The sequence below is a fragment of the Abramis brama genome, assembly GCF_963993115.1.
Source record: "Abramis brama genome assembly, chromosome: 17".
Lineage (NCBI taxonomy): Eukaryota > Metazoa > Chordata > Actinopteri > Cypriniformes > Leuciscidae > Abramis > Abramis brama.
Genome location: NC_139979.1, coordinates 15392940 through 15651218, shown reverse-complemented (window position 1 = coordinate 15651218; position 258279 = coordinate 15392940). Strand labels below are relative to the sequence as shown.

The 258279-nt window shown below is 38.3% G+C and overlaps 13 protein-coding genes and 1 long non-coding RNA gene across 23 annotated transcripts; 9 read left to right on the top strand and 5 right to left on the bottom strand.

Moving 5' to 3' along the window:
- Positions 1 to 30818: 30818 nt before the first annotated feature.
- Positions 30819 to 55329, bottom strand: LOC311067685. 5 transcript variants are annotated; one of them, XR_014603259.1, is made up of 4 exons: positions 53133 to 55329; positions 52504 to 52798; positions 52186 to 52360; positions 30819 to 30979 (listed from the first exon to the last, which is right to left on the bottom strand). It is a non-coding gene; the product is annotated as an uncharacterized lncRNA (long non-coding RNA). The 5 variants fall into 5 exon arrangements; XR_014603260.1 differs by lacking the exon at positions 30819 to 30979 and adding an exon at positions 44427 to 45236; XR_014603262.1 differs by lacking the exon at positions 30819 to 30979 and having other exon boundaries at positions 51732 to 52360; positions 52504 to 52549; positions 52690 to 52798.
- A 539-nt stretch (positions 55330 to 55868) lies between these two features.
- nr4a3 (nuclear receptor subfamily 4, group A, member 3) lies at positions 55869 to 79286 on the top strand. Of its 3 annotated transcripts, none has more exons than XM_084088288.1 (9): positions 55869 to 56198; positions 58994 to 59146; positions 60038 to 60119; positions 62930 to 63777; positions 69061 to 69190; positions 69980 to 70143; positions 70628 to 70824; positions 74877 to 75055; positions 77444 to 79286. In XM_084088288.1, exons 3-9 carry the CDS (start codon positions 60056 to 60058, stop codon positions 77713 to 77715), a joined length of 1854 nt encoding a protein of 617 aa, XP_083944414.1. In that variant the 5' UTR covers positions 55869 to 56198; positions 58994 to 59146; positions 60038 to 60055; the 3' UTR covers positions 77716 to 79286. The 3 variants fall into 3 exon arrangements, with proteins under 3 accessions (XP_083944414.1, XP_083944416.1, XP_083944415.1); XM_084088289.1 differs by lacking the exon at positions 55869 to 56198 and adding an exon at positions 57961 to 58098; XM_084088290.1 differs by lacking the exon at positions 60038 to 60119 and having other exon boundaries at positions 55883 to 56198.
- Positions 79287 to 83255: 3969 nt separating this feature from the next.
- stx17 (syntaxin 17) lies at positions 83256 to 101359 on the top strand. Of its 2 annotated transcripts, none has more exons than XM_084089702.1 (8): positions 83256 to 83399; positions 84325 to 84516; positions 84824 to 84889; positions 87620 to 87845; positions 87941 to 88050; positions 88129 to 88179; positions 97667 to 97753; positions 99424 to 101359. In XM_084089702.1, the coding sequence occupies exons 2-8, from the start codon at positions 84391 to 84393 to the stop codon at positions 99658 to 99660; spliced, it is 903 nt and encodes a 300-aa protein (XP_083945828.1). In that variant the 5' UTR covers positions 83256 to 83399; positions 84325 to 84390; the 3' UTR covers positions 99661 to 101359. The 2 variants fall into 2 exon arrangements, with proteins under 2 accessions (XP_083945828.1, XP_083945827.1); XM_084089701.1 differs by having other exon boundaries at positions 83284 to 83399; positions 84330 to 84516.
- A 3446-nt stretch (positions 101360 to 104805) lies between these two features.
- erp44 (endoplasmic reticulum protein 44) lies at positions 104806 to 121245 on the bottom strand. 2 transcript variants are annotated; one of them, XM_084089699.1, is made up of 11 exons: positions 121089 to 121245; positions 112203 to 112275; positions 112009 to 112048; positions 111092 to 111207; positions 109846 to 110030; positions 109598 to 109713; positions 108797 to 108971; positions 108153 to 108264; positions 106973 to 107114; positions 106257 to 106359; positions 104806 to 105185 (listed from the first exon to the last, which is right to left on the bottom strand). In XM_084089699.1, exons 1-11 carry the CDS (start codon positions 121143 to 121145, stop codon positions 105078 to 105080), a joined length of 1227 nt encoding a protein of 408 aa, XP_083945825.1. In that variant the 5' UTR covers positions 121146 to 121245; the 3' UTR covers positions 104806 to 105077. The 2 variants fall into 2 exon arrangements, with proteins under 2 accessions (XP_083945825.1, XP_083945826.1); XM_084089700.1 differs by having other exon boundaries at positions 104806 to 105182.
- A 171-nt stretch (positions 121246 to 121416) lies between these two features.
- On the top strand, positions 121417 to 153867 carry invs (inversin). Its single transcript, XM_084088069.1, has 18 exons — positions 121417 to 121593; positions 122680 to 122791; positions 127455 to 127539; positions 129190 to 129356; positions 131059 to 131232; positions 135341 to 135508; positions 135603 to 135783; positions 135902 to 136011; positions 137482 to 137653; positions 137892 to 138047; positions 141209 to 141438; positions 141580 to 141686; positions 143312 to 143521; positions 144803 to 145032; positions 145904 to 146606; positions 149953 to 150158; positions 151658 to 151762; positions 152461 to 153867. The coding sequence occupies exons 2-18, from the start codon at positions 122789 to 122791 to the stop codon at positions 152577 to 152579; spliced, it is 3126 nt and encodes a 1041-aa protein (XP_083944195.1). The 5' UTR covers positions 121417 to 121593; positions 122680 to 122788; the 3' UTR covers positions 152580 to 153867.
- Positions 153858 to 177322, bottom strand: tex10 (testis expressed 10). Its single transcript, XM_084088070.1, has 16 exons — positions 177069 to 177322; positions 176345 to 176549; positions 174454 to 174962; positions 174139 to 174348; positions 172396 to 172642; positions 172194 to 172306; positions 171332 to 171591; positions 171107 to 171245; positions 169764 to 169933; positions 168670 to 168847; positions 164729 to 164817; positions 164482 to 164615; positions 155489 to 155569; positions 155224 to 155393; positions 154227 to 154437; positions 153858 to 154060 (listed from the first exon to the last, which is right to left on the bottom strand). The coding sequence occupies exons 2-16, from the start codon at positions 176522 to 176524 to the stop codon at positions 153950 to 153952; spliced, it is 2802 nt and encodes a 933-aa protein (XP_083944196.1). The 5' UTR covers positions 176525 to 176549; positions 177069 to 177322; the 3' UTR covers positions 153858 to 153949.
- Positions 177323 to 177546: 224 nt separating this feature from the next.
- LOC311066738 (uncharacterized protein) lies at positions 177547 to 187013 on the top strand. The gene is made up of 12 exons (XM_084088068.1): positions 177547 to 177629; positions 177911 to 177959; positions 180429 to 180459; positions 181318 to 181398; positions 182665 to 182804; positions 182906 to 183031; positions 183118 to 183163; positions 184503 to 184574; positions 184675 to 185081; positions 185182 to 185286; positions 186275 to 186365; positions 186646 to 187013. Exons 2-12 carry the CDS (start codon positions 177912 to 177914, stop codon positions 186666 to 186668), a joined length of 1170 nt encoding a protein of 389 aa, XP_083944194.1. The 5' UTR covers positions 177547 to 177629; position 177911; the 3' UTR covers positions 186669 to 187013.
- Positions 187014 to 187170: 157 nt separating this feature from the next.
- On the bottom strand, positions 187171 to 190923 carry rbm12ba (RNA binding motif protein 12Ba). The gene is made up of 2 exons (XM_084088067.1): positions 190794 to 190923; positions 187171 to 190576 (listed from the first exon to the last, which is right to left on the bottom strand). Exon 2 carries the CDS (start codon positions 190544 to 190546, stop codon positions 188984 to 188986), a length of 1563 nt encoding a protein of 520 aa, XP_083944193.1. The 5' UTR covers positions 190547 to 190576; positions 190794 to 190923; the 3' UTR covers positions 187171 to 188983.
- Positions 190924 to 190981: 58 nt separating this feature from the next.
- On the top strand, positions 190982 to 214058 carry tmem67 (transmembrane protein 67). The gene is made up of 28 exons (XM_084088066.1): positions 190982 to 191210; positions 191527 to 191615; positions 191707 to 191797; positions 191877 to 191976; positions 192071 to 192140; positions 192241 to 192312; positions 192413 to 192475; positions 197516 to 197670; positions 198324 to 198432; positions 198514 to 198600; positions 203299 to 203364; positions 203760 to 203916; positions 204006 to 204129; positions 204855 to 204960; positions 205609 to 205665; positions 205774 to 205872; positions 205950 to 206048; positions 209627 to 209713; positions 209832 to 209931; positions 210068 to 210207; positions 210336 to 210476; positions 210573 to 210653; positions 210801 to 210917; positions 210993 to 211109; positions 212594 to 212698; positions 212798 to 212900; positions 213516 to 213658; positions 213753 to 214058. The coding sequence occupies exons 1-28, from the start codon at positions 191018 to 191020 to the stop codon at positions 213831 to 213833; spliced, it is 2952 nt and encodes a 983-aa protein (XP_083944192.1). The 5' UTR covers positions 190982 to 191017; the 3' UTR covers positions 213834 to 214058.
- An 11435-nt stretch (positions 214059 to 225493) lies between these two features.
- On the top strand, positions 225494 to 227639 carry LOC311067768 (uncharacterized protein). The gene is made up of 2 exons (XM_084089842.1): positions 225494 to 225596; positions 226489 to 227639. Exons 1-2 carry the CDS (start codon positions 225561 to 225563, stop codon positions 227443 to 227445), a joined length of 993 nt encoding a protein of 330 aa, XP_083945968.1. The 5' UTR covers positions 225494 to 225560; the 3' UTR covers positions 227446 to 227639.
- A 2800-nt stretch (positions 227640 to 230439) lies between these two features.
- On the top strand, positions 230440 to 232356 carry LOC311066735 (uncharacterized protein). The gene is made up of 2 exons (XM_084088065.1): positions 230440 to 230578; positions 231225 to 232356. Exon 2 carries the CDS (start codon positions 231232 to 231234, stop codon positions 232171 to 232173), a length of 942 nt encoding a protein of 313 aa, XP_083944191.1. The 5' UTR covers positions 230440 to 230578; positions 231225 to 231231; the 3' UTR covers positions 232174 to 232356.
- A 944-nt stretch (positions 232357 to 233300) lies between these two features.
- On the top strand, positions 233301 to 236254 carry LOC311066734 (uncharacterized protein). Its single transcript, XM_084088064.1, has 2 exons — positions 233301 to 233415; positions 234225 to 236254. Exon 2 carries the CDS (start codon positions 234232 to 234234, stop codon positions 235177 to 235179), a length of 948 nt encoding a protein of 315 aa, XP_083944190.1. The 5' UTR covers positions 233301 to 233415; positions 234225 to 234231; the 3' UTR covers positions 235180 to 236254.
- Positions 236255 to 237027: 773 nt separating this feature from the next.
- glipr2l (GLI pathogenesis-related 2, like) lies at positions 237028 to 243406 on the top strand. The gene is made up of 5 exons (XM_084087967.1): positions 237028 to 237475; positions 238962 to 239070; positions 239216 to 239319; positions 239662 to 239739; positions 242781 to 243406. Exons 1-5 carry the CDS (start codon positions 237463 to 237465, stop codon positions 242939 to 242941), a joined length of 465 nt encoding a protein of 154 aa, XP_083944093.1. The 5' UTR covers positions 237028 to 237462; the 3' UTR covers positions 242942 to 243406.
- A 340-nt stretch (positions 243407 to 243746) lies between these two features.
- On the bottom strand, positions 243747 to 257337 carry nacad (NAC alpha domain containing). Of its 2 annotated transcripts, none has more exons than XM_084087965.1 (9): positions 257022 to 257337; positions 246251 to 251038; positions 245910 to 246161; positions 245711 to 245799; positions 244990 to 245061; positions 244735 to 244881; positions 244454 to 244585; positions 244154 to 244276; positions 243747 to 243860 (listed from the first exon to the last, which is right to left on the bottom strand). In XM_084087965.1, exons 1-9 carry the CDS (start codon positions 257104 to 257106, stop codon positions 243846 to 243848), a joined length of 5703 nt encoding a protein of 1900 aa, XP_083944091.1. In that variant the 5' UTR covers positions 257107 to 257337; the 3' UTR covers positions 243747 to 243845. The 2 variants fall into 2 exon arrangements, with proteins under 2 accessions (XP_083944091.1, XP_083944092.1); XM_084087966.1 differs by having other exon boundaries at positions 245711 to 245796.
- Between the last annotated feature and the right edge of the window lie 942 nt (positions 257338 to 258279).

The following is a 258279-nucleotide window of genomic DNA, read 5'->3' as shown; positions in this document are numbered from 1 at the left end:
ACAAACGCAGCTGCTGCCATTTTACAACGATTGTTTTATACACTGTAATGGATTATAACAAACAGGTAAGATTTTAAAACAGATTAATCTCAGATCAATATATCTCTTATCCCCATAATTATTTATGTGGTGAAATGCCTTGTAACAAGTGCCTTGTACCGTATCCCTTAAATGTCTGTCTAGTTTTAACTTGGCTAGCAACTGCTTTCTCCACGGAAGCTTTGCATTTGAAGACCTTATTAAATATTTCAAATCAAGTCAATATTATTTTTGTGTCTAATTATTTATGTAGCAAGTAGCCGTGTAATAAGCGGGATAATGTACATTCAGCCAGTTGTTATCGTAGAATAAACCCCTTCAGGCCTACATTATTCCTTAAAGGCATAGTATGGCATTTTTCGCCACTAGGGGTCGCTAACCTATTTACAATAACAAAGGCGTAGTTTGATGAGCAACATTTGCTAAGAATTATGGATCTTGTCGTCAACGTCAAGCCGACCGATCTAATAATGTTTATGGATGACTGAATACATCGATGCTTTTATCATGACTGTGATATGAAGCAGTTCGGGATTGCTAAGAGACAGCTATCAGCTCCAAACGCGACGTGAGTCCCGCGGATATAAAAGGAATATGGACATTTCATTCTACCGAATTACACGCAGAATTACTACTCACAGGTCAGTTTATTAGACAAATTAAACTTGAGGTAACGCAGCGCTGTTTCACTTGGTCTAACATTACACTATCACACTTAACTGCATTTGAATGTGTTGAAATGTATGTGTTAGTCTGTCTGTATGAGACTAGCAGTAAACTAGATCAACATTAGAATAACATACAGATCATATTCTGACATTTTATCATTGTTGAACTATAAAACATTGATTAGTTTTATGTAAATGTGCTCACCTGTTTAATAAAGTACATGTAGGAGCAGTCGAAGTCTCGGACGTGGAGCTCTCGGCATCTCGAAAACAACGCGCTGATATTGATTCTCGTTTTAGTTCTCCTTTTTTATCCAAAGTCTGCTTGCCATGGTCCATAATGTTTGAACGAAACAACAACAGCGTGCAAATAGACATTGCGAACTACAAAGTTGTCCGCGTCAGTCGCTTTGGTTACTATCAGACGGCTCTGGTTCATAGCTCTGGTTGCCATGGCAGCACGAGCGGAAACCAGGGACAACGCGGATATGACGGCATTGGCGGCGACACAACGGAAATAAAGAAACGGGACGTTTCTCGAATTAAATTACAAATTTCTCCTGGTTTGAAAGTTGTTGGAAACAGTCAGGATAATGTAAGTACACAACTAAAAAAAATATATAACATAGATATAGTGATTTTTGCCAATTTTAAAGCAAAAAAGTTACATATTGTGCCTTTAATGTTAGTTAATAAAAATCCAGCTGTTCATTGATTGTTCATGTTAGTTCACAGTGCATTAACTAATGTTAACAAATGCAACTTTTGATTTTAATAATGTATTAATAAATTGTAAAATTAACATTAAGATTAATAAATGCTTTAGAAATATTGTTAATTCTTAGTTCATGTTAACTAAAGTAGCTAACTAATGCTAACTAATGAAACCGTATTGTAAAGTGTTACCAAGATCTGTAATTCAAATAAAAACTGCTTTTTTAAATAAATAAAAAATCTAAATTGTGCATAATTACATGCAACTAATGTTAAACCAAACCCTAATCCTAACCTTATAGTAAGTACATGTAGTTAATTAATATTACTCAATACTTAAATGTATAATTTACAAGAACACCTTAAAATAAAGTGTAACCGAAATGTTCTTGAGCACCAAATCAGCATATTAGAATGATTTCTGAAGGATCATGTGACACTGAAGACTGGAGTAATGATGCTGAAAATTCAGCTTTGCCATCACAGGTATAAATTACATTTGAAAATATATTCAAATAGTTATTTTAATAGTTATTTGAAATATTTTACAATATTACTGCTTTTACTGTATTATTGAATGTTACTGTAAGTTTGGAATACTGTCCAGTTTTTTTTTTATAAGTCTATCAAAACTTTCACTTTTTAAAAAAAAATCATAAATAACTGAATTCAGTCATTGTGACTCAAACATGAATTTAGAAGCTGTTGTGTTTTTCACAAACATTAGCATTTTGCTAACTAAGCAAAATCTGGCAGTTATCTGGTCCATCACGTATGTAAACTCATCCTTGTGGTAGTTGTAGTCTTTATTTAGAAACTTGCTAGCATGTTAACATACATTTTAAAAGCACAACTGCTTCAAAATGGACGCTATGACTGTATTTAAATTGTGCTGCAGAACAAACGTGAAAGTGTCTTGAACATAAACTGAAAACAACTATTCCAAAAACCCTTGGTCAGTAAAGGTAACTGCTACTCTAAAAATGTCAGTAGACCTGACTGACCAATTTGCATACAAGACTATAATGTCTATATAGAGTCTATAATGATTTTGTTATAGAGGAATAAATAATTCCTTTGCCTAAGGAACAAAGATCCACCCTTCTCACACAGATTCTGAATTATTCAGTCTACGGAGTTTAATATTTTGTAGAAACAGTTTTGCAGACTTTGAACCAGCTTTGATTCTGGCCCCTTAATCTGGGCATGTTCTTCAGACTATACTTAAATTATGATTGTCAGCCACAATGTTGGATTGAGATCAGAGCACTGACTTGCACTGCAGCGCTTTGGGATCACTATCCTGAAAGACTTTCTCCAAAGCTTCAGTTTTTTAGACTCTTACAGTATTATCCTGCAATGCACACCATCCATTATTTCTTCTGTTTTAAAAAGATGTCCAGTCTCTTTTGGTGAAAAGCCGCTCCACAATATGATCCTACCACCATCATACACTGTAGCAATGTCAAAGTGTCTGCATTGTTAGATTTTCACCAAATATACATTATTGCTGTGAATTTAGTCTCGTTTAACAACAAAATATTTTCCCACATCCCAACTGGGTCAATAATGCCTTCTGGCAAACTCCAGACAAGCTTTCCGTTTGATTCTTTTGGAGTTACTGGTTCTTTAGTTCAACCCTTCCATACAAGCCAGTGTTCTCTAGAGCTCTTGACATGGTTCACTAGTATTTATTCTCAGATGCTGTACTCTATGGCATCTTCAACATGATTGTTGATTTCTTTATACCTTTTCTTAAAAATCTCAGAGAGTCGAGGAAAGTACGGGTGGATTGAAGCAGCTTTCCCTTCCAGGCAAATGAACTAACTGTACCCTCTGGGACATCCTAACATCAAACTTCACTATTTTATTTGAAATGCCCTGTAGACATAATACACTTTTACCTGCAGTGAATTACATTGGAACAACCGGTAAACTCTATGTTGTCAATCATCGGAAATGACCTGTAAACGCTGAGCCATTTTCTTTATCCGCCTGAATGAGGAGAAGTGCTTTAGTTTCATTTTAGATTCAAAAACACTTCTGAGTGACAGGGATGATCTTAAAAACATGAGACACATAACAGTTACTATAGTATTGCAGTTACCATATGGCTATACAATAACTGCAGAGCCGCAGTGCTGATGAATGGAAAAGAAGACAGGATCTCCAGTGCGAGATGCGGTGCGACGGTCAACTTGCGTTTCAGACTTCAGACTCACTGCAAAAATAGCATTTGTTGAAACCAAGTGGCCAAAATGACTTGATTTCTACTTCAATTTGTGACTTCACAACGTGACAGACATTTGCACTTCAACACTTCAACTATATATGTGAGTGAGTGTGTGTCTGTGGCAGCTAATAATCAACTAGTAATAGTATAAGTTTGCATTACTAAAGACATTCACACATTAATATTATAATCTACACATTTTGTTTTAGATCAGAAGCAGTCTTGTTTTATGGAAAAGCCTTTGATATTCACATTTCAAATAATATACTTTCAGTTTTAACCTCTAAAGCAGAGACAGAGCCTTGCTAATCAAAGGACAAGTAATTTGCTGCAATTAACCTTGATCTCTGAATTAGGCCCATTACAATTCAAGTACAGAATGTTGTTTTCAGGGCTAAAATAAAACGGTGCTGAGAGGCGTGGTCGGTCAGGTGAGGTGGATTACTTTGATGTCTTGACTGTAGGCATCGGTGGAGGCTCTGGGGCGAGGAAAGGGTGGGGTACACCGAGCGACCATCCAGCCACGGCTGCACGCAGCGCTCCTGAATGATTCATGCACCAAAGAAAAATGCAAACTCGCCGATTTAGCGCACATATATTTGTTCTTTTAAAAGATTGATGGCCTTGAGCGGAGAAAGAATGGGGTGAATAACTAATGTATGTGTTTGTTTCTTCTGAATGTGCACATTAGAGAAGCAGCTGATAATATTTGTTTTTGAATATGCTAGTGAGCGTGCTTAACTGGCTAAGGAGTTGTGTGTGGATGTGTGTGTGTTGGCCCTTGATGCATAATTGAGCTTTTCAGAGAACAGGTTGTGGTGGAGATTAATATTAATATATGTTTAGGTTAGAGACGTTTCGTGATTTGTTTCTCTGTGGAAAAAAAAGGGGGGTCTCAACTAAAGCAGAATAATGTCTCTCTTCCTACAAAACAGTTTGATTTAGTCTCACGCTGACATTATGCCTCAATCAGCAGATATTACAGTAGACCTGTGCAGCCAGTTTCTCAGTTGTTTTACATGAATCCTGTGTGTCCGGATGTTTTAAATCACCATACGCGTTTCACTTTCACAGTGTTGCTTAAGATAAATGTTCATTTTTATAATCTTTATATTACAATCCTGCAAAGATGACAGAAAATGTACCTGCAATTGATGTCTTGTGATAAATCATGCACTGTAGAAAAAAGTTGCTGCCTTATATTTTTTTAGTACAATCAACTTGGTTGTTTAAGTCATATAAACTTAAATTACATTAAAGTCTTTAAAAAAGTCTTTAAAAAAAAAAACTAGTTGAATCTTGCATAACTTATAAAAAGGTGAAAATTGCCTAACCTATTTTGATGAGTTAAAGCAATGTAAAAATGTTGTTGTCATAACTTCTTATACATTATATCTTATACATTTCAGTGTAAGGGCAATTGCGTTTAGACCTTCATGGAATGGCGTTTGAGACATGGACACACCAGTAAGTGGTGAGATATTTTGCTAATAAAATGAATATGGCAGAAGAATAGCGTAATAACTTTAATATGTCTGGTCTCTCGGTATGGTGCATGCAGTAAGTTTTATTGTGAACATCATTGTCAGTAAAAACAATTCTTCAAAATATCTTATTTTGTGTTCCATACAGTCAAACAGGTTTGGAATGACATGAGGTTGAGTAAATGATGACAGAATGTTAAGGTGAACAAATTTTTGAGTGAACAATCTCTTTAACATGTCAAAACAGCATATCAGATTGTCTGTAGGTATGCTCACCTGAAGCTGCACTCTCCAATCCTTTGTTCCTCTACAGAAGGCATTTTTTAATTGCTTGGGAAGACTTAATTGAATAAATTCTAATCTAATTTAATTATGTTCTGGCCTGCAGAGGGACTATATCATCAAAAGCACACAGCCCTGAATATCACCGAGACCCCCTCACACACAAGCGCGTTCCTGCGTGTGAAGGAACTTGGCTGGGAACATTAAGAGACACGAATGACATGCTAGACCTGTATGACTGCAGCTACACATTCTCTCACTCTTCTGCCCTGCGTGCAACTCACAAACAATGCACACACACACTACTAGGGATGAGCAGGGCCAACATATTTTCATAACCTAGTCCAGTGTGCACACAGTCATAGGAAAACAAAAACTCAAAAACAACAGGATACTGTGTAGAGTGTGTGATTCTAGGTTGATGCTCGTGTGGAAAGCTGGCGGTTGTCCTGGGTTTATCAGTGCATGCGTCCGGAACGTGTCACCTCACGCTGGGGTCTCCCCGCCTATAAAATATGCATCACATACAGGATAACATGGAAAGAGCGCAGCAGCACAACACACACACACACACACACTCAGACCTGGGACAACAATTGGGCTTTGCACCAATGAGCATGAGCCCGGCGAACACACGCGCACACACACATACCCACATGCACAAAAGTGAGATTATCTAAAGGCCTGGTGAGAAGGTATATCCTCGCTATCTTGATTTGCAGTATCGGTTACATTTTAGTAAACAAATATGGGGGGATCATACAGTGGCGGTAACATAAGACACAACAGCACTTTAATTTGTTGATGAATGTGTAATGTGTGTGTGTGTGTATTTGATATGAAGGATTAAGCAAACTTTTGTTCTCATCAGGTTTCCACAGGGTTCCATAAATACGTGCATGATTACAAAATGCAATTAGCAGTTCGGTGCGGTCACATTTACCGTTATTTGACAAATTTTCACAGGTGAAATGCAGTCATTTCAATAGAAATCCACTCAATGGGGAATTCCATTTGAGGGCAAAAGTTTTCCCCACACTCGTATTTTGCATTGGCTTCAAGTTGGAAACGCAAATTCGCCACGATGGACAACAGAGAGTGACTTCTGTGTAAGATGCGTTTCATACATCGTTACTCTATTGAAAATTGACCTTTTTTCCCTGAACATTTCACCGAAACCTTAAGTAAACATACATCCTTATTGTAATTAAATCAGTGTGGAGTACTGTCTGATCACCTAAAGCTAACAGTACTTTCTTAAAAGTTAAAAACCTGTAAAACAACCCTTTAAATATTACCAGGGTAACCAAAGATTTTCCTTGAATTCACAGGCCCACATAATTCCAACATACCATTTAAAAAAAACCAAAAAACAAAACACTAGTATTAAAAATCTGAGTTTTAAATGAATAAATAAATAACAATAAGGTTCAATTGATTTCTATTCAATTGATTAGTTCATGTTCGTTCATAATAAATGAACATTAATTTATACAACTTGAAATGTTAAAAAATATGTAAAAATTAACATTAACTGAAAAAGTGCAGTAAAAACATTATTAGTTTGTTCATGATAGCTATTAGCTAATACATTAATATTAAAAAGTTACAATACTGCAATCACTTTGAACTGAATTACTCAAGTAGAAGACTCAACACTCAAGTAGAAGTATTGTGAAATGGATGCAAACAGTGATGTTGTTGGTAACACTTTAGTTTAGGGTCCAATTCTCACTATTACTAGTTGCTTATTAGCATACATATTACTAGGATATTAGCTGTTTATCAGTACTTAAAAAAATGTGTTATAATGTTCATCCTTTTTAACACTTTTCACTGTTCATCATTATATAAAACAACATGGTCACACTTTAGATTAGAGTCCAATTCTCACTATTAACTACGACTTTTGCCTCAATAAACTCCTAATTACTGCTTATTATTAGTAAAGTAGTTGTTAAGTTTAGGTATTGGGTAGGATAAAGAGATGTAGAATATGATCATGCAGAATTAGGCATTAATATGTGCTTTATACTGGAAGCATATTCATAATAAATCATCACCTAATAAGAACATGCACGTTTAATCACATGCAGAAAGTTCCAACTTTTTCCAAACATCATACAGTTCTCGGAATAACTGGCTTCCCAGCTGTGGGAGAGCAATATGTTATGTTACATAATTCTCCTTCTTACATATAATCCCATAACGCACCACTCCTGAGAGTTACGTTGCAATGCAGTTCAGGCTGCACACGTCATTATGTCATCCGTGCAGCACGGTCCAGCCTGAATGACATCGGAGCAGCGTTCAAGGCTGACCACGCCTTCACAGACACATGACCCTTGACCCAGACCGATCTTGACCACTGCACATCAGGGACAGATGGAATGCAGTCACTCGCTGCCAGAAACTCCATAGTGTGTGTGTGTGTGTGTGTGTGTGTCTGTTTGCGTCTTTGTCAGAGAGACGACGCTGGCCTGTGAGGTCACAGCTGTGCTGGTCAACAAGCTCCGCCTACAGCAGCTGTCTCAGGTCCCCGTGAGACAAATGGGAAAAAATCATGGGTCTCTCGCAAATAAACACAGTCAAAAAGACATGTACGCAGACTACGCACAAACATACACACATGCTTACCGCAGCACGTAGACTGCGCTGAGAAGGCAGCTGAATAATAACGTTTTCTGACGTGCATCAGCTTTCAATTCTTACTTCTGACTTGATTTTACCCCGTCAACACCCTCCTTCAGACCAGAAGGGAGCACGTCATCGCAGCATCACAGCAACTTACTCACATACAGCACACGTTCACTAGGCCTCTGCAGTGACGCCCTGTAGACCACAGTCTGGGCAGATGTCCATCTGACAACAGGAAGTCTCCTTGGCCTGAGAGTTTTCTCATTGTTATTATTATTTTATTTTTTTGGCTTTCAGTCTTTCTTTTGACAGCCATTACAAATGACCTCAGCCTGCGTGAAAGCCACAAAACACCTCAGATTTACATGTGGTTTGCTAGCATTTCACCAGAAGTACACAGTTTTTAAGAAACATGATTGTGAGCATTTACTGTATGTAATTCTGCCAGAATGTGAAATGACTTTAGTCAGACTGGAAACCCGAAGGTTGCGGGTTCGATTCCCAATACTAGCAAGAAATGACTGAGGTGTCAAGACACCTAACCCCCCATCGCACCCTGGGTGCTGCAGTGGTCACTTTTAACTTTACAGAGCCATAGTTTTTACCCTTTTGGAGGAAATCAACCACGAAATGGCTTTAAAATGGGTGCTTATAGTAATCTGTGCATATGCAGCTGGTATACAATTAATAAAATAATTTTAAAAAATACATTTGTCTCTGAATATTTAGCTAGGGTGGAAAATAAACAAATACACTTTACTTAAATAGATTTGAATGTCTAAAAGTGAAAACTTAGAGCCACAGTTTTTACACTTTTTGTGGAAATCAACCTAAAAATGCTTAAAGGATAACTGTAGCTAAAATGCAACCTAGGGTCTTTTTGTTAATCTACCCGAGGCAAACAGTCGTTTAAAAGCATAATGGAAACTTCACTTTTAAGTTTGACCGTATTTTCGTTTTCGGTCAAATTGCCTTTTGAATGGGAGTGCTTGGGGCACTTCTATGATAGCATCCAAAATCGCTATTTTTAAAACACTAAGAAGGCTCGACACAACATGAAACTTTGCTCGAAGTATCACCAGGGGCTCTACACATGAACTCGAGCATTGAGAACATTGTTTGTGTACACAGAGTTTACTAAAAAGAAAGATTTTGAACAACTCACTGTAGCTGTGTCCGCTGGCATTTTGACAGTCAAAAATAGTCAATCTATGAATGTGAATGAACTGACTCTGAATTTTAGTATTGCTTATTATATGAGCATCCTTTTTCAAATACAAGGTCAATATTGATTTTCACTAACGACAAAACAACAAATTATCCGTGAATTTATGTGGAACTAAGCTTTAGGAGCTTTCCATCTTTACTCTCCTCCCTGTTACCTTGCATTCAGAGATTGACTATTTTTGACTGTCAAAATGCATAAATCCATAGCAGATCTAGGCAGGTGGAGATGGGGGAGGGGAGGGGGAGAAAAGAGTGTTAAGTCTGATAATTTCACTAAAGAGTCCAACATAGCCACAAACGTGCATCAATGCAGGTGCAGAGTGTGCTGAAAAAGAAAAAAATGCATGCAAAAATAATGTCTGTAATATGTCATATATGACATATTCCAGATTTACTATACATTTACTTTCAATGGGCCGTGAATCTTTGCTGGACAAGAATCCTAAATGGAGGACACAGTTCAGCAAGTGTCAGTGTGTCCTTGTACATCTTTCAGTTCAATTTACATGCAGCAACATGTATCTGTGACAGTTTGTTTGTGTGGAAGTGTTTTCTAAGAGAAGGTAAAAGCCCACATCTCTGTGACGTCGCTGCTTGTTGATACAACTGAGGCTGTGTTTCTTACGACAGTCAGGAGAATAGCATGTTCAACAAGTGGGCAGCTATAAACATGTCAAAAGCTTCACTAACTTGCTCAGCAAGATTCTTTTCAAACTGTTGTTACATAATGACAGATATTAATCTGAAGGAGAGAAATTATTTTTGTCCAGGTCATTGGGTTTGAGTCCTATAGGGAATGCCTGAACTTACAAAATACATACCTTGAAAGCAAAGTGAGATGCATCTGGCAAAGCTTAAAATGTAAAACACATATTTGCAGTGAAATCTAACTTGCATAGGTAAAATGTTAGCGTTGATTTACTTGAGTACAATATGTCTTGGGCCTTAGATTCAGATATCAAATGGCCCATCGCAAAGTTTATATTTACGATAGCAGCCTGTGTGTGATTGAAGCAGGAAGCACTAGTTCCATTCCCAGTCGTTTACACATTGTGCCACAGCTGTGTTTCCCTGTGGGCAGTTCCTATAATTGTGTGTGAGAGATAGAGAAAGTGAGACAGAGGAAAAAGAGGTGAGAAACGGTGATAGTCATGGAGAGTCATGTGGTGTTGGATATTGTTTTGCTCATTGCTCTGGTAATGTACTCATCTATAATGGATCAGAATCTGAGATTCTTTGTCTAAGCAAATCCTCTCAAATGTACTTTTCATGTTTGGCTGTCTCCTGTAACACGTGACCCTTGTAATACAGACATATTCTGTTACATGATACACACAGACACAGACATACACAGACTCAAGACATTTAAGGCCCTGTTTACACCTGGTATTAAGAAACCTTTTTGTCAATTCGATCACAAGTGGACGACGCTTAATATTATGGAAAGCGCGCTAGCCAGACGGGATTTAATCTTTGTCGGCTGAAGACCCGAGTTTGGTTTGAAGACAAAAAACATACAGTGTTTCTCTCACCATTCCTGATTTCTACCATGGCGTGGTCTTGAATGGTCTTAAAGCTAAAACGAAAGCTGCTGATCTCCATATGTTTTTCCGTCGTCTCTGGTCGCGTTCATATGTATTGCTTGAGCTTATTTCATCCATTAGATTGAAAGAAACTAAACCTATACATTCATCCACACATAGACCTCTCCACTCAAATAAGTCAGGAAAGAAGTGCTCAAAAGTGCACAAAAGAAAAGGATTTAAACACCAGGTGTAAACGGGTATGTGTCTGCCTCGTCAACTTGTGATCCAATCGACCAAAACGCATCTAAGGCCCTGTCCCAAATGGCACACTTCATATGCACTTTCAGTCTTGTGGACTTACAATGTCTCCCGCGTGTGCATGTCCGTCAAGTCCATGAGACCGGTGCGAGCTCCGCAGCAGACTTCTTCCCGACAGTTAAAGCTGCGTTACGTCACGAAAGTGCGGACTCAGAGGAAAACCTTGAGTGTTTAGGGTGCCATTTGGGACAGGGTCTTAATACCAGGTGTAAACAGGGCCTAAGAGTATTTTACAAGTTCTTGTTCTTCAGTATCACAAAGGCTGACAGGGTTTTGTTCTGGGTTATACAAATTAATTATTATAATCACACACACACACAAACACAGATGATGTATTCATGTTTTACGGTGACTTTCCATAGACATAATGAATTTTATACTGTACAAACTGTATATTCTATCCCCTTACACTAACCCCACATCTAAACCTATACTCATCACAGAAAACTTTCTACATTTTTACATTTTCAAAAAAACAAAACTTAGTATGATTTATTTGCTGTTTTCCTCATGAGGATCAAAAAATGTCCATCTTGCCATCTTTGTGGGGACATTCTGTCTCTATAATGTAGGGTTTAACAGGCCACACACACACACATTCATATTTAATATAATATATAACAGACTATTAATAGGTGGTAGAACAGACACAGATTAGATTGTTAGTAAAAAAAAGAAGATCTCAGAAGATCCATATACACTTCATTTTTTTTATGTAAGAGCAGACAAAGCCATTTTTTTTCCCTTGAATGTGCAAGACTTTCTGTATCATCCACTTCCAGTTATTTTGTCTGTACAAGAACAGTCCATTATGCTGCTTATCACATTATTAGAGAGGGAAAGGATGGGGCCAACACAGGTTATACTCCTCTTGCCCTCTGGCTCAGGTGCTGATGTCCTTGTTGGCTTGCACATGCATGTTCATTTATAAGCCCAAGCATGAGTTTCAGAGTTTGCAAGTGTTCTCTCAAGTGTTCTCTCCCTGTGTAAAAATACTGCCCATATGATGGCAAGCGCGTGGCATGGTGCTGCTGATGACACAAATAGCACCTCCAAACAGCTCCGCCAGGACTAAAAATAGCCTTCCTCTGAATGCAGCCAGCCACAAATACAGAGCAGCACTATCATTTTACTCACCCTGAAAGAGAGAGAGAGCCTGTCCCCTTGTTTAACAGTTTCATTATGTGAGAGTGCGTCACTAAGAGGTGGAAAAAAAGTGAAAAAGAGGGAAAAAATTAAAGAAAGGAAAGAAGGAGTGAGGGCGTAGTTGGCAGGGGGAAAACGGTAACCAGAGGGGATTATGGGGTTCGGCAAACGAACCCTGTATGAGTGCGTGTTTTGGATCTGCGCGTTGGATTTGGTGAGTTGCGTAATGAGATTCTCCCAAAGAAGAATAAGACGTTCGTTCCTAAAGGTCCCCTACTTTTACGTATCGAGCCGGGACCTTTGAAATGGTGTCAATATTTTGCCATTAGTGTTTGGCGAAAACTTCCCCCCTCTTATATCACACAACTCAAACCACTTCCTCCTTCTATGACATCATCACGATGGCCCACTGCCCCTGATGCTCTCACCACATCGATGACTCCACGCCAGGCCTCTTTCTCTCTCTCTTTCCACTCCTCCGCTCTGGCCCGTTTGTACGTCTGCTCTTGCGCGAGACACAGAGAGAGAGAAAGAGAGACACACACACACGGGAGCGTGTGACGCAGCCAGACTTGGTTGGGCTCCTGTGGCCTGGTTCTCAGAGGCAGTACTGACTGGACTCTTTGTCTCAGCGGCGGAGTTAAAAATAAAACCCGGGAAAGAGTTTGGCTAGCGTTATACCAGTGTTAGTGATACGTTTCACCGACGTCTGGGGAATAGAGACCCCTCTTACACACTCAGACGCATACGGATACACTCACACCTCTCTTGGGAGCTGAACTCACGATGAACTTGGATGTGAAAAACATCCCAAAGCAATGGCCCACAGTGTTTTCTGGACCGGGCAGGAGCGTCCACAAAACCGCCACCTCATGACGGAACACTTGTGTCATATTGCGTAACTCAGACACACATACAAATTAAATATTCGTCCATGTAAACATGCAGCTCTGATACAGCTGTAAGGGTTATTTATTATACTACATTTCCTTTAGCTTAGTAAGATGAAAAAGGAGGGTATTTTATAATGGAGATTTTAGGGAAGATTATGAAATGTAAAACTCACAGATAACTTTTAACCCAACACTACCTTGTTCTCTCAAGTGTGCAGCGATTCTGAATGTACCACTTCAGAGCCCTTTCTTGTCACAAATACCTATTATATTACATAGAAATAAAATGTAATTTTTTTTTTAAGACTTCTCAGATGAGAATGTAACATTGCATAGCTAAAAAGTACTGTACTATCTGTACTATAAATGAGAGTGAAGGGAAAGAGGAAAAACGACCAAATGCATTGTCCATTGAATGGGATCCACTAAAAAATAAAATATATTAAAAAGTAATAAATAAATATGAATAAACATTTACATATAATAAATATAAACACATACATTTAATTATACACATATATTACAAACATTCATATAAATGACAATAAAAAATAAAAATGTAAATTAAATTACTTTTCAAAATAACAAATAGACTTTTTCAAATAGATATATGGTACAAATTTGTATTATATAAATATGAATTTTAAATTATTTTTATTTTGCACTTACAACTTGCTTTTCTTCATCCATACAAATACATAAAGAAAAGGCCAATGTTACTAAATTAAATAGTTATTTAATAATGTATTATTTTATTACATTTAACGGACATTTTAAACATAAAAACTAAATATGTTGGATCATTTGAAAAGTGATTTATCAAATAATTAATTAATAATGTATTCCTTCACTTTATTAACATCAAAAGAGTGTGTAAGCAGTATAACATCAGTAAGACGAGGATGAGAGTGTGCTTGGTAATTTAAAGCTGCTGCCTTTATTTGTGTGTGTGTCAGTGAGAGATGTTATGGGGTCACCTCATCCCCTCGAGGCAGGGCAAACCCTCGGCACATTCTGTGAGTACTGGACTCAAGAAACAGTCACAAGGGATCCCACTTGCCAAAGTACACACACACCCAAGGATGCCATAGAAGAATTTGTCAGCTTGCTGGATGAGCTGGGTGGGGTAGGGGATCTTAAACTACACCCCGCCCCTCCTTCCAACCCAAAGAGGAATCAGGTGGTGCGACGACACACAGTGTGATGGAAAGAGAGCCAGATATATCAGCAGGCCAGCTATTAATGTCTCACAGACACACACACGTAACACAGGGGTATGGTTACAGTGCATTATATGGAGATGATGCTCTTAGACTCTCTGGCATCGACCTGTACGTTTGTAAGTTGTGTAACAACGGAGATGCTGTCAATGGAAAGTGTTTCTTTTCATTTCATTGTCTGTAAAAGCAAACACTATGTAGACATAAGTCAAAATAACCTGAATATAATCTTTCTGTACCTCTGTACCTCTGTACACAATGCAGAACAAACCCTAAATAAAATAAAATAATGTAAAATAGAATATAAATATTAGATGAAACACTTGATGTTATTTTATTTTATTTTTTTTGCTTTGGAATCTGTGTATCATTTATTCATTTGTTTTTTTATTTATTTAATATTGAATGTAGAAACATTGACCAGTCCCCTGACCTGAACCCTATAGAAAATATGTGGGGTGAACTGAAGAGGAGAGTTCACCCCACATTGATTTTCATAGCCTTCTTTGCTTCTTTGTATTTACCAAGGGTGCTATAATTCTGACCATTACGGTACATGCTCTTCTGAGGTTTATACTGTAGGCCTTGTGTTTTATTAATATTGATTAAAATTAATATTTCAAAATGATGCGCCTGCGTGCGGCACGTACTGCACACTCGCATGAATGTACACAGGGCTGCAACGCCAAAATTTCCACTTAACAATATTGCCAAATCCTACAGTATACCTTCAGAAAACTTGGAATATACGGCACAAATTGCATAGGATTATTTTATGACACGTTTGCATGAACGTCACCATTTTTTGTTTAATTTAATTTAATTTAACCCGGAAAAAGAAGGTAATAAGGCTTTAAAACAACATCAAGGTGAGTAGTTGTCCTAATTCATACAGTTCAAATAAGTTGCAATGTTGAATAGACTGCAGATAATAAGTTGAATAAACTGCAGATAAATGCACCTAGTGAAGCGCAGCCCAACAGAACCGTTGTGCATTCACACAGATTTTGAGAGTTGGTCAGCTAAATAAAACGCATGTGCTGGGCAAACTGAACCAGGGAGCAGATATGCTGTCCCGGGGAAAGGTGTCCCCAGAGGAATCCCCAAACTGTTCAAACGATCTGGGATGTTTTTGGGAGGGCAGAGGTCGACCTCTTCGCCTCTGAAGACAACTCTCACTGCCCAATATTTTTCTCAAAGGACAGGGATGCGCTGGCCCTCGAATGGCCAAGCCTTTCCCTGTATGCTTTTCCTCCAGTCACGCTCCTCCCTCAGGTCATAAAAAGGATCAAGGAGGGCAGACACACAGTCCTACTTGTAGCCCCACTCTGGCAGAACCAGCCTTGGTTCCCCGAGTTGATTCAGCTGCCCCGTGGCCAATACTCCTGAGGGAAGACCTTCTTTCCCAGGCGAACAGGAAAATTTGGCACCCCCATCCTAAACTATGGGCCCTCCATGTGTGGCTTCTCAACAGGAGCTTGCGGACCTCCCAGCGAGAGTCCTGAGCACAATCAGCGAGGTTAGAGCTCCGTCTATGAGACGCCTCTATGCTCTTAAGTGGTCTGTGTTCTCTGGCTGGTGCTCAACCAGGAACCAGAACCCTACTTTATGTGAAGTATCTCTGATACTTTCATTTCTCCAAGAGCTGCTGGATGCGGGCCGTACCCCATCCACGCTCAAAGTCTACATGACAGCCATCACAGCCTTCCATGCCCCGGTGGCCGGCCAGTCGATAGGGAGAAGCGACATGATTGTCCGCTTCCTAAGGGGAGCAAGGAGGCTTAACCCTCCACGCCCCCCTATAGTGCCCTCCTGGGACCTATCAACGGTCCTCAGGGCCCTCAAAGGGGCCTCCATTTGAGCCACTACAATTGGCCGAATTAAAAACGCTCTTGCTCAAAACTGCATTACAGCTAGCCTTAGCATCAGTCAATCGAGTGGGGGACCTACAATCGCTCTCTGTTAGCGTTTCCTGTCTGGAGTTTGGTCCGGGCGACCACAAAGTCATCCTCAAACCAAGACACAGCTACGTGCCCAAAGTGCTTTCAACCCCAGTCAAAGCACAGGTAGTTACACTTTCTGCTCTTCCCACAACGGAAGACAAGCAACAATTACACCTACTCTGCCCGGTTCGGGCTCTGAGAACTTGTATGCAATGCTCCGCCCAGTACAGACAGTCGGAGCAGCTCTTTGTAAGCTTCGGTGGTCACACCAAAGGGCTTCCGGTCAACAAAGCAAAGATTATCCCGATGGCTGGTGGACGCTATCGCTCTAGCATATGCTTCTATGGGCCAGGAATGCCCCATAGGCGTCAGAGCTCACTCCACTAGAGGCATGGCCTCCTCCTGGGCATGGTCTAGTGGAGTATCCATTGGCAATATATGCACGGCGGCCGGCTGGTCCTCGACGTCTACCTTCGCCAGATTTTATAACTTAGAAGCCCCTGCATACATCCTGTCCGTATGATTAATCCGGCCTCTGCACAAGCCAGGCCATCATCATTAGGGCCTTGCCCTATCAAGGCGTCATGTCAGACTTAGGCCCTTGCTTTGGACCCTTGTTAAAGCGTCCCAACTTGGGTCCTAGAACATGTCGTTACGCTTAACATAGCACGGCGTGATTGGATTGGTTCCCCATAGCGTATAGCTAAGCAATATGACTGACCGTTCGAAAGGGAACGACTCGGTTACTAATGTAACCTCGGTTCCCTGAGATACAGGAACAAGTATTGCGTAGACAGCCATGCTATGACGCACATGACTCTGCGTTCGTCGCTTCAGTCGATAAACCTGAATCTATGGCAAAATCGAGCGTCTTTTATAGGCGGATGCCCCGCCCATTCTGGCGGGCTTTGCACCGATTGGTTTGCGCAGTTACGCCGCTCTGCCATAGGTTCGTGCAGTTACCACTGACCAGCCAATAGCGTGCGAGTAGTCTCTGCACTGTTATGGCTGTGCAGTAGCACTGCGTATTTATACAAAAGGCTTCAGTATGCAGAGAAAAAGGAGTTTTCCCCATAGCATATAGCAATACTCGTTCCCTTATCTCAGGGAAACTAACCGAGTCGTTTTCTACCCTTGAAAGTAAAAACAAAAAATCAAACTGAATTCTTGTTTTTCTTCTTCTTCTTCTTCTTCTTAAATATACTTATAATATGAAATAAAAAAATCTGAATGAACAGATGATACATGGATTCCTTGGCAACCAACTGAAATAAAGTAGCCTGAAATAAAGAACTAAAATCATTAAAACTGATAAAAAATAATTAAAGCTGAATAGGAATATAAAAAACCCCTGAAAATATAAAAGCTCATAAATAAGAATCAAAATATTATTTAATACTATAATAGTATATAAAAATACTCAAATAAAACCGACACTAAAGCTATGCTAAAGCGAAAAAAAAAAAAATTGGTCTAAAATACCTTTTTTCACTAATGGATAAATGTGCTTGTTTTCACTAATGGATAAATGTGCTTATCTGCTTGGTAGATTGATATACACTTCATATAGTAATTTACTGGTACACATGAAAGCTTACCTGCCCTAAATTAAGTGTTTTTGTGTGTGGTTTGGCCTTGAGTTTATGCCCTAAACATGCCCTCATTATGGGTTGGGTCTGTGAGGCGTTATCTCAGCACAAACATACTCTATTTTTCTCTTTTTCACTACATACAGACTAATGCCGCGTGCTTATGTAAGCGGGTCACACAAAAGAAACTGAAGTAAACAGCCCATGTATACACAACAAATTAATTGCTTTACATCCTTCACCCATCCATCTCTGTTCAATTTTTTATTTTTCTCATATATACACACAAACACACAACTTGTGCAAAGTTTGTCTGTTGCTGTAGAAGATCAAAGCAGAGAGGTATGTGTGTGTGAATGCTTGCGTATGTATGTGCACAAGTTTTTGAAATAGATATAAATATGTTATCGCTCAGCCAGCACAGTTCACTCAGAGTAGCAGCAGTGCACCGATGGGATTCTGTGGATTTGGTATTGAGGGGCCAAAAAACACCCGCCAGTGTAAATCTTCCTGTGGAATCCAGACTACTCCGTTAGCTGTTCCTTATCAGAAAGAACCTCCTACGTCCCTAATACATCATCACAATCACCTGGAATTCTACATATTCCGAATTCCTCACATATTCTTAAAAGCTTCCCATTTCGGAATGCATCGGTGGGCATGATTACCGCATCAGCATCACGTGAAGCACTGAAGAATCAGGAAGAGCATTCGAAAAGGACTACAGCAGGAATTCCCTCTGCGCTCAGAATTATGGGACAACTCCCACACAGACAGACACTGCTCCTCAACACGCTCTCCAAGCCAACCAGACCTAGTATGGTATGGGGAGTGAACACACACTCCAAATGAAATCCAAAATGATAAAGATCCCAGCTTTGATGTGTATGAGGTTGAAGCTGTTCCTTCCAAAGTTTGCTGTAAGTGAGGCGTCTGAACATGCCTGAGGAATGAGAGCCACACCAGATTAAAACTATTACACAACACACAATAAAATGACCACAGCATTCTCATATCATCAAGAAGATTAGGAACTCTCTCACTGATATTACTCAGGCCTATGGAAGCTCCTGCCGCTCTCCCTCTTATGGTCATTAGTGGTTTGTTTCCGACGGCCAAAACAATTTGTTCATGTATTATATCAAGAGACATAGAAATTCTACTAGGGGCTCATGAGATCAAAGAGTGCCTTTAAAAGAGACCAAATTTTAAGCACAAGCATCATAGCAACCACCAAAACACCCTATAGCAACTGCGATATCTATCTATCTATCTATCTATCTATCTATCTATCTATCTATCTATCTATCTATCTATCTATCTATCTATCTATCTATCTATCGTGACAGTTTGTCTTACTATATTATTTACTGTAATCCATCCATCCAGCCATCTTTATGTAGGCTATGTAAATGTATCTGAGTCTATATATATATGACAATCTATCTGATGAGTTTCCTAATTATGTAATGTTTTTCTTACTCTATTGCTTACTGTAATGCATGTTATAACCATCAAACCTCAAAGGTAAAACTAGTCTAAACCTTTATACAAAGCTTTGCCAAACCAACAAAGTGTGTCATGACAAACTGTTCCGATCTAGTATGAACATTATTGAATTCAATTGAATTGAATTTCTTTGTCACTGTATGCGTAGATGGATGCCCCCACCTCGCCAGACTATTTAAATTTTCTGAACAAGTTAATGATAGTTTTCACTTCAAGTGTTTGCTGTGTTTACCAATGTAAGCACTGTGGCAGTAGTAATGCAATATTTAGAAAATGTACTCTTGTACTCTTGATACTCAAGTACTTTTAAAAACAAGTACTTTAGTACTTTTACTTAAGTAGACATCTGACTGTAGTACTTTTACTTGTACTTGAGTAAAATTTAGCAAGGGGTATCTGTACTTTTACTCAAGTAATGAAGCTGTGTACTCTGTCCGCCTCTGGTGCCTAGAAACTTGAAACTAGATACTCTGATAAATACTGGAGCATATTCCAGTTGCTGTGCTCTCCCCATGTTGATGATTGGCTCCTTAGTTTTCTCTGTATTAAGGGTCAGGTTATTCTTAGAGCACCAGCTTACCAAGTTCTGTACCTCCCCTCTAGGCTGATTCATCATTGTTGGAAATCAGACCAATCACAGTTGGGTCATCAGCAAATTTTACAATGATGTTATCAGAAAGTGCTAAGTGTTAAGAGGGAATAAAGAATGGGACTCAGTACACATTATTATAATAAGGTTGTCGGCCCACTGGGTACAGTCAACCTCCCCGCTGAATTCTGCCTCGGATTTTTCATATATCTCATATATTAATCAGGATGCACTACACCAACGAAAGGAAACCACACGCCAACACAAGAGATATAAGACAGCATATTTTGTGTTTCAGTACAGAATGACTGTGTGCATAGGCATAGTGAGAAAAAAAAAAATCATCTCATGAACCAAAACACATCAGACACATTACTTGAAACTGTATCCCATATAAAGTATAGTTAAGATCTATGAAGAATATTAAAAACTTGAATATAAATTCCAATATGACTACATCAGTGATATTGAGCTTGAGGGCTGAAGTCTCTGGAGTGTTTTGGTTCATTAAGAGCTATATTGGCTCAGTGAGCCAGCGGAGAACAAAATAACTTCTATCCATGCTGTCAGTTAAAGCAGTAACTACTAACTACCGATGGCACACTGAACACAGGTGTACGTGTGCTTAGGCATGAGTGAGGGCAAGAGAACAGCCATAGGCTTTACAGAGATGGATAAAGACATCAGAGAGCAATCCGTAACACAGCATTGCTGCAGGGACACACACGCACACATGTAACACCAGGTATGCAGACAGTTGGTGCAGCTGTCAGAAGCCAGAGCATTCCAGTCATCAGGTTGTGCATTGTCTCTCTCCCTCTCTCATTGGTTCTCTCTATAATCTATGCTTGGCTAAATTTAAAGGTACAATCCTTGAGTGCTCAAACAACGAGAGAACCGAGAAACTGGTTTTGTAATTGATATGGGTGTTGCTTCTAAAGCACAATGTGGAAGATTACTGTTTAAAGGTGTGTGATGTTTCTTTGCTGCTAATAGGCACTTGCAGAAGTTATATTGGTAATACACTTTAATAAGGTTCAATTTGTTTATATCAGTTAAAAAGATTTAAAATGCTGTAAAAATTATTGACTATTGTTATTTCATTATACTTAAAGGATTAATTCACCCAAAAATAAAAATTCTGTCATCATTTACTAACCCTCGTGTCGTTCCAAACCCATAAGAATTTCATTCATCTTCGAAACACAAACGAAGATATTTTAATGAAATCTGAGATATTTCTGTCCCTCCATTGACAGTCCACGCAACTACCACTTTGTCGCTTCAAAAAGTTCATTAAGAGATTGTTACTAATCCATATGAATTGAGCAGTTTAGTCCAGATATTCTGCAGAGACATGATCGTTTTATATGATGAACATATTGAATTTAGGCTTTTTTCACAAACATTCATCAATGCACACATCAGTTGTGGTAAGCTCAAGCATGTTCGCTTGACGTGCGAGAACCAATGAGGTTCATTCTCGTGTGTTACGCAACCAAGTGTGCTGCACAAGTCCTGAAAAGTGAAGCCAAAATGTTTCGAACACCCCAAAGTGGCTGGATGCAGTATAGCTCATAAACCTTCAACTTTAATTTCTACATTTCCATAACAGTTTATTTCACACCAACATAATGAGTTGTTCTGCAGTAAACTGTGCTAACCCATTCTGCGAGAGTGTAAGCGGGACTTGATAATGCGGATCCAGTTCATGCTCACTACTGCGCAGACTCGGACTGCGCAGAGCCATATTTGGACATTGGCGGCTTCACTTCGCTACAATAGAGTGGTGCATGTATGACATAACGTTATAGGCCAAAACGCAGAAACAAGTTAGCATTTTAGCACTTCTGGTTCCATCTTCCCGAAGTCAATGAGTTTTTTGAATGGGATTTTGGTTAAATGGCTGAAATAAGGTCTGTGGTGAACACAAGCTCAAGACACTTTCACGTTTTATTCTACGACATAAAAACATCAGTATACCCCACTTGTGATTTTTTGAAGCTGTTACGTGTCTTGAAAAAGGCGGTTGCAAACAAGTGGCTAAATGGAACTACAGCGGCTGTCTGATTAAACATCATCACGCTGAACAGGTAGGCTCAGTCTGCTTTTACAGCATTGTCATGCTTATAATTGTGCTCTTATAAACTCTTCTAACTCAAACTTTCTGTGAAAATGTTTTTAGATAAAAATTGAAAAAGTTGTCGGAAGCTTAGTGATGGTGACATTGAAATCACGGGACCGTGGTGTAGTTCGTTTTTACATGGCTTTTTACTTCTGACGACTGCATTTAAGCTTCAAAATTCATAAAAGTTGTGTTTATCTGTTACAATTATCTTGATGGACAAAACGTGTAAGTATCAGAAACTTTTGTTGATCACAGAGCTTTTTTTGTGATAATCCAAAAGCCTATGGGAAAATCCTGTTTTTGTTTAGATTTTTGTCTAGGGAACCAGTGTGATGCTAACTGCCGGTTGTCCTAAGTGATGTCATACCTGCCCCACTATTAGTCCCTACAGATAGGCCTACTATTCAGTTCGCTTCTCTAAAATGCTGTGTGAACATTACAAATCAGCCGTCAAACCGGTTAATAAATATGTTGTCAGTCCGAAACACTTTGTGAACAAAACCAATGACTACCACTTTTAATGATATAAATGTATTATTAATAATGTCATTAATATAAATTATTAATTAATTAATATATTACATTATAAGTTGCTGACTGCGAACGGATATTGACAAAATGAATGGTGCTCCTCTTTACGTTTGTCTATGAGTGTTTGTGTGTAATTGGCCCTTAAACACTCCCAGAAGTTGTCTGTCCAATCATCATGTTTGACCCGGTGACACTGTGCTCTTCCTGCCAATTAAACATTATCTCATTATAGCCATATCACTGCACACACACACAGACAGTAGTGCAAACTCTTACACTCTCTGTACTTCCAACATATACTGACACAGATGTAGAAACACAAAAAAACCTTTTTTACACAAACACATTTCACACACATAGAATGATAAGAATGCAATGTATATACATTTCAGCACAAACACACACACACACAAAAAGTGAACATTCGCTGGCTCCCAGCAGTGTTATAATGAGAGTGTTGGCAAGGGCATATGGCTATGTTGGATTTATCCAGATGAAGTGATGATTATTTAAACAAGTTTTACTCATCTTTTAATGTCTGACTAATTCTGCTGACCCAGGGCTGTTGACCTTGAGCAAGGCATGTATGCATGTGTCCTTTTGCATGTGAGCATGCCACAGATAAACGTACAATGTAAAAAATAAGGATTCCTGAGTAGTTCTTTATAAAGTACCTTTAATATGTTCTTTCTGTGTATTGGTTTTAAGTATTATCATTAACAGAGGAAATGTAAAACTGTTTTGATTCTTTAAAAAACTAAATTCTCTTATAGCACCCGGATCTAAAACTGAGTTCACTGAAAAAAAGTAAAATAAATCAATAATGTAAGATGAACATCCTGTTTACAAATCATATTTATGACCACATAACTTTTGTACTTCTAGTTTCAAAGTTTTTATAGGCATGGTGTTTTACATGGAAATACAGAGAATATTTAAAATCATGAGATAAAGTGAAAAATAAGATACAGTGAACCAAAATCGGTCTTCATATAGTGATTGTTAAGTTAAAGACACTTTTGACTTTTGATGAAACTTCAAATGATGTTTCATACATTAAAACATTTTCTTTCTTTAGTAGGATAAACCTGGAACTTGCTTACATAACAAGCTATAGCTAGCAGTCAATTAACTATTGACTAGGCCTATGTGTCACGTTTTTTTGCGTGGTAACCCAAACTGCACAAATCATGTATACAGTCTGAATAGTCTGTATGTAATCGCAAACCAAAATACTCAGGAGAGCTACAGGAACAAACAGCCACACTAAAAAAAGATGATAACCGACAAAGATAACTGAAAACACAGGACTATATATACCAAGACAAACACAGGCAACTAAACGAGACACAGGTGTAAATAGTAACAAACATGGACCTAATAAGCAACCAAGGAAACAGAAATAAACTGAAATCCAGAAACAAAAATAAAGTTTAAAAGCTATTATATTATTTACAACTAAAATGTAAATATATATATTTTGCAGTACACAAAAGTTCTTTTAAATGAATCGCATATTAGAGGTAGGTCAGCTGACCCATCTTATTCAGTTCTTCTCTCTGGGGTCCTTTTTCCATATCCTGAATTTTGACACAATAGAATGGAATATGAATGCAAAAGCAGCCTGGAACAAATGGAAAAATAAATGAACGGAACAGTAAAACCAAATGCCCGTTTCCAAATCCGGTGTTTGTTTACACACAAACACAAATGTGTACACGTAAACAGAAATACACACTTTGTAGGTTGGTAACGTTAAGCAAAACTGACCTGTTTGCAGTGAGATATTTTCAGTGTCTGTCACTAATAAATAAACCTCACACACTGCATATTCCAAACAGTTGCACAAGCCACAAAACGAAACCCTCTAATGTGCTTTCTTGAAATACGCCTGATGTCAAAAGGACTCAGTATATTGTACAATTAAGCTGGGTAGGCTGACTGTGTGTTGAAGACAGTCATTATTAGAAAGAGCGATAGAGATGACTGTGTGTGTGTATGCCAAGTGAGGGGGGCATTTCCCTAAGGGAAAAATCACCATTGGACCCCCACCCCCCACTCTACTCTCCTCCCCTAGTTCAGACTGTGAGCCTGTCAGAACCGATCACCTCACACAGTCTCCTCAGGGACAGAGAGAGAGACAGACAGACCGAGAGAGAAACTTAGAGGGGGATTTTTATTAGTATGAAATACATACGAATAGCTTCAATATTTACATCTTTAAGCTTTCCATAACTTGTTGCTCACTAGATGATAAACATGCCTCCCCTCTTTTTTAATCATCACTAAACGCTAAAAATAATTAAATTCATTTTATTTCAAAAGTTCTGCTACCTCACAGGGGACGGAAATAACTATAATCCACACAGAAAGTCATTTTGAAATGCATTTCTGATAATAAAAAAAAGTAGACTAAAGATTGTGGAGGAGGGAGAGGGGTAAGAAGTGTGTCTTATTAATTTATGTGCTGCTGGGCTGGTCTAATGAGATTACAAGCAGAGATGGTAAGGAGACCGAGCCACTCTATTAGAGCTCTGAGTCAGACTAGGAGAAGAACCCTGAGCCTCGGGCCCCTTCCCGGCTACATTGCTCAGCTACAGGGGCCCCTAACCTTAAACCCAGTGCCACTGCGGCTTATCACATACACACAGACCTGCATGAGTCAATGGCTATGTTGAGCTCTTATACACGTATACACACACACATATTTTAAATTAAAAATTAAAATAGATTTGATTTTTTGATAGAAAAGCTAATTATATTTAATAATTATATTATAGGTTTATTCAAGCATCTTGGAGACGTTGCCACAGTTCTTCTGGATTTAGTCTGTCTCAGTTTCTTGTAATCACAGACAGACTCGATGATGGTGAGATCAGATCTCTGTGTGGAGCAGACCGGCTGTTGTCAGACTCCTTGTGCATACAAAAATCTCACTGGATTATTACAATTAATAGCAAAATGAATGTTTGGAAATGTAAATTGATATTTCCTACTGACACTACAGCAAAAGACATAAATAACTGGCGTAAAACCCTTTTTTGGGGTAAAAATGCTAACGTGCCTAAGACTTTTGCAAAGTAGTGTATATATATATATATATATATATATATATACAGTGAGGAAAATAAGTATTTGAACACCCTGCTATTTTGCAAGTTCTCCCACTTAGAAATCATGGAGGGGTCTGAAATTGTCATCGTAGGTGCATGTCCACTGTGAGAGACATAATCTAAAAAAAAAAAATCCAGAAATCACAATGTATGATTTTTTAACTATTTATTTGTATGATACAGCTGCAAATAAGTATTTGAACACCTGAGAAAATCAATGTTAATATTTGGTACAGTAGCCTTTGTTTGCAATTACAGAGGTCAAACGTTTCCTGTAGTTTTTCACCAGGTTTGCACACACTGCAGGAGGGATTTTGGCCCACTCCTCCACACAGATCTTCTCTAGATCAGTCAGGTTTCTGGGCTGTCGCTGAGAAACACGGAGTTTGAGCTCCCTCCAAAGATTCTCTATTGGGTTTAGGTCTGGAGACTGGCTAGGCCACGCCAGAACCTTGATATGCTTCTTACAGAGCCACTCCTTGGTTATCCTGGCTGTGTGCTTCGGGTCATTGTCATGTTGGAAGACCCAGCCTCGACCCATCTTCAATGCTCTAACTGAGGGAAGGAGGTTGTTCCCCAAAATCTCGCAATACATGGCTCCGGTCATCCTCTCCTTAATACAGTGCAGTCACCCTGTCCCATGTGCAGAAAAACACCCCCAAAGCATGATGCTATCACCCCCATGCTTCACAGTAGGGATGGTGTTCTTGGGATGGTACTCATCATTCTTCTTCCTCCAAACACGTTTAGTGGAATTATGACCAAAAAGTTCTATTTTGGTCTCATCTGACCACATGACTTTCTCCCATGACTCCTCTGGATCATCCAAATGGTCATTGGCAAACTCAAGACGGGCCTTGACATGTGCTGGTTTAAGCAGGGGAACCTTCCGTGCCATGCATGATTTCAAACCATGACGTCTTAGTGTATTACCAACAGTAACCTTGGAAACGGTGGTCCTAGCTCTTTTCAGGTCATTGACCAGCTCCTCCCGTGTAGTTCTGGGCTGATTTCTCACCTTTCTTAGGATCATTGAGACCCCACGAGGTGAGATCTTGCATGGAGCCCCAGTCCGAGGGAGATTGACAGTCATGTTTAGCTTCTTCCATTTTCTAATGATTGCTCCAACAGTGGACCTTTTTTCACCAAGCTGCTTGGCAATTTCCCCGTAGCCCTTTCCAGCCTTGTGGAGGTGTACAATTTTGTCTCTAGTGTCTTTGGACAGCTCTTTGGTCTTGGCCATGTTAGTAGTTGGATTCTTACTGATTGTATGGGGTGGACAGGTGTCTTTATGCAGCTAACGACCTCAAACAGGTGCATCTAATTTAGGATAATAAATGGAGTGGAGGTGGACATTTTAAAGGCAGACTAACAGGTCTTTGAGGGTCAGAATTCTAGCTGATATACAGGTGTTCAAATACTTATTTGCAGCTGTGTCATACAAATAAATAGTTAAAAAATCATTTATTGTGATTTCTGGATTTTTTTTATAGATTATGTCTCTCACAGTGGACATGCACCTACGATGACAATTTCAGACCCCTCCATGATTTCCAAGTGGGAGAACTTGCAAAATAGCAGGGTGTTCAAATACTTATTTTCCTCACTGTATATATACATACATACATACATATACACATATACATACAAAGTTCTGTCATTAAACTCTAGATGGCGCAGGCTAATAGGTCCTTAACTCCACCTGCTTGCAATCACATTGTTATCTATAGGGCACAGCTGATTGGTTCCTGCTGTATCAGTAGCCAATGAGCTTGCATACTCAACCTTTAAATGCTGATTAGCATTTGCCTTAAGAGTCCAGCGCACTTTCAAAAACCCTCAACTTCCCCAGCTCCACCTGTATAGATCTGCTACGGGTAATTCATGTACACTATATTGTACAGCAGCAGCATGTCTTACTTGCTCACAGCAATGCATCATGTATGTATTGGCAGTAGGAAGTCCCATACTTGTTCTGCAGCAGCAGCAATAGCAGCGTAGCAGATCTATTCCACCAAGACCAAACACGTTGTCATAAGGGGCTGTTGCACCAGAGGAACGTTTTCATAGTTCCTAGAACTATTGGCGGAAGTACCCGGATTTTGGCGCGTTCGCACCGATGGAACTAAGAACTATTTTAGTTCTAGGAACTCTTTTGGAGGAACTAATTTAGCTCCTACTTCAGAGTAGGGTCTAAACCAGCACTATAGGAACTACCCGTGACGTTAGTGTACGCTGATTGGCCGAACGCACGCAAAACACCAGTACCCGCCATTTTTAAAAAGGCTGTGTAAACACACAGATTATAGACTATATATTTACTCAACAAACTAACTCTACGAACATGGAAAACAGTGATAGATGGGCCTCTTAACCTTTACGCTGAGGAGAAAATCCAATGCAACTTTGAGGGGACCAAGCGAAACATGATTATGTATTTCTGCTCAACTAGCATCACTGGACATCAACCACACGACATATGCTACTAACTTTTCATTACTGTCTACTTTCTATGTATAATAGTTCTATCTAATAACATATTACACAGGACTGTTAGACAGATCGTAAACTAATGAACACGGAGAATGCGAGCATTGTTTGTTTGCTCAGGCTCTGGCGTTTTTCAGCGTCCTCAAAATAAAGGTCCGCAGCACCGTCAAAATAAAAGTCACAACAACAAGTGCGGCTTAAGTCACTTCAGAGTTCATACTGGCGGGGCGAATGCAACCAGAAAACGTTCCTAGGGGAACCATTAGTTCTCGGGGACCCATCCTGGTGGTTAGTTCCTAGAACTATCCGGTGTGAAAGCCCCTATACCCATTACCGTGCCAAACACTCAGAGAGTTGTCATGACAGAAATATATATATACATATTTATTTGAAGTATGTTCCCAAAGTGAGGTTTTATTAGACTTAGTTAGTTAGATTCTGGGAATAATTAGGTTAACATGCACCCCTAAAACTAACCTTTTTGCATTTTTATATTTTCATTAAGAAACAATTTAGTATGTTTATTAAGTCGTTTTTCTTGTAAAGACAGTTGGATTTTCCTCACAATGTGATTTAAGGTTTTATTATTCTTGTGGGAACATTTAATTCCCACAATGTAGACACAACATGACCCACACACACAAGATGACAAAAAGTGTCAGAGCCATAGTGCTGTGGGAAGTGCATTTCATCAAGGCGCGTGAAGAGCAGTTGTGTTCACGAGGGTACAGGTTTGAGACCTGCCTGCATCTTTCCATTACACAGGTAGCACACGTGCTTCGACATTTTCTGCTATGGTGGTTAGGCGACCTGAGTCAAAATCCAGAAAAAAAAAAAAAAAAGTGAAATATTTTTATAGTAAAATATGTGGTGGGATCAGATTGCCCCTTACAGTAATTGAGTAATAACGTAAAAGGGACATTAATGAGACATTAAATGTCTGAAGACCACAAGTGAAACCGCTCCTTTTTTGCATTTTTATAATTTTATATACACTATCGTTCAAAGGTTTAGGTTGGTACGATTTTTTTTTTTTTTTGAAAGAAGTCTTACTAGCCCAATTATTTTATTTTTTTACAGTATTGTATAATTACTAAATGTATTATTAGTATTAAAAAAATTGTGGAAAATTTTAATTACATTTTTGACATGAATTCCAGAAGTGCTCAGTGTAAAAAAAAGTGCCTATTTGATTATTGACTTAGATATAGACATAATATTACAAAATATTTACATTTTACTTTGTTATACATTTTTCAAAATTCTAATTTATTTACAGGTATAAATTAGATTTTGAACAGCAGATTTTCTTTTGGACATCACTATCCATTCAAGAGCTCTGAGTTATTCACATTAGCTTATGTGCTAACAACTATATTAGCTTAGTAACAGAACCGGAAGCTCTAAAAAGGTTTACGGGCATCTATCCAACTCCTTCCTCATTTGCCCTCTCTCAGTATGCTCTCCTTTTTCCATGCTGTCTTTCTGATCTCAAATCCCCTCCAACAAGGTGTCCAAGTTTAGATTTGAACATGCAGATGGGGAAAGACTCTTAAGACGGCCTTTACGAGTTAGCATGTCTTGGTGTGACGTGTGAGAGGATCAAGGCTCTTAGGGCAGTCCTGGCTAAACTAGTTAAATGTTTCCGGCTGCGGCTTCCCCGCTCCTGTTGCCTCATGGCTCCTCCCTGACTTAGTGTATTGGGCTGCGCCACAATAGCTATGAGGAGGGACGAATGCACTTCTATGGATGGCTAATAGGCTTGGGATAGCCTGACCTAATGAGATCACCATCAGTGTGTTTGTGAGTGTGCTTGTGCATATCTAGAACACACTTAGACATATACATTGACACACTTTGTATTCATGACTGTTAGGTTAAAAGTAAATGATACGCATAGGTGGTATATGCGGTTTTGTGAGGGAAATAAGGTTATAAAACAGACCAAGCTGTTACCACACTACATATTGAACCATGGTGTTTTTTCTTGTCTTAAGCATAAATCACACTAAATATTAGATTTAGACTTAAAACAAGAAGAAAAAAAACAACGGTGTAAGGAAGATAAATTTAGTTCAAGATAGGTTTCACTTTATTCTGATGGTCCCTTTAAGACTTTCAATTGACTATAAGTAACATTGCACCTACATACATGTCAATTAACTCTCATTAGAGCATTAGGGGTCGTGTTCGGGTAAGTAGAATGAATTGACATCTAGTTGAAAAGTTACTTATAGTCAGTAGAATATCTGTTGTGGATCATAAAAATTTAATGTTAGCAGATATTAAGCAAACAGTTTACTAATACTCTAATGAGAGTGAGTTGACGTAGTTGCAATATTACTTATATGTATATATACAAGTATGAAATCTGCATATGAACGTTTTCACACACAAATTTGTTCTTGAAAACGGCGTATGCAGATTTACACACAAATTGAATGTTACATATGCACAGTTCGTGAATGAGACCCAAATATTATTTTTTGTAATGTAGTGTAGTGTGTATATAGCCTACGTGTCATAATCCTGGATGGAATTCCCTTATCAGTGAGATGGTGTGTGAAGTCAGCTCTCTTTAATCCTAATCCAGATTCCACGTCAGAACCCGCAATGTGTCCCCCATGTCGTAACTCCGTGTTGACAGGATTACATCCTCTTTATTCCTCCTGCTGATCGAGAATTCCATCAGCAGCTCACCTGTCACGTGCATACACACACACACACACACACACACACACTATGAGATTTTATATTCAGGGGTGCATATAACTGGTGTGCCAGTGTGCGTGGTAAAAATAAACATGAAGGGAAGGGCTTTTGAGTAAATTTTTGGCATGATGACACACTGTTCATTAATTATTAGGCGTGCAACGTATCGCAGTTGATCCGTGATCCGTACGGACCACACCCCACAGTTCGGCAAGCATGCGATTCATGAATTAACTGCTAAGTTTAACCATCATAGAGTGAAATCGTATCATTTGGACTTGTTTTGTCTTGCCAATTTACACATTCAAACAATTTTAAACGTGGTAGAAGAGGCGAAAATTGGGACTCATGCGCTGTTATCTGTGCGCACAGCCTCACACACCCAAAGCGTGCGCACGCAGAGAGAGAGAGAGAGAGAGGCGTGTTTCATACAGCACTTGAACACCGAATGATTCATCTTTCACGTTTACTTGCGCTTGAAGAGACATATACACACAAAATGATGTCAAAATATCTGTCTTGGCGAGTATTCTCTCAGTAATGTCATAAGGGAACAGTCGAGAAAGAAACCTGATGTGTGTCAGTATATTCGATCGGTGCATTCGGTCTTAAAGTGACAGCAGCCTAATATTCCTGCTGTTGTCTGTCATTTATGTTAATAAAATAAAAAAACATCATCCTCATCATCTACCATGTTCGAGAGAAAAGAAGATAGTGAGGAGAGCATTTAGGAGTAAAATGATGACGACGGCTTGTAGGATAAGTGTGCCGCGTAAAGTGTGAGCACCAAGCAGCATCGCAGGTGCTGCCTTGAGAACCAGACCAAAAAAGTGATGTACCCCATATTATATTGTTAGTAGGCGCAATTCATTATTAGTGAATCTTGTTAAGTATTTTTCCTCATTTGTAAATACTGTCGAACATTCTGCTAAAAGATGCCAAAAGTGGTATTTGTGTAACCTCAACATGTAACCTCCCCTGACCTGATTTATTTTATATAAACCGGGTTACGGAACTTTTTTTTTTCTTCCCACAGCATGGCTGAAGTTACCAAAGTCTGCTATGTGAACTCTGACTATATCTCAAGTAATAGATCAGTCACAGTGGGCCTGAATGAGTCTCTTTGTCTCCCTGTGCAGCTACGACCGGAAACACACGCATGTACGTACAGCATTCTGAGAAGTTTTGCGTAAGTATACGCAGGCCAACCAACATTGGTATGGTCACGCTGTTGTTTTAGGACTGAATCGTCAGCAAACGCCCAACTGTCTTTGGGAAGGAAATCAGAACGCAGCACTCTAGAAATAAAATCTAGTAGTCTCAGTACCGCCTGCTCTCTCTCTCTCTCTTTCTCTCTCCTCAAGATATACCCATAGGAGGTATGAAGACAATGCTGACTCTCACACTCCCTTCAGTCCAGAACACTAGAGGCAATAAACTTTTCATTTGACATCTGTGTTTCTGTCTCTACTTTTTTTTGAGTAGCACTTGCTGTTGTCACAGCATGACTTTGTAAATTGTGCAGTGGCCGAGATCAGCATGCCATCATTGTGAGTATGTACTGTATGTGCGTATTTGTGCAGTCTGCTAGTTTAGACTGCTATCATCAAGGGAACTGTGAATAAAATCCATAACTTTCATTGACATTTCTGTGGTGGAACCAGGAAGATCTGGATTTCCACAGTGAAAAGAAGCATTGAATGATAAACACTATCGGACTGACCCAAGATCATGGCATTTACATAGATACTTTTTGTACTCAAAACATTTACATACAAAGACTCTCAGAAACCTGGATGTCCTAATGCCTTGGAAGCATTGATCGTCACACTTTAGAATAGGGTCCAATTCTCACAATTAACAATTAACTACGACTTTTGTTTCAATAAGCTCCTACTTACTGCTTATTACTAGTTAATAAGGTAGCTGTTAAGTTTAGGTATTGGGTAGGATTAAGGGATGTAGAATATGATCATGCAGAATAATACATTAATAAGTACCAATAAACAGCCAATATTCTAGTAATATGCATGCTAATAAGCAACTAGTGAATAGTGACAATTGGACCCTAATCTAAAGTGTTACCGCATTTTTAAAAAATTATTTATTTTTTTACTTTTCTTACTTAGAAGGAAGTACACTTCTCTCCTATACTTAACTTAAAGTCGCAATGTAACGAAAGTAGTGTGATTACTTGGGTAGAAAATTTACTTGGGTACTTGGTTCAATACATTGGGTGTTGATTAAATAAAGCAATTTTATGTTCTAAGAATGTTTTCTGACATTCCAAATAAGTTATGAAAACATTGGCATTTCTCAATATGCGTTCTTAAACAATCTTCTGCCCTTGTGTTCTCGTACTATGTCATTATCAACCGCCAGACTTGAGAGAATCGAACCATTACAAAACACAGAAGTCATCGTGGGCGGACGACCAACGGAAGCCTGTAAACTTTAAACTTCTCTTGTTCTCACTCAAGGCTCATGAAAGTAAACGTTTGTTGTTTTGTTCGGCATCATTTTTATAAAGTTGTAAATACCTGGAGAAAGCCTGTACTACTTTTTAATTGGCATATACAGGGGCGTCGGACTGGGAGTAAAACCAGTACTGATACCAGGGCCCCAAGGGGAGAGAGGGCCCTTGAAAAGTCTGGAATATATTTTATTTTACCTGGATATTTTCATTTCCTAATTAAATTTCATAATGAATGTCAGATGAAATGTAAAGTTTATAGTGTATTGGCTGAATAACTTGGTTGATTGACTGACAATCATTGATTTTGTATACAAAAAAGTAAAGACTATCTAAGGTCTCACGGTCCCACCCCTTGCTAATGCGCCAAATGGTTTAGTCCATCTGCACGCATTTTGTTTATGTTAGTTAGTTGAGCATCTGGTGGAGCGCAGACTTCTGCTGTACAAATGTCTTTCTCAAAGAAAGCCAAATCAGGCCACCAAAAAAGAAAGAAAAGACAGGAGAAGGAAAGAAAACAAAATGAGGAGAAACAATTGGTAACTGATAGGGGCCCATCAGGACTGCCTATGCATAGGGCCCGGGATCTTGTGCTACGCCCTGGGCATATATAAAAGAATATTAACATTGACAAAGTGTAACATTAAATATAAATACTCATTTACACAAAAACTCATCTAAAATAAAAATATAACAATAATGCAAGTAAATATTTTAATAGGTAATGACACCTGTGATGTGATGTTATGTTTTATTTATGGTGCATTGGATGGTGCAGTCCCACTGCCCAACATGTGCTGAATGGTCAGTTGAGCAATAAGATCGCAGCACATCTCAATTCTCACAAAGATGCATTTTGTGTCCTCGTATCCTTCCGAGTTTGTTCTTTCAAGGTAGCCTGGCAGACTGGTCTCAGCGAGAACGCAAGTCCATTCTTTGAGAAACAGCCATTGTTTAATTGTTCTGAGAAAGTTAGAAAAACATTCCATTTTCTCTCATGATTGATGAACTGTTTGTGTACAGAGCTTTGGCGTGAAATGAAAATTCACTCCATTTTGTAAATAGATCTTATTGTGAAAGAATCATCCATGTATATATATTTTTTGACCTCATGTTTAATCAAAATGTCATGACTTGGTCTTCCAGTGAAAACATCACACTACTCCAATCATTTAGTCTGCTTAAACCCCCCCTCCACAATTGACTGCAAGCTCGCATTCATTTGAGTGCAAAGACTACATCTCAAAATCCAATCAACAACTGATGGATAGAGCCAAATTTTCTCTTTTTTGATAATCTATCACAGTCGGATGTAAATGACAATATGGAAGAAAAGATCCATCACTGTTTCAGTTTCATTGTGACTTTTAGCAGACAAATGTATTTAGCTACAATGTGCATGTGGTAATATATTTATTTTTTTGTGTCTGTCACTAACCCCTTTCAAAATCTGCTGAGAACAGGTGTAGCCTTCTGTCCTTTCAGCCCCAGAATGTGCTGCAACTCCACAAAGTAATACCCAGACTAAAAATGAATTTAATTTGCACCTGCGTCACTTCCGCTATAACATTTTCAGAGTGTTTCTTATCTGTTCTTTCTGGCATTTAGGAAAAGGTCAGAAAAGAATGCGGTCTGTAGACTGCAAGACTGTTCTGTACAAGCCCAAATCGCAGCTTTACTCCCCGGCTTTGTATCGCCGCATCCTGAAACATTTAACTAACATTGGACCATTTCAATGCACAATGGAACATGGCTGTTTAAGAGTAGATTTGTGGAGAATGTGAGTGTGTGCTGCTAGTTTTCATGTTCCATATACATGAAAGACATAAACTAGCCTCCATGACAACAAATTTACAATCTGGAGAATTTCCACAGCATCTGCTGCACTTTTATTCATTAGTGTAAACGTGTATGGTTTTTTGTGTGTGTGTATGTGTGCGTTTGGGGTCTCACTGACTTCATTCTGTGGGGCTTTGTGAACTTGTGAGTCATAATTCTGACGATGAGTGTCTTTCCACCGGAACAAACGACACAAGGAACAAAAAGAACAGAGCAGTCCTCCTTTATTCTATTGCTAGTTCTTACACAAAAGCACAAACACAAGCAGAACGATTCTGCATACAACAGTTTTTGGACAATTTTGTTCCATTTAAACAGCTGTCTCCCTTACAGTTCAGATATAAAATCATCTTTGTGGGATGAAATATAATGTTTAATGTGTGGTGGTCTCTTTTAACTTAAACTGGAAGTCTAATCCTGACACCAACACAACTTTGAGACATTCAAGACATATGGGTCTGTGATTTTGTATCTCTTTGGCACTGCATATAGCATGCTTGTATTTGAAGAGTGATAGTCTTGTTCTAGAATATTCTTCTTGACAAACAGATTAAACATTTATCACTTTCATTTCCAAAGCACATATATGCCAGGCCAAATATTACGACTTGCCATTTAAACATGCTAACAGCACATCTAGGTCAGGTTAATGCAAAAGCATGAGAATATTTTTACTGTAACCACTGATCTACGTTGGAGGTTGTCCTAAATAACGGATGGTAATAGTAGATGTTCCACGGACTAAGTCTCTTGATAATCATAACAGAGTCTGTGAATCTTATTTGACTAGTAAGTAAAATAAGTCTTAGTTGTGAATGTAGGTTAGCAGTCTGTATTGAATGTGATGGTATGAAAAGACCATGTACTGTTAAATATGGTCAAGAAACTTCATTAAGGGTGCTTTCACAATGGCAGTTTAGTCCGAAACCGAGCATGGTTTGCATGAAAAATTGATAATGTGAAAGCTGTCATACGGATCCGGGAGTGCACTGGGGAAATGATGCCGAGACTACATGTATGAGATGGTCTGAGTTCGGTTGCACTGGAACTGTGGTGCGATTTGCATGAATGTGAGTTTGCAAGTGGCAGAAAGCTGCCTTTATGCGGAGCACATAAAGTAGATGGAAGTGTTGTTCACTCTGCTGCACAAATAATAGCAAATTAATAATAATAAAAATAACTCAATACATTGACCCACGTTCTGTTTACTATCATGCGCCATGCACATTTGTTATGATGAATTAAGATGCATTAAGATGAATGCAAATGCACCAGGGTTCAATAGAATCAAGTGAGTGTGAAACCAGACCAACAGTTTTCAGTGTCACATGAACGGTTGAGCAGCTTAATATTTTGTAAAAACTGTGATGCATTTTTTTCCAGGACTTGTTGATGAGTAAACGGTAAAAAAGAACTGCATTTATTTTATAGATTTTTTGTAATATTAAAAATGCCTTTACTGTCACTTTTGATTAATTAAATGCATCCTTGCTGAATAAAATTAATTAAAAAAAATCTTCAAACTTTTGAACGGTAGTGTATAAAATAAACAATATGAATAGTTGTTTTTGTATAATAGAATTTGTATAATTGTATAATAGTATAATAACAATTTTCAGATAGCAGATTATAACTAGGGCTGCAACAAATTATTATTTTGATAATCAATTATTCTAATGGTTATTAGATTGAATAACTGACTAATTGTTGAGTAATCCAAAGGTTTTGATCTATTATTCAGCTTTTGCGGTTTGCAAAAATATTGAGTCCTATTCTAACTAAGTAAAACAAGGAAATCACTTCAGTGTTGGCAGGTTTTGAGTTGGCAGCCCTGCGTGTGACAGCATTTTCTTTTTTTCGTTATGTGAAAGGCACACTATGTAATTTTTCGCCACTAGAGGTCGTTTATTCAAAACAAAGGCGTAGTTTGATGACGCCTTGATTTCACGGAATCATGGGAGTTGTGGCCTTCACCTTTACAGCCGGTGGCGAATACGACAGGTCTCGGGCAGAAATCATATTCATGGATTACAGGTAATGTAAAGATTTACTGACGTTACGAAAGCTGTTGGAGTGATTGCTAAGGAGAGACAAGTGCGACACACGGCTCGAGAGCAGAGGAGCTTTTATTATGCCGCTTCCGCTTCTTCCGGTCATGTGTATGTGAGGTAACACAGTGCTGTTTTATAATATTAGATACATTTGAGTGTGTTGAAAGTTGTTATAATGCTATTCGTTCGCTCTGCGGATACTATATGAGACACTTGTTGCCCACTGCAGCGAGCTAGATCGATGAACAAACTGCATTCCCTTGCAAGCTTTTGTTGCGTGCGTCAAACAACTGGCAGCTTAGTCTATGGGCAGAAATAAGTGAATCTTGTTTACAGCACCCTCACAACTAGTGAGACAGACCCTGTTAGATCACTGTACAGCCTCGTACACATTTATGACAATATGTGGATTCTGTATTGAGCACATTTTTGGATTAAGTGGCCTACACCGAGTTATCCTGTGAATCTGCGCAGTCAAGTGTGTGAGGGGAGAAAGTGAAATATTTCAGGTTAGATGCAGATCTGTCTGGTTTTCTCATAGAGCTACAAAGACAAGAAGTGGAATAAATATCCTCTTACTGACACATACACACAAACGCACGTCACTAGGAACACGGTGCCTTGTTACACAAGCCCCCACTGGAAACAGGATGCTGCCTTATCACACACATAGACTCAATGAGTAAACACACTCACCAACAAATTTAGAAGTCTGTATCTAAACCCTGTCACCGCGTTTGAGAGTGTGTGTGTGTGTGTCAACGAATGTGTTAAAAGTTAACACAGAGAGCTGTTATTCATAGAATGAATCAGCAGAGAGGAAAAAGGAGAAGGAAACGTTGTGGTTGAGCACACACATACACGTTAAAGCACTCGCTCACATATACATGTGCACACACACGCGCACTAGTGCACAAAAATAGCTCAGTCAGCGTAAACAACACATTTCATTCATAAAAAGCAGCTCAGTCTCCGCCCATACATGGTCTGTCATCATCGAGTCATGTGACCTTAAACCGCACAAAGCTGAAACAGAGAGACATATACCCTGAAAGGGAAAGGAGTGAGAAGAAAAGGAGGAAAGGGAAACAAAAAGACAGAGAGAGAGAGAGAAAACTAGAGTATAGAGAGATGAGGATGTTAACGGTTCTCTCGTCATCACTAGTTCCAGTTCCTTGGTTGGTGAAAGTAGGAAACACCACAAACGTCACGTGGACAGAGTTCACTTTCCATTGTGCGCAACCCACCCCCTCACACACGCTCATACACACACACACTCACACATACAAATTTGGCAACTGTACACTAGTCACCAGCTGCCTTTCTCTCCACCCACGAATTTCACCATTGCAACAAACAACTTTCCATGTTTCGCACAAACACTTAGACAATTACAGCATGACAGCTGCATCCATGATGGGCTGAACATCACAAAAGACTGTGTTTGTGTTTGAGAGAGAGAGATTCACAAATTCTGTCAGATGGAGCATTGTTTCTTTGGTCTATATTCAGTTCTAAGTTTATTTTTGTGACAGGGGAACTAAAGGCATTTATTTTGGGGTAGTTGACGCATAATACACCCATCGACTTTTTTCTATATCAAAATGACGATTTCTATATCAAGTCAGAGGTATTAGGGGAAGTGCATATTTTTATATCCTGTAACAATTTATTTGAAGTTGGTGCCCATTTTTATTTACTTTTTGCCTTCACTAAATTTCATTTCAAATGGTCACATGATGTAACAAAATGTTTTACTGCACTGTAAAAAATGTTACTGCTATTTACTTAAAAAATTTATGGTAACATTATTACACATACTATTTTTGAGTAGTTAAAGCTTGATTTCATTCATGGAATCTACCTGAATAAATCATGTAAAATGCCCTAATTTATTTAGTCTATGACATAATACATTTTAGTAAAATGTGCTTTTTTATTTGAAGTATTTTTTATTCTCAAAATTGTGTGAAGTCAAGTGAATGGATATGACCTGTTTATATTTAACTTTGAGATATATTGTTTTATATAAAGACTGTATGCTGCTAGGACAGCACAGAATCAAACTTGTTACTGCACTATCATTAGCAGAGTTATTGTTACATGTATAAAACAACATGCTTCAGAATATTAAAAAAATGCAGTTATTCACAACCTAACCATAAGCCCTACTCTTCTGCACAATGGTAACGATCAAAACTTTAACATAATAGAAACTCTTTCAAATGTCAAACATACCTGAACATTAAACATTAACAGATGTTTCCCTTTACTCAAAAACACATGAAATAACACTTTATTTCAAGATTTACTCTCCATTTCCAGCCATGTGCAAAGCACGCTGGGAACAAACAATGGTGTCTCTAAATAAAACCACATAAATTAGGTAATTCTCTTAAAATAAATAGGTAGCCTTTTCCTTAATTTAATGAGGATTATCAGTTCCTCAATTCAAGCCTTAAAATTGTGTTTCCTTAAAAAAAAAATAGGAAAATGCCTCTCTTGGTGTTATTAGTGAAATGTTCTCAATATTTTCAACAAAACACTGAACCACAATTTTCTTAATAAAATATACATAATACTTTTAATGATCATTTTTTTAATGAAAATTACAAGACTCATGATTCATTTTTTACAGTGTGTGCAACTGTATATATACACTTATTTTTTACATACTAACATATATTTCACTTGACATCTACAGTACATGTGCTTCTCATTGTTTGTGATGCAACTCCCCAGACAGGGGTGTCTGTGTTTGAGTGAAACAGAGATATTTCAGTTCCATTGTAACTTGTGACAGAGACTGAAAATGCGTAGGTAACCTGCAGATGCGTGGGTGTGTCATCGGAGACTCATGACCGGCCACTTCCCCTTTCTACAGGTATTCAGGACACTGGTCACATGGTGGGAGGAGAGTCAGGCGGTCAAACAGACTGAGGTAGGCTACGTGTGACATCCATAAAAGGACATCTAATTGGCATTAGAAAGCACACAGACACAATCATGATTGTTCATCTAATTGTCAATACTTAATTATAATTATCGAACATCCTCGGACATTATAAATGGTTAGGTTTAAAAATTGTGTGTTTCTCTGGATAAGAGTGTTTCTCTGGATAAATAATGTCAGTCAAAAATAACCATTGGATGACATCTTGAAAATAATCTAAATATACACAAGCACTAACAGCATGCTGAATCATTATGCACGTATGTAAATGAGGTTGAAAAATAGACGTCCTAGTATTGTGACAAATTTAAACAGGGCTGCACTTTGTAAACAAGTCCATGCTATTGCATAAATCACAGTTTTGTAATTAGACTGTTTCTCTAACAGCCCTTGTGTTTTACCAACATACACACATATGCACACACGCAAACATTCGCGCTCACAAACACACAGAGCGGCGTTTTGGACAGCCGTGCGTAGGAGACCTTTGCGTGTTTGGTGTGGAACCGGGCTGTTGAAGGCCTGAGTTGTCATGGCGATGATAGTTTGATTTACCATGGCGACTAATGAGTGAAAGAGAAAGGGAAAGACAGACGTGAGCAAGGGAGATTGCATCATAGGAAAAGAGCGAGAGAGATCCAACTTAAGCATCGTCCACCTAACGGTTAGATGAAACCTGCCAACGCTGGCTGAAATAAAAACTGTAAATATGAGGATGATTCAAATGGTGTGAAGAAACAGCGAGAAAATCAAAACAGAAAAGAAAGTGCTTGATTGCTCAGATTTTTTTATACTTAATTGAATTCAGCTGTCCACAGCCATGAACAGTATGGTGGGCAGTGTATTGCCCAGTAATCAATGGCCCGGTCTCAAACAGCATGCTTGAAGTGCACTTGAGGACTTGCAATTGACTTGCCCAATGCCTGTAATGTCCGCAATGCCTTCTCATTAGTCATTTTTGGTTTCTGAAGGGTGCTCACCAGCACACACACTTTGCGGCTGTGCACACTTTCACGTAACTCAAGCAAGCCCGACTTCTACCCAACAGTCTGAGCTGCATTACATCACTAAAGCGTGGAAGCAAGGGCTTTGGATACCATTTGGGGCAAAGACAAAAAGTAAGCTAATATTTCATTCTGAACATAACCACAGTTACCCAATATCCTCTGTGAACATCTTAGGGAGGTTAAAAGTCAAAGACGAGAGTGTGTAATAGTTTATTTCTAGCAGCATAGGAAGTTCTAAAAGGGAAGAACCCTTAATACATTCCTCACATTTTTAATTGGTGAAACAGCTCTGAAATGCCAAGGTCTCTTTATCACTCCACTGCTCACTCTCCAGAAAATATAAACAGACCCGCTCCATTTATTCAACTTGTAACAAACATTAAGTTCCTAATATGTCACAGCTGGGAATGGAACAGAGCATGACTATGTTAGTCAGAATATAAACAGTGAGTAGCCAATATTTAGAAAGAGCCTGATCCATCACAGTTGGTGATAGCTAGTAATGCTGTATATTGGAGATGACCTCATCCCTCTGTGACAAGTCCAAGCCGACTCATTTGAATCCGAAGTTTGAATGAAATACCATTCCAGTGGTAAAGGAACTCATTATCAATGGTGCGGTTGCTATGACCTAAGGGCTGATGGACATTCATAGTATTGTCTGGGTGATTTGAATACTGTTTCTGTTAATAGTGCAGATAGGGCTCTGTTGCGTAGGTTGTGGTTTGAGTGTAATGAGCACACCTCAGGCCATTTGACCTGGATATTGAACATAAATAACTATTGAATCTATATGTGTCAATAACTATTTTTGTTTGCCTATTTATGGAATTCTGTTTCCATTTCAGATTAAAAAATAAAACAGGCAAATGTGAGAAAGTTTAAAAAAAATAGTCACAATGTATTACTTTCTGTGATAAGTAAACAGGCAAAATTGAGATATAAATCATAATTACAAGACATAAATGAGCAATTGTGAGATTTATGAGAAAAAAACATGCAAATGTGAGATCTAAAGTCACAATGAGAAATAAAATAATTTTGAGATAAAATGTCACAATTTGAGATATAAAAATATAAATATGACAAAGTAAAATCTGCAATATAAATTGTCTTAATTATGATCACAATTAAAAGAAATAAAGTAGTTGTGAGAGTAATTCTGAAATATGAGTTCTAAAGTCACATTTATGAGAAAAAGTCAATTATGAGACAAGACAATTTGAGAAGTAGTCAGTTTGTGACAAATTCAAAATATAAGATATAAAGTCATAATAATGAGAAATGGGGCACAATGACCTTTTTTGTTTGTTTGTTTTTTACTTTGAGGTGAAAACATGCTTCCATGGTTATCAGCTTTGCTCAATGGAAGAAAAATAGGACTTTTGAGCAGATGAACAGATAAGTGGTTGCGTGGAGTTTGACAGTTGGACACATGCACGCTCAACACCTCGTTTGAATTTTCCAGTGTATACTACAGGTTCAGGTTAGTGGAATGCACCTGTTCAGCAGCTCCTGACAGATCAATAGAAATGGCCATATTTATTCCATTTTCTTCTTTCCTTCTCTGATAACATATTATATTTGGTGATGCATTGACCTAAAATGACAACAATCTATGCGTCTCTTTTCTTCACCCCTTTTTAACCTTCAAGCAGCACTGAGTGCAAATGTGAGAGAGAGAGAGAGAGAGAGAGAGAGAGAGAGAGAGAGAGTGTGTGTAACTAGATCTTTTTGGCTTCTTTTAAACTCTCCTCCATTTGGGAACTTCCATAACCATCAAAGCACTCCACTTGGGAAAAAAAGAGAACAATCTACCCCTGCTTTTCCATTTACACACACACACACATACAATGTCACATTTTTAAGTCCAATACAAAATTGCATTCACACAAAACATGATGTAACTAGATCTTTTTGGCTTCTTTTAAACTCTCCTCCATTTGGGAACTTCCATAACCATCAAAGCACTCCACTTGGGAAAAAAGAGAACAATCTACCCCTGCTTTTCCATTTACACACACACACACATACAATGTCACATTTTTAAGTCCAATACAAAATTGCATTCACACAAAACATGATGTAACCGAATAGAAAAGTAAATGTTAGTTAAACCATATAGGTAAATCCCAGTGTTTCACTCTTGAGTCAAAATCTTTAATTCTTTCATTTTTGCATTCCAGCCTCAACGGCAGAGCTGTAAGGCATGACTTTGTCCTCTGCACCCTGTCTGCCCTTTAGCTATGCCCCCAACCACCTATATGGAGACAGATTTTCTGTGACCATTTAGCCCAGTATGTGACGCTTCTACCTGTAACTTTAACCACCCATGGGCTGCACACTCGGCTGGCCCACTGTGTTGAATTCATTCATCAGCCGCCAATCAAACATGACCCTGACCACAGTGACTGGCCAGCAGCGTCTACATTAACAAAACAGTCTGCAGGTACTTCTCTCTTCCCTCTCACTTTGTTCAAATTGTTGATGAAACTGCATTTTTATCATTTTAATTAATTCTTAATGAAACCACTTTTTATCCCAGAAAATCAGAAGTTTAAGCTTGAGCATGCATACAAATTAAAGGCAAGGAATTAAGAGATAAATAGAGTGCAGACTGACTGTTGTAGGGTTGTAGGCAGTTCAATAGAAAGCCATACGTTTTCAGTCAATGAAAATCAGATAAAGTCTGCAGGGGAATACAAGAAAAAAAAGGAGTAAGGATGTAGTGAAAGTGAAGGAGTGTTGATAAAGGTGCTCATGCGAGATAGAGCAGCTCTTAGCTCTCTTATACCGTGTTCTAAACCACTGGAGCCAAATCACAGACAGAAGCCCCACTGTTTCAAACTTCCTGTCTGTGCGCGGGTATCAGAGCGCCCAGGTTATGCATGTATGTGTGTGTGTGTGTGTGTTTGTGTGTGAGAGTTACTCTTAAATGAAAAGACTCTTAAAGAAAGATATGACGTAAATTTCGTCAAGCCTACCTTATCTATAATTTAGATAAGCTGGGTTTGATGATATTAACATCTATGGTTATAGTTTAACACCTCAGTCAGGACAGGTGATATGATTTGTCCTCTCAGCCAATCAGGCCTGAGGGTTGTGTGCCAAGGATCCAATCAGGCTGCAGGCTGCTGAATCTCAGGCAATAAGAGATGAGTTTGACCTTGCGTCTGGTCTCAAACACCTTCAAGGACTAAACACGTCAGTCTGGCTATAACTAGAAGTACGCCAACAATAGATTCTTTACATGCACATTAGTGAGTGTGCCTCTGTTAAAAGAAAAGGGAACACTTTATAGTGCATAAACAGTCAATCGGGTGACACTCATGGCCCTTAATCAATTCAATACAAGGTGAATGATGCTCAAGCTCAAATGAAATTTGTACCAATAAAAAAATTCAAAGAGCAAGAAATATGCAGAGTGAGCAGTAAATGTGTCACTACTAGCTGCAAGTTCTTTTATTATTATTTATTAGCTTTTTTTCTTTATTATAGAGGATAGTGAATATTTGACAGAAAAGTGGAGGAAAGGGGTTGGACTCAATGTCCCATGTGCACAATAGCTCCTCAAATCTCACGAGCAATGCGCTTTAATAACTCTTTTTACATTATAAAAGTAATTATATCCTTATAAGCAATTATAAGTGCCTTATTTTGACTTAAATTTGATCATTTAATGGGAATCTAAAATAGTAGCCATGCGCTACTATTTGAGCTACAGTAATGTTAATGCGCAATTTTTCATTAAACAACATGTAGTTTGCCCTCATTTCATATGTATTACTTAGCTAAGTGCTTTGAATAAGTAGTCAGTGTTGTAATGGAGTCAAATGGGGAGTCCCTCTCACACTTTAACCAATGCACACTTGGCGGCCGTTCAGCTCTCCACTGATCCAGCACCGAAGGAACCATTGTATCACTAAACACAGAAAACAGATAGATATGATCAAAAACATTTTTTTTAAATCCCTTTTATCTAAATATGAAAGAGTTTTGTGTTTGGAAGTGTTTCCTAATAATACATAGTATTCTCTTTGTATTAGAGATCAAGAGGGCGATAAGCTAATGACCTTCCTTCTTGACATAGAAAGTCTAAAAGAGCCTATTGGTTCCCAAAACCTCAAGCAATCAAAAGACAGAAGAAGTATAGTGTGTTTGCGTGTGTGTATCTTCCCACAAAACCCATCTCTGACGTTAGTTGTCAGTCTTTTATGCAGTCATAAACTACCAAACTGTGGGCCATACAACTGACTGTCATATCAAAGCCAGATTGTGATTGTACCTACTTGATAAAACTGCAGTTCAATCTGAGGTGACATAAATTCATTAAACATGCAGAGCAGTGTGTCAGGTGACATCAGGTGTATTGACCTGGTCTTGACCTATTTAAAATCAGGAGAGAGTTGCAGGTTTTTCTGTAATGTGGTTTACTGGTGAAAGCAGCCATGTTGGGGGGAACCGACATGGCAGAGTGACGCTTAATGCGATTATTTATTATACAAAAACGTCTCTGTCCAAACATTTAGATAAGACCATCCCCTTTCTACTCTAAAACCAGCACATCTGAATCATATCCTCTTAGAAACATACAAACACAGTTACACCCCCATACATTCACTCAACAGGCCTATAAATGCAACCAGAAGAAATATTACACAAAACAGCCACACTTTGTAGCCATGTTGCAGAGTTAACTCGCCACCATTAAAGGGTAGGCTAACTCTCGCCAGAATTGAACCTATAGGCTCTTTTTGTTAATCTACCCGAGTCAAACTTTCATGTAAAAGAATAATTAGAATGGAAACGCCACTTTTAAGTTTGACTGTATTTTCGTTTTAGGTCAAAATGCCTTTTGCTTTTTGCTTTTTGCAAAATGCTTGGGGCACTTCTATGATAGCACCAAAATCGCTATTTTTAAAACACTAAGAAGGCTCGACACAACATAAAACTGTGCTTTTTTTGTGTGTACGCAAAGTTTACTAAAAAGAAAGGTTTTGTATGACTCACTTTCGTGTTTCCAGTGGCTGAAATTTTGTCAGTCAAAAGTAGTCGATCTCCGAATGCAACGTAATGAACCATATGAGGAAATGTTATGAACTTGTAATTTCAATGAAAAGCATAATAACTTAGATGAAAAATTATCCGTGAATTTATATGGAAACAAGCTTTAGGAGCTTTCCATCTTTACTCTCCTCATGTTACATTGCATTCGGAGATCGACTACTTTTGACTGACAAAATTCCAGCTGCCGGAAACACTAACTGATAAAGCGAGTCGCACAAAACCTTTCTTTTTAGTAAACTCTGTGTACACAAACAATGTAGTCAATGCTCAAGTTCATGTGTAGAGCCCCTGGTGATACTTCGAGCAAAGTTTCATGTTGTGTCGAGCCTTCTTAGTGTTTTAAAAATAGCGATTTTGGTGCTATCATAGAAGTGCCCCAAGCACTACCATTCTATTCAAAAGGCATTTTGACCTAAAACGAAAATACGATCAATCTTAAAAGTGGCGTTTCCATTCTAATTATGCTTTTACACTAAAGTTTGACTCAGGTAGATTAACAAAAAGAGCCTAGGTTCAATTTTGGCGAGAGTTACCCTTTAAGCCAATATCCTACTGTGTGATCTGTAACATGCTAGGGCTTGCTTAAGAATAATCTAGTTACATAATTCTAACATCATTAGACAAAAGAAAAAAATGGGTAGTGGAAAATTAATTATGACTTTAAAAAAACGGAATAGTTTTTTTGTGTTTAATATGTGTATTATAGTGTCACAAATTCTCTTTACTTTAAATATTGTTTCATATTATTTTTGTTCATCATATAGCTTAGTATATTACTTAAATTTATAAAAAGATTAAAAATATATATTTGTCTTATATTTAAATATTAAAAGAAAGAAAGAAATATTTAAATAGATCAATTCAAATATAAAAAAGTAAATAAAGTAAAATAAATATCATAAATCCAATAACAGACACCAAAGGACTGATATAAGGAAAGTTGTTTTTGAACCTTTGTAAACATCATTTTAGAGTTTAAATATTCTTGAGAATTTTTTATTTCCAGCACAGAGGGGAAAATACAAGATAAGACATATGAATAAGGTTCAGGATATTAAATTCTGAGTTTCTCATTCACTTCAACACTATCTTGCACTCATTTATACACTATGTACAAAAGTGCACAAACCACACATTAACTTAAAGCTTGAGTAAAAATCATGTCAGAATGTTTCAAAAGTTCAAAGGTCACCTCATCGCCCACTTTCTACTAAGGTCAGACTAGTATATCTAACTGGAATTTTCAATGATATGAGAAGACAATCTAGTATGACTCATTCAGATCCAAAATGCTTGAAAACAGGGCACAGCACACCCTATTCAAAAAAGCAAACAATGAAATGTAGATTCAATTATAAAAAAATAACAAAAAGTTTTGATTCAAACTAATTTAAAGACCAAATTGCATTATAGGCTATTGCTTATAATTCTCGCATTGTTATATATGCCCGAATTAGGTTACATTGATTGAAATCATTTTGTGACCTAACAAAAAAAGATCATACTTTGGGTCCATTAATGTCAGCCCTGATGCCTCTATTTTATAGAAATAGTTTTTTATAGATAGATAGTTGTATGTAGCTACATCATAATACATTTTTAACAAAAATACATCCAATGACTTTCAGTGAGGCTGTTTTAAACGGGTTGGGGAATCCCTGTCTGAACATGAGCTTGACCCTCTGAGTCATTTGGTAAACTAAAAGGATGAGTATTTGCTGTTTACTTAAATGCTAGCTAGAATGTCACGACCTCTGTACATAATATGAAATCCTTTGAATGAAGTTGCATAAAGCAGGCAACTGTTATGCAAGTAATGCCTTAGCTAAAGGCAACGTCCCACACATACACATTTCTTAGCATCGTGTGTGTCAGACAGAGGGCGTGGCACCGGTTTGGTGTGAAACCCAGCTAGAGAGAGTGATTCCGGAATATGACGAAAACTGGCAGGATCTTATTGGTTAAAAAATGCTATTGCTGGGAAATTCACAATGGCAATGACAGGTAGGTCTTCAAAACCCACGCAATGTATGAATGCGTGAGATTTCATTTAATCATCATCGAAACTATTCTCACAACTTTCACCAAAACGGTGAGTAATATGCTCTTTGTGAGTGTAATTATATCATTGCGAGTGACCCCAGATTTAAAGGTCAAGATGCCACTGTGTTGATTCACGACTATCACGGAAGGTCAGAAGACATGAGACAAGTTTTCCCCTTGATTTCATGGACTTCAAGTACTGCATGTATCCTTACATTCCCAAAGGTGAAAATGTGGGTGTCTGAAAGTACACTATTCCAAACATTGACATAAATGGTGCAATTCTGCATCCCAGATTACAGAAATGGGTTGCATCTTGAGAAGAGGAGTGCAGGCTACATGAACAACTCTCAGGCCCTAAAATATGTCAAATTCAAGTCACGAAGGCCGAGTGTCACTGTGATTATACCACCGGGAAGGAGTGTCCTTAGCTATGGAGTGAAGCGGATACGGAGCTTTTATAAATCTGGCAAGCCCATTATAAAAGACACCAGTGTCCAATAAAGAGTTACATTTATTTGTGGCTGCCAAGTCATGCAACAACTTGGTGCATTAATATAGAACTTTCTAAAAAGTTTAATTTAGTCACACCTTTCACAATCCTATAAGAATTTTGAATTGGAATTATACATTTTCTAAATCTGCTTTCAATGCCAAGCAAACACAGATTAATTGATTATTAATTGATTTTTTTATGCAAATCCCAAATCCTCCTCATGAGTCCAAATGAAATATAATAAGATCTTTAAGTGGTGTAATAATTAAAATAAATGTAAGAAAAATTGTATTCCACAGTCTTTTTAAATGCAATGATTGCTTCAAAAAACTTTCATTTAATACAAATTTAAGCAGGTCCAATCGTTGTAATAAGCAATTGTTGTTGAAAATATTTGGCAAAAGAGGCACTAAATTTCAAATAAGTTCAAAATTACAAATAACTGATGAACTCCTGAGCTGGGAGAACGAGTAAATATTTTCACCAAATGAATCAACTGCAGTAAATGTGTCATTACTCATAGTGTTTGAATGAAAGTCAATCCCCATTAATAAAGGCAATAAACAACACCAACGCACTGACATTTTAAAATAACCCTTGCACCACCAAGAAGTAATTTGTTTCTCTGTGTGTGGATTTTATGAGTCTCTATGAGGTGTGCAATATGATAACATTCTACAAAGAATTGTTATCTTAAGAGAGAGTACGTCTCTTTTTCTATACATACACTCTCTCTCCTTAAACTAAGGCTTGCCTGCCTTGTCTTTCAGGAACTCATTGACCTGGCCAACAGACAACACGCATGTCACGGTCTGCTCCCCTGAATAGTTAAAAACAAACATGCACACAAAGAAAACTACTATGCATGCATTCCAAGAGGTTTGCACACTTCATAGGCTCACATGCAAAATACAATATACAGCAAATACTTTAAAATTGCAAATCAACTCTCCATTGCTTACTCATTGGGAAAGCCTCATTCATAAGTTTGGTATGTCAGACAGTGCATTTGTTTAATGAGCCTTGTAATTAATGGCATTTTTTTTTTTTTTACTCTGACAGGACTATCTTTTTTAATATTCAATAATATATGAATATGTCTGTGCTGTTAGGAGATTATATTTGTTTTGTGTTAATTATTTGAGGTTATGATGAATCTAAACACAATGAGATTATACTACAAAATATGAATGATCAACACTAATCAATAATCAGTCCTCATATGCATGAACCATAAGTTTCAGTACTCTGTTAATGTATCTTTCTGACTCATTGGTATGCTCACAACAAAAGCAGTCTGCATACTTAACCTCTGAACACCAGCAGAACTATCAGTCGGAATTCCTGTAGCCTACTATTGTTCTGACACCCCACACAGTGTGGGGGCAACACAAATACTGAGGAGTGGTAAGAGGATGAGATGCACGCATACACCCACATGCTTCATGCACTGTGAAAATCCTGTTAAATTTACAGTTTAAAAACTGACAGGTGTGGCTGTCAGACATTCACTGTAAACAAAACAAATAAGAGTAACATTCCATTCCATCCCATTTTTTTTAATTCTTTTCTAGTGCACGAACTCCATCGCACACCTGTAAGTGATAGGTGCGTTGGATAATGAGGCCAGATAGGACGTTACAATATATAAGGAACTCCCGCACACTATCTTAACTTGCAATTTAATTTTTATTAATGTACAACGTTTCGGTCACACGACCTTCATCAGGAATTCCTGATGAAGGTTGTGTGACCGAAACGTTGTACATTAATAAAAATTAAATTGCAAGTTAAGATAGTGTGCGGGAGTTCCTTATATATTTTAATTATTTTCTAAAATTCTTTTCTTAAATTCTTTTCTAAAAATTCCAGTCCATCATAAAAAAACACACTGGTCAAGCTCAAGCTAGTATAACCTAATGATAATGAACCAAATATTTCACATGTGGTCTAGGCAATTTGTCCACCATGTTACATGACTTTTTTTTTTACAATGCAATGTGTACCTGGGTGGATGTTTTAAGCCAACAAAGAACAGCATTACATAAACATTTAGGAAGAATTTCAATATATAGATATAAAATGGATATAAATAGATATAAAATCTATTAAAGAAAAGTGTTCATGCCCAGTATTAACTGCCACAACAGAGTGGACATGCTATGTTTTACGCTATTAGATAAGTCTTCCAAAATGAGGAAAAGAGAGAAAAGTTTTTTTTTTTTCTTGTAGTCGCTTTCCCAACAAGAAAAAGATGTTACTTCTAGCAAGTCATGTGATTTTATACGCTTGGAGGCCCACTGAAGTGGCCCACGTTGACATAATTTCCACTGGAACAAGAAGCTAAGGCGGGACATATTTAATGGCTCCTCCCCCTTTTAAAATAGCCAATAGCGTTTAGTTTAACACAGACTGCAATTCGTACTTGACTGCACCATGGAGGCGAATCCGAGCTCTGATGATACGTTGGGTTCAATAGCAGAGGTGTGAATAATCTCTAGCCATTTCATTCTTAACTAATGTACAGTTTAATTAAAACGGAATAAAACTCAAGCGTTTGAGCAACCGAACACACATCTCCAACTTATATTTCTCTGTGACGTGTCAACGCCGGTCGCTTTGGCCAGGTGGTATTTATAGCATTAGGGGGCGGGACGCTTTAGATTTTGGAGAGCATTTCAGTGGACAGAAGATGTAATTTGATTCGATTTTAATTGGACAGTTTGCAGTGATGTCATAAAAATCTGTGATCCATTTTAGTGGAAGTGAGAGACTGTAAGTTTCGAATGCTTATTTCTCCTAAATGCGAATTTTGTCATTGACTTGGAACACACCAGCTTATTCATAACCTTAAGGCTAACATGTTCATACTAAAAGCTAAAAAACTTCAATTTTGATTTCAGGGGCCCTTTAAGATTTTAAAGGGCAAATAAAACCAATGTAACAACACTGATGGGGACATAAAATACAGTAAACAGTAGGAATGACCTAATGACAACATTAAAGACATTACAGAATGGCATTTTTGGCACCTTTATGTTTTTCAGTTCATAAACGTATGTCATTAACAGACATAATGTTACTATACCAAACTTAAACTAGCAAAAGCAGCTTAATTCTGCTTTAAACTGTTCCATTCATGCTTAGTTTTTGCACAGACAACCCCACTGTCATACAAAAAGGAGTTCATAAGACAAAGTTCATGAGGAACATGTTCATTTAATCCAGCCAATGAGCATCAGAGGACGCATAAGCCACCACTAACCTCAGTCCTGAGACTGTTTTCTGGCATCCGCACCACCCCAACTCCACCTTCTCTGCAGGTTTTTTCCTCTAACCCATGCAGGTTTTTCCTCTAACCCAGACAGGTTTCGGGTCAAGTCTTCAACTCAAGCCCTCCACCAACTCAAGCCCTCCACCAACTCAAATACATTTATTTCCTGTTCAATTCAAAGATTACATGAACATGTGAAATCATGAATTATTCTTTAACAATTGAGCAAAATAGAGTTCACAGCATTCTAGTTTCCACTATTAAAGGGATAGTTGACATAAATATAAAATTCAGTCATTATTTACTCACCGTTGTGCTCGCGTTTGTTTGGCAGTGAATGGCGACCACCTCCAAGCTTTAAAAAGATTCAAAAGTATCACAAAATAATCCCATGCCACTCATGGCGAAAATTCCAAGTGTTCTGAAGGCACATGACAGGGTTTAGTGAAAAAGCAAAGTGAAATGTAATAAAAAAAAATTAGCAAAAATCTTGACCTTGGCCATTGCTCTCCTGTTGCACGAGCATTGGAGTTGCCTGAGAGGCGAGCAACATTTCCCGCCAATGCGCTCAGTGAAAGGATGTGCGCTCCATTTTTTGGAAAATCTAAATAGAAAAAAAGTATAACTTTTATTAACACAAGAATGTACACGAATTTTATACGAGAAGTAAACCCTAGAAACTGTTCTTTTTTTTTAAAGCAGGTATACCCTGTCTTTGATGATGTCACTCATATCCAGGTCATTGCTTGAGAGTAATCAACACACATAAGTACAAACGCCCACTCACAAACACAAGAAAAACTAACAAATAGTTTTTACCACTCATGACCTTTAAGCTTGTCAACCTGGTATATGCATGATTTAACACTTATGCAATAAAATAACACTCACTTCACTCATCTTAAATTGATTATAGTCATCATGTGACTATCATTCACCTCAGCCAAGGGAAGCAGTTTTCTCCTCCTTTTTGATGAGTCAGTGCTGTAAAAGCCATTCGGATATCTGTCACTCATAAATGTATCCATTGTACAATCACTGCCGGGAAACGTGGGAGTTTAAGTTGAAATACATGTCTTTCCAATGTAAAGAGTAAAGTTCAAGACCTTCATAAATGTGGTTCATAAATTATTCATAATATTCTCCAAACAGTTACCATTTGTGAATATATTCGTTCATGAGAAAAAAATAAAGTTAGGCCTAGATATTCTCCCAATTCTAATTTTAAACCCTTCCTGATCTTATGGTTTCAGTTCACTGTTCTAATCAGATCGAGTGAGTGTGACCTTATGAATAAAGAGCCTCCGCTAAAGCAGACATCCTCAATCAGATGGATAAGAGCAACATAAGGTGTTTAGGTGTGATTGCATTGATTTCAAAATGAAAAAAAAAGCATGTGATTTTCTATTGTAGTAAAAAAAAATATATACAGATGTTATGGTTAGTGCAGAGCCTTTATAGTTGCAAATACAGAAAAGGTCATATTGTAATAATTGCTAATAGTTACAGTCAAGAACTTTATTTTATTTTCTAGACCAATGTCAATGTACAAAAAGTAAACATCTGAGAAGTGTGCCTTTATCAAGACAGAACATCCCCACACCTTTTGACCAATTCATTTTCATGACTTTTACAGTAATTTATAATTACAGCATTGTATTTTTTTCCCTATACTTTTTTTCTGAAACTGAAAATCACACTTTTAAAATTCCCTGATATTTCGTTTTTTAAAAGATGTTTTCCCAAATCAAGGACTTTTATGACACTCACAATGACTTCTGTTTTGTTTTCAGCTTATATCTCTTTCATTCAGCTTTAACTTTTGCACATATGTTATAGGCTACCAGTAAATACTGAGCCAGTTTCTGGTTCTTTGCAAGGTATGCAATTTAACTAGTTGTCTCTAACCACCCCAAGCAGAACCTGTCTTGTCACAAACGAGGCTAATATCAACTTGACCCGGTTCACTCGCTCCAGTGTGTAAAGGCGAGGCGGGGGAAGGTCACGGAGAGGGGATTCCCCGTGACGGCAAAGCAGCAGCGTTAAAAGAAACGAGTTTCCTCCGCGCGCGCACCATTTCCATAACGTCTCGCGACGCGGAACATATTCCCCACAACTACAGACCACGTGATGAACTACTGCACTTCTTGAAGTTGGGAAATGGTCAAAGTATAAACGAGTTTTATTTTGGCAAACAAATATCACAAGCAAACACAAGCCAATTGCTCGCTCCAAAATGGAAGAATATGTATCCAGGCATTTTACTTTCAGATATAGACCCTGGTGTATGTGCTTAGCAAGAACAGCCTTATTTACAACGTCTTTGCAACAGCTTTTCGTGAGCTATGGAAGATTTAAAATTGCATGTGGTCTATTGCCGACTATTCCTGCTAACGTTACGTGATATTTTGTCGCGAGACTTTCTTTTAAACGATTGCCTTTAAACCACGTTCGATCTACAAAACATTTAGTACAACGACCGAAACCTGTTTAAGTTAGTATCCTCAGGACGTTCGAACTCACACTATCCTGCTTTTCCGGAGAGCCAAGCGAGTTAAACAACATGGTTAGAATGAAAAGACCTGCGAGAAAATTACCCGAAGCAATCGGTTCTCTACTTTCTCCCATTACAGTATGGGGATATCATAAGGTTGTTCCCTGGTAAGAGGTAACGGGGACACGCTTCCGCTAAAAATACCTGTCTACGACTATATTTGGATTGGCTGGAACACAATCAAATGTCTAAAATAAACGGATCCGCCCCGGCGCAATGAATGAAGGATCTGCTATCTCACACCGCTGCTAAATTTAGTAACATTGCTTACGTCAATCACGCGCCTCAGTGCGTCAAGTCCTCACCCCGCCTCCGGGAGCTGATCATTGGCCAGAATTAGAACGTGGCCAAGAAATTACGCGTCTTGTGATTGGCTGTTGATGATTTTTTTTTTTTTTTTAACTAAGTATGGTGTACGCTAGCTATTTTTAATAATTTGTTTAGTGAGCACGGCGGGAGCACTCTGAGGTTTTAAATTCACCTGAACTCACAGCCTTATAATTTATATTTCATTATTTCATGACATTTTTGTTTGCATTGAGGTAAACTGAAATTTTGGCAAGTGACTGACATTAAAAATGGCTTTTCTGTGGGCTAGTCTGCTTGTCCAATGGAAGCTTGCCTACAAATATTTGTTAGGTAAAAGTTCACACGCGCACGTATATTAATAATAATAAACGTGTATTGTCACTAACAGTATGATTACAGTGATTATTTAATATCGTGGGAAAAAAACTAAGAGGCCTGCACTTATGTGCATTTTGCTATGATCAATCAACTCGTTTTATAAATCGGTGCCAGCTAACAAAATAAGGACATTTAAAATAGTTTCATCAGCTCTGGAGTTATTCTGACACGAATTACATTTTATTGCGCTAATTTCCACTAGTAAGTAGCCTAATCGAAACATGCCCTACCGTTTGATTTCAGAGAACCTCTGACAAAGAGTCAGAAGATTAACTTCTCCTCTCTCTCTCTCTCCTGGCATGGACTGTACGGCTTATGTGTATACTGTACAAGCGAGGCCGGGGGAGCGCTACAGTGCAGCCTGCCGACGTCACCTCTCCCATGGCGTCACATTGACGTAACGCATTCCAGGCTCTCTATGTACAGCCAGACGCTTAAATGTGCTATTAGACTTTCTCTCGCTCAGCGCGCGCCACATAAACAAAGGCACATTGCAACTTAAGCTCAGCGCATCCTCTCCGTTACTAACGCCGACTCTTGTTATAGTGGAGCTGACAGAACCACGGAGTACTTTTTTCTTCTTAGCTAAAAGGAAAATCAGTCAAATAATATTTTTAATGAAAAATCCATCAACTTTTGCGACTTTAAAACCAACTTCCATCCAACCACTATTTTCAGTTTTTACAAATTTCTGTTGGATATGCACAAGGAATTATTAGGGCTTTACAAACATATGTAAAGACGGAACCTCAACAGAAATCAAGTAAGTGGGAATTTTAATTAAATACGCTTTATAGAAAAAGCGCACAGATGTAGCCCACGCATTGAAATGTAAAATTATTGACAACATGCTTTGGCTGATTTTTGTCATTTGTATTGCGGTCTCCATTCATATATTTCTGCATGGCTTTATGCTATAGAGAACTTTCTTGCCCGGACCTGTTGAATGTTCGATCCCCACCGCGTAAATATAAACTGTGTTGTGATCGAGCGATGTCATTGTAGATGGACGGAGTGAATCCGAATTTAATTTGCGAAAAGTAGCTTATAATATTCTCTCAGGTTGTCATGGAAATGGGATGCCTCTTCCTCACCTCGGTGAAACCGCTGTGTGAGCTCGCGCGGGGCCGGTATGAGTCTCGTGAGATGCGCCCGAGTACGGAGTGAGTGTCGCGCGCTCCGCGTTTCTTAAAAGCGTGACTTAATATTGTAGCCTAGGCTACTAATGTTTATTTATTTGTTTGTAGTATCTGGGTTAAGAATAATTTCAGTTGTTTGATCTAGTCTCATCAATATTGCTTTGCCACGTCTCAGTGAGATGACTACACGAGCTTCATTCATTCTGTCTTTAAGCAATACGGAAGGACCAAACGCGAATAAAGTGAAACAGTAAACAAATATAAACAGTCATAATGTCGTCACAAAAAACTAAACTTTTATATTTACCATTATCGCACTCGGTCGTGTTCTCACAAGAGTTAAGGTGCTAAATATCAACATATTTGTAAAGCCATGTTTCCCTGCTGTCAGGAGACTTTTCTGAACAAACAACATGACTGAGTTTATACAATGTGACTGGGCATATTGGGAGTATCTTTGTGGTGTTTACAATCTTATGTTTGGTAATTATGAATTGACACCGATACACCCAAGAAACACGCTCTTGTTGTGCTTTAAAAAGTGTTTTCTTTCACTGTTGTTTGTGGTGTGAATTTCAGATCAGCTAAGCACGCGCTGCAATGACACTTGGGCACACCTTCATAAACGTTAATGACAAAGTAAAGGTTAATGGTAATATAGTGGGCAATCTATTTCATTGGTAGTAGCCTACATGCCAGAATATTGAGAGTGGTGACAGAACCGCCCCCAAGAGGTAGGTTATATGATACGACAATAGCCTTGCATTGATCAGAGCAGTGATCCAAATGAGTTGTATACTAAAGTTTTATTCCAAAGCACGCGAGATCAGGTCACGAAGTAGCCTAGACAGAGGCTGGTAAATGCTCTGTCTCTTTCCCTCAGGTCTCTGTCCCCATCGGGTGTCAAATCCCGTCTCCAAGCTAATTTACTGTACTTGTTTTTTCCCCCCATCCCTTTATCTCCACTCTCTCCCTTTCTTTGTGTGTTTGCTGGAAAGCCTCGATCCCGCGCGCTTATTGAACGCAGAACGGAGCGCCTCTACAAAGCGCGTGCTTAAGTGCTCTCTCGCGGTTCTCTAGGTTACCGGGGCACAAGCGGACCTGCACGCTCTGTCAAAATCACACATAACCTCAGAAGGACAAATGGTTGAACTCAAAAACAAACATAATAAAGTCTACAGAAAGCTGCCAGCTTCATAGTAGTTGGCTATAGGCTGTGTTTGAAATAAAATAGCTTATTTATGAGGCCACTCAAAATTCTATTTTCATTGTCCTGACTACAGTTGTCAATTAAATCATAAATGAGTGCCTACAGTTTTAATATTCCCAAACGATGAATGTTTCTAGGGTTTGTTTCTGGCAGTTTTAGGGACGAGAAAGACCGTGCTCATTTCGAGGGCTGGCTTTGTGTGAGCGCGCCTCTGTCAGGGAGGGGGCGCTAGTTGCTTTTAAAAACTCTTCGGTGGCGCGCTTGGGTTTTATTTGACCGAAGACGGGGATAGTCAGACTTCGTTGAGTGCACAGGTGAATATTGTCTAACTGTCACTGAGGTTGCTATTATTCTGAGCTAATGGAACAAAAAAAAAAACTGCATGGAAAGATCTTTTATTAGACGCCCAGATCTGTTCTATCTTCATGCTCGAATGCAGCAGCAGAAGGAAAAAATGAAATATTCCTTTATATATTGCATATATAGACATGTGTGAGATTTAGTTTTTAAACAATGTGCTTTTGTGCTGAAACAATGTTTATTACCTCACGTCTTCGATGCATTTTTTTTCTCACTTGTCGGGTTTTTTTTTTTTTTTTCATCGAGTGTGCTACAAGACAGTTTTTGTACAATTTTATTCGTAGGCTACTTGTTTTTTTCTTTTTTGATTAATGTTGGTTTGTTCCCAAAGGCTGCGATTGAATCGTTGTCAAAGTTGTATTTGTATTATTTCTGTAGGCTAAAACGAGTAGCCTACAACTTTGTCTAAGTAGCCTAATATTTTAGTATTTGTGAATAGAATTAAGGAGTATTTTACTTTTAACATAGGCTACACTGAACATTTCATGAGACTGTTTAGTGTGATTTTCTGATTTAAGAAAAATATACAAATGACCAGTAAACGAATTCGTATAACCCATAATGCACTTAATTCCTTCAATTCTTTTTGCATCCAATTGTTTAAGGGGTTAGATTATTGTAAAACAAAAACAAAAAACGTAGTTGCTAAGACTTAGGATGTATTGGTAGCTTATTGGCTTGCACACTTGTATTCTAAGTAGCCTATAAATCATTTTAAAACAAGTTTAACTCAAGTAATCTACTCTATACGAAAAGTCTGAGTGTGTCTCTATTATTTTTGCAGTTCACTGTTTGTGTGTGTGACTTTTTGTCGTAGTGAACTAAAGCATTCTGTGTTCCCGATTGCAGACAGCGGTTCGGAAGAGCGCCAGCAGCCCAGGTCTGAGTCCCGGCTCCCGGATCCCTCACCCGCCGCGTGCGCTGAAGCAGCCTCGAACCCCAGACGCGTGCAGCCTCCAGCCGAGACACCGAGCACGATTCAGCGAGCAAAAGGCCAAGCAGGTACCACAGTCTCTGTAAACAATCTCTCTCCACTCTGGAGAGCTTTTCCAAACATAGGCTAGGCTACTTGATGTGTATTGCATATTTAAACTTTTTATATTAAGCTAATACATTTCTAGTTTTAAGAACATCACATTTACATAATGTAAAGTAAGATTTTTGTGTGTGTTTTTTTATATTTTATTTTTTATTAATTTTGTATAGGCCTACCCTATATGCCGATGAGCGTGCTGTTATACTTTGGTTTGTCTTACTTTGGAAACATGGACATTTCAGGAAATCTCAGGGATATACTTTTGTATCTACCTGCTAAAATTGTAATAAAACAAAGTTTTCTGGTCTGTCTGTATCTGTAAAGCAATATGCTAATCAGTTCATATAGCTTAGAGTTTTGATATGGTGTAGTTTAAACTATTTATTTATTTATTTTCTTGAGAGCTTGTTTGTGTTTGTAATTGTCCCGGACATAAATGCTAATAACCGGACCAATAACTGATTTTTAATGGCACTGTCGTTTCTCCGTACAACATTCCTCAGCAAATTGCATTTAATTATTAAAAAACATTAATCGCGCAGATGGTGGTTGGACATTTATATGGCAGATAAAGCATCATTCACTTGTGTTCCAATTAATGAATTGTAGCTTTCATTTAATATTTGTACCCAGTAGTATCACAACACACTGTCTTCATGGTCATAACAACCTCGTGTGCTGCTGTTAGAATGCTGTCCATGTTGTCTTAGTGCATAGAAAGTGAAAGTTTGCGCAAATCAATTTGTGCTGCCTGATGTGTTCCACTGATGCGTGTTTGCTTCAAGAGCAAATTCAAACTGGTTAGCGTGTCATGTGCATTTATTTATTTATTTTGTCGTTGATTTTTTGTTTGTTAGATCTATGGCACTCTGACAATGAACAAGCGATCACAGTTATTGGAACAGCTGCATTTTGTCCATCTAAAATGCACACCTCGAGGTTAGAAACTGTTTCATCCCTCTAAAGCGCTTTCTATAAGCCTGCGTGTGTATTTGTGTGAGGCTCTCTGTCTGGTGCACGCACGCACACACACACACACACACACACACACACACTCACTCACTCACTCACCTAGAGCTGTAAAGCATCGTTTCAGTATGACTTTATGTGGTCTAGACCTTTTAAATATTTTGACTTTTTTACGTTATGTTGGCTGCGTTTTCATTTTTATGATCCGTGTCATGGTGAATGTGGAAGTGAGGTAGAGGATCGACGTGCTCTGGGGTTTGCACGTGCACAAACAAAACCATAAACGGATACACACAAGAGATAGAATCAGACAGAAAGTAAAGTCCTGTTTTTTGTGTAAGGATTTGTATAGATTTACATAATTTGAGCTGATCTTAAGTGTGTCAAAAAAGACACCCAACCCTTGTTTGGCTAACTGCCAAATTTGAGCTTAACACGATCTTCAAATACCAAAAATACTCAAAAGCAAGTTTATTTATTTTTTTTAATTTTTTTTTACTTTGGGGAATATGTAAAAACTATATTATTATTATTTTAATTGCAAGTGTAAAACGAGAATGAGATGACAAGCCTACTGGCCCTGTAAAACAATTGTCTTGGGAGGGAAATGTTCATATCTCAACTGCACTTTTGAAAGATATGTTTTTCTGTGTGATGTAAGTGGTGTACGAAAGTTTGACTCGTTTTTGCAAAGATCCATCCAGCGCGAGAAAGATTGACCTCAAACCATTCATGACCATGATGATGAAGGGGTCGCACCGGTCGCACCCACCCGCGCTTCAACACCTCTGACGTAAACCTCTTCTCTTAAATTGCGAATTGGGGATATTATAAGTTGGGGTAGCCTATGACATGGATAAAACATAAGTAGGCTACTGGCAACATTTATCACGTTATTATAGATTTGCACAGCAAACATCTATTTTGTTTAAAACGTCTTTAATATAGGTTAGTTTATGGTTAGCTGTGCGCTAGGGGCGCTAAAAGACCATTTGGGTTGCGCGCGAGATCAACCACAATTGAAAACCCTAACAGAACATGTAACAGAAATTCTTTTAACTTTAAACGCTTGAAAGTCATTTAATGATTTGTAGCTACACTGAAACATGTAGGACACCATTTAATAGTTTTTTTCCTCCTCGTTTATTTTAGTTGCAAACGATTAGCCTACTCTCTATTGATATCCAAATTGAATAGGCTACAATGAACAGCAGGTTCATACGAATTTAAAATTGAAGCATACATGGAGAAAAATAATATAGCAACATAAGTTATTATTACTAGAATTAATAGGCCCATGTAGGAGGATAACAATGAAGTTCACTATTAATTTGCATAAATAGCATAAAAGTAAACAAAACTTAGGCAATCAATTCTCAAAGGAAAGTAAAAAAAAAAAAAAAAAAGATTTTAGGTAAGCTCTGTCTGTTGATGTGCAATTCAGTATCATTTGAAACCAGTGGTGTGACAGAAATGTCTACTGGCATTAAACTCACTGTTATCCATGATGCTGTATGCCATGCGTTTGTGTATTGGCCTACGTAGGCAATGGAACGCGCGCACACGTACCGGTCCGAGTCATCACAGGTAAAGAGGCGTTCATAATTGATAAGCCTCCTGATTTTACTAAACACACATGACGTGTTGGAGACACAAGGATTACGGAGTCACTACACGACAGCGTCAATCCGACGTCGTGTCTGTTTACACTTCCCCACCTAGGGAAAATAAGCAAACAAAGGACACGCACACACATCTCCTCACGGACTCAGGTAACTCTGCACAGACGCACTTAAACAGCTGTGTCAAGGCGCACAGTTGTAGGTTATATAACTTTGAGAGCGCGCGCTGGCAGTATGGTTTTCCTGGAGCGCAAAGCTGGCTCAGGATACAGCCTACTAATTAACAGAAACAAGGGAGTTCCTCGTGGGTTTTAATAAGATCATTTTATTTCAACAGGTGCTTGGTGCACATTTATTTAATAAACGATGAATATTTATCTAAAAGCGTTTGATTAACACTTGTAGGCGTTATGTTTTGAAAGCAAGTGACTAAACTCCTCGTTTTCTGTCTGACCACGACGTGCATATTGTTTTGTGCAGTTTTTTATGTTTACATCTATGCATTTATTATTATCCCAAGTGGAGGAAATATAAAGACTGTTGATGGATAATCAAAGAATGATTCCTGAGGTAATATGTGTGCTCCTTGGGTTGGACAGTGTTTGCTCACAAGAGTGGCATGACATTCAAATCCAGAAAAAAAATGCTGAGATTAAGGAAATATTTTATTAATTGGCATTATTAATGAAATAGTTCATTCTGTAATCATTTACTCACCCTTATGTTGTTACAAACCCGCATGAATTTCTTCAGTGGAGATGTCATGTCAGCCTCAGTAACTTTCATTGTATGTAGAAAAATAAAAAATAGTATGGACTTGTAATAACTTTTGGCTCCACTGAGAAAACCATACAACATAAGTGTAAGTAAATAAGTCTAAAAATAAAATAAAATAATTATTCTGCTTTTTGTAACAAGTGAGAATCCAGGCCATGAATGAGGCATTTATTTTTTCATTTTTGCATGTGTGCCCACCAGCTCACGGCCTAACCCATGTTTCCAGGAATGGTTTATCTACTAACTTGGTACTAACAGAATAGTACTCAAAATGCCATGTTTGACATCACATCCTCTGCACACCTGAAGACAAAATTAATCCAAAAGGCAATATGATAGACATTAAGTCTGTTTCTCGTTTCTCTCTCCCCGTCTGTATAGACATGCCCTGCGTTCAGGCCCAGTACGGCCCTGCACCTCATGGGTCCAGCTACTCCGCCCAGTCCTTTGGTTACCATGGTGACTACAGCGCTGACCTCATGGCGACAGACTACGCGAAGTGTGAGCTCGGTGGGGGGGAGATCTCGGCGGCCGCCGCCACTACGTCCCTGCCCAGTTTTAATGTGTTTGTGGAGGGCGGCTTCGAGCCGAAACCCTCCTGTCTGTATCAACTCCCTCCTCAACGCCCTATCATCAAGAAGGAGGTGGAGCCTTACCCACCCATGGCAGCATCCGACGAAGCAATAGCTGGAAGCTCCATGTACTTTAAGCAGTCGCCCCCTTCAACGCCCCCCACGCCGCTTCACCCCGGGCCACCCAGCAGCTCTTTCTTGTGGGATGAACACAGTCTTCCCCCTGTGCCCCAGCCCTGCTTGATTGAAGGCCCATTGAAGAGCCCTCGCTTCCCTCATTTCTACGAGCAGACGGCCCCACCATCCACCAGCGGCTACGACACCTCCATCGGTCTTCCGCTGCGCCCTGAACGCTCTCCTTCGTCCTCCTCTTCGTCTTCACATGTGCCACCCAGCCTGGACACACACACACACTCACACGTGCACTCCCATACGCACTCGCACTCACACATGTACCCGCTGAACATGGGTAAGCCGGGAGGCCTGGCGTTCCGCTCTCTGGGCATGGGCCCGTGCCCGCAACTTCTGGGAGAGAGTTTGCCATCGCCGCCCAATCGCAGCAGCTCCGGAGAGGGTACCTGTGCGGTGTGCGGAGACAACGCAGCCTGTCAGCATTATGGTGTGCGCACCTGTGAGGGCTGCAAAGGCTTTTTTAAGGTAAGAATTCAGTATCTCTGCTGGACAGAGGTCTTTCATTTTCTTATAATAACCCTCAACCAGATCAGATTCAGACGCACCCAAGTTCCATCATTGTCACTACTATTTACACCAGTATGCCATTTGCAAATGGATAATAATCCTTATTGACACACACTTTCACTGAAAGAATCATACAAGAAGTTATGTTTAATGCAAATAGGAGGATTCCACTGCAAAATAAGTGACTCACGTGTACTCGGGCCTTTAAAGGTATAGTTATATAGGTATAGTAGCACCCTCAGGCTGTTGAAAACCTGTAAAACTCCCCTTTTTTTTTCTTGGAACACAAAATATGTTTTCTTGGAACATATCTTTTTTCATATTTTGAAAAAAAAAAAAAAAAATTGTTCATACAATGAAATTGAGTAGAGTCTGATGTTGTTTTAGACCAGTGGTTCTAAGATATTTTCTGTATTTCTGCTGTTATTATGACAAAACAGCTTGCTTTCAAACTTGTTTTATTAACTGAAACTGAGATTATTAATCAATTAAATTAATTAACCAAGATCTATTTTTTTATTCCAGAAGTTTCAAGATTGGTAGTTATTGAGGGGTAAAAAAAAGAAGTTTTTAGAGTTAATATAATTATGAATAATAATTTATCCATTTAAAAACTTTTTAGTTTTCCTGTGACCCCTTTGGAAGTTTGCTGAGGTTCCTAGTGGGCCCTTGGTTGAGAACCACTGCTTTAGACCCCACTGACTATCACTATTTGGACAAAAACAATTGAGTGGGTGAATTGGGTGAACTATCCCTTTAAAACACAGATAAACAAACTCAACTAGTGAAAGAAATAACCAAGCTGAGGTCAATAGAAACTGACAGGAAATACTTACCAGTTAGGAAATCTCTCATTTGGATTTCCCATAATGCTTTACTTTTTTTCTTTGTGTTGCATATGGTTGTAGTATTGTAGAAGCTGAAGTGGGTGTTTGCAGTTTATGTTGATTGATACGTGTTCCTCAGTGTGTGCTTGATTTGAATAGCATGTCTCATTGTGTATTTGAGTGTGTCTGTCATTAAATGGAGTGTAAGAGGGCTGTACTTGCTCTTTATTGTACAGTGTGTGTCCGTTTTTTGTGTCTCTTATGTGTCAGTGTGGCCAGGGTAGTGTTTGTTAATTGTGTATTCATTAGTGGTCATTAGTTTTGTTCTTGGTTTGAAAGGAGCTCTTGGCTGAAGAGCCTCACGCGGCTCTACACCGATCGCACCTCATTCTCTGAGTGTGAGGCTCAGGGTTAACCAACCATTGTAACGCACTCCGCAGGCGTTTGAAACAAGGTTAAAGCCCACCATGTGAATAGCGATTCTTCGGTGAGCTGTGTGTGTATTTGTTGTTTCGTTTTGAAGAGGGGGTTGGGGGTTACGGTCTATATGACATACAAGAAGCATTTGAAGCTGTACAGAAAATGTAAGCACAAAATCCGAAAGATTGTTTAGTTTCAGTTTCAGAGACACAACTGTGACAGGTTTGCTCAGCCTTTTCATGAAAGCATTGGCTTGTGTGTACTGAGTGTGAATGTGTGTGTGCATGTCTTTGAGTGCTCTCACAAATCGTCTGAGCGGCGGTTGCCACGGCGTCTGTGAGGGTCGTTTCCCTCGGTGACCAGTTAGAGGTGTGACAGCGGCGCGCACTTAAAATACAGCAGCTTGGAGCTGTAGCCAGAAACACACACACACACACACACAGAGACTGAGGATAGTCTGTAGCATAGAACGTTTTGATAGGGATTTAATTGAACAGTTACATTGAACATTTATTTCACATATTTGGGATAAGTATTATTTTTAATTTACTTAGGTTAATATTACAGAAACCGTGAGAAGACTTCAACCGTGCTGAAAGACTGACAGTGAAAGTGAAGGAGCGAGAGTGGCAGAGCTGAAATAATTGAAAATGGCCTGTGGTCTGGTGCAGAAATAAATTATGCCTCTTTTCAATTAGTTTCACAATTAGTTTTTATTTAGTAATTAATAAAAGCAGGGGTTGGTAAGCCTGAGGCTTTGTAGCTATTACTGCAACACTGGCACACACACACACACACACACACACACACACACACACACACATGACATCCACAAACAATGACATATGCACATTGGCAAGTCTTAGACGATCAGCATACTTATTTTTTATGCATTCACACACTCGTCACCCCTAACTCGCAAAACACACTCACCATTTAATTATCTCAGGCAACTCATTAACTCACAATATAAATATTAGCTGGTGAATTTTAATGCAAGCCGGTGTTTTGTTCGACAGTGTATAGCTTTTGTCAAACTCTCTTTTTAGAAAAATTCTCATAAATGTGTTTTTATACAATAGGGTTTATTGTGATATTTATGCACATTGATTTCTAGTACATTAGTTCTTAAAATAAAAGTCTAATGGTATGTGGATGCATTTATCCACTAAAATTATTCAGATTTTTCCCCTGGCTTTAGTTTTGTTCATTAACAGCCACTAAATCATTTCACTTAAGGTTCTACTTTACATCTGAATACAAACACAATGAAAAGAGTGTTTCACAATGAAAAACAGCAAATGATTGGCAAAATCTTTTCTCTCTATCTTGCTCACTCGCTCACATCCCTTAATTTCACACCATTTATTTGGTTTGTAATTTGCTCTGTGACTCATAACGTGCTCCGAGTGAGAATATTTATTCTGAATATTTACCTAATGGAGGGTCAGCACAGGCTCGCTCATTCACAAAACCTCCACATTCAACCCACTTCACTGGAATAAAAGTGTAACAGCTCTTAACTGCTAGGAACTGAATTAAAAGTCATCTGCAGCACTTTCCTTTAAGCTTTGCATTTGTTAAAACAGTTTCGACAAAGATGTGCATTTGTGCCAGTATTATGGCATTTATAAAGTGCTGAAAAATAAACACACTAAAATGTGCTCGATTCACAGACGTAGTCATTTTATAATACAGTCTAAGTGAGCAATACACGCAGACACACATACTTAACCAATTAATGATGACCCAGTTCCACCTCTCTTATTGAACAGCCATACACACACGTCTAATTACACACCCAGAGGAGAGGGCGAGAGAAGATAGTCTGATCATCTCTGATTAGGGGAGGAGAGGACGAAGAGAGGGGGATATAGGTTCCCTAAGGGGTTTTAATGCACGACAGAGCCATTAGCACATGTTACATGTCATGAATCCTCAACTGCTTGTCTTTTCCAACCCTACGGACCCTGCTGTGCACTGGACCACAGCTCTGTGTGTGTGCGTTTGTATATTTGTGTGCTTGCATGAGAGAATGATGGGAGTTAGACAATAGCAGTAGGTTTTTAGTTTTTCACTTGTCATAGACTCTTAATTCTTTATTGGAATCTTTATTGGAATCTATGGTTCCATGAAGAACCTTTAACACCTTTTTAGGTTCTTTATAGTGGAAAAGGGTTCTTCTGATTATTATAATGTTCTTTATGTTAAGAAAAAATGGTTCTTCTATGGCATTGCCGTGAAAAGCCTATTTTGGGATCTTTATATTAAAAGGACTGTAGTGTATGTTTTTCAAGCCTTTTTGCCATTAGTTTGTTGGGAGAACTTGATATATGTGTGGTCGTAAGTTACAATAACCTCAGATATCCTTTTTACCATTGAAAAAAAAGTCGGAAACCTATTGTAACCGTGACAATTTTGCACTGTGACATCGTTTAGAGCATAAATAAACACAAATACACATGCACGTACACACAGAAGAGGTTTCAGTCACTTAATGGCCGTCATATGTACAGCCGTTTATCTTATTTTATGAACATCATGAGATGTCTATTCATCTAGCGAGCTCCTGCAGCAATAAAACCTTTGTTTTGAGGACTGTGACAGAACAGAATCTGTCACAGTCTGATCCGGTTTTGCACTCACATAACTCGTGCATGTGGTTCAGAGGGAAACGACTAGGTGGGTGCTTTTTTCTGACTAAGCCCAGGGTGTTTTCGAGATGATGTGCTCCACAGGTTGTATTTTAATCAAGTCTTACTGAATCAGTGTGAATTTAGCTGTAACTGAGTATAGACTCCCCTAGCAAACAAGAGCATTTGCTTGCCCACTGGGAGATTAGTCCACTCTACTATGCTGCTGTGGTTTTGTGTTCAATTTAAGTGAAATATAAGAAACCGTGCAAATCACATGGATAACGTGTGGGTGAGTGTTTTAGCTTCACCTGACGGTAAAATTCCAGCTTCCTGGGAAAAGCAGGTGGTTTAGTTGATTTCGTTTACACCTGTTGGAAACAGCTGCGTATTTTATGATGTTTCTTTATAGTTTTTATTGAAAGTGTTTTTTTTAATAAAAACCAAAAATGAAAGTGAGACTAAACTGAAAAATACATGACAAAAAACTTGAGTGGGCCACTAGCCATTAGCCGCTAGTCACTTGATATACAAAGATATTAGTATTAAACTGTTTTTAAACTGTTTTAAAAAGAAGATTATGGAATTCATAGATGACCATATCATGAAGGCTATGTTTCCCACTTCAGTTTAACTACTAGCAGCCTTGCTAATTGAATAACTGCACAATGAAACCAGAATTGTTGATCTACGCTTTAGTACTATTAAATTGACTGCAGTTGTAGCTTGTTAAAGCATTGTTTTTGTTTGTTTTGGATATTACATTAATTACCGCAGAACTTACTGGTCTCACGCAAGTGCTTAATCTTTTGGCTTAGCAGTAGCACGTGCATTTGATGTCTGAACCTGAAGCTTATTCAGTCTTTTTCCTCTTTTCTACTGTTTTTAGCGGCGGGAGTGCTCGCAGATCATTTTTATTTTGTTTTAATAAGGTCAGTAATAATCGTGCATATCCAGCCGAGGAGAAAACAACTCCGGGGGGGGTTATTGCAGAGGCACGATTCGCCAAAACCCCGAGGTGCCGTGAGCTGACCCGCGAGTTTCACAAACAATTTTATCACGCGGCCCGGGATGTCTCGCGGGAGCGGCCTCAGCACGCTTTGCACTGATCTTCATTGTCAGTGGCTTGCGCTAATAAAATTGTCCCTCCTGCAGGCAAGGCATGTTGGGAAATTAATTTTTATCTAATTATCCTGATGGAGCCAGAGCTTTTTCACATTGTAATTAAAATCTGACCTGCAAGCTTCTTTTTTAATTCTTAGCCAAAAACGGGATCAAATTAAATAAATGAAATGTTTAGACTTGTTAGCTTATTGTTTTCTTATCCTTCCTTTTTCTCTTTTTATTGTCGGTGGCTGCAGAGGACGGTGCAGAAGAATGCAAAGTACGTGTGTTTGGCCAGTAAAAACTGCCCTGTGGACAAAAGGAGAAGAAATCGCTGCCAGTACTGCCGCTTCCAGAAGTGTCTCAGTGTAGGCATGGTGAAAGAAGGTATCGAACACACACACACGCACACACCTATAATATGTGTCTGGCCAAGCCACTCAAGACAAGTATCACACAATAGGCCCTGGTGTATATGACCTCGGCTGGACCTCTGGTTAGAGACTGATGCAGAGGAGATAGACACTCTTTATCTTAATGACTTAAAACCCGCAGATGCACACACTACGCTCAAGAAGCAGCGTGGATTAATACAAATTCAGGGCATAGCTGGTTTGGTTGCTTAGTATGAATGCATGAATTAAACTAATGGAGGTGTTTACCGGCAGTGCTTCGCCTCTGCAATCACAGCATATCAGCAGCTTCAGAACCGGTAATAACACAACACACAGGACAGTCACAAGCACACGTGTTCACGGGGAAATTTAATTCTTGTAGAATTTAAGCATGAATACCATGCACCATGGTATTATACCAATAACATGGTAATACCATGTTATTTAAAAAGATCACACGTTAGATCATCCTAACCACCTCGGCCGGTGATTAGGACAGACATGCATTGTTCTTATTAAATCTCACGTTCGCTCACCCAGTTCCCTCCAAGACCTGCAATCGTGCAGCTTTCAACTGCCCCCTACTGGTCAGCCAAGCATTGTTGAGAGAAATAGAAAAAGGATTGAGAGAAACTTCTGAAGTTTTGTTAAAAACTGCTAAAAAAGATGTGTTATGAAGTATAGGTGTGGAATTGTATTATATGATTTGAATGATAATTATTTAGATGTTTAAACTGTGTTCATTGTCTAAACTGTGTGTTTGTTTGTGTGTTTGACACAGTGGTGCGCACAGACAACCTTAAGGGGAGGAGAGGCCGCTTGCCGTCTAAACCAAAGAGTCCCCTGCAGCCAGAGCCCTCGCCCCCATCACCTCCCCTCAGCCTGCTGAACGCAGTAGTGCGGGCCTATTCCCAATCTACACCACGAGAACTAGACTACAGTCAGGTAGCTGAGTGTGGGGAAATACTTGCATCAATTAAGGCTAATTTTCACAAATCATTGTTTAACCATTGGATGCATGAATTATTAAATTACTTTTTCAAACAACAATATAACCATTCCTGATTGGTATTTAATTTGATTTTATTACATTTTATTTTCCCAATCAGTTAAAAAGATTTTTACTTTTGTGTACTGCAATAAATGACAGTAAATGTTGTAGACACGCTTTTGTCATCTATTTTGAATTTATAAAAATGTACAAAAACAAAACCACACTGAAGAGGATAGTCATTTAGAACTATGAGAAAGATGGTCACTGATGATGGGTAAGACCCAGCATCTTCCCCTAAATGGTTAAAAATGCAAAGATTAGTTCATTATATAGTGGTTGTAATGAATCAGAGGGTTCACCATCCATTGGTATCACACGAAAATTAGTAATTGTGATTAGTGTGGAATTTTTATTTCTCTCTCTCTCTTCCTGTAGTTCAGTGCGGTGGAGCCAGTGGGTCTATCTGAGTCTCAGCAGATCCAGATGTTCTACAGAGTGCTAACCGGCTCCATGGAGGTGACGCGCTGTTGGGCCGAACGGCTGCCTGGATTCTCTGAGCTTCACCACAGTGACCAGAACCTGCTCATTGACTCTGCCTTCCTTGAGCTTTTTGTGCTTCGTCTCGCCAACAGGTACATGCAGACACACACAGATCTCACATCGCACAGACTTCTAATGTAGACTTCCAGTGTATGACTCTGACTTCAAACGTACACAATCTTCAACTAAGACATCCATAACAATAGAGCTGGGTAATATAGCAAAATAAATAAATAAACAAGTCTCAGTATTTTTCTGACTCTGATTATATTCTTTATATATCTCAATATTTATGCATTTAACTAATATTGCTTAAAAGGCTATTTTTTTCAGTAGATTCAAAATGTATAATGCAAGAGGTAAACTGCAATAAAAAAATCTAGTTTCTTTACTATTGTTCACTAAACAAATATGAGGACGAATTACATTTAATGTCATTGTTCTGAAACAAACAGTTTGAACTGATTCACAGGAACAAAATCGCCTTTTTGCTACTAAAGTTGAATCCGAGATGCCAAATAGTGCATCAGAATCATCAAATTATTCACAATGTTGCTTAATATTACATTTTAACACCAATATATCATTAATATTTGCTATATTGCCCAGCCCACTTGCAAATACTCTGTATAATATAATATAGAGAATAAAGCCTGTGATAATATCCTAATTAGTCATTTTCAGTTCTGTTCAGAATGGGTACAGCTGTGGGTGGAAACGTTAGTTAGCAATTACGCTCTGACTTTACACTCATAATATCTCATAGCAACTGTCAGACTATGACAGACTTTTCTATGACTTGCTATTAATGATGTTATAGAAGTCTCTTAGGATTTTCTTTCTGGTTTAGAAATTAGATCGAGGTGTAAAGTTTCATAATGACTGTGAAAAAATTCATTCACAGGCACTGTCAGGATTTATATTGTGTAATATGCTGCAGTCGCTACTAGTTACATTGTGACTTTCGATGCAACAATGAGTGTGTGTGTGTGAGCGTGAGTGTGTGTTCTTGCTCTCTATTCAGCACTGTAAGGTTACTATGGACACTGTGTGGAAGATCCTGTGGAATTCACTTATTTAAGTTTATTGGTTAACAGCCTGGCTTAAAGGGTTAGTTCACCCAAAAATAAAAATTCTGTCATTAATGATCATTAAAAACACGCAAGACTTTCGTTCATCTTCGGAACACAAATGAAGATCTTTTTGATGAAATCTGAGAGCTTTTTGTCCCTCCATAGACAGCTACGTAACTAACTATCACTTTGACGCTTCAAAAAGTTCATAAAGAGATCGTAAAACTAATCCATATGAATTGAGTGGTTTAGTCCAAATTTTTCTGAAGAGACACGATCGCTTGATGAACAGATTGAATTTAGGCTTTATTCACATATAATCATTCATCAACTCACACATCAGTTGTGGTAAACGGAAACTCAAGCATGTTTGTTTGGCGTGCAATGCATCATTCTTCATTCTCGTGTGTTACGCAGCACGTTTCTGCAAAGAGGCTTGTTCTCGCGCATCAAGCAAGTACGGTTAAACTTCTGTTTAGCGGTAGTTGTGTAGCCGTCTATGGAGGGACAGAAAGAAGATCAAAAAGATCTTCATTTGTGTTCCGAAGACGAACGAAAGTCGTATGGGTTTGGAACGACATGAGGGTAATTAATGACAGAATTTTCATTTTTGGGTGAACCACCTTTAACCACCTGCACCTCCCATGACATTAAGTGTGGCAGAAACAGCTCTGTTTGATGCTTACTTACATTCCCCAAACTCTTGCATATTATTAAGTTTGAATGAGACAGTTTGAATCCAGACTAGAAGTAACCTGTTGTTGCTTGACTTTAAGTAGAAGTGTGCGTGTTTGGATGTGTCTCAGTGACTCAGTGACATTCTGATGTTGCTTTAACAGGAAGTGGATTTTTTGTCTCAGCTCAGCTGCTCCCTGTTGAACTATCTCTGGTGCTCTTTCTGTGTTTCTTTCTCCCTCTCTGATGGTGTAGGAGCAGGTGCGGGGAGGGAGGGCAGTGGGTGGTGGCGTCACAGCCTCAGTAGGGAGCTGCAGACTTGGGTTCTGACTCATTTAAGTGGGGGGATTCATCCGGGCTTACGTCATGGACACTCGAAAAACTTACAAGATACGCGCTCACAATGTGTGGCGACTTCACAATATGGGCGAACTTGCACATTTTCCGCTCACAAACGGTCACAGTTCTCACATGTTTTGAAAATAGACTACACCACTAAAACACACACCAGAGAATGGAATCTGATGTGGCTCACTAATGCACACATGCACATATCACACCACACGGCCGCATTGAGGCTAATGAATGAATGGATGGCAAAGAGATCGACTTGCTCTGACGCAAATTTAAAAGGAATGTGTGCATTTCCGTCCTCAAGGGTGCTGTTGTTAATTTTGTTTTGTAATAATGAGGAGCTTTCACTCGGTCTGTGTTTGCTCACTTCCTGTTTTCCCTCTTTCTCTATGCCACTGTAGATAATAGACTGATTGCAAACTGCATTTTTGAACCCTTCATAAAGGGCCCTGTTAGTGAAGGATACATCCAAGAAAGTAATTTCGCTGTTTATGATCATGTGATCCTGGGTGGTGGATTCTCATGATTCATTTTAAAGCAACATTTCTCATTATTATCAATGTTAAAAACAGATGTCCTGTTTAATATTTTTGTGAAAACCATGATACTTTTTTTTTCAGGATTCTTTGACGAATAGAATGTTCAAAAGAGCAGCATTGATTTGAAATATAATTTTTTATAAACAATGTCAAAATCTTTACTGTCACTTTGAATCAAATGTTTTTGTTTGAACTTTGAAAGTTTGAATATAAGACACAAAGAGGCAATTTTATTTGCTATATCAATCTTAAAGGTATAGTTCACCCAAAAAATGGTTGTCAAAAATAAATATGTATAAACAAACTAACAATAATTGTATTAAAAATATAGTTTCTTTAAGAGCTTTAAGCATAAATTTTGCTGCTGTTATCAAGGTAGCTTTCCGTGATGTACATCTTCATGTAGGGTATTCCAGACGCCCACATACAAGAGCGTAGAGCCCTTCATAGTACTCACGTCAAGTGCTGTACTGGAATGAATAGGCAAGGCAAAGTGATGCTCACTTTCCACTATCACATCACCAGCAGCTTGTTTGAGGGTTCTGTACATATGCATTCAAGTGCAGTGGCGTAAAACCATTAGACTGCATTAATGAAGCACACATTTGGATTATTTACCCCACTGGGTTTCAAAAGCAACTCGGAAGATGACTCTCAAATATTCCTCCTCGCCGTTTTTCCCTTCATCCTCTTCCCATTACTCCTCCTCTCCTCGTCTATACAAGTGTGTGTTTTCGTGCAGACTAATGAAGAACAGTTCACGCAGCAGAAGCCAGCACTCTACTGGAAAAAAGAGAGGAAGTTTTTCTTCCTAAATTGCAGGGTTGAGAGCGAAGGGCTGAAGACAGACCAAAAGAGAGAGAGGATGAGTGGATGGAGAAGGAGAAGAAAAAGAAGAAGAGAGCGATGGATGAGTGGAGAGCGAGTATTTGGGTGTTTCGCTGCAATTACACACAAATGTTCTTCCTGAGAATACAGTGAGACCATGAAGATATAAAAAGGACAGAGCTGAGAGAGAGAGAGAGAGAGAGAGAGAGAGAGAGAGAAATAAAGAGTATAATCTCAGGAATGTTTTAAAAGCTTTAATTGGGAAAGCTTGGCATAATTAGGTCCATTCCTATCTTTGATGTGCTCTTCCCTGTACTGGCTTTCATTTGTCGCTATGGTAATTGTTTCCGTGCAGTATGTCTTAAACGCAGATTCAGCGGCCAATCGGAGCGCAGATCATCATCACATGAATCAGAAAGAGGTGATAATCAGCGTGTGTGTGTGTGTGTCACAGCAGAGACTGTGTGTGCTTTCTGATAGCGTGTGTGGCTACGTACAGAATTAGAGGTTTGCTAAATTGAAACAGGTACCTGTTCTGAAGGGAATGAGAACGGCGATTAATTAAAAGATGAAAGGCGGCAACTGAACTCGTGGCTTCAAACAGCACCTTGAAGCAGTATAAATAACAACAGTTCTTCATCTAAACCCCTCTCTCTCTCTCTCTCTTTTGCTCAGGTCTTTGCTGGCGGACGAGAAGTTCGTGTTTTGCACGGGCCTGGTCCTGCACCGGCTACAGTGTCTGCGTGGCTTCGGAGAATGGCTGGACTCCATCCGAGACTTTAGCGCTCACCTGCAGGGTCTCAACCTCGACATGCCTGCGTTCTCCTGCCTGTGTGCCCTAGTGCTGCTCACAGGTAACACACAACCTCAGAAACACACTCTCTATGCATTTCACACACACATTCACTTCCTGTCGTTTCCTTGTTTTTGTATATTTACACCCCTTTTGTCCGGCTGCTAGCAGTCGTCACAGTGATCACAGGTGTGGGGCAGGTGCTGTCAGAGATTAGGTTTACCTGGACAGCAGAAATAATCCCCCATTAATCACACACAGCAGAGACACAGAGATGGTGTGAGGTTTGTGTGCCTCTCCTCTATGAGCACAGGTGGAGTTAGTTGATTATTGGTTGACAAAGTAGGACAGTGTGTGTGTTTGGGTCAGCAGGTGCTCGAGTCTTACCATGCATTATTAACACAGAGGCTAAACAGCAGGTCGACCTATATACAGACCAACACACCTCTCACCACACACACAGAAACATGGGCACATTCTGGCAAGCATTAAAAAGAATTGGAATACTGCATAAAAAGTGCTGGATGGAAACACAAAGAATCAAATCAAATTAAAAAATGTTCATAAAAAACGTTTTTAAGGTGACATAGTCACATTGTACTTAATAAGTACTAAGTAATATTAACTACATGTACTTACTATAGAGTTACAGTTAGGTTTTGGGTTTGGTTTAGGGTTAGTTACTTGTAATTATGCATAATTTACTGTTATTACTATATGTAGTAACTTGTAACTACGTCACCTTAAAATAAAGTGTTACCATCAACTTTAACGCTTAATTGAAGTGGATCCATTTTTTAAATTTACTATTATTATGATGGAAACACATTTATAAAATAAATAAATTCATAGATGTGTTTCAAAAAAGTCAATAAGAAAATATTGCATGGGATAGAAACATTGCTTAATTCACTTTCTTTCTTTTTTTGCAATATCCAGTATTTTCGCATGAAACTCAGCTAGTCATGGCTGAATAATTCTCTTAGAGAAGAAAATATTACACAGGATAGAAACACTGTTTTTTATATTGCGATATTCAGATTTTCACATAAATTCAATGTCATGTGAATGAATAATTCGCTCAGAGAAGAAAATATAATGCTGATATATCAGATTTCTCACATAAAGTAAAGTCACAGCTTGAATGGAAACATGCTAATGTACGTAAAACATTTAAACAATGTGAAATCTAAAAAAGATAATCAATTACATTATCGCTTTCTATTACTTCTGTAATGCAGCATTGAATCTGCATATTTAATGAGGAAAAAAGTGACGCTAATGGAAAAGCAGAATCGTTTCAGAGGAAATGCAAGATAATACACTTTGATTAAAGTAAAAAATAAAAGATTTTTTTGAATCTGGAATAACATGCACCAAAGAATAATTCACAATAAAAACAAGAAAGTAAATAGAAAGTAAATAGAAACCATTTTGCTCTCATGTTGACATTAAAGAAAACGCAAGAAAATGAAACTAATGATTTAAAAATTAAAAAGATTTATATGTGTATATATGTTAATCAATTTACTTAGTCACCCACCCAGCGCCCAATCTTCACCTCCCTTTTCTCTGCCACAATCTACAGAGGAATGTGTGTGTGTGTGTGTATTAGCCCCTATGGAGCAGCACTTAACTCTGTAGAGGAATTGAGTGCTACTCAGCAGAGCTGTAGTCCCTACCTTTCTCTCTCTCTCTCTCTTTCTCTCTCTCTCTCTCTCTCTCTCCCTCTCTCCACTCCTCCACTCAGTCTATCGACCCTCTAAAAGTGTCTGTGGTGAAAGAGTGCCATCGATCATCCCCCAGGAAAGAGGGAGAGACAGTGAAAGCAAGGGAAAAAAACAGCGAGAGTGAGAGAGCACATAAGCTGAATGCAGTGACAATGGAGCAGCTCTAGACATAGATTTGGAACACACATACACACACGCATAGATATATCCAAAGCAAGCCAGCACCCTTTGCACTTCCTCTGTTCTAAAGCCATACCGTGGGCACTTACACTCAGAGTTGTTTGAAGTGTGATAGAGAGTCACACTAGACTGCTGATTAGGGATGAAAATCATAAGAAAATAGTTATTAATAATATTTAATATAAATTTAATTGAATGTAGTATGTAATTATATATATATATAGACTATGTCATTTGTTCATGATTTGAACTGCACTAGGCACTCAGTATGTTTAGTGATTCATCAGCATCAGTGATCTAAATTCAGATAAGATTCAGTACTTTTTCAAAAATGGGACCGGATCTGAATAAAAAATGGTTCTAAATTCCTAAACCAACGACAGATATTGCTACTGTAATACAAAGTGAAAGAGTAAGTCGTGTGTCTTTATGGGATGTTTCTTTTCTCCCAGTAGTGCAGATGTAGTGACATTTTAAACTTGAACTTAAATCAGCTTAAAAGTACTCAACCTCTTTCTCGCTCTTTCCTCTCATTTTAGAACAATGTCCTGGTCTGAAGGAGCCCAAAAAAGTTGAGGAACTGCAATCCAAACTAATCTGCTGCCTGCGAGATCATCTGAGCTCGGTTTGCGCAGGAGGTGTGGCTTCAACTGGCAAGGCCACACCCCCAGTGGGAGCTGTTCTGGGCTTGAGGGCGGAGCTTCGATCTCAGCGTACGCAAGGCTTACAGAGGATCTTCTACCTGAAGCTTGAGGACCTGGTCTCACCCCCGCCACTCATCGATAGGTTTCTGGACACCTTGCCCTATTGATATCCACGCCCACTTTTGCAGACCACTGACACGCCCACAAGCTCACTCAGACACGCCCACAGCGGCTATAAACTCACCCTGGGAAGGGACAGAGCCAGTAGCTAACAGTGATACTGAACTCGATTTCCCATGAGTCCCCAAATCCTCACAGGAAGCAAACGTGTCTGAGGAGAAACCAATCATATAAGCGCTTTTAATCTCTGCTCTGCGCCTGATAGTGTAGATACGAGGCAGGGTTTGAGCTTATCTGACATAACACGCACTGGGAATGAGAGCGATGCCCATAGCTCAGTGTGCCACGTCAGGAGAAGTATTACGATGTGAGAATGTGTGTAAGTGTGTGCGTGCGTGTGAGGACGCACACTTTACGGCTCCTTTGCAGGCGGTCCAAAAGTTCCACCACAATCCACCTCTATGACAGCAGTTGTGTTCATCACAAACATACACTCACAGACACACAAGAGCACGCGAACTGTCCTTTCACACATACGCACGGATCCAAAACGCCAGCTTCAGATGCCAGATTATGACATATCAACTGTCGTTGGCAGAAACGAAGTGGATGTGTGTGTGAAAACATGTAGGAGTGTCTCTGAGGGAGGCTTTCGCCAAAAAGACAGAACGACAGAGTGCATTAATGTCCAGAATCACAGTTGATCGCACCCCCAAAACCTGCAAACAAGTGCAATTTACTAAGTGCTATTGTAAACGACGAGAAAGAGAGGAGAGAACGAGGGAGTGTGTGTGTTTGTTCCAGTCCTATTTCAAACTCTAAATTATTTTAATACTAAGACTCGCCTTGTAAGGTAACGGTTTCAATTGAGATGATTTAGCCCAGTCTGCGCACTAACTTTTTAATGACGAAGTTCCACAGACTTGAAATTACTTTAGTTTTTATTATTATTATTATTATTATTATTATGAAAAAACCAAGGGATTTTAGCATTAGGATAACAGACTAAAAAGAATAGAATTGGGCTTTGAGCACTTAAAAAAACAGGAAGAGGAGGAGGATAAGAGAAGGCCGGTGAGATGCAGGTGCAGAGAGAGGATGGAAGGAATGAAACATTCCGCATTCATGCTCATTTTTGTATGTTTATACTGTCTTCGCCATTTATTAATATGGAGGACATTGTTGCAAAAATGTCTTTTATATGTACAAAAAAAAAGTAAAAACGGATTATATGCATGGTTTTCTCCTTCTCGCCTGTGCTTGTATTTATTTTGCAAAGACTGCCGGCTCAACAAGGGCTTGAACACACGTACTGACTGGGCGTTCTCGCTTACTTTATCATATGGCAGCAGTTTGAACAGATGAGAAAGTACAAATTATATAAATATATAAATATATATATACACAATACAAAACTAATATTTTGAAGTGTTTTTATCTGATAGCTTTTTCAAATCTTGTGGTACAAGTTGTGCATTGTTTTTTGGAAAAGAAACATGAAAAAACAACAAAAAAAAACATGTTTTTCAATGTCTCTTGGTTTGTTTAGTTTTTTTTCTCTTTGGTTCACTGGAGGCTCTGTTCAGCACTTTGAAATCATAAAAAAACCTTCTGATTATTTGAGTGGAAGTGTCGTTTTTCTGTTCACCTCAGTGTATAAGCGTCAGAAGTGTTTTTCTCTTGAAGCTTGTGTTTGTTGCTGCGACTCAGGATGAGGCCGAGGGACTCCCCCTTTGTAAAGTTCAGAAAGCGTTGATGTGCCAGGTGTCCTTACTGTCTAATACCATCAAGTACCCTAATATGTTTATGGGGGGGGGGTATTCTGGTCAAGGTCCCCACTGCATTGAGCTTCAGTTATGAGATTGAGCTCGGGGACGGATTCAGGTCATTTTGGGGGATTCTGACCACATCAGGCCCACGGTCCTCGTTAAGCCCCATCGATCCATGTTGTGACATTTCGGTGCAGAGGCGCACTCGCACACATGCACACTGACACGGCTGCTCTTTCTCTGTCTTCCTCCATCACCCTTCTAATTTGTCTTCGATTGTCGAAAGCAAAGCTGAGCATGCATGGGCATACATGCACATAAACGTACCTCCCCACACACACACACACTATTTATTGTTTTGACAATTACTAAGAGATAGTAAGAAAGGCTTGACCACATACACACACACAGAGAGGACATATGTAATCGGAGGATATTGATTATAACTATAATATATATTTAATAAATATATAATACATATAATTATGTATAATTATTTGTGAAATCTATAGCACACACACACACATATATATATATAAATGCGTGTGTACGTATATTCTATATATATATATATATATATATATATATCAAGCTTTCATGAGGATGTTATTAACACTCTCACGTTGGCACACACACACTTAAGACAGGTGGATGGTAGGTTGGTGAAGCTGTCAGTCTGGAGGAGGGCAGATCGATTCAGAGTGACAGGTAGCCGACCCCCCTGGAGTCTTCATTAAAACCCTGTATTAGAGCTGCAGGGGAGGGGCACACACACACACACTCCTCATTTCCCTGTAAGTATGGTGTGGCGTGTTTGTGTGGCTCATGATATATTGATTGGCTGTTAGCGAGGGTGTTGAGGGGATCAGCAGGGCTGGACTCACACTGTGGAGACTGGAAACAAAGCTTTAGTGGAAGAGCGGGACCGGGGCTCACACACACATGCAAATCATCTCTAATGCCAAAGAGCACATTTGCATTAGTTCAGATCATTCTATAGAACATGAAAAATTTCAACAACAAAAAAAAGTTTATTAAATAAAAGATTTGTCAGGTTATTTATTTATGCTGCTTGATTCTAATATGAAATGAAAAATAAAGAAATAAAATAAAGATTTATTAAATACAAGATTACCTGCAAATCTTATATTAAAAAAATATATTTTATATATTTATTAAAACTGCTTGATGGAGATAACATATTCGAATGGTCTTAAATTGAACAAGATAATCAAACTCTTGACAAAAGCTCTAACTCTACCTCTAATCTTAATATTGACCTGTAATATTAAAATCACACCCTGACAAACCAGTTATGACATTGCATAAAATTGCTGGTCAACATGAAAGCCTTTCTAGTAGATGAAAAAGTGGGCAAAAGATCAAATAGAATTGCGTTGAAAGAGAAACCTGAGCCATATCTAAAAGTTGCAGATCACAGGTACAGGAATCTACTCTTTTGCAGCACCAAGAACAACACAGCAACCATATAGCTATGAAAACACTCAGAATGCATGGCAAAACACCTCAGCACTGTACGTGGCACAGGCAAACACCAATCGCATTTTCTTCAGAAAATGTAAACATTTAGTTCTAATAGATTTTGTTTTGGCATGAAGTTTAAGTGTAGGCTGCACTGCCCTGTTTAATCTGTGAGGGGTATTCCAGATTCTAATCTCATCTGAAATAATGTGGTCTGGCCTTTTGAGTTTTAGGGTTCAAGTGAAGATGATGGTGATATGATGAAGATTGGTCCCTACACAGACACATGGTATTACCCTGCTACAGCGGGACTCCCCCTCGGCTGGTAGGGGAGGGACATTCTGGATAGATGGAGAGTGCTGCTTCTTGTCAAAAGTTAAGACTGATTCACTGAACACACTGCAGACATGCCAGGTTGTTGGGTTCAGATTCTCCACCTCAAAAGCCCTTTCAGATTCCACCACAAGCAATTTCAGTTTTTTTCCATCCTCCCACTCCTTCTCTCTGCCTTTATGTATCTCACGCTCTCTTTTCTCTATGTCTTTGCTCAATCAAAGTTTTATCGATATTTAAGATCACACATTTGTGTAAGCATATATATTATACTGTGTATAGACACACACCCTACTGTTCAAAAGTTTGGGGTTGGTAATATTTTTGGTAAAATGTTTTTTTTAATAAAGTGTCTAATGCTCACAAAAGCTGCATTTATCTGCATTAACTCTTTTTTATTTTAATATATTTTAAAATGTAATTTATTGCTGTGATGGCAAAGCATTTTTTTTTTAGCATCATTACTCCAGTCTTCAGGGTCACATGATTCTTCAGAAATTATTCTAATATGCTGATCTATCCATGATATTTTTTTTCAGGATTCTTTGATGAACAGAAAGTTAAAAAGAACAGCTTTTTAAAATATATATATATATATATATATATATATATATATATATATATTTTGTAACATAAAAATTTTGATTAATTTAACGCATTCTTTAAACAAATCTTATTGACCCCACCATTTTTAATGGTATACTGTACACACACACACACACACACACACACACACACACACACGCAAAATAAATAATAAATAAAATAATTATAAATAATAAATGCATATTTCTATTATATGTAGGTTATACAAAATACATTAAGAAAACAATAATAATAATAAAAATACTAAACACTTTTTTTTTATTATTATGAGAGTAATCAGTCAATCTGAGAGCAGAGGAGTGATTATCAGTCATGTAGATATGGTGGTTTACCTGTAAAAAAGGCTTATGAAACTTGTCTGCACTGTGGCTTTTCACGCTGGTTGACTGTTTGTGTGGGTGATTTCTTTATAGGTTCTTTATAAACAGAAATGGTGGTTACATCTCTTTATATGTCATTCTTTTTGTGTACTACGGTATATGTGTGGCTGGAAAATAAACCCATAGAGCCAGAGCTTTTCAAAAAAGCCTTTGGGAGATACCGAAATAAAGATACCCAGAGAGAGAGAATGGGAGAGAGAGAATGGAAGGGAGGGAGGGAGCACACAGTGGGCTTTGGTTGGATCTCAGTGCTCACATGTGGCTAATCCGTTGGTGTTCCCTAAAGCCGGAAACACTGATCATTGGGGCTCTGAGGGAAGAGCAGGTGTGTGCCTTGTGTGTCTGAACCTTAATTATAAGGTCCTAATATATTTGCATACACAGAAGATGTATACACTATGCTTGAAAGGCCTGCTTAAAAATTGTATTTGCAAAGTCCTGTGACTCGGTGATGCAATTCTATAACCATTATCTAATCATGTTCTGAGAACCTCCTCATTTCAAACCTCTGGACAAACATTTGTTTAAGACTTTCCTAGCATATGGCAACAATTATGTAGCCTACTGTGCGTTTTTACACAATTCATTGAACATATTGATTTGTAGGAATATTTTTTGGGGGACAGCTTAGAATCACAGAAGGACAGTAGGCTATGTTAGAACTCCACACACAACACTGGGTGAGAAGTTTATATATTTTTTTTTTACAATGATCTCATATTTTTTACCTCAAATAGATTTCTACAATTCATTTAACATTATACAACGTTAGTGTTATCTTTAAAAAAGAGAAATGCCAATTTAAAGTTAACACTGGACGTATGCACAGTGATTTTATATAGGCCTATAATAAAATTAGACCTGAAATCCAAAGTTTATCTTTCATACATCAAATTTAAAAGTCCAAATGTATTGATTTTTGCTATTTAATAAGAAACAATAAGCATTTTTCGTAACTAAACATTGCTTGTTCGTAAAGTGGATGGTAGTAAACACCTAATTTTCCAGCACGTTTACTCTTTTAAAACAGTATTAGTTCCGCATAGTCGGACACATTTTGTCGTTGCACACAGCACAAATCGAAACCATTGTTTATAAAAACAAAGTTGATAACAGCGACTTAAATCACCGACAGATCGCTGTTTACCGTTTTCTCGACAGGTAAGGAAAGAGTTATTGTGAAACTGTAGACGGCATGTTTCATGTGGTTTACTATCACAGAGCTAAAAATGAAGTCTCTGTTGAGGAAGTGTAGCAAGCTAGCTGAACTTTACACATCTGTTTGCCCTAGGGATTTTATTATTATTGATTATTAAAGGTAAAATGTTAAATATGAGAAAATGAACGTTTTGTCAGCTAACATTGATAGTTACAGACTGATCTCGCTAAACGTGGTCTTTTTGACAGCTGACAATGTTTACATGTGACAGTTGCAGTTTAGTATCAAATGTTGTGTGGTGTTACTTTTACCATGTCTTCTGCTCATATAACATGGTAATACTAATACCGTGTTTTTGGACATATTTTTGGACAAACCAAACATCAGTGGTATCGCCTATATCAAAGCACCATGCCATGGTATTACCAACTTATACTACAACTATACGATGATAACGTCCCAGCACTTTTATTTTACTTTCTCATAGAGGAAAACTTTTCAGAACAATCCCTTAATATTTATATTTCATCCTGTATTAACTTCAATAATATTTTTATTAATAATTTTGCTAACACTTTACAATAAGGTTCCAGTTCTACTACATTAGTTAACATGAACTAATGATGAAAATTACTTCTGAAGCATTAATTCATCTAAGTTAATTTAAGATTTACTATTACATTATTAAAATCAAAAGTTATATCTGTTAATATTATTTAATAGACCTGGGTTAACATGAACTAACAATGAACAGTTGCAAAGATGAATAAATACTGTAAACAAATGCATTTCTCATTGTTAGTTAATGCATTAACAAATGCCAACTAATGGGACCTTATTGTAAAGTACCATAATGTTTAATGAAATGTTTAAAATGTAATAAAATTCAATTTTATATATTTAATATAATATATGACTCTCTTTTAGAGTAGACTGAGTATGAATGGATGTGTTAAGCCTGTGACCTATTAAGAGAGGTCATAAGAGACAGTCATGATGGCGGAGGAAGCTGGTAAGCTTCCACTCCGGCGCCTGGAGCCCCCCATTCTGAAATTCATTAAAGTGGCCATCCCCACTGACCTGGAGAGACTGCACAAGCACCAACACAACATAGAAAAGGTACAAACACTCACACATGAACAGCGTCAGCAAAGCCCAGCATATGGTCAACAGAGAGAGCCATGTGTCTGTGTGTGCGGTCACCATAGGGAGTCGAGTGCTGAAGATCTCATGGTGTATCTGAAATCTCTCCCAGTCAGTCTGCTTGAGCAACATATAATAGGATAACAGGGTATTGGGAGGTCTTGCATAGCCATGGAAACCTAGATTATTGTGAAATACCAGGCTGTGATCATGAAGAGACTTTATTAAATGTCCATAAACAGTTAAAGCTGTGAAATGAATTAATTGTGCTTCTTTGTTGCAGTTTCAGAGAAACAGACAATGGGACAAACTGCACCAAGAGCACATCAACTCCAGCCGCACTGTCCAGGTATAACAAAAGTGTAACATAAATGAAAAACTTGGGAAATTATGGGATATTGCGATGATTGGCGGTGATAACTACAGCAGTGTTTTGGTGTTGAATGACAACACTTCATGCCTGAACATGAAAGCCAGAATATTTCAGAGAATATCCAGAAATCATGACAATTAATAAAATCCTGAAGTAAAAAAAAATAAAAAAAATCTATAGTTCAATAATATACACTTTGAAAGTTACAATATTGTTCAAAAGTTTGAAGTCAGCAAGACTTTAAAAAAAAAAAAAAGTAAAACCTTTATTCAGGAAGGACACATTAAATTAATTAAAAGTGGCAGTAAAACATTTCTAATTATAATGTTATAATGTACAATTATAACAATGTTTCTTGAGCAGCAAATCGGCTAATTAGAATGATTTCTAAAGGGTCATGTGACACTGAAGACTGGAGTAATGATGCTCAAAATTCAGATTTGCCATCACAGGAATAAATGACATTTGAAAATATATTAAAATAGAAAACAGTATTACTGTTATTATTACTGGAAAAAAAAACAATGTTACAGTTTTTGTATTTTTGATCAAATTAATGCAGCCTGTGTGAGCATAAGATAATTATTTTAAAAACATTTTAAAACTTTTGAAAAGTTGTATATGCTCATTTTGAGTATTTCTCTGGCTAGTAATTACTCTTGGGAGTACAGGCTCTATAAAATTATATATTCTTCTATATTATGTAAAATTATATAAAATTATATGTTAAAGTCATGGTTGCAAAGTGTGGGAGAAATGCCATTAACAGCATGGATGAACTTGGCGGCAGATTGTGTTTATTCATATGTTTTGTTTCAGTTCACAGAAAATATCTTTCCATTTCATTGTTGGTTTTGTTGATGTTCTCAGGGTAGTGCACTGGTTTGAAAACATTCCCATGTGCCACAAGGCACTGTGGAATGTTGCTTGGACAAAACATTCTTAGTGATGCAACAGGCTGTTGCTATGGTTAAATTGTATAATAAATCTTCACGTCATATGGGCACAGTTCAGCCCAAAATGAAAATCTTTAATTCACCTTGTATGACATTCTTCAATGGAATTCAAAAGGAGATGTTAGGCAAGATGTCTGAGCTACAGTGGTTTTCAAACTTCTCGTGCACTGTATTCCAAGTCTTCTGAAGTCAATAGATTTGTGTGAGAAACGTGCGCTATAAATAAATTGGCTCTTTTAAGTCATCATGTTGGTCAGGTTTGACCAGGCTAAACTAAAGATTAAAAGAAAGCAAAGTAATCTGTGCATCCACAAATGTATCTGAGCATAATAAAAAGATCTCATATCATGCTGTCATCCTGTTCTGATACAGCTGTGAGTGTGTCTAGATATATTAAGTAATGTTTGACTCAGGTCTCTGGTGTACGTATGATGTCTTTTCTCTTCCTAATGGCCAGACAAGCATGCAACCTGTGTGTTAATGTCTCTCAGAGTCTGTCCGCGTCTCTCCCGGGGCAGTCCTTGGAGTGTGTTATGTGCCGTGAGTGTGTGTGTTTGACCTTAGCACCCAGGTCTGGTCCCCCCAGAGATGTCAGAGAGCTTTCCTGTGTCCACCACTGCAGAGAGTGTGTGAGAGCCTGCAAGTGTTTTTGTGTCAGCGCGATGTGGACTACTGACAATAGAAGGAAACAAGACAGACATTGTTAAAGTAGCTCCCATGGGACAGAAAGAGAGAGAGAAAGAGAGCAAAAACCCTTAAGATTGCTCTCATCACACAACTATAGAAGGTGGATTGAGAGGGAGAGTAGAGTGTGTTGACCCAGATGAAGATTTATTTTGGTTGTCTTTGAGATCCTTGGTTTCCCCACCCTTTATTACACTGTTAAACAAACTACATGATCAATAAGTTATGACAACATATGTTTTTACATTGCTTTAACTCATCAAATTAAGTTCATCTTTTTATAAGTTATACAAGATTCAACTCATTTTTTAAATCAGTTTAAGGTTATTTAAGTTGGAATGACTTAAACATCCAAGTTGATCGTACTTAAATTTAAGGCAGCAACTTTTTTTAACAGCTGCAAATGTTAGTAATGTTTAGCACTCTGTGTGTGTGAATCAATTAAGAAGTAGGATCCTGAGGATGATTATTCAGAGTGTGAAATGAGTGCAGTCGAGCGGAACACTTTGATTGGCCGGCTGTTAACTTTGACCTCTGTGTTCAATACATATGAATTGATCCGTAATCCCTGCTAGATGTTTGCTTCCAGACGTGAGCTGACAGGACCTGTCAAAGCACCAGTTTATTTATTTTTATTTATAACTTCTGGGTTTTGTCAGGATCTGGTTTGGAGTTAATGAGAAAATAAATCATTACAGGGTTCTCATCCATAGAAAACTTGAATAAATTAAAAAAGTTTGAACAAAACCCTTTCATCTCCATGTAGAAATGCAGTATTAACCTCTGAATTATATTCCATTGATTGAATTTTGCTGTTTGGGAGTGTAAAATCGGTGTGTCTGTTTAGAGTCTATTTGAGACTGTGCTCTGACAAGAAAAATTATAATTATTTAAAATAAATCTAGTAATCAATCATGAACAACTGTAAAGGGCATGGGAAAGCAATGGAAATTAATTGGTCAATATGTGTGGGAACCCTGTGTTTATTATAAATTGTAATATTTTTAATTGTAACAACTTTTGCTGGATCCACTTATCACACAGACTTTATTTTTTCTCTTTGTAGCAGTTGCGATCTAACCTGCGGGAGATGGAGAAATTGTGTGGGCGGGTCCGCAGCGCTGATGCCGAAGCTCTGGAGACACTTGTTCAGCCAATCAGAGATCGAGCCTCCACTGCCATTCAAGAGTTCCTACAGATGCATTCGGATTCTGTCAATAGGCCTTCCTTTCACGAAACTATCGGCACAGACTTTCACGAAACTATCGCCACTGACTCGGATAAATTGCACAGTATGTGTTTCTCAGTGTGTCTGTGTTTTATGAAGTTAATCAAGATGTGTGTGTGTTTTAAAAAAAAGCATTTTCACTTTCATGTGATGGGTTAGGTTATGGTGAAACAGGTGTCCCCGGTTCCTCTGTCACTCAAGCACAGCTACTCCTGCCTGAAATCGCTTCAGAACAGAACGCAGCTGAGTCCTGGGACACTTTAGCTGAGGTAACACTTACAAACACACAAATATATTTGAATACAAAAACATTCAATGTGTGTGATTGTTGTGGTATCTTTGTTTAGGACCTGCTGGAATTGAATGGTTTAGTGCAAGAGTTCTCCACTATTGTTCACGTGAGTATCACACGTCTATGGAAATTACTCAGTCTTTGTTTGTTTTTTTGGAAAGAAGGGAGAGACAGCGTGAAAGTATTTATGGTGTGTATGTGTGTTGATAAAGGGTGCTTACCAAAACCCTTAGGTTTGGCAGAGCTGTCAGACAAATGGCTTTGTTTCCTGAGAGCCAACAAGGTGGTATTATTGATCCCATCAGTGTGTGTGTATGTGTGTGATTGAGAAGACATACAAACATTGGTGACAGTCTGTCAGCTATGCGCTAACCAGCGAGGATTAATGAGAATCCATGCTGGATAACAGCCATTATTAGAACAACATGCAATTGGAAACTGGGTGGAAAAAAGGAGAGATCATGTGTTTTTCGGGATGTGCAGACAGTGTTCTTATTCTAGGTCCGGCGCCATGAGGGGGCACAAGGGGGTATTACCTCCTCAGAGCTGATTTGTGCCCTTTCAGTCCCAATTTGTGACCCCCCTACCCTGCACCAACAGAAAGCAATTTTAACCGGTGGGGTTAACTTCCAATCTCCGCCGCCATGATGGCCCCCTCAAGAATAATGAATGCCCCTCCAGTTCATGTGTCCTGTTCATTCATTCATTTAGAAATGTATAATTTATTTTATACACACTTGTATACCATTTATTTATATATTGATTGATTTCTTAATTTCACAGCTATTATTCATTTGCTAGTTGTTATTTATTATGCATCCATCCATCCATCCATCCACCCACCAACTAAATTGTACTACATATGTACTGTAATAATGTTCTGTATTACTTTAAAAAGTAATGTTCTCACAATAAGAAATGAGATGGTTTGGTGCAAAAAGCAACTCTTGACATAGTGAACTTATGGGAAAAATGCTTCAAAAGTGCCCCTTTAAATATCAGTTTATTGAGTATGTTTCCCGTCATCCCACTTCGTGTGAATCAACCTCCAAGCTTAGGGCTACAAAATCTTAATATCAGTAACAGTTGATAATGCCTGTCTCTAAACACTTCACACCCTGTCGGGAAACGAGGATGGGATGTGGATGGTGGTAAGTATAATATGATGATAGCCAGGCTTATTAGCGCTTGCCTCTCTGTAGAGGACACCCACCGTATCGTTTATTCCGTTAACACTGAGCCAAAGATGAACCCAGGAGGTCTGCTTGTGTGACTGTGTGTTCTCTTGAGCATCCATACAGCTTGTGAGCAGACGGTGCTGATTACCGTCTACTCCTGAGGGAGGGAGAGAAAAAGAAAGCCATCAATAGCTTTCGTACCCAGTCATTAGTGAGTGTCTTAAAATAGTCTGTTTACAGGGTTTAGTGGTAAGGTGTGAATGGATGACTAATAAATAAATGCTTATAGGATTTTGATTAGTGATTAATGTTTTGGCTTGTCCATCAGTGATAAATTGCATCATTATTACACCAACAGAAACCAGGTTTAATTGTAAGGTTGTTGTTTTTTCCATCCATCCATCCATCCGCCCATCCAATCATCCATCCATCCATCCATCCATCCATCCATCCATCCATCCATCCATCCATCCATCCATCCATCCATCCATCCATCCATCCATCCATCCATCCATCCATAGTATCTGCCTGTCTGCCTGTCTGTGTATTATATATATTATATGATCTGGAATAATGGAATGCAGTGTGAAACATTACTGATTGGTTATACTTTTCATCCCATTCTTACTAATGCTTTCAAGATCTCACAATTTCGATAAAACTATATGTTTTGCTATCTATGTTAACCAGCTGCTTAACATTTGGTGACATTTAAATCTGCAGAATTTACAGCAACAGTGTCCAATACATCACAGAAAACCAAATGTTTAAGGCTGCAAGGCAAAAATAACATATAGAAGATCAACACTTATAAGATTTAGTGGCAGCGCAGCACCGGTCTGATAGGGACAGTTCATCAACTGACCTGAAACACTCTCACGCTGGCCCTGGGCCAGCAGGCCATCCTTATTGTTGAGTCCTGAGAAAGCACACTCAGACACATTTACATACACACAAATTATTTTAAAAATGAAGAGGAAGAGGAGCACTAACTTTACAGTCGCCATGAGTTGCAGAGAGCAATGCAAACACAGATTTCGTTTCACACAAACACATGCTACGCAGGGGCAGGTGCCAGGCTCATGTAACTCTGTGCTAGAGAGTTAAAGAAGATTTTTCCAGCAGTCTCTATTGTGTGTGTGTTTATATGTGTATGTGTGTGTAGTGATTACTTTGAGCTCACACTGATTTAGACAGAGAGACAGCTGCCACTCTTTGAATATTTCATAAGCTTCCGACAGACCACCCAGTTACCCCCGACAACCAGCCCCCTCCCATTCACCCTTCTGTCCCAGCACTCAACCCCCCAGCTACCCACTACCAAGATTACTGAGCATGTCTTTGTCTGCTTTACTATTGCTATTTATGAGGTGTTTATGTTTTCGATGGGATAGGATTTAGAATTTTTGTCATTAAATAATTGTAGACACATATACCCCTTTTCCACCAAAAAAGAACTGGTTCGGAACTGGTGCTGGTTCAAAGTTGGTTCAACTTGCGAACCTTCTCAGAACCTGTTTGTTTTTCCACTGACTAGAGAGCCCAGCGAACGACGTCATCACTGTGTACGTTGCCATAGGCTACAAAGGGGGTCGTAAACCGGACGCGCAGCGCCGCGTCTAGTAACGTTACATCTCTCACCTGAAAATCCGATAACATCAGCAATTTTCTGATTTCTGTAAATGAATATTAAACTAAATGTATATTGCAGCACAGGGTAAAGTCAGTATACATTAACTACGATATGAGACACATACATGCAAATTTAATATAAAACTATGTAACGTCGGTTATGTTGCGCGGCAGGATTTTGAACACGGTCCTGAGCCGTTGCTGGGCGCCGCGGACAGACGCCGAACGGCGCCGCCGGTGTGTGTACACTTCTAGAGAATAATGTGTTTGAATTTAAAAGACGCGGCGCTGAGCTGAGCTGCGCGTCCGGTGTGCGACCCCCTTTAGCTTCCCTAGAAACGCTTGCGCCAAATTCAAACATAACAATTACAATGGCGGACTACACCGTCTTTCTGCAAATGTTTCTCCTTGCTTTGCGATCCTATATTGGGGTCAGAAGAAGACGTTTAGAACACATTTGTGCTGCTCGGACGGAGGTTACGTTCGAGAAGAAGTTCGACAATAACCCCGCCCCCAGCATGACGTGGTTAAAGAACGGTTCTAGTCCAGCAAAGAGTTGGTGCCGCTCTGGAACCAATTTTCCTGGCCGAGAACCGGTTCTTTGGCTGTCGAAACACAAAGAACTGGTTCGCGAGTAAGCACCGGCTCCGAACCGGCACCAGCACTGCCTTGGTGGAAAAGGGGTAATATAGACCCCTTTTGCGCCGACGTCACAGTTACGTCACGGCGCTAGCTGGAGGCAAAACAAACGGAAAACTGGAGGCGGCCAATCAGTGTTGCCAGATTGGGCGGGTTCCCGCCCAATTGGGCGGTTTTGAATTTGATTGTGCGGGTAAAAAAGGGTTTGGGCGGGTGGACAAAATTTGGGCTGGTTTGGGGTCAGTTCGGCGGTTTTCAAACATCTACATTTTAAAGTCTAATTGGTTAAAAAACTAAACTAAAGTGTGCATGTAGTCCATAAAATCAGTCATCATGACATTACTGTACACACACGCCCATGCAGAGTCAGCTGGCGTTGGTGTTGACATCACTGACGAGCACGCACTTTTAGCCAATCAGCGATCAGCAGGCAGATGCGAATGAGCGCGATAAGTTGTAGCTGTATATTCCGTATATTCAAGTGATCGCTAATGCCAAAGTGATATAGCCTACTAAACAGTAAGTTGTATCTGCACAGTAAAGAGTGAGATAGAGCAACTCTAAAAACGTACATGTGGTGGGAGATATCGATGGTGACTATAACTCTGAGAGGAGAGAGCACAGTTGAATGACTTGAAATTTGAAATCAAATATGGGACGACTCCTGTCCATGGTCATGTGCATTGTGCACACTACCTTACCAGACATCGGCAACTTTTACACCGTCCAGACTGCACTATACTCGACCCTGACAGCTGCTGAAAAAGGTTTGAATCGATGAATCCGTTTTTACTGCTAAATTCTGCGTTATGTTCTGCAATGTGTAGGCTACTTCCGAGGGTTAAAGTCATCGGTTCATTTCTTGATTGCCGTTTTGACAGTGTCCATCTGGACATTTTAGTCATATTGGCTAATTCTCCTTAATTATTGCCCTGTTTTGATCTGTTTTCCTGGAAAAAAAAAATTTTATTATTTTTTTTTTATCATTGTTATTTTGTTTTAAGGAGATACAAATTGTGCTTATCAACCTTGAATGACATGGTAATGAAATTATATCATATTATTTTGGCAGTAAAATTTTGGGCGGTTTTTTCTTGTAGTGGGCGGGTTTTGGTGAGCTTTTGGGCTGGAAATCACCGTCCCAATCTGGCAACACTGCGGCCAATACAAACCAGCACAGATTCGGCTACATAATAAGGAGCTTAAATTATTATTTTTATTATTAAATGTCATCTTGTTGTGTTGTTGGGTGCAAGAATCGATGAAAAATGAGTATGCTGTATCTGGAATTTTTATTTCTAGAAAATATTCATATCATTAAAATTGCACCGTAGTGTCACTCTTTACGCTGTCGTCTTCTTGGCGCTGGCTAGGCAGAACTGCGGATCGTACCACACAAGTCTTTACATGACCATTCAGCACATAGTTATAGGCATCTAAACATATATATATATATAATATGCCCTCAGTTTCTCTTTACCCTCGGTTTCTCTATCGGGTAGGTGTAGAAGTCAGGCCACTCAACCGGAGGTAGCGTTAACGTCTCCGGTTACTTTCGTAACCTCGGTTCCCTGAAAGGCAAGGAACGAGACATTACGGATGTCGTATATGGGAACTCCTCTCATCCTTCACTTCCGCTGAAATCTTATAGGCTAACGCCAGCAGAGCTGGCCAATTGACGCAAAATATGCAAATACTGAACCTTGTTGCAGTATAAAGCAAGTGCAGCGTCAATTCCATTGAGAATCGAACAAAAACGCTTAAATCAAGCGAACACGGCGGCGAGCGTTATGTCTCGTTCCTTGCCTTTCAGGGAACCGAGGTTACGAAAGTAACCGGAGACGTTCCCTATCAAGGCTACGGAACTTCGACGGATGTCGTATATGGGAACTGTATAGAATCCCGCCGTGGCAGCATAACAACCACTGACAACAGAACCCAATACCAGACCGCCGCCCCAGCATGCGAGCATCTGATAGGCCGAGATTGACCAATGGCGAACCTCTAACCTCGGATAGGTCCAAAGGAACCAATCACAAGCTCACAAAACACTGCCAGAATTTGCATATCCCGAGCAGTATAACCGGGGAAAGTTAGCACTGTTCCAGAGCAACAGGGCAACAACAGTAAGAGAAGGCCAACGCATTGCGGTGACACAGTCTAAAAACACACACACAAATAGCACCTGAGCTGAAAAGATCCGGGTTCTTCCACGGGGCCAGGGTGCGGGCACATCTGTGAGTGACCATAATGCGCTTGTGGCCGGAATACCACACACTCGGGGGGACACGCGCTTTCAGCCAGTGCTGAAGCGGTCTCATATGCAGTAACCCCAGATGACACACTGAAGAAGCCGCTGCCATCCGTCCCAGTAGCCTCTGAAACTCTTTCAGTGGGACGAGCCTGCCAGGTCTGAAGCGACCGAGGGAAGAGCTCAGAGCCTCCGCTCGCTCGGGGGTGAGGCGCGCTCTTATTCTCACCGAATCCAAGCATACTCCCAGGAATGTGGTAGTCTGACTCGGTGTGAGCACACTTTTCTGAATGTTCACCCTCAAACCGAGCATCTCCAAGTGTCGAAGGAGGGCTTCCACATGGCTGACCAGTGTCTCTCTCGACTGTGCGAGAACCAGCCAGTCGTCCAGATAGTTCAAAACGCGCATCCCGCTCGACCTGAGGGGTGAAAGAGCCGCGTCTACACATTTCGAAAATGTTCGGGGGGCCAGGGCTAGTCCAAATGGAAGCACCGTGTATTGGTACACCGAATTTTCGAACGCAAACCTCAGGAATCTCCTGTGGCGCTTTACTATCTGGATATGAAAGTAAGCGTCCTTCAAATCTACTGAAGCGAACCAATCCCCGGGGCGAATTTGCGCCAGGATCTGTTTCAGAGTAGTCATCCTGAATGCGCGCTTGTGGAGCGCTCTGACGGGTCTCAGATCCAGTATGGGGCGGAGACCCCCTCCCTTCTTCGGCACAACGAAGTAGCGGCTGTAGAACCCGCTCTCCCGCTCGCTCGGGGGGACCGGTTCTATCGCCTAATCTCGAGCAAACTGCACACTTCCTGCCTCAGCACATGAGCGTTTTGGGGCAGAGTTAATGACTGGATTACGCCGCGGAAGCGGGGTGGTCTGCGTTTGAACTGAAGTGTGTACCCGTGCCGAACTATATTTAACACCCATGGTGAAATGCCCGGAATAGCTTCCCACGCTGCCTGAAAACGACTGAGCGTGGGCCGATCTAAACCTGCGGTCATCGCCGCTGCGGTCATCGCCGCTATATAAGGGCTGGGAACATTTATGTTTAATGACCGTGACTCTGCGCTGCTCGAGGGCAGGGCGGGTAACACAGTGTGTGGTGCAAGAGGGGAAAAGAGCTCTGTTTGTGAAGTGGTAATTTGTTTTATTTTTGCACAAGAAACAACATTCACAACATTCACATAACTGCACGTGTCGCTCGCAGAACGTTGAGGGACTAAGTGCTCTTGAGCGCGTCGCTTGGGCGCGGGGCCAACCTGGCGCTCTCTTCTCCTCTTGCCCAAGCGGTCAGGAAGATTGCTTGGGTCTCGCAGGGGACGCGGCGGGTTTTCTGCGCGGGCTCCTCCGAGCCGTTCTCTTGCTACCCGCTCCCTGCCACTGGCCGCTTCGTCCTCTGCGGGCATCCGGTCCCGGGCGGGGCGCTGACTGCTGTCTGGCCGCAGCCTGAGGTTGACGGCCCGAGGCGGAAGATGAACGAGAGCGAGGCGACGGCGGCGGCGGCGGCGGCGGCGGCGGGGGCGCCCTCCGCGGAATAACATGGCTCATAGCCTTCGCATTTTTCTGGGTCTCAGAATAACGCTCGGTGACCTTCTCGACGGCGTCTCCGAACAGACCTGCAGAGGAGATAGGCGCGTTCAACAGCGTTTTCCTGTCAGCTTCCTGCACGTCCGACAGGGTTAGCCACAGGTGTCTGTGGAGGACCACCAGGAAGCCCATCGAATGGCCAATCGCCTGGGCCGAACGCTTCGTGGCCAGGAGCGCGAGGTCCGTGGCCAAACGAAGATCCCGAATGGCGTCAGCGTCGATAGAGGCGGCACCATCCAGGGACTTCAGCTGCTTAGCCTGCAGCACTTGTAGCACGGCCATAGCGTGAAGTGCAGAAACCGCCTCCCCCGCCGCACCGTAGGCTTTGTTAGCTTGGTGGGCCGTAAATCTGCAAGCTCGGGACGGCAGGCTGCGGTCCGAGCCCAGAGCGAGAGCCGACGAGCAGAGATGCGCGGCGACGGTCTCCTCGACGGGGGGGATGCGGAGGTAGCCGTGGTCCCCCGCCTCGTCCACGGGGGCAAACATGGCCTGGGTGGAAGTGAGGGTGCGCGCCGATTGCAGGGCCGCCCACGACTTCACCACGTGCGCATGCACATCAGGAAAAAATGGGGTTCCTCTTCTCGAAGCGGCCTGACGGCGGCTCGATTGGAGGAACCACGCGTCGAGTTTGCTCTTCGACGGCTCATCGGGAGCTTTCCACGAGATGTCCAATTCCTCGACGGCCTTAGAGAGGATGCGAAAGAGCTCGTCCTGCAGGTCCGCCGGGGTCTCTTGCTCCGTGGCCGCCAGTGGTGCGGCCTGATCCGCACCCCAGTCGTTCTCGGAAGCAGACAGAGACATGGAGTCATCTTCCTCACTCGCCCCGAAGGAAACGAAGTCAGCGACCTCGCGGGGGGGGGGGTGAAAGGTGGGGTCGGGGAAGCTCACCGGAGGTCGAACCTCGACTCCGCGGTTGGGGGGGGCTACCAGCGGCTCGGAGGCGGCGGCCTTGAGAGCTCGCAGGGACATGTCCGCGCAGTGGTCGCAGGACCCTTCATCTCTGAGGGCTGACTCAGCATGGGCCAGTCCCATGCACGCAACACAGAACAGGTGCGTATCCGGGGGCACGATGGAGCCCCTGCACAGGTTGCAAACAGTCGCCATCGGATGCAGGAGACAGTGTAGTATCTCTGGCGCACCTTCGACGACGGCGAATAATCCAAAGTTTGTAGTATCAGCTTTCTAGCACACGATTTGAGCGTGAAGAGAGAGATTCTGAATGGAATTGACGCTGCACTTGCTTTATACTGCAACAAGGTTCAGTATTTGCATATTTTGCGTCAATTGGCCAGCTCTGCTGGCGTTAGCCTATAAGATTTCAGCGGAAGTGAAGGATGAGAGGAGTTCCCATATACGACATCCGTAATGTCGAAGTTCCGTAGCCTTGATAGGGAACGTTAATCCTGTCAGATCGTCCATTGACTGTGCGTGTACGGTCATCTGGTTCCGTCCGTTAAAATTAACTTTTGCAAATAACAATCGCGGTCCTGGACAGTGAGTGACCTTGCACATTAAGACAAAATCGGATTTTCTCCAGTCATTGTTAAAAAACAAGCTAACAAAACTTGCAAACTAGCGTTAGTGAAGCGGCCAGAAGGATCTTTCTGCCTCCAGTTAAGCCCCGCCCACACAAATACGTCACCATGTTTACCAACTGTAAAAGGGTCTATATGGGCAGTTGATATGACGGCAGTTTTCTGCAGTTTGACATGCCATATAAAACTATAATTATACAGCATTTTTGTCATTCTTGTACATTTTTAATTATTATGCAATAATTTTTATTTTTTTTATTTAGAAATTTATTTGGTAACACTTTATTTTACAGTGTCCTTGGTACATATGTTACATGCATTTACCATAGTAATAGCAGTATATTATGCATAGTTACATCCTACCCTAACCCTATAGTAAGTAAGTACAGTAAGTTAATTAATATTACTCAGTACTTAAATATATGTACACACTGTAACAATGACACCTTAAAATAAAGTGTAACCATTTATATTCATATACACTTTTAATATATTGTATTGTATATATGGTCTAAAACAAAAATGCTAAATGAATTACTTAGAATATTTATTCTTATAAAAATCTATTTGTCATTAACAGGGAAAACCTTATGCAACTCTAACAAATGTATATTTTCCACATATATGTGTGTGTCTGTATATATAATCTTGATTAAATCGTATAAAAATATTTGTCCATTTATCAACTACTCATATATCTTGTTTAGACTTTTTAGGGAGTTTGTATGTGTGTATGTGGACAGTCTGTAACTTGCGTCTTTCTGTCTTAGGCTCAGCAGGAGAAGATTGACAGCATTGAGGCGAATGTTAGCATAGCAGCTGCTAATGTGGAGGAGGGGACCCAGAGCCTAGGGAAGGTAAGGGGAGAGGAGACACTCCTGCTAGGGGATCGATTCCACTCTACCCCCCTGCTTCTCTCGGCCTACCCCACCATCAGCCTATTGATCCACCTCAGAGCGCAAGGAAACCACAATTAAGAGAGAGAGAGAGAGAGAGGTGGCGATGGTGGCGGAAGGCATGGAACGGAGAGGGATCGATGTGTGTTGGTCGGCCCCTCACAGGGAGTCGATGTGTGTGTGAGCGCATGGAAGTCGAAAGAGTGTAAAAGAGAGTCTATAAACAGCATTCAAGTTCCTGCTGGGGGTTCGATACATATACACACACATACACACTCTGCGGAGTGCCAACTTTTGACAGAAAAAGCAAGGGAAGGGTGAAGCATGGGCCGTGTGTGTTTGCGTGCAAACGTGGGGCTTGTATGTGTTTTATTGATCGAGTCTCAATTGAAATGTTTCTCTTTTTTGGAGTTGAGAGATAATGCAGTTCTATTGAGCTCTTAGTCTGATGCCCGTGTAGAAAGTCGACCCACCTCTGTGACTGCTGAAAAGGACAGGGGGTGGTCAACACACATATACACACACACTGCTAAAGACATATATTCTGCTGACACACACACACACACACAGAGTCCTTAAAGTGCTGGCTCAGGCGGATCCAAATAACAGGAGTTGCTTCCTCAATCTCTCTCTCCAAGCATAATTAACTGCTCAGTTAACCCTGCCTTGTGAAGATGATTAGATGACAGAGAACGAGAGCATGAGAAAGGGTGAAAGAGAGATGAGAAGAGAGGAAAGGTGGCATTTGATGGACGACCCTGCCTTTAAAGTTTACATATCTTCACTGAAATTAAATTGTGTGTGCGCGTGCCGGGAGGCTTGATTCACTGCGCTAATTAAAGAATAATCTGGTTAAAGGAGTTTTTCTTTTTACCTGATATCAATTCATTTACCAGGTTTGGTTTGATCTGCACACGTCCAATTTCATCGTGGCTTTTTTTTTTTTTCAGATCTCTGATTAATATTGTGCGCGTGTTTACATATGACTGGATATGTTACTGTTTGGATGGAAACTAGACATGAAAGACTTTATAATTGTATGGTTATCAGGAAAACAGCACATGAAAAGTGTGTTAGTTCAAACACTGTTTTGGGATACTGATGCCGGCTAAGTGATTCATTTCTCACCTGTCTGATGCTTTCCTGCACATAGCATGTAGGACATGAGGCTCTTTTTTTCTATAGTAGTTTATTCAGAAATTGTAAAAATGCAATTTATAATCATTTGTATGACTTTAACCAAAGACCATTAACCAATGACTTTAATACACCTCTTATATGATGTTTATTAGTTTGTATTAGGTGAACAGTGAAAATGTCAGGATATTTGTCCTGATATCAGATATCATAATGAAGAAAAAATTTCTTTCTTTTTTTGTATATTAAAAAAAAAAGGCTTGACTGCTTAATAATATTTGAAAATGTAAACATGCAGGCATATGTATAAAAACTGAATTATACTGTAGTGAGGATAATCAATAATAATGATAATAATAGATATTATAAAAAAAAAAAATTAATAATTGTATATAGAGAGGATAATAATAATATATTATTACAACAGATTTTTCCTTTATTGTGGACACTCTCATTGCCTCATGTATACGTTGTATTATGCTGTTTCTCTGCAGGCGGCCCGATTGAAGTTGGCGGTTTTGCCCGTGGCGGGTGCGGTGGTGGGGGGAGTGCTAGGGGGTCCGCTGGGACTCTTAGCAGGATTTAAAGTGGCGGGGGTCGCCGCTGCAGTGGGGGGTGGACTGCTTGGTTTCGCCGGGGGCAACATTATCCAACGAAAGAGGAAAGAAAAAATCGACCTGCAGCTACAACAACTTAAGAGCAACAACAACAGTAAGAACGACACTCAGTGACACACTCAAGCACAGTTGTTTTTGTTGAGGAGGCCACGAGACGGCGGAGTTGCCGACCCACGCTCGTTCTGAAATAAACACCAGACGCTCAACGAACATACATAATAACCACAACTGCAGAATAACTCCTACATGCAGTGCAAAACCTGCACATGAGATGTGCTACACCAAGTGGACCTGCTAATTTTCCGTTTGCCTTAATCCATCATTCATTGCTATGCCAAAGCATATAAGGCCTTCATCTGATCTTCTGCCAAACAGCTGATTGACCTTTGTAGCAGTCATGTGACTGTAGGTGTTAGAGGTGGTTAGAGATTATAGGTAATAGATGATTGTTGTTTAAGGGTTTGTTATTTGACTTTTGTACAGCAAGATTTGTTATACATACTGAGGATTTGTAGTTGGTGACATAGTCCTGTTTATTACAGTTATGCAGGTTTTGATGTGCTTAATGTTACCGTTTACCACACAATTCCATTATAAACACTTAAAATGCACCTGTTCGGTTTTAACTATGATGGATTTCCTTTTAATTTTGTTAAGCGTGTTATGAGTAGATATAAATGAAACATCAATGCTATGTGAAGTATTTTATAAGGTTTGAGGGTATGAGAATGGAGGCAATGTGCAGTAGTGAGAAACTCAGTACACTATAATAAATAATAGTTATACATCATCATTGAGAAATTATGAAATTAAAATGAATGTCTGGTTACTATGAATACTTGTTTTGCCTTAACTAGTGATAGATTGTAATGAAACGTGTCAGATATCTAATAATGTCTCAGGCTGCTTAAAATAAATACAATTTCAATGAATTGTGATAACACTTAATAAGCCATTGTAATGGATAATCAATATACAAGTTAGATGATTGTTTAAATATAACACAGACAGAAGAGATCTTTATAGCAATACTTAAGCTGACTTGACTTGTAACTATACATATTTACAAGACAAGTTAAATTATAATTGCACATTGAGGAAGATAATTGTTAGTGAGCTGTAACAGTGGAAATACAAATTAAATATTTTTCATGTATAATTTCTTATGGTCTTTTTTAGCAGTTAAAGGGATAGTTTACCCAAAAATGAAAATTCTGTCATCATTTACTCCCCCTCAAGTTGTTCCAATGCTGAACACAAAAGAAGATATTTTGAAAAATGTTGGTCACCATTGGCTTAAATACAATGGAAGTCAATGGTGCCCAAGAACTGTTTGGTTATAAACATTCTTCAAAATATCTTCCCTTGTGTTCAGAAGAACAAAAGAAATGTATACAGGTTTGAGGGCGAGTAAATAATGACAGATTTTTTTTTTTGGGGTGAACTATCCCTTAATACATGTGATCGAGGTACTTCTGATCAAAAACGCTCAGGTTTAGATAAAACACCCTTCTAAACTGTGGCTGTTCTTGTATTTCGTGTGTCTTTCTGTGTGCCGCTGGGGTGGCTGATAGATTTGGGTGAGGTTTCCCTGTAAGGCTTTGATAACACAAGCCTCTGAGAGGCAAATCTAATTCTGAAATCAATGCACTGTGAGAGACCTCCTTCAGCACAAACAACATTTGAATGTTATTTGATTACGGCCCCAAAGGACCAGCAGAAAAGAACAATAGCTTTTTATGGTTTATCGATCCTTATTTTACTTTCACTTGTCAAAAGCAAAGCGGAAAATAAAATATTGTCTGTTGTCAAACACTCGTTCAGTCCTTTTGCATTTGATGTGTGGTACTGACTCGCGCAAAATCGTTTATCAAAGTTAAAAAGCATGCAGCGCCTTTGGAAAGCTCAAAAAGCTGCAGTTATTTAAAAATCAACTTCTCGTTTTTGAAAAACATGTTGAATCGGATTGTTTTTGTCCTGTTTTTGCTGCTGCCCCCGGTCTCACGCGTTTTTAGGGTGAGCAGGGGGATCCCCTCACAAACACAGAGCCGGGTCTGAGACCCACACTGGCCCCCACGCCTTCCTCATAACACAACACACTGGACTTCCCCTAAGAAGGGACGAATGAACGTCTCCAACAGCACATGCAAGCCACCCTGTGCGTGATGCACAAGTGAGATAGCCCGAGTGCTGAGCTCTGCATGTGTCGGGCTGTGCTGTTCAGTGAGGGAAAGTCCCGTGCGACTGACCTGCACACAGCCGGAGTGTCAGACACATTGCACTTTCCATATTCTGTGCGTAGACACTCACACTCTTAAATGGAAAATATGGCAGGCCATCTGTGGTGCGCTGTGATGTAATCTCCATAGGTGTTGTGATGTCATGGGTTCCTGCTGTAGGTGGGAAGATGTTACATGACATCAGAGACCCTTTTTTCTTGTGTCTCCTTTTAACACCCACTTCAGATCATTTCCATTTTACTATAAAGAAGTAACTGAAGTTAAAAGGAATCTTTGATGTCTGGCGATAAGGATGGCGGGGTGAAACCATAGTCACACTATGTCAGACAGCTTCCCTTTAAGTTAGAAACAGTTTATAGTTAGAAATAGTTGCAAATATTTCATAAAATTTTGTGGACAGTTCCAAGAGTTTTTATTCTCTCAGTTGAATATGCTCTATATTCAAAGCTGTTTTCCCCACACTTTTAAATGCAACCTATCATTTTGAGTAGCCTAAAATCTGTCTGCCGTTATAAAAACGTACTTTAAACTAAATATTTAACAATTAGGTGTATTAATTAAGAAATCTTAGCTATAGGTAACATTCTCTGTTACTGAGCTGGTCACTAGGTTAGTTATATTTTAGAGATAGTTCACCCAAAACTGAAACTTACCTAACCTAACCAAAACCTACTCATATCATTTCAAACCTTTGTGACTTTTAGTCTGTGGAACACACAGATTTTTTGAAGAATGTTTCAACTGTTTCTGTCCATTTAACAAAAGTCGATGGGGTCCAAAATAAAACATTGGATTGCATCATCTTTCAGTGTATGGACAAAAACACTGAGACATTTTTCAGTATATTTTATTTTATGTTAAGAAAAAAAAGTCAATGATAATACACTTTAAAAAATGAATCATAAAAATAAGTTGAGCAATTTTCAACTTTTTTAAAATTATTTATAAAGGATTCAAACTCATTTTTATCAAGTCAGTTTAATTTAATTTAAGTTGAAATGACTTAAATATCCAAGTTGATTGTACTTGGAAATTTAAGGCAGCAACTTTTTTTACAGTATAGAATTCTCATTTTTGGGTGAAGAAGCATAATCAGTTCCGTTGTCAATTGAAGATGCCACTGAGTGGCAATAATACAACTCAGCCTGAATCTAGTTGCTGCATACACGCTTTTATGTTGGGTATGTGAGCCGTGTCAGTAACATTTGGATGATGCTGCCGCCCCACACTCTCAGAAAAAAAATAAAATAAATCAAACTTTTTACATTTAGCTTGTCACTGGGACAATATATTACAAGCCACTAATATGGTTCCTTTAGGGGTCGAGAAGGTACAAAGGTGTAACTTTGAGGATAAGCTGTTGAACCCCTAAATGTAAGATTTCTGCACATTATTTTTGCATGCATATACTGGGCAGTTTATGCGATTTGTTGGCTTTGGGACATACACACTTCTTTACACTGAGATAATGACACATTTTACGAAAACATGACTGATTAAATCAAGGCTTTTTGAGCAATTACATCTTTTGTGGCAGTCTCAGTTTCTTGATGTTATCTTAACTGTAAAAAGATTTTTTTTCTTCAGTTTTTCACCTCAGTTTAGTCATCTAAGTCTGACTGCCACCTTCTTGATTGGCATATCTGTCTGAAGGGGTAGCCCGATGTCAATGGAGTATGAAGTGCTCACAAGGCAATATTTTGTATTTGTGACATTTCTCCCCAATTTATTAGATCATGAGGACAGAAAATTGTGATTGAAATGCACAATCCTTAAGGTCAAGAACCTTTAAAGCGCATTTGCGTTCTGCAGAAGAAAGCAAGTAACAAGTTTGACATGACGTGAGGGTGAATAAATGATGACAGATTTTTCATTTTGGGTAAACTCTCCCTTAAAGATCAGCTTAAAGTCTTTGGGCTTTTTCACACTGCACTTAACCCCAGGTTACCGTTGTTCTAAACACTGCTTTTAACCCCGGGTGAAGGAACATTTAGCTGGTTTAACACCGCTTTTGGGGTGTTAACCCCGCATTGCGGTGCCACGTGTGCAGTAAGAAACAATGCAGTGTTAGAATGTTACGACTAGATGCTTAGCTACCGACAACCAATCGCATGCCTCGTGTTAAATATGCAAATAAGAACGCTAACCCAGGGTTTAGGAATGTGGTGTGAAACAGCATTAATGAACACCAAAGCCAGAATTAATAGTGAACCCAAGGTAAAAACGACGAGGAATGTGAAATGTGAAGCAAGACAACCCAGGATTCTGTTTACCCAGGGTTTACAACTATTTCAAGTGTGAAAATCCCAATTTTATTGACAGTAATGTAACACAGGAAGAGCCTTGTATACTTGCTGTGATTTTGGTTGGGATCATTTTTTTAAATGAAATCTAATTTGCTTTCTAACTATTGCCTACTAACTTTTTACCTTTTATGAAATATCTTTTAATGTACATACATAATGTGACCTAGGAAGAGCAAAAGTAGAAAAAAATGAATTACAACAGTGAAACATTTAATGAAACAGACAAAGTAGAATCTTGTAAAATGTTTTTTAATTTACTTTTCTTTTTTTGGTTTCCTTGTCCCCTCTGAGATGACAGATTTACAAATAATCCTCACCCTTCTAACCCCGGCCCCCACATGACCCCGCCCCTGACCACTCCCCCTGATGGAATGGGATGATATGAGACTAGCCAGTCTGGATCTTAGCGAGCATGAATTTGAACAAGTCTGGAACGGTACAGTGCATATGAATACAGACTAATAAGCACATGTAACATACATGTGCTGTAACACACGCACTCACTCAATCACTCGATCACTCTCACACACACACTATGTTAAGGACTGGAGTGAAACACCACAGGTTGACTGCAGGTTTGTTCTTGGACTACATTTTCCCATGATTCCACTTGCCCGCATTTAAGATCCATAATAAACTCAATGTGCATTCTCAACAAAGAGGACCACCCAATGTACCAATGTTTTCCTACAAAAAAGGGGACTTGGGTAGACAAAAAAAAAAAAAAAAAAAAAAAGGGGAGAAAAATTATTTTTAATTTAGACAAGACCCACAGAGCACAAACATATTTACAAGCTCCAAAAACAAATGTAAAAACGCTCCTCTTCATTCCCCACCCCAAAAAAAGCTCAGGGGTTCACCTTCTCACTTTTTTTTTTATCTAAAATAAAAATTATGAAAATAGACGTTGCACAGACAGCGGCAGTGTCAGGTTGGCACCAGCTGACTGCAGGGTTCTGGGTTGGGTCTCAATGCAGTTGTGACATCACAGCTCGTCCCGGTCCCTGAGGATGGTGTAACGTGTTTCACTGGGGGCCAATTTCTGGAAGGAGCTCTCTGGGGGATTACTGGCCTCCTCTCCGTCCTCCTCCTTCTGGAATACACACGTAGACAGGCAAATAAACAACCACAAATCACCTGGATCTGTAAAGCAACTGTTCACACAGTCATTATACCCAGACCACGGATAGATGGATGCGTTCCTGTGACAGATCGCTCTGCACAGAGGTCACCGGGTTCATTCTGCTGCGCACGCATTCAAATGTCAGCACGTACGTTTCATTCAGTCATGGCCTTAATTAATGTACGCCTGCATTAATTAGTCTAGATCAACACATTCTTTTCAGAGATTTTGACCAGGAAGTGTGCTGAACTCGCAACCTGAGTAAAAGGGGCACTTTAATCAGCGCAAAATTGTACAACACTGATTTTCAGCAAATGTCATGCACAAGCCAAACAGAGAAACTGATTATTAACTAACAGCGTAATGATGAGTTATGTACAATATGTAATTTGTTTAGGGAAATGAGAAATTACAAGCATTGATACTGATATAAAGTGTAGTTTTACACTACCATTCAAAAGTTTGGAGTCAGTAAGTATATAGTGATAGTAAAGACCTTTATATTGTTAGTCATCATGTCATTCTGAAAATCATGGTTTCCACAAAAAAGAAGTAATAAGACAACATTTGAAGAGGATTAAAAAAGTTCAAAGTTGTCCTAAGATAAGAACGGGTATAACTTTGATGAAAGGTTTTGATCCACTTCAAATGTTGACTACTGTAATAAATAAGTAATAAATTAAGCAGCACAATTGTTTCTCAATATTGATAATGAGAAATGTTTCCGGAGACCCAAATCATCATATTAGAATGATTTCTGAAAGATCATGTGACACTGAAGACTGGAGTAATGACGCTGAAAATTCAGCTTTGCCATTAGAGAAATAAATAAATAAAAAGTAGTAAAGGTTTTTTGGGGAAAAGACCCCCATTTTGTTTCCATGATCAATCACTGCCCTCTTATCCAAGTTAATCTCAGCACATTCCTAGTAAAACCCTTTTTTTTTTCCTTTTTTTTTTTTTTAAATATGATGACGCCCAACTCAAATCCGTGTTGTACATCAAAAGCACACCCATGCAGCGGCTGTGGTGAACTCTGACCTTTCCTGGAGTGCTGTCTGTGGGGTCTGGGCCATGATGGAACTCTCTGTGTAACTTTCCTGAGTGCAGGTCCAATACAAACTGCCTCAGCTTTCCTGGAACCCTGTTCATACACACAAGGCATCATAAAACAGTAAAAAAAACAACAACAACAAAAAACCCAAGCAGCATCATTGATTTAATGAGTGATAAGACCCTGAGAGGGACGACAGTCTCCAAAACCACAGCATTTTAACAAGATAATGACATCATCTGTACTGCCCCAGACGCCACGGACCCCCTGGAAAATCAGCTGTATCAAAGACTGATGGGAGGCAGGCTGATAAGGCCCTTATTGGATAATAGGATATGCAGAGTGCTTAATAAAATAAGGCATGTGCTGAATTATGATGCTTTCTGTCATATGCGGCCTCTGGTGTCATAAATAATTGTGATGTTGTAATAAAGTAGTAATAACATGGTTATGAACCTATGAAAACTAAGCTTCTACGTTCACACACATTACAGCTATCAGTCAGGTGTCGCTAAATTAATTGGCGTAACTGGCTGTGAGATGAAGCCCAAAGCCCGTTCTCTATCACTCTCTTTTTTGAGCGTGTGCTGCTGTGGGGCCGAGTCTATAATCATCGTATAATTGCTAGGTGTCTGGAACAAGAGATAACCTGCAGGGAGGAGGCTGAAATAATCTCTGCATTAAAGACAAGTGCAATACTTACGCAAGGTCGCTGAACTCTGGGAAGACATACATGTGGCGGAAACTATCGATGGCAATTACAGGGCAGTCAGCGGGGGTCTTCTGAATGTGCAGTAAAGGGTGCCGGAACTTATCACAATCTGCATGCAGAAAATTTATAGAACCTGCGAGAGAGAAAGAGAGAGTCAATTTAGATGTTAAAACCTTGTGAGCTGATTATTTTTGCCCATCAAAAGGAGATTTGGATTAGGATTGTGCAAAACTCACTAGTTGGTGGGTTATCTGAACGACTAATTGATTAGTCAATTAGGCCCTGATTAGATTAGGCGATCGCATTGGATGTGTTCTTGCATTGAAAAATGGCTAGGCAAAGCACAATAGAACGGAACACAGCTTGAAACGTTTGAACCATCCTGGGATGCGTTTCCCAAAAGCACCGTAAGCCAAAGTAGATCATAGATACGATTGTTGCCACTGATCTCTATGATCTACTTAGGCTTACAATGCTTTTGAGATGCTATGTCTAAAGGGCTGTTCACACCAATACAAACATCTATGCAATTTATCGGTTCAGACCGATGTGTAAAAATCAATAAAAAGATGAAATTACTCTGACTTTTTAGAAGCGTTTCTGCTCGTCACAGAGAAAGTGAAACAATATTTACATTTCAAACAGAATGTAAATTATTATTAATTTAAAGATGCAACTTCACTGAGAGGGTTTTCTTCATTCATGTTACAGCACTGACGTTAATCAGATGATTTAAGAACCTTGATGTGAGTAAACCTCACTAACTGACCAATTTGTCAACCATCCTGCCAAAGCCCTATCCAAAAATCAGGGTTCACACACATTTTAAACAATTTCCATGACCATTCCAGTCTTTTATGAACACAGTATTTGATTTGTTCGATTGTTAGTAACAAATCATTCAGACCAATTTGTGAATATGTTCGATTCTTTGAAAATGAAAATTCTCAATGTAAATGTAAAAACAATGTAAAAAGTATCAGCTTTTTTACTGTTGTTTTTCTGGAACCCATTCAAAAACTTATATCCACACAAATTACACATTTTGGATTCAAAACAGCGATTTTCACTGAAAGGTGAGAGGTTTGCATTCCTGTATTATACGCGCGAGCGATATCTAACCAATGAATTATGAAAGATGACCCTGATGCTGTCTGGCCCCTGTGCGTACCCTTTTCACTGATAAGCTGGCGAGCCACCTCCTGCTGAAATTTCTCCAGACTCTCTGTGTCATCCCTCTGATGGAAGAGGATCAGGAACGGGATGCCCTCCTCCGTCAGTTCCTTCACACACACAAAAACACACATTCTAATCATAGTCCAGCAGAATGATACAAACAGTGAAAAGTCCCAGTGATGTTATTCAAAAAAACAGATTGGTTGTACTGATTTGAGGCCTGGAACTAAGTGCTGTATAATGAGTTTTGAGAGTGTGTAGGATGGCTGGGTGAAGTGCAGTCGAGAAGAGGTGGGTCAGTGGAGCAGATTGTGGAGAATCCGCCATATCACCAAGCAACAGAGACTGAAGTTATTCAAAACATGCGGTCAAGTAAATCAAAGAAAAAACCCACACCTACTAAAGGACATGGCATGTGGACGTCTTTAAAACACAAACAAGCTTGAAACGTACACACTCAGATGTGCTCGAGTGTGGGAAAAGTACACTGAGGGGGAGGGGACTTTTCTTATGCAAATGATGAATTGGCTGTTCGACGGAACTGTACACAAATAACAATGTGGACAAAATGGAAAGAAAGTACATGCGATACCTCACATAGACTTTCTTGAAAATATATTTCAAGAAAGGGAATCATACCTCTCCATTTTCAAATGTGATTTCTCGGACTAGCGGCACACACTTGTCCTGTGTCCAGGCGTAGCTGAGGTCAAAATTTGTGAGCGAGCCCATGTAGACCATGTCAGGAACATTCTCTCCCATTGGCTTATAAATAATATTATCACCACTGAACCGCTCAGGCTTAGAAACTTCCCTGGAAAAAGAGACGCAGAGAAAGAATAAGATGTATTTAAAAATACATTTAAAATTGTGGTAATGAAGTAGGACTGAATTGATTCTGAAGAAATAGTTCACCCAAAATGAAAATTCTCTCATTATTTACTCCCCTACCATACTCATTGTTTCAAACCCATTTGTTATTTTCTATTCATACTGAATGCAGGCAGTCAAGCTCCAAAATGGACTAAACGGCACCATTAAGAAATCATAAAAGTAGTCCATATGATTTGTGCTTCTCCAGAAGCCATATGTACTGTAGTATGGAAAAGATTATTTAAAATACATATATATAAAAATAACAGTATATAGGTTTGATATGACACGAGGGTGGGTAAATGTCAGTTTTTATCTGAAACTGAACGGTCCCTTTAAAGGCCTAAGGGACTTGATTGGATTGGATCAGTTGTTGATTGGATAGAGGCAGATCTGAATGAAAGATTGCAGTTGATTATAAGAAAGGGGCAGGGCTTATGCAGACTAAATGATTGAAGATTGAATTATACTTTTTAGAAACATATGCATGGATAAATCGTTCACAATAAGATCAATACATGCATTTACAAAGCAGCAGACTTGAAGTATCTTAAGTGCTTCTCCTACCCAAAAGATGCCAGGAAAACACAGTCGTCTCTAAGGATGTTCGCCACTTTCTCATAAGTACGGTAATTGTCAGAGTCTTTAGTCTCAAAGTAACCAATGATGGTGCGTCTACTCCTCTGAAAGAGAGGAAGAAAAGTAAGATGACACAGACTCCACGTCATTCTTAGTTACTAAACCTGAAAAGCATTTTGACTTAAAATGTGCCACAGAAATAAAATTGTATAGCATTGTGATCGTGAAACACTCACATCTACAGTGCTGATTTCCTCCAGATTTTCTATCACTTTGATCGGATCCACTTTCTGCTGGCGGATGAAATCAGCGATGGCGGTTACTGACCTTTGACCTCTGTACTCTCGCTTCATCATCATCCCATTTCTGAACAGTTTGAGTGTGGGGTATTTGCTTATCCTGTAGCGCTGGGCTATATCAGCTATCAGGAGAAAAAGAACAAAAACAGCAGCCGTTACTCCAGTCTTCAGAGTCACACGATCATTCAGAAATCATTCTAATATGCTGATTTGCTGCTCAAGATACATTTCTTATTATCATCAATGTTGAAAACAGTTGTGCGGCTTAATATTTTTGTGGAAACTGTCAATTGTTTTAGGATTATTTGATGAATAGAACATTTATTTGAGATAAAAACTATTTTGTAACATTAGAAGTTCAGCTTTGCCATCACAGGAATAAATTTAAATTTTAAATGTACTAAAATAGAAAACAATATTGTAATAATATTTCAGTTTTTACTGTATTTCTGATTAAATAAATGCAGCCTTGGTGAGTATAAGAGACTTTTCAAAAAAATTAAAACATTGTAATGTTTCCAAACTTTTGACAGGTACTGTAGATACCTAAAGGTGAACATCTAATGGTGTGTTTAAATCAATGAAAACCAACAGAATGAGATGACATGACTTTTCTGGTCACACTGATTTTTGTTTGGCTTGTAAAATAGAAGGGTGAGTTTTAGGACCCACGTGTAGAAGAACACTACCCTACCCCTCTGCTTTTGAAGAACAAAATGTGTCAATCCATGAATATTTGACTTTTAAGGTTATGAGAGAGAAAGATCAAAAGGTCAGAGGTCAGGGATAGGCTCGTTTTAAAGAGAAAGATGGTCTCAAGTCAAAGTACAGAGACAAAAAAGGGCTAAAGAGAGAGGAAAAAGGGAAAGAATTGAATAAAGTAGAGACAGAGAGAAGGCAAGAAGGAAAGGGGGAGGGGCCGAGAAATGAAAGTCAACCAATGTGGGGGGTGAATACTCCAAAGCCGATCGGCTGGAATCAGTCATGCGCGGTCTCTCTCGCTCACACACCCCCACGCTGTGGGGTATCTTTGAGCCGCCTTGACTTCACAGAAGATGCAGTTTCGTCATTAAACCATCAAACACTTTACAAGACATCAATAATTCTGTTTAATTCGCTTTATCTCAAAGGCTAAACCAATGTGTGGGTGTGGGTGGAGGTGTGTGTGTGTGTGTAAACTCACAGTGCTGGTCACAGTCCACCCTGGCAAACACCACCTGTGTAGCGTCTGGATATTCCTCCCGCACTATATTCGACGACTCCTCAAAAATGGGGTGAAGCATCTGACTGAAACGACACCTGCGGAAAATACATACAAATAAAATGACTTCAGATACAGATAGAATATTTCAGGTCTGTTCATTCTGTCAGGACAAGCAAAAAATTTTCTTTTATCTGAAGAAAGAAAGTCATATACATCGGGGATGGGATGAGAGCAAGTAAATTTTGAGAGAATTTTCATTTTTGGGTGAACTATCCCTTAAAATATTCATAAAGAGATCGTAAAACTAATACATATGAATTGGGCGGTTTAGCCCAAATTTTCTGAAGAGATCGCTTTATATGATGAACAGGTTTAATTTAGGCCTTTATTCACATATAAACATTCATCAACTCACACATCAGTTGTGGTAAACAGAAGCTCAAGCATGTTCACTTGATGTGCGAGAACCAACAAGGTTCGTTCTCGCCTGTTACGCAGCATGTTTCAACTTCCGCAAGAACCAATGAGGTTTGTTCGGTTGAGCTTCTGTTTATGTTCGCTGATCAATGTTCATATGTGAATAAAAGCCTAAATTCAATTCTGGTCATCATATAAAGTGATCGAGTCTTTTCAGAAAACTTGGACTAAACTGCTCAATTCATATAGATTAGTTTTACCATCTCTTTATGAACGTTTTGAAGCAAGTGGTAGTTGCGTAGCTGTCAATGGAGGGACAGAAATCAAAGATGAACGAAAGTATTGCGGCTTGGAATGACATTTTTTTCTTTTTTGGGGGTGAACTAACCCTTTAAGTATTTAATGTCAAAGCAAATCAACAACTCTCATCACCCTTTCTGACAAACACATCTGGAGGCGTTAATCTGAGAGACACTCACCAGTCTGCATAGAAGTTGACTAGAGCCACCCCTGCACTGTCTGTGGAGAGAAACATGTGGTTTAATGTCATTTGATCTACTACAATGACAAAGCACCACTGGATAACTGACACCCACATGCACAACACAGGTGCAGTAACTATCTGATTGAAACAGCTCCTTCAAACACACAAATAAACAAGGTAAGAACTCACTAAGGATGTCATCGATGTTTCCAGCATCCAGACTTGTTATTTCTCCTCGTCCAGGAGTGTACAAACCCGTTACCTGCCAACAACAGAGGTGGTTTATTGGTAAACTTTTTGTATGCGTGTATGTGAGTAATAACAGTAACAAGAGCCAGTGGTAAATCATTATCATTAGAGAGTCATACTCATAATCTATAATCTCTCTGATACGAAAGAAAAAAAACCTGGGCTTTCTTGCAGGGGCCAAAATGAACCCTAGGAAAGCCCTGAATAAGAATAGAAATGGACTTGAAGTGGAATTATAAGAACAATCAGATTTTCTGGTGTGATGTGAGCGATTCAAATTAAGAAGTAGAAACCATCTACTAGAGTAAACATCTGGTGTGACTCATGCATCTTTTAACAACTTAAAAAAAAAAATTACTATCATAATAACTTTGCCCAAATTTCTTTTATCTTTTGCAGAACTCTAGGTGGCATGGGAAATAGTCCTCAAATTAAGTCAACAAAACAGAAAATCTGGAGAACAAAAATCACATAACAATATTTCTTACTAATAAATAAATGTTTCATTTAAATATTTTTAAACAAATAAATGTGGAAAATGTGGAAATTATACATTGAAAACCTTGAACAAGTTGTAACTAGGGAAATTTGAAATAAAGTTGAAAGTTGATAATATGTGCTTGTTATGAAATGTGTTAAAAATACAGAATTGAGAGGAGTGAAACGGGAAACTAATGATAACCTCTTTATGCTAATAACATCATCAAATGGGGCACAACGAACAAATACAAATAAGCATGGGAAAAAGTCAGACTGGGACAGTAGTTTCTTTAAATGACAAACAGGAAAACAGATTTCATTATACTATCATCAGTCCAGGCAAAACTATAAAACATCTAACAAATCAATCATAGCTAAATACATCATCTTTTTTTTTTTTGAGAAATGGAAAGTGAATCTTTGCTGACCAACGACCTGAATTTTACCACTATATCAATTGATCATTATCTTTCAGTGCAGGTCATGTGTCTAAGCAAACAACATGCAAATTGTGGCTTCACCATATTCCTAAATAAGTAGCAAAATGTATTTAATTATTTGTCATAATGAGATTAAAGATTAACGTCTAATGTCAACGCTATGAGAATGAGTCTTCGATCAACAGATAGAATAGATATGTTTGAAACAAGATGAGATGACCTTTGTAAACAAATCATTTTCTCTTCTTTCTCCAAGTTGTTTTCTTTTATTTCCCCCAAAAGCCCCCTTTAATGGGAAAGTACATTAAGGCTGCACTTAGGAACAGTGAACTGATAATCTCACATCATCTAATCTAACTGTTATCATTTCAGATAACTGTGATCACAGTTAGTGCATTTTAAATTCACTACCACTCAAATAAGAGAAGTTTGATAAAATACAGAAAAAAATATGTAAAGGAAATTAAATGTTATATTGCTTTCTATCCGGAAGTAGTGAGTGTGATATTTCAGGAGGTGAAGACCACTTTGGTTTTATCAGCTTTAAATCTGCAGTACGAATTTATATATTTAAAAAATAAGTAATAAAAAATAAAGTATATTGAATAACATTTTTACTATTATACAGATTATCATGTTTTAGTATATAATGTACTTCATTTTATTCATATTCTATAAATAACTGATAAAAGTCTGAAACTACAATTTTTTGAAAGAAGTCTCTTATTCTCACCAAGGCTGCATTTATTTAATCAAAAATACTATAAAAACAGTAATATTATGAAATATTATTACAAATTGAAAGAACTGTTTGCTAATTTGCTGCTCAAAAATGTTATATTATCAATGTTAAAAACAGTTGTGCTGTATAACATTTGATGAATAGAAAGTTCAATGAACAGCATATTTAAATTTATTAAAGCATTTAACTAGAAATCTTTTATGCCATTATAAATGTCTCTACTGTCATCCTTGATTAATAAAATTATGAATGTATCTTTTTTTAAAGCTTACCACAAATGTTTGAATGGTATCATTGTTTTCCCAAAAATGTTAAGCAGCAAAAACTGTTTTCAACATTGATAATAATAATAATAAATATAGCTGCAAGCAGCAATTACCGGGGCCAAGCAGAATAAGACGACAAGACATGGCTGAAAGTGTCAGATCAACTGCAACAATGAGCAATTAAAGACATTTAAAGAGGATTTTAGGCGAAATGGCTGAAAAATCATAGAAACAGTATTAAAAATATGATTTAATGGATTATCACTTTCGACCAATAGGTGGCGCAGTTACAAAACTGATGTGATGTGGTCAGAAGGAAGTGACAATGACACATACAAAGTTTGGTGTCAGTATGTCAAGGCATTGCAGAGATAAAACCTGAATAGTGCTTTTAGCATCATGCCTCAACTTTGCTGCTGCGCTATATGAAAACGCTTTTGTCTATCGACACGAAATCCATAACTTTTAGTCAGCCCAGTCTGGAGATGATACGATTCGATTTTGGTGAAAATCGGACAAACGGTCTAGGAGGAGTTGGAAAAAGTAGGTTTTGAATGAAAATCAAGATGGCGTACAGGAAGTTCGGCCAAATATGGCAAACATGGTATCTATGTTCTCAGCGTGTCCCAGGGAATCTAGGGAGCCTGTTTGGAAACGTTGATATAACTTTTGACCACACGGTGGCGCTGGTTTGAAACTTCTCACGCTCCTTCAGGGTATTCTGGTGATGACCCGTACCAAGTTTCGTAACAATCCGTTCATGCGTTCTTAAAATACAGCATTTTAGCACAAAAAACAAAATGGCCGACAGTCAAAATGGCTGATATGGTAAAATCGGATATCAGTCGACTCGGCATGTTGCCCTGAATCTAACGATTTTATGATTTTTGGACAAACTGTTCAGAAGTTATAAGCAAAAATAGCATTTTTCATATCTCCGGACCAGTAGGTGGCGCTGCGCCGAAACGCAGCATGTAGCCTCAGGTCATGCTTGTGATGACATGTACCAAGTTTGGTCTGAATCCGATAAAGCGTTGCGGAGATACAGCCTTACATCTGTTTTCGCAAGCACTACGTAAAATTTGTTCGTGGGTTTATCGAAAACGGTTTGACAAATCAACTTGAATTCCATAACTTTTTGTCTGCATGGTCTGGAGATCTGGTTCAATTTTCGTGAAAATCGGAGCAACGGCCTAGGAGGAGTTCGAAAAAGTAATTTTTTCAAAAAATTCTAAATGGTGGATTTTTCGAAAAATTCAAAAGCCCTTTCTAGCCCTTGTGGTTCAAAAGTTATTAGCATAAACATGAGTGCAACTTTGGACAGTTGGTGGCGCTAGAGGGATTAAGTTGGATACTCAAAATTTGCTATGCTGATAGTTCAGACTCTCCTCTATCAGTGTGCCAAATTTCATAACTTTCCCGCAAGCGGTTCTATGGGCTGCCATAGACTCCCAGTCGGAAGAAACGGAAGAATAATAATAATAATAGGAACGGGAACAGATACAATAGGTGCCTACGCACCTTCGGTGCTTGGCCCCTAATAAAAGTTTCTTGAGCAGCAAATCAGCATATTAGAATGATTTCTAAAGGATCATGTGACAATAAAGACTGGAGTAATGATGCTGAAAATTCAGCTTTGCCATCGCAGGAATAAATAACATTTTTAAATGTATTAAAATAGAAAACAATTATTTTGAATTGTAATATTTCACAATATTACTGTTCTTACTGTATTTTTTTCTTAAATTTTAATGTTTCCAAACTTTTGACGAGTACTGTGTTTATTTTAGCGGAATATTTGTTTACTAAAAGTAAAAATTACATTATATTTATGTTTCAAAGTTCAGTGTTAATAAATGGCATCTTAAGATGTATGTGTATTACACTTGCACTGTAACACAACAACAATTTCGTATGGATTTTAGACATTCCTTTTAGCCATGTGATAATATCTTTGGTCTTGTTGATCAGTTGGCATTATTAATCTGGTAAATATATGTTCTACGAAATGAGCATTTCACAACCAAAATTCATTGAAGCCAAGTAACGTGGCTAATTATCTAACATACGTAATCAATCCAAAAGACACTGTGAACAGGTTTGGTAGTGCCACGCGTTAAAGTAGAGTTGGTTGTTGGATGAGTCTGCTGTTGCAACACATCACTACATCCTGTTTGAGTGTCAAAGATAGCCTGAAGACAAGTATAATGATATTACGATGTATTCACCTCGCCTTGATTAAACACAGAGAAGCAGACTGTTACTTGGCAAGTAAATAACATTGCGAATGGCAAGACTGCGATTACATGATGTGGACCTTCTCCCTAGGGCTGTAACAATATATTTCAATACAAAAATATAACAATATGTATCATGGGTGGTGATAATATGTATTGTGTATAGTTCACCCAAAATGAAAATTACTGCGTGAGAAATTTTCTTCTAAGTTTACAGAGTTGTAGTGTCAGTACTACATTAAAGGGGTCAACGGATGCAAAATTGACTTTTATATGGTGTTTGCATATAAATTTGTCTTTGCAGTGTGTGGACACAACCATCACACAATGAAAAAAATCCATTCACTAAACACTAAACCTCATGCTCCGCCCACGACCGCTAACAGACTGTCCCGTATTAGCATACTTCCGCCCTCAGCCATTTGTATACTGTCTGCCAAGGCAGCACTTTACGTGTCTTGTGTCTAGACGCCCCATGGAAGAGAGGGGTGGGGTGAGCAGTTGCTCATTATCATTTAAAGAGACATGCACCGAAACGGGTTGCTGTGAACAGAGCTGTTTTTGAAGAGGTAAAAAGGGTGTTGTTTTACACAACCATTGAAGAATTTTAACCAAGACATGTTACAAACTTTACATGAAGACCCTAAAGAATCATACCAACTTGTGGAAAATGGGCATCCGATGACCCCTTTTAAACTATTATATACTGTATAATGCTGAATATAATGTATAATAATGCAATGGGGGAATATTTGTGGGTTCTGATAATGCCAAATGTCTTACATTACCAGTAAAAAGTGGCCTACATTATTTGAAATATATCTAGTCAGTGACAGAGTGCAAGCATATTTGTCTAAAATAATTCTGTATTTTCAGCTTCGGAATCATGAACATTTTTATTCTGATGTCACCATTGTCCCGTGCATTGGGTTACCAGCACCAAATACAGGCCCGATGTAATACCAAATTTAGCATTTTAATCAACAGTAAAACATTTTGTTAACCCTTTACCATATGTCTTGGAGTATCACAACAATATCGTATCGTGAGTTCTAGTGTTGTCAAAAGACCCGGTACTTCGGTACCAAGTCGGTACTATTTTTTTTTTAAACGTCACGGTACCAGGTTTTCTCAGACCCGGTACTTGATGCGCGTGCATGCCCGAAGCGCGTGCAGTTGCGTCCTCTTCATAAAAGCGCTGATGGCGATCGGCGGTGCTGCTGCTGATGTGGTGCTGATGTTTTTGCGCGTGCAGATACGTTATTTCAAATGGCGCGCGGCAAGCGCGCTCATAATATAAGCTTAATAATATGCGCTCGTTTTTCCATGCGCGTTCATGGATGCATAGCAACGACAGACGCCACGGGAGTACAAACGCTTGTGCGAACTGCGCTCTCCATGACGACGAGGAAGTGTAACATAGGCCTATTAATTGATTTCTAGCCCTTGCATTAGCTTTACTACTAGATATATTTATGGAGATGAGAAATAAAAAGCCGTCATTAATATCAGTCCGTCAGAAAAGCAGTTCTAGTCTTATTCTTGGCTGGATAACTCTTAGCAGGTTTAAAAAGCCCTTTTAAAGTTAAATATGAATGCAGTTTTGGATTAAATAAAAGTATAGTCAAGTCAAATAAAACATATTGTATCTCCTGCAGTTTGGTAATGCTACAATAAGATACCATTCATTAACATTACTTAATGCGTTATCTAACATAACACATTGAGTGAACAATATATTTTTACAACATTAATTAATGTTTGTGAATGTTATTTAATACAAACACTTGATTGGTCATGTTTGTTCACTTCATTCATTGTGCATTAAATAATGTTAACAGAAATAATGTTAACTTTTGATTTTAAAAATGTATTTTTAAATTAACCCCTAAAGGAGAATAATTGCGACAGTATATAACTATTGTTTTTTTGTTAGGTCATTTTATCTAATGTTATCTAACAAATGGAATCTTATTGTAAAGTGTTTTTAATACTACAGTTTCCATCTTTGTAACTGTGATATACACTTTAATATAATTATGTAAATTTAATCTAAATTAAGCTTTGGTACCGAAATTGGTACCGAGAACCGTGGATTTTCACTGGTATCGGTACCGAATACTGAAATTTTGGTACCGTGACAACACTAGTGAGTTCTGCATCGCGATATGTATCGAATCGTGACATGAGGGTATCGTTACACCCCTACTTCTCAGAGGCAAAAAGAACCATTCAGACTAAAATATCAATCACACTGAGGCATATCTGATCCTCTTCAAAACAAACAAAAAACAGGCAGCTGCTAAACAACACTGCCTAAATTCATTTGCTAATCTCTCAGAGAACTCAAGTCTCCAACTGTCACAACAGCCACAGAAACAAAAACACACGGCTCCACATGGGCTGATCTAAACCGCTCAGATCCCAAAGTGCAAAATCACAGCTAGACCCAACATACGCTGCAGTTTTGGTAAACAACTTTGGACCCGTGCATGTCCGTTTCTTACTGAGATTCATCACAAAGAGCTTCCCACTTTTATAAGGGAGTGTCTGTCTACTCAAATACATAAAAATAGGTTTGAACCAGGGTTGATGAGAGAGTTAAGACCCGTTCACACCAAGAATGATAACTATAACTATATTAGAATCCACACAAACAAATTATAATGTTTTGTTTATTATGAGCATGCGTACGTCATCTGCCACTTTCAAGCTTTTAATCGGGTAGATTCTGATTGGCTATTTTTATTGTTTATCAGTTGAAACAAAGTCCAACGATAGTGTTCCTGTCGATAAGATGTTTAAGATATTCTTTTTCCATAAGACTAAATTTGGATTTATTTTGTTAAAAATCTTTTAAAAGTATCAACAGAATAAAACAAGTTTCTCAAATAACATAAAAATGTATTCCATATAGATTGTTGTTTAAGCACTGATCCCATTCGAATTGCCATTTATTTTTGGTGTAATTATAGTTAGTGTGGATTTCACCATTCTCATAAAATTCAAAGGTATAATAAAAACCTTTTATAGTTGTAGTTATCGTCCTTGGTGTGAACATGCTTTTACGTATAGATGTTTTTATGTTTGTGAACAAACATTTTGTTTTCTGTTATTTATTTAACATTGTTAAATCATAGTTTTAAAATGCATATTACAGATCAATTGTAATCATGCATAATATAATTTTCATAATCTTTTCAGTCTCAAAACCAAGTCCCTGACTCCTGCCATACATTTTTTTTTCTCTTTTGGCTAATCCGTTACACTCGGATGTTCACAATATGGAAGAAAATACCTGTCTGTATTTCTGTTTCATCGCAACTTTAAATATGTCATCGAGGTCGTGCTATCTAGCTGGCTAACATTGCGAACATTGACTTGTGATAACCTTGGAAGCATTACTTAAAATAGGTTGAAATCATAAAAAAAAAATCAGTAATGCTTCACACTGTATGTAAAGTGGGTTTTATTTATTGCAATCATGAAGTTGCTTTAAAACAATTTCAGAATGAGGAAGAAACTATACAACACAAGTTATTGAAAAGATTAATAAAACAGTGACTGAAGTGCTGAAGGTCAATCTCAAAGCAAACTACCTCAGATGGTGATAAATATTACGTTCACAAAGGAAAACAGACCAAAATCTTTACATTTTACAACTTATGAGAAAAATATGTACAAAAATATGTGTCCCTTTCTATATACTGCAAAAATACATACCGAAACTGAAAGCTTGTAAAATGAACTAAATTGGAAGCAAGACTACCGCTGCTGTGGTTTTCACATCATGCTGTGCTAAACAGACAGAGCAGCGCGGGGCACTTCCGGGTTGACAGCCAATAGGATTCGGCCACAACAGAGTAGTTCTCCAACCGGTTTCTTTACTGCGAAGTCGGATGACACGAATCCCAAAATAGCCATCTCTTTACTTTAGGACTATAAAGATCACTATTGACAGCTGCAAATTGTATGGCTCCTATTGTAAAAACGACTTTAAGTGCTTAATTCATGTGTTTAAAGGACTTTCCGAGTTAAACAGGCTCACATCAATTGCTGTCTGTGAAACTTTACAACTATGAATGGAAACAGGACACCTGCAAGCAACTCAGTTACTGGTTCATTTGAACAAGTTGCGTTTAACATATAAAACCTCTGCAAGGTTCCGAAACTTGCGTTGCGGGGGCCGTAGTGCCTTCTTTCCCCATCTAAAACTCTTCTAAGTCCTTTGGCCTTTTCAACACTGTAACGTTATCTGAGACTGCTAAAAATATAGATTTTTATGATTCAGTGATCCTTAGTTTGCTTGCAGTCATTCCACAGCCTATAAACTCTCAAAATGTCCCATACTAGCAGCTGCATCATGACTACAAGTCCGGTGGTAACTCTAATAGCTGGTTAGCCGCATTAGCCGGCTGTCTAGCACTTTCTGTAGCAATCATACATTCACTATAACTTAGGCCATTAGACCAGGATTCATAGTTGAAGTCGTTCGTTGCACACATTCTAGAGGCCTTCGTATAATAACTCGTTAAATAACAAGAGCATCACATCCAAGTTCATAAACCCTCCTAATAGCTAACGTTATATGAGCTAGCTATCACAAACAAACCTGCCAGAAGTGTGTTACTGAACGAGCGCGCTATTACTCATACACATACCAGCAGGAGGGTGAAGTAGTGCAGTTCGGGAGCGGGAATTATTGATGATAATTTCATTGTATAGTGGTGTTGGTTGAGGTTACGATGTTGTTGGATCTTGCCAGTTTCTCGACACCACCTCCTTCTCCTCTGCTGCAGGAAACAGGCAGTACATACGGCCGGGGCTACGGGAACTGGAATTCCGGGTTTGCCGGGAGTTATGGGAAATGTAGTTTCATACTGGGACTCTTGTCGTTCAGACATCTAGGATTTGTTTATCGAAAAACTACAATCCCAGTATGGAATGTATGGGGAGAATGTGGTCCTTGGTAATTGTAGTTTTATTTACATACGTGCCCAGATGTGTTTGCGGTATCAAGAGTTTTTGGAGTATCATTGACCACAGCGGGGCTGAAGTACCCAAAAGTACGAAAACAGCGAAAACACGGCATTGCGTTGAAAACGTTTGTGATGTTTAAAGTCAGAGATGGAAATATCAGATTAATTGTGTTTCACCTTGAATGTGGTAAGTTGCATCATCGTTTCCCAACTGTATAACGGGATTTTTGAATATTTAGCAATCAAGCTACATGCAAACACATCCAAATGCGGGATTAATAAATGATTAAAAGTTCAATGACACTGTCATTTACTGTCGTTGAAGTACTGCAGCATTTATGTAACTATGTTTGCATTTGTTAAAATTACTGTTTATTTTTTTGCAGCTTAGGCACAAAGAGTTCATGAATATGTCAGTGAGCTCTGCAGCTGATTCATAAATATGACCTTGTCTTAGTGATTTGTCTACCAATCCAAACACACCACGTACAACCTAAACAAACAAACTGTCAAGTGTCAACACTGTTATTCAGACACAGTGTACATTTGTTTAGGAAAAGTGTATGAGCTTGTAAAATTCCTGGAAAATGGGTTCTTATAATTGTACAGTTTTTAATTCTGGCTGTTTTATACATACAAATGAGATCTCTGTTATCTGTATCGTTTCTCTTTAGTAAAGGACCTAGTAATGTCTCATTTAGAGTATCAGAAGAGTTCTCAACAATGTCAATGTCTCAGATTGTGCTCAGATTTTCCAAGGTACTAAAGCCTGAGATATCATTGTTAATTTTAAGAGTTTATTTTTAGAGCTGCATAATCCAGACGAAGCGACACACTGTTACTTTACTTCAAATAATGACTCACTGATTAATTCTTCTAAGGAATTTTAAAGGATATCTGAGACAAAGTTGAATAAAACACAAGTGAGAACAATGAGCAATGCAATTTTCCTCTTGGTATTGTTGACATTTTATCTTTTGTTTTGCATAGATTTCAAACACATCTAGTTCATTGATTGTGTGCTTTAACAGACTAACAGGTTGTTTAAAAAAAAAAAAAAATCGCTGTAAGTTGTAGTCAAAAATTAAGATTTCAAAAGTCAATGGCGTCTATAGTTTTGAATCAATGTAGTCTTATAGTGTCGTTCGACTGTTTTATGTCAGCACACTCCTATAAGTCGGCCTTGGCATTGAGCACTGGTAATGTTTGGCACAGTAGGTCAGAGCAGGTGGTTTGTGCTCTGTGTGTGAGTGATCCGCTCTCTCTCCTGCAGAACACTAGATCAGAGCTGCCAGGGGGACCTGCGGCTACGCCAAGCCCAGCAAGGCTTCACTTAGCTGGGTAACATCTGCTAAGGCCACCCCTGCCTCCTGGACATCACCATGGTGAGAGTCAGAAAACAAAAGCTGTGCTGAGATTTATGAGAGATAATGAGTATATTATGAGTTTTAAAAGTGTTTTTACAGACTTAAATTTTTTTTGTGGTTTAATTATTGACAACAGCAGTTTTGTTAATTTTAATAGAAACAGACTATGCTGAGAGTATAAAAAGCTTGCATATTACTGACACATTAATGTCTTTAGAGATTTCCACCACACTTCTTCTGTCATATCAAAGAGTTATAAATGACTCTCTTTAAATATATTGTCACATTAACAAGATGCTTTTCACAGAGTAAAATAGCAGGTGTGAGGAATGCAATTAAAAAGCTGTTAATTATACAGTTGTTGTGAGGTATGGCCTACCAAGAACCAGAAGATTTCAGCTTTTGGCAAATTTCACTTATAAGCTATACTTTGTAATCTGGGCATTCTAATTCTAAATCAGATACATATTGTTTTCACATATGTATATAATTTTTTTAATGTGATAACATTTTACATATACAATATGTGCTTAATTTAGAACTAGAACTAGAACTAGAACTATACTGTATGTATATATATATATATATATATACATACATACACATACAAACAAAAATGACGTCCTCACATTTTGGTATCTTTCATTGCGTCATGAGAAACAATACAATTGGAATGTGGAATGCCCATTTTAGTTTGACCCTTGTGTCCCTTTAGCCTCAGCGTGTACAGTATGAATGAAAACAATCCATTCAGTGGCCTCAATGTTGAATGTGACCCCTTATATTAATATTTAATGAAGTGAAGGGTAAGTGAATGTTTCTGAGGGAAGCTTGGCTGTCTCCAGGGTTAAGTGAGCTGTTAATAATTGATGATGTGCTGATTTTTATGGTTCTTTGAGCGTGTTAATAGAATAATGTACTTACTGACTGCACCAATAGAATAATGCAGTTAACGTGTGTTTTGAGAATAATGTAATTAGCATGTGTTAAAGGGGTTATTGCTGAGGGAGAGAGCGGGCAGATACACACATCTACATGATCTTTGATGGAACACAGTGTGTGTCGTTCATTGCTTTCTAACCTTATAAACACCCAACTGATTCAAATCTTGTTTCATCTTTTTCATTTCCACTGTGTCTCTCTCTCTTCTTCTCTTTTCCCTCTCTCTCGCTCTTTCTCATTGATTTTCTGTTTGTTTTTCAATCACATTATTTCCCGCGCACAGCGGTGTAGCCAGCGGCTAAATGGCCCCTCTCCTACTAATTGGACGTTTAATTAGATCACAGATTTGGCCCAATTAGTCGCTGTAGGGAGGACAGGGGATAGCCTGGGGGGCTGTGTGTGTCTTTGGGTGCGTGTTTATGTGAGTAGAGAGAAAGCGAGGAACGGAGATACGGAGAAGGGGGAGAGAGAGAGAGAATGGGAGGGTGGAAGAGAGATATCTCTCTCTAGGCTGCCTCATTAGAGATGTCAGAAAGGGTCTGCCATGATACTTCCCCCCTCGCTATGAGTCCAGCCCAAGAGACCTATCAGAGCAACCCGTCCCAAGTGTGCTCCGGGGACTCAGACCGTGCCGTCTCTCAGTCTCAGGAGCAGCTGCAGTTCAAATCACTGCCGTATTACCACCAGCCTCCGTTCATCAGTGAATGATGCCATACCTTCGTGAAAACATACAGAACAAGGGTGTTTCCTTTGAGGTGGCACTGTACTAAAAGTTCAGTATAAAATATTATATCAAGTAGGCAGCATATCTTTTGCCTCCCATTTACTTTTTGTGGTCTCTGAGCTGATGGTCCTAAAGCATGGTGTGAGTGTTAGGGACAGTGTGATTGGCTGATAAAGCTATCAACGAGATAATGGCTGCCTATCATGTTCATATCTGGCCTGCAACTAGACCTGTGGCCTGAATGGGTCAAACTGGTTAAAATGCATACTTGGACTCATTCAGGCCATCATTGTCCAGGTAACCTGCTTGTTTGTATTGAAATGAGCTTGACATGTCTTTTTGAAATGAAATTAGTTTTTTATAGAGCTTTCAGCTCTGAAATTAAAGCACATGTGTTGGCTACTGAAAATTGGTGACTTAAAAATTATTCAATTTTGAATGATGATGGGAATCTGTGATTGGACAATAAAAGCCAATTCTGGGAATTCTGTTTAATGTATTAATAGCGATATTGAATAAAAAGTGCGTATATATATATATATATATATATATATATATATATATATATATATATATATGCACAGAATTCTCTACCACTGTCTTATGTGGAGTGAGTTTGTTATACGTCTTAGATTTCACACTTTCGACAGTGTGTATTGTTTAACTGTTTAATAGCACATGTGTTTTTCACTTGTTGTGACTGACACATTTGGAACTATATAATTGCATTACTTTGCCCATTGGAAGGCACACCTCGTTCACCAGAGGGGCTCATTTGTCGCTCTGCATTGTGGGATATGACAGCTAATGAGGCACAAGGTGATCATGTCAGTCAAGACACACTATGGATGGCATCCGCAGGGATGCTTGCATGCATCCACAGCATGGAGTCCTTTCTCCTTGGAGAAAGTATGGAGGATTTGCCCTCTGGGCATTAGATGAAAGAACCGGTGTCTCTCAGCGAGATACTTAGAAGAGATTTGAATAAAAGCTCTGTTTTTGGAAAGGGAGATGTTGATGTGAATCATACAGATCTGCTATTGCAATGCCAGGCACTGCTTTACTGACAAATGTGCACACAGCTCAACTTCTGACCCTGTGGTTTGTTCTTCATTATTATTTCTTTTTTCTCTCTCTCTCTCTGTCTCTCTTTCTCCCTAAATCCTGACTTAGCTGGTTGTTCAATAAGATGCTGGTGGGGAGTCATTTGGCTGGGCTAGACAAGCTGCATGCTTGCCCATACAAACACACACACAAACACACACACACACACACACACACACACACACACACACACACACGCACGCACGCATTTAAGATGAAGTGCACTCCTCCTTGTGTAGAATTCTTAATGTGTTCCAGAGTTTCAATGTGAAAGTCTAAATCAGTGTTATTTTGTGACTCTTTATCACATTTTTTTTTTATTTAATACTGCTTCTTTTCACTTCATCATTTCTGTAAGGTATAAAAGCAGTTAATATGACAGATGCTGTATATTTTTTTTGAATTGTTATTGCGTTAAATGTTATTATTAAGTGAACTACTAGCTAGTTGCAATAATTCACACTTAAATTTGAAGCTGTGATAATCTACAACAGCAAAGGTTAATTAAATTAGTCAAAAATTAGTATGCGCCATTCAAATGCATCACCAATATAATGACAGTATAATTTATATTCGATTTTCCCTCTCCCTTTTTTAAAATTGATTTTAAATATAAACATGTTGAAAATTACCAGCTTCTTTTCAAAAAGTCTGAATCCCTTTTATTTCTCATTCCAGAGTCGTTTGATTTGTATGCCAGGCATTGTTGTTATTAAGCCCCAGTGTGTGTTTGCATGTATGTGTGGGTCGTAGTCTGGAGGAAATCGAGGAAAGCTTGTGGTCGATATGAGCGAAACCTCCATAAAAACCTTTTCTCACGGAAAATCACTTCCCACGCGATCACGCACACACACACACACACACACACTGACGTGCGGTCGGACGCAAACACGCTCGCCAGTACACGTACAGATAGAGCTCATGCATACACCTTTGTCAAAGGCATCCCCCTGCTGTCTTTTTTCCACATCGTGATCCCAAAAGCAGACTGTGTGTGTGCATGCTTTTTTTGTGATGTCTGATTTCCTTCGTTTAAGTACGTAGAGTCATATAAAGCTGAATTATAGTGTATCGGAGAGCATTTAAAGGCTTTAATCAGAACATACACACACAAAAACACATGCTACTGAACTAGATGTAACTCTTAGTAGTTTTATGAGTCTGCATTAACTAACCCCAATTACCCTCTCATGAGGTGCGTGAGAACAGAGCGCCTAATTAGTTGTGTCTGTGCGAGAGAGAAAGAATGGCAAAGAAAAGGGGAATGTATGACTGGGTTATAGTGCTCATTGAAAAAGTTATTTCTGCGGTCATAAACATGCCTGACACACATTTAGTGTGGATTTGTGTACGTAATAGATTTTTTTAAGTCTCTTGCAATATTGATGAGCATGAATAAGAGATGAGTTGGGCAGGGTGTATCCCAGTGGGGGATTTGCCCCCTCATTGCTACTTCCTTTCTGAGGATTACCCAGAATTCCGGCTGAACCACTAAGAGTGGTTCAAAGGTTGACTCAGAAAGCGTGAGTTTAGATTCTAGGCCTATCCGCTTGTTAAGTCTGGACGTAGGGAATAGTGTTTCTGGGTCCAAGCCTCCATTCGTTTCAATTGAGAATACTATCTCAACAGCAATTGATAAGCATGATTTATTCATATCACACTTTTAAGCTAAGCTTTTAAAAGGTACAGTGCATGCTATGGAGATAAAAGTTAGGATCATGATTTTTCAGTAGTATTACAGCACACCATGAGTGTATATTAGCACCGTTTGTTGTTTGCTTTTGGTATCTAATAGAGCGCTTGAACCCAGAAACGGTGACACGTGACTTCAGACTTAACAAGTGGATAATCTTGATGTTTGTCCCCTGAGTAAACATATTGCATGACCTCTGATGTGTGTTTGTGCACCAGGCGATGCTGCTCCCCCAGAATCCATCTCAGGTGCATGCGGCCGCTGTGAATGGAGACAAGAACACCTTACAGAGACTGATCACAGGTATCACACATATTTCTATGCTTATAATGCTCCATGTATTCTGTGTAAGCCTGTGCTATATATCTTAGCTATGTTTTGAAATAAGTCTCTTTTGCTCACCAATGCTGCTTTATTTGATCAAAAAGTGAATTATTAGTGTAATTACAGTGTAATTATCATTACAATTTAAGTTTTATTTAATATATTTTAAAATGTAATTTATTCATGTAATTGCAAAGCTGAATTTTCATTCAGAAATCATCCTACTATGCTGATTTGCTGCTCAAGAAACATTTCTCATTAGTATCAATGTTGAAAACAGTTGTGGTGTTTCATATATTTGTGGAATTTCTGATTTGTTTTTTTAGGATTATTTGATTAACAGAATATTCAAAAGAACAGCATTTATTAGAAATAGAAATGATTAGTTTCAGTGTAAACTAGTCTTCACTGTCACTTTTTATCAATTTAATGCATCCTTGCTGAATAAAAAAACTTACTGCCCCCCCAAACTTTTGAATGGTATGTATACTATATATATAGTCTATATATATAGTCTATATATATATATATATATATATATATATATATATATATATATATATATATATATACACACACACACACTTTTTTTTTATCCTTTTGACAATATGCAGCGCATATATATATATATATATATATATATATATATATATATATATATATGCGCTGCATATTGTCAAAAGGATAAAAAAAAAGTGTGTGTGTGTGTATATATCCTTTTGACAATATGCAGCATATATATATATATAATTTTAAGCTATTTCAAAGTAATATGTATATATATGTATGTACATATTACTTTGAAATAGCTTAAAATTGTATTTTTTTAAACAGAGAAATCTTGATTTCAACCAGTCATTGTTACAAAGTACGTTCAAAATGTTTAATATGAGAATTAAAATACAGTAAAAATCTAGTTAAGTAAAAAATCTAAATTAAATTAAGAATAATGTTTAATAATTCTCATTTATATACACCATACTTTATAAGAATTTACTGAATTCAATGAGGAATTTATTTCTTGACTATTGAAGTTCATTCTTCTTTAGTATAAATATATTGTGTTACATTACATCTGCCATGTTGCATTGTATGTTTTTTTTTAACCTAGGATGTACTAACTACAACCATGTAGATAATTTACTCAGATACCAAAAAATACCATTTAGCAATTTATGGAAGAACTTTCTGTAAAAAAATCCTGCTCTGCTCACAGTTCTCATATTTTCAAATTTAATTTCCATGGCCTTATGGGATAGCAAAGTGTCCACTAGTTCACACTTCAAATACCTAAAAGATGCAGTATGTTAACCAGGTAGCGTAAGTGTTGATGGTCAGTAGTAAACTTAATAACCACACAAAAATACCATTAAAATCATTGTGAATATTGCTTAGCTTTATATCGCCAGCAAAATCGTCTTAAATCACTAATTCACTCACTATTTAATATATCACTACCTATTTCATTTTATATTAAGTGTGGATTCCAATAACAGGCTAGGGTTGACTCATTTATGTGTGTGTGTGTGTGTGTGTGTGTGTGTGTGTGTGTGTGTGTGTGTGTGTGTGTGTGTGTGTGTGTGTGTGTGTGTGTGTGTGTGTGTGTGTGTGTGTGCTTTGTGTTCACAGCAGAGTCTAGTCTGCGGGACAGCGAGGATCAATTCGGCCGGACTCCTCTGATGTATTGTGTTCTGGCTGACCGCTTGGACTGTGCAGAGGTGCTGCTTAAGGCTGGCGCAGCCGTCAACAAGACTGACCACAGTCAGAGGACTGCACTGCACCTCGCAGCACAGAAGGTGACACACACACACACACACACTCAGTCTGTCTCTGAGCTGACCCTGTTTCTGATAGACACTTACAAAAGGTTGGTGTTGTTAGGGTTTACTGCCCTCTAGTGTTTGTGATGTTGACACATTTCTCCCTGAGATTTAAATATGAGAGCGCTTGTATGTGTTATGGTATTTAATAAACAGGATGGTTTGAATGAGACAAGAGGATTGGATAGGAGAGCAGAGTGGAGAGGAAAGGAGAAGAGTGTGAGGAGAAGAAGACAGGGAGGGACTGGATTGATGGGTAACACTCTGACATCTAGATCAATAAGAGCTGTAGCTCAGGGATTAACAGTCTAATTGGGCTGGGAATAGAGACTGAGAACCCTGACACACACACATGAGGGCTCTCCCTGGAATGTTTTACACAGGAGCTAAGGAGGCCTGGGAGGATACTTGATGAGAGGGGAGGGCCATTCGCACTCAGACACATTCAGACCCTTTAGATGGATAAACAGCCTTCTCTATCCCAAACGCAGCCCTAGAATAAAGCAGTGGGTTTTTTTGACTCCATTTAGATATTTTGCAGGCTTTGGATGATTTATCATTTTAGTGAAATGCTGATAAAATATCTGCTTATATAATAACTCAGTCTAATGACTTAAAGTCAAAAAGAACAACTTAAAAGACTTAAATAAAAAAAAAATGTAGATCGGGGACTTGATTGTATTCAGTTTTCAGTTGTAAATTGATCTGAATGCAAACTTGCAGTTGATTGTAATAAAGGAGGCAGGGTTGAAGCGGACTAAATGATGGGAGAAGTCAGGCACACGTCGTTTCACCAGAAGATAGAGTTGTGATATTTTGATTAAAAATTATGAGGTCTAAAAATTTGAAAAAATGAAACGAATGCCTTGTGGAATTGTTCACAAAAAGAACAATAACATGCATTTAGAAAGTAGTTATGGTGCATTTTTGAAGGTGAAATATGTGATTTCTAGAGACTAAATTGTAAGTAAGTAAATTAAATTGCAGAAATAATGAATATTTTCAAACAGGTTTTTTTTTCTTTCTCACAAATACTCCCCCTGTCTGCCATTGGAAGGAAAAAAGGATGTTGCTGTGTCAGGCTGGTTGGGATGTTTTGATCACCCCATAGTTTTTTCCTTTTTTTTGGTTACACTTCTGGGGGAAATCAACTTACAAATACCTTTGGATATTAAGTACAGTCATCAGTGTCACGTGATCCTTCAGAAATCATTCTAATATGCTGATTATCATTGTGCTGTTTAAATTTATTGTGAAAATGTTTTTTTGGGGGGACTTTTTGGGGAAATGAACTTGCATATTGTTGTCTTTGTTATGATATCCCAGATAACAGAAAGTACATAAAAAAAAAAAAAAAAACTTTAAAGCATATGGTTTCACATTTTGCACAGGAGACATCCAAAAGAGGAGTACATCTACCTGAACAAAAGTCATAATTGTAGAAGATAGTATTTTTGGGCCTTGACAGAAGCCAGACATAAACTTGCATCATCCACATGAACACCACAGTTCAACATATCATTGCATGGGCACCATCGGCAGCACCATAGCAAAAAAAAAAAAATCTTCGTTAGGATGTTGTGATCCTCCAATCATTACAAACAGACAAAATATTTCTGCAAATAACGTTAAAAGTTGTTGATTTGATTGTATTTTTGCATGTGCACATGCTTTTCAGGGCAACGTGCGTTTCATGAAACTCTTACTGTCGCGCCATGCCGATTGGCGTTTGAAGGATCTGGAGGAAATGACTCCATTGCACCTGGCAACCCGTCACTCGAGCTCCAAACCTCTGTCTCTGCTCCTCAAGCACATGGCACCTGGTGAGGTGGACACACAGGACAGGAATAAGGTACCGAACGATACACACAGATACAGACGCTACACATGCTCACTCACACACTCAGCGGCTCGTATATAGATGGCTTGGGTGGGGATCAGGGGTGAATGTGAGGTTAGGTGGTGTGTGTATGTGTGTGTTTGTGGTTGTGGTTGTATATATGCCGTAAAGCAGCAGGGGGTCTGTGCACCCTCTGATGTTTCTCTGGAGGATATGAGCTCTGTTTAAATTGTCTAATAAAAGATATTTTCTCAGAGCTGCTGCGAGAGCTTGCCAGGCGCCTACCAGGCTCAGGATCTCATCGCAATGTTAACCTTATGTGTGTGTGTGTGTGTGGAGTGACGGTCACACTCGCTGCATGCCAAAGACGTCTTCCACGAATCACAGAGACCAACCCAAATTCACAACAAAGACGATATGTATGGATTCCACCTCAGAATAAAAAATATCTTAAAATAAAAAATTCCCATAAAGTCACAATTACAAGAAACAAAGTCACATTTACAATAAATAGCTGCAATTATGAGAAATAAAGTTTGGGGTTGGTAAGATTTGTTTATGTTTTTGAAAGCTTGTTAAGGTTGCATTTATTTGATAAAAATACAGTAAAAACAGTAATATTGTGAAATATTAATACACATTGAAATAACTGTTTTCTAAGTTAATATATTTTAAAGAGTAATTAATTCCTGTGATGGCAAAGCTGAATTTTTTAACAGCCTTTACTCCAGTCTTCAGTGTCACATGATCCTTCAGCAATTATTCTAAATGATATATTTGGTCAACATTTCTTCTTATTTTCAGTGTTGAAAACAGTTGTGCGGTTTAATAGTTTTTGGGAAACCTTGATACATTTTTTCAGGATTATTTGATGAATAGAAAGTTTAAAAGAACAGCATTGATTTAGAAATCTTTTCTAACATTATAAATGTTTTTACAGTCAATGGAAAAAAAAAAAGAAATAAAGTTGCAATTGAGATATAAAGTCGTATGGGTTCGATGAAACTGGAAAGAGTTTCTTTACTGGTTGGCACTGCTGTTGTACTTTACTGAAATATTTGTACTCTATGAGCTATCATACTGGTAATAATAATAGCTATAGTACTAGGATTAGCAAACACAGACTAGATTAAGAAGATATACGCTGGTCACCATAGAGCAAAAGGAGAGGTTGGAGAGATGCGTATATGGGCCCCGTGCTTTCCTGGGAAACACTGCTATCAACTGCTCCAGATTACCAGACCACATGCAGCTTTATTCACTTTGGCTCCAATTACTGTAAACATTCACCCCAGTTTACTTTCCGATGATCTACGCACATACAGCGACTCTTTAGATACGCCATCATTTAAAATCTCATTCCACAGACAAACTGCTCAAAGCTACCAGGGTTATTAAGGCTCCTGTTTTAAATCATGATTCTGTGTGTGTGTGTGTGTGTGTGTATGGTTGTGATTACGCTAGCATGAGTGTGTGCGCGTGTGCACACTGTGGTTGTATCAGTGCTCCCATTGAGTCACATAAGGGAGTTTTGTTTGAAGGCATTTATCCGTCTGTTGGTTTTGTAATAATTTGATAAGCAGAATCATGATTTCTCGTGATGAGGCTTGTTCTGTGGCCAGATGCAAAAAATAGCTCATCTAGTGCGTCTTCAGTCTTCACTTTCCACATTGGCTGTTTGTAAGTTGCTGAGGAAACTTGAGTGATGGATGAAGAGAGAAGGGCATGTGTGCTTTTGAGGTAACCTTTTCAAAATCAAGTTTGAAATCAAACTTTATGGTGAAAATTGTTGACCAAGGATGTCCTGCTGGTTAAGCTTGTGAAGAAGCTGGAGACCAGCATCTATTTAAATGTAACCATTTAGCAGACAATTCATCCAAAGTCACTTACAAATGAGGAAAAGCTCAAGCTATTTATCAGACAGAATCCAAAAATATTTGTAATACTGACAAGAATGAATTTTGACCTCTGGCCATACTGGCCTGACACACAAACTAAAATGGCATTTGAAAATCTACAACTGATACACATTCACATTTCACATTTGCAAAATATAAAATTAGAATTATTAGAAAGTATAATGTAGAAAGAGGAAATAATCTGGAAAGAGGTATGTAGAACAGAATATGTAGAATGACGTACAAGTTCAGAAAGTGCACGTCTTCCAAAATGTCACAGTTGCTACTTGAAATTTGCTTTTCCCCCAGATTAATAAAATTCAAAACAATACATTATAACTTTAGGTTGAATAAAATGTAACATTTACATGTAATTGAATTTAAACTTTATGCTTTATAACTTTAAATTAAAATGTAAAATTTAAACATACAAGTACCACTTTAAAGGGGACCTATTATGCCCCTTTTCACAGTATGTAATATAAGTCTCTGGTGTCCCCAGAATGTGTCTGAATTTTCAGCTCACAATACCTCACAGATAATTTATTATAGCTTGTCAAATTTGCCCCTATTTGGGTGTGAGTAAAAACATATTTTTGTGTGTGTCCCTTTAAATGCAAATGAGCTGCTGCTCCACACCCCCTTTCCAGAAGAGGGTGGAGCCTTTACAGCTTGTGCTTCCTCTGGCAACAACAAAATAAAACTGGAGAATGTCACAGCCAAAATGTCAGAAATGTCAGTAGCAGTGTTCAGCCTTAAATGTTCGAACTGGAGTTGGACACTGATGAAGAGACTCAGGAAGAAGTAACTATTAGAATGCAACTAGACGTTTCTGAATGGTTAGTGAATACATTTATGTAGTTGTTGTCGAGTTAACTTTATTCAACTCATCGACTAACATGTACAGTCATGTTAATCTAAAAATCTTTCAGAAACAACTTTTGTGCAAATCAAGCATTGAACTGTCCCTCGTTTGTGAAGCAGTCCGGTGTAAAATGATTTGCTCAAATACATATCACTTTAACGACTTTCTCCTGCACATTTCCTACATAAATGAAGTTCAACCACGGTGTTCTCAGTGGCTCAGATGCTGGGAGTCTATGGAGACTCTTATGTTCGTTGGTACATCCAATAACAGAACATTTGTAATGTTTTTTTGGCGTAGACATTGTATACCTTCAGCTGCTACAGCGAGGAAACAGAAATGGCGGACTGCTGCGGCTCACTCAGAGCGGGATCTATGCTAATAGGGAAGATCGCCACCAGTCATGGGCGGGGCTTCAGTAGGGGTAAATCTGGAACCGTTCGTTTGGAGAGACTGTTTATGATTAATGGGGATTATAAAAAAAGGAGTGTGAGAATTTTTACCATTATAGGCTGGTTGTTTACACTGTGTTCAAACACCTTATAAAAGTGAATTTTGCATAATAGGTCCCCTTTAAGTTGAGTAAAATTCAAAACTAAAAAATGTAAATGAATTTAAACTTAAATAAATACATTAATTTATTATGTTTTCAGCAACTAATAAGAGTGTAGTACTATCAACTTTGCTTGACACATTTGACCTTCCAGTTTCTTTGCACCATGACCTCGAGCTAAACACCCCCCCCCCCCCCCCCACCCCCCCCAAGAGGCTTTTTTTCCCTTGGTCACAAGTGTTATTTAAATTAACTCCTGATGTACTTACAAACTTTCCAATGCCTCGTTTTATGAGTACAGAACCTATTTGTACTACTGTAGAAGTTTGGTACTATTCTGGGCATTATTAGTGGGGTAATTTACGAGATACAACCTTGGATCCATTAGCGCCTACACTAAGCCATTCGGCTGATATTTCTAAATAAGCTCTAACTTTAATAATGTTCGACCAAGAGAAAAAAAGTGTTTGGCTCGAGGTCATGGTGCAAAGGACCCTAGGTTGAAATTACTCTGAACCATCCTTTTAAAGAAGGTCTTGACCCTCAAAGCCCAGAGGGAACTGGCCAACTAGTTTGATGTGATATGATAAAGAACGAATGCCAGCACTCCTCTATTTGTGTTTTTGGAAAAGCGCCATAATGTTATTTTCTTGATTGCAGTTCATTGACAGCTCGGTAGCTGTGATCACATTAAGCCCCAATTTGCTTGAAGGCCATGAAGCAGCTCTGTAGCCACAGTGTAACACGAGTGAACAGTAAAACTGGAAATGTAATCTTTGAAATTGAATGTTGTTTGTTCTACAGCAGACAGCGCTGCACTGGAGCGCCTTCTACAATCACCCCGAGCATGTTAAGCTGCTGATCAAGCACGATTCAAACATCGGGATTCCAGACAGCGAGGGCAAGATCCCTCTACACTGGGCGGCACATAACAAACACCCCAATGCCACACGTACGGTGCGCTGTATCCTGGTGAGTCCACACTCATAACCTCACTAGTACTCTTCACTCTTAAAGTATACGATTGTAGCATCGTTGGTATGTCCCCCATTTGTGTATATTGTAGGAAGCTGCTCCCACCGAGTCTCTATTGAACTGGCAGGACTATGAGGGACGCACCCCTTTGCACTTTGCAGTGGCTGATGGGAATGAGGCGGTGGTTGAGGTCCTGACTTCATATGAGGGTTGCAGCGTGACAGCCTATGACAATCTGTTCAGGACACCACTGCACTGGGCGGCACTGCTGGGTACACACATTTACACTCATGCACATGCAGAATTTGACTGCTTAAAGTAATTATTTGGAATGTAAATCATTTGCTGTAAGTGTAGATGTTAACACAAGGTTTTTATGTGTCTGTGTAGGTCATGCAAAGATTGTCCACCTCCTGTTGGAGAGGAACAAGTCTGGGATGATCCCATCGGACAGTCAGGGAGCAACACCTCTGCACTATGGAGCTCAGAGCAACAATGCTGTAAGACTTTTTTGAGTGTGTAAAATAACAATCAGTTTGATTGGACCATGAATGTTTTGCTTTTCATTTGTTTCTTTTTATTTGGCTCCATCAAATCTATTGGAAAAGGTTGTGACTGAACATCAGTTTAATAGTTTTTTATTAATTAATTCATTCATATATGCGCAAACAGATATAAATGTTCCTTTGTTCGTTTGTTCATTATTCAATTATTTATATGTATATATTTTTGTGTATATATATATATATAAATTAATGAATGAATGAACATTTTTATATTTGGTTTTATATATATATATATATATATATATATATATATATATATATATATATATATATATATATATATATATATATATGCACTCAAACAAATAAATGTTTCTTCATTCATTGATTTATATATTCTATTAACTAATTCAAATCAATATATGGTGTAACGACCCTTTGCGTTTAAAACGGCTTTTGTCCAGGTACACTTGCGCATAGTTTTTCAGGTAGCTATGCAGGAAGGTTTCTTCAAGCATCTTGGAGACGTTCCCGCAGTTCTTCTGGATTTAGTCTGTCTCAGTTTTTTCTGTTTCTTAACATGCCTAAGACTTTTGCACAGTACTGTATATATACAAACAGATATGAATATATTCCTTTATTTGTTCATTTTATATATTCATTTATTTATAATATTTTCATTTTTCATATTATATATATATATATATATATATATATATATATATATATATATATATATATATATATAATATATATTTATAAAACCAAATATAAAAAGGTTCATTCATTCATTTATATATTTATATATACACAAAAATATATACATATATATTCCTTTATTTGTTCATTTTATTCATTTATTTATTTATACACATTAAAATATTAATTTTGTAATATGTATATACACACAACCAAATATAAAAATGTTCATTCATTCATTTATACACATACAAATATAAATAAAATTTGCTGGATTATTTTTATTGGGATTATTAGTTGCAAATAATTTGTTTACTTGTCCATTTATTTATTTAATTATTCATTCATTCATTCATGTATTCATTTGTTTACATATTTATATATACACAAACAAATATAAATATACTTTCCAGATGATTTATTAATAGGATTATTATTAGTCATTTATTTGTTTATTTAATTATTTGTTTATTCATTTATTCATATATTTACATACAAATATAATTATACTTTTTTAAATTGGGATTATTAGTAGTTTTATTTATTTATTTTTTATACACATTCAAATATATTTTGGGATTATTAGTAATGTTTTTGTTTGATAAACATTGGTGTCTTTTGTGAGATTACTGTTATTGCTGCCATTTTATATAAACAATACATAAGCTATGCGAGGCAAACAAATCGCTATAACACATATCCTATTGCTTTATTTCATTGGTTTTATGTGATTTTACCTATTTATTGTGTTTTCTGTCTGTTAAGGACACAGTTGCAGTGTTCCTGAAACACCACTCTGTGCGCGATGAGCCCGATCTGGAGGGACGAACAGCCTTCATGTGGGCTGCTGGGAAGGGCAGCGATGATGTCATCAAAATTATGCTGGATCTGAAAAAGGACCTGGACATCAACATGACTGACAAATATGGAGGGACAGGTGTGTGAGAGAGTTACACACTCGCAAACACATACACACACTCAGATTGTCATTTTGAACACAATTACCCATTCCTGGCCTAAACTGGTTAGTTTCAGCTCAGATCAGTGATAATTGCATTTTCTTTTCAATCAAGCAATTAACAAGCCATTTCCAATGCATGTACCCCCCATACAGCCTTAACAAGAGTTGACGGTTTGTTCGCTGTCTTCATGTGCTCCTGTGTGTGTGTGTGTAGCACTTCATGCGGCTGCTCTCTCAGGGCATGTGTCCACTGTGCGCTTGTTGCTAGAGCAGGGAGCCATGGTGGATCCGCTGGACGTAATGAAACACACGCCACTGTTTCGTGCTTGTGAGATGGGCCATAGAGATGTCATCCTAACACTGATCAAAGGTTTGTAACAGCATACATGCCCCTTTATCCTCCCTATAGACAATGATGTCCAGAAAAATAATACAAATATGCAAAAAAACTATGAAAATCATTTTACTTTAGACATTTAATAATTTATATGTCGAAAATCAAAAATATATTAAAAATACAAATACAATTTAAGTATTTTTTAGTATAGTATGTTTATATTTATTTATTTGTTTGTTTATTTAGACATATTATATACACATAAAGTAGTGTTAATTTTGTCAGCAATTTCTTTTTTTAAATTTAGTCATTTAGTTTATAAGCCTTAGTCCTAGTCCTCAAACATACTTTTTAGTTTTTTATCATATTTAGGCAACCTTGTCCTGTTTTTGTTTAGTAAAACTAAGACACAAACTAAATGTCAAGTCAAGTCAAGTCACCTTCATTTATATAGCGCTTTTAACAATATGGATTGTTTCAAAGCAGCTTTACGGTGATAATAGGAAATTACCGTAACATTGGTAATTGGTAATTTTACCTAAAGATTTTTTAGGCTTTACAACAGCTCTAGGATAAAGTTATTGTCCAGCTAAAGTTAGTTTTGATTGATTGATTCACTTCCGTTGCAAAGATCATTAGTTATTAACTTAGGGGCCGCTAACACTACACTGTTCTAACAGAAAACCCTCAACCTGCTCCGGCCGCCCATCCGCACAAAACAGTGCCTGGTGTCTCGAGAACGCACTCCCTGAAATAGGTTTGATGTCTGGGCATTTTAGTCTAGTTTTAGTCAATGCAAACTTAGTCACAATTTCGTCATACGGCATAATGGTTAAATTATTTTGCTCAAATTTATAATCACAGCAATTGTCATTTTTATTTCATCAATTGACCCTTCGCTAAGCCCCGCCCTCCTTAGTTACTGTTGCTACGCCTGTCAAGCTTTTGCGCCTGGCACGTCTATTACAGTATGTAGGCTATGCACTGGTTTCAGACATTCCTAAGGAGATAATTAGTCATTTTTAGCGGACAGGTGAAAATATGAGAGAGCAAGACTGCAGTATGCATTCGAGGGCTATATTCACGACATAATATGCAAACGATTAGAGAATAATTTCATCAAAATTGAAGCTAAAGTCTATAACGTTTGGTCTCAGCGCAAGCAGCAGCCGCCTCATACGCTGACCATTCAAATGGGAAACACACAAATAGAGGAACAGCTATGTGCATGCCCAGCAGGGTAAATGAAATGTGAAAATATTCTAATATTTATAAATCAAACAGCTTATCCATATGTATCGTGGAATAAACACAAGACATTAGCCTGACCACTTTGCAATGATAACATTCTCCCGCTTATATTTGTAGTGCGCCAGGCTAACGTTACTGCTCACACGTCGTGGGTCATATAGTGACTACTGTTATGAACTGATTAAGTTTGCATACCAAACTTTTCCTTGGAGATCTCCGGCAAGCCCCGTGATGTTCCCTCCTTTTACTAACTACCTTTTACTTTTACTAGAACTAACACTGGGAGAGTTGCGATCGGATTGGGGTAACGTTACTAGTTTGGCCGTCGATTAACAAAATGCTGAAATATATTTTTAAGTAACGTTAAATTATGTCAGTGAGCCTCCGTCTTGCCTTTAATCACACTGCTTGATCCACGAGCTGGACAAAAACTTTATTCTAGCGCTGCTATAAAGCCAAAACACTTTACTTTTAATTTCCTATTATCAATGTAAAGCTGCTTTGGAACAATCTACATTGTTAAAAGCGCTATATAAATGAAGATGACGCCCGGCATTTCCCCCTTTGAGTTTTAGGTTTCGGGAAGGGAACAAAATCCACCACCCCGTCCAAACTTTTAGGATACCGGGTATCAGATTTGCACAATCCATACGCACAACGCGGCATGTTTCCCTCTCGCTCGAAAGCTTGCCAGACCTCCCGCGCCTAGTTACGGTTGCTAAGCCACGATTGGCCTGTGGCGGTTTTCGGGCGTGGCTTAGCGAAGGGTCAATTATTGCACTTTCACCTATAAGCACAAATCAAGAGAATATCCTCTCGTATGCATGGTTTATTTTACCTCATCTATTTTCCTGATTTATTGTAGGCTATTTATCATATAAATTAACACACTCTCTACATTAGGAAAACTAGTAAAACAAAAAAACGTCTCGCAACAATTAAAACAGTGAAATTCCTAATAGTAATTTCAATAATCAAATTTCATTAATGTTTTTCTATTAAGACAACAGCAAAAAAAAGAAAAGAAAAAAAGAAGAGATTATCAGGAGCACAGACTGACTCACTTTCATTTGAGGCAGAATAAACTAAATTTGGAACCGCTTGCTAGCATACTACTCTTAATATTTGATAAAGATAATACAAGTAGTTTACTAGTATGTAGTTCTGAATTCAGCATGTGTTTTCAGATAATCCATGCTTTTTCCACAGTGTAGAGAGAATGCGTGGTTGCCAGATTGCAAAGATTAAGTAAAACACTGGACAGAAAATTTATTCTTTTAAGAGAAAAGCTCTGATTGGGGTCTTAAAATCTTGACATCTGGCAACTGCAACATGAAATGACAGAAAATGAAGAGAGATTTTGGTGAAGTTGTTTTTAACTACATTTTAGTCATGTCTTTTTTCGTCAACTATATTCCATGTTGATATAGTCACAGTTATCGTTTAACGACATTTGTGTTGTCTCGTTTTAGTCATGCAAAAAAGATCGTTTGACAAACATTTTTCTTCATAAGTTTCGATAACAAAATTAACACTGTTTCCAAGTCTGTCTAAAATAATTAGTTAAATTGTTTTTGCCCACTTTTATCTATTTCATTTTATTTTTTTATTTGATGAACATTGATATTATGATTCTGTCTTTATTCCATCATGAGCTGCTTTTGATTCAATGGTCATGTTATTTAAATTTATAACATAAAAAAATTAAACGCAAGCAACCATTTTTGTAATTAAACAATTTTATTTTAGACCCATGCATCAGATTCCTTTCTAGACAGCTTCGTTCATCATAATTGTAGTGTTCTAGTTTTGCTAAGCATCGCTTGAGATGTTTTGAAAACTTCTTGTGGCACTTTGTTGGTGGAAATGTGTCTGACATCTCTGTTTAAAATACACCAATTCCCAGAGTGCTAATGGTAAATCTGCATCTTGAATATGTTTAGGAGGGGCCCGTGTTGATCTGGTAGACATAGACGGTCACTCTGCGCTGCACTGGGCGGCTCTGGGCGGTAATGCAGAGGTATGTGAGGTGCTGATGGAGAACGGGATCAGTCCTAACCTGCAGGACCACGCTGGACGAACTCCCCTGCAGTGTGCGGCATATGCCGGCTACATCAACTGCATGGCCTTGCTCATTCAGCATGATGCAGATCCCAATATCCAGGACAAGGAGGTATGATTGTAAAGCAAGCCCAACGCCAACACTGAGAACATGTACTGGCCATTACCCATGAGCACCCTGCTTGAGATTTGAAAAAGAGAGAGACTGAAAAATAACAAGAAGTCTGATTTTTGTGTACGTTTATGTGTTAAGGGGAGAACTGCGCTCCACTGGTCCTGTAATAACGGTTATCTGGATGCTGTGAAGCTGCTTTTGGGGTGTGGGACATTCCCCAACCATATGGAGCACACCGAGGAGAGGTAACAAACATTCACACATGCACACAGTTCTTGTGGTGTGGCCTAGTGGTTACAGATCAGATGTTCTTATTTAAAACATTCAAATGTTTGGGGTTAGTAAGAAATTAATACTTTTATTCAGCAAGGATGCAATAAATGTTTCAAAATTGAGAGAATTCTTTGTAAAACTATAAATGTCTTTACTATTTCAAATAAATGCTGTTCTTTGGAACTGTAGCTCAAACAGTAGAGCGTTGGCGCTTGCAACGCCAAGGTCATGGGTTCGATTCCCAGGGAAAGCAAGAACTGGTAAGAATGTAAATGTGTACCTTGAAATGCAATGTAAGTCGCTTTGGATAAAAGCATCTGCCAAATGCATAAATGTAAATGTAACTTTATATTCATCAAAGAATCCTGAAAATATTTTTTTATTATGGTTTCCACAAAAATATTTTAACATTGATAATAATAAGAAATCAGCATATTAGAATGATTTCTGAAGGATCATGTGACACTGAAGACAGCAATTCAAACCACGCCCCTGCAAGTTACACCTCCCGCGAAGAAACAAGCATGGATGTCACTGACTAAAACAATCTTTTGAAGTAAACAATTTTAGGTTTTATGTATGAAAGGTTAGGCTAGCTTATATTGCTTTCAAATCTTATGAAGTATGAAATAACAGCTATTTGTAAAACATAAATAAATGATACAATCAAATTAATAAAGTCTCAGGGTAATTATATCTAAAAACCTTCCCCCCAACCTTCCCCTAAATCTACCCCTTCCATGAAATGTAAATTTACTGTAGAGTTTCATTGTTAAAATACTTAAAAACTGAGAAAAACAAACAGGATGACTTGCGGCACCTGGTGATCTATGTAATACGATCTGTATGCCTTCACTAGGTGGCGATAGTGAAGCTTAGTGAAGATCTATACTAGTGACAACGGCTGCGTCCGAAATCGCATACTCTCTTGAGTAGGTACTTATTTTGAATGAGTAATTACTTTACGACCGCTAAAAAAGTATGTTCTATATAGTTGGAATGTGTGTAGTTTGAATGTAATCTGGACATACTACATTTGCCATGTTGCCCTTATAACGTGTCCTACCAGCATCAGTTACGTCGCTTCACTGCCATTCACAAATCCTCTCCTGTGGCCTCATGGGATAGTAAAATGTCCCATCGTATGCATGCGTCAGAATCTCGCTGGAAAAAGTAGGTCATCCGGGTACTTTTTGCCTACTCTTTTAAGAGTGCTGTGAAATCGCATGTACTACTTTTGTCACATTCTGATTTTCATCTACTATATAGTAGGGAAGTATGCAATTTTGGAAGCAACCAGCAACAGTGATTCCAGGAGGGGCTCGAGGGAGCAGTCGGGCATACTTGGAAAACTCAGCTTTGCCCTCAAAGGAATAAATTACATTTTAAAATATATTTTGCAGTAATATTTTACAATATTACTGTGTTTTTACTGTATGTTTGATCAAATAAATGCACCCTTGGTGAGCAAGACTTCTTTCAGAAACATAAAATTTCTTTCTAACCCCAAACATGCTATATAAATGTTAAATATAATATCATTTTTTGGGAGTCCGTGGCATCAAAAAGTTTTAAACCCTCTGTGTTAAATGACTAGGTACACTCCTCTAGACTATGCCCTGCTGGGGGAGCATCAGGAACTGACCCAGTTTCTATTGGAGCATGGAGCTCTGTCCATCGCCGCCATCCAGGACATCGCCGCCTCATCCATCCAGGCTCTTTACAAAGGCTACAAGGTCCGACGGGCCTTCAAAGAACGCAAGAAGCTCCTCATGAGACATGAGCAACTACGCAAGGATGCTGCAAAGTAAGACTCTCGTAAACACACATAGGTTATTCTGCCTTAAAGAGAAAGAGATAAATGGTGGGGTGCAAATATTCTCTTACCCACAATCCAGTGCTGATTGATGTGGCTAGGCTGATCTGTGGAGCTGACATGGAATGTTTGCATGAATATAATACGTGTTGTTTAATTATGTGTTTGCTCTGAACCAGCTCATCTATCTACCTGCCTGCTGAGGAATATGAGCATCAATTTCTTGCTGTCAATAATGGAAATAGATGAGACGATAGAGAGAGAAAGAGCGCAAGAGAGATTCACTCATTCTCCCTGCTTTTCTGTTAATTGGGCAACACTCATCTGCTCAACAGCTTGACATTTAGAGTCTGTCAGCTCTGAGGATGAATGAATACACACATACACAGATTGGAATATGCTATTCTCTCTTTTCCAGTCTCTGCATACTCACATTAACATACATCCTCTAAACTTGTTTGCGTAGTCCGACTCTCTAACCGTCTGTCTTTTATCTGTGTTATTCCGCCCGCAGTCTATCCATCTACTCATTCGTTTTTGTTTTCTGCTAGGCAAAGGTGTTCAAAACCATGGAGGGATGTGTAATGCTGTCCTGTTTAACTCAGATATTGACTTGAAAGAGATATCGTACCAACCAATAATCAGAACAAAAAGCAGATGAAAGATTAATAATTTATCTGACTCTAAAAACCTTAAATGAACTTAATGAAAATGGGTTGTACTGGCGTGAAAGAAGTCTCTTACGCTCACCAAGGCTGCATTTATTTGATCATACAGGAAAAAATGTAATATTGTGAAATATTATTACAATTTAAAATATCTATTTTTTAAAAAAAAAAATTATAGATTTTAAAGTGTAATTCCTATTTTTCCTGTAACGGCAAAGCTGAATTTTCAGCATCATTACTCCAGTCTTTAGTGTCACATGATCCTTCAGAAATCATTCTAACATGCCGATTTGCTGCCTAAGAAACATTTATTTTAACAATGTAAAAGCATTACTGTCACTTTTGATGCACTTTAATGCGTCCTTGCTGAATAAAAGTATTAATTAAAAATATATTTTTTTTAAATCTGATCCCAAACTTTTGTATGGTAGTTTAAGTGTATTAGAATATTCGCAATGACAACCATAACCAGATACTTGACCTAGAACTGACAGCCAGCAGCAAGCGTCACAACAAACATTAAATAAATGATCCAGGACAGTCATCATCAACAGGATGTGTCATGTCAATAAATGTGTGTTGTGTGTGTTTTTTGTTTCTCTAGGAAGAGGGAGGAGGAACGCAGACGTGAGGCAGAGCAGCAGCTCTCATTGGCTGAGGCGGATCACAAGCAGCGCGTGCCATTGGCTGCAGTCGGAGTGGAAAAACTTTCACTGGATGAAACGGAGCAGAGGTTTAAAGATCCGGTGGCGGTGAAAGGACACAAACACAAAAAGTCCACCAGTGCTCATAACATTCATTCACAGAGCAGGAGAGAGAAACAACATAGAACTGGTGAGTTTAGTTTATGAATAAAAAGTAAGGAATAACATGCTGACCTTGAATGCTCATTAATTTGTCAATAAATTCGTATTTTTAAACATTTTATTAAAAATATCGGTCTGATAATAAGCTGATAATTATTTTCACATTATGGCTGCTAACCAATAAACAGCCAATAATAAAAATCCTGTAATATTGTAATAAAAAATATGATCATCCTCTTGTGAGGGACCTCCATCCTAAAATGTAAAAGGCAGCTATATATATTTTCATGTATAAAGACCCAATTTATACTGTGAAAAATTAGTATTATAAATATATGTAAAATATTTATTTGAAAGTCTTTAGTTTTTATTACATTAGATTATTTCACTTTTTTCTACTCACTATAATACTGCACTTTTAGGTATATTATTTATTTATTTACTTATTTTATATATTTTTCAATTGGTTATTTATTTTTATTAATAATTTTAAGATGCTTATGTCATAAAGAAGTCCATTCGCGTATACTTAATACCTGCGTTCAGCCAGTTGTGTGGAAGAATTAGAGCATTTATGTACATATAGTTCAGGTTTATATCTTGATTTATTTATTTACTTTGATTTAAGTATCTATATGTATTATTTATTTCAACGTTACAATGTTTATTAAAAGACAACAAAGAGGATCTTTTAAGCAACCACCAACTCTTGTCTCTCTCTCTCATTTACCGCTACGTTTTTAAACGGCTTGCATGTGCTTTGTCTGTTTTCTGAAAATCAGTCAACACTTTCGCACGTTTGTCTATAAATCAGAATCAAGCATTTATCAGCACCATAATAATATCAAATAATCTTCTGTTGTGCTACCTAATGTTATTGCACTCTGTTTCTCTGTCAGAGCGCAGAACGAGAGAGGCCAAAACACCAGACACTACTCTCCCCCCTGCGACCTCTGGCCTCACGGTGACCCCTCTGAGTACCAAGAAGTGTTCAGGCACTGTAGAGGAGGTGTGTGTGATAGAGACGTGTGGCCTAGACACATGCGTATCAGTGGAATGTGGATCCACACATGAGCGCCGATCACCCGCTGGGTCCAGTCGACCAGGCAGTGCCAAACTGGTCCACACAGGAGCCCATGTAGCACCAGGCCACATGGAGACCACCACAATCCCCAAATCAGCAATACATACCAGACCCAGGACTATAGCTGCCCACTCAAAACCAGCGGCCCAGTCTACACTAGGTTCCACAGAGGCACCGACAGACGGCATCTATAGATCGACATCCAAGGGGAACAAGCCAGCATCAGACCACAAACCCACAGGAACCCAGCAATATAACGTCTCCAACTCCCCCTCAGGAAGAACCTGTGTCACACGACAAAAAGAGAGACGGACAGAAAGAGAGATGGACAGAGAAAAGGATAAAAGATCAAGGACTGAGGGACAGAAAGAGACTGGCAGAGAGAAACAGGAGATGGACAAAGAGAGATGGATGAGCAGAACAAGAAAAAAACAACAGGACAAAGAGAAGGAAATGAAGGGAGACAGCATCCGTTGTAAAAACCAGGCGGCCGTTGTGATACAGAGAGCATGGAGGAGGTACTGATGTTTTTTTCTTCCTCTATTTCTCTACTACAATAAATTCTTGATTCTGATTGGCCAATCACAACATTTTAAACTCAAATATTTTTGTATAATGACTGTGTTTGGCCACTGTCCCTGGAAACTAGTCTCCTAAACTAGGCATATTCACATGCTCTAGTTTTCGTCAATCGGAATAAATCCAATCCCATTTCAGATTCTGAAAGTTGTTTATATGAACCCTAAAAGTTGCAATCTGATTTACATTTCCGTTTACATGTGCATTACATGTATTCCAAACAAACGTTAGTGTCCAGTCGGCGCGTTCAGAACCGAAAAAAGCCATTGCGATGTTGTCACCAGAGCTACTGTGAGTATAATTGTACATTTTGCCTTGATGACATCTAAAAATGAAAGCATTAATGTCAGAAGTAACTATTATTAAAGTAAGCAAATATTAAAGTAACCCTGTAGTCAATAATTGTATCCCTTAAAACTCATCTTTGATCACCAAAATGACATATTTAAAAGTTTTTTCCTTAAAAAAAAAGATTCTTCATGCCTTAAAAAAGCTTGAATGTAACTCTACACCCTTGCCTCATTTAGTATACGCGGTTCTATGAATATGCAAATTAGCCCCGGCTCCATCACACCAGCTCAGAGATCCACTCGTTGACGAAACACCAGCGATTTTAAACTGCGTTTTGGAGACTGTCTTTGGTTCACTGCAGTTTTAAAGTGAAAATACTCAGCAGTGGTGTTGAATTATGAGTTTGCAAATGGTTTGTCTTAAAGCATATTAAAAACATCCCACGGACATATAAATAACATTAAAACAGTTTCGCCACAGGGGGACTTTAAGTAAATATTCAGTCTCGTCCACTGGTCAGTTCGTAAGACATGAGACGTTACATATGCACGTTTGTATGACGTAAAATGTATGTAAACATATGCATCATGGCACTGCGCATGTGTGCAAATTTGAGAAAATAATCAGATTCAAGCGTTTACATGCTTAATTTTTTCCTGTTGATCGGATTATTTGTGGTCTACAACACCCCTTTCAATCTGATCGAAATTTCATTCGGATCAAGCATAATCTAAACAATTGAGGTGTTTATGTCAAGGCTTTTTCGCCAATATGATTATAAACGGATTATTTGGATGCATGTAAACGTAGCTAGCTACTGTGTCTTCTCTCATATCTCATCTCTCCAATTAATATTTTACAAATATTTATAATACTAATTTTTCACAGTATAAATTGGATTTTTATACATGACAATATACAGTGAGGAAAATAAGTATTTGAACACCCTGCTATTTTGCAAGTTCTCCCACTTGGAAATCATGGAGGGGTCTGAAATTGCCATCGTAGGTGCATGTCCACTGTGAGAGACATAATCAAAAAAAAAAATCCAGAAATCACAATATATGATTTTTTAACTATTTATTTGTATGATACAGCTGCAAATAAGTATTTGAACACCTGTCTATCAGCTAGAATTCTGACCCTCAAAGACCTGTTAGTCTGCCTTTAAAATGTCCACCTCCACTCCATTTATTATCCTAAATTAGATGCACCTGTTTGAGGTCGTTAGCTGCATAAAGACACCTGTCCACCCCATACAATCAGTAAGAATCCAACTACTAACATGGCCAAGACCAAAGAGCTGTCCAAAGACACTAGAGACAAAATTGTACACCTCCACAAGGCTGGAAAGGGCTACGGGGAAATTGCCAAGCAGCTTGGTGAAAAAAGGTCCACTGTTGGAGCAATCATTAGAAAATGGAAGAAGCTAAAGATGACTGTCAATCTCCCTCGGACTGGGGCTCCATGCAAGATCTCACCTCGTGGGGTCTCAATGATCCTAAGAAAGGTGAGAAATCAGCCCAGAACTACACGGGAGGAGCTGGTCAATGACCTGAAAAGAGCTGGGACCACCGTTTCCAAGGTTACTGTTGGTAATACACTAAGACGTCATGGTTTGAAATCATGCATGGCACGGAAGTTTCCCCTGCTTAAACCAGCACATGTCAAGGCCCGTCTTAAGTTTGCCAATGACCATTTGGATGATCCAGAGGAGTCATGGGAGAAAGTCATGTGGTCAGATGAGACCAAAATAGAACTTTTTGGTCATAATTCCACTAAACGTGTTTGGAGGAAGAAGAATGATGAGTACCATCCCAAGAACACCACCCCTACTGTGAAGCATGGGGGTGGTAGCATCATGCTTTGGGGGTGTTTTTCTGCACATGGGACAGGGCGACTGCACTGTATTAAGGAGAGGATGACCGGGGCCATGTATTGCGAGATTTTGGGGAACAACCTCCTTTCCTCAGTTAGAGCATTGAAGATGGGTCGAGGCTGGGTCTTCCAACATGACAATGACCCGAAGCACACAGCCAGGATAACCAAGGAGTGGCTCTGTAAGAAGCATATCAAGGTTCTGGCGTGGCCTAGCCAGTCTCCAGACCTAAACCCAATAGAGAATCTTTGGAGGGAGCTCAAACTCCGTGTTTCTCAGCGACAGCCCAGAAACCTGACTGATCTAGAGAAGATCTGTGTGGAGGAGTGGGCCAAAATCCCTCCTGCAGTGTGTGCAAACCTGGTGAAAAACTACAGGAAATGTTTGACCTCTGTAATTGCAAACAAAGGCTACTGTATAAAATATTAACATTGATTTTCTCAGGTGTTCAAATACTTATTTGCAGCTGTATCATACAAATAAATAGTTAAAAAATCATACATTGTGATTTCTGGATTTTATTTTTTAGATTATGTCTCTCACAGTGGACATGCACCTACGATGACAATTTCAGACCCCTCCATGATTTCTAAGTGGGAGAACTTGCAAAATAGCAGGGTGTTCAAATACTTATTTTCCTCACTGTATATAAAATGTAAGTTCAAAACATTAACTGTTTAAATCAACTTTTCCTCTAAATCAACTCAGAAAATGCAAGAAAAGTCTGCAGATTCCATATGTCTGCTCATATGTTGCCCACATGTTCCTTGTTTGAGTTGTGGCATGGCTTTGTGCCCACCAGCACATCAACACCTCTGAGGGGAGGTCACCAGAATAGGCCTCTTATTTATTTGTGTGTGTGTGTGTGTGTGAGTGTAGGGAGTGTAATGCAGGCCCATGAGTGCACTTTCTTTTAATGGCTTTACTAAAATAATGGGATTCAGAGTACAAAGAAGGTATATGCACATTCTTCAAGTCCTTTTTATGAACAGTAATGTGGTTTGCTCGTTTGATTTTACATCTTTATTATGCTGTCGCTGCATTTGCTGGTACCATAGACTGTAAAAGGCTGGTACGTATGTGCTTGTGAAAGCGTAACATGTTTTTCCATTCAGGTCTTGTATTCGGGGTCGTCTTCGTAAGGTACTGTGCAGGACTGTGAAAGGGGCGGAGTCTGCTGAAGTCACAGCCCTGTTGATTCAGTTATTATGGGAGTGGCCTATAGCTCATGACCACACCCACCATAAAACTTCTTCTGAAGTTCAAGCTGCTCCTACCAGGAACGCTGGGAAAAAAAGCTCTGTGCTCCAAAATATCTATGGTGAGTGTTATATTACTGTCCACTAGGATAAACCAATTAATATCACAGTTTTAATCTTGTTAGGAATGACATGTTGGTACACATTAAAGAGTTAGTTAATTTTCCCAGCCCTAATTTGCACATTATATAAATAGATAGCCGTTCAAAAGTTTGGGATTGGTAAGATTTTTTTTATGTTTTTAAAAGAAGTCTCTTATCCTCACCTAGGCTGCATTTATTTGATTAAAAATACAGAAAAATACAGTAATATTCGTGAAATATTAATACAAATTTAAATAACTGTTTTCTATTGGAATATATTTTAAAATGTAATTTATTCCTGTGATGGTAAAGCTGAATTTTCAGCAGCCATTAATCCAGTCTTTGGTGTCACATGATCCTTCAGAAATCATTTTAATATGCTGATTTGCTGGTCAAGAAACATTTATTATTATTTATCAATGTTGAAAACAGTTGAATAATTTTTTTTTCAGGATTCTTTGATGAATAGAAAGTTAAAGCAGAAAATAAAAACAGCATTTATTTGAAATGGAAAGCATTTTTTTTTTTTTTAAGAAATTAATATTATTCAGCAAGGATGCATTAAAATAGTCAAAAGTGACAGTAAAGACATTTATAATGATACAAAAGATTCTATTTCAAATAAATGCTGTTCTTTTGAACTTTCTCTCTATCAAAGAAACCTGAAAAAAAGTATCACCGTTTCTATGTTAAGCAGCACAACTATCTTCATCATTGATAATAATAACAAATGTTTCTTGAGCAGCAAATCAGCATATAAGAATGATTTCAAAAGGTCATGTGACACTATTTAAGACATATTAAAATATAATTTAATTTATAACCATATGCCTGATCGCTTGTAGAAGTAATTGGATACCTTTCCTTAAATAGCGACATGATCTGAGTTATGATTCCTGTCTGTAGCATAAGTTACGTTTAAAAGTAGGCCAAGCATCACTAATAAGATTATTACAGAGGGGTGTTATGTTTTATGTGACGTTCCAACACAGACACACGCCGTCACCGCTCCCTCCTTTCATATCAGTTGATAAGGTGGAGTTTCGACCCAGTTAACGCAACTGACCTTCAGCAGACATGAACAGGTGATGATGGCTGAGCAGGCCAGAGACGCTCTCATTCTCAAACACACGCGCACACGTACACACACACACGGACACTCGTTCCCCTCCCCGCTCCTCCCTGACAGTCACAGCGCTTTGAAAAGTTCATTGCTGTCAGACGGAATGTCGAGCTGTCTCCTCTCGCTCACAAACGCAAACCTCCCTCCCCTCGCCCTGCCCGCCGCTGCCAGATGGACACGCGCTCACACACACCTGCACGTTTGATACCAAACTGTCCACTTCTTGTTATTTTAACAGCTCTAGTATCAGTCGCGAGTCGTGACGTTAACGTGGAGATGTTGATCCATTCAAGTTAAAAAAATGTGCATGTGACCACATCTAAAGCAATAAACACTGCTGTTATTTTTGTTCTAGGTGGCGCCCCGTCCAAAAGAGGGCACTCTCTCCGGGCTGCAGTGCTTAAACCACAGAGCCAAAGCCAAGTGCTGCTGGATCTGTCACTCAAAACAAACAAACAGTGTGAGTACTGGGGTTTATAATCACTGCTTGTGTTCTTTTCAGCAGCCATTACTCCAATCTTTAGTGTCCTTCAGAAATCATTCTTATGATGCTGATTTGGTGCTCAAGAAACATTTCTTATTATTATCAATGTCGAAAACTGCTTAATATTTTAAGCGTTTGTGGAAACCGTGATACACCACCAAATGTTTTGGGATTAGATTCAAAAAAGAAAAGGAATTATTACTTTTAGTCAGCTAGGACACATTCAATTAATCTAAAGTTACTGTAGACATTTAGAACGTTACAAAAGATTTCCTTTAAAAAATATATATAAAGTAATTTTAAAAATTAAAATTAAATTAACATTTTTTTTAATGCAATATTTCACAATATTACTGTTTTTAATGTATGTTAAAGGCCAATTCACACTGCACTGACAGATGGCGACCAACGGCAACAGCCCTTCATCAGGTTTTGTCGAATCAGTGTTACCCGTCAATGTCTGTTGTCATTGGTCAGCGCTCGTTTTCGCCATTGAATCAGTGTTTGTCAGGTCGTGGAACGTCTTAGAAGTGACATACTGTAATCTGCTGTTTGTCTGCATTGGTCAGCGTTTGTTGGTGCAGTGTGGACTGGCCTAATGAGACTTCATAAAAAATCATAATTATTCCAAATGTTTGACTGATAGCATATGTGTGTGCTTTCTTGATCCACAGTGAGTGCCGTCGACTGTGTGAGCCTGGTGGATTCTTTAAATCAGGCAAAGCAATACTCTTACCATCTACGCCCATCCAGTACTGGCAGTCAAAGCAGTCAGAACAGAACTAAGAACTAACACCACACAATGGACCCCAACATGTGTTTTTTTTACAGGAACTAAATCTCTCTAAGAGACACAGGGATTATATGCACTTAAACTCATTTGATGTCTATTTAAACTATTGCATGAGGTACAGTGAACTCGCATGGTCCGTGTCTGGGTTTACATATGAAATCTGCAGTATCACCTTGATTATTGCAGAGGTTAGAGGTTAAAACCACAAACACAACAAATGTATTAGATAACCTTTCATTCTGTCAACAACAGGTCATATACCTGTCGTAAGGGTGACGCCTTACATAAGACCACCTGCATGGGAGACCACTGAGTTTACATTAAAGATGTCACAAGGCTGTTGAACTGCCCCTCTCTTTGAAACATACTCATATTTTCAGCCCATTTCTGATATTGTTACAGATCTAGGCATTGTATTCTTATACTCTATCGCCAGCCCTATTTTTGAGTGGGTTGGATTATTAATACATTTTATTCATCATTTTAAATCATTGTACTCTGTGTATTTTTTTTACTATTGATGTATTATTGTAAATAAATTTTGTAAAAGTGAAGATACCTCAATTTATGTGTTAAGAAGGGAAAGATTTTGCTGTCATTTTTGCTAGAATCATCTTACCTCAGACTTTGTTCTTAATCCTGAGTAATAATTACGCTAGCGTTCAAAAGTGTGAGGTTGGTGAGATTAATTTGATGTTTTTGAAACACTCTTATGCTCACCAAAGATGTATTTATTTTAACAAGAATACAGTAAGCTTTTAAAAACTATTAAAAAAGTGTTCTATTTTAATAGTTTAAAATGCAATTTTTGTAACATGATCGTTCAGAAATTGTTCTAATATATTTGGTTAACATTTTTTCTTATTATCAATGTTGAAAACAGCTGTGCTGTTTAATATTTTTGTAAAAACTGATAATTTTTTTCAGGATTCTTTGATGAATAGAACGTTAAAAAGTACAACAGTTATTTGAAGTATTTTATAAAGATACAAATATCACTTTTGATCAATTTAATGCATCTTTGATGAATATAAGTATTAATTTATTTGGAAGAAAAAAAACTTGCTGACCCCAAACGTTTGAACATAGTGTTCCCATTTTTAAATTCAGAATTCTTTAAGAAACTTTAAAGCAGCAGCTGTTTGTATGTTCCAGTTGCTTTGAGTAAATACCATTATTTCATGAATTCAGTTGATTACGAAACAGTGGGTAAAAAAAAAAAAAAAAAATCTCCAGGTCTATATTCATAAATGTGCAATAAATCTGAAACCGAACTAATCAGTTCATTATCACAAGGTTTATTTTCTTCATTTTGTACAAAACGACTGGAATCAGAAAACAAAAAGAACATGAATGGCTGTGGTCAGCAGTTAATAGATGTCCCTCATGGCCATGTTGGCCCGCTGACCAGACATTGTCACGCTGTAGCAGTACAGCAAGTCAGTCAGCCACTGCTCGCGAGTCTCTCCACCATAGAAATGCTGCAAAAACAAACAGTAAAGAGTGTCGGCAGTGTGAGTTTAAGCTTTAAACTTTTAAACTAAATTTTTAATATGTAAGCATTTTAAGTTTGATCTTTTGAAGCAAAATTAAAATGGATGCATGCAATTTTAAGCATTACACATTACATATTTTGATGTGCCATACCGTTAAGTCCTGTATGATTTGTTGCAGTAGACTGGCGTTGGCCATCATGTGGTTGCGTAATTGAGTATGCTGAAGAAGTAATGACAGGATCTGTGCCAACAGGGGGAGCTCTTCCTCACACAGGTCGCACACGCGAAAAGACTGCAGGACCAATCGCAGGAGCCTCGGTACCGCACTCAACGCAGCAAAACATGCCTCCCACACGGCATCCCTGAAGGAGATAAACGTTTTGACAACATATTTAGTTTTCGTTTTGAGCGTTAGATTGGACCGCCCATTTCTTTGAAGTCAGCATAAAGCGGAAGTTTGCAACAGTCTTTTCTTTACTATTGTGACGTGATTGTGAGGGAAACAGATTCTCGAACAAGAAAAAATGTAGGGTGGGACTTATTTTTGTCCAGTGGAATTGGATTGTAGTGGTTTACTATTGCTGTAAACTCATGAGTGACAGGTTGTCCCGCCTTAAATAATTATGTGCACGGATATATCATTTATAATACTGAAATATTCCATAAAAAACAAGAATTGTCCATTTCGATTTCATGGTGACTTTAACCACAAGCCCCAGTTTGTAACTAAGATCGCATGTGCTATGATATGTGAAAAAAGGTGGCAAAAATTTTATGAATATATTAATAATTGGTTTATATATTTATAAATAATGATTATATATTTATTATTATTATTATTCAGAATAATTATAATTAATATTTCTTATATATTACAGACAAATTAATAGACACTTGTATACTAATTCTGAATAAATAGATTGCTGATAAAAACTTTTAGGCACATCAAAACAAGCAACTATTTTCAAATGTTTTTAAAAAATTTTTATTTTGCGGTCTTCATGAGACTGCCCTTTTTGGACTTTCCCCAGTCCTGTTTTCCAAATTCTCTTTGCTGTATTATCCAATAGTCTTCGTTGTGGTATATAAATGTTACTCTATGCAAATATTGTGTGTGTGTGTGGGTGCGAGAGTGTTAGCGAGCACACCTCTTGCGGGCACTCTGCTCCAGTTGTAGCAGCAGATTGAGCATGCTCAGGCAACAGTCAGACAGGAAGTGGAGGAGTGTGTCGCTGGGCAGGAAGTTGACATCCAGTAACCGGGGAACACACCTTAAAATCGCTGCACACACACAGTCTGGCACCACGGCGAGTCCACACTACAAAAAGATGGAGAGAGTCTCACCACAAACCGTGTCTGGCTCCACTGCCCACTCGCATGCAAAACATTCAGTAGAAAAACACGTTCACTCACCAGATTCTTCATGATGGCGTTCTGTATTACATCAAAACACTGTGCACGAGATCCCAGGGTGTCCAGGCAGTGACACACCACCTACAAACACAGTGAAGAGATGTTGATGAACTGAGCAGGTAAATTAAGTTTTCACACAGCAGAGTTGAGGCCGCTCTGAGCACCTCCAAATTCTACTAAAATGCACTACTAAAATATGCAGCTGACACATCTTAAAGATGGCTCTGATGCTGCTTTTGTTCTATGGACATGAAATGCAGCATTAATGCACCCTTAATGTCAGCATGAAACAGAAATTGTGACCAACTTCTCTTCTCTGTTGTGATGTATATCCAAGTGAAGCATGAAGCAATAAAGGGCAGGACTGGATTTTGTTTATCGAGATTTGATTGGATCGTAAAAAAGTGGGCATTTTTAAGTAATGATGTGCATGGATAAATCATTTATAATAAACACTGCAACATTACATAAGAAAATAAGAATTACCAATTTTGATTCAATGGTACGTTAAACTTTGTATTTGACAAAGTATATATTTTTTAATTAGTATATTTCAATTAGTATATATATCTTATTAAAAACATAAAAAAGAAATCCGAAATTATAATATACAGAGTATACATTTGATTAAAAATAAAAACATTAAGTTAATTTATAAAATATATAATTTCATCATAAATAGAAATTCAAAATGATAATTATAAGTAAATATTTTATTAAGTTAGAAAAAAATAAATCACAAAATATACTGTCATGAGCAGAAAAAATATATATATATATGTGTGTGTTAAAAGTAACATTTCATTTATCATGTCTTTATACATCTGATTTTAGTGTAAAAATGGCAAAGTTGATAGAAATCAAACTAGATGAAATGAAGATAAACAGATTTTAGAAACATCTTAAGAAGAGAGTCATTTCACAGCCTGAAAGCTGAGAGGCAGGTGACACCTTTTCTATCTCAGTCTACAAAGAACCCTTGAATTATACATCACAACATCTGACACATACAAACGGTTTAGGTCGGACAAAAATAAATCCCCAGGCCCAGACAAAAGAGAAGTCTGCAGAGAACAAAGAATCCTATAGCACACACACACACACAAATATACAGTGACGGGCTCAAAGGGTTGGACCGGTCTGTTGTAATGGAAGTTGACACTGGACAGATTAGCGACACCCTGCCACTCTCTGAACTGATATTTTATGAGCACAAACAATAAATAAGTGTGTGAGTGTATGTGTGTGAGAAATCTAATAGTGCTAATAGCATTAGGGCAGATTAGATTAAACAGATGAAGGCGGAACAGAATGTCATTCAGAGCAGGTTATTATCAGACATTAATCAGGCTAACAGTGTTAAGAACACATTACGCATGCTTTAGATTAGAGACGCCTGATTGGCAATAAAGGAATGGACCCCCAGCAGCCATGTGCTCTCGCTCTCTCTCACACACACCACTCAAACCTAATTTGATGCTAATTGCCGAGCTATATATCTGAGAAACAGTAAGTGAGAATTTTCTTTAAGAGTGTGATGTGAAATCCCAATAGGATTAGAAGCACACTTTTTTAGCACATTTTGTTTTAGCACATTAAGATATTCCAGCAGGGCTGTAAAAAAAAAGTGCTAAAATGATTTTCATAATAAAAAATAAAAATTGAAATTGATTAAAAATTGAATATAAAACTACACACTATGGTCAAAAGTTTGGAATAATAACTTTTTTTAATGTTTTCGAAAGAAGCTCACCAAGGGTGTATCTATTTGATCAAAAATACAGTAAAACAGTAATATCATGAAATATTATTACAATTTAAAAGTACTTTATTTTAATATATAAAAAAAAAAAAAATTATTCTTGTGAATTTTCAGCAGCAATACCTTTAGTCTTTTGGGGTAGGAGATGTGTGTGTGTGTGTGTGTGTGTGTGTGTGTGTGTGTGTGTATAAAGTGAGGAAAATAAGTATTTGAACACCCTGCTATTTTGCAAGTTCTCCCACTTGGAAATCATGGAGGGGTCTGAAATTGTCATCGTAGGTGCATGTCCACTGTGAGAGACATCATCAAAAAAAAAAATCCAGAAATCACAATGTATGATTTTTTAACTATTTATTTGTATGATACAGCTGCAAATAAGTATTTGAACACCTGTCTATCAGCTAGAATTCTGACCCTCAAAGACCTGTTAGTCTGCCTTTAAAATGTCCACCTCCACTCCATTTACTATCCTAAATTAGATGCACCTGTTTGAGGTCGTTAGATGCATAAAGACACCTGTCCACCCCATACAATCAGTAAGAATCCAACTACTAACATGACCAAGACCAAAGAGCTGTCCAAAGACACTAGAGACAAAATTGTACACCTCCACAAGGCTGGAAAGGGCTACGGGGAAATTGCCAAGCAGCTTGGTGAAAAAAGGTCCACTGTTGGAGCTAGTGTTGTCACGGTACCAAAATTTCAGTATTCGGTACCGATACCAGTGAAAATCCACGGTTCTCGGTACCAATTTCGGTACCAAAGCTTAATTTAGATTAAATTTACATAATTATATTAAAGTGTATATCACAGTTACAAAGATGGAAACTGTAGTATTAAAAACACTTTACAATAAGATTCCATTTGTTAGATAACATTAGATAAAATGACCTAACAAAAAAACAATAGTTATATACTGTCGCAATTATTCTCCTTTAGGGGTTAATTTAAAAATAAATTTTTAAAATCAAAAGTTAACATTATTTCTGTCAACATTATTTAATGCACAATGAATGAAGTGAACAAACATGACCAATCAAGTGTTTGTATTAAATAACATTCACAAACATTAATTAATGTTGTAAAAATATATTGTTCACTCAATGTGTTATGTTAGATGTTAATGAATGGTATCTTATTGTAGCATTACCAAACTATACAGGAGATAAAATATGTTTTATTTGACTTGACTATACTTTTATTTAATCCAAAACTGTATTCATATTTAACTTTAAAAGGGCTTTTTAAACCTGCTAAGAGTTATCCAGCCAAGAATAAGACTAGAACTGCTTTTCTGACGGACTGATATTAATGACGGCTTTTTATTTCTCATCTCCATAAATATATCTAGTAGTAAAGCTAATGCAAGGGCTAGAAATCAATTAATAGGCCTATGTCACACTTCCTCGTCGTCATGGAGAGCGCAGTTCGCACAAGCGTTTGTACTCCCGTGGCGTCTGTCGTTGCTATGCATCCATGAACGCGCATGGAAAAGCGAGCGCGCCGCTTCTATTATGAGCGCGCTTGCCGCGCGCCATTTGAAATAACGTATCTGCACGCGCAAGAACATCAGCACCACATCAGCAGCAGCACCGCCGATCGCCATCAGCGCTTTTATGAAGAGGACGCAACTGCACGCGCTTCGGGCATGCACGCGCATCAAGTACCGGGTTTGAGAAAACCTGGTACCGTGACGTTTAAAAAAAAATTAGTACCGACTTGGTACCGAAGTACCGGGTCTTTTGACAACACTAGTTGGAGCAATCATTAGAAAATGGAAGAAGCTAAACATGACTGTCAATCTCCCTCGGACTGGGGCTCCATGCAAGATCTCACCTCGTGGGGTCTCAATGATCCTAAGAAAGGTGAGAAATCAGCCCAGAACTACACGGGAGGAGCTGGTCAATGACCTGAAAAGAGCTGGGACCACCATTTCCAAGGTTACTGTTGGTAATACACTAAGACGTCATGGTTTGAAATCATGCATGGCACGGAAGGTTCCCCTGCTTAAACCAGCACATGTCAAGGCCCGTCTTAAGTTTGCCAATGACCATTTGGATGATCCAGAGGAGTCATGGGAGAAAGTCATGTGGTCAGATGAGACCAAAATAGAACTTTTTGGTCATAATTCCACTAAACGTGTTTGGAGGAAGAAGAATGATGAGTACCATCCCAAGAACACCATCCCTACTGTGAAGCATGGGGGTGGTAGCATCATGCTTTGGGGGTGTTTTTCTGCACATGGGACAGGGCGACTGCACTGTATTAAGGAGAGGATGACCGGGGCCATGTATTGCGAGATTTTGGGGAACAACCTCCTTCCCTCAGTTAGAGCATTGAAGATGGGTCGAGGCTGGGTCTTCCAACATGACAATGACCCGAAGCACACAGCCAGGATAACCAAGGAGTGGCTCTGTAAGAAGCATATCAAGGTTCTGGCGTGGCCTAGCCAGTCTCCAGACCTAAACCCAATAGAGAATCTTTGGAGGGAGCTCAAACTCCGTGTTTCTCAGCGACAGCCCAGAAACCTGACTGATCTAGAGAAGATCTGTGTGGAGGAGTGGGCCAAAATCCCTCCTGCAGTGTGTGCAAACCTGGTGAAAAACTACAGGAAACGTTTGACCTCTGTAATTGCAAACAAAGGCTACTGTACCAAATATTAACATTGATTTTCTCAGGTGTTCAAATACTTATTTGCAGCTGTATCATACAAATAAATAGTTAAAGGGGGGGTGAAATGCTATTTCATGCATACTGAGTTTTTTACACTGTTAAAGAGTTGGATTCCCATGCTAAACATGGACAAAGTTTCAAAAATTAAATTGTACGTTTGAAGGAGTATTTCTGTTCCAAAAATGCTCCTTCCGGTTTTTCACAAGTTTCGGAAAGTTTTTTTCGAGTATGGGCATGTGTGACGTCAGATGTAGCGGAATTTCCTTATACGGGTCCTAAGGGCACTTCTCCGGAAGGACGCGGGCGCGCGCGCAACCGTAGACCAGAGCAAGAGAGCGAAAGCAGTACGCCCATCAAAGCGCTATGCTCGGCTTTAGGGAAGTCAATGTCACCAAAGAAGTGGGTTTTTGGTTGCCAGGGCAAGACAACCCTGCACAGATTCCCAAAGAACCCAGCGTTAAGGGACCAGTGGATGGAGTTTGTTTTTCCAGAGCATCAACGGAGGTTGTGCAAGACTGTTTGTTCCCTGCATTTCGACGATGATTGTTTTATAAACAAAGCCCAGATCGACGGATTTGCAGATCGTATAATGCTTAAGGATCGAGCAGTCACAATGATAAAGGTTCGCGGTCGTGCGTTGGAACCGGGCGGTGAGTAAAACTGCTTCAAATGTCTCTGTGTGTTGTTAGCTCGGCGCGTTAGCACAGCTTTAGCTCCGCCCACACGGCCCGCCTTCAGCCGCTCGTTTTTTTCCGGAAAGACTCGGTACAGCCTATCTTTCTTTTATAAATATAATAAAACTAAAGACTTTTTGGAGATATGAAGGATGCAATACTACTCTATTCTGCCATGCAAAGGCAAAAGACCGTAACTTCGTTTTTGGTCGAAAATGAGTTATTTATATTTTTGCCACATTCAAGACCTCCTTTATAATGTGGATAAGTATCTTGAATCAATTCCGTTGTTTTTTCGAGAAAATAATGAATTGTCTTAACAGTAACTTCCAAAAGCCCATGAGAAACAAAGGCAGAACACCGTAACATCAGTTACCGCTCTTTGGCTTTGTTTTGGAACGCTCGAAATGGAGTTACGGCACTCTGCCTTTGTTTAGCCGCGCGTCAATATGAAGTTACTGTGCCGGTGTTCTATCAAATAATGCTACCTACCAGATTGTACGCTTATCAGTCCCTCTAACTTCTGATGTCCTCAGAGCTTTGTCCTGCACAGTGTTGCGGTCAGAACATTTGGTATGATCTGAACCCGCCGTCGACAAACGTGCGATATCGATCGCGAAGGATTATGCAGAGTTGACAGAAAAACGTTACACATTGCCGTATCAGATGAATACAACCAAGAATTAAAGCCCCGCCTCACTCAGTTCGGGTACAGGACCTGGTTGAAACACTCGTGCATCTAGCTGGCAGAGTGCCAAAACTTCACCGGCGCCTTCAGCCCCGCCCTAAACACGGTCGAGCCAATGCTGGACTAATATATCAATGGAGGTATTTTGTCATGTCAAATGTATTAATAATGCCATCAGAATGCAACCAAAGCCCATGATAGCAATAAGTAGATGGCTATAAATAATTGTAAATCATACACAATAAATGCCATGATCACTAGATTTTATACAGGTGTTACTATAATGATTTTGTTAATGGTGATCAGCAACCAAATATTGATAATGTGGAAGTTACTGCCTTTTGCCTTGGCATGACTTCTCACTTTTTGCCGACAATACAAAGGCAGAGCACAGTAACTTTAAAATAGTGGTCAAAAATCAATTTTGAGCTCAAGATTTTTTTATGTATATAATTTCCATTACTAAAACATCTATTTGCCAGATTTCCAGTGTCCTACCTATAATTAATTTGACGGGACAACTAAAAATCTTTAAAGTCATTTTTCTCAGTTCCACACTCTAGCGACTTAAGGTCTTTTGCCTTTGTAGGGCAGTATAGGTACTCAAGATTAACAGGAGATTGAGTGAAAATGAGCATTTCACCCCCCCTTTAAAAAATCCTACATTGTGATTTCTGGATTTTTTTTTTTAGATTATGTCTCTCACAGTGGACATGCACCTACGATGACAATTTCAGACCCCTCAATGATTTCTAAGTCGGAGAACTTGCAAAATAGCAGGGTGTTCAAATACTTATTTTCCTCACTGTATATATATTATATATTACACTCACTCACACACACACACGCACGTATGTGTGTGTGTGTCTGTGTGTGTGTGTGTGTGTAATAAATAAATAAAAGGCACATAAAATTGAACAAAAGGCACATTAAATTGAACAAAAGTGACAGTAAAGACATTTATAATGTTACAAAAGATTTCTATTTCAAATACACTATATATTCTTTTGAACTTTCTCTTCATCGAAGAATCCTGAAAAAAATTTAACTTCCACAAAAATATTAAGCAGCAAAATTGAAGAATAAGAACTATTTTAACAATTGAGAACCAATAATGATCAATAACTGAGCTCCAAATCAGCATATTAGACTGATTTCTGAAGGATCATGTGACACTGAAGACTGGAGTAATGATGCTCAAAATTCAGCTTTCCCATCACAGAAATAAAACTTCTTTTAAATTGTAATATTATTTCCCAATATTACTGTTTTTACAGTTTTTTTTATTTATCAAAAATTGGGCTTCGCGTGGACTTCCGGGAACCCTCTTAATGACGAAAATTCGTGGAAAGTGAACAGCTGAAGTATACTTTGGACTTTAATCAACATAAGTATTCTTTCAAATTAAAAAAATAATTATTAAAAATAATAAATAAAAAGTATCTAATGGTTTAAATATATCTTTATTTAATATCATTTTTTCCCACAAGGTTGAGACTGCAATTAACCTGTACCAAAATGCTACATGTGTTTTTGTAAGGCAATTTCTTTACTGTTAAAAATAATTTCTAATTAAACCCAAGTTAAGTGATTGAGCTGAGAGAAAGCGTGTCCTGTGCTTGTGTACGCGAGGAGGGAATCAGGCTCTTTTCCTCATTAAGGCCCATTATTCTCCATCAGCCTCACCTGCTGGCATCATCTCCCCCGTCACTCCTCATTACCGTATCAACGGAGATGCCAGCCGTCCCTCTACACCTATACTGTCTGATTGACTTGGACACAAAAAATGAAAGTCCAGAGAAAATTGCATAGAAGAATTAGCTGTGTGTGTGCAGTAAAAAGAGAAGGGGTGGGGTGGGGTGGGGGGGGGGTGGGGGGGGGGGGGCAGTAAGAGTCAGACCCTGGCCCGAGGGAGTGGTTTTGTTGGGTTTTAATTTCCGTGTAAAATGTCAGGTGGTGATGGTGTCCGCTGGCTGGCATTAGCATTTGCTTTAGCCAGGAGCGCTCTGATAACCAGCCCTTATTGAAATATGGAGACACCTACACCGGTGCGATGCGATAAACCTTCCCTCTGCTCAACGAACTGGCCGTCTCCAGGGGGAAACTAAAACACACTTGGCCCAAGTGGCCCTGCGCTGATTCAAGTGAACACCTGCTTCTTGGTAGAAGTTGAAAATTGCACCAGGTTAGCATGAAAAAAGACGATGCGATTAAGGTGAACAGCATGACCTGGTTCAAAACACTTCTTGGTTTATAAACCAAGACTTTTTAAGTGCACTTCTCTAGTGAGCACAGGAAAATACTGTTACCGTTTCCTGTTAATGTATATATAATTTTCACGTGTGCATGAAAAAGTTTCCGTTTTTTGTTTGTGCAAAAATATTATTTTGCAAGAAAAAATATATATTTCGAAGCTACTTGTGTACGCACAAAAGTCTCAGGTTTTATCAGGCAAATATCACATTAGGGGCTCTGTGCTATTAGAGATGTCAATTTAATGCATTCATTTAGTGTGATTAATTATGAAAAAACAATACATTAATATTAATCGCAATTAACTGTGTCCCTGACCCGTGTGTAAATTACATATTCAAGGAAGTTACACGTTTTTGCAACAATGTAACAAATGGAATGGCTTTGAGAAGCACTTTCAACATTGAATTAATGAAAATTCAATTTTGAAAGCAATTTTTTTTAGCACAGATGAAATACTGTGCAAAAAAAACCCAACAACAATCAATATATTGACTTCTAAAGGCACTTTTTAATCATGTTTATTCAACTATTTTGCCTTTCACAATAATGTGATGTCTTTAAATTATATATTTTGATTTTCATCTAAATTTCATGGGGACTTTTCTTCATTCACATATTGTTATTATTGTGTATAAAAAATTAAGCACTGGACAGAAAAAATATTTAATGCTGAAAATGCTGTCCCAGGCAAACGTTTAATGCAAATGCAGTCAACAGACTGCAGACAGACGAGTGGATTGACACCAGAACCACCGCATGACTGACACAAGCCAGACTAGATGAGAGAGGAGAGGGGCGCTCACAGGGGACAGAGTGAATGACAACAGGATTAGAAACAGCGATTGAAAGCAGAACAACTGACATAACACACATGCTGGAGCAGCTGAAAGTGGAGAAAGGGACTGTCAGATAAAAGAGAGAGAGAGAGAGAGAGAATCACCTCCACCACATCCCAATGATGTAGAAACTGCTCCAGGGTGGTAGCGAACACACTGAGGGGCGAGAGTGTAGAGGAGGGCAACAGGCCATCTTCATCCGTGTCCTGCAGGGCCCGCAACATCTCAGAGGAGAAACCTGAAGCACAGGATCATGGGAACACCGTTTTATATCAATATCAAGCATGCTGTCAGTACTAGTATCGTTGAATGTGATGCATGATCTGTGTGTGTATACAAGTGTGCGCGCACCTGTTAGTGTGGTGAAAAAGAAACTGAGGTAATCTACATCCTTCACTGGCACATCCTGTGAACTGCTCGACCAGCCACTCAGAGGAGACCTGCGGGGAAGCACACACGCATTACTGTGCAGTGGTCCGGCACTGATCCGCTCTCCCGTTACACATCTCACACTGTACCTGTGTGTGTGCGTGTGGTGAGAATGTCAGTCTAAAAATACTGGCCATCTGAGATCCTTCATTTCCTTTGAAATCAACCTCCCACCACAAACACACTCACTTTCAGCAAATGAGAACACTCACGGTATTAAGGAAACGCTGGGGTCATCCTCACAATATGGCAGACATCACTTACTGTTCCTTCAGAAGATTTTAAAACATTCCTGAAGCACAGGATCATGTTGATAATTTATCCATTTAAAAAAATAATAATGTGTAGGAATGAATGCTATATCAAGATTTCGTTTTTTGTATCAAGTTAAGTCTTTTTTGCTCTTTAATCTTTAATGATTTTTATAAAGTAAATGTAAGATAAACATTTACTGGACTGAAGCAACTTGGGTTTACTTGAATTTTCATATACCCTTGTTTCATGTTAATGTAAATGTCAAATATGACACAACAGGCTTTTGGGGAACTTTTATTTGTCCATTTCTCATTTCTCATTCATTTGCAATGAATTGCATGTATGAGCCATAAAAGGCTGGATTCCATGTGATGCTGTGCTTCTATGTGTGCGTTCAAGGCTTCAGCGATAACTTTATGGCAAGATATTTTAGAAGTAACCATTTTATAGTCACGCTTTTCTGAGAAGGAAATCAGAAAGAACCAGTGTGTGTGTTAAAGCTATTCAGGGACAATCCACGCAGTCTTATGATTCTCCCTTATTGATGTGGATCAGCCTCAAGGCTAATAATGTGAATGGGTATCTGATCTTTTACTTGTTTGATTTCATTTCTCTTGTGATTGTGGAATGAGCATGTGCTGGACTTCCTTAATGCATACTGATTGGCATATTTCCCATCAAACCATTAGTAAAAAGGGGCCGGAGTCTGGACACACAAACACATACAGAGAGATGCCCCTAGAAAAAAGTGCTACTATTCACTGTCTTTCTGTGTGCCAGCCACACACACACACACACACAGATAATATAACAACACACACTCTATTGCTAAACTATTAGCCATTCTTGTCTAAGTTTAGCAACACTTTCTGAACCCTATGGCCACCATTCAAAACTCAACAAGAGTTAGCTTTATTTCGCTGATGTGATCAAAGCCAAATTCTTGCGAAGGACAAAATGTTCGGTTCATGTTGTTTAGAGGATTGGCTCTCTTAACGGCATGTCACGCAGTTCTGCCATGAACAGAAGCAGCCTTAAGTGATGCTTGGCTTATCACGGAGGAATCCTGTCATGGGTCCAGATTTTTTCAAATGTGCAGTCAGTGTGAATTCACTTGCCGTAGCATTTGTTTTGGAATTTCGGTGCGACTCTTAGCAGGGACCTAGACGATCGTTCAACGTCTTATCTAAAGAGTAACACTGCCCTCTGTAGGTCTCCGAGCAGACTTAGCCTAGTGCTGTTGTTATGAGCAAACAGAGAGCCCAGAGGAAAGGCGGTGTAACCAAGACACATTCACACAGGGACTCTAAGTTACACAGTCAGTGTGTTCTGCTCCCTTTAGGATTTAAGGGGAAACTACAAATAAAACAGTGGCTTTAGGCTAGTGACTAAAAGAAACACAGTGGGGACACAGCATGTCACAAAGATACACACACAAATGTACTTGCACACAGCCTAAGGCCCTCAGCATGCAGAGGAACTCACAAAGGAATATTCTGTCAATCATACACGACTAGTTTACACTTGTAAGCTTATCAGATCAGTCCTTTTATAAGACTTTCCTAAATAAGAACATATGAAATGATAAAAATGTGATAAACCTTTATAAAGATGTGTATTTTGTATATGAGGTGCACTATGTTATTATTATTTGTTTACTATTATAGTACTTATTAATATTTTGAATTAGCTTTTATTTTTATATTGTCATTTTAGTTCAAGTTTTAGTCATTTTGTTGTAGTATTAGTTTTCTATTTAAAATATTTGTATTTAGCTTTATTTTATTTTATAACGGATTTATATTAGCAATTCAGCGTAAACCTATTTCAATAGGAAACATTTCTAATTTTCACACATTTTTCATCTAATATTTTACTGTATTTCAGCTTTATTTTAATTAGCAAAATTGATTTTGAATAGTTTTGGTTTTAGTTAACAATAACAACACTAATGAGATGACAGTGTCTAAGTACCGTCTGTTTGCCATTTCATTAAATTATTCTATTTATGTTTTTATTACAGCATATTATTAATTACATTGATGAAAGCAATGATGGTTTAAGTTAATGATGCAGCATTTGTGAATAAAGCAACAGGCTGATTTTGTATCATATCTCTTATTTCTAACTCTTTATTTCATTCAAATAAATTACTTGTTTATTTGTGTTAAGAGTAATCAACAATAAAACTACTCAAAATGCCCATCCCTGCTCCTTTCCTGAAGACACTCTCACTAAACAATATTTCTGAAACCCCTTTTTAATGTGAGTGTATTATGTTACTACAACTTGCCAAAAACTGCAAAATACTAAGGCCTGGTTTCACAGACAGGGCTTAGATTAAGCCAGGATTAGGCCTTAGTTAAATTAAGTGAAAATTAAATAGTTTTTATAAACGTGCCTTAAAAAACATTACTGGTGTGCATCTTGAGACAAAACAATGGCACTGACATAAGATATGTCAGCGCAAGTTGCTTTCAGTTAAAAGAGCTCAAACATGCATTTTAGTCTGGGACTAGCCTTAAGCCTTGACTGTGAAACCGGGGGTAAGTGTTGCGTATACCAAAGACAACGATAACTCTGAATATACTGAACTTACTGCAGTATGACCTCTGCTTCACTGCGCAGTGACTCGTGGCTCCGTTCCGCCGCATTACGGCCAATCGCGGTTAATGACTAATGGTCACGGCCAATCAGAGTTAAGTGGGAGAATTGGCCATCCTCTTATCATGCTGCAGAGTGCTTGGCTGTCTCTGATTGGTTAAATTGTTTGATTCTATTAGCAGTGAAAACTCTGAGGCTGCTGTCTCCTCTCGGCAGTCGTAGAAATCAGAGTCACATTCTAAACATATCAGTCAGATGCAGACAGACACTCCCCTCCAGGGCTGAGCTGCATATGCATAACAATCCACACTGATGCACTTATTTCCCCATTTTAGCAAGTATTATGTGTTGCACTTTATTTCGATGTTACACTTTAGACATTCTACTAACTAAATACTTTGCAACTGCAAGTCAACTACCAGTCATTAGAGTATTAGTAGACTGTATAGTAGACTGTTAGGATTCTGGTAAGTAGAATAAGTTGACATGCAGTTGCAAAGTTACTTATAGTCAGTAGAATGTCTGTTGGGGGAGCATCAAAATAAAGTGTTCCCAGATATTAAGCAAACAGTCGACTAATACTCAACAAATAGCTAGTTGACCTGTAGTTGCAAAGTTACTTAAAGTTAGTAGAATGTCTAAAGTGGACCATCAAAATAAAGTGTTGCGTATTATGTTTGGCAACGCTCGACTCATGAGAATATACTACAGCAGTAGTGTATAAGAAATTCATATATGTAAGTATTCTGTTTTAAATTAATTCTTAAATTAAATCTCTTGTCCAAAACCTAGCACATATGTATTTCATTCAATGATGAAAAGTAGTGATAAACTCTACATAAAAAAACAACAACAGAAGATTATTTCACAAGTGATTATGCAAAGACATTGTGGAATTCATTTCTAAAACCTTACAAAAACATTTCAAAATGTCCCAGAGCGGAACACTGGAAGCAGACTTAAGGACTGCATTAGTGCATGCTGATGTGTCATAACCCTCATACCTCAGGTGTATGGTGCGTATTAGTGTTGTGGCGAGGCTCGCCGACACTCTCCCAGTGTTGCAGACCTGGCTGAGACATGCCAGAAGCTCTGCGGGAAACGCTGGCAGGAAATGGAGAATCTGAACCAGCCTCTTCTGGGACTCCACAGGCAACACAACCACACAGCCGTCCTGTGGATCTGCGACATGATCACATACAAATATATTTCACAGATTAGCATAAACCGAGAAACATTAATACAATAGATATGCTCAGCATGGAAAAGTTCTAAAAAAAAATATATACAATAATTAAAAAAACATTTATGAAATAAAATTGTACTAATACATAGAAAACTACTGCTATTTTAAAACTCGAATCACCCTTAGGGGTTGACTGCTCTATTTTGAGATTGATTATTCATTCTGATTGTGAAACTTGATGGGAAAAGAAAGAGCTCCACCTAGTGACAGATTTATCTAAATGCTAACACTCAACAGTGAAGGAAAGAATGCAAGTGAGAAGAGAGGGAGAAAAAAGTAAGAGAGAAAGAGTTTTGTCCTGTCAGTGATCACAGAGAGACAGACATTATTAGCTGCTGACGCACGCTGCTGATGTCATGAGTGCTAACACACACAAAGAGAGTGCTGTGCTCCCGAAACACAAAACTACAGAATGCTTATATCACACACAGAACCAGAGACGCCACCACTCTAATGCTCTCCCTCACTACCGCCCGTTCTCTTACACAAGACTCTCTCATGCACACACACACTATAGACCTTATGCGCCAGAGAAACAAGCGCACAGCCATCTTTAGAATTTTGTGTTTGAACTTCTGTTTTGCGGCAGCTCTGTATATTTCTATGGCACCCCTGTCGAACAGCAATTAGCTGGTGAATTTACTTATTGTAGAGCAAATGAAAGTCATTGACATGAGCTTTGTTATGTTTGAAGCAGACCGGGAAGATTTACTCATCCGTAAGATCTTACGTTCATGCTGTGACACAGAACACAACGAGCTCAGTGCTGAAAAGTGGTGGGGCTACATGAGGTCTATAGTAGTGAGAGAGTATGCTAAACAGTTGTTTTTGTGTATGGGCATATATGATTACCATAGAGACCGCAGGCATTTTTCTGAAGACTCTGCAGAAGGTCTTTGTTGCCCCTCGCGGCAGCTGGCTGCACCGTCTCCAGCAGTTGTGCTGAGAGTTGAGGATTCCTGCTGCCCAGCTGAACCAACTGCACCGGCAGTGACGCCAACCAGCGCGCCAGAATCCTGCTCCTGAAAGAGAGGTAGACTTCAGACTCTTCTCATTATCACAAGGTGCATTTCTAGACTTAAACAATAAAAATATGCTAGGGGGGATTCTTCAGTTTACTTAAATACAACTCGTTTCACAAACAAACCTGAATACATGGAAAAAATATGGCAAAATTGTAAGACCATACAGATAAAAACTAAACATATATAACCAGTAGAGGTTGAACGACTTCAGATTTTTTTAAGTCTACATTTATGTGATAATAGTCGCTGATGATGTCATGAACAAATAAGCCTGAACCTTGGGTTGACAGCTGAGACTCGAACGCAAGTTGCCTTGTGCACAGCTATGGCATATGACACCGCGCTGCCCACAAGACTATTGCTCCTACATAGCTTATTTTTATCAGTTCTTTTGTCTTTGGGTCATTATATTTTTCACAGATTTCTGCTCATTCTAAATCAGACACAGATAAAATAGCACAGTAAAGATATTTAAATGCATTAGTGAGAGAGCGATTGCATAGGCCATGATCAGCGACTAGTCGACGTCAAGCTTAAAGCATCATGGCAGAGCATTACAGTCGACTAGTCTGTACAACCCCCTTATAAACTAGAAATTTTTTTTTTTTTTTTTTTTTTAAATACTTATTCCTTTCCCAGCTTAGACAATGAGCTGTAACTAGGCTGATACACAGTTCAAAAGTTTTGGGTCAATTTTAAAAATGTTTCCTATGCTCACAAAGTCTGCAGCTATTTGATCAGAGATACAGTAAAAACAAAAATATTTTAATATATTCTAAAATGTAATTTATTCCTGTGATGTCAAAAATGAATTTTCAGCATCATTACAGAGTCACATGATTCTTCAGAAACCATTCTAATATGCTGATTTGCTGATCAAGAAATATTTCTTATTATTATCAATGTTGGAAACAGCTTAATATTTATGTGGAAACCGTGATACATTTTTTCAGGATTCTTTGATGAACAGAAAGCTCCAAAGAACAATTTATTTAAAATAGAAATCTATAACAAATGTCTTTACATTCACTTTTGACCAATTTAATTAATCCTTGCTGAATAAAAGGATAATTGTGTGTGTGTGTGTGTGTGTGTGTATGTGTGTGTAAAAATATTGACGCTGGAATAAATGGGTTTGGGTCCAGAAATTTTTTTATGGTGGGCACCTACCTAGCAATATGAGGGTGGTTCTGATGCTCTTGAATGTAGAGCTGACTGAAGAAGCGCAGCAGCAGAGTGCGGACGCTCACACTCAGGTTCCTCTGCTGGTACTGCACAAACACAGCCTGCAGGAGATCATCTGTCACCACTGCAAACACACACACACACATTTTATATCCAGCAGACCTTTATTAGAAAACAAAACTTCGTCCTCTATTAAGAAAAGGTTCTCACCTCGGCTGCGCTGGGTGACAATCATTCTCCACACCACCTCCAGTAAGGCTGCCAGGTGCCTTGAGCTCAGCTTGCCCCCACTGGATAACGTCTCCCTAATAAAGACCCTGATTGGTCCGAGCCAGTCAGCATCTTCGACTGCTACGTGATCCTGGCCCCTAAGACTGAGTGTCACCATAACTTGACACAATGTGACGTTTACGGCCAACGGTTCCACGTTACCCCCAGCAACCGTTTCGCTTGCTACTTGTAGCCTAATCCTAAAAGCAAAAAAAGAGATAATTACCTTCATATAGAGCAGTAGTTCTTAAACACTAGGAGGACTCCTAGTGTTAGGAGGACTCCTAGGAGGGTGATTTCAAATGAAATAATGATTCTTATTATTAATATATTCAAATAATCTAACAAACATATCTAGAAGTCGATCATCAATTTAAGTAAAAAGAACAGTTTGCTTTAACATAGAATATATAACATATAATGATGTGCAATAATGTATACACGTTTTATAACTGGGTAATCTACTATAATCTAATTGGTTATGTCTTTTTTAAATTATTTTACACCTTTTGTCCAGCTGGCATAACAGGGCTGGGGAGTAGAGGGGGTTAGTGTTATTTGTTTGGTTGGTTGGTAATAAATAAAATATTCAAAAAAATCTAAATTTTAAAATGCTTAAAAACATACAATCAAGATGTAAACTGAAAACTTTTTTTTTTCTTTTTTTTTCTCATAACTATTGTTTTTATTAAAGAACATACAGTTCTTGAAACTTCTGGAATCACAAAAATGAATTGTGCTTCATTCACTTACAATTATTACCATCATGTCTGTTAATAAAGCATATGGACTTTTTGGTCACCTCTTTCCATCAGCTTTTTTCTTGAGTCTTGCTACTTCCAGCAGGCCGTAGGGGAAGTTTTTCATGAAGTGTTGTTTGAAATCTGTCAGGTATGAGTTCCGGAACCAGGCATCCTGCACGATACAGTGGAAACAGGGTTTATGTGAGCACACCTGGCTGTACAACATCAGTGATGCTGCCACTGCAGTGTAAGTGTATGTACCAGTATGTCCTGTTGGTCTCTCTGTGGGGTGAGTCTTCTCAGTAACTGCAGTATGGTGAGGATCTGGAACATAAGAGCCATGGACTCGGCTGAGAGCAGGTGGCCGCTGTCCATCTGCACGCGCTCTCCACCTGCCGCCTCAACCCAGATCTCCAGCAACAGAGGCACCAAGGTTCCTGCAAAGCCCTGCACTGTCTCAGCTGAGCAGAGTTCCTTATTCATTCCAGCCCCTGGCTTAGAGTCAGGCCTACACAAAACAGACATAAAGACAAAACAATGATCATCATGATATAATATGTAAGAAACGGTATCAACACTATCAAAAACAGTAGCATAATAACACTAGTGCACAGATCTGTAGAACAAGTAGGTTACAGAATGAAATATGCCAAATATGCAAATACACTGACCATGAAGAAGGCTATGCTTTTTCAATCAGTTTACTAGTTAACCTTTCACAAAGTCATGCTAGAAACATTCATAAGAGCACTAGACAAAGTTCTTATTACTTATCCATATATAAATGCTTATTAATGAAAACATTTACTGTAATTAGCATTGTTCCATGAATAATAAACAAACAATTAAAAATTGCCAAGCCTTTGTATTAAAAAATTCTAATTTAAAAATTGTCCATCCCCCCAAAACAGACACAAAGTGTAGAATGGCAAAAAGGTTCCAACAAAATACACTGAATGTAAAAAAAAGAAGACAGATATGAGGACAAATAGGAGAGAGGCAGGGAGGAAGCGGATAGAGATCAGGACGAGACAGAGACCTTTTATATAGTGTATATAATGAGTTGCATTTGTAGGTTTAGACCATATAATGGCAATGAATAGTGACCATGATCAAACTAAAAAAGAGATGCCCCCAGAACACTTGGAATATACGGTATGTTGTGTCTTTTTTCAGAGCTGGATGCTGGTCGCTATTCGCTGTCATTATATGGACCAGCTCGAGCGGGACACTTTTTTTTTTTTAAATCTCCTTTTGTGGTCCAAAATGAAAGAAGGGCACCAGGGGTGAGTAAATGATGACTTAATTTTCATTTTTGGGTTAACAAAACATTTAACTATATCAACCAGTTTTTTTCTATGAAGGGCCAAAAACAAACTTAATTGAGGGCCGTGGGCAAAAACAATCTTGCGTTATTTCAACTTATAAATTTAAGGAACTATATTAAAATTAAAGTGGTTAACCCCCATTTATGATTTAAATAATTTAGTTAAAAACAGAAACAAAAAAAAAACATTATTTTGTGATGTTAACTAAGGCAGTTACAAAATGTGATTTTTACACTGAAACTTTCAGTACAATGAAAACAAACAATTAGACTGAGTATTATACAAAAGACTGACATCAGTAAAACAAAACAAAAAATTGTCTTGGTTGTCTGTGTGTCACTGCCTCAATATCATGACTGCGCAATTACTCCATTACTGTGCCAGCACCTCAAAAAGGGCATTCTATTATTTTATTTTTTTAATATTTACTTATATTCTCTACATTTACAATGCAAAAAAAAAAAGGAAGCTAAATTAGACAAAATACATTGCAATTTACTGCATGGCAGGCCAAATCAAAGGTCATAAGGGGCCAATTTTCATTCCCTAGTTTGGGCACCTCTGAAATAAACAACAAACTTTCATGCAATATTCAGTTGGTCTACATGATGAAGGACATTCTGATAATGAAAAGAGAAATTAGTCAGCAATCATTTAATGTAACAATGAAACGCACCTTAGGCGATAAGTGGAGCGAGGGGTGGGCACGGCTCCAGAATTTTCAAACACTTGGATCCTGCCCTTTCCAAAGACATGCTCCTCCCAACTCACATCTACAGGCATCACCGAGCCTTTCTCTCCAGCCCACATTCCAAGGCCAATCCTACTGATCACGTCTTCCTCCAGAGGTCTTTCCTCAACAACTGCCTGCAGAAAATTGCCCAACCTAAAAATGTGCGCATGCACAAATTATTATGGTACAATAAATAATAACATAGCAAACTACACAGAAAGTGACACACTTTTATGTAAATTTTCTTTGGTGCAATACCTGAGCAGCACAGTAAGTCTCCATTGCTGTGCTGTCACCGAGCGATTTGTGCTGATAGTCAGAGAATAGCCCCCTTTCCCAGATTTATCCAGCCCTGTTCCAGCTTTCCGCCTTTGGGAGATGAGCTCCAGAAAATTGGCCAGCAGAACCGTATGTCTCTGAGACAGAAGTCCAGGATAGTGCTCTAGCAGCACATCTAGGACCCGGAGAGCATCTTCCTGGATGGGTTCTGAGATGTGGGTCATGGCACAAGTGAGGTGGGCGCTGAGCAAGGGGAAGAAGGGTGCTATGCGTTCGGCGGAGATGCACTGAGCGATGAAACGCAGCAGACGAACTGCAGCTGCGCGCACGGAGCCGTCTTTGTCGGTGAAGAGGGCCGCCACCTCGGAGAGCACAGCTGACGCATGCTGCTCAACCAGAGTAGGGTGAGCGGAGAGCAACTCCCGCAAACCCACCAGAGCTCCCTGCTTCACGTTACTGTTGAAGTGGTGCAGCTGGGACAACAGATCCTGAGAGAGAGAGAGAGACAATGGAAGTGTGATTAAGTAAGGGTTAATGCGAGGCATGAACCGTCCGACACGCAGCGGAGGTCCGCCGAAGTCCATTAATACCTGACAATGGACACCTCGAAGGGCATTAACCCGCTTATACCATGGTCACTTGCCAAATAACACATTTTTAAAACATTACTTTATATTTTAATTAGTTTTACAATCGAAATCTAATGTTTTTACAAACAATAACTTGGTTTCTGAGATATTTATAGTCCACTCAGCTCGTAGAACCCTTCAGTTTTGTTTTGATACAATAAATTGTAATTTGTAATTGTAAATTGTACTTTGACTGCCTGTTGCTATGGTTACTTACAGCTGATGTAGCCAGCGCATTTATTTATTCATTTCGAACGGTAAACAGTCAGTTTCACCAGAACTCCTTTACTAGGTGTCCTTTATCACCCTGCAGCCAATCAGAATCGAGTATTCACCCAGACCATGGTATAAAAAAAAGATAATGAACTAGGGGTGTAAATTGGATGTTTTATCACAATATGATCTGACACTGACTCTCTTAGCTGGTGATACGATATTTGCAGATCCCTGAAAACATGCCATAATGCGATAACGCATCAACATATCGATATTACAATTGTATGTGCCATTTTTGCACAACCTGTTACATTCTTATTAACTCACAAATGCAACCAAAACATAACATTAACATTTAATTGAAATATTTGGAAAAAGAAAATTCTGTATTCCATTTGGGATCCACCAATACTCCAGTTTTGAAAAAAATTAAAATAATAATAATAATAATAACAATTTGGTCCATAAAATGTTAAAACTTTATCAAATATTTATCAAATATTTGATGACAGCTCAGTGACACAATGCTGATGTGACTAACATGAGTGTGTCGAAATAAAGGTGCATCTTAAAAATAAATATGTTGCATTTATCATATTGTTAGTCATTTGATCGGCAGCACGATTGGGTTGCACTGTCGCCTCACAGTAAGAAGATCCCCAGCTGAGCCAGGAGTCCTTTCTGTGTAAAGTTTGCATGTTCTCCCAGTGTCAGCGTGGGTTTCCTCTGGGTGCTCCGTTTCCCCCAAAGACATACATGGTTATGTGGATAGGATTTGCTAAATTGTCCATAGGAGTGTGTTTGAGTGTGAATGTGTTGTGTCAGGAAGGGCATCCGGTGAAAAACCTGTGCCAAATCAAATGTGTGTGTGTGACGCAGACCCTGCAAATGAGTGTGAATAACGCTAGCAAGATGGATGGAATGTTTATGTTTATGAAGTCCATATTTATGTATTGTTACACCTCTATAAGTACCACAGAAAGATGAGGGTCAGTGGAAAGTGTGAGATTGTGCATTTTATGTACCTTGATGTCGAGATTCCTGTGTGTGGTCGGTCCTGAACTCCCATGCTTCAGCTGCTCTGGTAAACGGATAGTTTTTGATCTGAAGTTGACGTCTGTTGCATTGTCAGCTTTTGGCTTCGTTTGGCCAACCTTTAGCTTATTTTTCTGAAAATCGCCTTGCCTTTTTCTTTTTTTGGACATTCTTCAGTTGTTAAAGAAAAAAGGACTGTAACAAAAAGTAAAACAACACTAATAAGGGTTTTGAGCATCACATACTGGATTAAATATGACATATTATTAAGGTAATAAGGTTCTATTTCATAGTTCCTTTACATTTAAATTATTCTCCAAATAAAATCATCATAAAAACATTAAACACAGCAAACAAAATGCACAGTTTGGTCCATATCTTCCCATGTATATTGTATTGCAATAGAATGTAGTAATGAGATGACAAAACAGAGCGCCACAAGAATCATCATGCAAATGAGTACATATAATATATTATCAGTTCAGTTAATAAGACAATTTACAGTACCAGATATATGCTATTAGCTATAACTTAAACGTTTGATATGATGATTACTTTTTACAACAGTGTGCATACTAGTGTAGCTCTAAACACTACGCAGCCATAAAAAATACATTATCGGCGATTAACGCCATTGCAAAAATTCATTTTACTCAGTTTAAATACAAACACCACAACAAAAACAACGACTTTAGATAAGTTTATTTTACTAACCACAGAGAATCACTCGTGCTGCTGTTGAGCCATAAGGGGTCCTTCAGTCTCTGTTGAGATGATAGACCGGCTAAACAGATGCCTGATTAAATTTCACACAACAACTATTTCTTTTGGCTATTTACTTAATAAATGCAGAAATCCAAACACTTACAATGTATTTTATTTGAACTGAAATGTCTATGTAAATACTGCAATGCACAGTCACAAATCTAGATAGTACGGCAGTCTTTGTCAGGAGCTGAAAAAAGCTCGCTTCAAAATAAAGGTTTTTGCTTGTGAGTCTAGTTCTCTTCACCTCATGTGTCTCAAAAGTTTGAAGTTACTTAATTCATTTGATAATGACTTGATAATGATTAAATCAATTGTACTGTATGAGTAAATTATTAAAAGAAAGGAATTGGTCTGCGTTCCATATCGAGGACTTTTATTTTGGAAAGAGACGGGAAACGGACAAGGGTCTTAGTTGTGTTATTTCAGCCGTTTCAGTCTCATCTTCTCATTTTCAAAAATCAAACACGCTTTTGCTGGATACAAGGTTAGTAAAGCAAAACCAAACAGGTAAATAGTTTAATAAAGCTTTAAAGATATGTATTGTAGTGAGTGCACTGTGCAGTAATCGCGCTTCATGTTACAGCGAGTTTAAATGTATCTGCGCATGATGCAGCGTTAAATCGCCTGATTTTTGTTATGTGCCATTGCCGCCATTGTTTCACAGTCGAAAGAGAAGGACCGTAACGTTATATGTTAGTTTCAATTGAGTTTCTACAATCTTAATTTGAATGTGTTTTTAATTACAGCAATAATGAAAAAAATAATATGTGGCTATTTGTTTTTTACAGCATGGAAGCACGACTAAATCCTAAGACGAGGGGCAGGGGCGGTGGGAAGGTGAGCTCTAATAGTGCACTACATCATATCAGATCCAGTCAATCAGCGTTATCCTCACCCTACCGCGTGGATCTAGACCATTTACAGACATATTTAACCGTTTAGAACAGTAGTTCTCATTAAGAACTTCTCAACCACTGGTCACTCAAAAATAACAACAGGAATTTGTTATTGAACGGCCTTTCCATTAAATATGAATGCATGTTATTGATCTCATTGCAAACAATTAATTCATGCATGCTTTGTTTATTCATGCTTGTATATTAAATAAACATTAGTATGCATGCACATTTATCCAGCAACATATAGTTCAATTTTTTTTTTGTGAAACCACTTTTCTGGTGACATGCAGGACTTCCCCAATTATTTAGTCCACTTAAATCCCATTTCTGTACGCTCGCATTCATCTGCCTCCTTTGTTGAGTGAATGATTTGAGTGCATCCCAAAATCCAATTAGCAACAGATGCATAGAACAACGGATGTTCATCACAATTAGTGATGGGAATTTCGGATCATTTTACTGACTCGGATCTTTGAGTCTCGTTCAGCAAAATGAACAAATCTTTTCTTTTTTTTTCTCAATTCATTTCGTTCATTTCAGCAGAATATATTTGAATTGTAACATGTTAATAGCCAAATTCCCCAACACATCGACTTACGCAAACGTTGATCACATTTAAAACAGAAATAATTAGTTCACCTCTCGAGTCTTCGGGTCCGAGATGTACGTTCATCACAAGTTATGGAAAATAACCTTCATGACAGAATTTCATGAATGTATAAATTGTAAGATTGTAATTGTAATTTGAAACCAGAAACGCATCACGTAACTAAAAAACTAAAGGAGCTTTTCCACTGCATTGTTCAGCTCAGTTTGCTTTTCCACTGCAGTTTAGTACCACTTCACAGTGGGTGGGATTATAGACTGTTCATTATAGTTACGCTGCCTCTACTGGCGTGACGTCATCGGAAACGCGACTCAAACACATGCGCACAGGAGCAATGGAGCATATCTATGGTGTTCTTGATTCTCGGCATGTGGATCTTTTTCACTGCAAGACGAAGAAGCTTGTTTTTTGGGGTCAGGTGTCTCATGTCGCAAATCCAATGGCACTGGGAGTGACGATTCTCTCTTACCAATCAGTGATCTGCAGTGTTTACACGTCACATTTAATTATCGGTACGGCTCGCTTGGAACCTCAACTGAGGTGGTACTAAAAAAAGTACTAGGTACTGTACACAGTGGAAAACCCCCCAACAGTGAGCTGTACCGAGCCGTACCATGCAGTGGAAAAGCACCTTAAGTGAACCGTACCATGCAGTTCACCAAAGCTCAGCCTGACACGGTGATGCAAACTGCTTGTTTGATGGGTATTTTTGGAAAGATTCATATTGTAGCTAGCATCATCATTCAGCTGTTAGGATACAGATCTTTCAGCAAAATGAACTGAAAAAGACTGTGATCTCACTGTGACCAACTGAATTTGTCATAGTGTTGAAGAGGTGTGGGAATCCTGTTTTTTTTTTTTTTTTTTTTTGCAGAACATGTGACTTTCTTCACCACTCAAATTGTTAATCTCTAACTCTAAGAGATTAATAGTAAAATGATATTAGTCTCTACCCCTATTGTCTGTGAGGTTTTACGAGTATTTGCAGGATATTCTTCTATTTGAAACCGAAAACAACAATATTAAATAACAAAGAGAGTATTAATTACTAATAAAGGAAAATGGTTAAGTGGTCATCAAATTCAGCGCAGATCTTTTATAAGCAACTTTTGACACAAAGTAGTACTTTTTTCCTAAAGTAGCTGAAATGTAATTGTATATAAAAATATTTTTGTGCACCAAATCAGCATATTAGAATGATTTCTGAAGGATCACGTGACACTTAAGACTGGAGTAATGGCTGCTGAATAATCAGCTTTGCCATCACACGAATAAATTACATTGTTTTAAAATAGTTAAATTGCAGTAATATTTCAAAATATCACTACTTTTTTTATCCAATAAATGCAGCTTTGGTGAGAATAGACTTTTTTTGAAAAAACATTAGAAAATCTTACCTACTTCAAACTTATGTCCATAGTCTGCCATTGACCTGACAGTGCTTTTTTGTCCGGTAAAAGACAGATAAGCACTAATGTTTAAAAAAAAACATTCTGCAGTAGAATGTAACTTGCAGAACATGTTACTCCTGTATCATCCCATATGTTTTCTTGTTTGCCTGATAGAGCCCCATTCTTGGGGAGATGAATAAAGCACAATTTTTCTGTTGAGTGTGTTTGGCGAAGAGACACTTTGTGTCCTCACGTCCAAGGACTGTCAGCTTCTACTCTTAAAGTGGAGCGGAGAATTCAAGCAGAGGAGGAGGGCGAGCTCTGCTCTTCACCTCCGGTCCTGTTATATCTTTCTAATTCCTCTCTATTTCTCTCCCCCACCAACGATTTTATTTGTCGCCTGTGACAGAAAAAGCAGCAGCTCTACAACGGTGACATAGGTAAGTGCCGCCCTCAGGACCCTTCAGTTCTGCCCTTCAGCTGTGCCTGGCCTTGGTAATGTTATTGCCATGTGCCACTTCTGGGTTTTTCAGAGCTTTGGAGCTTCAACCCTGAACACATCACACAAGCACAGCTTTCAAACTAGCACCTTTTTCAGACCAATGCTTTGCACTGTGTACATATTTGAACTGCGGTGTGCTGAACAACATTAGAAACATCAACATCGAGCTCCTTCGAGCAACATTAGAAAAGTCTAGACCTGTTCTCGCCATGTGTTGTAACATCAGGTCGAGATCCAAGAATGCTAGGAGGTGGAGTATCCCACCTTCGATCCCTGTATGCCCACTTAGGGTCATCTAACTATAGTGATTGTGGCGCCTTGTTAAGGGCATGCATTAAGCTGCCCAAGGAAAGTTAAAAGGAAATTCATTATACTTCAGGTGCCACTAGCCTTGAACTCAATTAGAACGCTTATGCTGCTGCAGTGTGATCGGCTGAGGTCTCAACTGGTGTGCTTTTGTTGTCGCTCTTTGCTTGTGACCAGAAATACAGCAGGCATCACTGCAGCATTTTCATTCAAATCTGTTGTTTTTATATGTTGTTCAGCGTTTAAGTGCAGAGAGGAGAGTTGTGGCTCACTTTTCTGACCACAATTTTTCATCAACTATGACTGTTGCCTATATGTAGGCCTGGGGGTAACCGATGAACGAGTGCTTTAAGCACTCAGCTAGTTTTGTTTTTCAGTAACCACTTAGTACTGTATCAGTAGAGTGGGTGCACTTCTTTACTTTAAGTCCTGGGTCACAATTCCTGCCCACATGCTTTTTGATTTTACTAATTCATGTGTTTTTCATCAGTCTTCACCTCCAAGAATGGATCCATCCAGACCATACCCAGCCTGAACAAACGGCTCAAATCAGTCACCGACACTGTTATTGGTGGGTAAAGATGTATATGCTATTATATAAATAAATATGAAAATTATTTTGCTTCCTTAAATGGCTTCAGTGTACTTGACTGCTTTTTGTTAGTGACCGTATAGCTGGACTGAATCTTAAAGGAGACATATCATGCTTTTAAATTGTTCCTTTTTACATATAAATCATACATTTGTAGTCTATATAAACCCTAACCTAACCCTAACCCTAACTGCAATGCTTGGGTCTGAATTCCTCATTATTATAGCTCCACAGGCCCCTTTTCTACCCCTTTTCTGATGTGCGTCTGAGAGCAACTCGTTTTGGTACGGTCTCTTTAAATACAATTGAGACACTTCATACCCCGCCCACACTCGGTTCAACTCCACCCCGTTCGGCCATTTTTGTAGTTTGATAGCAGAGATACGATTATCTAGCGGCACAGAAACTTTTTATTCACAAGTTATTAACAAAATGTCAACAACGGAAGACTTGTCCAGCCAGCCTTATATGTTCGAGCCAGAGTCGGAGCAGGAGCGAGATGAAAATGAAGACGACGAACCTGTAGAACAACGTCTTCATATGGATGTATCGCAATGGTGTGTTCTGTATTTACACATGAAACTTTGGTCTTCCGACCTTTTACCACCGTGTCGATTTATTTTGATTAATATGTGGGAGAGAGAGCAAGACAGCGTCTAGTTTGGAGACGGTGATGTCTTGTTTACACTTTCGCCTGGCTCTGAAGAGAGAGAGTGAGCGCTCGCGCGACCGGGTCTCTCTCTCTGCTCGTTCTTTCAGTTAAACATGCGTCCTGTAACAAGCGCGGCAGTTCATCTACATTAAACGGTGTAATGAAGCGTGTGGGTTACTACATCCAACAACCGAACATTTTAACTTACCCTCTCGTAACTTCTGCATCCTTTAGCTTGGACTACAAAATTGCAGCGAGAAATAAAAATGGTGGATTGCTCGAAGTGTTGGGCCGGAAGTCAATGTCCTTATTTGGCAGTTCCGCTGCAAATACTGTGACGTAATAGTTCAAAAAACGTCATAGATAACAGAAAAATCGGAACAGGTTGAAAAATATGACCAAAACAGAATATAAAGATATCAACGAAGCACCTGAAGAGAATAATTTCATATTTTCTGTACTTCTAAACACTCCAAATATACAACAAAATGCATTTAAGGGCTAAAAAAGTGCATTTGGCATGATATGTCCCCTTTAAACTACTTTGAGTGAGTAATCTTATGTTTGAATACATATTTGCTTTGTGTTTATAGGACTGCAGTACATATGGGAGTATCGAAGCCCATCTAAGTCGGCTCCTCCTCATTATCAGTGTAAACTGTGTGTAGTCCAGCAGCTGCAGAATGAAATAGCTGCTCACATCACCGGCTGGAAGCACAGTTTCAGATACATGGTACGATCTTCACAATCACTTCCAGATAGATCTCGCAGATTAGCTCTGCCCATGCCTCTGATATAATACACATCCACATTATTATTATTTTTGGTAAACAGAAACAGAACCACAAAGACAAGGTTCCTTATGAGGAAGAGGATGCGCTTAAAGATCCAACCACAAGGAAAGCCATTAAAGCCGCTGCTGCTGAAGTTGAAAAAGCTGAGGGAAGAGGTCAAATTAAGGTAACAGACTGATGTGCTGATGTGCTCTTAAGACTTACACAAGTACTCTTTAATTACATAATCTTTTTTTTTTTTTTTCCTTCCAGATGGTGCTAAAGGAGCCATGTGACGTTATGGCCTTTCAGGGCATGAGTAAGTCAGTTATTTTCTGTTATACACCATTCATTCTATTCCCCATGAATAAAATCCAGCCCTGTAGTTTTTCTCATTGAATACTCTTTCACTTGGAAAGACGTAATCTTATGGAATGAAAGCTGGTTGCTGTACTAGACATTTCCTTAACTGCACTTGGGTGTCCTGGTCACCTGTTATAGACTGACCCTTACTTTGTATGGATGGATGTCATACTACCCTCAGAAGACACTTCATAACGAATAAAGAAATTATTCACAGCTTGGAGTAAATTCAGATGCTGCAGAGCAACAAACGCATGAAAAGAACGCACGAAATTTGCAAGACGTCTTTGCTCTGCTCGGTCCTTATCTTTGCTATTCATTCCTTTCTGGTACAAAGCAGATAAACGCTAAATTCTCCTAACTGCGCATGTGTAAACCCTATTAAAACTCACTGAGATGATATAGACAGAACAAAACATAATAAAGTTCTCACGCAATTCTTCTGGCAGGATAATTTTATTTAGCAAAATATCTCACCATTCACTGATGCGTCCAGGTCACACTAACTCGCCATTATATGTTTGGTCGAAAATGCAACTGCTTTCATGTTTTGCTGCAGGACAGCAAATGTAAGTAAATTCTGTAAATTGCAGGACTGTGATATGAGGGGAGTGCAAAGTAACATTTTATTAACAGTGTTATTTGTTGTCGATTCTGATTGGCTTGCATGGCTTTATCCTTCTCCCTACACTGCCGCCCATAGGTTTGGCATAGTTATGATGGCGCTCGACGGCATATTTATGCGGGTTGATGTAAATGACATCTTTTTTGAAAAAGATGTTGTGTGCGCGATGTTACTGAAAACGGAGGGGGCCCCTGGGAATATTTGTTTCTCTAAATACCCGGCTATGTGTAAATGTGGCCTAAACATGCATCATCGTTTTCAAATGCCTCTTGTTTTCATAGTCCATACTACAATGCGAAAATGCCATTTTCAACTTTATCCAGTTTGGAGAGCGTTTTCAAAAAGCTTAGTTTTTTTAATAAAAACGCTGTCTCAGTGTGGACAGAAGGCTAAAACGGAGAGAAAAACATGCCTTTTCAAAGAAAAATGTATTAGTGTAGACAAGGCCTATTCCTGTCTATCTGCACTCAGTATCCTTGACATTCCAGCACAAAAAAACTCAAACTTCACTTCACTTCCCCTCTAGCCTTCCTTACCTCCAGTTGCACCAGACATAGTCAGTTGTTTTATGTTGAATGTTATTGTCTAACCATATTTATGTGTATTTAGATCTACTGATGAATTCTATGCATATGCCATCCAGTTATATCCAGATGTTTGTTTTTCTTAGAGTCCGCACAACCCAATCTAGGGTTTACAGGAACTGGCATTCTTGGGCCCCCTCCCAGAGGCATAAAACACGGTTAGTGTCTCACTAGTGTGTTTGTTTGTGTTGATAGAAGCAAAGGTTAAAAAAATGTATTTGGAAAGATTGTTGCTTGACTTTTTTCTCACATTCTCAGGAGGTCCATTTGGAGGTCCCTTTCAAGATCCCATGTACATGGGGGATTTTCCACCCCGTGGTGGCATGATGCCTGATTTCGCCCCTGGCATGCATGGAGGTATGGATGATCCTCCAATGAGGAGAGGTTATTCTGATATGGAAGACTTCACTAGCCCTGGTCGCTATGGTAATGGCATGTCTGGACCAGACAGGGGGATGATGGAACCAGAGGACATGCATCGTTTCCCTGATGATGGACATATGGGCATGGGCCCTGATGGTTTTGGGCCCGGCCAGCGTAATGATGGTATGGGCAGACCTTTCCCTAATGACATGTCTATGAACAGCAGCGGGGACAGATTGATGGGACATGGCCCTAAAGGCCCGGAAAACAACAGCCTCCCTGCAACACTGCTCAAATATCTGGTACTGTTTTCTTTTGGATTTACAGTGTTTGTCGAAGCACTTAAATTGTTTAGATTATCAACTGTTTGGAGTTAATAAACTTTTTCTTGTTGATTATTAGGATTCTTTTCGTATTGAGAATGAGGACGATGCTCAGATTGTCTTAAAAGTCACACAGAAGCTCACAGATGTTCTGATGGAGTACCGCCTCAGAAGCATTTCATCGGTAAATGCTTCCAATGATTACTTATTATAATATGCATATATTGTTTTGTTGTTGTTAATTCAAAATTGCATTTCTACATCCTGTTTACTGGCTCAGATCAAATTCAGGAATAGAATTGGAACTTTAAAAATCACATTCTCAGTGACAAACAACTTTGGTTATTATATGAAAATATTTGACCTCAGAATCTCAGTTGGCCCAGATAAGGTTGTACACATAAGTACAGGTTATTCATCAAAGAGACAATACACAATTTAGTCTAGTACTTCTAGTGTGGAAATTTAAAAACGGTCTATTTGGGTGATTAAGAAGCAAACAGGGAGTTTTTTTATTTGTGTTGGTGTAAACTGGAAAGAGGTCATGAAACCAGCTGCAGCTGTTTTGTTTGTGAACAGGATGTGGTATGCTTTGTTTCCTTTATGAAGTATGATGAAATTTTCATTGAAGACTTCAGTGATCTCAAACCAGTTTTACTGGGTTACTTTTAAAAATAGGTTTGTAGAAATATATTTTAATGCAAGGCATATACCTAATTCAAACATTAATGAAGGATCATTAGTGTTTGATTTAGGTATATGCTTACTTTGTAATTAGTTTGAAAAGTTTAGTGTCTTAAATTAATAAATTTTAGTGCAATGATTTTTGGAAAGCAGTAATTAAAAGAAGTAAAGGCTTTTAATGTTGTGGTACTCATGGAAATAGCTTATTTTCTCTTCCTCATTCAAGCTAAAATGAAACCCTTGTAATAGGGTTTCTCCCTTCTTGAAAGACTTGCCATTGTCTTGTCTTTTGTAAATCTACCATTGCCTTTGTAATTTTTCTAAACCAATCTAAATAAAAGTTGTGGCAAAAACCATGCTGAGTAGGATGAACTACAAGATCTAAAGAAAGGCAATAAGTCATTTATCACATGATTAGCTTTGTCTGAATTATTAAATAAAATAAAATGGGTTTTCACAGTTAAGTTTGAATTTGAATTGTTTTTCAGGTGCCCAGTCTGAAGCCCCTGCCCTCAATGAACTACTCATCCTCATGTCTTCCAAACAGTTCTAATGACAGATTCTCCAGCGGCATGCCAGGTATTGCACATTTATGCTTATTTTTCATTAATTTACGAAGACTCTACTTTTGCCAGTAAATGGTTTGCATCCATATAAAACGGTTATGTAAAATACAAGCTATTGTGTGGAATTTCCAGTATCATGACTCATTGATTCTATGATTTCAACCCTACTCTGCTAGAAACCGAGATGGGCACAGAGGCTGATAACATGAGCCGAAATAAGCAAAAAATAGCATGTCTGTCATTGTGATAAATGCATAAAGTTAATTTTCACTCTGACTCCTCTACCTTCACAGGTCCATCAAGATTCTACAAATGAACGCTCATCTGATGGATGTAATCAAGACCTGGATCCAGCCTGCTTTGCCTGTTTTTGACATGGCTTTCTTGACTTTGTTCATGACCAAACAGTTTTTTTTTCTTGCCTTTTAGGTCGTTTTGTTTTTACAATGTATACATGGGTAGATTTATTTTAAATGTTTAATTTTTCTCTTCCTTTCTCGCTCGGACATGATAAACATAGTTGTGTGCAGTTATTTGTAATAGCAACAATTTTTAGTGAGTGATTTAAACAGTCTTTAAGTGGTCAGTGAAATCTTCAATGTGACATTTTGTTCTAAAGGTCTGTTGCCATAATTGTAAAATAAACTCATAGTTCCTTAAAGCTCATTTTGTATGATTTGTTGGTGCAGTTCCTATATCCCTTGAAGACATCCTCACTTCGATCAGGTTGTCCCATAGTTTGATTACAGCATCTTGTAGTCTTGAAATTAAGCTCTTGTCCCCGTTGTTGAATCACAGGACCAAACAACAGTTATTTTGCCAAGAGATATCTCGTTTATTATTAATTGTCAAGACATAGGAGAGAAAGTCAATTTACTGGAGAGATGATGTCCGTACTCAAAGTTTGGGCGTGTATATGCCGACCAAAGGAACCTATCCCTACAAGGTGGTAAAACGTTGTTCATGTTTAAAATAGATGTATGTCATGCTACACAGTCCTCCTTCCGTAAAGAGAATACTTCAGTCAACATTTTCCATAGCCTCGCATGGGAGAACATCTGCTACATTGCATGTACATTCCACTGTGGTTAAAATAACTCCTCTCAGAGTCTCTGACATACCTCACACACATTTTCATGTACTTCAAAAATAATATTAAATAATAACATTTGTCTTCATCTCCATCAGTTTTGATCTTATATCACTGCTCTCCGGTAGAATTCAAGATCTGCATTGGTACAATGAATTTTTATTATCTGTAGCCTGCTTAAACTGGGAAATGTGGTGGATTGCATTAATGGAACAATGATACTGATCAAACAACACCCTCAAATGTTTTGTTTGATTAGGGTTCTTAAATATTTATGTAGACCACTTTTCATTGATTCTCATCTCATTTTCTCTTTATGTAGTGCAGTGCAAATGGCATTGCGTATATGAATTTGCATCATGTCGTGTTTCCATTACCCTTGCAAACTGAGATGGAAAACTCCCCAATGGAAACACATCAATTTCACAAAAACTCCCATAAATGGCAAAAAAAAGTTTTTACACTCACATGAGGTGGTTTTTCAGGCAATCAAAAAAGAAATATGTCGCAAAACTACAATGGAAATAGTTTACAGGTACATTTACAGGTCACCTGACATTGATGGCGGACAGAAGATGAGACAGAGTTCTTCATTAAACTCATAAAAGACAAGTATTATGGGAATACTGGATTGTAAACAAAGAAATGCCACAATATTTTACGACCTTGAAGCAGATAGGAGGGAGAAACGCCTCATATTCACCGCTCCCAAGTATAAAGGGCTGACCTCGCCATTAATGCTTGGATAACACACTGACATCTCCTTCGATTAAAAATAATGGCTAGTGCGGTGGCTGAGATATAATTTAAAATATTAATTTTTATTGACAAATTAGAGACTGAAAAATTGTCTGAAGCTGCTTGTGCAAGTTTAATTGCAATATAACATCAAAATGTCAAATTAAATACAAATTTATCAAGTCACGAAGACAGAAACAACTCACAAGTGGTTTCTGCTTTAGAAATAGGAATGTATAGAAATGGCAAATCAAAATACTGGCTACCATACAGACCTGGTCAGAAACCATTTTAAACATCTTGTCTGTAACAAATTTCTGATAAACTTAAAATATATACAGTCAAACCGAATAACTCAAAAACTAAATTTTAATATGCAATACAAGATATCTGGGATATATCCGTATTTAATTGAAGCCAGTAAGCTGTGTGTTCAGCAGCAACAACTGAGCTGGAAAAAAGCAGCAAGTGCAAGAGTTTTAAATGTGGAGGTGTACAGACATTTTTTAAGCACTTGGAGTAGTCCTTAATACTTTGGCAACCATTGTATGAAAAATATTGAGGTATTTTTTTTTTTAGTATGCTCCTTCCATGTGGTACTCAAAATCTTGACTGGGCATCTTCAATTGTTGTACCCATAATATTGCTTGAGCTCATTGATTGCCAGAGTTCCAAATTTCTACAGCATTTGGCATGAGAAAGCTTGTTATAAATCTTCAAATGAATTATTGTCCTCATTAACATAGATTTTACACCACTGTTGGTGTCTGAAGGTGCTGAAAACATCTCACATCTCCAGTTGTTCAACTTGTGCCAAGTATCTTCTCCATCTGTTGACGTGTGATGCAAGTGAGTAGAATTTTTGCTCCCATAAAATGCTTGCCATGAAGACTCTGGGCTTGTCTGGCGACTTCCTCACATCCAAACTGCACGATGGCTTCCCCAACGCCATTGCCCTGGCTGTCCACAAGCAATATGATTGCATTTTCAGAGATGTGAAAGTGCATAAAAAAATCTCTCACTTCTTGTTTCCTGATATCTGCAGGAAAATTGCGTGCATATATACACGACATGGTTAAATGTGTCTTTCCATAAGGCGGTGGCCTCCAGACAGTACATCGGTTTCTGCTGACTATGGCAAGCATTTCTTCTTTAGTAATGGATGACACTTCAATGTTTTTTAAGCCAACAGTAGTGCCATTCATGTTCAGAGCTGAGGCGTAGTCTTCTGCATGCTCAAAGGTAATGAACGCAGTGCTTGTCCTCTCTCCCCACTTGTTTAATAAATGTTTTATTCTATGGTTTGGGATTTCTTGACAGCCGAAAATCTTCTTGATCTCCGTCTTGGTTATATTCCTTGAAAGATTATTGACAATAACAGATTGTTCAGTTTGAGGGGATGGAAAGTTTCGGCAGAATTTTTTAGGAGATCCTGGGGAGGGCTGTTCTTCTGCATTTCTTTTGGTTAAGAAACCTCTAATTGCATTTCTATCTGCCTTGACCTCTTTTTGCTCTGATAAAGTGTGAGGCTTGATGTTTTGCATGAAATTTTTTGACTGCTCCATGGCTTCTGTCCACATCTTCTCATGGGCAAATCTGACCTCAACATTGAATTCTTTGAATTTTCTGTGGCTGTATTTCAGTCCTTCCTCTGCATCTGCAAAACTAGCCAGCTTTGCCATACAGCACCAGCCCAGTTCCAGTCGAACTTTCATAATGACCTCCAACACTGGCAGTCCCCGTAGGAACTGGTAGATCTCTTGTTTGGCAACAGAGTCAGGAAATCCATAAAGCCGAAGGTACCCTGGCTTACAGATATTGAGGTTTTCTCCTCTGCTTTTCTGCTCCTTAGATGCCAAGTCATAAGAAAGACTATGCTGAGCATCCGTATTTGTTTGGTTGTCAGTTGTGGAATGATTGTGTATTTTTGGAACATTTTGGTTGATATCTTCAAGCGTTTGGTGGGCCGGACTTTGGCAATTCACTTTGTTGTCTGAATGCGGTCCGTGAATAGCAGCCATTAGACTAAGCAAAAGAGCTGCATTGGTGTCAGATGGCGATGATGGCACTATTTTGGTCTCAACTGTTGACTTTGGTTTACTCAATCTCGACTCCATTATTCTCTTTAACTCAGCCAGACTGCTGATATGTAATGAAATAGAGGAGCCTCTGAGGAGTCTTCCAGAGTAGCGCATGGCTAGTTGGCCTTCTCTCTCTGTATTAAAAATAATGAAAGCTTCACCCATCGCACCACCGATGATATGAACGCCACCCTCAGGTATGTGCAAGCCATGGAAAAATCTGCGAATATCTTCAGATCCTGCCTCTGTGTTTAAACCTTGCAAACGCAGAACCACTATTGTCATGATCAAATTCTTCTCACAAACCACTGAGATCTGTTTAAAAAAAAAAAAAAAAGAGGCAAAAAGCAAACATTTTAGATATGTTTCTTGAATATGAAAAAAAAAAACACACACACACACACAAACGATGTACAAACTGTTTTCTCCTTTCTGTTCAAAACTTCCAAAAGGGCAACAACAAAAAATCACACCAGAAAATTCCCTTACAGCTAAAAAATCGAAACAAATGTGTCCTCAGACCCTTACTTACCGTTTGTTTTTCTTTAAAACATATACTTCAATATAAAGTGTTCCCTGCACACAAAACTTTTTCTGTCACAGAAAACACGCGGTAACCTGCAAACTGCACACCACATGCGTCCGGTGAGTAACTCGCAACTTCCTCTGGAGAGACTTTTAAGAGGGGCACGGCGGCGCGCACGCAACACGCTCTCTGAGCGTAAACAGGAACATGTACGTCATCTGCACTGCACCATGGCGACGGGGACGCTGAGAGCTTTCGTGTGCAGTTTCTCGATCATATTCCTGATCAAATTAAACGCTTTTTCTTGTCAGCAGTTTTCTATAGCTCTTCAACAGCCTTCGGATTGTGGTGCTGAAAGTTATTTTGATATTTCGAGCTTGTCTTGTGTGAAATGTGGGCCAAATCAAGTCAACAGCAAATCAGGTAACGTTACGCGGAACGCGCGCGCAGATTAGTTTGCTTTGTTTTGACTAACCTAACCGTTAAATGATATAAGTTTTACACTAGACAGCAGTCATTTATTGATGTATCGTTATATCTGTTGTTGATATAACCATACGAGTAAGCGTCTTGTCAGTGAATCAACTGCACGCGATATAAAAAATAATAAAAACGTTTGCTGCACATAACACCACAATAAACAAAAATGCTTAAAATATAGAGGTTTATTTGTTATTATTAACCATAAATGTTTTATAACATGCTTTATTGTAAGGCAGCTTGTATTTCTGCCATATAGGACTGATATGTGAGTGTCAGACTGGCTTCAGGGTGCTGGTCAGTAATGGGGCGTCCATCACGTGCCAGCAGTGTCCTGATGCCAATCAGGTACTGTAATGAATTGATTTAGGTATTGATGTTGTTATTGTATTAATTATATTAATTATACCAATACTATTTTACAATAATATGATTACAGGGGGTTACTCAGGATGGGTATGGATGTATCCGTTGTCCTGGAAGTGTAGGGGTGAATGGCAAGTGCCAGTGTCCTGAGGGAAGCGTGCTGGGTAGGTAAACGGTGCACAGTTTTAGGTAAAAGGTGCAGCATTGTTTTATAATTTCATGGTATCTAATTGTATTTGTCAGTGGAGAGAGATGGGAATGGGAATCCATTAAATGAGGCGCGATGTGAAGCATGTAGTGCAACAGAGCCTGCTTTTTCGGCCCCAGATACAACAGGCAAAAGGTAAAGCTGTCATTCCTATCAATGGCACTGGGTTTTCATGTTGATCTTCATGCATAAAAAGTGATTCATTTTGTTCGGACATGCGTATACTTAGGTGTGTGAGATGTGAGGACTCATTCATCAACTCATCTCAGTCGTGTGTTTGCGGGACATCAAACGTACTGGTGAGAATTTGGTGCATTTGTTTAAATGTATGTATAGCCTATGTTTATTCGATGCATTTAGAGTGATGAGAATTTAGAAAGTTATGGTTTCATCACACAGGCAGGAGGGATGTGCTTCCCTTCAAACAGTTTGCCTATCTCTGTTGCCTCAAATGTCATCTTTGGCCAACTGGTAAGAGTCCAAAGTTAACATTATGTATTGTGTTTGTGTACTGTTGTTAGTGTGCTAGGGTTCATTGTTTTAAAGTGTAATGCGTGTTTGTGTTACACAGACCCTCTCTATCCCATCAGCATGGTTTTCAAGCTTCATGTATTCTTCAGCAGCTGCCTGTTTGGTAAGTTTCTACACACACATGCATTTTCTATTCCTGTATTTCAATTACTTTTGTTTAATTTGTTCATTGCAAACAGCTGAAAGTCTGTCAATTTTGCCAATAAACCTGATTTGCAATGCGGGTTGAATAACTGATTACAACTGTATATATTTTCATATCCTCCAGCCCTAAAACTTGTACAGTTTTTGTTAGTGTTTAAAAAAAAAAAAAAAATCCAATCATGTAGAATATAAGATGGTAGCCTAAATATTTAATTGATGAGTTGTCAATACAATATAACAATACAATATATAGGGTATGATTTTACCACAAAATTCAACATATTTACACAAAATGATAACTGCAAATTCACTTTCGCTGCCTGGAGTTCATTTGGTTCTGTAAATTGTAGCGACCCATTTGTTTCTCTTTTCTGTAGCTTTCGGCACAATATTTCTAGTCTATAAAAATATACCTCAGATTTCTTGTCAAATATATTTGTACAGTCAATCTCAAAGCTATTTTCCTGTTTTAGATGTGTTTTGTGTGTTTTTCACGTCATTCACACTGAAAACCAACTCTGCCACTTAGTATGCGTAACCGCAGTCGCTCCGGCCGACGATTAGCCTACTTCACGTGCATACCCTCTATTATGACCTTTGTCTCGATTTTGTTTTTGGGGTCTACTAGAATAGATTTTCATGCTTGAATGTTGAAAAAACAACAACATTATTTTTAACATATTTTACATTGTTGCAGTCTGTCTGTAACACTCTGTTTAGTTCCCGTCTCTGTGAAGCCCTTCCTTCCGATAAGTGCAATGTGCTGCTCTGATTTCTGTCGTGGAAATTTCTTTATCCTTAGACTCTATCAAATAAGGGACACAGCGATACTTCTCAAAAGTGAATAAGCAATGCTTTATTTCTTGCAAGAAAGGCGTTCTACACACAGACAATGTCTAGCATGAGAAGGCAAAGTGTCCTCCTCTTTTCAAAGTTAGTATAGTACTTTCTTCAGCATCCACACCCTTCCTTAAAGGAACACTCCACCGTTTTTTGAAATAGGGCTTATTCACCTTCTTTCCTACATTTAGATAGGTGGGCAAATGCATTTTTGTCTCAGTGCATGCATTGTTTTAGTTTGACAGGGTCGGCGCTAGCTTAGCTTAGCATAATGAATGGAATCCTTTGTTGCCAGCTAGCATGTCCTGAGTAAAAGTGATATAAAAAAAAAAAAAAAACCCCACCTAATTACTTCTTGTGGCCTGCGTATTTACAACGAGTACAAATAGTGATGCAGATTAACACTAGGCGATTTCCTAGGCAGATATTGACTTATATATTAAGGACTATATTAGGGGGAAACACAGGCGAAGCACTGCTACTTGGGCGTGATATCTCTGCGCCCAAGTAGCAGTGCTTCGTCCTGTGCTTCCCCCTTATATAGTCCCAAGTCAATATCTGCATAGGAAATCGCCTAGTGTTAATCTGCATCGCTATTTGTACTCGTTGTGAATACGCAGGCCACAAGAAGTAATTAGGTGGGTTTTTATTTTATTTTTTATATTACTTTTACTCAGGACATGCTAGCTGGCAACAAAGAATTCCAATCATTGTGCTAAGCTAAGCTAGCGCCGACCCTGTCAAACTAAAACAATGCATGCGCTGAGACAAAAATGCATTTGCCCACCTACAGTGAGGAAAAAAAGTATTTGAACACCCTGCTATTTTGCAAGTTCTCCCACTTGGAAATCATGGAGGGGTCTGAAATTGTCATCGTAGGTGCATGTCCACTGTGAGAGACATAATCTAAAAAAAAAAATCCAGAAATCACAATATATGATTTTTTAACTATTTATTTGTATGATACAGCTGCAAATAAGTATTTGAACACCTGTCTATCAGCTAGAATTCTGACCCTCAAAGACCTGTTAGTCTGCCTTTAAAATGTCCACCTCCACTCCATTTATTATCCTAAATTAGATGCACCTATTTGAGTTCGTTAGCTGCATAAAGACACCTGTCCACCCCATACAATCAGCAAGAATCCAACTACTAACATGGCCAAGACCAAAGAGCTGTCCAAAGACACTAGAGACAAAATTGTACACCTCCACAAGGCTGGAAAGGGCTACGGGGAAATTGCCAAGCAGCTTGGTGAAAAAAGGTCCACTGTTGGAGCAATCATTAGAAAATGGAAGAAGCTAAACATGACTGTCAATCTCCCTCGGACTGGGGCTCCATGCAAGATCTCACCTCGTGGTAGGGGTGGGCGATATGGCAAAAATATCATATCACGATTTTTTTCATGACAATCACGATTCACGATTTTATCACGATTCTTTTTTATGTTGGTTTTACTATTTTGTGACTGAGCATTACAGCCAAACTAATGTCCATATTTTAAAAAAACAAAGCCTTAGGAAACAAAATATAAAAGAAAAAAGAATGGCAGACAGGGGCGAATATAAAAAATGTTGTCATTATAGTCAATGGGGACCAGCTACTGTTTGGATAGCCACATTCTTCAAAATATTAATATTAGAAAAATATTAGAAAATATTAGAAGGAAATTAATACAGGTTTGGAACAACATTAGAGTGCGTAAATAATGAGATAATTTTTATTTTTGGGTGAACTATCCCTTTAAGGACAAGCGGCAGCATGTTTACTATTGCTACTGTCTCTTTAAGAGCTGCGTGCGACGCGTCTAATATACACGCATTTGACAAGCAGATTTTCTCTCAATTTTCTCAAGTTTGCTTTCACTTTAGACATAACCGACTTTGTTTATGTAAACCTTGTGTGTATTTAACAGTATTAGCACAATAAGACTCGAAAGATAACTTAGTCCAGTATCCAGGCGCTGGTAGACAGGCTTTTAGTGCATGTGAGCTTCACAAGTACGCGCTGAGAAACGCACACGTTAGAACAGCGCATCAGCACGCGAATTAAATGTTTAACCGACAAGGCATTAAAGCACATGCAAATTATGAACTTTTGTGAACTGCAGTGTGTGTCCCGTTCCGCTGCGTTAACATTTTATGTGAATACGTCGCGTTGTTCAGTATGGTGGGATAGAGACGATACTACGATATTTCTTCAAAAGCAGATCGTGGAGACATTTTAATCGTCCACGATCAAAAATCGTCATATCGCACACCCCTACCTCGTGGGGTCTCAATGATCCTAAGAAAGGTGAGAAATCAGCCCAGAACTACACGGGAGGAGCTGGTCAATGACCTGAAAAGAGCTGGGACAAACGTTTCCAAGGTTACTGTTGGTAATACACTAAGACGTCATGGTTTGAAATCATGCATGGCACGGAAGGTTCCCCTGCTTAAACCAGCACATGTCAAGGCCCGTCTTAAGTTTGCCAATGACCATTTGGATGATCCAGAGGAGTCATGGGAGAAAGTCATGTGGTCAGATGAGACCAAAATAGAACTTTTTGGTCATAATTCCACTAAACGTGTTTGGAGGAAGAAGAATGATGAGTACCATCCCAAGAACACCATCCCTACTGTGAAGCATGGGGGTGGTAGCATCATGCTTTGGGGGTGTTTTTCTGCACATGGGACAGGGCGACTGCACTGTATTAAGGAGAGGATGACCGGGGCCATGTATTGCGAGATTTTGGGGAACAACCTCCTTCCCTCAGTTAGAGCACTGAAGATGGGTCGAGGCTGGGTCTTCCAACATGACAATGACCCGAAGCACACAGCCAGGATAACCAAGGAGTGGCTCTGTAAGAAGCATATCAAGGTTCTGGCGTGGCCTAGCCAGTCTCCAGACCTAAACCCAATAGAGAATCTTTGGAGGGAGCTCAAACTCTGTGTTTCTCAGCGACAGCCCAGAAACCTGACTGATCTAGAGAAGATCTGTGTGGAGGAGTGGGCCAAAATCCCTCCTGCAGTGTGTGCAAACCTGGTGAAAAACTACAGGAAACGTTTGACCTCTGTAATTGCAAACAAAGGCTACTGTACCAAATATTAACATTGATTTTCTCAGGTGTTCAAATACTTATTTGCAGCTGTATCATACAAATAAATAGTTAAAAAATCATACATTGTGATTTCTGGATTTTTTTTTTTAGATTATGTCTCTCACAGTGGACATGCACCTACAATGACAATTTCAGACCCCTCCATGATTTCTAAGTGGGAGAACTTGCAAAATAGCAGGGTGTTCAAATACTTATTTTCCTCACTGTATCTTAATGTAGGAAAGAAGGTGAATAAGCCCTATTTCAAAAAACGGTGGAGTGTTCCTTTAACACCTCTCGTCTTATTTGCTATTGGTGTATCAGCAAACAAATTAACCTATATGGCATGTTCAATTCTGCTGATCCTGCTCTTATGCGTGCACAGAAAATAAAAAAACATAGAGTTTGATATGAAAAACATAGAGTAATTATTCATTAGAACACAGCACACTTCAAAAACATAGAGTAATTATTCATTAGAACACAGCACATTTCCTTTCCTTTATGTGGGAACACAGCCCACTAGGGACAAGATATCCTACCATATTTCACTCAAGCCTACTAGGTTATGCAGCTTATATCCATCAATGCATTTAAGATAAGCAAGAATAAAGTTTCCATTACAAAAGCATAAGTAAGAATAAAATTTCCATTACATTTCTCAGCTGGATCAGTGTGTTGTGTTGACCAAATGTCACAGCCCTTACCGTAACCACGAGTTTCAACACACTGCTAACGCAACTCAACCAGGGCTGATCCCTTTTTTTTTGCGTATGCCTTAGGAGGGAATTATTTAAATGAGGAATATTGTGACGTGTATGTTCCTGTAAGAAAACTCAAAACTCCAATCCTGGCTTTTCAGAGAGTTCAGAGTACAGTGCTTACTGATATAGAGAATAGCTCCCTTTGAAGTGGACTTTGTGCTTTGTAAACACAAACCAGACCTTTTTCATGCTCAAACAGCAAAATTACACACTAAAGAAAGATGAAAATGTAAAAAAGCATAATAGTTCCTCTTTAAATGTTTATATGCCTAACTTCTGAACATATATAAGTTTTGTTTACTTTGTTCTGTAGTTGTTCTCTAACAGGACAGCATGTCAGTCTCTGGGCAACATGTGTGTGATGAACATGCACTCCTCCAGCACCATCAACAATGATGCCTGTGGCCTCTACAACACAATCTACAGAGCAACAGCTGCTCAGGGCAGCAGCCAGGACATCTCCTACTGGTAATACATATACAGTTATTGTATTGTACTTTACTATTTACTACTATTGGACCTTTTTAAATTATATATAGAGAGAGAGAGCTGGTAATCACAGAGAATCTTCCTGTTTAACTAAAATATACACCATTTATACTGTTAGCATACTACATAAAACAAGATAACTCTGTCCCGCTGGTTCGTACACATTTATTAACTTGCTATTTTGACATTTCTGATTTCCTCTTAATCTTTCGATTGATTTGCACTAACGACTTCTTTGGATTCATGTCACACTCACACATGTGTGAGGGGTGTGGTAAATGAACTCGGCCCATCTTAGACTTCTTTCTTAGGCTTTTTGGCATTTGCACAAAATTACCATTAATAAGATCTGTAATCAACCATAGGAAATACGTCATGTGCAACATAAATTGCATCTGTTATATACTTAAATACAGTGTGATTCATTCAAGATCAACTGCTTTATGACTGAGATGAGATGTGAGAAGAACTGAATTGATCTGATATTAAATCAGTTACATATTACGGCTACTTGCATCATGATACTGTTAAGAAGTATCTCTGTCTGTAATGTATTTAAATTCACATCAAATGGGCAGAAGAACCCAGTGTGCTCGTATTTGGGATTCTCATAGACAATGTTGTGACTGTAGGAGGACAAACCTGCCTTGGCTATACTATGGAGAACAGCTTGGGTTGGCATCACGAGTTCTACAGAATGAACCACTTCCTGTTGGATTCAGCTTTAAAGGGGCACAAAAGGTAAGCACTGGTGGACATCTAAACATATTGTAAACATAAACTTACATTTGTCATTTTCACAAACCTTCTTCCCACTTTCAGAACACTAACATCGAGCTGCGGGCTGCTGTTTACTCAGTGCGTGGGGAGTTTATGAGATGGGAGAGCGTCAGTGGAGGAAACCTGCAGGTAGGCAGGCAAGACCAATTTCTGGGGTCGGGTTACGAAACATTTTTAAGAATAAAATTATTCTTAATTTCAATTTTTTTAATTCTTAAAAGTATAGTTCACCCTAAAATAAAAATTATTTTTTTAGGGGGGTCTGTGCCCATTCTTTCTGTGTGTAGGGATGTGCGATAGTTTTTCCTTTATTTCGCCGACGTAAATTTCAAAATGAAACTGTAGCAGAACCTTGCAACAGACAGCGATTATATTTTTTTTACTGACTAAATCTGCTCTTTGAACGAATCAGTGTAATTAATGATTAAATGACCTATCACTTGCTTCTTTCCTCAAATCAGCCGTTTGAACAAATCGGTTGAATGAATGACTCCTTCAACTCACTAATTAAGACAGCGACTTGCTACCACCTACTGGCGGTTTTAGTTTCATATTTAAAATTAGCCTGGCTACGCCCTCCTACGTACTTCCGCTCAATTTTCATTTTCCTTCAGTACTCCGTCTGGGTTTGCGGTATATTCATGGGTTTTCTCCGACCAAATTTTTGCCGGTCTAATCCGCGAACAGAGGGAGTGGCTGAGAACGATGACGTTGTATGGCAAGCTGTTTTAACATGTAGTCCTTAAAACCTGCTAGTATCTATTTTCATGCTACTATTACTTATTTTTTTAGATATTAGTATCTATTCCATTAAGTACTAGTACTTATTCATTAGCTACTAGTGCTTATTCTTTAGGTACTAGTGCCTATTCTTTAGATACTAGTACCTTTTTTAAAAGATACTAGTAGCTATTCATTAGATTCTAGTGCCTATTATATTGGTACCAGTACTTATTTATTAGATACTAGTACTTATTCATTAGTTACTAGTACTTATTCATTAGATTCTAGTGCCTATTAAATGTGTACTAGAACATATTTATTATATACTAGTACTTATTTATTAGTTACTAGTACTTATATTATTAGATACTAGTACGTATTCATTAGATACTAGTACCTATTAAATAGATACTAGTACTTATTCATTAGATACTAGTACTTATTTATTAGATACTAGTACTTATTCATTAGGTACTAGTACTTATTTATTAGACACTTGTATATTTTGTAATTGTTACTAGTAACTATTCTTATTTTACTAGTCACAGCTGCTTTTTTACCCGTCTTATGTTATGACTAGTCAGAATGCCCACTGGAGAGTTCAATTAAAAATCTTACTAGTAAAATAAAAAATCTTACTAGTAACATTTGGAATAAATACTAGTATCTAATAAATAGGTACTAGTATCTATTGAATAAGTACTAGTATCCAGAGCCGGACATACATTTACTTGAGTACAGTACTTAAGTACAATTTTGAGGGATCTGTACTTTACTCGAGTATCATTTTTGGGGAGTACTCATGACTTTACTCAAGTACATTTGAGAGGCAAATATTGTACTCTTTACTCCACTACATTTCTATCCATAACCGTGAGTACCCGTTATTTCTTCTAAAAAAAAAAAAAAAAGGAAAAAAGAAAAATCTCGGAAACCCTCAATTTGTTGTTTCCCTCTCAAACGTGATTGGATTGTGCAGGCGCCACTGATTGGGACAGCCTATCAGCAATCACCTTCAGCTTTCTGCCAAACTCAACTCACTGGCCAGATTTAGATAAGAGACGAAACCATGGACGAAACAATGGATGAAGACGCAGCAGGTCCATCCCGGGAATGTGCCAACCCGTGGCCCCACCTCGCCAGACTATTTCAATTTTCTGAACAAGTTAATGATAGTTTTACCAATGTAAGCACTGTGGCAGTAGTAATGCAATATTTAAAAAATTTACTCTTGATACTCAAGTACTTTTAAAAACAAGTACTTTAGTACTTTTACTTAAGTAGACATCTGACTGTAGTACTTTTACTTGTACTTGAGTAAAATTTAGCAAGGGGTATCTGTACTTTTACTCAAGTAATGAAGCTGTGTACTCTGTCCGCCTCTGCTAGTATCTAATGAATAAGTACTATTATCTATTTAATAGGTACTAGTATCTAGTTAATAGGTACTAGTATCTAATGACTTAGTACTAGTATTTATTTAATAAATACTAGTATCTAGTAATAGGTACTAGTATCTAAAAAATAAGTACTGGTACCTAATGAATAACTACTAGTATCTAATAAATACGTACTAGTCATAATTGGAATACATACTAGTCAGAACTGAATAGTTGATGTAATGGAAAAATTTGATTTCCATTGATCTTCAACATATATTGCAACATAATGTGTCACATGTCTATATTGTGGAATGTGAACAGGATATATGTATGCTTGTACACCTGACGTAAGCAAGACACACACAGTAAGACAAATGGTTAAGAACCTTTAACTCTTTAAACCCTCCAAGGGGGGTTAGAGGGGTCATTCTATTCTAAATCCGCCAGAGGTGGCCATGCTGGGTGAGTGGAAAACTACAGAGGAAAGACCTTGAAGAAGGAGTATAAGAAGGGAATTTCCTGGGCTGGGTGTCAGGTCTTGCTCACGTCACGGGGTAGCTGCTGTGATTTTGTGACTAAGCCTCTTGCAAGAGAATAAATATCTTTTAAAATACAATTTGATTCTTGGTGTCTCTTATGCAGTGATGATGATGATTGTTTAATTATTGTTTTTGACACAACATTGATTTCTGAATGACAGATCCCCATAGAAGTCAATGGCAAAAAAAAATATTTGTTACTAGTAACAAAATAATATTTACTAGTCACTATTGAAATAAGTACTAGTATCTAATGAATAAGTACTAGTATCTGTTTAATAGGTACTAGTATCTAATTAATAAGTACTAGTATCTAATAATATATACTAGTAACTAATGAATAAGTACTAGTATCTAATGAATAAGTATTAGTAGCAATTTAATAGGCACTAGAATCTAATGAATAAGTACTAGTGTCTTTTTAATAGGTACTAGTATCTAATAAAAAAGAACTAGTATCTAATGAATAAGTACTAGTATCTTTAAAAAGGTACTAGTATCTAAAGAATAAGCACTAGTATCTAACAAATAGGCACTAGTACCTAAAGAATAAGCACTAGTAGCTACTGAATAAGTACTAGTACTTAATGGAAAAGATACTAGAATCTAAAAAATAAGTACTAGTAGCATGAAAATAGATACTAGTAGGTTTTAAGGACTAAATGTTAAAACGGCTTGCCATAGATGTTGAGGTCGTGCGCTAGTTTGAATTGTAGGGTTACGTCATGACCAAACGTTTGCGATTGGTTATGGCAGATCCAGAGTGGCTCTGTTGAAGTTTAAAACTATTGGATCTGCTCAGAGTACCGTATCTGCCTTCAAGGAAGTTAACGTTTGTCAATGGAGAGTGGCCAGACTCTCTGTACAAATGAAATGAACGAGAGTCTGGTAGGACCAGGCTAATTTAAAATACCCTTTAATTAAAAAGTTCAAATTAGAAATAATTTCATGTGTAAATATTGAATTAAAAAAAATCTCATAGCATTATTTATGCAATTGTAAATGCTTTCTAAATATATTAATGCCACTTCTGATGCCGCTTCTGTGTCACCTCTGGACTGCAAAGTTGGGTTTTGATTTCATTTGACTGGTAGGTAACAGCCCTATACTGTTATTATTCTAATAGAATTTAATGTGAATGTTAGAATTTGACATAAAAGGTGACATAAAACACGTTTAGAAAAATGCCCATATATATAGGAAAAAATGCCCCTGGAAATCAATTTAAGGTGCCAAATATTGCCCCTTAATAAAAATATTAATTTCTGTCACTGCTGTGAACTGACCACCACATAGAATGAATAATATGAATATCTTTGTGAGTCAGCTGTCAACAACAGGCCTAAACCAGCCATGGTACCAGCACAAAAACACATTATAATCAACAAAACTTTGGAAATATTGAAATATAATTTAAATATTGCACACCCCTAATGTACAGTATTCATTTTTATTTCTTCAGGTCTTAAAAAGCCTTAAATTTGACTTTAAAAAGTGTGCAGCAACCCTGATAACAGAAATACGAGAAGCCTTCACCACAAGTTTAGGCCTTGAACAATCAGAAGTTTCACATTTTATACTCTTCAGACTTACAGGGTTTCCCTTAACTACAGCATTGGCCTAACAGAAATACAGCATTCAGCAAAACGGTCAGTTTAGGCCCCCCGAGTTCTTGTGTATACAAGGTCCCCTTTTTTCTGGTTCTTTGTAGATGCAAGCTCGTTGCCATAACTGAACAAGATCTGCTGATCTCTTCTTGCCTGCAGCAACATTTTTCACACTTTCAACAATTTTCACAGTGGAGAAAAGGTTATATATGTCTTGGTCTTCACTTTGATCTATATGCACTAAAAGCTATTACGGATGTCTGCAGCTTTGCAAGCTCCGTTTTTTACACCAACTAAATGTAGGCTATGTACAGTATCAACACTTGACAGGGCTGCATGTTGCTTCCATTTGCAGTTGTCCCGCAGTATTTATTGTAAATATTATTTATTTATAATAAATACTGCAATATTCCATGAAAATAAGATATTTTGATTTCAAGATGACTATCTTTCTTACTAACTCCTTAGAATTTCTCTTTATAAGATTTTCATGAACCTGGCCCCTCTTTGTGAAAGCTTATAACAAAACAACTGGAATTGGAAAGTATTGTGAGTTGCTTCATTTATCCTCTATAGCTCTGTCCAGACACCCTTACCAGTCAACAGTCCGCCTTCACGTTTGGGACAGCCTACAAGCAGAGTGTGAGTCTCAGTTATCTTCTGTGTCATCCATGGATGTTTCTCATTTCTTATTTATGCTTCCTTTTATTGCATTTAAGCTGAAATGTTTGGTTTAAACTGCAAGTATAAAACATAAATTAAAATTATTGTGACATGGTAAAGGGGGAGGAGAAATTGAATGTGCATCAGGTTTTTGACAAGAAAGACCTCCGCATAAGATACACCTGTGCGTCCTCGCTTATAGCTCCTCTGGAAGCTTCCTCGCTCCTCATTAAGAAATTAAGAAGTATCAATTTGAGTATTGAGAAGCACTCCATATTGTATTTAGCCATTTGTTCTACTTTATTGTATTTATGCATGTTTTTATTTTCAGCTGAATATGTGGATGTGTGTTAATGACTTTTTTCTTTCCTTAGTGTGTGCTTTCTGTGTCAGAGCTCTTGATTGGTTATCCAGAGCCTGTGTTCTATGACGTGTTCCTGGTCATTCAGAAGGCACAGGAAGACAAGCGTCTTCTTGCAGTGCCTCTCCTAAATGTCAACCAGCAGTTTAATGGCCAGTTCACTAATCAGGGTACAACATACAAACACATTGTTTGATCAAACACTATCATATGTGAAGACCTTGCTGCTTTATCACCATGCTAACTTCTCCTGTTTCAGGATCTAACATGAATAACTGGTACCTGACCCGGAGGCTGATGCTTGTGGACACGTTGAGTGGAAGGGAAAACTCTTTGAGTTCTTCACCCAGAGCCATACGTGTGGCCTCTAATATTAAGATCGGGTAAATACTACGCTCTCCCAAACGTATAAATTGCACATTAGGGCTTTTCACAGTCATTCTAACACCCAAGTAAATGGTATACTGGGTTATCTTGCTTCACATTTAACATTACTCATAATTTACCCAGTGTTAACAATTAATCCTGGATATAAACTGACATTTCTCAAAGTACAATCCTAAACCCTGGGTTAACGTCATTTTTCGCATATTTGCGGAGTCATTACTGATTGAACAAACGCAGCAAACAATATTTTTACATAAAAGCTCAAGAATTGTGCATCTGCATATTGCACATTGCCGACTTTACTATCATTTTTCTGAATGGACTTTTCGGACTATAAAGTAAGAATGAAAAGGTCTCTTCTTTACTCTTGCTGACACGTTTTCCATCGCTGTTTTACATTCTATCAAACGCTGAAACGACTGTTTCTTGTTGGTTGTTCATTACAACATACACCAGAACATCCTGACCAACATAAATGGCTGTTGGTTGTTCAGCATCTAGTCGTAACGTTCTAACGCCACACCGTTTCACACTGTACATGTTTGGCCCCGCAGTTCGGGGTTAGCAGCAGGGTTTCATAGCCCTGGGTAAAAAGTGGTACTAACTACACTTTTAAAACGTTCCTTTACCCTGCTTAGAACGACTATAATCTGAGTTTAAGCACAGTGTGAAAGCCCTATAGTTCGAGATCTCACTAAGCTTGATGTCCTGCACTGAACAGATTTCAACTGGTGCCGAATACACAGAAGGGACTGGTCTACCCCCCTCTGATGACCGTGGCCTACTCAGATATACTCGTCACTGACCCCAGCACACAGACTGTTACTGTAAGTCTACTGCATGCCTTTATATGTAATCCCTTTGGCCATGGGATCATTGAACTTTTCTGCTAGGGTGTTTGCAGAAAATAAAACATAAGAAAATATAATAAATAGTAATAGTCAAGTCAAGTTACCTTTATTTAAATAGAGCTTTAAACAATACAGATTGTTTCAAAGCAGCTTTACAGTGATAACAGGAAAATTATGCATTTCGACTGTTGTTCAGCTGAAGTCAGTTCAGTGTTGATTCAGTTTTGTTGTAAAGATCATCAATTATTGAATAAGTTAATTTAATCTATAAAGTTATGTATTGGATTATAGTTAATCCAAAAAATTATGTCATCGTCCAGTTCAGTTCAGTTCTCATTCAACAGGATCAGTACAGTCAGATCAATAATATTGCTGAATATTAATGTGTTTTTTTTATAGTACATTTTATAGTAAATACATTGACTAAATTTGACGTTATTATTACCATTGTGCTTTCTAAACGCAGGTCTGAAATCATGATAAATAATCACTAATTATTTTATTCTGTTGACAGGCAAGATACAAAACACAGTAAAAACCTGATAACAATTTTAATATTTTACACATTTTTAACTGTTATATGACCAGCCAGACAGGTTAATTTCTGTTTTTTTGTATGTACAGGTGTCGTTCTCTCTTGAGTATACAATGGACCAGGAGGAAGCTCGGATCAAAACTGATGTGAGTATGAACAGGCACTGAAAGTCAGTCGTCTGTTTTATGTTGGTCAGGATGTTCTGGTGTATGTTGTAATGCTGTTTGTTTATTTATATGTGGATTCATATCCAGATTGCTCTTGGTGTGCTGGGAGGGGTGGCTGTTGTCCATTCTTTATTGAAGACCGCAAGCTGGAAAAGAAGAATTGCATCTCCTCTCATTGACCTACAGGTAAGGACTCCCATTCAGACGTGATAATAAACACAATGCTAAACATGTATTCATAATAATGTCCCTTTCTATTTCAGACAATTATGAAGTTTCTGGTGTTCTATGCTGGTGACCTAGCAAATGTTTTCTTCATCATCACTGTTGGAACAGGCCTCTACTGGCTTATATTCTTTAAGGTTTGCATTTGTCATGTCTGTGGGGGGTGCTGTCTAGTCTATTATGAATATGATTGAGCCTTACATGAATCTTTTTTTCCTTTTTCTTTGTTTTTCTGTTCCTCTCAATATTTTCCAGACATTGGAGGCAAGTCTGTCACTTTTTCTGTTGTTAACGTAGTCTCAGCCACTTCTCAAATATCAGTTTAGTGTCTTTGTTTCTGTGATTTTCTTCCACTGTTCTATCAAATTAGTTTTTTTCTTCTAGGATGTGCTGTTTACATACTCATTTTTTGATGGAGCTCTTTAGGTCTAAAGGCCTGTTCACATCAAGACAGTTGTGCAATTTTGTGTTTCTGACACCCGCTTGTCATGTATAAGGAAGTCAAACAGAATGTACATGTTTTCAAACAGCCATTCAGAAATATGTATTCACTATAGTGTATTCATTATTATCGCTTAGCAAACCACTCTGTTCGTGAGCACCACCAATCGTAGTTTAACTGCAGTGTCTCTGGGCATGTGACCAAAAGCATTAATTTTATTGATTGGCCAGTAAGTTGAAAACCCAATGCTTACATTTAAAAGTGTAATCCAGCTTTAAAAAAAAATGTAATCCTGCCGTTACCTGTGCGCAATGAATCTTGGGATATTCTGGGCCGCAAAGGATCCATTCGTTGTATCCTTTGTGGCCCGGGTGTAGGGGAATTTACTGTTAAGACCCGAGGAGCACCCTTCTGAAACCTAAAATGACAAAATGGGACACCATACAGTCTCATGGACTTAACGGACACGTGTACGCGGCAGCCATTGTAAGTCCACAAGAGCATATGAAGTGTCCCGTTTCGTGAGTGAATCTTTTTTGCCGATTCTTTTCAATCAACTGGTTCACAAATAACTTCAAATGGTTCATTTGTGAATTCGACTGATCCAGAAGATTAAACTTGCAGCAAGCGAGTCAAGTGAACAATAAACACTTGATGTAGCAGATAAATAGTCCACTTTGGTGGCTGAAAAAAAAAAAGCTTGACGCTCACTTTCCAAAGAATTATTCCATTGTCCACAGGATAGATTTCCAAACTGAAATAATATTTATTACAAAAAAGTATGTTTATACAAAATCAAAAAATCAAACTCTCATATAAATAAAGGATTGAAAAGATATAAGGTGGATTTGAATCAATCTGTTTCCTATGGAGTCAGGCCGTGAGGTCAAAGACTGTTATGGCGCTTTTCCACTGCATGGTATGGCTCGGTACGGTTCGACTCGGCGCAGAACGGTTCGGCTCGCTTCGCTTTTCCACTGCGTGGTACGACTCGACTCGGTACGGCACGGTTCGGTTCGCTTTAACTCGGTTGCTTTTCCACTGCAGTTAGTACCGCTTCAAAGTGGGTGGGACTGATCGTTATAGTTGCCGTCTCTGCTGCCATGATATCATCATATTAAATGCGAATTTTTCATTCCGTGTTTCCCCATCCACTCCTCGGCAACCAACGAGAGGAACGTCTGCACCTCGTCCACTGACCACGATTCAGCCATTTCTTCTTTTGAAGTTTACTCTTTTTTTTTTTCTTTTTTTTTAAAGCAAATACTTTTAAAACAGGCGCTACAGCGCTGGCTGTTGTCTACTGGCTATTTAAATCTAGCGGGTTTAGTGTCTCGTGTCGTAAATACAATGACGCTGGTAGTGATGATTCTGTCTGACCAATCAGTGATCTGCAGTGTTTTCACGTCACATTTTAGTATCGGTACGGTACGCTTGGAACCTCAACAGAGGTGGTACCATTTAAAGCGAGCCGAAGCGAGCCGTACCGTACCGTACCATGCAGTGGAAATGCGGCAAAAGTGAGCCGTACTGAACCGAGCCGTACCGTACCATGCAGTGGAAAAGCGCCAAAGCGTGCCGTACCGAACCGAGCCGTACCGTACCATGCAGTGGAAAAGCGCCATTACTTCCGGTTCTGGCCACGCCCTCAGGTGAAGTCACAGGTCCTTTATTCCGATCTCCTGCTTCAACCCCTAGGTGGTGCCAACTCACATAACATTGGGTGCAATAGTTAATTATTTAACAAACAAAAATAACTTTTTTTAGCTCCTACACTTGATGATTTGGTCTTGGTCTGAGTCCTATACAGTTTTGTGGTCTACACCGACTCGTGTAGGGACGCTTCAGATTCTAGAAAGCATTTGATTGGACAGAAAAGCTAATGAAAGCTGATGTCATCAAAATCACTGATCCATATTGGCGGATATATTTTGGTTTTGGCACCAAATCAACAATTACTAAAAACACACACCATCATTTGTAGTAACCTATTCACAAACTGTTTGCTCAAGCGTAGCATTTTTTCGGAGTTCACTGTGTAGCCTGCTCCCTGAAATCTGTAAGTCACCTACGCCGTTTACTTCTGTATATTATATCTATCTATAAATTACGAGAACGTTTTTCTGTCTGTGTGTGTGTGTGTGTGTGTGTGTGTGTGTGTGTGTGTGTGTGTGTGTGTGTGTGTGTGTGTTATTCGCATATCTCTCGAACCATTAGTTCGAACCGTTAGGTGTCTCGCTACGGCATGAGTAAGTGCAGTGCCAAGTTTGACATTGTTCGGATGCGAAATGCAAAAAATATCGGTAAATATATATCGGTAAAAGAAGCACACACTGGCTTTTGCTGCTCTAGCCACTCACAGAGAGGGTCGAAGAAAGCAGTGGAGCTTAAGTAGCTTGGAGTTCCCTGTGTAGCCTGCTCCCTGAATCGTGTAGTTCAATTTTCCACATTTATTGTATGTCATTATCAGTATTTGCTTTCTACCATGCACAAATAAAAATGTCACTGAACTTTTGCTGTGTAATTGTAACAATGAGCACTCAAATACACCAAACCAACAATTACTAAAAACACACAAATACTGTGCATGGGCACTTTGCACTGCTCCCTGAATCGACACGCTTATTCATTTGTGGATGTTAACTGAATCTGTAAGTCAGCTATGCTGTTTTACTTCTGAATATTATATTTCATTCTGGTGCGCTTAACGTTATCGCTGCTGTGTAATAGTAGCCTATGTTATTCACCAACTAAATATATCCTATTCAATGCGTTCACAGTCTCTTTCACGGGCATCATTTGTAGTAGCCTATTCACAAACTGTTTGCTCAAGCATAGCGTTTTCTCGGAGTTCACTGTGTGCTTTCTACCATGCACAAATAAAAATGTCACTGAACTTTTGCTGTGTAATAGTAACAATGAGCACTCAAACACACCAAACCAACAATTACTAAAAACACACACAAAAACGGATTTTGCACGGGCATTTTGCACTAGTGAGCTTGAATTTCTTGAATCTCCAGCATTCGCATGCATATGAATGGAAGTCAATGGAATGAAAAGTGTAGTGTGACAAACCCTTAAAAGAATATGTCGCTTTGATGGCTTGCGAAGGTTCGCGTTGGTCTGAACCGATGCATTAACAGCCGTACATTCAAATAAAAACGTTTATTGCACAGAATTTTTGCAACAAACTTTGTCTTGGTATGAACAGGCCTTAATATAGAATTCAAGACATATAAAAACAAGGCTTTTTTTTGTGTGTATCTCCAGGCCCAGCTATTTGTGTCTGTGTTGCTGCCATTACCAGCTCAGGAGGAGCGTTTTGTTGTTTATGTTGGTTGTGCCTTTGCATTGAAGGTGAGTTCAAATATGTACATCAGCTTATACACTACTACAGTTTGCATAATTAAAGTAATAGTCTTTTCTCTCCTTTCCCTTTCTTCCCAGCTTAACCCAAGTCTTATTTTTGTTACAGACTGTACAATTTCTTCATAAGCTATTTGTTCAGCTATCTGTGGATATTTTCTTCATAGACTGGGAAAGACCTCGTGGTAAATCCAGTAAACACGTGGAGGGTAATTACATTGTTCCTCTAATGTGTTTTTCAAATACACGTTCCATTATACCTATATAAACTCTACACTTTTAATCCTTTTTTTAAATTATTTTTTATTATAAATATTCTATATTAATGTGTTGTAATGTGCTCAGGGTCTGGCGAAGCAAAAAGTCAAGCATCTCCTGTCAGTATCTGGAGAACATATTTTGTGGCCAATGAGTGGAATGAGATTCAGACCGTTCGCAAGATCAACCCCACTTTTCAAGTCATCGCTGTGCTCTTTTTTCTAGAGGTGAGTCCAACAGCACGCAACATCTCTGATCTACAGTTTGCCTAAAAAGCTTATTCTCAAACTGGCCACTCAGATTATGCCACTTTGTTAAGGATTGTGTTAACAAATAATGAATATTGTGCTTGCAGGTGGTGGGCTTCTCAAATTTGGCTCTAAGAGACCCCTCGTCTAACCTGCGTCGAGCTTCTGAGGCATACCCACCTTCATACAGCCTCATACTCCGCTACGGTGTGGCTTCTGCTATGTGGCTCTGCATTGGCTTAATGCAGGTAAAAACATATATACTCAAAGACAAGCAGTCTGCCTCTTTGTGTGTGTCACCTGGGATATTTCACACATTTCTTTTTTGTATCATATTACTTTAGATGATATTCTTCACAGTATTCCATGAGCGCTTTGTTGAAGACAAGATTCGCCAGTTTGTAGATTTGTGCTCAATCAGCAATGTAAGTATTAGGCAAAAAAAAACTTCTTTGCAGTTGAACAGATAGACTATAATTCATAGCCAAGAAATTTACAATTTTAGACCATATCATACGTAATGGTTTAATGTTGCTTTTTTTTCTTTGAATGTATGTATATGTGTCTGTTAGGTCTCAGTGCTGCTGCTGTCTCATCGATGTTTTGGCTACTACATTCATGGACGTTCTGTTCATGGTCATGCTGACACTAACATGGATGAAATGAATACAAACCTGAAGAGAGAGGCGGTAAGATGGATTTTGAGTCTTACATTTTAAATAGAAGTATGAATGGGAGACTTATTTTATTTGTATGTGTTTTAGGACAATCTGTGTGGCCAAAGGGGACTTTTGCCAAACTCTGACACTCAGACATTTCAGATTTCAATAACCAACCGCCTGCGAACTCAATATGACCGGATAATTGAGCCAATCAACAGGGTATAAACACAACTGCATACACTTATATATACTTGTATATTTACTTTGATTACTTATATACTTTTATTTACTTACATTTGACTATTTATGAATAATTTTTACTTTTGAAGACATTACATTTATGCAATTGGCAGATGCTTTTATCCAAAGCTAAGCCCTTTTCAGAAAGGAGTAGTTTTCTAAACGACTTTGAGTTACAATTCTTATCACTCAACGTCTGATTTGATTTAATGTACTGATTCCAATGGGACTCCGTGTTCATTACAGAGTGTTTGTTTTCTAGACGTGGGCATTACAGAAGGTCATGTGCTGTGCGTGCGTGTGTGCGTGCAGTAGTACGTCATATGTGACCCTGGACCACAAAACCAGTCACATGGAGCAATTTTATGAAATTGAGATTTATACATCATATGGAGGCTGAATAAATAAGCTTTCAGTTGATGTATGGTTTGTTAGGATAGGAAAATAATTGGCCGAGATACAAATATTTGAAATCTGGAATCTGAGGTGCAAAAAAATCGAAACATTGAGAAAATTGCCTTTAAAGTTGTCCATTTATTTTCGCGATTGTGCTGCATTCACTCACAAAAATAAATGTTTCATATATTTACATTAGGAAATTTACAAAATATCTTCATGGAATATGATCTTCACTTAATATCCTAATGATTTTTGGCATAAAAGAAAAATCGATAATTTTGACCCATACAATGTATTGTTGGCCATTGCCACAAATATACCAGTGCGACATTTTACTGGTTTTGTGATCCAGGGTCACATATAGTATGACGTATATGTCTTATAATTTATTATTTGTTAATATAATTTTAATTTAAACCCTATTTAAGTAAACTTCACGAGTTTATTGCAGTGGCTGTTTATAATAAACCTACATACGTGAGCAGAGAAATCTAGAGAAGTATGTTACTCTTACCTGACACTAATATTTAAATGGGCAGTCTTTGCAGATTCCGCGATTTGCCTCTATTTATTGATTGTATGTGTTATTTTTTCATCTGATACCATCCATATTGAAACTAAATGAAAGCATGCCTAAGATTGGTGCACTAACGGTAGCTCGGGTAGGTCAAAAAACACATGAGGAGAAGTGGTAAGATAATATAATATCAGCAATCACAGACATTCGCATTCGGATGGGATTAGATTTCTCAGAGGACCACTGAGTTCGCTGAAAAAACAGTTGGTAATTTGCTCTGTAATTTTTACTGAGGTGTTGTGAGAAAATCACAAAGTACGTCTGTGAGAAATTAATTTCTATAACGTCCCCCTGGAACACTAGTCCCGTCCGAATAGGGCTTTACATTGCATTGAAAGTATACATACTATCAGTTCCTGTATTCCCTGGGAATCAAACCCAAGACATTGGCGTTGTTAGCGTTAAGCTCTACAGTTTGAGCTACTAAGTATACTCTCACACAAATCTCTCTCAGTAAGGGTGGCTAACAATGTCTCTACCCCTACAGAGAAATGGTCCCTCAAGGTTGGTGGATGCTTCAGCCAATCCATGTGAGCAGAGCACAAAAGCGTACCATACAATGAACCGATTCCTGGGCTCTGTCATCGATCACGTGAGGATTGAATTTCATTGATACTTGTGATTTTCCTGTAGTATATTGTGGTTTGTTGGTGTTTTGATTTGCATCTCATTCTGAATGCTGTATTCTCAGGCACACCGTGAGATGGATTACATCGTGAAAGATAAGCTGCTGTTTGAGAGATTCATCGGTATGGAGTTTATAGAGCCACTGGATAAAAGCATCTTTTATAATGGTAAAAACACTATGATGATCATATGCACACATAATAAATCCCAGTTGTTGGGAATTTACAGTTAAAGACCCAAAGACCAGATATGATGAATGAAGATCAGGAGTTAGAAGTGCAGTTAATTGAAGACAGGAGTCAGAATTATAATAAATTGAAAACATTTTTCTACTGAAGATAGTTTGATTAGTTTCATCAGGCAGAAGTCAGCTTCAAGACTCACAAGGAGTTAGTTTACTAGCGCACATACACAGATACACAGCTTCTTCAAGGTTGGAGTAAGTTGAGCTCTTCTCTAAATGGGGAACTTTCCCAAAATATTCAGACAACATGTTCTTTCTCTCAGTGAGAGGTTCGTTCAGACAATAATCCAATATTGTTGGGGGCCTCTCTCAAAAACATGGAGAGAGCACCTTCCATTAAACTGACTTATAATTCTATAACTACATAAATCTCATAAGCTTAAAGATGTCAGTCAAATCATTTAATATGTAAAAGGAAAAATATTGATTAATACCTTGATTGTAATCACTCATTGAAGCGGCAGTGGATTTCCAGAATCCACTCCCTTCACAGTCATTAGTGTTCTGAGTGAATATCTTTGTGTTTATCTTCCTTCAGATGATTCTCACTCATTCGCTGATGTCCTCTTTTATGGTAATGAGGCTGTGCTGTTGATTTTTGACACTCTCTTTTTCTGTGTGGTGGATCTGGGCAGTCAGAACTTCGTTCTCGCAGCTGTGTTAACATACCTCCAGCAACTGGTTAGTACATGTGGATATGTTAATAGGCTGGTTGGTTTCATTCGATTGTTTTGAGGTGATGATTAAAATGAAGCTTTAATATGCTCTCCTTTAGGTCTTCAGATTAATCCGAAATGGAATGGGCCGCAGGAACCTAGCCAGCAAAACTCTGGTTGACAAAAGATTTCTCATCTAGTTCCTCTGCTTTTTCTGTTTGCTTTCTGTTATTGTAATGGTGATTGTGTTTAATGCCATAGCAGCCTTCAGGTTTATTCTACAAACGTTTGTATTTTTTTTGCATAAAATTATTCTTTGTGCAAGATTTTTTTTGTACTTTCAAAGCCAAGACATTTGGGGGTTTGATGTATCAATGTTTTTATATTTAAATATTTTTGATCAATTAAATCATTACTTGGTTTTACATATGGTGGCCTTCCTGAGTAAATCTGAGACATAATATATTGCTTCAAGTTTTTGTAGCTCAGCACACAGTCTGAAGTTCTTCAGAGCACACAAGGCTAGTGTCATAGTGATGACTTGTAAGTGTTCCTCTTGTTAGTTCTGAATACACGGTTCTCTTGGAGATTATGTATGTCTGCAAATTGTTTTTGATACTTGTGCAAAATTGATTCTCAGGCCCCAGCGAGGATCGAACTCGCGACCCCTGGTTTACAAGACCAGTGCTCTAACCACTGAGCTATGGAGCCAGACCTGTTCTGATATTGTCCTCATTACCAATTGAAAAGTACACAAGAACACCTTGCTTGACACTTCAAAGGGTGTGTCCAACATTTCCCTGTAGCTTTGATTGTTTAAAGTTTAAGAGGAATGACAAACAGATGACTCATTTGTCACAAATGACATCTTTCTATCTGCATAACTTTGTTTGTCCAATTGCACATATACAATGGCATGGCAGTGATCAGAACTGTACCGAAACAGCTCAAAGACCCGAAGTCCACAAGAGGCCCAAATTTAAGACCCTGGCCGGGACCATAAAATAAGAGATCTGTCATTGTGGCACCAGCAAGTCTGACCTAACTGGTTATTCCTCCAAGGATGCTTGCATCAACTGAGAAAAAGCCCACTCTAACATTGTCACCTGTAGATGAACCAAGACAAATGGGTCAGAAGTTGGCACATCCCAACTATCACAAGGATAAATCATGAGTTAAGAAAAAGGAGGGTGATTCCCTCCCAAGACAGAGAGCTTAAACAGACTCCCTTTTGTGACCCTCTTTTAACCTTATCCTGGAACACAGGACTGAAACCACTCTGAATGGCACAGAGACTGAATTAACATATCAAGACACATCAGATCATTCCAAAAACAATGATATAAATACAATTATTAATTCCCTTTGAGCTTAAGTTATAGAAAGTTATAGAAATTTCAGATAAGAAAGTTGTTCATATCATTGTTTGTCTGCAGCTTGCAGTAATTAAGATGTTTCCAAGTTTGTTTGCACTCACATATAGTCTGAAGTTCTTCACCTCGGAGTCTTTCCCAGTGTTGAACGTTTATCAGATCTGTTTGATTGATTTTGTTCTATTAGATAGGCAGCCATTTATGTCTGCAAACTCATTTTGATACTGGCTCAAAAGTGCTAGGGGGTAACAGCTTAAGGACCCAGAACCAGACATGATGAAAGAAGACCAGGAGTCGTGAGGTTCAATCAAATAGAGAAAAATTTACTGAAGAATAGTTTGCAGTTTCATCGGTAGAGCCAGCGTCAGGGTCTCATGAGGAGGTCGCAGGCCAGACTCTACCTTACACAAAATCTCACACCAGTTATACCCTTTCCAAGGGCATGAATTACATCATTGCTTACAGGTTTGCTACTTCTGATTGGCAAAGAGTCCATAAAATCAAAAACACATCTTCACACATGGATAGATATGAGAGTAAACCACCATTAGTAAAGATTGTTGTCGTCCGATTCCTAGATTTAGTCCTGGGGATGACCTCGGAGGTCGTGGAAACGCGTCTCTGGGTCTGTTGTTGCATACTGAAGTGTACCATAGTTTGTTTTGTGAAAGTGCAACAAAACTGACTGTCAAACTCAATCAAATGAAAAGAATACTTGTTACAGATTATAAAATGAGTTCTAACTAACAGAGAGATACTAGCTAGGCTTAAAGCTTCTTGCATCTGATAACTGCTGGCTGTATCAGACTGGAGATTGCAAAGAAGAGCAAAGAGTCCTGTCCAGGTCTCTTATTTTATAGTCTGAATTCAGCCGTCTTCATCATAGTTAATATCAAGCGCATGACTGCTGTTTCTAGCAAGTGTAGTCCTGCTATTTCTGTGCAAGCATGACTATGTCTAGCCAGCGGCTTGTTCTCTAGCAAGCAACTGAAGATACAACAGTTCCTTTGTATTTGTGGATAATGACTCTTGTCACTGCTCTCTCATGTGGTTTGAGAGATGCAGAGATGAACAACAACCTCTTTATTCAGCAGAACACTTTTAGATGGTTATATTCTTTATTAACCAAGATAGTTCGTTGGCTGCATCCTTAGTTACAGATTTCTTATTATGACCCTTTCTGCGTTGACGTCGAGTTGGAGGTGCAAATGAAGCGAAGGAAGTGCCACTCTCAGGTGGACCTCCCTCAACACCCCAAACAAGCTTCATTTTATAAGTCGTATTTGTGTGCTGCACTAAGTGCTTCCGTGAAAGTGATGTAGAGTGAGATGAAATCATAGGGGAGACAGGAGACACATTTAAAATGCATGTTAATGGAATGCGTCTCGGCTGACCACTTGTGATTGGATCACTGAAAACATCTTAAAGTGAAACCATGAAATCAAAATGGACAATTCTTATTTTTTTTATGGAATATTGCAGAATTTATTATAATTGATTTATCCATGCATATCATTTTTTTCCATTCATGTGCCCTCTTAATCTTTAATCAAAATAACTTCCCCTCTCGTTCGCAGAAACATCTCTTCTTTCGTCTGATAATGTGTTTACTGGCAGGAGGGCGGTACAAGTCACTCACATGAGATCACAGCAATAGCAACGACAACAATTTAATCAATTCCCAATGGACAAAAAGTCCCACCCTGAATTGTGACTTATTCATGAAGCCATTTCTCTCGGAAATACTTCACGATAGGGAAAAAAGACATTCAAAATTGCTGTGGAACAAAGTCACTTTGTTATTCTAATTGAATGGACCATGAGCATGAGCAACAAAGCAGCATATTAGAATTATTTCTGAAGGATCATGTGACACTTAAGACTTGTTATGATGCTAAAAATTCAGCAATGCCATTTGAGGAATACATTTCATTTTAAAATATATTAAAATAGAAAACAGTTATTTTAAATTATAGTATTTCACAATGTTAATGTTTTTGCTGATTGAATAAATGTAGCCCTGTTGAGCATAATAAAGTTTAAACATTTAAAAAATCCTACTGACCCCAAAGTTTTGAATTTTAGTGCATACACACCCTGTTTCTAAAGGGGATTTCACAGTGATGTCACAGAAGACACATTTTGGGTTCCCAAAAGAACATTTCAGTTAACAGTTAGAAAAAGAAAATTCTTAGTGTAAAGAACATTTTAATAATCAAATTAACCCTTTTTCAACTATACAGAACATTTTGACATTAAAGGTTCTTCACGGAACCATAGATGCCAATAAATAACTTTATTTTTCAACTAGTATTTTTAATATAATATATAAATATAAATAATTTCGCATACTCTAATATATGACTATAAACCGAATAGTGCATGGTAGGCCGACAGTGAGCTAAAACGTTAAAAACTAGGTTGTAGTTTCAATATTTTATACATTCAATGATGAGGGGTAAAGCTTGGGTACATTTGAACTCAAATCAAAGCAAAGCCTATTAATTGTATTTAATTCTATTAATCTGTAATCAATTAATATGTCCTTCACATTCATTAAACAGATTTATAAACCATAATCATTCTATAGATATGTTTGACACCACCAACTTTGAAACTATCAACAAAAAGGCTGCATCTATTAAAGTATAAGCTAAGCTATATAAAATATCTTACAGGTTTGCTACTTCTGATTGGCAAAGAGTCCATAAAATCAAAAACACATCTTCACATATGGATAGATATGAGAGTAAACCGCCATTAGTAAAGATTGTTGTCGTCCGATTCCTAGATTTAGTCCTGGGGATGACCTCGGAGGTCGTGGAAACGCGTCTCTGGGTCTGTTGTTGCATACCGAAGTGTACCATAACTCCTAAACAGGACATGCACAGAACATTCAACGCACACACAAAGCACAAGGGAATCACAGTTTCCTCAAGGTTGGAGAGGGCCTGAGCTCACTATCACTATCAGGACAGACTACCAAAACGTACTGATACAACATTCCCTCCTCAGGAAGAAGTACAGATAATGTTCACTTTAATCATTAGAGAAATACACATAAAAGAAGTACAATTCTGTAAATCAAATCAGGTAAGTCATATAGAGTTTGACCCCTGGAACCTTAAATAGTCAGCTAGAACAGATATATAGTCTACACATGGTGAGGGTCTTCTCCAAACCCGAATTCTTGCAGCTGTTTTCCACTACAAAGAGCCTGTTCTCTCAAGGCCCTCCTTCAGGTCAACAAAGATTAGTCACAAACATCAGAGTGCACCTAGAAAGAAGCTGGTTAAACACTCACAGCAACATGTGGTTAATAGTATATGTGAATCATTCATGGAATATAAAAAATTATTATATAAATGCTTCTTCTTGATTAGTAATTTTTATAGGAATAATGTAAGCACACAGAAGGATATATTGAAGAGACAAGGGATTCTGACCCCAAGAGTTCTTGATTGCTCAAGCCGTAACCACTGAGCCTCAACTGTTTATTTCCTGTCCTATCTGTATCTGTAAGGGGTGTGTCAATCTTTTTTATGAGTTTGTTTTGTGAAAGTGCAACAAAACTGACTGTCAAACTCCACTATGTTGTGCCAAACCACACGGATTATGTTCAGAATCGGCATCATCATTCTTATCCTTTCCATTCGCTTCATAGCTTGCGATGGATTATCACGATTAATACCGTTCCAAATTATCCTACATCCTATCCAGGACATATAGATAATCCCGCGGTAACTAAAGAGCCTATCCTTTAGTCGTGTCCTCAAGAGTTAGGCGATCAGTCTATACAAATTTGTATTCTATTATAAAGATAATAGATTTCCCCTTTGTATTATAAATCTACCTTCAACCGTGTTCGCTATACAACAATAACCCTGTCGTAAGCTACCTCTTTGGCTAGGCTTTATCAACCAATCAAATCTCATAGTGATTATTCTTATATCAAAAGAATGCTCACCCTCTTGTCGTTTCCTCCAGTTAGGATCTTCCTGATCCAGATAGAAGAATGTGACACGTACCCAAGAATCCAAGGTCCAGTCAGATGATTATAATAAATGTTTAACAATATTTATTAAAAGAATCAAATGAAAAGAATACTTGTTACAGATTATAAAATGAGTACTAACTAACAGAGAGATACTAGCTAGGCTTAAAGCTTCTTGCATCTGATAACTGCTGGCTGTATCAGACTGGAGATTGCAAAGAAGAGCAAAGAGTCCTGTCCAGGTCTCTTATTTTATAGTCTGAATTCAGCCGTCTTCATCATAGTTAATATCAAGCGCATGACTGCTGTTTCTAGCAAGTGTAGTCCTGCTATTTCTGTGCAAGCATGACTATGTCTAGCCAGCGGCTTATTCTCTAGCAAGCAACTGAAGATACAACAGTTCCTTTGTATTTGTGGATAATGACTCTTGTCACTGCTCTCTCATGTGGTTTGAGAGATGCAGAGATGAACAACAACCTCTTTATTCAGCAGAACACTTTTAGATGGTTATATTCTTTATTAACCAAGATAGTTCGTTGGCTGCATCCTTAGTTACAGATTTCTTGACCCTTTCTGCGTTGACGTCGAGTTGGTGGTGCAAATGAAGCGAAGGAAGTGCCACTCTCAGGTGGACCTCCCTCAACACCCCAAACAAGCTTCATTTTATAAGTCGTATTTGTGTGCTGCACTAAGTGCTTCCGTGAAAGTGATGTAGAGTGAGATGAAATCATAGGGGAGACAGGAGACACATTTAAAATGCATGTTAATGGAATGCGTCTCGGCTGACCACTTGTGATTGGATCACTGAAAACATCTTAAAGTGAAACCATGAAATCAAAATGGACAATTCTTATTTTTTTTATGGAATATTGCAGAATTTATTATAATTGATTTATCCATGCATATCATTTTTTTCCATTCATGTGCCCTCTTAATCTTTAATCAAAATAACTTCCCCTCTCGTTCGCAGCAACATCTCTTCTTTTGTCTGATAATGTGTTTACTGGCAGGAGGGCGGTACAAGTCACTCACATGAGATCACAGCAATAGCAACGACAACAATTTAATCAATTCCCAATGGACAAAAAGTCCCACCCTGAATTGTGACTTATTCATGAAGCCATTTCTCTCGGAAATACTTCACGATAGGGAAAAAAGACATTCAAAATTGCTGTGGAACAAAGTCACTTTGTTATTCTAATTGAATGGACCATTTGGTTCACACCTTTACAGACGCATGCAGATAGTGCTGATTGCGTCTGAGGCAGTCACAATAATCTGATTAAAGACAACTCAAAATACACATAATCTTTAAGACATGGGTCCACATCACTAGTTTCCACTTGTGAGTCCTTTCTCCTGTATGATTGTATCTTTTGCATATTTTGCTTTTTTTTTTAGTCATTGTTAGGAAATTCTTTTCTTTTTTTGATTGCTTAAATGTACCTTTCATGTATCATTCAGGCCACACACACTCATAGATTAAAGATTACACAGTAAAAAAAAAGATGTTTACTAGTAACATTAACAGAGAAAATAAATAGGGTCAATGTTGATGTCAAGCTGACTTTAAAAGTTAAATTGATTTGCTATGCAATTTTCTTTTCTTTTTTAATCACTCAGCCGTGGTGATGGAGAAAATTCATACACTCTTAAAAATAAAGTTATTTATTGGCATCTATGGTTCCATGAATAACCTTTAATGTCAAAATGTTCTGTATAGTTGAAAAAGGGTTAATTGGATTATTAAAATGTTCTTTACACTAAGAAATTTTTTTTTTTTCTTTCTAACTGTTAACTGAAATGTTATTTAGGGAACCCAAAATGTGTCTTCTAGGACATCACTGTGAAATCCCCCTTTAGAAACAGAGTGTGTATGCACTAAAATTCTAAACTTTGGGGTCAGTAGGATTTTTTAAATGTTTAAAGTCTATTATGCTCACCAGGGCTACATTTATTCAATCAGCAAAAACATTACCATTGTGAAATACTATAATTTAAAATAACTGTTTTCTATTTTAATATATTTTAAAATGAAATGTATCCTCAAATGGCATAGCTGAATTTTCAGCATAATAACAAGTCTTAAGTGTCACATGATCCTTCAGAAATCATTCTAATATGTTGCTTTGTTGCTCAACAAAATATTTCCTATTATCATCAATGTTGAAAACAGTTGTGTAGTTTAATATTTTGCTTTACATCATTATGCCATCTGACCAGATTGGGGAAGGGCCACATAAATAAAGTAGGTTGAGATATGATGTTGTGGATTTTTTCTAAATCTGACTATCTAGAATAAAACTGTTGCGTCTACTCATCGACACAGAGCGTCTACAAATCGACACTTAATAACCTTTATACTCCAGCTCTTGCGTCTTCAGTCGACAACTGGCCAAGTCTAATAACCTAACTTCTTTGCTGCGCAGCATAAAAAACAAATGAGACAGACTTCAGTAAATCTCCCTCAGATGGTTTATTCAAACGGCCGGGAGTTCTCGAGCAATACTCAGAGATTCTCGGCCCAACATAAGAATATAACAGGCTTTATAGGGTAAAGCCAGACACATCAAAATAGAATCATCATGACTAACATGTCATGCGCTATCAATATGATTGGTTAAATTGTTTAAAGCAAGCCCCTCCTTTCATTACCCTTTGTTAGCTATGTCAGCAAAATATAAAAAACATTGTAAGGGGTTAATATTTCAGTCAGTCATTTCACAATACAGCCAAAATAAACAGAACATTGATTCCATTTTCAAAGTTCCAATTGACCAAGGTTACATTGAGTCAAAAGTTTGTTAAAAGGTTAGATCATATCGAAAGTTCGTCTGGTGGCTACATCCTAAATAAAAGGAAGTAAAAGTTATCCTGTTTTATTGTTAGATCTGGAATGGAAAGTTAGTCACCATCAGACAAAAATGGGAAGTGTAATAAAAAGTTTATCATAAGATGAAAATTTAAGTTCAGATTTTCATGGTTAGTAACATAATTAATCGTATCTAATTAAAATCCACTGCAACGAGCAATCTAAAATAGGTGAACACCTGATAAAATATCATAAATCAGATTTTCTAGGACATTGCCACTACACTAACTAGTGATTTATTTTACTGGTTGCAACCAATTGTGTCTGTTTTGTTTGATGAGTCAAGACATTTCCCTGCAGCTTTAGGAAATGGCTACATTTGACCTCTGAGGATGGATGAAGAACAGATTATTATCAGTGATGCTTCTCAACCTTCATTTTTTTTCTGATCCTGAGCAGGTTTGAGTTTACAGACTATAGCAACTCTAGGATGAGCTTTGAAGAACCTAACAGATAACTAAGCAATCCACGTAGGAAGAACAGGCCCCTGCTTGGTTCTTTTTTATTGCGTCTGTAAACTTACTTTGATAACTACTCAAAAGTGTCCTTCAGATGTCTTTCAGGCCCCAGCGAGGATCGAACTCGCGACCCCTGGTTTACAAGACCAGTGCTCTAACCACTGAGCTATGGAGCCAGACCTGTTCTGGTACTGTCCTCATTACCATTTGTAAAGGGTGTGTCTATTAGCATTGTATTATTATTCCTAAACAAACAGTGAATAGATTGCTCAGAATGACACATAACTTTTGTTGTTTAAAAAATGATATTTACTGATGCAGTTAGATCCAGGCAGGCAAAGCAGTGTGATGGAAATCATTTCATTTCTTTAAATGAGGAATAAAAGTTTAACAAAATGTATAATCAGTAATGAATCAATTATAGTACATTTTTTGACTACAATGTTGAAATAAAGAAACTTAAGTCTAACAACTACAAGTACTTGTAGCAGAGAGCAAGAAGAAGGAAAAAAAAGTGAGAAACCACAGATCAGATGGTTTCTCACCTAGTTTGGGAATAATAACACACCCCCTTACAAACACACCCCTGTCAGTACCTTTCAAATGGTGATGAGGTCAATACCAGAACAGGTCTGGCTCCATAGCTCAGTGGTTAGAGCACTGGTCTTGTAAACCAGGGGTCGCGAGTTCGATCCTCGCTGGGGCCTGAAAGACAACTAAAGGACACTTTTGAGTAGTTATCAAAGTAAGTTTACAGATGCAATAAAAAAGAACCAAGCAGGGGCCTGTTCTTCGTATGTGGATTGCTTAGTTATCTGTTAGGTTCTTCAAAGCTCATCCTAGAGTTGCTATAGTCTGTAAACTCAAACCTGCTCAGGATCAGAAAAAGAACGAAGGTTGAGAAGCATCACTGATAATAATCTGTTCTTCATCCATCCTCAGAGGTCAAATGTAGCCATTTCCTAAAGCTGCAGGGAAATGTCTTGACTCATCAAACAAAACAGACACAATTGGTTGCAACCAGTAAAATAAATCACTAGTTAGTGTAGTGGCAATGTCCTAGAAAATCTGATTTTATCAGGTGTCCTAGACACCTATTTTAGATTGCTCATATCTCAACCTACTTTATTTATGTGGCCCTTCCCCAATCTGGTCAGATGGCATAATGATGTAAAGCGAAATATTAAACTGCACAACTGTTTTCAACATTGATGATAATAGGAAATGTTTTGTTGAGCAACAAAGCAGCATATTAGAATGATTTCTGAAGGATCATGTGACACTTAAGACTTGTTATGATGCTAAAAATTCAGCAATGCCATTTGAGGAATACATTTCATTTTAAAATATATTAAAATAGAAAACAGTTATTTTAAATTATAGTATTTCACAATGTTAATGTTTTTGCTGATTGAATAAATGTAGCCCTGTTAAGCATAATAAAGTTTAAACATTTAAAAAATCCTACTGACCCCAAAGTTTTGAATTTTAGTGCATACACACCCTGTTTCTAAAGGGGATTTCACAGTGATGTCACAGAAGACACATTTTGGGTTCCCAAAAGAACATTTCAGTTAACAGTTAGAAAAAGAAAATTCTTAGTGTAAAGAACATTTTAATAATCAAATTAACCCTTTTTCAACTATACAGAACATTTTGACATTAAAGGTTCTTCACGGAACCATAGATGCCAATAAATAACTTTATTTTTCAACTAGTATTTTTAATATAATATATAAATATAAATAATTTCGCATACTCTGTAGAGCTTCAGAATGTTTTTGCAGATGTACAACTCCAGTACGTATTCTGTAATTATTTGCCTTGTAGCGTCAATAACATCAGATCAAATTTGATGTCAAATTTTAAACATAAATGGCTGATTGGGATTATGGCGAAGCCAAAGCTAAGGACTTACTTCCAAATTAAAGATGTATATGAAACAGAGTTGTATGTAAAGGCAAACTTGACAAGGAACCAACGATCTTTGGTGGCTCAGCTGCGAACTGGCATTCTTCCCTTGGCCTTAGAAACTGGCAGGTTCACTCAAACTCCTGAAGAGGACAGACTCTGTAGACTGTGTGAGTTAGGAGAGGTTGAAAATGAAACTCATTTTGTGTTATATTGTCCACGTTACGATGATTTTAGAAATGTATTATTTGGTGAATTGTTTGTTAAAAAGCCTGAAATGTTCTGGATTAGTGATGACGACAAGATGAAATGGTTGTTTAATTTTAATGTGTTTAGATTGGCTACTTTTGTTTGTAAAGCCTGGATGCGGCGGCAGACTTGTTTATTTAAATAAGTTCATGCTGTGCCTACTGTCTTACAACTGGTTTTTCTCTATTTTTTTTTGTTGGTGATATTGGTGTCTTACAAGCCCATTAGGGCTGGGCATACAGTAGTATGCAAGACACAATAATAAAAACTATTCATTCATTCATTCATTCATACTCTAATATATGACTATAAACCGAATAGTGCATGGTAGGCCGACAGTGAGCTAAAACGTTAAAAACTAGGTTGTAGTTTCAATATTTTATACATTCAATGATGAGGGGTAAAGCTTGGGTACATTTGAACTCAAATCAAAGCAAAGCCTATTAATTGTATTTAATTCTATTAATCTGTAATCAATTAATATGTCCTTCACATTCATTAAACAGATTTATAAACCATAATCATTCTATAGATATGTCTGACACCACCAACTTTGAAACTATCAACAAAAAGGCTGCATCTATTAAAGTATAAGCTAAGCTATATAAAATATCTTGAAAGGCACTTTTAAAAACACTACTGCTTGAGTATTGTGTCAGAGGAAACGTTTGTGTAATGAAATCCCTGCCAGGCTTTGATTTATACAACCTCTAAACATCATATGTAGCATAGGCTATAGGTTATGACCATAGACATGACGCTATAGGGTAGGCCTAATAAGAAGAAGAAGTGAGAAAAACAATGGGAAAAAACAGTGCCCACAAAACAATGAAAATTAATATACGAATAGAAGTGATTTAGGCAATTACTCTTCATTACCAGAACATTATTTGCCTTGAATAAAATATGTTTGCTAAGTATGACAATCGACTAATTAATCATTCATATTTATCGTTTATATGACTTTTATTTTGAAGTTACATCTGCTAGTTACATCTGCTAGCTCTCTCTCTCTCTCTCTCTCTCTCTCTCTCTCTCTCTCTCTCTCTCTCTCTGCACTTACTCTGTAAATGTGCCAAACACCGCGACAGGACAACAGCAAGTTGGTGAGTGAAGAGCTATTTGTAATTTTAAAAGAAACTATTTACAAATTTTTAGTTCTTTTAAAATTTCTTTTTATTTTTTTTCATATTTTACTACACAAGAGAAATGTTCACTTAATTTAAGAATGGTAGCCTATGCCTAGTAATTAGCATAAATATTCTAAATCTATGTGATAGGCCTATATCAAAACACAAAAACAAAAATAGTAGGCCTACACTGTTGATTTTGTCATTCAGAGCTGTGCATGATTATGTGATGTAGAAGTATTACAGGATTTCAAAATTATTACTAGAAAAGTTCAAAGTTTAGCAAAAAAAAAGTTTATTAGATTTTTTTTTTTTTTTTTTTTTTTTTTTTTTTTTACTTTTGTAATAAAAATGGACTGGAAATAAGCTGTTCTAAAATGTACAAAAGCAGATGGAAGTGGTCGATAGCAGCTAAAATGTTCTCAAAATGCTTCAGTGAAAAAAAGTAGATTTTTTTCTTTCTTTGGACATGTCTCTAGTCTTAGGCATGCCCACAGTTTCGATTTCCACACAAACCATATAATACCAACCGTTTTACTCTTGATAAAAGCAACGCTACTCTCTATCTGAATGTAAAGCTAAAGTTAAGTTTTGGCTGAGATCAATTTATTTAAATATTTTCACTGAATGTTACTTTGTTACATTGTCAAAATGTGTTAATTGTTACTTGGCTTTGAGACACAAGGCAAACACATTTGTCAAAATAGGACAATAGCACTATCTTCTGATCTGAGTTTTTTTTCTGTTTTGATAACTTTTTTACTTTTGTTGATATAAAAGAGTTGTCTTTTTTCATATATTTGTTGAAAATATCTATAAATATGAGAATGCTAACACAATAAAATATGTAACATTTCTATTCATACAGTGCAACAAGCCATCACAGTCCAATTTCAGAAGTGATTTTCATCTCATTAACAGCTTTTCTCAACCTGAAAGAATGATTCGCGAAAATGAGAGAGGATGTGATGAAATATCCTTTAAGGGGAAGCACCTGAAGCTTGAAAAGCTTAAACGGTATGATTTGCTCAAATGGAATGATTACCTCTATAATTCGATTCGACCACAACCTGAGAAGGTGGAGATTGAAGTGTCATACCTTCGGCATAACACTAACCTCCAAGGATACCATGGCATCCGGGATTCTGAAGGGTTTAAAAAGCCGTCACGAAGCGACTCACCAACACGCGATCTGGTATGGTGGAGCCCAGACATTTCAAGACATGATATTACTATCGCTGAGAAGAAATACTTGAATAGGCAAGAAATTTACGATGATGTGAAACCTTTCCTGCACAAGTTTACCTCTTCCCCAGCCTTCCTGTCATCCTCTCGCATGGGGAACTTCCGTTTCAGCATGCCAATCAATGAGTTGTTAAAAAGCTACAAACAACAGTTCTGTGCAGGCCAGAAGCCCAACATTCGCGTTTTTGAGACTGTGGTCTATAAGCAGGAAGTGATGTATTCTATTGTGATCCATGGACCTCATGCACAAGACCTGTTCTCTGAGTATCCCCTGCTTCAGAATACCCAAGATGCGGTGTGTGAGTTCCGTAAAGACACCATTATATGGCGTCCACAGGCAATGAGTAAAACACATCGTTTCTATCTGTCTCGTAACAATCAAGCTATTCGGATACCTATAAGAAACAGACCAAATTACATGTGGGATAACATCGGAGTGGCATTCCATGTCCCGCATGGACAAATCTTCAGCTTCAGCGAGGCAATTCTGATCAAGAGTCTCAGACTCTGTGAGGGCGCTGAGCCAAAACTTAACCCAGAAGAGTTTGTGAAGTGTGAATTTGACCCCATCAGGCCTTAGAGTAAATATGACAAATGATCCATTACCTGCAGTCAGCTCATAAGTATTAAAAGTCCAATTTGAGCAATCACCAATAAGTATGAAAGGTATGTGGAGGAAATGTGTATTTTAACTGCTGTTTTACTATTTTGAGAACATGTCACTATGTATCTGTCCATGCTGTTTTAATAAAGCACTGATGCTAAGGAAATGGATTGTGGCCTCTTTTTTGTACATTAATGGTTGCTTTTTGATAGGAAGGGAGAGGCAGAAATGATGGTTCTTTATCAGTTTTCCTTTGCTCCCTGTGAATTCCTCTCTGTTTAGATCACACATCTTACAAAAACACAATCATATAGTTGACATTGAGATGTTTCCACTGCATAAAGAAGCCAACACACTGCACTTTGATATGACTATGAAGGTTTGGCTAACCTTGAACATTTGCTATATATGTACATGTATGATTTACTTTTTGATTTACGTACTTTTATTCTTCTTTTAATTACATTTGTTATGCTGATTAGCTTCTATTCCTTTAGACTGCATTATGCAAATACAGTATCACTTTTAGTTCATTTTCACATGCTTATGAAGATAACTCCAGAAATAATTTTACTGAATATGTTTTAGTCTTTCACTTTCTTTTCACCAGAGAAATTTACTTTTATTTTCCTGTACAGCTGAAAAAAATGTTTTTAATCAACTGTTGGAATTCCCCACATGTGATGTGCAGACATGAGTGTGCACTGTACTTCCGGATATCATTGCATTAGAATTATTAACGACTCGCATACATAGAGCTAGAACAAGAACATTAGACACACAGTCGAGTGTTGCCTTTGAGACTGTAAGATAATTTGTTTCCTCACTTTAATCTGTAAAATATTTTTTTCTTTTTTTGTGGGGCCTTTAATTAAAATAATGCACACGGAGCCTACATGGTGTTTATGTTCTTACCAGATATCTGGTATTTGACCTTTCCTTGTATGCGCTGATTCTGTAAGCGACATTCATTTTCAACTTAATCTTCGTCATTGTTGTTTGAACACCTTTACTCTCATGCACTTGGAGTTCTGCCATTGTTTGGTATCACGTGATGTATTGGCATATGCAGATGCAAGATATCCTGTATCTTTGAAACTGATTTTGCTACTTTAAATGCCTATTCATTTTTATATTAATCCCTTTATCAACTGCTTTTATTGTTAGTTTTCTGCTTATACTTGATCACATGTAAGTTCTGTCTTATTCAGCTCTAATAAAGGTAATCTCACCTTTATGTTAAAATATACAGTGGTGGTCAGAATTAATGGCACCCCTAGTAAATATGATCAAAAATGGCTGTAAAAAAAATAAATCTGCATTGTTTATCCTTTTGATCTTTCATTTAAAATATTCGCAAAAATCTAACCTTTCATTGAAGTAAAATAATTGAAAGTGGGGAGGAAATCACATTATGAAATAAATGTTTTTCTCCAAAACACGTCAGCCACAATTATTGGCAACCCTAGAATTTTTTTACGAGTAAAATATCTCTGAAGTACATTCCCATTAATATTTACCTTTATTTAGCACACCATGTGACTAGGAACATGAAATTGTCTAGCTATGACTTATTGTTTCACAAGAGTTTAAATATGACAAATACACAAAGGCCAAATTTCTTTAATCATACATCACAATGATAAAACCAAAGAATATAGTTCTGATGTGCATCAAAAGATTGTTGAGCATCACAAAATAGAAAGTGGCTGTAAGAAAATAGCTAAAGAATTGAAAATCCCCATTTTGACCATCAGGGCAATAATTAAGAAGTTCCAATCAACTAAAGATGTTACGAATCTGCCAGGAAGAGGACGTGTGTCTATATTGTCTTAATGCACGGTGAGGAGGAGAGTTTGAGTGGCCAAAGACTCTCCAAGGATCACAGATGGAGAATTGCAGAGATTACTTGAATCTTGGGGTCAGAAAGCCTAAAAAAAAAAAAAATCAAACAATCCTTACATCACCACATGTTGTTTGGGAGGGTTTCAAGAAAAATCCTCCTCGCTCTCCCAAAAAAAACTCCAGCATGTTCAGTTGTCAGACATGACTGGAACTTCAAAAGGGAAGTACCCCATGCCTACGGTTAAATATACTGCATATCTTATATGTTGGGCCTATTTTTTTGCTGGAGGTCCTGGACTTCTTGTTCAGATACATGGTATTATGGATTCTAGCAAATACCAACAGATAAAAAATCAAAAAGGCCTGTCTGCCTCTGCTAGAAATCTTATAATGGGCAGTGGTTGGGTCTTCCATCAGGACAACGGTCCAAAACACATCAAAATCAACACAAAAATGGGTAACTGAGCACAAAATGAAACTTCTGCCATGACCATCCCAGTCCCCTAAACTGAACCCTATAGAAAATGAGTGGGGTGAACTGAACAGAAGAAGCACCAACATGAACTTGTGAATCTGAAGGATCTGGAGATATTCTGTATGGAGGAATGGTCTCTGATCTCTTGTCAGTTATTCTCCAAACTCATCAGACATTATAGAAGAAAACTCAGATCTGTTATCTTGGCAAAAGGAGGCTGCAAAAAGTATTTAATAACAGGGAGCCAATAATTATGGCCAGCGTGTTTTGGAGAAAAGCATTTATTTTATAATGTGATTTACCCCCCACTTTCAATTCTTTTACTTCAATGAAAGGTTAGATTTCTGCTTTTTTTTTTAATGAAAGATCAAAAGGATAAACAATGCACATTTATTTTTTTACAGCCATTTTTGATCATATTTACCAGGGGTGCCATTAATTCTGACCACAACTGTATGTTGCCCTGACATTCTTGTGGGTGCCCATTAGGAAAACAGCTTATAATTCATACTAAGTGATGTTTTTTGAAATGTAAAAATGCAGAAAGTTTTCTGTGATGGGTAGGTTTAGGTTTATGGGCAGGGTTAAGGGGATAGAAGATAGCCTACAGTTTGTACAGTACAGAGTCCCCACAAAGATAGCGAAACCGAGTGCGCGTGTGTGTGTCTGTGTGTGTGTTTGTTTCTGAGGAGGAGATTCTCGCCTTAAAAAAAAACACCCATGCTTTCGGCGTTTCTCTCGTAGCAGAAGTGGAGAAGTGCTGTCTGAAGCAGCGTCCTCTGGTAGCAGGTAATATCGTTGTTTTTGCGTAAAAAATATTTAATTATGTTTAATGTAATTTTAAATTCATGCACGGGTTTAAACCTATTGTTTAAACGTGAAAACGAGCGTTTTCTCAGAATCACAATATGGCCGTTATTTTTAATCTTGCGCAATGCGATCAATCGAAACTTAAAATGTTCGGTAGTCATAAAAATCTCTCAAAGGTGTATTTAGTGTATTATTTGAAAAATTATTCACTTATTGTTGACAATGAGAGATGCGGGCAGTTGTGCAACTGTTAATAATTGCGTTTCCTTTTTTAAATGACTTTAATGGACTCGATTTTTCTTTGTCATGAGGAAACTATAGAGTTGGTGGCGCGCAGACGTTCATTTTAAAACTTTCGTTCCTGGGGTAAATATAAATCAGGGAAATAGTGCAGTAGAAAACCGTTTTGAATGTAGTAGGCTAAATAAATGACTTTTAAAAGCAGATCTGTTAAACAAGGAAAACAGACCCGACTAAACCTACCAAATCTAAGTTTTTGACAATGGATTACATACTTTGTTTTAGCTGGAAAGCCAAACTAGTCCTATTAGCAAGAGAAAAACACTGAGTGACCTTGTTAAACAGATGATGCTAACCCTATACACTATCTGTTCCCCTGTTTCAGAAAGAAAATGAAGCGCAGAAATAACCGCGATGTTACAGAGACATACTTTGAGAGACAGCATTTAAGTCTGTCAGACCTAAAAAAAGAAAAGCCTAATATACAGAACGGGTATCTGTATAAGAACAACATTCCTGCTTATCCTGAATCTGTGGAGTTCCATGTCCAAAAAGTGTCTCATGTCACTGGAGAAAAAGGTCTTAGGGGTATTTTTTTCAATTCAGGCTTCAGACAGCCATCTGAGCTGGTGGCTAGTGATCAACATCATTTCCTTTGGTGGGATTTATCAGTCACATCTGATGACAGATCCTTGGCGGAAGAACGTTTCCTCACGTCCTTGTTCCCTCATCGCAGTGCTGCCCAAATTTGCAACCTGTCGCCCATCCTTGAGCACTTCACCAGCTCAAAGGCCTTCCAAAAAGAATCTTCCTATGGAAACTTTCGCTTCACCTTTTCATTTAGGCAGCTTCTCTGGCACTATGGCAAGCAATTCTGTGGTGGCCAAAGTCCAGTTCTGCGTGTTTTTGAGACTGTGCTCTACCGGCGAGAGATTCTCTATAAGATCCTTGTGCACCCTCATGACATACATCTTTATGACCATTATCCTCGACTTCCTGGTCAGGAGGACGGTGTGTGTGGATACCATGATGGTGCCCTGTGGTGGCGCTGTCAAGCCCCCTCTGAAACCTACAAGCTGAAGCTTGAGGTAAACAAGTTGAATTGTAGTGTTCGTGTGAACACCCACAGAGAAGAATACTATGTGTGGGATCATGTGTGTGTAGCTTTCCACATGGAGCCAGGGTGGGTGTTGCATGTGGACCGGAACAAGCTGTTAAAAAGTGTGAATGCATGTGAAATTTCTCAACCCTGTCTTCTGAGAGCTCCGGAGACTCCACTGAGTTTAAACGAGGCTGAGCATGTATTAGATAATCTTAAGGCCAGTATGGTCTAAGCTGGTGCTTGAAGCTAAACTCACTGCAGTAGTAAATAGTAAAGTCACTCATGTTAGTTCGATTGAAATTCTTAAAGTGCACAATTGTAAGAAATGTTTGTGAACCCTGTTGTGTACATTGTATTTCTGTTGCATTAATGGCTCCTATCAGGTATAGCATTGTTGCTGTGAAATTAAAAGGTTTTTAACAAAAAAAAAATCTTTAGTGGCATCTTTTTAAAGGACTGATATCTTTTAGAACTGCTGGGAACTTTAATTGTTGGTCACAATCTTAATCAAACATTTTCTGTTACTGCAAATTAAACACTTCAGCAGTTATAGGAGGATTTACTTCCTTCTTGATTATAGATTTCCTCTTGTTTGAAGATTTGAGAAATTAAACTTTGCACTAATCTTTGACTTTAAATGAAAAGATTGTCACATTCATGCAGAAACCCTGATAATGATACACAAGTATCACTTTAACACTTTAAGTGTCTCACATAGTTCATATTTACATTATTTTTTCTTCATTCTTATTTACAAACTTTTTCTAATTTCCACCAGCACAGAAACGGCTAAATACAGATTTGAAAAATTGTTTAAATTAGATTTACAGTTTACAATTTTTTAAACTAGGTCTGACAACACCTTTAGGACTGTCTTTAATTTACTTTATTTACCATTATTTACACCAGCATATTAACATTACTTCAAATAACTGAAATGTCAACTGTGTGTTGAGATGCTAAAGTTTTCCAGTGCATTATAAAGTTAATGTTGGGGTGTACTTTTTGATGCAGGAAACTAACCTATAAAATGAGTTCACAATAGGCCTACTGAAAATGTCCTCATCTGTGGTAATACCATACAGGCTTCAATAAAATAGAACTGTACTCAGAACCTTATGCTATATTTAATCTGATGTTAACTAAACAAGACTGTAAAGGACAATACAATGTGTAAAATATCTTAAAGTTGCAGGTCTAACTGTTCAAAACTGAATTAGCTTTTCTCAGTCTGGTTCCATTATGTGTGTAATACCAGGAGCTAAAATTAAATCATCACTAGGCTACTTTCCAAGCCCCCAGATGTTGATCAGTGATCTACACAATTTTGATATCTATATGCGCGCCATTTCTAGTTTCGAACGTTCGTGGTTAGGTCCACTTTAAACCAGAAGGCGGGAACTGGGCGGAAGCTGCATGCATATCCCTTTCAGCAGAACGGCAGAATAACAGAACTTGACGAGCGATAACTAAGGTATGGCAAATTTAAAAAATGAAGTTGATACTTTATGTTTAAGAGATGTATGTTCGTGAGTAAGCTGTAGCGCATTTGGTCTCGATTTAGCGCGACACAAGGCAAAGTCTGTTAGAGGCTGTTAAACCGAAACTAATCCCAATGTAATTCTAAAGAGGTGAAATGACTCAAATCTCTCAAAAAGAAACACTCAAAGAGTGATATTTATCTACTTTCTGAAAGCATTTGATGTTAACCATGACTGACTATGGCTTCTACTGTGTGTGAATGAAAGTATGAAAATCTTAATCATTTTAGCAAAATTTGAACTATTATGTTCTATACAGAAAAGCCTAAATAGGTCTATTTTCTTTTTAATATTCCCTTAAATATGGCCTAGCTATTGGGCCGAATGACACCTAATGGATGAATCTCTTTTCAAAACCCGATTTGAAAAGAACTCTTAACATAATAATGACTAGCCTATTTATTTTTAAAGATGCAATATTTCAAGAAGCATCGTGTCTATTTAAAGTGAGATTTTTTTTCAATCTTTGATATCTGTATGTGACGTTTAAGATAATTGTAATAAAGAATCATCAGAATTTTAAGTGTTAGAAGTTAACTGAGCAAAGTAGCAACTTTGCTTCCACCTAGAGGCGAAATAAGAGCAAGACAGGAATTGCAAGAAATTACACCGTGTTCTCCTCCATATACATTATTTGAACTTTATTTATTTAACTAAAGTATATTTTCGGGATGGTTTTTTAATACTGTGTGACCTTTTATAACAGATGATAAGCTAATCCTCGTCTTTTCTTTGGTTTCAGAAATAAGATGATGCGTCAAAATGCACGAGAATGTTTTGGGACACATTTTGAAGGACAGCATTTGAGTCTGTCAGACCTAAAAGAAAAGCCTAATATACAGAACGGGTACCTATATAAAAACAGCATTCCTGCTTATCCTGAATCTGTGGAGTTCCATGTCCAGAACGTGTCTCATGTCACTGGAGAAGAAGGTCTTAGGGGTATTTTTCTCAATTCAGGCTTCAGACAGCCATCTGAGCTGGTGGCTAGTGATGATCAACATCATTTCCTCTGGTGGGCTTTATCAGTCACATCTGACGACAGATCCTCGGCTGAAGAGCGTTTCCTCACGTCCTTGTTCCCTCATCGCAGTGCTGCCCAAATTTGCAACCAGTCGCCCATCCTTGAGCACTTCACCAGCTCAAAGGCCTTCCAGAAAGAATCTTCCTATGGAAACTTTTGCTTCACCTTTTCACTTAAAGAGCTTCTTTGGCACTATGGAGAGCAATTCTGTGGTGGCCAAAGTCCAGTTCTGCGTGTTTATGAGACGGCGCTTTACCAAAAAGAGATTCAATATACGGTTGTAGTGCATCCTCGTTACATAGATATTTATGACCATTGTCCTCGACTTCCAAAACATGGTGATGGTGTTTGTGGATACTATGGTGGGGCCATGTGGTGGCGCTGTCAATCCCCCTCTGAAACCTACGAGAATAAGCTTGAGGTGAACATCTTCGATAGAAGTGTTAGTGTGAGCCCTCACCACAAACAATACTATGTGTGGGATCATGTGTGTGTAGCTTTCCACATGGAGCCAGGGTGGGTGCTGAGTGTAGACCAGGATAGGCTGTTTAAAAGAGTGAATGTGTGTGAAATGTGTAAGCCTTATCTTCTGAGACCCCATGACCGTAAATTGAATTTACATGAAGCTGAGAGTATACTAACTGATCTTAGGGCCAGTATGGGTTGGAGATAAGCACAGCATGCAGATAATACATTCACATGGAATTACAAAAAAGAATGATGCGACACACAGTTAGCAAACTTTTGCAACAGTTAAACTAATTATGTTTAACTAGATGAAGCTTAATCTCTTTAGAGTTTTATTGTCTTGTTTAATGATTTATTAATGCACCTTTGCACTGATCTTCATAATTAAGTGAAGAATGGAGCACATTTTAGCTTTCATGCAGAAACCTAGGCAATGATATAACTTTTTGCAATATAATAAACTTTTCTGTATTGGATGTATGTTCACATTGGATTTAGAGCTTCTATAAGCTATTGTATAGAGTTAAAAATATACTTTTATTTCTGACCACCAGAGGTCTGTAACTGAAATCTGGCTTTATTGCTTCATTGCTGGGTAGTAACCGATGACGTAATCTGGATTACGCAATCAGATTCCAAAAAATAAGCGCTTGTAATTCGATTTTATTATGTTTTAAAATACTCATCAGACTACAGTAACTTTTTTACTGATTACATAATTACATATTATTCATATGGCATTAATTCATAATTTCTTTATTCTTTTTCAAGTTAAAAAATTTCCTTTCTAAAAAAGCATATCATTTATATATTCAGAAAATCTTCTAGTTTTGTGAAATTGCACACACAAACCAGACACTGGACAGGTGGCACAAAGCATTTGATCACTAGATGAACAGAAAGGGAAAGATAAAGATATTTTCTTTCTCTTTGTATTTTTATATCAATATGGTACAAGATAATCCTCTTCAAGTCATTGTGATAAATGAGTTAGGTCAAAAGTAATCAAAATGTGGTATACAAGCTAAAATGTGTAATGTAATAGATCATGTTGCTAACTACATTTTTTGTCATGTAATCTGGAATCAGTAACGGACTACAATTTGTAAGTAATCTACCCAGCGCTGTTCATCCAATCAGTAATTTGTCACATTTCTTTAAACCATTTTTTTTTTAATTACTTTAATTTTTAAATGTGTCTTTTTTCTTTAATGTTTTATCATGTTTCAAAAATGTCATATTATACTTAAATCAAATGTCTTACATTAAATGTGTCTTATTGCACTAAAATCTCTTCATTGAATCTCTTCATCCCTTTATGAATCTGATCTTACAGAACATTGATCAGTGATGTAACTTGATGTCAAATTGTTCTATTGCTAATCAGATAAATATAACTACACCTCAGACAGTAATTCACTTGCTAGTGTTTATCTGGTAAGCAAGAGTCATACATCGACATCCATATTATTTTGGCACAATGTCCAAACCCTTTGGCACTTTCATATTTCTTTAAAATAGTGAATAATAATAAAAGAAATGCAATGCGTGACTGCATCAAGGTCAGGGACACACTCTAAATAGATAATGACAGTCATAACCAATAAAAACACCAGATTTATGATTTATTAACAGACTTTGGCCTGGTTTCACAGACTAGGTCTTAGTTTAATTAGGACATTTAAGTAGCTTTAATAAACATGCCTTAGAAAAAACATTACTGGTGTGCATCTTGAGACAAAACAATGGCACTGACATATTTTAAGATATGTCAATGCAAGTTGCTTTCAGTTAAAATAGCTCAAACTTGCAGTTTAGTCTGGGACTACTGTAGCTTAAGCCTTGTCTGTGAAACTGGGCATTTGTCCACTATCACACTTCACCAGTTAAAAAAATAGGAGCTGAACTTAAATTTTTTATTTCAGATAATAATTTATCACTCTTTCACCTAAGGATTGTTTTTTAATAGAACATCTTGTGCAGCACTTGCATGCTCTTGGTTTGTATGTGGTTTAACCATAGACTGTATAAACAGGGTTTAACTCAAGTGTGTGCTCTTGGGCTTGGTTTCAGCTCAGTGCTTCCAGCTGAAAGCAGCAATGGCAACACCATATAAGGCCACTTGGCTCATACAGATGATGTCATCACCACCACAGTCCTGAGTGGAGAATCTCCTTTGCCCTGCACACAGTGTGAGAGATAGAAAGGGAAGGAGGTGTGGTGAAGAGGAAAGAGAAAGAAAAGAAGATACATTCCCAGAGAATGATATAAAGAAGTGAACTGAAGCTTGTTTGTAACCTGTTTACGTGCTGTTTCAGGGCTTCCAGAGCATGAAGAATTAGATGCTGGGTTAAACTGGAAGAAAAAAAAAAACACAGGAGAGAAAGAGGCAGAGATAGAAACGAGTGGGGGAAAAAGAGTGAAGTATTGTAACAGCTGGCAGGAACTGTGACAGCGAAGGAGCTTTGCTTAGAGGAGTCTTCTTACCATGGGGAAGTCAGGTAAATGCACAATTCACTTCTAAATTCATGTCTCGCTTTAGCATCTGTGATGTTGTCAAATACATAGTTTCTTTAGTCTCTGTCACTGCCATCCTCTGCTCTTGAATGATGTTTTGTCAGCACAGGTTGAGTATATGCCAGGTTTATCATGCTGAGTGTGTGTGTGTGTATGTGTGTGTGCTGGGGATTGTTAGCTACTCAATCCTTGCTTTGTTTGAGCAATTGCATCATGTAGCTGGATTTATGCCTCTGCAATAAGTGGCAAGCACAATTGTTTGGCAACATTTGTCCAGACTAAAAGTTGTTGCGAATAGAGCGTAGTTTTTGCCATCATTTAAAGCGTTATCCGAATGTTCAGTCACTTTATTAAAACTATATTTATTTGAAAAAAGTTCTAAAATATATTCTATATACATTTTTTGTTTGTTTAAAACAATTAAAGTTATTTAAAACATTTCAATTTATTAAATTGTTAGCAGTAAAGCAATACATTTTGAAATCAAAAATAGACTAAAATTAAACCCTTTAACATTTTATTCTTATAGTGAAATATTACTTATAGAACACTAAAATCAGACACATATAATTAGACTTTATTTTTGCAACTCAGAAAGACCAAAGACATGTGGATATAACTTGGTGATTTGTGAAAAATAATAGAGGATACGAGCATTAACAGGCTACAAAGTTAATCACAGCTTATTTTTCCCTCTATTCCAACTTTTCACCCTGAAGGACCAAAAATCAAACCTGATTTAGGGCTATGGGCTGAAAGTAAATGTTGCATTATATCCAATGTTATATTAAAATGTACATAAAAAATAAAAATCTCTACATTTCAATGCAAAAATAAAACATAAAATGATCTTTTGTTAAATCAGAACTTTGTTAAAACAAATCAAAACTGAAGATATGCTTCAGTGGCGTGTTGTTTCCTCCACTCTTTAGATATGGCATGGCAGGCCAAATCAAAGGACATCATGGACCAACTTTGGCTCAAGTCAAGTCAAGTCACCTTTATTTATATAGCGATTTTTACAATACAGATTTTTTCAAAGCAGCTTTACAGGAAAATAATGCAAAAAAGTTTTTCTGCTGTACAGCAGATCTAGAAGAAAATAGCATCATAGTCCAGCTTAGTTCAGTGATGGTTAATTTTGTAGTAAAAAAAGTTATTAATTTAGTTAATTTACATATAGCCGCTCTAGAGAAAACAGTGATGTCATCGTCCAGCTCAGTTCAGTTCTTATAACGGTGTCAATGCGGGCAGATCAATAATATTGTTGAATATTAAATGTTCCCAACTAAGCAAGCCAAAAGCCAAAGGCGACAGTGGGCACTTACTTCATGGGAAGTAGTTTGTGCATCTCTGTTCTATAGTCAAGTTAGTACTAGCTTTGAGTAATATGTAATTTAGGCTGTATCTGTTGAGTTTTAGCAAAGACTAAATAGTTGCCCTGCTTTCCGTTTTCATTTCATTTTGCAGCCTCCAGGCTTTTTTGTGAGGAGGTGCTGAAGACTCATAATGATTACAGGAGGAAACATCAAGCCCCACCTTTAAAACTCAGCAGTAAACTGAGCCGTGATGCAGCAAGGTGAGGTATTTTCTCCCATATGCTTGCTCTGCTCTTTGCTATTCATTTCTTGTCTTCTAAATCCACCCGTTTCTTTTCTTTGACATTACTTTCATCTTTACTACAGTTTAATGCCCTTCATTTCAGCTGAATGCATTTCTTGCAGATACGCTGAGAGCCTTGCTAGCACCAGGATTCTGAAGCACAGTGCTGAGTCTAGTAGAGGAAACTGTGGAGAAAATTTAGCATGGGCATCTTATGATCAAACAGGTACAAATCCTTGTCTTCTGCCTCAAAGTGTCCATCTGACACATATTTACATAGATATAATAGCACAGACAGATAGTGCTCTCCTTTTCTCAACAGCTGGAACTCATTATGAATTGACTACCTCCCTGTTCGGTCTAAAGTTGATTACTAAGTGGGATGGAATGTCTGGCCAGTCTGGGGTGATTTGTAAAGTGTCACTAAATGTATAGTGGGTCATATGAAGTTTAGCTTCAAGTTGTTTCTTGGAATACATTTAACTTGAAATTCATCGTAACTGAATAGTTGGGCCCTGTCTGTTTCACATTATAATCTCTGTGTATGTATGTGTGCATGTGCCGACAGGTAAAGATGTGTCTGATCGCTGGTATAATGAAGTGAACCAGTACAACTTTAACCAGCCAGGATTCTCTTCTGCAACTGGTAAGAGTATTTACAGCACTGCTGCTCTTGGAGATCAACCTACCTGCAAAGTTTAGTTCTGATTTTTATCAAACACACCTAAACCAACAACTTAATTTTTTTCTGTGTAGTCATAGAACTTTGCACTTTATTCACTCCCATTCCATGCATCCTAAGCAGCTGAAAACTGCCAAAAACCCCTCTAAAATGACCAGAAACCGCAACAACTAAGACAAGAAAACCAGCTTTGGTTGGTTTAAAGGTGGGGTATGTAATTCTCTTTTTTGGCCATTTTTTCAAAATCCTATTCCTAACCCACTTACAGCCACTGAGTTAGAAGCACTGAAATAAAAATTAAGCAATTTAATCATCTGTGGAACGGGCAGGACTCGAAAAACTCCAGCCAATCATTTCCAAGACCACCTAGAATCATTGGACAGTAAGTGCGTCAATCAAACGGTCGTACCATCCCCCCCTCCCCCCATCCATGTCCATGTTCTTTGAATGGGTGGAGTCAAAGGAAAGAAGGTAGGACCATTTGAGTTGTGTATTTTCAAAATCTGCCGGCCGTTTTGCAAATCACATACCCCACCTTTAAGATGTTCTTTTTAGTAGGGAAAGAATGTAAATGCCATTTATTGACCTCTTGGCTCAGTACACAGAAATACAAAATTTAAATCTAAATGGTTTGCAGTGTTGCAGGAAAGTGGAGTGGATTGCGTGATATCTCTGCGCCCAAGTAGCAGTGCTTCGTCTGTGCTTCACCCCGATATAGTCCCAAGTCAATATCTGCCTAGGAAATCGCCTATTCTTAATCTGCATTGCTATTTGTACTCGTTGTGAAAACACAGGCCACAAGAAGTAATGAGGTTTTTTATTTATTTATCACTTTTACTCACGACACGCTAGCTGGCAACAAAGGATTCCATTCATTATGCTAAGCTAGCTGCCAAACTAAAACAATGCATGTACTGAGACAAAAATGCGTTTGCCCACCTATCTAAATGTAGGAAAGACGGTGAATAAGCCCTATTTCAAAAAACAGTGGAGTGTTCCTTTAAACGCTGGAGAAGGTGAAGAGGTGTATTTTTTCTGTTTCAATATTACATTTCCACTCTGAAATAAGTCACATAGGTCCAGTTCAGAAAGACTTTAACATTTCAAATGTATTATTTATTTAAAACAGAATCACTAGGGCATGACATCATATCCTGCTGCTCATATTTGTTGTGGTGTCCAAAGTAATTTTGCATTAAACTAAACTTTGCATGAATGTTGATTTCCATTAACAGGATTGAGCACCCTTGGTTTATTGCAACCAAATACAATACAAACACATACAGTGGATAAGTTTGGCCCAGTCAGTGTAATACTGTATTCTGGAATATTTTCCTTTTCATTTATTAAGTCCTCATATGTGACTCATCCTTTAGGAATGAAGCTTTACAAAGCCCTCCCAGGCACAGGAAATTCCCCATAAAATTCAGTTATGAAAAGTATCTTAATAGTGCAATGTTTCGCTTACAGATGTTAACTCACCCCCTCAGTTTTTATTCACCTTGCCTGTCATCAGCTTCAACCAGCAGGAAATACTGGTTATACTACTCACCACCTCAAGAGGGCAGAACATATTTGAAAGATTCCCAATTTTACAGAAGTTGGTACAAAATCCTCTGGGCCCAGTTGTTCAAAAGTAATCTGATCGGATTTCAGCTATCGGATTGGATCAAATCTTGAAAATGATGTGTAAAAAAAAAAAAAGGATTCTGAAATCAGATTAGATCACAAAATCCAATCTTGGTTTTGATCTAGATCAAATCATCAGTTTGTGTTGTCTTACTTTTTTTTTAGTAAGATTGGGATACCTTTTGATACAAAAATCTGGACTTCACAGACAAAAATGTATTAACTTTAAAACTGGTAAAAATAAAATAAATACAATGTAATACACGCACACATTTTTTTTTATTTTGATCTTGATTAGTTTACCTGTTAAAGTAATAAATTGGAAGTAGACATTAGGCTACCTATTAAGCCTAAAAAAATAAAATAAAAAGTAAAATAAAAAAAGTAAAATAAAAAAATTTTTTGGCGCTATAAAATAATCCCCCAAACTGCTGTAAATATCAAACAAAAATATTATATTTAATTTAAAGTGTTTTTTTTCTAATCACTGTTTGTAAACTACATCGGCACAATCATAAGAGATGAAACAGTCAAAAGTTCTTTGCAAGCGAAAGTTTCTCAGGAGAACATTCCATGACCATGTCACTAGTAATCCAGATTTGGTAATCTGAAAAAGTTTTTATCTGGATCAGGCTGATCCAATTCAATTTTGCTTTGAAAAACCAGCACAAAAGTAAGATGGATTCCCTGATCCTGGATAGCATGGGATTTCAAAATCCAGATAATTCTGATCCAGATTAAGCTTTTTGAACTACTGGGCCCTGAAGTGACTATATAGATAGTGGATAACATCTGTGCTGACCAGTGTTGCCAAGTCTGCAGTTTTCCCGCAGAATTGGGATACTTTTCCACAGGTCGTTTTTGTAGTCCGCTGGTTGAAGCAACCCCCACCCATATTATTATTTTTTTACCGGGGGACACAACCTCCCAGCCTGGAATACGATTGGGCTAGTTTTGATTAGCAAATGGGTGGGTTTTGTTGTGCAGACCTGGCAACCCTGGTGCTGACTCTAAATCTGTAAATATGTGGTTGGGAATCTAGGAACGGGTGTTCCTGTAGCTCAGTTGGTTGAGTATGGTGTTGTCAAATCCAAAACCATGGGTTTGATTCTCAGGGAAAACAAACTGATGCAATCACCAGTAATTAGCTTCGAATAAGCATCTGCCAAATGAATAAAACGTACTAGAGTCCCTCATTTCACTCAAATGTTTCCACTCTGTCTCTCAGGGTATAAATATTTAACTGAACACTAACACAACCACCACATGGTTTATGTGAGTCAAACATGCATAAACACTTTGTGACAACCACTCAGACATCCCGATGCTTGCTACAATACACACCAATTGATGTAAGAATCATCTTTTTGTTCTAGGTCACTTCACTGCAGTAGTGTGGAAAAGCTCGAAGAAACTCGGTGTGGGTAAAGCTGTGGCCTCGGATGGTTCTACCTTCGTAGTGGCACGTTATTTCCCTGCCGGCAACATTACCAATCAGGGCCACTTCCAGGCCAATGTCCTGCCCCCTAAAAGCTGATCCAAATGTAGCTGGACACAATGAGAGCAAAGGTAGGGAGGGGAAAAGAAAGAGGACAGAGAACAGCTGAAATTGGAGAGACTTTCACCTGGAGGATCAAACAGCGACTGCACAGCGCAGACTTTGGTTGCCTTAGATAACAGGTCTTACTTGAATAAAGAGCATAACTTTTCATTTTTAGGCTTTTATTAACTTGAATACGAAGAGGCTTATGTTAAACCTAAAGTGTTATAGCTAATGCTAGTTATACAGTTATGTCAAAACTATACTTTCATAGTGGTAAGGTCATTGTGGGCCACATACTTGGGTATGTGGATGTCAGCATTAGAAATTATTTTTTTGAATCAATTGAACGCATATCTAATCAGTTTTGGTAACATTCATCCCTTTATGGTCATTCTTCAGTATTTGTTTGATTATTCTTATGTGTTTGTATATTAATATGAATTAAAATCGAAAGTGTTATCAGATGTCATAGTGCATGTTTACACAATTTGTACAATTTGCTCAAAGAATTACAACTTTGGGGAGCTAAAACACTTCTATAATCAAGTTAGTGCCATATGCACAATTTCTGCAAGATAATAAATGCATATACCCCAGGGGGAAGTTCTAAAAGAACATATTCAGGTCAGATTCAAAACATCAATTTTGAGGACATAAGCTTTTATTTCTACATTCCTCTGATCTACCATCTGTACCATTAAGGCAATATTAAAAGTGTGTATGTTCAAAATGTATGGCTATACATTTGTCTGTAAGGTGCATTTATGTGATTTGTAGATAATGTTGGGAAACGAACAGCACTGGTTGTAACAGATTTATTTCAGCAGGAGGGTGCAGTATAGCAGCATTACTTGGGAAAGAAAACACGCAAGGGGTGGGGAAGATGTCTTTTCCTTTCTTACATGGTCAGCTCCTAAGAACAGACAGAAAAGGTGAAATATCAATAGCAATCAAAGGGTGTGTTTGTGAACTATCGCTGTATTTAAAACGTGTAAACCGTATCACTGATTTAATAAAAGAGACTAAATTATGTCTTCACAGTTAAAAATGCCAAAAGGAGGGTTCAGGATGGTTTAATTTAGGCACAAAAGAAGTTCATGGGAGGTCCAGAAGAAGCATAATACACGTAAGAGGGACTCTAGTGTAAATTAAGTATAACACTAGATGTACAAATGCGGAATGTTTAATACAAAAGCAATCGCTTACCATAATGGCATTGACAATGTCATTCTTGTTGTGGCGCAGTGCACGGACTGCTTTAGCTCGAGATACATTGGCCTGTGCCATCACCAGCTCGATATCTCTCTGCTCCAGCCCACCTTCATCCAGCTTACAAACAGAAAGAGAATGTTGTTCACCTTAATTCATTCAAGCATACAGGTTCACCCAAAAAAAATCAATTCTGTCATTATTTACTTCTGGTATTATTTCATGGTTTGAAATGAATGAATGCGAGTAAATAATGACAAAATGTTTCCCTTCATGGAGGAAATGGAGGATTCATACCTCCTCTTCTTCCTCACTCTCTTCTTTTATGGTCAGGCTTGGAGTGATGTCTGATGGCAGAGGTGAGGGGTCAAGAGGAACCTTAAATTTCTCTGCCGCAGCCTTGTGTACCTGCTGTGAGAGGTCCTCGATCTTACAAAGAGAAGAAGAGACAGACCGGAAGCCCAGATTAATGAACACAGATCAAGATATAAATATTTAAACATTCATTTTGCAAGGAATTCTGTAGGAATTTGTAGCCAGCTTTTTATTGCATTGTTTTTTTATGAGAGAAGACCAACCTTGGCCTCTCCAAAGACTATGTAAATATCTGAGGCAGGGCTTTTGAACACATCTGGACGTGTAATAACAAAGAGAATGTTCTTAGACTTCCGAATAGTGATGCGTGTCACTCCGTGAATCTGTTTCAGCCCAAGCTTTGACATCGCCTTGTTATAACAACCACATGGAGAAAAAGAGAGTATGTCAGAGATTTTGTGCACAATACAGTGAGTCTTAAAGTTGCATGAAATGTGCTTGTAGATGTGCAGTCCCACCTTTCGTGCTTTTTTCTCACTTCGACTCTGCTTGGCTCTGCTGACAGACTCATCGGCAGGAGAGTGTGATAACTATAAGAGAAAAAATGAAAATATGAAGTATAAAGAGAGCATGGTAGGTCCTAACATTGTTCATACAGTACACTCAACTAGATAGAAACACTGAATAAAATGCTGCATAATTTTACTTTGCAATGACACATACAAGAACATTGCTGTTCCTCCGGCTTATGCTCTGTGCTGCACTCAAAAGTGATCTTTGCTGCTTGTTAAATTTAATTCAAACGAGCTAGTGGAACTGGTGAGTATAAATGCTGAATGCTTATATTTTATAAGTTTTGAAATCAAGATAACAAAAAAGTTTTTTTTTTAATATTAGGACTTTTTACCTATTCTTTTTACCATTGAGGTGAAAAGTGGAGCTACTGCTTCGGTTGAGAACAAGTAGATAAAGTATGCAATGCATGTTGCTTTACTCAAAAAGCAAATTACAGTACAATCATTTTTCGTTACATTACATATGGTTAAAACTAATAAAAATTAGTATGCCAACATGTGCTTCGCCTATTTTAGCTAATTGTTGACTAAGATACTCAGCTGGGATAGTTTGATGTGTAGTTTTATTGAGTTGAATGAAGTTAAGCCAAATAATTTTTTTGGTATGTGGGTTACATCTCTACTGCGGCTTAAGATGGTGGTGGGTCATCAATCTACAGTTCACCTGTGGATTTGAGGTTCTCTGCAATGTCCCACTGGGTTCCTCAAGCTCAGGCACTGAACCATCACTGTCTGTTTCATTACCTGAACCTACTAAAAGACAGAAAAAATTAAACACTAAAACTGCTTTGCTTTACTAGAAGCCATAAAGATACTTGAGAGAGATGCTAATGCCTTATGGCTAAAACGGATGATGCACATACTGTTGTTTTTGAAGGGGTGATCCATGTCCTCTGGGCCTTTTGATCTGTAGCTATTTGGGTATATAACTTGCTCTATACTCTGTCGCTCAGCTTGGTTTTGCCGAGTTTTTACCAAGGAGTCTGGTCTTGGACTGATGCAGGTTAGGGTCTCTCTTTCATCTGACTGATTCAGTGTTCTTTGGGCAGGGGTACTGTCATTCTTTCCAATGGATGTTGTGGGCTGGCACTGTTCTGTTTGGTGTCCCATACATACTAAAGACAAACACATGACATGTATATAGTTAAATACTAGGAATTCCTATGATGAAAAAAAACCCCTAAAGAAAGAAGAAAAAGTTTACCTGGAGGGTTCTCACGTCTGCATGGTTTTGCGGTCATGGCTGTTCTCTGACTTTCATGATGGCACGCGTCTTGAATAAGAAGCAAAGTCTGTGTTTGTTCCACAGATTCCCATGCTGCTAATTCCATATTGCATATTCCAGTGGTTGGAAGGGGACTTTCAGAGTCAGGCTGGCTGGGTTTGTTGTCTGGAGCTGGTTGAATATGTGAGGAGATAGCAGATGTTTGGGAAATGTTATGGACAGGCTGTGACTCCTGAATGGGGGTAGAGAGATCCTCCTCCTGGATAACTGTGTATGAACATGTGGGAGAGACCCTGTCTTGTTCTGAGCTGTCCAGCCTGAGGGATGAATTGCCCCTTACGTGATTGTCATTGATGTCTCTTGTGCTTTCTGTCAAACTTACACTGCTCAAAGAACTGTCTGAAAGTTCTTTCTGCCCATCTGGTCTTGTAAGGTCTGTTGTCTGAGTTGCAACCACTGGCTCTGTATGAACAGACTCATTTGGATCAATACAGCTAGGGTCAGGAGAGTTAAAAATTGACTGTTCTGGTGTTTGAACAGGTTCAGTGTTCTCTGCTTTAGAGACATCCTCTTTATGCTGGATTTCACCAAATTCCCCTCTCATTGAATATATATCAAAGCTTGCCGCTTGATTACCTGTAGTCTCTATTTCCTTTCCTTGGCACTGGATCTTTTTATTATCCATTGAGGCTAAAACAGCAATGCTGGTTTTAAGGGGATCAATTACCTTTGGTTTTGTGGCATGCCCTGAATTAGCATTCTGTGCTGTTTTTAGTGTTGCCTCATCACTCTCAGCTTGAGAAAGTCCTGATTTATCTGAATCACCATCAATCTTTTTGTTCTGTTCCAGAAATGAAAGGGTCTCTGTAAAATCTTGTGCCTCTCTCTTTTGACATGTTTTTGTTCCTTTTTCTGTCCTCTCAAGTGAGTCAACTTTCTCTCTCTCCTGATCCTGAGGGCCAGTTGTAGTCTCTTGTTCAAGTTGTTGTCTGTCAGTGCGTTTAGGTTCATCTTTTACAGTTTCATTTTTGATGTTTGCTCTCAATTGAAATACTTTCTCAACCATAACCTCAATTGAAGCCCCATCATTGGAATTTGCTGTTTCTTTATGTGAGACAGAACTCTGTTGGAGAACTGTTGCTTCTGAGGAGTCAACAGTCTTTATATCAGTTGGTTTCTTTCTGAATGTGAAGGTGCCAAACGATCCCCCTTGCAAATTGAATGCAAGCTTGTTTTGCGAGTCAGTGTTTGTTTGGGTAATTTGTTGAGAATTTGAATGACCCTGGTTTGAAACTAGGCCAAGATTATCTGATTGGTTGGAAAGGTGTGTTTTTGAAGAAGATCCACAGAGATCAGTGTGTTCATGGGAAATGGCCGATGATAATGTGACATTATCAAGTTCTTGACAAGATTCCAGATCCTGAGGCTGTTCAGAAGTTATTTCAGCATGTTCCCTCCTTAATGTGTCTGAAGATAAATCCTCTGGAATGTTGAAGTCTGTATTTGGAGTTTGATCTTTCCCATCTTTCCCATCATCTGAAAGCATATTCAATGCAAGTTCTGATGGACCACTCAAAATTAGGGGTATGCAAGTTTTTTCTGGATCATTCCACGATGACACCAGACCCTTATCAGAACTGCAGTGTATGAGTGGATTGCTCTCTGGATTTTGAAGGTTATTTGCATCATCCTCACCCCCTCCTGCCTCTGAAAGATCTTGAATCGATCTCCAGCTGGCAATGTTTGACTCAACCACACCAACATCAATGTCTGTCATCTTCTCTTGGAGGTCACAATATCGGTTGTTGTCCTCATCGTCACCCATAATGTCTTCTCCAGCGGCAATGTTATGAGCCACAGACAAACCCTTACTGTGCACTGATCTAGCCATCTCACACATGAGCAGGTTTTCAGCCTCAAAGTCACAGCATTCACCTAAAGACAAGGGATCCCTTGATGTCCAACTCTCAGAGGAAAGTTCCCTTTCTGTAATGCTGCTCTCAGAGTTCTCTTTCTTTGGTGAAATTACAAGTCTGCTGTATGTGGAGCAGGACATATTTTGAGCGCTATGGTTTACATCATCATTGCTAGGTTGATTCTCTGTCAGATTATCTTGATTCATGGAACCTTCAAATGGTAAAACATCAGCTGAAGTTAAGTTATCTGGTAACTCACACAGTTCAGGATAGGCACAAACTGGAATGTTTGTGGGGCTGCATTCATCCAGGTATGTTAATTGGGGGACTCCCTTATTTAGGTCATTGGTTGCAGTTTCAGCTAGCTGCAATGATGTGTCAATTAACTCCAAGCTATTTCCATTTTTATGATCCAGTTCCTGGCTATCACCTACGTTAGTCTCGTAGCACATGTCAGCAGCTGCAGCACCTGCCCCACAGGATTCATTTGTACTATAATTTTGCTTTACATTGTCTTGATCAACAGAAGATGTTGGATTATCTGTGGGGATCTGCTGTCCTGTCTCTGATGTCACCATGACTGTTGAGGGATCTGTACTCAATTTGCCTTGCTCATCCATTGTTTTGATCTGTACAGTCAATCCTTTTGAAAGCTCACCCTTCAACAACTTTTTTTCTGAAATTTGTTGTGCAATTACACTTTCATCATGAACATTGCAGTCTGGCAGATTCTCTTGCAGTTCTACATGTAGAAGCTCAGATGATTCGGAGGAGATCTCCATTTCGCTCTCACTGCCAGAGGATTCAGGTTTTGCATGGCTTACTGACTGCACAGGTTCATCTGGCCCAGGGAACTGTTGGGAGAGTTCAGCATGCTTCTCTGTGCAGTACTGATGGTCATCTTCATCCCCGTTATAAGATGTGGAATCAATTGACTCCTCAGTGTCATCTGGATAAGCAAAGGACTCATCTACACCCTCGTTTATTGAGTTCTCTGAAAGGGAATTTAGAAAAGATGCAGAGGTGTCATCTTCATTTGGGTCTTCCACTCCTCTTTCACCCCTTAAAGCTGCCTCTTTCTGCTCAGCATCATCGACATTATTCACATCTTCTTTGTCACACTCATCTTCATCATCCTCATCATCATACTCATCTACATCGGCTTCCTCCTCTCCAGCAGCATATGCATCCACGTCATTTCCCTGCTCATCCTCCTCTGTGGGGAACAGGGTTATATCCATGGAATCTGCCTGGAATATCAGGCTTCCATGGAAAGGCAACATAGAAGCAGGAATCATTGCATCACTCTCTGGCCCATCCTCCCTAGAGTAGCCATGGAACAGAGGGGCAGAGGATCCCATCTCAAGATATACGCTATTACTGTCTACGTCTACAGTCTCTGGAGAGTGGGTGACAGGGGTTTTGTTTTCTGCATCAAGTGCAGAAGTTGCATTATCCTCTGGTGTTAGATGGGGATCCAGGCTCATAGATGGCTCTGAGAAACAGGCATTGAAATTCATTTCAAGACTGTAATGTGGATCATTAAAGCCTTGAGTTGCATCAGGGGCTCTCTGGAAATCTCTAGGCCTCAGAGAGCCCTCAGGCATCCCTGTGTCCTGTTGGTAGTCTGTGTTTCTCTTGCTGCTGCTCTCTTGTATAGAAACATGTTCTGTCACCCAATGAGGTCTACATGTGTCTCTTGTTAGTATATCCACCTCACAGGCCACATCTTCCAGCAACTCTGGCATATCAGGTTTATCCAGACATACATCTCTCTCATTACCAGTTCGCTCATCTCCAAGCTCATCGCCTATCTCTGAGAGGGACCCAACGTAGCAAGCAGGAGCTTCTTGCAACTCTGTCTCAACTGTTAAGTTTGGGGAGCAGGAGTGGGAGGTGCTGGAGGTGTACGAGGTCCAGCTGCCTCCCTCAGCAGTCATGTAGGAGCCAGAGGGAGAGGTAGGAGGGGAGCACAGATCAGACTCATCAGTTGGAGAGCCTGGACTTTGGCTCGGGCTCCCTGGGCGCCATTGTTGCTTGAGATGTGAGCAGTAAGCCATCTTAATGGGGGTGGAAGGGGCTGTATAGTAGCGATCAGGATCCAGTCCTGGAAGGACACCAATGCGTTGTGGGTCAACAACATAGGGAGGCTCGGAAAATGACAAGGAAGGCACTTCACCCTGAGATAAAGACAATGGCTCTCCCTCATTGTCTGGGAAAAGAGTACTGCTGTCTGTCAATTCGGCATCTCTCACTTTGGACTCTAGGACTTGACTTTCAAGTGTCTGACCTATGGTTTTCTCCTGTTCTGGGACTGAAGTAAAACTCTTACCCTGATCTACAATAGAACTCACCTGACCAGTGTCTAGTTTTGCTTTTTCATCCAGCCCGATATGACCTTTCTTGGAGGGTTCTGAGGACTGGTGTCCTGAACTAGACATTTCTTGACCTATCTGTTTTCCTAGCAGCATTCCACTCTGTGTCTCCATGTTTCTAAGCAAAGCCTCTTGCCCCATTACCACCCTTGAGTCCATGGTCTCTGGCTCTTGAAAGTCACTTTCTATTTCTGATCCAGTTAGGACTTTGATCCGTTCCATTTTCATAGGACCTCGTCTACAGCCTCCTCTCCCAAACCGCCCCATTGGTCGGCCGAAAGTTCCAGAATGCCCTTCTAATTCAAAGCTTGCACCCTCAGGCTGTGGGCGAGGAGAAGTGGTTGGTTTGGCCATTACCAGACGGGGTCCAAAAGGAGTACATAGTGGGGAGAGTTTTGGAGGGCTACTGGGAGAAGGACTGGAGGCACTGTCTGTTGGAGTTGAGGCTGAAGAGCTGGATGTTTGACCAGAGAGATCTAAGATTGGATGAAAAATAATTATTACATTTAGCTGCATATATGAAAACATGCATAGATTTATTGAATTTGACATTTATGCATGGATCTATTCTATCTAATATCTTAAATATTTACACCGTTTACAGCAAACAGAAACATTTTGATAATTTGATAAAAATCTTTCTTTGAAAATGCCTAATAAAATCACTTCAAACTGGACACATCCAACTGATCATCTAGGTTGCCCCAAACATGAATCCTCTCTTAGTAGTCCCACTTAAATGTCACTGTATGAAATATTCAATACAGTATAGCAAAAGGTCATCTGAACTGCAGCTATAAAGTGTTTTAAAGTGGACTGTATGCAATAAATCCAGCAAAACAAATGAATTCCAGTTTTCTAAAGTATGACAACTAGCAGCTCTATCCAAAAGTAGTGTAATATAGGGTGGGATAACAGTACAGGCCAAAAAATACTTAAGTTGTGATGGATATCCATTTGGCAGTGCTCGAAGTGGGCTGGTACACACCAGTACGCAGTACCGGCACATCTGTATTTTAACCTGTAGTGTTCCCTCACTTTTGCTTGCGTACCAGAACTTCTCGCACGTTGCCGGTACTCTGGCAAGCCACACCAAAATATTGAATCAGGCTATTAATGAATTGTATACATTGCGCGTTCTGAGCTTTTAGAAGCTGTATGAACTAAACCGATCAATTATCTACGCAATATGACTGTAACTGTGACTGAAGCCCAATTGTTTAATTTAGCACGCGAATCACTGTAGGCACGTTCACCAGCGTGCTCCAAAAGTGTGATAAGATTTGCACAAGCCGTTCATATCGCGACACTGATAATAAATGTGCAACCCATTCCAATTCTATTGAGAATGTAAAATGCTACAGAGAAAGTTGAACATGATCTAAAAACGGCCACTAAAAAGACTGACGAAAACATCATCCTGCACCAACTTAAATTAGAAAGCTTTTTAAACTACTCATGACCTACTTTACTAGAATTGATCACATTATATTGCATTTATTGTGGTAAATTTTGACTAACTTGTAGAATTCAGGCTATAATGGCTAGATAATCTGTAAGGGAAATAAGATTTTTTCACTAAAGATATACAACTGTGGTATGTCGTAGCTATAGTTTCTAACTGTGTAGGTTGCTATTTTTCGTAAACATCCCATAGATAAAGAAAAAAAAGTCAACATTGCCCTAAGCATGTTAACAAGGAGCCATCAATGGCCTTACCTGCATTATATTCTTATTGTAAAAATGCTATATTTAAACAATTACAAGAACTATATTACTTTTTCATAAGGCCAAGTACAAGTTAGAATCAAGAGCTTAAGTATGGACCTTCTTGAATTATTGACTAAACAATTGGTTTTCCCCGTGTGTGTCAAATGTTTTCTGCTAATGATGACAGATATTAGGAAAAACCTGGCTTTCCAAGAGATGACAGGAAATTAACATGTTCAGTATAAGAAAATGTTAAGATTGTTTGTCTTCCCATAGCACTTTGTAAACAAATGATTGGTTCACCCCTTTGATGAGTAACGACACTTTATTTTTTCCACTTCAAGCACTGCCATTTGGTATCAGTGTTTCTACATAAGCTTTTCCACTAAGATTGATCAAACTTAAAGATATCATGAACTGTCTGTAATATAAACTATTTTACTTCTATTCAGGACAGTGAGGGTTTTTGGTGGGGGTGTGAAGAGGCCAGAATTGTCAGCTCCGTGGGGAGCATTTTAATGTCCGTGGAGTAATTGGACGTCTTTGGGAAACAAGGCTCTTTTTTGCCTGCATGGTAAACTCAGAGTGACAGCATGGATTTTAAAAAGAGCAAAATAAGCAGCAGTGTCAGCAGAAATCTCTTTTTCCTCTCTAGATTTCTAACATTGCTGCGATGCACACACAATGTATTTACATGAAGGATGGAAAAGTTAAAAAAAGACAATTAGAATAGGAAACCCTGCTGAAAAATCCAGGCTGGTTTATACTGCTTAGAGCTGTCATAGTGATGGTCTGAATGGTGGACCAGCATAATCATAGTGTTCTCAAGTAAAACTCAGTTTGTGTAGTTGGTCCACCAGCACTTTTGCTTCCCATGATGGGGACCAGCAACCAGCATCCCATACTAGTCCCAAACTATTTTTTTTACAGTCTATGGTCCCAACATGCAAAACATACGGTATGCTGGATTTTTTAACAAGGAAATGTAAGTGTGAGTACATGTACTAAGATAATTGATTGAGGATAATGGTTTAAAAATATCTTAACACTTTGTTAAAGAGCATGGGAATGTCAGCTTTCATAGCTGCAACAGGCTGTGATAGTCATGTTGCTCATTACACTCAACCAATGCATGACATTCAGTGCATTTTAATTTGTATGTGTTGAATTTTTCTAACATGATTAGCACAGAGTAGTTCCTGTCTTCACCCACTGCACTTGTTATCTGACAGGTTTGTCGGTAGAAAAATGGAGCCGTTATTAGCTCCATTATTATTATTTCCTCCTTCTCGCTTTAATCTCCTAAATTCTCCCAGCATTACAATAACCTTACAACAGACTAAATGTGGATTATCACCAAAACCTTTCCTTTCTCATTTGGCCATTGTCTTTTTTGCCCTTCTCATGACGCGTCTCACTCTCTTCACTCCTCTCTCTCTGTTTTTCCTCTCTGTATCACCATCTTACTTACCCTCCCACTCATCTCTCCTTCTGTGTCCTAAAAACATCACCACAGGCCAGATCCATCTTATTGGGCCATAATAATGTATATCATTGTGTATACACATCACCAAACCATTTGAGCTAAATCGCACATTTATGTGCATACTTAACAGTATGTTTGTGTGAGACTATAGGCTAATTGTTCTGCTTAGTCACGATTCAAAAAGATAACGTCATGCCTTGTGTTTTCTGCACAAGGCAGCACTGTTTTGGAGCTGTATGCAAAGCGGTCATTGTGTGTGTGTGTGTGTGTGTGTGTGTGTGTGTGTGTGTGTACAAGTGAGAGGGGCCTTTGTTGCCTCAAAACGTCATTTGCACAGCAAAATCACTTATGGGCAGTGCTTAATTTGTAAATTAATTATTTCCGGATACAAAACAACAATTTAAAGGTGCCGTTACCGACACTGTATGTTCCTAAAAAACTGAAGTTGTATGGTCAATGACATCACTAAAAGGTGATGGCACAACTACAGTATAATAACATCATTCACAAGTTTCTGCATGGCCCTACACCCAAGTGTAGACCACATTGAGACCAAATATCATTCAGTTGATCAGTGATATTCTCTCACCGACAACGTTGTTGCATCTTTTATTACAACGATTTCTGATCTAACTCCCGTTGCTTGTGTCTTCAGCTATCCTGATTGGTATGGTATTAGTTGTAAGGGTGCAGTTCCGTCTTCTCTGGATCTCTCGGGATCAGCTTTACTCGCGGATATGAAAAATGAAAATATGCTTGAATGTCTTTTTGACATTTTGCCGATAACACATTTCTTATTAAAAAAATAAATAAAAAAAGTCAGGTATATAGCTACACTCTCTCCAAACTTTCTGCTGCTCACTGCACACAAAATAATCAGTAAGCACAAACCAATGAGAGTGATTTTAAACTTGATTGGTTCAAGCTGATTGGTCAAAAATATATGTTGAGAGCCAATAGCAAAACATAACCTCCAAATACATCTACAAAAAACTTGCGCTCAGTCTGTCTCACACGTGTGCGCGCACTGTCATCATGTAATGCACTTGCTAATGCCGGATCGTTTAAAAACAATACCGGAATGCAAAAATATGACATTTTCTGAAACAGGATCCGGCTCAAATTAAGCTTTTTTTTTGTTTGTTTGTTTGTGTGTATGTTTCCAGAGCAAGTTTTGCACACTTTGTCCTATTCCAAGTTACACCTGCTCGAGGCCCTCCTCATATGAAACAACAGATGGAGTTATGTTTCTGTATGTGTGTCTGACCTCTTTCTTGAGTGTCCTTCACTCTCAAACCCCTGCTGTATGCCAGGTAGATGAGCAGGTGGTGCTAAAGTTGACCTCTTTGGATCCAAAATCTAAAATCTGTGATTTTACTGGTATACACGAACTGGAACCATGGAAGTGAGTAAACATCATCAACATTCCAAACACAGTTTCAAATGCCATGCTCTTACATTGTACATAATACTGCAAGTCAGGTGAGGAATATCTGATGCAAGAGAGGCATTCTATAAAATATTTCCTTTTCCATTGCTTTCAATATACATCAAACGTTAAATTCTATTCAATGACAATTATTATGCTGAAGAATGAGATGCATTGTTTAGATTTAAAACAAAATGGTAATGAGGCTTTATGAAGCAGTGGCTGACTGAACAATGCATTGTCCTTAGAGACAAGTGAATCTAAATGATGAAACATCCATGTTATCTTAACAATAGATCCCCCGATGGCAGATCTCTAGTGTCGGGTGCAATATGCTACTTGTCAACAAATAAGGCTTTGATAATATTTTCATAAAAACGTTGAAGTTTCAAAGTGGGTTATATGTATGGAACTGGCCTTGTTAACACACATTAACCCCAATTGTCTGACGATCTAATGTCTATCCTATCTGATTCCTTGGTACGTGCTTGTGATGTAATTGAGAGGGACTGAATAGAAGCAGGCCAAGCAAACCCGATCAACATCCACTTAGCTTATCTAGCTCTTACACTGTGCCAACGCATTATTCAATTAAAAGAACATGTCTGGTACTTTCACAGTGCCTTCAAATATTAATGTGAATAAAGAGATAAATCAGAAATGGAAAGCACTTGCTTTTGTAACAAAAGTGTGTGTATCATAGCTGATGCACTGATTCTTTTTTTGAGCACAAAAAAGTACATTTTAATGCTGACAATAGAAATTACACACAGAACAGCAACATCGCCTGGTAGGCCTAAAAAATGCTGTCATATTCCACACAGCTATTGAATACCACACCCTTATCACCACTAAACACAACCATTATTGTCCCATCGTGCCTCATGCTGTTTTGTGATGCACAGTTCAACACATATCTGATTTAGAGACAGAGTTGACTGAGACAACTACAGATTTTACAAGCCCGTTGTCCCAGGTCTCCTCCTTATTAGTTCAGTCATCTAAAGATAGTGCCGACAAACTGTCACACATGAGGGTTCTCTTTTTTAGGGCAATCTTTCCACTCATTCAAACACACGCATACACGTGCCCGTCTGTGTGCTTACTGGAAAATTCCATGCCTTTTTGCAGATTGTACTTTCTTTGCTAATTAATCAATGTTGAAGGTGATGATAGTATTAATTTAAGCATACTAACTTTGGTGCATTCACTGCACCAAGACATTTAACTTTACTGATTGGTGATAAATCAAGGACCATGTGCCCAAAATGTCACCACCTACCATTATCACAAAATAGAATGATAAATACTGTTTATGTTAATGCTCGGTTTAATGTAGTTCAAATATACACACACATTCAGGAAAGTCAACCGTCTTCTCTGACGATGATATTTATTATTTTTCGTACATAACGTATGGGTGTCATTCCCTCGACAAATAGACAAACAAATAGCATCAATATCTTATCTCAAAGTAACATGTTACATCAGATCAGTGTTATTCCATGCAGGCATGTTATGGACACCTATGCACTTGTCCTAAACAGCCTTGATTGCAACTGATGTTGGGGTCCTGAGAGTGATGCTGTGTCATGCTCTTGTAATTACAGGCAGGAAGGAGGAGTGTGTGTATGTGTGTGTGTGTTTGTGTGTGTGTACTACAACCACTTAACGCACACAATGCTCTTTTCGGACAATGCTGGATGATGTTTCTAGGTGTGGCTCACTATTCTATCAGATAAATATATTAGACACATGCTTTCAGCTGAGCATCCTTCGTGTATGTCCTTCTCTGACCCTCATATAGCATGCAGTGAGGTGTACATTTGCTTACCTGGTCCTGGCAGCTCTGATTGTGGGTCTCCAGAGTCCAGAAGGCCCTGCGTGGGGCCGCTCCGATGTGCAGTCTCACCGGGCATATCCGTGTAGCACAGTCTCTGACGCACTGCCTAAAAAACAGGAGCCAGCAAACTGAGGACAGAGAAAACGAGTATAGGATGTTGCCTCCTCAGAGCAGAGATACAGATCCGTGTTCACTGCGTGTGCATTTATGTCAGTGTGCATGTGAGAAAGAGAGAGAGGGACTGCAGAGACACGCCGGTAACAGCATGGGAAATCTGAGCGTGAGCTGCAGTATTCTCTCTGATTACGAGAGCGCCCGCCCCATTCGGACTCTCTGTCGCTCTCATTACCCCTCCCTTCCTCACTGCTGTGCTGCCTCATAACCTCGCTCTCCCCCTCCCTCTCTCTCTTTCTCTCCTTTCCTCATGCTCTCCCTTCAGCAAGTGGGTCTTGGACAATGATGTCAGCAGATTTCTGTATCTCTTGGAGGCTGCATGGGGGATAGTAATACAAAGCACAGCAGGCAAACAGATAGAGATGCTGTGCGCTGAAAATAAAATGCATCTAATCATGGTAGAAAAAACAACATTTAAACCAGCATAAGCTGGTTGGTTTTAGCTGGTTTAAGCTGGTCCTTCAGCCTGGCTAAGATGGTGTTTGGCTGATTTAAAAAAACAACTCTACAACCATCAAAACAGACCTGTTGGGAGACTGTTAAAACCCCCATGAACATTTTTATTAGGAATTGGAATATTGCAGTGTTTATAGCAAAATGATTCATCCGTGCACATCATTTTTTAATTAGTGTGCCCTTGTAATTTTTCATCAAAAAATATTAATGTCCCCACCACTTCGCAATAACATCACTTCTCCGATGATGTGCGCACCAACATGAGGGCGGGATAGTAATCCCTCCCCTCCAGTAACCTGTCACTCACATGAGATCACAGCAATAGCAAACCACAACCATCCAATCAATTCCCGATGAACAAAATGAAAAGTCCCACCCTAATTTTTTTTTTCTCACTGATAGATAGATAGATAGATAGATAGATAGATAGATAGAGAAGTCATTGCAAGAGAGAGTGAATGCCTTGAATTTAAAAACAAAATTATTATGTGTGTGGATAAATCATTTATAATAAAAACGCAATAAAGATAATTGTCAATTTTGATTTCATGGTGACTTTTTCCAGCAAGAAGCGGTTACATGATAGCAATACTGCAGAGAAACAATAAAATCTCATTCT

Excerpts from the sequence above, each read along its gene's own strand:
- nr4a3 (XM_084088288.1), top strand. The coding sequence starts at position 60,056 with ATGAACAAGCGATCACAGTTATTGGAACAGCTGCATTTTGTCCATCTA. Across the intron at positions 63,778-69,060 it reads GCTGCAAAGGCTTTTTTAAG|AGGACGGTGCAGAAGAATGC; the intron begins GTAAGAATTCAG and ends CGGTGGCTGCAG. Across the intron at positions 75,056-77,443 it reads TGCCCTAGTGCTGCTCACAG|AACAATGTCCTGGTCTGAAG; the intron begins GTAACACACAAC and ends CTCTCATTTTAG.
- stx17 (XM_084089702.1), top strand. The coding sequence starts at position 84,391 with ATGATGGCGGAGGAAGCTGGTAAGCTTCCACTCCGGCGCCTGGAGCCC. Across the intron at positions 87,846-87,940 it reads TGACTCGGATAAATTGCACA|GTTATGGTGAAACAGGTGTC; the intron begins GTATGTGTTTCT and ends GTGATGGGTTAG. Across the intron at positions 88,180-97,666 it reads AGTTCTCCACTATTGTTCAC|GCTCAGCAGGAGAAGATTGA; the intron begins GTGAGTATCACA and ends TTTCTGTCTTAG.
- erp44 (XM_084089699.1), bottom strand. The coding sequence starts at position 121,145 with ATGAAATTATCATCAATAATTCCCGCTCCCGAACTGCACTACTTCACC. Across the intron at positions 110,031-111,091 it reads GGTGGACTGTGACCAGCACT|CTGATATAGCCCAGCGCTAC; the intron begins GTGAGTTTACAC and ends TTCTCCTGATAG. Across the intron at positions 108,265-108,796 it reads TCACATTTGAAAATGGAGAG|GAACTGACGGAGGAGGGCAT; the intron begins GTATGATTCCCT and ends GTGTGTGTGAAG.
- invs (XM_084088069.1), top strand. Across the intron at positions 127,540-129,189 it reads CTTACAGAGACTGATCACAG|CAGAGTCTAGTCTGCGGGAC; the intron begins GTATCACACATA and ends TTGTGTTCACAG. Across the intron at positions 135,784-135,901 it reads GCACTGGGCGGCACTGCTGG|GTCATGCAAAGATTGTCCAC; the intron begins GTACACACATTT and ends GTGTCTGTGTAG.
- tex10 (XM_084088070.1), bottom strand. The coding sequence starts at position 176,524 with ATGTCCAAAAAAAGAAAAAGGCAAGGCGATTTTCAGAAAAATAAGCTA. Across the intron at positions 172,307-172,395 it reads GAGACCAACAGGACATACTG|GATGCCTGGTTCCGGAACTC; the intron begins GTACATACACTT and ends TGTATCGTGCAG. Across the intron at positions 171,592-172,193 it reads AAAAAAGCTGATGGAAAGAG|GATTAGGCTACAAGTAGCAA; the intron begins GTGACCAAAAAG and ends TTTTGCTTTTAG.
- LOC311066738 (XM_084088068.1), top strand. The coding sequence starts at position 177,912 with ATGGAAGCACGACTAAATCCTAAGACGAGGGGCAGGGGCGGTGGGAAG. Across the intron at positions 177,960-180,428 it reads GGGGCAGGGGCGGTGGGAAG|AAAAAGCAGCAGCTCTACAA; the intron begins GTGAGCTCTAAT and ends CGCCTGTGACAG. Across the intron at positions 185,082-185,181 it reads CAACACTGCTCAAATATCTG|GATTCTTTTCGTATTGAGAA; the intron begins GTACTGTTTTCT and ends GTTGATTATTAG.
- rbm12ba (XM_084088067.1), bottom strand. The coding sequence starts at position 190,546 with ATGACAATAGTGGTTCTGCGTTTGCAAGGTTTAAACACAGAGGCAGGA.
- tmem67 (XM_084088066.1), top strand. The coding sequence starts at position 191,018 with ATGGCGACGGGGACGCTGAGAGCTTTCGTGTGCAGTTTCTCGATCATA. Across the intron at positions 191,616-191,706 it reads AGTGTCCTGATGCCAATCAG|GGGGTTACTCAGGATGGGTA; the intron begins GTACTGTAATGA and ends ATATGATTACAG. Across the intron at positions 206,049-209,626 it reads ACTGGCTTATATTCTTTAAG|GCCCAGCTATTTGTGTCTGT; the intron begins GTTTGCATTTGT and ends GTGTATCTCCAG.
- LOC311067768 (XM_084089842.1), top strand. The coding sequence starts at position 225,561 with ATGTGCCAAACACCGCGACAGGACAACAGCAAGTTG. Across the intron at positions 225,597-226,488 it reads GACAGGACAACAGCAAGTTG|TGCAACAAGCCATCACAGTC; the intron begins GTGAGTGAAGAG and ends CTATTCATACAG.
- LOC311066735 (XM_084088065.1), top strand. The coding sequence starts at position 231,232 with ATGAAGCGCAGAAATAACCGCGATGTTACAGAGACATACTTTGAGAGA.
- LOC311066734 (XM_084088064.1), top strand. The coding sequence starts at position 234,232 with ATGATGCGTCAAAATGCACGAGAATGTTTTGGGACACATTTTGAAGGA.
- glipr2l (XM_084087967.1), top strand. Across the intron at positions 239,320-239,661 it reads GGCATCTTATGATCAAACAG|GTAAAGATGTGTCTGATCGC; the intron begins GTACAAATCCTT and ends ATGTGCCGACAG. Across the intron at positions 239,740-242,780 it reads AGGATTCTCTTCTGCAACTG|GTCACTTCACTGCAGTAGTG; the intron begins GTAAGAGTATTT and ends TTTTTGTTCTAG.
- nacad (XM_084087965.1), bottom strand. The coding sequence starts at position 257,106 with ATGCCCGGTGAGACTGCACATCGGAGCGGCCCCACGCAGGGCCTTCTG. Across the intron at positions 245,062-245,710 it reads AGAGAACCTCAAATCCACAG|TTATCACACTCTCCTGCCGA; the intron begins GTGAACTGTAGA and ends TTTCTCTTATAG. Across the intron at positions 244,277-244,453 it reads AGAGTGAGGAAGAAGAGGAG|CTGGATGAAGGTGGGCTGGA; the intron begins GTATGAATCCTC and ends TCTGTTTGTAAG.